Genomic DNA, 265,000 nt, shown 5'->3' with positions numbered 1-265,000 from the left:
GGTCAGGTTCAGGCCGCCAGGACAGCAGCTCGTGAACTCACAGTCATTTATTTGAAATAGAAGTAATAAAAAAAAAAGGAACTCAATAAAATATATTTGCTATATAACATTTTATGCTAGAAAACACGAGAGGGGGGGGAGGGCTTTTTGTGTTTGTGTTTTTTAATTTTTTTTTTTTTTCCTTTCTGCAATTTGGCGCCTCCTCCACAAGATGGCGCCCTAGGCGACCGCCTAGCTCGCCTGTAGCCTGGGCCGGCCCTGTATACCCATACAAGATCCAAATAAAGCAAAAATTAACTGAAGCTGACAAGGAAAAGCGAGTAACAATGTGTGAATGGTTCTGTAATGTGCTTGAAAATGATGAAAACTTTCTTGAGAACGTTTGGTTCTCAGAACTGAACTCTGAACTTCTTAATCCAACTAACAATCGTTGATTTTGATGGAAAGTTGCGACAATGGAAACGCTTTCGAAACTGAATCTGTACACTCTGGTATGATTTTGTCGCAAAATAGGTCTCCAGGGAGAATATCTTCTGCTGATTTGTCCAAGACATTTTCAGGGCAACTATAGTTGCAAATGATCATCCATAGGTTCACCTTTCACGTCCTGCAACAGAAAAGACATTCGTTAAAAAATTGATTTTTTATCGAATAAAATCTGGGTACGCATCTTTTTGGGTCACCCTGTACTTGGATGCCCCCTGGGGAATTTAATTACCCTGGAAATTGTTGTTCGTGGGAAAAATGCGCAAACTGAATTTTACCAAGGTAAACTGAAAAGTTCTCCAAAAGCTCCGGCAGTGGAAAAGCCCCTAATGACAGTCAATCGGGAAACAACCTGAAGCTTGTGCTATTGCCACACACAAGATAAGCTAACGCCATTTCTCAGCTGGCGTATTAACTCGTTGCTACCTCTTTGTGATCTCGTGAAACATGAAATATTGTTTCGGTACTATTCCAACTCAAAGTACGAATCAACCAAGAATGCACAAAATACCTGGCTGCGGTTCTCGTCATCTAGCTTAAACCAAAGACGCATCGAGATTGGATACTAGGAAAATATCCCAAGATGCATTTCGTGCTGCTATCACGGAAATACGTCAGATTCAGTCGGGAGGAAGTGAACAAGTACACAACCGTTTCATTTTGCGTACTTGGCGAATTTGCGATACTTGTACTCGACATTCTTCACTACTACTCTTTCTTCGTTGCATTTCCCAGCAATCTGGTTGCACTGTGGCAGTATGCTACCTCACACAGGTCAGTCTTGGTACCACAACAGATCTCTCACATTTTCACAATGAGTAGAGATGTTAAAAATCCGACAAAGTTTATTATGCAATTCCAATGGTCTCGGAGATTTGCATTCCAAAACGGCATTACCCAAATTCAGAGTCCACAGATATTTTCAAAAGTGTCTTTTTTTTTTTTTTTTTTGGTCAGTCGACAAGCAGCTGAGGGCGGCACGGTGGCTGACTGGTTAGCACGTCGCCTCCCAGTTCTGAGGACTCCGGTCCGAGTCCAGGCTTCGGCCATTCCTGGGTGGAGTTTGCATGTTCTCCCCGTGCCCGCGTGGGTCTTCTCCGGGTACTCCGGTCTCCTCCCACATTCCAAAGACATGCATGGCAGGTTAATTGGGCGCTCCGAATTGTCCCTAGGTGTGCGTATGCGTACGGATGGTTGTTCGTTTCTGTGTGCCCTGCGATTGGCTGGCAACCAGTCCAGGGTGTCCCCCGCCTACTGCCCAGAGCCAGCTGAGATAGGCGCCAGCACCCCCCGCGACCCTTGTGAGAAATAAGCGGTCAAGAAAATGGATGGATGGATGGACAAGCAGCTGGAAATGTGCACTGCCGCCATCCGCAGGTCTGGAGGGGAACAGCACAGAATCCAAAAAGTACAGCCTTGACTTTCCATTGCAGGCGGTATCGTCTTGAATTTGAAATGGAACATATTTAAAAATCGCACAGCGTATGCCCCGGCTTAAGATGAGCCGAGAGGCAGCAGGAATACTTGAGGACAAGGTAAAGACGTTTAGCAGGAGGCGGAGAAAGGTCAGGGGGGGTGGACTAACAAAACGCCGGCTGAATGTGTAAGTGAACGTATGGAAAAAAAACAAAAAAACTAGCATGCAACTGACAAGTCCCAGCATTTATGTAGAAGCAATTATTGATTAAACTTCAGCATAGAATGAATGTTTTTGTTTTTTTTACTTTTAGATTTACTATGACCTCTGGCAAATGCCTCAAGCTGCAGTGTGGTTAAAAAAAAAAGGTTATACAGGATTTAGAACAATGTGATTGATCGATTGTTTTAGTTGCCCTCAGAGCACTCAACTCCACAACTTTCTGCAACAACTATTAGGGATTAACAATAGCCGAACGTCACGATACGGTATGATCACGATACGATAATTATCATGATATTGTGGAGGAGGTTGGTGATAAAAAAAAAAAGGTCACAATATTGGGAAAAAAAAGCTTATACTAAAAAAAATAATAATTCATCCCTTTATCTGACCATTAGTGTGGATTTTAAACACAGAAGGGCTAAAACAGGCCTAGTGAAAATTAAACAGCACTAAAAAAAACTAGCCACCAGAGAGTGCTAGAACTGCACAAATGGAAATCAACCTGACTTTTTGTTTTTTTAACAGAGGTGTTGCTTTTAATATCGTAACATGACGACGACGACGATATATTGTGCCAGTTTTAATATCGCGATAACACGATATTGGCGTTATCGTTACATCCCTAACTACTATTCAAATAAACCAGAGCAAACCTGAGTTGTCTCCATTTTTTTTAACTTGCATAAACACAAACAAAACAAATAAAGGGCCATCCAAAGGACCAAACTTTATTGATCCAGCTTCAGCTCAAAACACAAAAACACATCTTTTTTCGTTTATTTATTTATTTATTTGGCATAATCATACTAACTTATAGCTTTAGCATGGAATAATCTTGACAATCCTAAAAAAAAACAAAAAACAAAACAAAACAAAAAACAACGGATGAATATATCAGCCAGGACACTCTACAAAGTGACCGCATCTAGCACTTTTGAACACAAATCTTTATCATAATAATAAATAATATTGTGTGTATTTACAGCAAGGACATGCTACGAGTCACGACAAGCATCGGCGGCATGAAGCGCAACTTTTGCTTTCTTCCTGTCCATCTTGATTTGTCACCTGCGTAACTTTGTGCTTTGTGCGTGCCATTAAAAGCCAAGAGGCAGAACATTGGAAACACCCGAGATTTGCATCATATTATTTCAAATATAGATCATATAGAAAGAGTTTGATGTAGTGCACTTGTAGATGACTGCAAACTAAAAGCGGCACAATTAATAAAGAGTGTTGAATTCCGACATTATCTTTGTGTCGATGGGAGACAGTTCGGAACGTTAGATGTCATAAGATTGCGTGGGTGTGCCTAATGTTCTGGCTGCTGAGAGTAAAATTGTTTTGTTTTTTTATTATATAATACTGATGCTTTTAATAAATATTCTGTACAAAGAAATGGCTAAGACATATATCCAAGAAAACTATGTCGTACAGTATACAGTACACATTTCTTTGTATTCTTTCCAAATCAATTGGCAAGCAAAAATCAAACAATCAAAAAGTGATTATTTTTTTAATCTAACATTAAATTTTAAGCTCAGATCAAACATATGAAATAGAAAAATAGGTGATAGGACTGATTTTGATTTGAACTCTTTTACAACCAAAAACGTTAAATAACGTATATGCTGAAATCCCAATAAATGGAATAAATAAACGTTCATTGACGTTTACTGCATTTTTTTTTTCTCAATGGGCAGTACAACGTTTTGTGCGGCGCTCCTTTGTCATTGGGGTTGCGAAATCAAAAACACCCACTAGCTATGGCCAGCAGATGGCAGCATTGTATCTCATTTCAGTGGGTTCCTTGTGTAGCAAATTCCAATGAAACGTGACGGAATCTGATGAAATCGAACATTTTCGAGGATGACGTATATGATCAAAGCCTTTGTCATATTAAATCTCATTCACAGAGCGTCACGAAACAAAAAATATTAGTGTCAAAGTCCACTGTTGTGCACAAAATGTATCTTTTCACAAAGAGCTCGTTTTCTCTTTTTTTCCCTTTGGACTGAAAGGGAAAACAGGTGAGTTTTTCAACAAATAATGGTGGATAGGCAAAAAACAAAAACAAAAATATCTGAATAGGTGAATCTGTGAATTGCGAGTATGTGTGGGATACTTTTTCATGTTTTATTCTTGATTGCCAATTGAAAATGGAAAAACAAATGAGACCCAAAAGGTGCTCAAAATGACTTCTTCCTGTTCTCATCTTGCGATGACGTTCAAGTCCATCAATCACATCAGCCATCATGACATCACTTCCTGTTAAGGAAACACTCCGTGACAGCCAACTCCTCTGCCGGATGACCTCACTTTTTGTGTGCATCTTTTCAGACGTGCGTCTCAATATAGGAGTGCGTGTGCGAGAGCGAGGGCGTCAATGGGGGCCCGGGCTCAGGCTCAGGCTCGGACTCGGGCTCGGGCTCGGGCTCGGGCTCGGGGGGGTCGGCCTCGGGCTCGTCGGCCTCGTTTGGCGTCTGCGAGAAGAGCTCCCGATAAGCTCGCTTCCACTCCTGGAACTCTTCAGATGACAGCTGGGGGCGGGCCAAGAGCCTGTCAATCAGCGCTAGCTCCCCCTCCCTGTCCTATGTAACAAACACAGGAGGTGGGATTCATGTTTTTGAGGGGCAGCTATTGACAAAGCGCTCCACGTTATCAAACGTAGACACACAGAAAGCAAGACAGACACAAAAGTTTGGGGACGTCGGATGGAGAATCCAAATCCTTTTCAACAACACCAAATACTGGATATGTGCAACTTGTCTGCAATCTGTGAAAGTCTTCATTGTTTAACCGTGGGGCTAATTAACATCGTTTACACCTTTACATAAGTACCACCCCCATAGAGTTTCTCCATTTATGACTTGGAAGCTAGGCTGGGTGAAGATTCTCTACTTTGTTGGGGGGGGTTGGCGTTCGTTGGCCATGTGTCTGCTGAATGCGCTACATCCAAGGAACATGTTGTCATGATGACAAAAAACAGATTTGCAACTGGCCCAGCACTACATGGGGCAAGGAAGACGCCCAAGGGAGCATCCCTTCATTAGGTGCGTTTCCATGACCCTTTTTTGCAAAAATAGAAGCAATTTTGTACTATTTCTACAAAGTACATTTTGGATTTGTCTGTGTTTCCATTGAAGAGGGTATCGCTTCTGAGGCGCAATTCTCGGAATGTCCCATCTCGCGAGACCTCGCTGTTCTGTAGGAGGCACTCATGATGTTTACGGTAGACGGACGCACGGTGTAGTTATATTACCGTATTTTCCGCACTATAATGCGCACCTAAAAGCCTTCAATTTTTTCAAAAGCTGACCATGCGCCTTATAATTCAGTGCGCCTTATATATGGATCAATATTGGGTCGCAACAGGTCTCGCTGTCAAGACGCTATCGGTGACCCTGCACGATCTGTGACGCGCATGCGCAGAAGATTCCGCCATCTTGGATCGTTAGCTAATACTAATACTTTACCTCAGAGAAAATAATAAAACAGCTGTTTATTCATTTTGGGAGTGAAGGAGTTGTCAGAAATCTGGTTTGTAATCTATTAATAAAGTTTGACTGAATTATCTGACTGTTTTGTTGACATTCCCTTTAACACAGCACCATCTAATGGATGCATAACGTAACCCCAGCCTCTACTGTAGCGCCTTATATATGGAAAAAGTTTTAAAATATGTCATTCATTGAAGGTGCGCCTTATAGTGCGGTGCGCCTTATGGTGCGGAAAATACGGTACTTTAAAAACACTGACCCATCATGAGGGTGGGTTCAGACATTTAGTGTGGTGTTGTGTGCCTGTGCTTGTAACTCATGTTGTGGTGCGGACGGATAGAACGTCTCGCTTTCTTGCTGGTGGTAACGGCCATTTCTGCAACAATATGGAACATGCATTGAATGGCAGCATATTGGCTCTCTAAATGGCTTTGTGCTTAAAAAGACTTGTTATCCCCTGGGGAGGCAGTTCTGACACAACAGCGATTGGCCCCGTACTTCCTACTTCCTATAATCCTAAAATGTTGTTGTTGTTCCCGGAGGCTGGGTAAAAGGCGGGTCACAAATAGTTTTTAGTTTCCGATGTTTTCTGGCGTCTTCCCTGCTAAATGAAGCAAACATGGCAGGACAGGATTTCAAGCTCCTCCCCTTTTATTCAACTTCTCGAAAGAGGCTCGCTCGGTTACACCTGTCTCTTTTGCGCTCATGACGTGCAGTGTACGAAACACTTCGGCATGTAAAAAAAACTAAAACACAATACTGAAATTAATACTTCTCCAAATAAATATTGGTCAATTGCAAGTAAATAAAAATACACATCGGCAAAAACGTGTTCCATTCATTTCCTCCGTGACTGGGCGGGTGTCACATGACTACTAATGCGCAAAAAGTGTTTCCATGACACTTTTTGTGAAATATTTCTATTTCGACACGTCTCAAAAACCACCTCATGACAGCGCAAAAACTTGTTTGCGATATTTGAGAGTTGTTTTTTTTGTTTTTTTTTCGCAAATCCAATGTTCCCATGACCAGCTTGTTTTTGTGAAACATGCCTTTTTGCATGCCAAAACAGAGTTGTAATGGAAACGCACCTATTGAAAAAACAGGGGAAATACATAATATATTGATTATTATTCAGTCGGAGCAAACATCGCAAATGCAATTTCTTGTCTGTCTGCGGGATTATGCAAAAACTAGAAACGGGATTACATATGGGTGCAGAATGAGCCGAGGAAGAAGCCATGAGACACTTTGGGATGACATAAGATGCACGCCTTTGTTTTTTCCTCATGTATAAATTGTGTAAACTGCTCATCTGGAGCGGAATGTTATCGATTCAGAACTGTTTTAAATAATCAGGTTGTGCTGAGTTTCTTCTCTGAATGAATTTTTTTTTTTTTTACCTCCGTCGTGTCTTTGCCGTTTCCACAGTAACTGAGGCATACTGCATAAACGCAGCAACTTGACAACTCACAATCCTAACCTGATCCACAAGAACAACACGTCCATTTTGAAGATAGTGTGCTTCAACGTGGGAAACAATTCACCCAAGCAGACCTCCCAAAACTTTGAGTATACAGTCGTACCTTGACTTACGAGTCTCATTTGCAAGTCAAGGTGCCAACCGTATTCCCTTGAAGCAGAGATGTCAAAGACCAACCAACAAGCAAAGCTCCTGCAAGTCAGACAAACCGTCACAAACTTCACACGACAAGACAAGAAGCAGGACAAACTGGCGAGGCCGAAAACATGAGCACAAATTGGAAGCGCAAGCGGAGCAGAGACACGCCAAGATGGTAACGTTGCTCCAAGAGAACCAGACAGACGTTTGACATTTCACACTGTTCATGAATAAACGCACATACATCTTTGTCAGATTGCAACCCAGTAAAAACAGTCACGTAGAAGAAATGAATCACTTGAAATTCTCATTTAGGGATTGCAATTGAACTGCCTTGAATATGTAAATCAGCAATATACCTTGTCATATTTACGAGCGCACGGCACACAATGTCAATGTCATTTATTTGCACTCAACATGCTACACAGTCAAGTGACCTCTTGGAGAATAATCATTGTGGAGAGCTATTTCAATTTGCAAAATATTTTAACTTTGGATTTTTTTTCATTGCTCAAAATGTGAAATTTGAGTTGAATACTATCAAGGTTATTTCAGTGAACTAAAACTAACGGGAAAATTTTTTTAAAAACTATTTTGTTAAGGAAATAAAATAAAAACAAAAATGCTTTTTAAAAAAACGAAAACTAATAGAAACTACATTTTATGTTGACAAAACCAACTAAAACTATAATGATAGCAAAAATGTCCTTCGTTTTTAGTCTTTGGTAATTAATTGAATGCATGAGCCTTTGGGGATGATTTTCAATGGGATTTTAAGGTGATTTATTTTGATATGAACTTGAATAAGGACGTTTGAAAGTGTGTCACACAGAAGTGACGTCATCGAGAAGCAGCAATAGAAAAGCACCTTCACATGACATTGCTCCTATGCTGCTTTTTTAAAATATTGCGCACAAGTAATACACATTAAAAAAAAAACTAATACTGAAACTAAAACAAAACTAGAACAAAGAATTTATTAAATAACTAAAACTAATAAAAACTAAGTTTTAAATATAGTGCACAAGTATTACACAATTAAAAAGACTAAAACTAATACTGAAACTAAAACTAACTAGAACGAAGCATTTATTAAATAACTAAAACTAATAAAAACTAATAGAACCACCCTGAAAACTAACTAAACTTAAAAAACAACACTCAAGTTTACTGGTTAGTATTTTCTAAATTTGAGTTAAAAAAAATTTTGTAAGAATCGACTTACAGATTTGTATCGTTTAATCATATCAAATATATATATATATATATATTTATATATATATATATATATATATATATTAGGGGTGTGAATTGCCTAGTACCTGACGATTCGATTCGTATCACGATTCACAGGTCACGATTCGATTCGATACCGATTAATCCCGATATGAATTTATAAGTCGATTGTTGCGATTTTTTTTCATTCAAATTTAGAAAATACTAATCAGTAAGCTTGTAGAGTGTAAGATTTATATGAAAATGTATTATTTATTTATCTGAAATTTCAGTCTTATAGAGGTTGTAATCTGTTTCATGTTTGAACAGCATTAAAATAAAATATTAAGGCTTAATGTTCCGTTCATATAACATTCTTCCATGCTCAAGGTGTGAATCCTAACCCGAAGTCAGACGTTTTGTTGAATATTTTTCCATTAAAAATGGAAGTTTAAAAATCGATTAAAAAAAAAAGGCAATGATGATAAGACGTTGACCGAATGAACAATTCTGAGCTCTTAAAAAAAAAAAAAAAAATTTTTGAATCGATTCGAGAATCGCGCGATGTAGTATCGCGATATATCGCCGAATCGATTTTTTTTTTAACACCCCTAATATATATATATATATATGTGTGTGTGTGTGTATATATATATATATATATATATATATATATATATATATATATATATATATATATATATATATATATATATATATATATATATATATATATATATATGTGTATATATATAAATGAATGACTTTATGTCTTTTAAATATATTTGAATTCAAGTGTCCTGTAATGCACTAAATTATCCTTTTCCACCCCAAAGTGGCTAGTTCAACTATATTCCTTCCATTTGTATGATTATTTTGAATTCATTGATGATGTAAGGGCCAGATTAAAGAAGAAAGTGGGCCATGCATGTCCCATCCTCGACTCAAATGTGATTTTCACGTTGTATTCAACTCAAATGTCGTTATAGCAAACATCGTCGCTGTGCGGCGGCGTGCGCACGCACGCACCAACCTTGAGTGTGGAACCGAGGATGCGTAGGCGGTGCAGGTGCTCGTTGAGCTGCGGGTCGGCCGTCCGCCGCAGGAAAGACTGCCTGAACTCAGACCGGCCTTTGACCTCGGGCTCCCGGCCCAGGGGGCACACGCCGCCTTGCTCGCACGCGCGAAACAGGTCGCCCAGGGACGCCCCCTCGCTGCCACCTGGGGGCAACAAGCAACATTTCACATTTGATTCTTGTCTTTTTTTTTAAACAAATAAACTGCTATCTTTTTTCCCCCCTCTCACTGCTGTGTGCGCGCTGCTCCTCCCTGTCGGGCGGCGCCAGCAGCGCGTGTAGGTTGCTGTCGCGCGGCAGCGTGAAGCTCCGCGGTTTCCCTCCCTGGGCTGCCTTCGGGATCAGCCGCTGCATCGCCGCGGGCAACGGGACATTCCTCGGCGCCGGAAGTGTGTAGACAGCCCCCGCCGACATGGGCGTCTGGCTGGCCAGGCTTGGCTCGGCGAAGACGGCGTCCTCTGCAAGAGGAACAACGTCGTCAAGATACGAGTTGAAAGGGGATATTTGATGGGAAAAGGGAACATTTAAGTGACTTGGATACAAATAGTTAGAAAGTAGCTCGTTTAGTTTTTTTGTGCTTTTTTTCAGAAATAGAGCATGTTGGGAAAAGTCAATGAGATGGCAACACTGAGTCGTCCTTGCTTTGTCGCAACACCCTAACTCCACCCACATTCATTATTTGCATAAGATAGAACTGCCCCCCCACCCCCAAAAAAAAAAAAAGAAATTGAGCAATTTAAGCAAAATTGGATCAAGGTTATTTTAGTTCATTACAACTATCGAGAAAACTAAAATTAAAAATTAAAAAAACAATTTTATTAACAAAATAAAATCCATCCATCCATTTTCTTGACCGCTTATTCCCCACAAGGGGGTGCTGTCGCCTATCTCAGCTGGCTCTGGGCAGTAGGCGGGGACACCCTGGACTGGTTGCCAGGCAATCGCAGACAAAATAAAATAAAAATGAAAATTATTTTTAAAAAACAAAAACTAACTGAAACTACATTATATCGTTACAAAACTAAAACTAATTATAATTACAGCAAAAAAAATTCCTTTGTTTTAGTCTTTGGTAATTAATTGAATGCATGAGGCTTTGGGGATGATTTTAAATGTGATTTGAAGTCGATTTATTTTGATATTAAACGGAAAAAGGAGGTTTGAAAGTGTGTCAAACAGAAGTGACATCATTGAGCAGCAGCCAATAAAAAAGCACCAAAAGATGACGTCGCTCCCATGCTGGTTTTTGAATACTGAACTAACTAACTAATACTGAAACTAACTAAAACTAAGAATGTATTCAATAACTAAAACCAATAAAAACTAACAGAACCTAATTAAAACTAACTAAAAAAACTAAACAAAATAAAAATTAACTAAAATGAACAATTGCAAAACTATAATAACGATCAGGTGCTACCGAGCGGTCCCGTCTGCAGGTAGTGCAGTCCGGCTTCCGTCAGCGGCGTCTCGATCAAGTCCTGCCAGGAGCGTCTCTGAGACGAGGACGATCGGCCCGGGGAGCCCGTCTCGCTGCTGCCTCCGGCGGGACTGGAGCGGTACTGCGGGAGAAGAGACGACGACCGAGTGTAAAACGTGAGAAATTTTGGTGCTGATATTTTTGAGTGACATGCAGTATAATCGTAGATGGATGAATGGATGGATTCTGGTTATCTGCACAGGCATGACGTTGACGTTATTTCTGCTGCCAGGCACGCTGACATTTGACCTCAATAAGCCTTGACAGCAAGCAGAGCTACAACTGGAAAACGTTGCCTTGAAGGCGCCGATGCAACACAGGCAATTCATATTATTTCGAGGGGAATTAAAATCACAATATACATAATATATAATAATCATGATGTTGTGAAATGAGCGTAATTATTGCAAATTAGGACACATTCACATCTGTGTAAATATGACATCTCAGCCTTACCCACTGATCTGTATATATGACTGGATAGCCGACAAGCCAAGACTTTTGAGGTGGTGAGGCCGTCATATTGCTTCTGCCAAGAAACGTTTCTCGCCATACCATCCGATACATCTACACGTTCCAAATTGAAGACCATTGCGACCATTTGCGACAGTACGTAGTAGAATTTAGTATTTTCACTTTTAGTCATTTATTTAACTTTTTTAGTCATCTATTTATTTATTTATTTATTTAGTCATTTATTTATTTGAATGTATATAAAAAAATATAATTAAAAAATTATATCCAAAAAATACATAGAAATGGAAATACAAAGAGCAAAATATATATGGGCTATATGCCACGGAAGAGGCGGGACTGTTTTTGCACATCAATTTGTTTCCGGTTCGGTTTGCGACGTGTGCGTTGCGTCACAATACTTGTGCTTCCGACTTTGTGCCCCTGCGTTGCGCGTTCGCAACCTGGACCGGAAAGAAATTAATGTGCAAAAAACAGTCCCGCCTCTTCCCTGGCATATAGGCCATATATTTATATATATATATATATATATATATATATATATATATATATGCATATAGGCCATATATTTATATATATATATATATATATATATATATATATATATATATATATATATATATATATATATATATATATATATATATATATATATATATATATATATATATATATGTGTATGTGTATATATACACAGTGGAACCTCTACTTACGAACGTCTCTTCATACGAAATTTTCGAGATACGAAACTCCTCAACGGGAAAATATTGCCTCTTGTTACGAAAGAAATTTCTAGATACGAAAGGTAAAAATACATTACCGAACGCAACATACTTTCGGCTATGGCTATTTCCTACCATAGGTACCTATGAGCGTAAATACTAGATCGGTGTTTGTGAATCGTTCTGGCATCCCATTGGTTAAGAGGAACCTTTACCATAGGTGTCTATGAGCCTAGATACTAGATCGGTGTCTATACAGCGTCCTCATCATTCATCCCGCGGCCCATGAAGTGTTCCGATAGTTTTTTGTAAATGTATGAACTAACGGCCAACGAATTTGTGCAAACATTCAAACAATTGGTGATTGATGAAGGCACAGTAAGTTTTTAATTGCGACGAGACGGGCCTTTTTTTTTTAAAAAGATGCCTCGCCATACCGGAAGTTTCCATGAAGTTTCAGAATTTGTTTAAAAGAATCGCCCAGAAAAAGTGTCCACCAGTCGGGCGTTTGCTCACTAAGATGATGTTTGCATTGGACATTAACGAAGGATTGTATTAAAAAAACAAAAAAATAAATAAATAAATAAATATATAAATAAAAAACACTTCTGAGGGAGAACATGAACCAGAGGGCAAGAAAACGATGAGGACAGCAGTTAAAAAGGTAAATGACCATCATTTTTATTCTTTACTCTATTCTTTGTTATTTACATTATGCACAACTCTCATTTATTGTGCAATAATCTAATTGTAACATTTATTTGTTACATGTTTTTGATGCATTTTTATGCTTTATAAAACATTTATGTCTGAAATTTGGGAGGCTTGGAACGGATTAGGGCATTTACATGGAAAATGCGTCTCTACTTACACATTTTTTTACTTAAGAACTTTCTTCCAGAACCAATTAATTTCATAAGTAGAGGTACCACTGTGTATATATATATATATATATATATATATATATATATATATATATATATATATATATATATATATATATATATATATATATATATATACGTTTCAATTATATTTTTTTTGTATCCGTTTTTATTTTTACTTTTAGTATTTATTTTTTTTAGTCATTTATTTATTTTGAATTGTGGCAGCTTTGGTCCTCCATACTAAGGAACTGAGCGGAAAAGAGAAAAAAAAAGGGGTCTGTAAAGCTGCACATACCGTCCACTTGTTAATTTTTCTTTTCTTTTTTTTTTTTTTCTTTTTTTTTTTTTACTTGCTAAAAACTAGTGAGCACCCCGGCACAAACCCCCACCACTCCGCCTCCAGCCTTATACTAACTGCCTACGAGCTGTATCTGTCTCATCTGGACATATCGCGTACAATTTATACAGTTGTCTGCTGGCGAGGTGGGAGTACCAAGATGGTCGACCTGTGACTTCAACGGCTTGCACTGGCGTGTAAGGGCTATCGGCTATCCAGTCATTTAAACAGGTCAGTGCTTTTTTTTTAATCCTGCCTACCTCCAGAGGGTCACAGCGGTACGCCACGTCGCTGCTGTTGCTGCCACCGGGCCTCCTGCCGCTGTGCACGGTGCCACCCCCGAGTGGGCCGGGGTGATACTGCGGCTCGGCAGCAGCGGCGGAGGCGGACGACTCGCCGCAGAGGAAGTCCTCCTGGGACGAGCGGGAGCGCGACGTCTCGGTGGAAGACAGCCGCGTTCGCCCTTCCATGTATGCGCTCATCTGGGAAACGAGATTGTTCTTTACTATATTTTTTTATTAAAAAAAACAAAAAACTGCTATTGATGGTTGCTTCAAGTGGGTCAACCTGTTCCAAATTTAGCCCTCGCCTGTTGGCTGAAGGTGAAATGAGCTAACTTTGAAATGTGAAGGTGGGTTGCAGAAGAGTAGCCGGGCGTATCTTGGCCTACTCGAGCGCGACTCACCGACGGGGGCCGCGGGTAGGTATCGTACGGAGGCGGGGGGCTGTCCTGTTTGGGGCTGGAGGTGGCGTCGTCCTCGTGCTCGCTCTCGCTCCAGTAATCTGCAGGGAAAGTGTAGGAATAATTGTACAAAGTACACTGTGTTTCCAACTATGTTTTGCATTTGCATTATTAGGGTTGGAACTAGGGGCGTGCAAACCAAATAAAAAGAGAGGGTGGGGAGCGGATCTTTTCCAGAGAGTGCAGTAGTGAATTGTATCAGTCAGGTCCTCTCCTCTCTCCTTCCTGTCTTTTTCCTTTTTGTTGTGTTTAATAAATGTCCAACAGGTAAACATGACAGAAAGCCACGCCCATGAATGTGACATGAAGCGCATCTGATTGGAATTGTTTTACGATAGAGGAAAACAATGTTGTTTGGATCATACAGTAGGGGTGCCAATAAACCAATCATTTATAAAGTGCAGGCGTCGATAACCGATAAGCCGATAATTGTTTGCAATATTAACGTAAATACAAAATATACTTTTCGAGTCATACTATTAGTCTATAATTTCTTTATTATCTGGTTTACCTGCACGATGTCAAATTGGTTGATAATTGCTGATAATTATTGGCAGATTTCTTTATTATCTATAATCTGGTTCATCTGTATGACGTCAAATTGGTTCATAATTGCCGATAATTATTGGTGGATTCCTTTATTTTCTCAACTGTCTGTGAGATGTCAAATTGGTCGACAATTGCCGATAATTATCGGCCAGCGATATTATCGTGCATCCCTAGTTTCTTGACAGCTCAAAATTGCAATCCGTCAGTATGACTTCACTGCTGCGCTAGTGTAGATTACCGACGTCAAAAATTCATCTTGGGCTGCCGCCGTCAACCGAGGATTGCGCACCATTAACGAGAACGGCATCCCTTTTGAAAACAAAGGCTCACCCTGCTCTTGGCGAATCCTCTCTCGCTCGGCGTAGCCCACAGCGGCCATGTTGAGTCGACTCAGCCATCTGAGAGGGTCCAAAAAAAAAATGTCACGGTTAGATGCACAATGGACGGAAAGATGCAAGCGGCGGTGAATGTGACCTGTTCATGTCGTCCACGCCATCTGCGGCAAAGAAGAAGCTCTTGACCTTGGGGTGGCATGCTTTGAACGCGCTGCATTGAGGGCACAAATACGCACACGTCACACACACGCATACATTCACGTACCATCTTGACGTCATCGTTCACTTACTACTTCTTTCGGCATTCGCTGGCGCGATCAATTTTAAACTCGGGGAGACTGACAAAGCCCTCCGCTTTCTCATCCTGCACACAAGAGATGAATCCGAATGAGATGATGAGCAGAAGCTCAAATATTCCACTTACAAAAAAATTTAACATCACTGTTCTAAACTTGCCGCAGTATTTTCAGGGCACGTCCCAAGTGTCCTATTTGAGCAAAATGTTTCACTACAGTGCCTTGGAGCGCTTACAAAAAACAAAAAAAAAGAGAGAAACCCCCCCCCCCCCCAAAAAAAACACAGCACTGCTGCCATTAGACTGCAGTAAAAGTCCAAATCAGAGACCGATATTTCTTTTTTCTTTTCTTTTTTTTCAGGGCTGATTCCGATAACTGATTATTAGTAGTCAAGGATGCCGATGATAACCGATATTTGGAGCAAATATTTATTTTTCACTAAATGTATATATATATATATATATATATATATATATATATATATATATATATATATATATATATATATATATACATATATATGGACAGCACAGTGGTGGCTGGTTAGCACGTTTGCCTCCCAGTTCTAAGAACTTGGGTTCGAGTCTGGGCTCCGGCCTTCCTGGGTGGAATTTGCATGTTCTCCCTGTGCCTGCGTGGGTCTTCTCCAGGTACTCCGGTCTCCTCCCCCATTCCAAAGACATGCATGGCAGGTTAATTGGGCGCTCCAAATTGTCCCTAGGTGTGCTTGTGAGTGTGGATGGTTGTTCGTTTCTGTGTGCTTGTGAGTGTGGATGGTTGTTCGTTTCTGTGTGACCTGTGATTAGCTGGCAACCAGATGGATGGATGGATCCATTAATTTTCTTGACCGCTTATTCCGCACAAGGGTTGCGGGGGGTGCTGGAGCCTATCTCAGCTGGCATTGGGCAGTAGGCAGGGTACACCCTGGACTGGTTGCCAGCCAATCACAGATACTGTATATAAAATAATAATAAAAAAAAATTACAAAAGAGCAATGATGATGATATGTTGAATCGGTAAAACTGTCAAACAATTCTATATAAAAAATAAAGTGATACTTGACTCATTGAACAATTTTCAGCCGTGAAAGGTTTATTTTTCTCCAGAATGAATTTGATAACTTCATTATTTTTCATATACATTTAGTACCTTTAAAAAAGTAATATTTCTAATAGCTGTCGACTGATGATGACATGACCTGTTGCTGAGGAAGTAGGTAACGGACAATCACGGCTCACCTGTTTTCTGAGTTTGACCAGTAAACTGAGCCATGATTGGTCATTACCTCCTTCCAAGATGTCTGAAGTATTAAAATTCGACTTTGTTTTAATTTCAAACAAAAACAGAAGATGCACACAGTTCCGAGGGTTAGAAGCATCTATGAAGATTGAAATAATTAGTTCCCTGATTTTTTTTTTCCCCCAAACACTTTTTTAAATTGATCTATTATCAGCCATATGATTTTTCAAAATGGCCGATATTCGCCAAAAAGCTGAATATCGGTGACAATAATGGGCCTATATCCCTGGCGACAATGCAGTGGTGATACCTCTTCGTTGATGTACCAGTAGAGGCAGTTGTCCTTGAGAACAAACCAGTACTTCTTCCACTTGTGCGAAAAGTAACCCTTGGCGTCTCTCTTGCGCCACAACCAGCCCTCGCAGTCGCCTCTGCCCAGCGCCTTGCAGGAAACGCGCCGGCGGCTCAGGCCGGCCAAACTTCGGCCTGGAGTAAACACGGAGGGGAAAAAAGTGCTGCTTAGATGATGAGTGCTGTGATGTAAAACAAAACAAAAACAAACGAAAAAACATGGAGGTGAATAAAATGGTCCTTAGATGATGAGTGCTGTGATGTAAAAACAAAAAAACAAAAACGACTTCAATACAGCAACAGATTGCAAACACTTTGTACACTTTGTCACTTTTTGGATGACTTACTGTATCTTTCAAGGTCTTTATTTACTGAACGACTTGAAACAGTAACTCTACTTCTACTTTTAGTCAAAAAAATTACAATCATATATATATATATATATATATATATATATATATATATATAATATACATATAAATTTTTTTAATATATATATATATATATTTTCTTTTTTTTTACATATCTAGTCATATACATTCATATAATTAATAATAAATATGTAATAATATATAATATAAATATATAAAAAAAATTCTAAATTTAAAAAAGCAAATAAATAAATAAAACAACTTAAATATTCAATCCAATGAAATCAATATTAATATTCCTCAGAAATTGTGTGCTTCAAAAAGTCAAAACATAAAATGTTTTAAAATGTTAAAATTGAAGATTTAATCCACATTTTTTATAGAAACGTATGCAAAAGTGAGTCAGTTGCTGGACAGATAAATGTCTTCCACAAAAAAGTCAAAGAGCGCTGATCAGTCTTGTTCGCCTGAAGACTTGCATCCATTTCCACGCCACTTTTATGAGGCTCTCCCCCTAGTGGCCCGCCAAGTAATTGTCCAATAAGTCATGAACAATGGAGCCGTTCTAGTGGCTGTATATTAACTACAAATATCGCGATACTTGCGAAGGCGTATTGATAATCTATTGAGAGACAAAGTATCACGATTTATCGCGATATCGATATATTGTCACACTCCTAAACTGTACTTCGACCACTTTTCCCTCTGATTCATATGTATCAAGAGATAAATGACAATTTGAAACACTACAGCACAGAGACATACTTGTTCAATGTACAAATACGAGCTGGCAGCAGTTCAATTGTGGGTTTGACAAAACCACTGACTGCAGTATAAGCTAAGGCACGTTTCATAAATATAGAAGAAGAAACAAATGGCTTTTCTGCCACTCTAAGAGTCGAAAAACATTTTTCACAGCGGGCTCCTCATTATGGCCTGCAGGGGCCGGAATGCTGAAATTCCATTTGCAATATTACTGAAAATAGGCAAAAAATAACTAACTTGTAATGAGTTTAATACAACACAAAGTACACTCGGGGGGCCACAACAATCCAATGGAATCCAACACGGGACAGAGGAACTACATTTTCCCATCGCGAGATGCTGTGACTATCGCGTGACCGGTAGCGAGACTGGGAAAATCTAACATGGCGGCGCTCTGCTGCTAAAATAGAATTAGCTTTATATTTCTAATTAAACCCGAATTTAATGATTAGATAAATTCGATTTTTTTCTTTTCTAAGAAAGATCGGAAATATTATCCAGTGTGGACGACCTCGAACGTTTTATTGACGATCATTTTTATAGCTGCGCGATGGATGAGCCGGCGGCCAGTCGGGATAATCCTTCGAAAAAAAAAAGGAAAAATGACTCGTCAACAGACACGGACGATTTAGCAACCGCCGACGTATCGGTGAGTATGCTGGATTCCATAAATAAAAAACTTGACGTCCTCTGTCTTATCCGCGAGGACGTCAAAGAATTAAAGGCAAGTTTGGAATTCGTTAGCCAACAGGTAAGCGATCTCCAATGCGATAACTCCGAGCTACGCTCCTCTCTCGTCGCTGTCACAGCCGAGTTGGAGACGATTAAAAAGGAAAATAAAATGCTAAAGGAAACGGTCTTAGATGTTCAATCCCGTAGTATGCGGGAAAATCTAATATTCTCAGGTATATCCGAAAATTCTCCAGATAATCCAGAGGGTGAGATAAAAAAATTCATGACATCATCGCTAAAGATCCCACAGGAGACGGTAAATAATATCTCTTTTCACCGTGTACACCGGCTCGGAGCTCGTAAGGGCAATAAGCCCCGTCCTATTATTGCTAAGTTCGAACATTTTAAACATAAAGAATTGGTAAAAAGTAAAGGACGGGAGCTCAAAGGGACATCTTTCGGGATGAATGATCAATTCCCAAGAGAGATAAACGAGCGGCGAAAAGTACTGTTTCCTATCATGAAACAAAATAGACAGGAGGGTAAACGGACTTCGATGGTCGTTGATAAATTATATATCGACGGCCAGCTATTCCGAAACCCAACCTCGACCCCTTGGCTGTTCTAACTGACAATTGGTAGAGCCGAGCATTGTGTGATTATTTGACGTAGGTATATGTATATGTATGTGTATGTATATGTGTATATATGTATATATATGTATATGTATATGTATGTATATGTATGGATAATGGGTTACGAAATAGAATATGAATTTATATTATGCATAGGCTATAAAGTAATAATAATAATAATAATAATAATATAGAAATATATTCTTAAAAAAATAAATTAATAATAATAATAATAATCTCGCTTAGGTCACCATTTACTGGTGTATTGTTATGTTGAATCCCCCACAGATTTCCTTCACACTCACTTCCCCCCACGTTTCTTCACTATTATACTTATCTACTTGCTATCTCTCTCTTTATATAAATTATATAAATTGCCTAATTACTCTTTTGCTATCCTACAATATGTTAATATTAATAAGCAGCTTATATAGATGTATACATAAGACTGAGTCTATATTGCTTGTATGCAGAAATTAGCTCTGGTCTCCTGGAATGTGTGTGGCGCTCGCTCCCAGGCAAAAAGAATAAAAATTTTAGACCATCTCTCAAAATTTAAGGCAGATATTTGTCTCCTACAAGAAACCCACTTACAAAAATCAGAAGAAAAATTATTTATAGATAAAAATTTTAGTCAAGTTTACTCTGCCTCCTATAATAGTAGACAAAGAGGTGTCTCTATACTTATACATAAGAATTTATTCTTTACTCTAAATAATATAGTAACAGATTTAGAGGGCCGATATATTATTATCCAGGTAACTATATTTAATAAAGTATATACAATTGGTAATTTATATGCCCCAAATAATGATGACCCTGATTTTTTCCATGAATTTTTCTCTCGGTTACTCGATTTAGCAACAAATTCTACTATTATTATTGGAGGTGATTTTAACACGGTCTTGAACCCGTTAATAGATCGTTCTAATAATACGATATATACAAGGCGATTACGATCCGCTAAAGTAATAGATGAGTATATGGAGGATTTTGGCCTCAGCGATGGCTGGAGACTTCAAAACCCAACTAAGAAGGAATTTACTTTCTTCTCTGCTGTGCACCGATCATTCTCAAGAATTGATTTTTTCCTTACAAATAATTCTATTGTTGATAAAACTGCTATAAAAATACATTCTATAATTATAAGTGATCATGCACCAGTCTCCCTCACTCTACAAATTGACTCTACCTTTAAACCTCCCCCGATATGGCGTTTTAACATCTCATTACTGAAAGACGTAGAGTTTGATAAAATTATTAGAAGGGAGTGGGCAGATTTTTTGGAAATAAATGACTCTCCAAATATATCTCCATCTCTTCTCTGGGAAGCAGGGAAAGCGGTAATTAGAGGGAAAATTATATCATATTCAACTTATAAAAAGAAACAGGATCAAAAATTAGAAAAATACCTGGAAGATAAAATTAAACAACTAACGGATGAATATGTATTAAACCCAAATAATCAAATATGGATAGAACTACAGAATATAAAAATACAGTTAGATAACATGTTATCTAAAAAGACAGAGTTTATAATACAACAGTTGAGATATAATAATTTTGAACATAATAATAAATCAGGTAAATTCCTGGCAAATCAACTTCAACGGAATCGGGAAAAATCTCTTATAACGGCTATTAAAGATATAAATGGTGAATGCACACAATCACCAGAAGAAATTAACCATATTTTTTATAACTATTATCGAAATCTATACACAGAAATTAATAGACCTAACCCTGAATATATTGAGGAATTCCTAAACAGCTTAAATATACCTCAGTTATCTATTGAACATAAAGATATTCTCGATACCCCGCTTACTATAGATGAGTTGTATCGTGCTTTAGACAGTATGCCTAATGGCAGAGCACCTGGTCCAGACGGCTTTCCGGCTATATTTTTTAAACATTTCTGGTTAATGTTTGCTCCATTATTTCTAAGAGTAGTAACTGAAATTAAAAGTAAAGGTGATATACGTCAAGATATGAATATAGCAGCAATTAAACTTTTATTAAAGCCAGAAAAAGACCCTACCCTCCCGTCAAGTTACCGACCGATATCACTAATTAATACCGATATTAAAATTATCGCTAAGGCCTTGGCATCTCGATTAGAGACGGTAATCTCGACAATTATTCATAGTGATCAAACAGGTTTTATTAAAGGTCGTCATTCTACTAATAATATTAGGAGACTCTTTAACTTGATTAGTATGTCACAGCGGCATGATAAAAAGGCAGTTGTTATTTCGCTGGATGCAGAAAAAGCATTCGATAAAGTTAACTGGTCCTTCCTCTTTGCTGTCTTAAATAAATTCGGCTTCGGGGAGTCATTCATTCAATGGGTCTCAATATTATATGATTCTCCTAAAGCTACAGTTACTACTAATGGGATTACATCACAGAGTTTTACTTTACAAAGGGGAACAAGACAAGGGTGCCCAATTTCTCCTTTATTATTTGCTATATTTATTGAGCCGCTTGCATTAGCTATACGTCAGGATAGACGGATCCAAGGAATCCACTCCGGGACAATAGAACATAAAATTAATCTATATGCCGATGATATATTACTCTATTTAGAAGAACCTGCTATTTCGCTAGGGGAAGCATTTAAATTAATAACTAAATTCTCTCACTTATCAGATTACTCTATTAACTGGACAAAATCAACATTATTACCTATTACAGAAAATTCATGGAATCCTACAAGTCAGGATCCACACTACTCCTTTCCTACAGGTAATTTAAAATACTTAGGTGTTAAAATTTCACCTAAGTTAACTGAATTAACTTCTTTAAATTTTTCACCATTATTGGATAGTATCCGTAGTGACCTGGAACGCTGGAATAATCTTCCGATCTCTTTAATAGGACGGATAGCTACTATAAAAATGAAAGTTTTACCAAAGATTAATTATTTATTTTCAATGATTCCATTTAAACCTACGTCTAACTGGTTCCAATCGCTGGACTCTGCTATCATAAAATTCTATTGGAATAAAAAAAAAGCCAAAATTAGTCTATCTACTCTTCAGGAAAGTAAATCTAAAGGAGGTTTAGAGGCACCAAACTTTATGTACTATTATCTAGCTAATCAACTACAATATCTTGTGCTATGGACACAACCCAACAGAGATACTAACTGTTGGTTGGAATTGGAGCAGAAGGATTGTAATAATCTTAGACTGTCAGATTTACTCTTTATTACAAAATCAATAAGACGACATAATTGTTTTAAAAACCCAATGATAGCCGCCACCCTGACTGCCTGGTGGAAGGCATTAGAAATTACAAACTCCCAATTGGCGCCCTGTGGGCTCTCTCCCATTTGGCATAACCCCGACTTTCAACTTAATAATCAGTCGTTCCATTTAAGCCTATGGGAGCAGAAAGGAATTACACACCTTCATCATCTTTTCTCAGATAATAAGTTTATATCATATACAAACTTGGTCCAGAAATATGAAATAAAAAAGGGAAATTTCTTACATTATCTGCAAGTTAAAAATATGGTTAAGAAACAAATCCCAACACTTCAAGATACGCTCCAACTGCCTGTCTTAGCTAAAGATATTATAAAGCTTTCTCCAACAACAATAAAGAAAATATCAAAAATATATAAGTTATTTTTATACACAAATAAAACGTATTTACCGACTTTAAAATGGGAAAAAGACTTGTCTATAGTTCCGGAACCAGACTTTTGGACCCAAATCTGTGAAAATGTATTTAAAATGACCAAACAGACAAATTTGCAACTTATCCAATATAAGATACTTCATAGAACATATATTACACAATATATGATGAAAAAAATGGGACTCTCTGACTCCGACATTTGTCTCCAGTGCTCACAAAACACTGCCGATACTTATCTTCATGCTTTATGGTCATGTACTCCAGTGCTGCATTTCTGGACTAAAATCTTGGAAAAGCTCGCTGATATATTAAACTGTAGGCTTCCTTTATCTCCAAGACTGTGTTTACTAGGTGACTTAACAATAACTGAGCGACCATGTAAACAATCTCAATCTATATTTATAGCCCTTACTATTGCTAAAAAAATAATCCTTGTCAATTGGAAAAATAAACAATCTCTAAATATCGACCACTGGTTAAACTTACTAATAAATTATATCTCAATGGAAAAAATCTCTGCCTTAAATAAAAATCAAGTATCAAGATTTAAACAAATATGGTCTATGTACATAGAATATTTTAATCTCAATTTGGCAACTTAATCCTGCCAAGAGCCTGTTAACGAGAGCCACCACATCGTTACAACTTCTGTTTTCGCTGCTCCTGTATTTGGTATTTTGTATCTGATTGTTTTTATTTTTATATAGTCAGGAACCTAGTTGCTGCTAGTGGGCTCGAGCATACCACACTATACGACACTATACTCAATAACTCCTTAAGATCTATTTCTAGTGGGCACTAAGCATCAACACTTGGTGTTACTGCATGCTAATTAGTCAATTTTCTTGACGCCGTCCCCTGTGGTCGGGCGGGGGTGGTTCTGCCCCCCCCCCCCCCCCCCCCCCCCGTTGTCTGCTCGGTGGCGGTTGCGTCTTGGCCGCTCCCTGGGCCCCCTGTGGGGTGCGGTGTTGGGGTGCTTCCCCTGGTGCCCGGGGCGGTGCCGTCCCGGCGCGGTCCGCTGCTCCGTGCCCGGCGGCGCGGTTCGGGGTGGGTGGGCCTCCGGTGTGCCCCGTGGTTCCCTCTCCCCTCCCCCTTCCTCCCCCCCGTCGCCTCTCCCTCCTCGCCTCCTCCCGCCCATCCTCCTCTGCCTCCCGGTCCCTTTTCCCTTGTCGCCCTCCCTCCTCCTCTCCCCCCCCGCCTCCTGCCCTGCAGCCGCCCTTTCGCCTTCTTGTCGTCTTCTCCCCGCTTCCCCCGCCCCCCCCCCCCCCTTCCCTGTCTGCCCTGCGGCCCCTCCCCCTCCCTCTCCCTGGGCCTGGGGCTCCCTCCCCGGCCCGGGCGTCGGGCTCCGGGGGCCGGGCGAGGGTTTGGGGCCTGCCCCGCTCCGGTATAACTCCTGGTGCCCCGGGCGGGCCCCGGTGGCTGGTGGGCTGTCCGGTAGCCCTGCTGCGCTGGCTGTCCGCCCATTGTGGTGCCGGGTGGATGAGGTGGGGGGCGGCGGGGGGTGGGGGTGCTGGGGGGCGGGCGTGCCACCTACACCCGCCGGGTTGGGTGAGGCCCCGCTGGTCGCTCCTCTTACTCACTTCACTAGCTTGCACTATACACTTTGTAAATATACACATAGGGCACACAACACATTTCTTGGTGGGGTGGGGAAGGGTGGAAACACCGTCTTCACCCTTCAACTCCCCTCCAATTTTAATGCACCTCACGTCCAAGGGGAGGGGTGAGTTGGGGCGGGGAGCCATCAGAGGGGATGGACTGCAGTGCCTGGCAGCGCTGTGGTCCCCCCCATTTGTGTCCCTGCCCCACCACTTTGTCCCTCCATTCCCTTTTTTAATGCACCACACATATACATATTCATTTTTTGGGGGGGGATACGGGTGTGTCGGAGTAGGGGAAATTTTTTCCCTCTGCTCCGACTCACCTGCTCCCAATTTTAATGCACCACACGCACACACTTGTATATACACTGGGTGGGGCCACATTCACGGTGTAAGGGTAGAGCTCGCCAGTCGGCGAGCTGGCGGACTCAGTAACAGGGTTAGGTGTCACTTGTACTCTGGCGTGACGACCGGGGCCTCTCCCCACCGGGCTCGGTGTTCTGGTGTCCCGCCTTCTCCCCTGGTGCTTCCTCCTCTGCTTCCCCCCTCCCGCCGCGGTGCAAATCTCGCGCGGCTGGAGGTGGGGTGGGCACATCTTCCCTCTCTGCGCTGCTGCCCGGTGCCGGTTTCCGGGGGGGGGGTGGGGGGTTCTCGCGGGGGGCCGGGTTCGCGGGGGGGGGGGTGGCGGCCGTCGGGGGGGGGCGGCTTGTTTGGGGGGGGGGTGGAGGTATGGGTGGGTGGGGGGTTGGGTGCTGGGGGTCGGGGTGTGTTCGGGGGTTTGGGGGTCGGGGGTGGTGGGGCCTGGGTCGTGGTGGATGGCGGGTTTGGGTGGGGTGCGGGGGGGTCGTGGGGGGATGGGGGCTGGGGACCGGTGGGGCGCTGTGGGGGCCCGCTGGGCCTCGTTCTGCGGCCTTGGGCTCGGGGGTGTGGGCCGGGGCTGGGGCGGGGGTGTTCCGGGTATCTGGGTCGGCTCGCTGACCGGTGTCCGCTCGGGTGGCTTGGGGGTGGCCTTGGTGCTGCCGCGGCCTGGGGATTCCGGGGGGGGTGGGGGGGGGGGGGGGGGGTGCTCGCTTTGCTGGACCGCGGTTGACGGCTTCTCTCTTTGGTGGTGGTCCTTATGCATGCCAGATCCGTCGCACCAGCATCTACTGAAACTCAACAGAAGTACCCTCTCCCTCCCACAGCCCCTTGAATCAGTTGGTGCTGGTGTCTGTGGTTCTCACTTTTCTTTATCTATCCTTCCCTCCTTCCTCTCTTTAGTTTTTCCTCTGGTCACTTGAGATCTTAATTTATTAGAAGTATGAGGTTTCTGGGGTTGGCATAAGACTCCGGTTTTGTAACCACGCAGGAGGGGTCTTGTTGGTGCTGGACTTCACTTTGATGGATTGGATGTACTGGCTTCTATTGATCTCACTCTGCCTTATCGATCCTTCCCTCCTTCCTCTCTTTAGTTTTTCCTCTGGGCTCTTGAGATCTCGCTAAATTTGCTGGAATTTAGAGGCTTCCGGGGTTGGCGTAAGACTTTGATTTTGTAATCATGGGGAAGGCAGGAAGTGTTTGGTCGGTGCTGGATGTCACTTTGATTTACCTTTCTTTTCTCTTTATTTCTTTTTTTTCTGACCTTTTCTCTGGTCTCCTGACCATTTAAATCTCACGACTCTGGCAAGATTCTGAAGTACCTGGTTAAGGCGAAGGGTAATGGGATATTTATAAGGTTTTAGGTGAATGAATGAGTATAAATTTATACGTATTTGCACGCACGCACGCAAACGCACGCAAACGCACACACGCAAACGCACGCACGCACGCAAACGCACGCACGCAAACGCACGCACACATACACACACACAAAAAAAAAAAAAAAAAAAAAAAAAAAAAAAAAAAAAAGGAAAAGAGCAATGATGACAAGACGTTGAATCGGTAAGACTACCGAATGAACAATTCTGAGCTCTTCAAAAAAAAAGAAAAAAAAAAAAAAAAAAAAAAAAAAAAAAAAAAAAAAAAAAAAAAAGGAATCCAACACGGGAGATACAGCACCTTTAATGTTGAATTTGAAGTATTATTTTAACGACATGCTTTTTGTTGTTGTAGAAATGCACAACATCATCTTTTTTAATTTGTGTTTACGTGTACCAGCTTGTGAAGATCTGAACAACATTTCATTGCCTACTTAAGCGGAAGAGGGATTTAGACGGTGCATGATTGTGTTCATTTTGAAAGCCTGCATCACATTTGTGTAAACAAACAAAATATGCATGGTACTTTGAGCAGATGGTGAAACCAACCAAAAGCCCGGCGGGAAATAAATCAATGTTTATGGGAAGAAGTGACAGTAATACATTTTATTTATATACAGGGCTTTTCAAAATGCTCAAACACGCGTTACAGGTACAGATTTTATGAAACACATTGAAAGCTTAAATCAAGAAGAATAAATCCCATTTTAAGACCTGAGGAGGGGTGTTTAATAAGCTTTAAGAAGGAAAAAAAGTGAGAAATATGACAAACCTTGAACAAAAAAAACAAAAAAACAAAAAAAAACGTGACAAACATCATGTTTTAGATACATGCAAAATAAAATGTTAATATTAAAATACTGCGAGAATGCATCTTGCGAGATCAAGGTTAGGAGGTTAGCGCTAGTGCTAGTTTACTGCTAACATGACAGTTCCTTACAAACTCACGGTTTAGAAGACTCAAATATGCGTGGAACTGCTTTATATGCCGTCTTCAACACTATTTGAAATACAAAACGACATTATTAATTGTTTCCTTCATTATTTAATACTCACGAAACAATCATTTTTTTAATGTATCGTCATTTAAAGCTCTGGCAGCCGTGGGTGCGCTACTTCCGGGATCATCTGCTCTTGAGCAGCGCGTTTAGCCAATCAGATTTGGGCTCAACAGGTGTTCTGTGACGTTGCAGCTTTCCTGTCCTTGGATTGGACGGAGGGTGTGATACTTTTACCGGGAGTGCAACTACATGGTCTTTAGTCTAATTTTCGTAGTTCTGATCAACCGAAAGACAGTCAACAAACAACATTAATTTGCGATTTTTTTTTTCTCTGCCCCCCTAAGCCGAGAAAAGGACAACACTAATTACTTAGCCAGCCTCTTTTCTAGAGTGTATAAAAATGTCCAATAGTGTGAATTTACATTATAAAACGAAAGGACTCGCGGATAAAGTCGACTCGAGGAGAGAACAACATAGATGGACTCTCCAGTTGTCAGTTTGTGGTGAGTATAAAAAGCATTTTTATGTAACTGCCTTGTTGATGTTGTTTTTGTTGTGTAAGTCGTGTGGCGTTTGGACACCTATCGAATACTGTCGCGTTATTTGAATGCTGAATGCCACTAATTCGAGCAGCATAAGGTGTAATGTTGTATTACTATTCTGTGTCATGTTGATGGCTGTCTGTGTTATGCATTATGTTGCTGTGAGATTACTTCATTTATTAAAGCAGGCCACGCACTGAATGCCTACTCATGAATACAAACACTGCACTGTACCGCCTACAATCCTACATTGATCATTTTCATGTATGCATTATGACTCCTTGCTAATGGGATCCAGTACCATAGTTGCATCACTGATTATGCCTTTGCAAAAGATAATACTGCTCGATTTTAATTGACAATATGGTCACAGATACATTCATTTTAGAGATAGACCGATATGTTTTTTTGGGGGGGGCCGATGCCGATTATTGGTAATCAAGGATGCCGATAGTCGATATTTAGAGCCGATATTCATTTTCACAAAAGAGGGAAAATATTAACATCAAAATTTGGAGAAAATAAAAACTCCAGCTATTAATTTTTTTTCTGGGAATTTTAAAGCATATGTTTATTGAGCAAGTTTTAAGGTTAGTAAAATATTGGGAGTTTTTTTTTTTTTTTTTTTTTTAATCTTCGTCAATAGACATCTTTTTTTTTTTTTTTTTTTTTTTTTAATCTAACAATTTCCTGGATCTCCCCGGGGCAGTAGTATGTTTTCAAAAGTTAAATAAAAACAAACAATTGTTTTCTACACAAAATTAAGTATTTCAAAATCTGTGAAGTATTAAATTTTTACTTATCCTAGTTTTAATTTCAAACAAAAACAGAAGGTGAAGAGAGTTCCCAGGGTCAGCAAAAATGAAAATGAAAATTTGCAATTTTTTTTACATTTACATTTTAATTAGTTCCCTGAAATTAACACTTTTTTTTTTTTTTTACTTTTTTTTTAATGGATCTGTACGGAGCCCCTAAAGTGACATGGGAGGAAAAAAAAAAAAAATTTAAATGTTTCTCGTCCGGACGAGAAACTTTTCTCGTCCGGACGAGAAACCAGCATACTCGCGTGGGAGACCTTATACTAACTACATTTCAGTTTGTGTTCATGTGTGAAAATGATAGCACAGGACCTAGTCAGGTTCTATTTTTACCTGGGACTTTATTATAAGGACATTGCTGCGTTACTTGCAAGTCGGCACCATTATGTTGTGTCTGAGAGACATTTAAAACGAATTGAAAGCAAGTTGAACAGTGGTCTACCGTCCGCCGCCACAAGCTAACTCTCCTAGTTCCCGCTCGCAGGTGATGTTTCTCGTCCGGACGAGAAACTTTCTCGTCCGGACGAGAAACATATTTTTATTTTTTTTCTCCCATGTCACTTTAGGGGCTCCGTAGATCTGTTATTGGACATATGATTTTTAAAACTGGCCGATGCTAATATTTGTCAAAATGCTGAATATCGGCGCCGATAATCAGCATTATTATAATTAGTCTATCCTAATTCATTTACTGGTAATAAGTAATTCCCAAGCAATGTGCTTTGCGAGATGATTTGGAGTATTTCAAGAAATTAACCAATTTCACGGTACGTGATTTTTTCTTTATTATTATTAATTATTTGACTACAAATAATATCAGTGTTTATCAATGTTAGTTTGTAGTTTTTTTTTAATACAATTTAGTCTTTCACTAGATGACAGAAGGTAAAAAAAATTGACCTGTTTTGTTGTAATTTTTACAACAGAATATTATATATTTGGCTTCGTGCCCTGGGTTATTAATAAAGGTTAGAAAACATTGATTTAGTATTTTTATTATTGTGGTAGTACTGGTGACAATTCTTCCTAATTGGTAGGGACGTAACAATAACGGCAATATCGCGATATTAAAAACTGCCCCAATATATCGTCCTCGTCGTCAAGTCACGATATTAAAAGCAGCACAACTGTTAAAAAAAGAAAAAAAGAAAAAAAAGGTCAGGTTGTTTTCTATTTGTGCAGTTGTAGCACCCTCTGGTGTCTACTTTTATTATTATTTAATTATTATTTTTTTTTTATTGCAGTTTAATTTTCTTCAGGCATGTTTTTGCCCTTCTTTGTTTTAAACATCTGTGCTAATTGTCAGATGAAGGTAATATGCTTGTGAAGCAAGTCGATATGTGGAGGAACTCAACGTGTGCGTGCAAATAATAATAATGATAATATGGTGTTAAAGTGCTATATAAAAAGCAGTCCATCTAGCATGAACAAGTGCTTCAATATTTAGTTATTAGAGATTGTAGCATAATGTTTTTCTGTTTTTAGTTTTTTTAGTATGAGCTATTTTTTTTACAATATTGTTTATTGTTATTGTTTATTTTTGTATCACCAACTTCCTCACAAGATTGTGATAACTATCGTATCGTGACCTTCATATCTCGATAATATCGTATCATTGGTTATTTTATAATTTTCTTGCCTTTCATTTAGACATTTTTGCATCTCACATCCATTGAAAGGCGGTGAACATTTGCGGCGTGTAATTTGGTTACTTGGGAGCAGCATTCATCCGGATTTATGCAGGCATCTGGCAGGGTTGCTCATTTAGCGCCGGCGGCTTGCATTCACGTCAGCAAAGATCACAGCTTTGCTCAGACGCAACGTCTGCGAGAGGTTTCACTAAACCTTTTTTTTTGTGTGTGTAATTAATGTCAAAATAAACTGTAAAAAGTAGTCGCTTCCTTCAAGCTTGCTCGACTGAAGATTAAAAAAAAAATGCAACAAGTGGTTCCCTGGCTTACCTTTATTCTTCTTCCGGGTCTTTGTCTGCAGCGAGGAGGCCTGTTGATACGTCTGTCGGGAGAAACGGAAGAAGAAGAAAAGAAGGGAGACTGAGAGGGCAAAAAAAAAAAAAAAAAATCAGTATTGTTGCACTCAGTCAAGGTTATTATAGTTAACTAAAACTATCAAAAAAACTAAAAAAAAAAAAAAAAACTATTTTGTTACCGAAATACAATAAAAATGAAAATGCTTTTTAAAAAAAACGAAAACTAACTGATTTTATATTTACAAAACTAATTAGAGCAAAAATGTCCTTGGTTTTGGTCTTTGGCAATTAATTGAATGCATGAGCCTTTGGGGATGATTTTAAATGTGATTTCAAGTCGATTTATTTTGATATTAGCCGGAATAAGGACGTTTGAAAGTGTCTCACACAGAACTTACGTCATCTAGCAGCAGCCAATAGAAAAGCACCTTCAGATGACGTCGCTCCCATGCTGTTTTTTTTTTTTTTTTTTTTTTTTATATTGTGCCCAAATAATACACATTTAAAAAAAACAAACTAAAACTAATACTGAAACTAACTAAAACTAAACTAAAACAGCATTTATTAATTAACTAAAACTAATAAAAACTAACAGAACCAAACTGAAAACTAATTAAAACTACGGTAATTAAATTTAAAAAACAATACCCAAAACGAAATCAAAACTAGCTCAAATGAAAAATTTCAAAACTATAATAACCCTGCTTGGTAGTAAACCACAAGAGCTGCTAACGAAAAACATTTTTTTTGCCATCCAGCATAATAAACATATTACTTAGGTATGCATATGACCATTATAATAAAAATGCAAGTAAATTCATGCAATATATTGGTGTACATATCGCCTTAAAGATCATGAATTTGGATAATGGATACATATGTATCGCGATATGTATCATATCGTGAGGTTGTTGACAATACCCAGCCCTAATATCTCAACTCAACTCACAAGCACCACGTAAAAATCACAATGAGTGTCTGACAGGAAAGTATCGTATTTTCAGGTATTCTTGTGGGTCATCATCCTTTTTTTTTTTTTTTTTTTTTTTTTTTTTCAAGAATGAATGGTACGGAAGCATATTGAATTCACTTGAAAAAAAAAAAAAAAAAACCCTCCTGTTTTTCTGACTAATTTTTTTCGGGAGCTTTGTTTTTTTTGAGAATTTTTTTTTCTGTTTTTCTGAATATTTTTTTTCTGTCATAAAAAAAAAAATATATTCCGAAAAAAAAAATACTCTGAAAAACGGGTAAAAAATAATTATTCCAAAAAACAGAGCACCAACTTCTGTTTTTCAGAGTAATTGATTTCTTATTTTTCATTTTATTATTATTATTATTATTATTATTATTATTATTATTATTATTATTATTAATTCAATCTCTGGTGTAATAACCTTATTTATTGATTGATTGAATTATTTTTTATTTTATTATTTGTTCTCATTGCTGCTGGACATGTAAATTTCCCAGAGGGAGCCATCCCAAAGGGATCAATAAAGTCAAGTCTAAGTCTAAGTCTAATTTTTTTTTGGACCTCTGAACTCCAAATGACTTGTTGCAGACCACTGACCTGTATATATAACTGGATAGCTGATAAGCCCATACACGCCAGTGCAAGCCGCTGAAGTCACAGGGCGGCCATCTTGTTACTCCCATGACGCGAGCAGATTACTGTATAAACTATATGGTATACGTACGTACAGATGAGACATATACAGATCGTAGGCAGTTAGTATAAGGCTGGAGGCGGGGTGGGGGGTTTGTGCTGGGGTGGGTGGTCAATATTTTTTTTAACAAGGAAAAAAAAAACAAAGCGGAACAAAACACCCACTCCGCCTCCGGCCTTATACTAAGTGCCTACGAGCTGCATGTCTCATCTGTATGTATACCGTATTGTTTTATACAGTAGTCTGCTTGTGAGGTAGGAGTAACAAGATGGCCGCCCTGTGTCTTCAACGGCTTGCACTGGCGTGTATGGGCTATCGGCTATCCAGTCTTATATAAAGGTCAGTGGTCTGCAACCTGTATATTTTTATATACAGGTCAGTGGTCTGCAACAAGTCACTTGGAGTTCAGAGGTAAAAAAAAAAGTCAGTGCTGTTTTTTGGAATATTTTTTTCCTGTTTTCCTGAATAATATTCCCCCTCCCCCCCTGTTTTTCTGAGCATTTTTTTCTGAATAATTTTTTCCCTGTTTTTTGGAATTTAGATTTTTTTATAACAGAAAAAAATATTCAGTAAAACAGAAAAAAAAATTCAGAAGAACAGAAAAAAAATACTCAAAAAACAAAGCTCCCCAAAAAAATTACGTAGTCAGAAAAAAATATTTTTTTTGTTTGTTTTTTAAGTGAATGCAATACGCTTCCGTCGAACCCCATGCGCGCTCTTCCCGGACAGAGCAGCAAGTGACCTCAAGCGAATGCTGACGCGTCCTCTCCAGTGATCTTATACGTCTTGACGGCATCTCCTTGAAAAGTCTTTTTGCATGCGCCGCCGCTGCCGCGATGGCAGATGGCGTGCCAGTGGACGTGGGCGGCCCCTTGTCGAGAGCCCTGGAGACAGAGCGGCGGGCGGGCGGGCGTTCAACAAACGAATGGCTGAGCTCCAGGCACGAATTTTTTTATTCTATTTTTTTTAAGCACACCCATAGGTGATACAGTAATGAACTAGATTGGATTATTAGTTTAAACCAGTAGCTGTCAATCAAATATTTTAGGTACCCGAACCAATACCATCAAAGGAAATGTTTTAGTTCTCCAACTATTTGACCAACAATAAAATCCAGCAGCATAAAGTGTTCATGACAAAAACTTGACAGAGCGGATCTCTTTTCTTCCATTTGACTTCAACATATAAACAAAAAAAGAGTGACCTACGTGGTAAATGGAGGCGGGGTCTCTGGGTGGCGACTCTCTCTGGTTGGCCTGGAGAATGTAGTGGGAGGGGCTTTGGCTGTGGTGGCTTCGCCGTTTGGCGCGCTTGGCCGTGTCGTTGCTCCGCCTGCCCGGGCGCGCCGTGTGGGAGGCGTACTCGTCAGACGCCGACCGCTCTTCCGTCCCGCCACCGCCTGTCAGGCCCACGTAACGCAACAGCGACGCCTCTGTGGGAACCAACAACCAATTATTATTATTAGTCCAAACAAACAAACAAATATTCACACCTAAGGACAATTTAAAGTCGTCACTGAAGCGATACATTTTTGGAATGTGGGACGAAGCATCAGTACCTGGAGTAGTTGTTGCAGTGCTGAATGTGGGGCTGAGTGATATATCGATATAAAAATTATATCGATATATTTTTAAACGGAATATGGAATTAGGCCATTTCGTCTATAACGATATAGTTAAACATGCGCTGTGTGCTCCGCTTCTGCTCTACTCATTGCCCCGTGCGGCCCCAACCCCTCCTCTTTCGTGCACAGGAGGTGGGAGAGGGAGGGGGGGGGACACTTCACACTTGTGAAGTGCTTTCTCTCTTCACTCAATCATGCAAATCGTGGTTAAAAAAAAAAAAAAAAAGACACTCTACAGCACAACATACACACCCTCCAACTGCGGTGAAACTTACTTGTAGTCCGTTCTTGTCAGCTGTGGCCACTTGGGAGGATGCAACGTGGCTCCAAATGTGCTATTAACTCTCAAAAACGTGGGTCAGCTACCGAAAACGGCTGCTTGTCTAGCGCTATAAATGCCATCACTTTGGCGTTCATGGCTTTAGCCTTGTTGCTGCCTTGCTGGTTTTTTAGCTCAGAGCCGTTAGCTGCTGCTGCAGCCGCGCTCTCATTCACTCGTTCAAAATGGCTCTGCCATTATGACGGATTTTCAGGTGAGCAAAAGCCTTCTTTCCCCCTCTTAGAATCCTTGCTGAAAATGTTTTGATCTTCTGCCATGGAGAAAAAAATAAAAATAAATAAAAAAAATAAATAAATAAAAACACACACTGGTGAGGAGGACATGTTGATTGCTATGTGGTAGTCTATTACAGGCGGCAGGTGGATGACTGGTTAGCACGTCGCTTCCCAGTTCTGAGGACTCCGGTTCGAGTCCAGGCTTCGGCCATTCCTGGGTGGAGTTTGCATGTTCTCCCCGTGCCTGCGTGGGTCTTCTCCGGGTACTCCGGTCTCCTCCCACATTCCAAAGACATGCATGGCAGGTTAATTGGGCGCTCCGAATTGTCCCTAGGTGTGCTTGTGTGCGTGGATGGTTGTTCGTCTGTGTGTGTGCCCTGCGATTGGCTGGCAACCAGTCCAGGGTGTCCCCCGCCTACTGCCCAGAGCCAGCTGAGATAGGCGCCAGCACCCCCCGCGACCCTTGTGACGAATAAGCGGTCAAGAAAATGGATGGATGGATGGATAGTCTACTACAGTAGTGTGGGGCGGTCTTTTTTTTATTTTATTTTTTATTTTTTTGAGATGGCCGGTCTACAAGAACGAGAGGCGTGATAGATGATGTAATCAGCGCGACATGGTCTATTGTAGGCTGCTTGTGTTGCAAACAGTGTACAGACATTAATAAATATATCGGACCTTTTTATCGGCTAAAATATACATCCCTAAATAAAACTATTCATGACATGTTATATTTAGTGGGATATATATATCGTATATCGATATTAAGCCAAAATATATCGGGATATGAGTTTTGGTCCATATCACCCAGCCCTAGCTGAAAGGTTTCTCATTGGAAAAAACATCAGCTTATGTCTTGAGCAGTTTTATCGTAGATTGTGGTGGATTTATGACCTGACCAATATATCGATCATCGCGGTGTCGTCAAATCGTGAGATAATCGTTATCGTGAGCCTTGTATCGCATATCGTATTGTATTGTACCCACGGGTTCCCACACCTAATATTAATTGTACATGAAAAATAATGAAGTTATCATTAATTCTGGACAAAATGATCACTTTTCACAGCTGAAAATTGTTCAATGAGTCAAGTATCCCTTTTAGGTGCATTTATCTTTTCTTATCCATCCATCCATCCATTTTCTTGACCGCTTATTCCTCACAAGGGTCGCAGGGAGTGCTGGAGCCTATCTAAGCTGGCTCTGGGCAGTAGGCGGGGGACACCCTGAACTGGTTGCCAGCCAGTCGCAGGGCACACAGAATCGAACAACCATCCACACTCACAAGCACACCTAGGGGATAATTCGGAGCGCCCAATTAACCTGCTATGCATGTCTTTGGAATGTGGGAGGAGACCGGAGTACCCGGAGAAGACTCACGCAAGCATGGGGAGAACATGTAAACTCCACCCAGGAGGGCTGGAGCCTGGACTCGAACCCGAGTCCTCAGAACCACTCGTCCACCGTGCCGCATCTTTATTATTATTATTATTATTATTATTATTATTATTATTATTATTATTATTATTACTTAGAGAATATATTGCTATTGAAGGGCAATTTTGTATGGGGCTCTTCTTGGCCACAAACATACTAGTGACGTACAAGGAAAATGAAAAGGTCTGCAAGGGTAATAAATGACAGTACTGTGTGAAATGATGAAAGACTAAATACAGGTATCAAGGTGTGTGTTTTGTGTGTCATCTCGTTCAAGGTGCCAGTACTGGAAGAGGACGTTGCGGGTCTGGCTACCTCTGCGATAGCGCTTGTCCCTCCCTGCGGTGGCCTGGTTGCTAGGCAGCGGAGCGGGCGGCCAAGGGAAGCGCGACAAGAGCGGCTGTCAGCGTTGCCGTGGCAACAGTGTGAGTGATTCGCGTGGAGGTCAGAAAGAATAGTCTTTTTTTTCCCACTCTTCTCTTTCCACTTCTTCTCATCCGGTTCTCATCCCTTTGTCTGCTTGTACGGATTATGTTTTTTTCATCCCGTGCAGCCAGCCAGCTTGTCTTTGATTTTTTTTTTTTTTGCCTTTGTGCCAGGCTGCCAGCCACCTCCGGTCCTCTTGCCATGTTGTGGCTTATGCTAATCGTACACACAGAATTGCAGAACATGGAGGTGCACTGATCTCCAATGGTTGAAAGCGACGAAGTACAAATACTTCAGTCGAATCTTCAGGTATCTGAGTCTGATTTAAAAAAAAAAAAAAAAAAAAAAAATTTTTTTGTACTTTTTCCACTCTACAAGTGAAAACAGCACTTTCTACTTACTTAAAATAGGCGTTACTTTTTTTAAATTTTTTTTATGAAAAATATTTGCGGATGACAACAAGACTTCAACTTATGAGGAAAATTTGGAAGCAGAGAGCATTCCCCATCTAAGGTCATGTTGGACAGAAGCTTTTTTCATTCATACCAAAAATATGTCTTCTTGCGCCAGTCTTAAAACCTTCTGCTAGGGCTGCTCGATTATATGGAAAAAATAATAATCATAATTATTTTGGCAGTAATTGAAATCACGATTCTTGAAACGATTGTTTATTTTTTGATTAAAAAACAAAAACAAAGAGATAATGTTTAAGCAATTAAAAATATTAAGACCAATTAAAAAAAATAGAAACACTATAATTATATAAGTCCATTTTGTACCAAACAAAATTTATTGTAATATATATTTATAATAATATGTATTTATTTATTTATGTTGACAAAAACTTGAAGTTGAAGTGCAGCACTGTGCAGTAGGACGATAATTATTTTTTTTGTACATGTTTAAAAGTTTAAAAAAGTTTAAAAAAACAAATAAATATTAATAGCATGATGCAAGTTACTTTTGGATGAAACAAAATGTATTAAATTAGTTATTTTAAAATGTAAAAAAAAAATGGTGCAAATGTATACATACGGATTTTGTAATTGTGGAGTGTCATCATTGTAATTGTAATTGAATTTTGATTAATTGCACAGCCCTACCTTCTGGCATCTAAAAGAATTACACACGCAACACAGTATGTAAAAATGAGTTTCCCTCTTGTCTTTACGTACCATCTACGGGGAAATGTCCGTCATTGCAATGCTTTACAAACAGACAATGTACTTGACGAATATATTCGTCAGTGGCAGATAACAATTGGATTCCAGTTGACGAATAAAAAGGTCTATTGGGAGTGAATGAGTTAAGCGCAGAGTGTGAAAACCTTTGCCGCCTCCGACTCACCTCTGCGACTTTCTCGGTGAAGCTTGGCGGGGTCTTCGTAGTCGCCCCCCCAGTTGCACTCCACGGGCATGGAAATGGGCCTGAGCCTGCCTGCAATCGGCCACAATCCACATCGTCATCGAGAGTTCTCAGCCCCCGGGGTTGTTTTTATCCAGTTGCTCCATTTCCGGACATGAATTGAACGCGCTCACCGTACGTCGGCGTGGTGCAGTAAACAGGCTCGTCCTCTTCTCGCCGCCGGGATTCTTGATCCAGGAAGGAGTTTGGCGAATCGGATCGCTTGGCCACTCCCCCGCCGTGGCCACGTGACGCCTCATCTCCGGGCGAGAGGGCCGGCTCGTCTCTGCAGCAGCCACACCACAAGAATTATTATTATCAATAACTGGCTTTTTAATGATATCGATATCCTAACATCACGGTACGATAATTATCACAATATTGTGGGGAGGTTGGCGATACAAAAAAGGTCACAATATTGTAAAAAAAGAGCTCATACCAAAATAAACACAAGCACAATACTCCGGTCTCCTCCCACATTCCAAAGACATGCATGGCAGGTTAATTGGGCGCTCCGAATTGTCCCTAGGTGTGCGTGTGAGTGTGGATGGTTGTTCGTCTCTGTGTGTCCTTCGATTGGCTGGCAACCAGTCCAGGGTGTCCCCCGCCTACTACCCAGAGCCAGCTGAGATAGGCGCCAGCAGCCCCCGCAACCCTTGTGAGGAATAAGCGGTCAAGAAAATGGATGGATGGATGGATGGATGAGGTACACAAGCAAATTAAGTTCGCCTTCATCTGACCATTAGTGTGGATTTAAAACATAGAAGGGCCAAAACATGCCTTGTGAAAATTAAAGCGCACTAAAAAAAACTAGCCACCAGGGGGTGCTACAACTGCACACATGGACATCAACCCGACTTTTTTTTTTTTTTTTTAACAGGTGTGCTGCTTTTAATACCATGACATGATGACGGCGATATATTGTGGCAGTTTTAATATCGCGATATCACGATACCGCCGTTATCGTTACATCCCTATTTGGGCTTTACGATATTGGAAAATCATGCAATATAGTTGCTGAATAGATGCGATATTATTGCGATATTTAACATGTACCTACAGAAATGACATTTTTATTATCTAATTAAAGAATTAAATTTTTTTCATGCAGTAAAATAAGCAAACTTAATATATTCCTAGTTAATTGTAATTAAATTCTCGATAATGTTCAACTATTGGATGGCGGTGCACATTTTAGTTAGCAGCTGACTGGTCAAATTCAGATCAAAGCATAAAATTCCATTTCAAACTCATTGCATGTCTTTGCGATATGCATATTACATGGGCAAATATCGCGATATCGATATGTTTTCGATATTTTGCGCAGCTTATTTTGCTAAAAATAAAAATCTAATTCTTACATTGGATAATAATAATAATAAAAAAAAATCATAATTTCTTTAGGTGCATGTTAAAAATCGCAATAATATCTATCGCTATATTCAGCACCTATATTGCATGATTTTCTAATATCATGCAGGGACTAGAAATTAGAAATGATATGAATACAAAGTTGCCATTAATTTTTGCCATTTTTTTTTAACGACAACCAATAAAAATTAATCTGCTGGCACATATTAAATTGTAAATGTCGTTCGGCGTTGTTGTAAAACACGAAGCTGTTTCTTCTTGGGTTGTTGCTTTCAGGTCTTTCCGGCGCACTGCTGTTGGTACAGCGCCCCCATAATGGCGCAACACTGCAACTGCAGTTAAAATGTGTTTCAGCCCTGCTCAATTAACAACTGCAGCACTGTGTTGATCGATATCGGTGCCTCAGACTGGAAGTGGGCGAGCAAATTTTGTACATAGGCAAAACCCTAGACCTGGGTGTGTATGGCTCCATGGGCGGGGGCGGGATGTAAAGGTCCTGGAGGGCCGAGGTCTTGGTGGGCGTGCCCGATGGCGTAGCCGAGCCGCTGCCCGGACTTCTGGTTGGCTAGAAAATGGCAAATAAAAAAAACAAAAGTCATTGGAAACGGATCGTAAAGTACGGGAAAAAACATGTTTTTACTTTTAATGGTGGCTGAGGTGAGACGTATCCATATTTCACGGACAAATCAACAAAACAAAATGGCGTGGATTCAAAATAAAGCCTGCTTGGAATGCACATTACTGCCGCCTACAGGACTGAAGTGGAACAACGTTGCCTGCCTGCTGATTGAACATTTTGGGTATGCAAATTTCTCGACGTTTACATTCTGACAAATCCTCTACTTTTTTTTTTTTTTTTATGGCTCTGCAGTTCAACTAATCTTTTACTTGCTTCCCGGCGTCACTTTTATGGGTTGTGAAAACATTGCGCTTGGCAGTTTAACTGGCCGGATTTACTGACACCGTAAACGCCACGTAAACAACGTTGGGCAAGGTATAAATAAGATCGCAAGCAATCAAGGACAAAATCATCAATTTAAGCCATAAAAGACCTTCTTTTTTAAAAAGATACATAGAAAGTAAGTAAGTAGAAAAATTACATTTAAAAAAAATTAAAAATAATGAAATATGTAACATGATATGTCATGTATCATGATAATATGATATCATGTAAAATAATGAAGTTATCAAATTCATCCTGGACAAAATATTAAAGGAATACGATTTAATTTTTTCATGTACAATGAATACCTTTAAAAAGTAACTTTTCTACTTGCTGTCAACTGATGATGACATCACCTGTGCTGAGGAAGTAGGTAACAGCCAATCATCAGGCTGACCTGTTTTCTGGGGTTGGTCAGTAAGATGAGCCATGATTGGTTGTTACCAGGTGATGTCATCATCAGTCGACAGCAAGTAGAAAAGTTACTTTTTAAAGGTATTAACATGACAAATAATGAAGTTATCACGAGGGGTGGAAACCTGTGGGTACCTCACGATACGATACGATATGCAATACAAGGCTCCCGCTAACGATGATCTCACCATATGGCGATACTGCGATTCAGGTAATAATCCACGATAATCTACGATAAAACTACTCAAGACATAAACTGATGGGGGTTTTTTTCAATGAGAAAATCTTTTTTTTTTTTGTATCATCACTGAAACAATATTCAAAGTGAGTACTTTAGAGTTTGTTTTTTAAACAAATAAAAATTTCTTAAGAGACCACTTTCTGTGAACAAATTTGTTTTTCTTTTCCGTTTTGTATACATTTTTTTGTGTAACATTACAAAAGTAAATAAATACATTACTGAAATATTAAATCAATATTAATATTCCTCAGAATTTGTATGATCGGAAAAGTTGAAACACAAAATATGTTTTAAAATGTTAAAATTGAAGATATAATATGTTGAGTCTTCTTCACCTGAAGACTTCCGTCCATTTTCCCGCCACTCTTATGAGGTGCTCCCCCTATTGGGCCGCCAAGTAATTGCGCAACAAGTCATTAACAATGGAGCCGTTATAGTGGTTGTATTATAACTACAAATATCGCGATACTTGCGTAGGTGTACCGATAATCTATCGGGAGACAAAGTTTCCCGATTTATTGCCATATCGATATATTGTCACACTCCTGGTTACCACATTAATTATAGACAAAATATGAACTTTTCACTGCTGAAAAATGAAAATTGTTCAATGAGTCGAGTATCCCTTTTAATATAGTGACCCAGCGTCTGGCAAAGTGCACCATTGCGTTTTTGCGTGTGTAATCCGATTTAATTATGAATTTACACATGCTAATTCAAGACAATCATGGAAACATCAACGGATGCTCGCTTTATGAGTCCCTCTGGTACTGATTCGTTCGGGCAAACACAACCAAGTGCTCTGACCTAATTACGTGCTTTCGCTTGAGGCTGGGCGGGGGTGTTGGACCAAAACTGGGCCGGCACAAGTCCATTAAAAAAAAAAAAAAAAAAAAAACGTGTACGGGAGCGCCTGGCGCGTCCTTACCTGCAGGGCCAGCGGCTTCCAGCGCATGTTTTTGAGCAGGGCGGGGGCTGAGCTGAGCGTGCTCTGTGGCCGCTTTTTCAGCGTGAGGGACACGGCGCCCTTGTCGGCCCGCAGCGAGCCCACCAGGTTGCGCAGCTGCCAGCCCACCTGAGAGAGAGAGAGAGAGAGAGAGAGAGAGAGAGAGAGAGAGAGAGAGAGAGAGAGAGAGAGAGAGAGAAAGAGAGAGACAGTTTGTGATGATGATCGGAGTTGGGGTGGCGAGGCACTCGTTAGGTGCACTTGCACGATCAAACAAAATTCAATAAAAAAAAACGCAGCCTTTGCTTAAACAATGTTAAGATTTCGAGAGAGGAGCTGATAAGGGTGTGAATTGACGAGCGTCTGTCCATTCGATCCGTATCACGATTCGATTTGATACCAATTAATCCCGATACAAATCTGTAAGTCGATTATGGCAATGTTCTTTTTTTTTTTTTTACTCAAATTTATAAAATACTAATCAGTAGGGATGTAGCGATAGCCAAACATCACGATACAATCAAGGTTATTTTAGCGAACTAAAACTAACGAAAAAAATTAATATTAAAAAACATTTTTTTCAAATAAAATAAAAATGAAAATGCTTCTTAAAAAATAAAAACTAAGTACATTTTATGTTTACAAATGTTCCTTCGTTTTAGTGTTTGGTAATTTATTGAATGCATGGGCCTTTGGGGATGATTTTAAATGTGATTTGAAGTCGATTTATTTTTATATTCATCGGAATAAGGACGTTTGAAAGCGTGTCACACAGAAGTGATGTCATCTCGCAGCAGCCAATAGAAAAGCACCAAAAGATGACTCTTTCCATCCATTCATCCATCCATCCATCCATCCATTTTCTTGACCGCTTATTCCTCACAAGGGTCGCGGGGGGTGTTGGCGCCTATCTCAGCTGGTTCTGGGCAGTAGGCGGGAGACACCCTGGACTGGTTGCCAGCCAATCGCAGGGCACACAGAGACGGACAACCATCCACACTCACAAGCACACCGAGGGACAATTTGCTCATGCTCTTTTTTTTAAATATTGTGCACAAGTAATACACAGTTTTAAAAAAACTAATACTTAAACTAAAACGAAACTAAAAGCAAGCATTTATTAAAATAAAACTAACAAAAAAAAAAAAAAAAACACCATGAAAACTAATTAAAACTAACTAAATAAAAATAAAAAAACTCAAAACGAAATAAAAACTAACTAAAATGAAAAATTCCAAAACTATAATAACCCAGGATAAAAATATCACAATATGAAGGTCACAATACGATAATTATTATTATTATGATGATGATGATGATGATTATTATTATTATTGTGGGGAGGTTGGCAATACAAAAAAGGCCATGTTGTAAAAAATGAGCACATACTAAAAAAAAAAAGCCACACAATATTGTGCTTTTGTACATTAATTAAAAATATTATAATTATTACATATAAAAATATATAAATATAATATATAACTTGAGTACTTACTTACTTGCTAATGCAAGCACACATTGAGTTCCGACACATATTGACACAAGCACATTACGTTCGCCTTCATCTGGACTTGAAACATAGAAGGGCCAAAACATGCATTGTGAAAATCAAAACTGGACTAAAAGAAAAACAAAAAAACAAAAACTAGCCACCAGAAGGTGCTACAACTGCACAAATGGAAATCAACTCGACTTTTTGAACAGATGTGCTGCTTTTAATATCATGACATGATGACGACGATATATTGCGGCATTTTTAACGATAATGCCGTTATCATTACATCCCTACTCAACTTGTACATGTAGACTGTAAGATTTATATGATAATGTATTTAACTGAAACTTCGTATTTGACAAACCGGTTGCAATCTGTTTCATGTTTTGAACAGCATTCAAACATAATGTTCCATGAATTCATTTAGGTGTACGTGTGCGGTGATGCCCAAACCCACCACAGTCTGGTGATTGACTTGAATGACTTCATCTCCCGCGTGGATCTTCTTACAGCGGTCGGCCGGAGACTGCGAGCAAGCCAGAAATAGCAAAACGTGTGAGTCGACGGCGCGAGCGCATCGATCCCTGCTTTGGCGCGAGCGAGAAAGTGAACGGCGCTCGTGCACTCTAACGTCAACGCCATGCAAGCGAATATCATATGATGTCAGCTGGCGGATATTCTTGGAAGCGGGTTCCTACATCCTTCGAGGTTCTGGCAGGCGGCCATAGGCACACTTTGCTCCTCTTTGGCTGTTGTTTGTTTGTTTGTTTCATTGATGCTTCTCACCCCTTCCGTCGTCCCCGTGATCACGTGGAGGCCGTCGTACGTTGACTTGATGTACATTCCCTGATGGTGAACATAATTAGAGTCATAAACAGATAATAGATACAGATAAACCAGATAATAAAGAAATTGGCCAATAATTATCAGCAATTATCGACCAATTTGACATCATACAGCTAAACCAGATAATAAAAAAAAAAAATCATAAATAATTAACGGCAATTATCGACCAATTTGACATCATACAAATAAACCAGATACGTAAAAAAAATTCAAAAATAATTATCGGCAATTATCGACCAATTTGACATCAAACAGATGAACCAGATAATAAAGAAATCCACCAATAATTGATGATAATCAGTTTGAGACAGTGACTGGCACAGCTCTTTTGCGCTCGATCTCATGCAATTTTTGCCATTTCTCCTGCTGAAATTCAAGTGGTGGTCTCGCTTACCATTATCAACCACTTTGATGTCATACAGATAAACCAGATAATAAAGAAATCCACCAATAATTATCAGCAATTATCGACCAATTTGATATCACACAGATAAACCAGATAGTAAAAAAAAGCCACCAATAATTATCGTCAATTATCGACCAATTTGACATCAAACAGATAAACCAGATAATAAAGAACTCCACCAATAATTATCGGCAATTATCGACCAATTTGACATCAAACAGATGAACCAGATAATAAAGAACTCCACCAATAATTATCGGCAATTATCAACCACTTTGATGTCATACAGATAAACCAGATAATAAAGAAATCCACCAATAATTATCAGCAATTATCGACCAATTTGATATCACACAGATAAACCAGATAGTAAAAAAAAAGCCACCAATAATTATCGTCAATTATCGACCAATTTGACATCAAACAGATAAACCAGATCATAAAGAAATCCACCAATAATTATTGGCAATTATCAACCAATTTGAGGTCATACAGATGAACTAGATAATAAAGAATGATTGGTTTATCGGTATCGGTGTAAAATGCATTATCGTGCATCTCTAATGAGATCCAATATATCCAAAACTCGGCCTTGAACGTGATGATAATCAGTTTGAGTCAGTGACTGGCACAGCTCTTTTGCGCTCGATCTCATGCAATTTTTGCCATTTCTCCTGCTGAAATTCAAGTGGTGGTCTCGCTTACCAGGCCTTCGGAGGCTTTGACGTTGCTGAGGTGGACCAGTTCCAGGTGGGCCGACTGGGACACCAGCGGGTCCGACGACACGCACACGATGTGCTCGCACACCTCCGACAGCGTCTTGCACTGGAGCGCGCAAAATCACGTGAGGGGGAAAAAAATCAGCTCGTTTAACTCATTTGTTCCCAAAGATGTATTTACACGTTTATTTTTTATTTTTTTTGAATGCTTGAGCATACAGAAGAAAAATTATTTAAAAAAAACAAAATAAAAACAAATAAAAATAAATAAATAAATGAATAATAAATACATAGATAATAGATAATAAATAAGCACGTCGCCTCCCAGCTCTGAGGACTCCGGTTCGAGTCCAAGCTCCGGCCTTCCTGGGTGGAGTTTGCATGTTCTCCCCGTGCCTGCGTGGGTCTTCTCCGGGTACTCCGGTCTCCTCCCACATTCCAAAGACATGCATGGCAGGTTAATTGGGCGCTCCAAATTGTCCCTCGGTGTGCTTGTGACTGTTGTGAGTGTGGATGGTTGTCCGTCTCTGTGTGCCCTGCGATTGGCTGGGGTCCAGGGTGTCCCCCGCCTACTGCCCAGAGCAAGCTGAGATAGGCGCCAGCACCCCCCGCGACCCTTGTGAGGAATAAGCGGTCAAGAAAATGGATGGATGGATGGATAGATAATAAATAATAGTTGACGTCTTTTAACGTTATGGCGGCATACATCGTGATTTTCACTAATCATTATTAAACGTTTTTGGCGGTAAAAGAGTTTAAAAAAATCCCCTTGAAAATGTTTTCAAATATGCATGCATATGAACATCCTCTCACATCATCGTTATTTTGCAAAATACATGAGCTTATCACTGAAATGAGAGGAAAAACTGTCTTGTGTTGGCTAGGGATGTAACGATATCGAAACATATCATGATATGAAGGCCACGATACGATCATTATCACGATATTGTGGGGGAGGTTGGCGATACAAAAGGTCACAATAAAACAAATAAAAAAATGAGCTCATTCTAAAAAAAAAAATAAAAAAAACAGACATTGTTTTTTACAGAAATGAAAAATATTATATATATATATATATATATATATATATATATATATATATATATATATATATAGAGAGAGAGAGAGAGAGAGAGAGAGAGAGAGAGAGAGAGAGAGAGGGTGGGGGTCAGGCAATATTAAGCACACATTGAGTTCCTCCACATATTGATTCGCTTCACAAGCATATTATGTCCATATTACAGCTTATTTCAACATAGAAGGGCCAAAACATGCCTTGTGAAAATGACACTGCACGAAAAAACTAGCCATCAGAGGGTGCTATAACTGCACAAATGGAAATCAACCCCGATTGTTTTTTTGTTTTTTTTAACAGATTAATATTGTGACATGATGACGACGATATATCGTAGCAGTATTAATATCACAATATCACGATATTGCCGTTATTGTTACATCCCTAGTGTTGCTACTGAAGCAAGAATTATTATTTTTTTAATATTAAGAACTGGTGTTTTCAGTGTACAGACAAGCCACAGCCGACCCGACTCACCACGTGCAGGATTTTATTCTCCGTCTCAAACACGGTGCAGTCCTGGAGGGGGGGGCACACAGAAAAACACGACGTCGTCAGCAAGCTCACACACACCTCCATACGCTGTCCTGTACACCTCGACTTCAGCGAACCGTTCACCTGCGCGCTGCCAAATCAAAACACTCCCACGCAAACACACTAGCAGACGCGCGTCTTCTATTTTCGAGTCCATCATTCCTCAAAGACACACGACAAGGAAAAAGTCTTACAGCAGCAGTGTGCTATTTGATACAAAAATTATTCCACAAATGAACACCTCTTACAGAAACACACCTTTGCTTAATATTTGTTCTTATTTGGGGTTTTTTTCCAACACTTGTACCCCTTATGTCATAAAGACTCTCTCTAATTTCCTTAGTTTTCGTTACCTAAAATTACCTTGGTACACAGAAAGGATTGCACTCACCTGCTGCACGATGGTGGTGAGCTCCAGGCAGAGCTGGATGACATTGTTTCGGGTTAGCGAGTAGTCGGCCACCGCGGCGAAAGGAGACCTGCGGAGAAGCGGGTAAACACTCTTCAATTTAAAAAAAAAAATGTTTGATCATGCGAACAGGGGACGGACAGCAGGTAAACCTGTTCGCAAATTCAAGTTAGCTCACTTTTGAGCATTTAAGTGCCCGGTTTAGTTTGCATTAGGGCTGGGAATCTTTGACTGTCTCACGATTCGATTCGATTACGATTTTTGGGTCTACGATTCGATTCAGAATCGATTTTCGATTCAAAATGATTTGATTGACAAATGATTTCTGCTTCAATTTACAGATATGAACAACATTGTCATGATCTACTCCAGTCTGCTTTGCAAGACAAAATGACAAATAGAGACATTAAAGGGTCTTTTCTTTTCTTTTTTTTTGTTTCAACATTCATTAATTTTGTATTGTAGGGGCCTTTTTCCACAAAAACAGCATATGGGCTACAACTGCCTTTTCCCCTTCTTCTTCATTTCTAATTTAAATCAAATCGATTTTTGGATATTAAATATCGATTCGATTAATAAATGAGAATTTCGATTCTTTTATGAATCGATTTTTTGGCACACCCCTAGTTTGCATGTCATCTTTTAGTCATTGTTTTCAAATATTAAAGTATGTTTTTTTTTTCCATTTCTATAACTTATGTAAAGTACAGTTTTGAGTACCTTTTTATGTATTGCAGGATTGAGGCGTTAATATTTAAAATCTTACAATAATCCTAATTGAGCTCACTGTTTTTTGTTTTGTTTTTTTAGTTTGTAATTGGTGTCAAAAGTTTAAGGACCACTAGCTTAATCAGTTACCAGTAACTAGTTAGCCGTAGGAACAAAACACTATCGTAACGTAAATAGGGGTGGGAACCTCTGGGTACCTGACGATACAATATGATATGCGATACACGGCTCAAAATAACAACGATCTCACCATATGACCGCAATTAACAATATATTGCTCAGGTCATAAATCTACGATCAAACTACTCAAGACATAAACTGTTTTTTTTCCAATGAGAAAATCGTTTCATTTTGTACCTGAAACACAATATTCAACTGGTGTCTTCTTCACACTGAGTACTTTAGTGCATTTTTTTAAACAAATATAAATGTCTTCTAAACAGACAACTTTCTGTCAACAAATTTGTGTCTGTCTTACAATATTGTCATGCAACATAGTCATAGTCATAGTTACATCGTCAATTGTTTCATTTCATAAACACACAATTTGTGGATTTATGAAACGGATGGCTTGATGGATGGATGTATGGATGGATGGATGGATGGATGGATGGATGGATGGATGGATATATATACCATATTAATATTCCTCGGAAATTTTGCTTCAAAAAGTCGAAATAAAATGTTTTAAAATTTTTCATTGGAACATATGCAAAACAGTCAGTAAATAAGCTTAGTCTTCTTCGCCTGCAGACTTGCGTCCATTTCCCCACCACTCTTATGAGGCGCTCCCCCTAGTGGCCCATCAAGTAATTGCTCAATAAGTATTAAACAATGGAGCTGTTATTGTGGCTGTATATTAACTACAAATATCGTAATACTTGTGTAGGCGTATCGCTAATCTATCGAGAGACAAAATATCACAATTTATCATATCAATATATCATCATACTCCAATGTGACACACTTTCAAACCTCCTTATTCCGATTATCAAAATAAATGTACTTAAAATGTAATTTCAAATCATCCCCAAAGGCTCGTGCATTCAATTAATTAGTAAAGACTAAAACAAAGGACATTTTTTTGCTATAATTATTCTTAGTTTGCTATAATTATATAGAGAAGAAGACCCTTATGATGACAAATATCTTTGGAGAAGCGTTTCCCTCGCCCGGACGCGGGTCACCGGGGCCCCCCTCTGGAGCCAGGCCTGGAGGCGGGGCTCGCTGGCGAGCGCCTGGTGGCCGGGCCTGCACCCATGGGGCCCGGCCGGGCACAGCCCGAAGAGGCAACGTGGGTCCCCCTTCCCACGGGCTCACCACCGGTGGGAGGGGCCAAAGGGGTCGGGTGCAGTGTAGGCTGGGTGGCAGCCAAGGGAGGAGACCTTGGCGGACCGACCCCCGGCTACAGAAACTGGCTCTTGGGACATGGAATGTCACCTCTCTGGCAGGGAAGGAGCCCGAGCTGGTGTGCGAGGCCGAGAAGTTCCGACTAGACATAGTCGGACTCGCCTCCACACACAGCTTGGGCTCTGGTACCAGTCCTCTTGAGAGGGGTTGGACTCTCTTCCACTCTGGAGTTGCCCATGGTGTGAGGCGCAGAGCAGGTGTGGGCATACTTATTGCCCCCCGGCTCGGCGCCTGTACGTTGGGGTTTACTCCGGTGGACGAGAGGGTAGCCTCCCTCCGCCTTCGGGTGGGGGGACGGGTCCTGACTGTTGTTTGTGCATATGCACCAAACAGCAGCTCAGAGTACCCACCCTTTTTGGAGTCCTTGGAGGGTGTGCTGGAGAGTGCTCCCTCTGGGGACTCCCTCGTTCTGCTGGGGGACTTCAACGCTCACGTGGGGAATGACAGTGAGACCTGGAGGGGCGTGATTGGGAGGAACGGCCCCCCTGATCGGAACCCGAGCGGTGTTCTGTTATTGGACTTCTGTGCTCGTCACGGTTTGTCCATAACGAACACCATGTTCAGGCATAAGGGTGTCCATATGTGCACTTGGCACCAGGACACCCTAGGCCGCAGTTCGATGATCGACTTTGTAGTCGTGTCATCGGATTTGCGGCCGCATGTTTTGGACACTCGGGTGAAGAGAGGGGCGGAGCTGTCAACTGATCACCACCTGGTGGTGTGTTGGCTCCGATGGTGGGGGAAGATGCCGGTCCGACCTGGCAGACCCAAACGTATTGTGAGGGTTTGCTGGGAACGTCTGGCGGAATCCCCTGTCAGAAAGAGTTTCAATGCCCACCTCCGGCAGAGCTTCTCCCTTGTCTCGGGGGAGGCGGGGGACATTGAGTCCGAATGGGCCATGTTCCGCGCCTCCATTGTTGAGGCGGCCGATCGGAGCTGTGGCCGTAAGGTGGTCGGTGCCTGTCGTGGCGGCAATCCTCGAACCCGCTGGTGGACACCAGCGGTAAGAGATGCCGTCAAGCTGAAGAAGGAGTCCTATCGGGCCTTTTTGGCCTGTCGGACTCCGGAGGAAGCTGACGGGTACCGGATGGCCAAGCGGAACGCGGCTTCGGTGGTTGCTGAGGCAAAAACTCGGACATGGGAGGAATTCGGTGAGGCCATGGAAAACGACTTCCGGACGGCTTCGAGGAAATTCTGGTCCACCATCCGGCGTCTCAGGAGGGGAAAGCAGTGCACCGTTAACACTGTGTATAGTGGCGATGGGGTGCTGCTGACCTCGACTCGGGACGTCGTGAAGCGGTGGGGGGAATACTTCGAAGACCTCCTCAATTCCACCAACACGTCTCCTCTTGAGGAAGCAGAGTCTGGGGACTCTGGGGTGGGCTCTCCTATCTCTGGGGTCGAAGTCACTGAGGTGGTTGGAAAGCTCCTCGGTGGCAGGGCCCCGGGGGTGGATGAGATCCGCCCGGAGTTCCTAAAGACTCTGGATGTTGTGGGGCTGTTGTGGTTGACACGCCTCTACAACATCGCGTGGACATCGGGGACAGTGCCTCTGGATTGGCAGACCGGGGTGGTGGTCCCCCTTTTTAAGAAGGGGGACCGGAGGGTGTGTTCCAACTACAGAGGGATCACACTCCTCAGCCTTCCTGGTAAGGTCTATTCAGGGGTGCTGGAGAGGAGGGTCCGTCGGGAGGTCGAATCTCGGATTCAGGAGGAGCAGTGTGGTTTTCGTCCTGGCCGTGGAACAGTGGACCAGATCTACACCCTCCGCAGGATCCTCGAGGGTGCGTGGGAGTTCGCTCAACCAGTCCACATGTGTTTTGTGGATTTGGAGAAGGCGTTCGACCGTGTCCCTCGGGGAGTTCTGTGGGGGGTGCTTCGGGAGTACGGGGTGCCGGGCCCCTTGATACGGGCTGTTCGGTCCCTGTACGACCGTTGCCAGAGTTTGGCCCGCATTGCCGGCAGTAAGTCGGATTCGTTTTCGGTGAGGGTTGGACTCCGCCAAGGTTGCCCTTTGTCACCGATTCTGTTCATAACTTTTATGGACAGAATTTCTAGGCGCAGCCGAGGCGTGGAGGGGTTCCGGTTTGGGGGCCTCAACATTGCATCTCTGCTCTTTGCAGATGATGTGGTGCTGTTGGCTTCATCAGGCCGGGGCCTTCAGCTCTCACTGGAGCGGTTCGCAGCCGAGTGTGAAGCGGCTGGGATGAGGATCAGCACCTCCAAATCCGAGACCATGGTCCTCAGTCGGAAAAGGGTGGAGTGTCGTCTTCAGGTCGGGGATGAGATCCTGCCCCAAGTGGAGGAGTTCAAGTATCTTGGGGTCTTGTTCACGAGTGAGGGTAGGATGGAGCGGGAGATCGACAGGCGGATCGGTGCAGCGTCTGCCGTGATGCGGACTCTGTATCGGTCCGTCGTGGTGAAGAAAGAGCTGAGCCAAAAGGCAAAGCTCTCGATTTACCGGTCGATCTACGTTCCAACCCTCACCTATGGTCACGAGCTGTGGGTCGTGACCGAAAGAACGAGATCCCGGATACAAGCGGCCGAAATGAGTTTCCTCCGCAGGGTGTCCGGGCTCTCCCTTAGAGATAGGGTGAGAAGCTCGGTCATCCGGGAGGGACTCAGAGTCGAGCCGCTGCTCCTCCGCGTTGAGAGGAGCCAGCTGAGGTGGATCGGGCATCTGGTTCGGATGCCTCCTGGACGCCTCCCTGGGGAGGTGTTCCGGGCATGTCCCACTGGCGGGAGACCCCGGGGACGACCCAGGACACGCTGGAGAGACTATGTCTCTCGGTTGGCCTGGGAACGCCTCGGGATCCCGCCGGAGGAGCTGGTTGAAGTGGCTGGGGAGAGGGAAGTCTGGGTTTCCCTCCTGAAGCTGCTGCCCCCGCGACCCGACCCCGGATAAGCGGAAGAAGATGGATGGATGGATGGATGGATGCTATAATTATTGTCAGATTTCTTTTCTTTTTTTAAAAAAGCATTTGTGTTTTCATTTTATTTCGTTAACAAAATTGTTTGTTGTATTTTAGTTTTCCTGTTAGTTTTAGTTAACTAAAATAACCTTGGTCGTGACAAGTTGACGACAATGTTCAATAAACCAACAATTGAAACCAAAAGGAGAAATGATGGAAACGAGGGCAGAGACGCACTTGGCTGCTCCGAAGACCCAGATTTTTCCCGTCGGGCCGAGGCGAGGCCTCGCGTTCCTCGGCAAGTCTGCGGCTCGTGCGTCATGTGGGTCATCGCTATTGAGGTTGCGTACTGCTATATATATATATATATATATATACATATATATATATATATATATATATATATATATATATATATATATATATATATATATATATATATACAGTACATGCAGGACCTCAGGCTACGCAGCCTGTTAACCGTCAGACTTGCAAGCAACAACAAGCAGCGATGAAGGATAAATCGTCCAAATGCAAATCCATTTTTATAGCTAGGTGGCGTCGGTAAAAAAAAAAAAGAGATTGGTAACACCCTCTTATTGCCGACCTGTGGTCTCATTTGGAAAAAGTACAGAAAAGTACAAAAGTAAACGCCAAAAATCGATTATTATTATTATTATTATTATTTTTTATTTTTATTTTTTATTTTTTATTTTTTTGCTGGGACAAAACAATGCATTCCCCTCAAATCATTCTTGGAGCCGACAACATGAAATAATGATCTTCAAATAATATTTCACTTACTCGCAATCTGTTGCATCATTTTTCGTTTATGCTCCCGCTGCTGTCCCCAATTTTGTTGGCCTTATAAGACCCCAAGATCTTTATTAATTAATTAGTTAAATGTGCTTGTCTATTTCCATCTTTTATTACATCATGTCGTAATGTGTCGTGAAGTAAAGAAGTAAAACTATTAGTAAAGTAAAGAAGTAAAACTAAAACTAAAGTACTCCTTTTGATGCATAAAATGTTCCCAAAAGACAGGTGATTTTAAAGAAAGACGCATGTTTTCTTGAAACGGAGTGAAATGAATTGAAATGTTCTATTCTTCTGATTTCTACTTCATGATTGTAAAAGAGGGCGGCCCATCATATGTACTCATACCTTGGAATAAGGGCGGGTGCACGATACCTGGGCTGGAATCAGTACTTGCCCATCACTACTACTACTAATACTACTACTGCTAATAATACTACTACTAATACTACTAATAATAATAATAATACTATTAATACTACAAATACTGCTACTAATACTTCTAATACTACCACTAATACTACTACTACTATTGCTAATAGTACTACTCATACTTCTAATACTAATACTACTAATAATATTAATACTAATACTAATACTACTGACACTACTACTACTAATGCTAATATTACTAATACTACTACTAATACTACTAATACTAATACTAATACTTCTTCTACTACGACTACTACTACCACCACTAATACTAATACTACTCATAATATTACTGCTACTAATATTAATACTATTAATACTACTAATACTACTGATACTAATACTAATGCTAATAATAATACTACTACTAATACTTCTAATACTAATACTACTACTAATACTAATAATACTTCTACTACTACTACTACTACTACTAATACTATTAATGCTACTACACTAATACTATTAATACTATTAATACTATTACTAATACTACTAATACAGATTCTACTACTATTACTAATGCAAATACTACTAATAATAATGCAAATACTAATACGAGTACTAATGCTAATACGACTAATACTAATGCTTATAGTAATGCTACTACTACTACTACTAATACTACTACTACTACTGATACTACTACGACTACTACTAATACTAATACTAATATTATTAATGCTACTACTAATACAAATACTACCACTACTAGTACTACTACTACTACTACTACTACTACTACTACTACTACTACTACTTCTAATAATAATAATAATAATAATAATAATAATAATAATAATAATAATAATAAACTGCCTGGTGCGCATGCCTGGCGAATGATCGAAAACACACCATTCGTCTGGCTTTTTCATTTGATTATTTCCCGCTAAGGATGTTTACCATGAATGGATGAGGTGTGGTTCCAGCCTTGTTGCTATGGCAACAGTCCACATCTCCATTACCTTTTCCTTTTAAAAGACCCACCTTAAATGGCCAAGTTAATTCACTTTTTGAGCATATGAGCTGTTTCCCCAAGAAAATTGCATTAGCGGTGACAATTGTCATAAAGCAGCCAATCCTCCTGCGCTCACTCATGTTCATAATTCATGTGCAGGTGCTCGCAAATGTGCACAGATAGAGGGAAATGGACGAGGTGTGATTTTTCTCTCCATGACAGATGCGTAAAACTTTTTTTTTTTCCCTTTGGCACGTGTCTGTGACGCACGAGTCTGCAAATGGTGACGGCGAGCAGCGCCCACGTCTTTTTTTATGCTCGCCGATTGACTGAGACGTCTGCGTCGGAAGGCCGACGACGCGGAGGCCTCGCTGTCGTACGTATCAGCTCCTTTGCCGTTTTACGGTTGCATCAGTGATACGTGGGCGGGCCCGCCTGTGCGCTCACTTGCTTGCATAAGTGCATGCAGATGTGGGAGTGCGTGTGTGTGTTTGTGGGACCCGAGGACAGGAGTGGGCGTCTGGCATTTGGAGACCTTTTTGCTTTGTGCGTCTGTTGTTGTTGTGCGGAGTCGCCATAAAGCGACGTGACGGTGAGGACGAGGAAGAGACGGTGGCATGAAATCAATCTTGCTGAGCAAGAGCGTGATGGACTGTGACAGCAACAGGGTGACGCTGATTTGTGGCGCACGCTGTGAAAGGTTAAAGCTCTCGCTCGCTCGCTATATTGTGCACGACACTATCGAGTAAGTTGGTCGTTTTGTAGTAGGGATGTAATGATATCCAAACATCACGATACGATATCACATATTCCGTTCCTCTTCATCTGACCATTAATGTGGGTTTGAAACATAGAAGGGCCAAAACATGCCATGTGAAAATTAAATTGCACTAAAACAAATTAGCCACCAGAGGGTGATAGAACTGCACAAATGTAAATCAACCCGACTTTTATTTTCACAGAAGCAATCCCCTTCACTCCCGGTGTCGGTGTCAGATGTGATCGGGCTGCCAGATGGTATCGGGGTCGCCTAACGAACACATCGTCCCGCGACAGGATTGGCTGGAAATGATCCAGTTGACGTCAAACATTGGAAAGAAAATATTCAAGATGTCTTTTGAATAACAAAATGTACGGACTGAAATTGTAAAAACATAAATAAACCGAATATAAACGCACAATACCTATTGAATAAATATTAAAAGATTGACTAAATGATACACAAAATAATTGTTTCTTATGTGACAAATATTGTCAGTTTATGTTGTTAATGTGTTCCTATTATCATGAAGACTATTTTTTTGTTATTGTGATTGTTTTGTGAACAGCTTAAAAAAGAAACCAAACCGAAGCTAACTTCGTTAGTGCTGCTGTACTGACATCTATTTTTTTTTCACTCTTAAAGTATCATGCTTTTGTATTATTATGTTTATTTCTATTTTTTACACTTTTAGTCCATAAATTTTGTTATTTTGAACAATTGTAAACAAACAATTTCCGGACAATCCTGTAGCGTGACTTCATCTGCAGGCGACCCCGATACAATCTGGCAGCCCGATCACATCTGACCCCAACAACAGCTGTTTTACTGGATTTTGACTGATTTTGCACGGCCCATGTTCTCTTGCTGTAAAAACATGTAACCTACCAAAAGAAAGATTCAAGCCTCCTCTTTCATCTTTCCGTTTTGCAGCAATTAGCATTAGAATATAGCTAAGTTTGAGCCTTTTTTCAAAATGGCCCTGGTTGACCTCTTATACTCTGCTGCCACCTGCTGGCCGTTTGTGTAATAACTACCATTTCTTCCATTGTTCTGTGCAGTTGAGAGGCTGTATCAAAGCCTTCTGTATGTGCTAGCATAAAAAAACAACGTAAAAATGCATCTTTGGGACGCTTAAAACATTTTAAATAGAACGTATTTATACGTTTTTGGGCGCAAATGAGTTAATAGATGTGCTGCCTTTAACATCTTGACATGACGACGATATATTGTGGCAATTCTAATATCGTGATATCACCATATTGCCGTTATCGTTACATCGCTATTTTGTATTGCCGTGTTGAGCATACCTTCTCACCTATAGTGTGCAAATAGCCAAAATTGCAAGTCAATCAGGCCCATAAAGGTGCGTAATTGCCGATAGGTGCCACATGATGGCACATGATAGACAAAGCTATGGCCTAAATGAATAAATCTTGTCGCCTCAGTTAAAGTTTTTTTGTAAAACTGAATGGGTTTTTTTTTGTGTGTTTGTACAACCTTGGTCAGTGTAGTGCCAGAAGAAGAGGCAGATAAGGTCCCCTCCAAAGCAGAATAAATTCTGAGTAAATTTGTACTGTATGGTTGGCTTGAACGGTGTTTGAATTCAGTATGTTTAATTCATTAGTGGTAAAATAAATTTCTGCTGAAAATTCCATTTCAAATCGCTGCTGCCACCTGTGGCCGAAAACTGAAACTACACACCAGCCTTCTTCACGTGGCCTCACCTGTCCAGCCACGCCAGCAGGCTCTTGGCGGCGGTGATGAGGTCCACCACGGAGGTGAGCAGGTCGTTGGGGAGACGCCGCGACGTCCTGCTCTCCGATTGGCTGCTGCGCCGGCGCCCCGAAATGAAGTTCTGCAGGTTTTTGGCCGAGGCGCCCAGCTTGTGGGCCAGCGTCCGGACGCTCTCCGTCTCCAGGCCCGAGTTCTGCGCAATCAATGCACAAAGGTGGCCGATACTATATGCCATACAAGGCTCACGATAACGATGATCAACAACGATTCCTTTTGTAGCATCACTGAAACACAATATTAAAACTGCTGTCTTCACACTTTAGTGCTTTAGTGTATTTTTTTTAAACAAATACAATTGTCTTCTTAACAGAGTTACATAATCAATTGTTTCATTTTATAAACTGTGACTTTTTTTTGTGTAACAATGCAAAAGTAAATACATAAATAAAATGACGTGAATATTAAATCCAATGAAATCAATATTCATATTCCTCAGAAATTGTGTGCTTCAAAAAGTCGAAACATAAAATATGTTTTAAAATGTTAAAATTCGATATAATATACGGAATCGTATTGCATTCACTTGGAAAAAAAAAACAATTTTTCTGACAAATTTTTTGGGGGGGAGCTTTGTTTTGTTTTTTTGTCTGAATATTTGTCGTCATTATAAAAATAAAGAAAAAGGGGGAAAATTATTCAGAAAAACAGGAGAAAAAATTACTCAGAAAAACATGCGAAAAAAAATTATTTAGAAAAACAGTCGGAAAAACATTATTAAAAAAAACCCTGAAAACTAATTATTCCAAAAAAGAGCACCTGTTTTTCTGAGTATTCTTTTTTGAGAGCTTTTTTTTCTGTTTTTTTTTTTTTTTTTGTTCTGTTTTACTGAATATTTTTTAAACGGGAAAGGTTATTCAGAAAAACAGGAGGAAAAAAATAATTCAGACATTATTAAAAAACAAAAAAACAAAAAAAAATAATTATTCCTAAAAACAGCACCAACTTCTGTTTTTCGGAGTATTTATTTATATATTTTTCTAACCTCTGAACTCCAAGTGACTTGTTGCAGACCACTGACCTGTATATATGACTGGCTAGCCGATACCCCATACACAAGAAGTTGAAGTCACAGGGCAGCCATCTTGTTACTCCCACCTCATGAGCAGACTGCTATATGAACTATAGGTGTGTATGGGCTATATGCAGTCATATATACAGGTCAGTGGTCTGCAACAAGTCACTTCACAAGTTCGGATGTTAAAAAAAAAAAAAAAAAAAACTCTGAAAAACAGAAGTTTGTTGATCTGTTTTTTTAATAATAATTCTTTTTCAGTTTTTTTGAATAATGTTTTTCCCCCTGGTCTTCTGAGTAATTTTTCCTCCTGTTTTTCTGAATAATTTTTTTTTACCCGTTTTTCATTTAAAAAAAATTCAGTAAAACAGGAAAAAGGAAATATTTAGAAAAACAGAAAAAAAAATTACTAAAAAAAAACAGCTTGGTAGGCGTATCGATAATATATGTGGAGACAAAATATCACGATTTATCACCATATCGATATATCGTCACACTCATAATGTGCCTAAAGTTTGCCTGCTTGCACCCGCGTTGGCCCCACCCCCTTACCAGCGCGCAGAGCAGGTCGACGGCCTCCAGTATGAGCTCCTGGTGTCCTATGCGGGACACTCCGAGGTCCTCCAGCTCGGCGTGGCTGATTCTGAGGAGCCTCTCACCGCACACGCCGCCGCGCTCAAACACGCACACGTACTGCTGCAGGCAGTCATCCAGGCCTGCATAAACATAAACATAAACACTGCATCAATTTAATTGCCGCTGTGTTGCTCTTTCCGGTGTGTCTGCTTTTTACGGCCAGATACAGTAGATACGATTCGTTTAAACATCCCAACTCCTCTCAGCAAAACACTACGGCACTAATATTAGATATTCTATGCAGAGGATAAAGGAAATATGGCTGACTATTCTTACTCCATGTGTTGCTGTATCGTGTGTTCAATCTTATAGACTCATCGCAACCTCAGTGGAGAACTGAAGATGCTAATTAGCATTAGCATGTAGCTAGAGGACTGAAAGGCTATGCTACGTGATTGGTCATATCTCAAGCAAGTCTATTTTAGTGAACTAAAACTAATGAAAAAAAGAAGAAATATAAACGAAAATGCTTTTTTAAAAAAAAAAAAAATGAAAACTGACTGAAACTACGGTTTATGTTTACAAAACTAACTAAAACTGTAATTTTAGGAAAAATGTCCTTCATTTTAATCCTTGGTAATTAGTATAATGCATGAGCATTTGGGCATGATTTTAAATGTGATTCGAAGTTGATTTATGTTGATACGAACCAGAATCAGGACGTTTGAAAGTGCGTCACACAGAAGTGATGTCATCGAGCAGCAGCCAATAGAAAAGCACCAAAAGATGGCATCACTCCCATGCTATTTTTTAAATATTGCACACAAGTAATACACTAAAAAAAAGTAATATTACTAATAATAATACAAAAACTAAAACTAATGAAAAAACTAAAATTAAAAAAACAATTTGTTAACGAAAACTGAAACTACATTTTATGTTTACAAAACTAACTATAATTATCACAAAAATGTCTTTCGTTTTTCATCTTTGGTAATTAATTTAATGCATGAGAAATTGGAGATGATTTTGAATGTGATTTTAAGTAGATTTATCTTTTATATTAACCAGAATCAAGACGTTTGAAAGTGTGTCACACAGAAGTGACGTCATCTACCGGCAGCCGATAGAAAAGCACCAAAAGATGACATTACTCCCATGGTGTTTTTTTTTTTTTTAATATTGTGCACAATCATTAAAAAAAATAAAAAATAAAAATAAAACTAATACCGAAACTAACTGAAACTAACTAAAACTAAGTGTTCATGAAATAACTAAAACTACTAAAAACTAACAGAACCACCCTGAAAACAAATTAAAACTAACTAAATTTAAAAATAAAAATCATTAAAAAAAAAAAAAAAAACTCAAAACTAAATCAAAACCAACTCAAATGAAAAAAATCCAAAACTATAATAACCCTGATCTCAAGTCAAAGGAAAAAAAATGTCCAAAACACAACAAAAAGTCAAGCGTCAGTTTGTTGCAAGACTTTTTTTTTTTTGCCAACGTGATGTTTTCTTCTGCGTGTGTTTGTGCAGAGAGAAACTTTTGCTCACAGAGCTGCTGCGCACGACTGCCGAAAACAACGAACGTATCCGGCCTCTGACCTCGCAACAAACACGCCTGTTGGAGGGCAAGTACACGCACACAAACACACACACACACCCCTTCTCTGAAGGAGCGAGCATTGATTTCCCCCGCTGCCCCCAAACCCGAGCTCCATAACACAACTCATCTGTCAAAGTCCCTCCGGGCCAGCTGCAAACACAAGGAAGGAAAGAGCGAGGAAGAGAACTCTAAACGCAGCCGTTAAATTGCAAACACACGGACAAAATAATACACAATCCCTTGTGGACTCTTGCGTCCCAGTCGACAAGTACATCTGAATTGAAATGAAATTACAAATACCGTACAGTGTTCCCCATTCATCAAGTTCCTGACTTCACTGCAATAGAAATTAAAAAAATAAAAATGTGATTGGCTGCTTGCGGAGTTGGGTAAACAACCACCTCTTTGAAGTTAATTGCCTCCAATTAACTTCCTTTCCCTCCTTCTATGTGAGTAGAGAGGAAACTCGAGGGGAGAATTACGCTCCAAAGAGGAAGCAAGACAAAAGACACTGCAAACACAGATACCTTTTTCTGCTCTGTGCAATGTCTTAAAACAAACAAACAAAAATTAATAATATTAATACATGCTTTTCCACCAACAAGCACAGGATCTTTGATTTCTGGATAAAAGGGAGTTCTTGGTTACAAAAGTTCAGCAGGTAATTTATCATTTGTGTTTCCACAGTGTCTCTGAGTTCTTGGTAATTCAATCAAATGAGTTTGATGAGCCCAGCTGGTATAAAAACACACCTCCAAATGTGACCATCCAATCAGCCGTGGTCATTGGAGCCCGTCCCCTCAAAGTTCCAGCTTGGCTCAGCAAGAACTTACTGCTGAGATGTTACTTGGATGGCCCGTTTGGAATTGAATTACCCCGGAAATTGGTGGTGGTGGAAAAACGCAAGGTAAACCTGAAAAGTTCTCCAAAAGTTCCGGCGGTGGAAAAGCTCCTAATGGCACCAGCGGGTACTAGTTAGCCCCAAGGGCAACATGGGTAGCCCACAAGTCATTTCTATAAATAGCTCACCAGTGATTGGACACTGTGGCTTGCTAAGAATTAAAACAGAAGAATATTGCAATTTATTGATTTAAGTGGTACACATTTCTTCTGCACCAAATTGTCTATATTTTGTTTCAAAATAAAATTCAATTTTATTCTATTTTTTTTCCTTTTATTGTTTTTGTTTTATACTACGAATAACAAGATATTGTGGCTTTTGAAAAACTTGTGAAATGTTATGAGGACTTGAATGCCTGTGTTGTCAAAGACTTTTGTTAAAAAAAAATTTATAAAATAGATTCACGGGGGTAAAAATGCTGTTTTTATTTACCCATATATATATATATTTTTTTTTTAAAGGATATTTTAGGGCTGTAATTTTAATACTGTGCTATTTTTGCACTAATCATAGTGCCAGAATTGAATATTGCCTAATTATACGAGCAAATAAAAGTAACAGTGATGTTTAACTCATTCACTGCCACGGTTATAGTCGTTAACGTTCCATTTTAACTGGGCTGGCAGTAAATGAGTTCATGTTTGCCATTTCATCAATCATTTACCAGTATAATTATTTTTACTTTGCATCTTCACCTAGAAGATCTCTAAAATGAATATTTTCTTTGTTCATAATTTTGAGTCTCTTTATTTTTACAAATGTCAAAACGGGTTCAGATTCAACCTGTACACTATGTAAAGGTTATGCAAAGTAGCTGGTGTAGCCCAACCTCCTCCCCCTTCTCAGCTATTTTTTTATGCACTCCCAGCGAGTGTTTTATTAGGTGTTAATAGCGCCTCCCAAGTCGACGTGAAGCCGATTAAACCAAGAAAAAAACAAAAAACAAAAACAATGTTGGCTCTCACGGACAGAGTGTTACTCTGCTGCTTGAAAGAGGCTCACGAGCAGAAGGAGGGGGTCGGTCGGTCGGGGTGGGGGTGCAAATGCACTCTGCGGCCAAACTCGGCCTCGTAATCGGCGCCGGTTATTGCTGGCGGAGGAGGCGCCGATGCCCATGGAATACCGGTGAGGCAAATTGCGAGTGGCGTCGCTGGGAGTGGAACACACGTTTAACGAACAGTGGCAGTTCGCTCGGCAATCACACTCTAAATGTCCTAGTCCAGGTTTAGCGGAATGGCGTTCGTTCAAAGGTTACCCTCACTTCCCAGCAGGGTTATTTTTAGTTAACTAAAACTAACAAAAAAAATCTAATTCAAAAAAATAATTTCGTTAACGGAATAAAAATAAAAAGGAAAAATCATTTAAAAAAAATGAAAACTAACTATAATGAAAGCAAAAAATGTCTTTTGTTTTAGTCTTTGATAAAGAATTTAATACAATTTAATGCATGAGACTTTGGGGATGATTTTAAATGTGATTTTAAGTAGATTTATTTTTATATTAACTGCCGGAATAAGGATGTTTGAATATTGTATTGAATATTGTATTTCAATATTGAATATTGAATACTGTTTGAACATACTCACAAATATGTTCGAACATACTTGCAAATATGTTTGAACGTACTTGTAGGCCACATGCTACAAAGTTAGCATACCTTCCCTTCCCATAATGCCATGGGGTATTATTTGTGCATGCGTGAGTGAAAAAAATTGACGAACCTAAATCATGCACGGCAGACATAATAAATAGTAAAAGTTACAAATAAACACTGTTTTTTGTCTACTAAATTTTCTAATGAATTGGTAATGTGGCCCAAATGCCTAAAAAAATGGGGTTTTGGTTTCACTCGCGCATGCGCAAATAATACCCCGTGGCATTATGGGAAAGTATGCTAACTTTGTAGCATGTAGCCTATATGTACGTTCAAACATATTTGCGAGTATGTTCAAACGTATTTGCGAGTATGTTCGAGCATATTTGCGTGTATGTTCGAACATACAAGCCAGCCAAAAATGTTTACTCCACATTGGCAGCTCTACGCTTCCGTACTAAAGATCGAGCACCTTGATGTAGTACCACGTCATGCCACACAACATGCTGGGCAGCACTGAGCTCCACTGGAAGATTATGCTGCATAATGAAGTGCAACTACTGTAAGCTGAAGAAGTATCGTCGTCGTCGTCATGTTGTGTGTGCTGTTTATATGTGTTGCTACCCCCGTCATGTGAGTTTCAATGCAATTTAGATGAAAGTTTCATATTTATGTACGGAACACAATAATAAGCGCACGTGCATGTGCTGAGGAAAAAAGAGAAAAAATGCATGATTCATACAAAGCTGACTCACGCACTTGACTCCCACAGATGCACACTTTTCACAAGAGCGGGCCGGCCAAACTCCCACGCACGCACGCGCACCCTCCATTGGTCCGACACACGTACACGTACACGCACACGCACAAGGTCGTGCAGTGACTCGTTGAATGTTGAAGAGGTGGACAACAACAGATGTGGCCTTGCTATTCTGGTTATGTTGTCATGTGCTTTTGCAAGTTGCCAGTTTAAATCCCGGCTGTCAAGTGACCAGCTTTTTTTTTTTTTTTGCTTTTTTTTTTTAGGATTATTTGGATTCAACAAAACTCTCGCCTCCTAGTTTGCATGAAAATGGGATGAGGAACAAGTAACGACTTTTCAGCATACGTTGTTGGCCTCAAAAAGGCGCCAAAATCAACAGTTTGATATTAGACATCGCAAGATGTAAGTGATAGGGCTGTGAATTGCCTCGCCGTACCTGGCAATTCGATACATATCACAATTTATAGCTCACGATTCAACTCAATACGGATTAAGCCTGATACTATGCCACAATGTCGGTTATTGTGATTTTTTTTATTTTATTTTAACTCACATTTAGAAAATACTAATCAGTAAACTTGTACATGGACACTGTAAGATTTTTATGAAAATGTATTCATTTATCTGAAATTTCAGGCTTATAATTGAGCCACAATTTAACAAGCAGGTTGCAATCGGTTTCATGTTGGAACAGCATTGAAATCAAATCTTAACTCATTCACTGCCAGTGACGACTATAGACGTGAAAAATCCAAGCAAACAGCCAGTGCAAATTTTGACAAGAAATTTGAATTTAGTTTTAGTTATTCATTGTTTTCATTCATAGTTATTAATCATTGTTGTTCTGAATAACAACGATGACAACAATTTCATTGCTAAGTGCTACCATCGTGCGTAGAACGGATTCCTGTTACCCTACAGACGGGCGTTGACGTTCTTGTGATCGGTCTTGGTCTCGGCCTCCAAAAGCCAATTTTAGTAGACTAAAATTGCTCTTTATTTTTGTTGACTAAAATTGGATTAAAACTAAAATACAATCAGGTGACTGAGTTATGACTAAGGCTTTAATTAAATTTAGTCAGAAGACTATAACTAAAACTAAATTATTTTTTTGAATTAAAATTTTAATTTTAAATTTTCTTTTTCATTTTTTTTCAAAATTAACACTGGCTGTTTGCTTGGATTTTTGACGTCTATAGTTGTCATTGGCAGTGAATGAGTTAAAGGGATACTTGACTCATTGATACCATTTCAACAGTAAAAAGTGAATATTTTTGTCTCTAATTAATGTGGTAACTTCATTATTTTTCATGTACAATTCATTTAAAAGGTGTTGTTTTTTGAATACTTGCTGGTGTTTTTTTTTTTGTTGTAATACTTGCTGTTGACTGATGATGACAACACCTTTGCTAACGACCATGGCTCAGTTTACTGACCACACCAGAAAACAAGTGAGCCATGATTGGCCGTTAGCATAGGTGATGTCATCATCAGTCGACAGTAAGTAGAAAAATGACTTTTGAAAGGTATTCATTGTACACGTTATCAAATTAATTCTGGGGGAAATATTCACTTTTCACAGTAGAAAATTGTTCAATGAGTCAAGAATCCCTTGAAGGCTTTGAATATTCCATGAATGGAACGTTCTTCCTTGCTGAAAGTGCTCTAAGTAAGACATTGTGTTGAATATTTCCATCCAAAATTGATGTTTAAATATCGATTCGGCTGCATGTTAAATTGATACGAGAATTGCGAGCTATAATATCGCGATATATTGCCGAATCGAGTTTTCTCTTTTTTTTCTTTTCTTTTTTTCCTAGTATGTGAATTTTCAGGGAATAACATAGGATAGGTTGACGCTAGTGTTAATTTTTGTTAGTTTTTAATTACAATTAGGCAACCTCATCCCGTTTTTATTTCATCCATTTTTATTAGACTATAAATCAAGCATTTTTGTCTTTATTTTAGTCAAAGAAAACGGCATTTTATTCGTCTAGTTTTAGTCAACAAAAACTGTCAATGTTTCAATCTGGTTTTAGTCAGGACAACCATTTATATATATATATATATATATATATATATATATATATATATATATATATATATATATATATATATATATATATATATATATATATATATATATATATATATATATTAGGGGTGTTAAAAAAAATCGATTCGGCGATATATCGCGATACTACATCGCGCGATTCTCGAATCTATTCAATAAAAAAAATCGATTTTTTTTTTTTTTTTTTTTTTTTTTTTTTTTTTCAGAGCTCAGAATTGTTCATTCGGTAGTCTTACCAATTCAACGTCTTATCATCATTGCCTTTTTTTTTGTGTGTGTGTGTGTGAATCGATTTTTAAACTTCCATTTTTAATGGAAAAATATTCAACAAAACGTCTGACTTCGGGTTAGGATTCACACCTTGAGCATGGAAGAATGTTATATGAACGGAACATTAAGCCTTAATATTTTATTTTAATGCTGTTCAAACATGAAACAGATTACAACCTCTATAAGACTGAAATTTCAGATAAATAAATAATACATTTTCATATAAATCTTACACTCTACAAGCTTACCGATTAGTATTTTCTAAATTTGAATGAAAAAAATCGCAACAATCGACTTATAAATTCGTATCGGGATTAATCGGTATTGAATCGAATCGTGACCTGTGAATCGTGATACGAATCGAATCGTAGGTACTAGACAATTCACACCCCTAATATATATATATATATATATATTTGTCAGCAGATTATATTGAACCTTTTTGAATCAAAAACTATTTCACATCAAATTTTCTCATCTTTTGATGAAAAACAACTTGACACACAATTACAGTGATTCCATCCTATTGGCTAGCAAGTTAGCCAGCATTAGATAGCAGTTGCATTAACATTATTGTTGGAACCATATGGCCATTGGATTCATGTTCAGTTATAACTATATATATATATATATAGTCGACGAAAATGCAGACTGATTCAGTCCAAATTATTGTTTATTAATGAGTATTTTAGTCTAGTTTTAGTCCGGTGGAAAATGTGTGGTGACGAAAATGTTTTTGTTTTGTTTTTTTTGACAAAATGAACACTAATGTAGTTAGTGACAGTCGTTTATTTTGAGAGCATTTTCAGCGATTTGTCACATGACATCCTGCATTTGCAAACCATCCCAGTATGTGGGCGCAGTCGTCAAATCAACAATTGCCCGAACCCTCAAACCCCCCCCCCACCCCCCCCCCCCCCCCCCCCAATGCCCCTGACATATGTTGCACGTTATCGCACACACATAACGTGTATCGTGTATCCCAGTGTTGCCAGACACACCCGAGATCAAATAGCACATGCGCGCACATGCGCGTGTGCGCGGCACACGTATGCGCAAAGGTTTCCTTGTGTTGTGTTTGTGTGGAGGGCGGGTGCCCATGCGCGCATCCGTCGGCCTTGTCAGCTGTTGAGCACAGACGCTCGGAGACCAACAACTCGCCATCCGCCCACACGCCAAGCGCACACACAAATAAACACACGCCATATGCACGTGACCAAGCGGTAACCTCGCGCAGGGGGAAAAAAAACAAAAAAAGTGACAATCTCCCGTCACGATTCGTGTTTGCGCGTCACGGAATATGACACATCCTTGACCTGATTTTCAGACAACAGAACGTCAATATTATTCAATCTCGTTAGTCATTTGATGACCGTTTTATTTTATGTAGGTCAGTTTGCAATATTGGGATGCTGATCAGGGGTTGACCAAATAATAAGGATGTAACGATATCCAAACGTCACCATACGATATTATCACGATATGACAGGTCACCATACGATATTATCACCATGTTGTGGGGGAGGTTGGCGATATTTACAAAAGGTCACAATATTGGGAAAGAAATGAGCTCATACTAAAAAAAAAAAAATCCTTCATGTGACCATTAGCGTGGATTTGAAACATCCAAGGGCCAAAACATGCTTTGTGAAAATTAAACTGCACTAAAAAAGTAGCCACCAGCGGGTTCTACAACTGCACAAATGGAAATCAACTTGCCATTTTTTTTCTTTTTTTTAACAGATGTGCTGCTTTTAATATCGTGACATGACGACGATAATATATTGTAGCCGTTTCAATATCACGTTATTGCCATTATCGTTACATCCCGACTAAATCATTGCCAATAAATGTAGCATGTGTATCATTTTAATGGTTAATATGTACATAACATAACCAAATTAGTCCTGCCTACCTCATTATCTCTCCGACATGCAATAAATAAATGCATGAATACAAATAAAGTGAGTAAGGTGTTCCGTCGTTTTGCGCTGGGGTTCAGTTCCAAAAAATAGCTGCAATAAATGAAATCCGAAAAGTTGTTAGCTTTATGTTTTACCATGATTATAAATGTTTTAAAGCTCTAAAACCCCCTCACCACACAGTTCATACACTTTTCTCAGAGGCATTTACATTTCCTCACATTTCTCTCTTGTTTAAATGTTTAATAAATGTTCAAACCTTCATACATTTTATAAAATAGGTACGTTACTGTAAAAGAAAAAAAAATGTATGCAAAATTGCACTGAAAAAATCCACGATACAGCGAGACTGCGAAAAGTGAACCACGTTATAGCCAGGGAACACTATTATTTCAGGAATAAAGTTTATTGTGAAAACAAAAGTACTTTTCAAAAACATACGGTTCCCTTTTTTTTTTTTTTTTTTTTTAGGAGTTTAAAGACTTCTGTTTTCCAGATTAAGCAGAATATTACAAGGATAGCGATGACTTTTTCGCCTAAATTGATCTGATTTTAATATCATGTTAATAGATGTAAACATCACAAAATGATATCACAATATGAAGGTCACGATATGATAATTATCACGATATTGTGGGGAGGTTGGTGATTAAAAAAACAAAGTCACAATGTAAAAAAAAATCAGATCATACCAAAAAAAACCTGCAACATTGTGCTTTTGTGTAATATAGCAATGCATATAAACAACCTACAATCTTACTTGCTTAATACAAGTACACATTGAGTTTTTCCACATATTGACTTGGTTGATTAGCGTGGATTTGAAACATAGAAGGGCCAAAACATGCCATATAAAAATTAAACTGCACAAAAAAAAAAAAAAAAGCACCAGAGGGTGCGAGAACTGCACAAATGGAAATCAATTTGCCTTTTTAAAAAGATGTGCTGCTTTTAATATCGTGACATGATGACGATATATTGTGGCAGTTGTAATATCATGATATTGCTGTTATCATTACATCCCTACTAATTGATTCTCATAACATGACTTTTTTTTATTTTTTTTTATCGAGATGTACATTTGTTTTTGCCACTTCACAACTGTTGTCTTTTCTTTTTAAATCTGTATGATTTACGAGATGATGCAGTTTGGGTAAATATAGATTCCATTCTAGTTTCAACTCTGAAAAATGTCTGACTTTGGATGTTTTTCTGCCACATGACATTTTTGACAAGGAAACAACTTTTTCATGTAATACTCTTGTTCCGAAAAAAAAAAAAAGGAGAAAAAAAAGGCATTTACTGCCATTATTAATGCACTTGAGTGGGGAAAATCTATGACATGATTTTGATTTTAAGAAGACAATATTGACCTAAATAGAAGATATAAAAAGAGAATATCTAAATATTTTACAACCTTGAGCTAACAAACTGTTGAAAATAAATGTATATTTGTTTAAAATGTAGTCAAAAAAAAAACCCTTTTTTTATGAGGCCAACCAGCACTGCAATCAAACAAAGCCCGAGGGTTAACACTACTAATTCAACACGTATGCATTATTCAACTCTTTTATGGACTTCCATTCGACTGCGTGTGCCGGAGTTTCTTACAGTATGTCGCGCCCAGTCAGTCATGTGTCCAAATTGTTGTCAATATTGTTCTCTGCTGTCTGCATGCAGCAACAGGTACACAAGCGACAAGATTAGTTTTGCAGCGTTGGCATGCCTGCCCGTGCGGGCGCAGGCAGCTGAATTATGCACGGCTGCAAGCTGTCAACTGCTGGCAAATGGGAGTCGAGGAAGCTTTTGTTCTCTCAGAAAAGACACCACCACCACAAAAAAAAAAAAAAAAAAAAGTCAAACGTTCACAGGCTGCCAATCACTGCTGTCATCATGACATCATCATCATCGTAGATAGGTACTAAGTAGTGAATATCGTCGAATATTTTGCAATTCAGTGTTCATTTTGACAAACATTTAAAAGAATTTAAGAAACTAAAATGAATTAGTTTCAGTCATAATTTAATCATCTGATTGTATTTTGGTTTTAATCCAATTTTAGGCGATGAAATAATGAGCAATTTTAGTCGCCAGCATTAAAGTGAGTAAGCAGTCTGGAATCGGTGCTTTTTGAGTCAAGTTTGAAAGATTGTTCATGAATTAATTGTTATGGAGGTCTGGCGGTCATGTGTCTCAAAGACTAAGAGCAGAGAGGCTCAAAGCTCTGCCCACTAGACAATTTGCAAAATATATTGCCAAGACGTAGGATGACGATAAACAGCAGAGGACCCAAGACAGAGCCTTGGGGAACGCCGGAACAAACGGGGGATGGATGGGATTTGCGGTTATTAGCAGCAGTGGCCAAGATACTCAAACTCTGTACTTAAGTGGAAGTACCTGTGTACAAAAAAAAAGATGCTGGTAGCAGTGTTAATTTTGACAAATGTTCATTTAGTTTTAGTTAATAGTCTTTTGACTAAAATGAATTCAAGTTTTAGTCATAATTTGGTCATCTGATTGTATTTTAGTTTTTTAATCAAATTTTAGTCGACGAAGTTGACAGTTTAATCGATATGTTCCTTCAGCATACATTTCAACTTTTTTATTTAATACAATGTATTTATTAATTGTTTGAATGAAACATGTTGAACTGACAATAATATCACTTAGCTTTCACCTAATTTAAAAAAAAAGAAGTGCATAAATGCATGAGATTATTTTTCAGCGAGTGGTTCTTTTCTCCCATCTGCATTTGAATCCTTCTTGTGATTGGATTTTGTTAATTTTCGTCACCGTATTGTTTTCATTTTCATTTTCGTCATTGACGAAAATGTCAGTTAATTTTAGTTATCGTTATCGTCTCAATGAATAGCTTCTATTAGTTTTTGTTTCATTTTCGTCTGAAAAAAATGTTTGTGACGAAAACTTTCCATCGATGAAATTAGCAATATTACTGTAAATATTGATGGATTATAACATCACATGCATGAAACATTTGTTGATCTGTGTCATGGATGCAAATTATAGTCGTTCAACTTTGCATTGAAAATTGAGAGAAATGAAAGACTTGATGCAAATGTGATACTTTGTGAATAATTGTTGTAAATTGACAGATTCTGTATAACGACGGATAATAATGTCGTCATATTGATCAACCTTGACTGAAACGATGTTTGTTTTATCCTACAGACTAGTGACTAGGGCTGGGTCTAAAATATCGATATATGGAATCGATATTCCTTTTTATAGCCCAAAATCGATTCCTAAAACCATGAATCGATACTTTTAATACAGGGTTTTTTTTCCCCCAGTGAATGAATGTGCCAAATACCCCCCAAAAGAAGTAAGGTAAGAATTGGACATAAAAATACAAAATGTGGATGCATCTTTATGTACTATGGCTGTGTCTCTTATAATACAGGTACATTTGTTTTTATTTATTTATTAACCACTGGAATCTTAGTATAAAATCTGCCACAGGCATGTAAATGTGTTTTTGGTACTTTATTTACATAGCACTGTGGTTGTAATTGATTTCAATTATAATTATATTACATATGTTATTGTGATTTTTTTCTTTTTTCTTTTTCTTTTTTAATTCTCCACCATTTTTTGCCGCGTAACTGCCACATAATACTTCCAATTTACACTGTTCAAATTTCAGCTTGCTTCAAAAATTCACGCTTCCCGGGGTATTGTCTGATTTCACATTACGAACAGTATTGACACAATTTAACGTTTAATATCAACTTTTCTCCATTCATTTTCAATGGGACAGACATTGAACTTTTTATAAGTATGACTTTCTTCGCCCACTTCCTTACATATAACTTATCATTATTACCGGGTGTCTGATACTGCTCGGTGGCACAGTAACCAGGAGTTGATCATTTATCTCTCAATTTACTTCATAAGCATTCCACGTGCATTCACATCTTTGCATTCAGCTATTAGCATTTATCTTTCAGCATTCCCATACAATTTCTCCAGGAATTCACTTCGTTTAGTTATTCATGGTTTTGATTAGCTCATGTTCAATAAAACATACATGACACACAATTCATGTAACTGTATTGGATTCATTTACAAATGTAAATATTCATATTTTGATGAATGCACCAAGTAAGAGAAAGAAGTTTCGACTATTGTGCAGCATTGCTACTTGTGGGAATGTCTTCTGTATAAAAGTCAAATTGGTACTGCATGAAATCTTGAACGAAATCGTCAAAATGTGAATTGAAATGAATTGATTTTGGAAATCAGAATCGATACCCAGCCCGACTAGTGACAGCATACCTCCTAAATTAGTCATTTCCAGCATTTGTCTGCAGATAATGTTCTGCGTACGAGGAAAGGTGCACGGATCGCGACTCGGCGTCAAGCATCGTTCAACGTCGTCCTCACCCACCTTTCATCCAGTCCACCACCTGGCTCGCCGTCCACTTGCTGACCGGCTCCATCACCAGCGCCATCGGGTAAACTTTGCGCCTTCACCTCCCTCCTCCACCCCCCCTCCAGGTAACTCCCCTCCACCACTTTCTCCTCCGCTTCGGGTTAGCGCAGCGGGGTGGCGTTCGGCTGCGGACGTCCGGCGACGATGATGCTCCGGAACATTCCTCAGCTGGCCTCGCCTCTCACACGAGTCGCATTTTTTTCGCCTCCTCCGGCTCGCCTCCTGGCAACGGGAAACGGTTAGATGAGGCGTGCGTGTGTGGAGGTGTGCGCGCGTTCTGCCTTGCTGTGCAAGAGTGCGATCGACAAGTCGCACTCTCTCTCTCTCTCTCTTTCTGTGTGATGAAGCGGTGCACGCGCCCCGTGGGTGGTTCCACGCGCACGTACATGATGACTGAGGCAACGTACCGTGGCGCGGATAGGTTGGAGGGAAGATGTCATCCTCCGTGTGCGAGGCAGGGAAACACCACCACTTTCCCCCCCCGTTCAGTTGGCTCGTGTGGGAAACATAACGAATCCTCATCTGACCTCCGCCTCTTTCGCTCTCTCGTTTCCCTCCCTTCCAGGCTGCAGAGGAGAGTCGCCTCAGTGGCAAAACTCCCACTTCCTCCGTTTGGGGACTCCCATCGAGGTATTTAAAAAAAAGTGCCATTTGATGCTTGTGTACGACGCTTAATTGAATGATAATAACGAGACACACTGACGGCAAATTGCAAGACAGTTTAGAACCGAGAACCCCCCCCCCCCCCCACACACACACACACAAAAGAAGAGGTTTATTAGGATGATGCCACATGGTCGTGGCAAAGCACTACTTTTGTCTAAATGAAGCTCCCTAACTGACTTCAGCAGTTCCTTGGCAACAAGATGTGTTAATTTTGTGTGCCTTTTTTTTTTTTATTTAGTCTCAGTTTTAGTCCAATTTCAGTTACACTTGTAAGTTTTTATCACAGTTAGTTAACCTCATCTAATTTTTATTGAGTCCATTTTTAGTTGACTATAAATTGAGCATTTTAGTCTTTATTTTAGGCCAAGAAAACGTCATTTTATTCGTCTAGTTTTAGTCAACAACAACTGTTAACGTTTTAGTCCACTTTTTGTCAGAACAACCATTTTACCCCAGTGTGTATATATATATATATATATATATATATATATATATATATATATATATATATATATATATATACATACATATATATTTGTCAGCAGATTATATTGAACCTTTTTGGATCTAAAACTATTTCACATCAAATTTTCTCATCTTTTTGATGAAAATAAAACCCAACCTGACACACAATTACAGTGGCTTCGATGCATGAACATTCTTAAGTGTCGCAAAAGTGAAACCCACAAAAGTGTCTCTCTGATACGTGAATAATGTGGCGTCAACGTTTTTCAAGGCCTTGCGCTGACTTGACGTGACTTCCTGTGTACGTTCTTGCTTCTCGTTTCTCCTTCTTCTTCTTTTAGCAATCTTTCTGTTCAAGTGTCACATCATCGACTTGATCCTTTGATGCTTAAAGTGAAGTGAAAGCGGTTTATTACCTTGAACTGCCTTTTTTCTCACACTTGGACTCAAACCAACGCGAGGGCCAGATGTGAGTATAACGTACACGGTTCCTTTTTTTTTTTTTTATTCTTTCCAATTGCTATGGAAACTAACATTGCGGAGAACAACTTCTGCTATTTTCAAGAATGACTGGCATGAAAAATTCCAGAATGCGCAACAATGTACTGTACGTTTCCACCTAACGGTATTTCAAACTGATTTTCTTTGAACGTGACATCAGTATCTCATCTCTAAAATAGGTTTAAAAATTGGGATAGTTGTTGTATTTAATTTGGATGTTTTCTAAACAATCTGCTTTTTACTGCCTTACTTTGCAAAACATGTGTATCGTATCGCATATTAATATGAATCCTATGTTGGCAATTATTCAGCAATTTTATGTGGTGAAGTATATCTTAATACTTGATTTAATTTATAATAATTTCCAACAATACTGTAATACAATTAACTTTTTTTTATATTAAAAAAAGAAAACAAAATCTTTTTTTGTTTTTGTTTTTACCATCATTAAGTACAGCTTACATGTTCAAAGGGGATTAGGAAGAAGTAAAAAAAGTGTTGAATCCCCTTACAAAATAAAAAATACATTATCTTGCACATCCAAACAGCTGCACTTATATGTGCAATTGTGCATTAATATGCCAACAGCCTAATATATTTCAAGCTAATATTTTTACATGTATATAAATCAGCACAAAGGCCCACACAAACATTTTTAATTGCACAGTTTTAATTTTCTACATTTGACTTCTACCTGATTTAAATAATTGTAGTAGTACTTTGTTTTTATACATCCTTTTATACACAACCAGTGATTCACACCTTATCAAATTCATTCCAAAGTTGTTCCACAAATTTACACCTATAATTGAAACACACCTTTGTTTAATATTTGTTCTTATTTTGATTTTTTTTTTTTTATAGACACTTATATCCCTTTTAAATCAAAGTCACTGTCTCTGACTTTGAATTTGAAATTCCATTGACTAATCTAAATTTGTTTAGGGTTAATTTTAAGAAAAGAAGTTCCAATATATAGTGTTTAAATTGACATTCTGTGGAGAGCAAAGAAACAGAATGCCTCCGGAAATGCAAAGTGAAAGTGAAAACTTGAGCATTGTTGCTTCTTGTGCCATGTTGTCCACTTCCGAGTGAAGAAAGCTCCCGGCCGGGCTGGCCGGCCGGCCGCACGCTCTCACTTCCTCACTCGTGCCACGGACAAAAAACAGGAATCTCACATGACTTTAATAATCCTTTCTCGCTGGGTCTTGCAGCGGAACTTTTCTGTCAGAAAGTCGAGGAGCAGATCATCAGCTTCTCGGTACGTATGAAGACCCGCTCGTGATGACTCCGTCCATGTCTTTTTTAATCCGATTGTTGATATTCTGATTTGCAGATTACTTTTCAAACTCATCTCCAAATATGTCGCTCCCTGAGTGGACTTAATTTGTACGTTTTGGAGCAAAGATGAAGATGGACATTGAAGGGTTTAGAAATAGACAACCTTCGCGGTTTATCCTTTGCATTGTTTTCTGTCTGGCCGCGAAGTCGTGCAGCGGATACGTACTGAAGGACTGCCGAATCACCAATGACAACGCCATTTGTTCGGCCAGCAGACTACAAGCCGTCCCTCGGGACATCCCGGCGTGGGTCAAAACCTTTGACTTGGCGGTAAACAAAATATCCAAGATCCGAGCAGGCGATTTCATCAATCACACGGTCCTGATGGAGTTGGACCTGAAGCGCAACAACGTTTCACAGATCGAAAAAGGTGCCTTTACCTGCCTGAACTCGCTCCGAAAGTTGAATCTCAACAATAACCGGCTGACGCAACTGGCAGATGTTTTTGACGGTTTGAGCAACCTGAGCGAGCTGAGACTAACGAGCAATCGCATAACAACTGTGGCCACTTCCTCCCTTAGGCCCCTTACAAATTTGATCTTCTTGGACCTGTCATTCAACCGACTGCAGCACTTGACAAATGTTCACTATGCAATCCAGCATCTACCAAATCTGCGGTACCTGATTCTCAAGAAAATCGGTGTAACCATTTTCCGGTCTTGGGAGCTGACCAATGGCACCGTGAGCTTTGCATACCTGGATTTGTCCCAAAATTACATTGATGTCTTCAGGATCAGTGCCAACGTTTTCCAAAACCTCACGTGGCTCAACATCGGCGGTTCACCGAGAACGCGGAAGTTATCGTGGGAGATTGGCGAACCGGCGGCGCTCAGCCGGCTGACCACGCTCGATATCGGCGGGCTTAACTTGGCGCCGAAAGACGCCAGAGCGCTTTTTCAGAGCGTCAACTTCTCGCTGAGCACTCTCCGGATGAACGCGATGAAAAGCAGCCTCAGGGAACTGCTCAACATGTCCTGCACCGTCCCGACGCTGACTCGCCTGCAGCTCAGACGCAACAAGCTTCGGCTGCTTGATGCCGGTCTTCTTGGGCCCTGCTCCTCCATCACGCTCGTCGAATTGGACTTTGCTGACAATCACATGAGAAACGTTGCCGACGACTCCTTCAGAGCCTTTCCGGGTCTCAGGAGCTTGACTCTCAGCCAGAACAGTCTGTCGGCGGTCCCAGCTGCCGTTAGGAATCTGACAAATCTTCTGGAACTGGACCTGAGCTCCAACAACATCAGCTCACTAGCTTGCGAAGACTTTTCAAAGCTGGGCAAACTCAGGGTGCTCGGCCTTTATCAGAACCACATATCGAGCGTGATGCCTTGCGTCTTCAAAGATCTGACCAACCTTCAGGTCCTCAAATTGCAGGCAAACCGAATCACAAAACTGAACGCCGCTTTTAAAATCTACTTGCCGAACCTTCGACAGCTGAAACTGGATAAGAATCGGCTCACCGCTATCGAAAAGGGAGCATTTGAGGGCTTGCGGTCTCTCCAGAACTTATCAATGCAGAGCAATCAACTCCAAAAGCTTGAGAACGGTTCTTTCGTCGGCCTGACACTGCTCACCGACATTTTGCTGCAATCTAACGAGCTCCAAGAGACCGAGATAACCACAGGCGTGTTCAACGATCTCGTCAATTTAAGAAGGTTGAGTTTGTTGGACAATCGCATCAAGTACAAGAGCAGTTCGGCGTTGGCCTCGGGGCCGCTTTCTCGCCTTTCTCGCCTGGAAACTCTGGCCATGGCTGGCCAACACAGCAGAGGCCGGTCCCAGCTGCCTCGCAACTTTCTGCAGGGTTTGTCCAGCCTTCTTATTTTTGACACGAGGAACGTCCAACTTGCCTCCTTGCACCAGGACACCTTCAAGCACACGCCTTCCCTTCAGAAGCTGGACATCAGCGCCAATGAGCTCTCTGATATCTCTCCCAGGTTGTTTGAGCCCATCCAGAACCTCCGCAGCCTCTACATTTCAAGAACCTCTCTTCAGTCGCTAGATTTCCTGAAGGAGGCCAACCTTACCAAACTCGAGTTCCTACAAGCACGGAGGAACCAGTATTCAGTCATCACGGAGGAACAAATGAGTTCCCTCCCGGCTCTGATCTATTTGGATCTTCAAGGGAACACGTTCTTATGCGATTGTGACAACACGTGGTTCCTCCAGTGGCTGAACAAAACCCAAACCCAAGTATATGATGCCGATAACTTTGTATGCAACTACCCCCTGCACCTTAAAGGCATGAAGCTGCTAGACCTTGACGTCCGATCCTGCTCGGTCGACGTGGAGTTCATCTACTTTATCTCTACCACGTGCGCCGTCCTCCTGTTCCAGTTGTCGGCCTTTACTTACCACTTCCTGCGATGGCAGCTGGCCTACGCCTATCACCTCTTCCTGGCTCTACTGTACAAGAGGAAGTACAGGAAGCAGCAGCCCGATTGTCTCTATGACGCTTTTGTCTCTTACAACGCCCACGATGAAGAATGGGTCTTCACGGAGATGCTGCCCAAACTCGAGGAAGAGCAAGGCTGGAGGTTGTGCCTGCACCACCGAGACTTTGAGCCAGGTAGGATCGCATTGTAGTACCACCGTTGCTCCAGAGGATGTCGCTCCTGCTCTAAAATTTTATCACCCTACAGGGAAGCCCATCATAGAAAACATCACCGAGGCCATCTACGCCAGCAGAAAAACCATCTGTGTGATCAGTCGCAAGTATCTGGAGAGCGAGTGGTGCTCCAGAGAGATTCAGGTGGCCAGGTAATAATGAGACTTTTTATTTACAATGCATTTTTTTCTAGAAATTGAAAGGTGAATTAAAAACAGATAGAAGAGAAAGAGATACATATTTTTTTTTAAAATCCAAAACATGTAGAAATGCAAAATACATAGTAGATTTTGGACTTTGAAGGCCGTTTTAAAAGATAAGGTAGTCGCCGCTATGTTCCCTGTAGCTGCTGCATATTGAATCTGTACTACCAGCATCTTTTTTTTGTACACAGGTACTTTCACTCAAGTACAGAGTTTGAGTACCTTTGCCACCGCTGCTAATAACTGCAAATCTCATCCGTATCCCGTTCCCCATGGCTCAGTTTTGGGCCCTCTGCTGTTTATCATCTACATCAGGGGTGTCCAAACTGCGGCCCGGGGGCCCTTTGCCCTTTGCCATACATTTTTTGGCGTCCCGCGGCAAATACTAAAAATAATTTTTCAATGCTGTTTAAAAAAAAAAAAAAAAAAAAAAAAAAAAAAGAGGGTGGATTAAACATTTCTAGCTATGCAAAGACACAAATTTGCAGTTAATAATTCAGTTTCAGAAATAAAAATAATTTCATCCACTTTTGCTTCGTGTCAAGGTCCAATTTGTGAAAACATCACATTAGATTAATGGTTCTTAAGTGTGGTCAGTTGACGACCGATTGTGGAGAGGCGTATCTATTATAGTGGCACACGGGTCACTATTTGCCTTGTGACTGTTATCAGTTTTCAATAAGGAACTGTACATTATGTCAACAATTTATAATTGCTTCACTGATTTTTACCATGTTTAACTCATTCACTTCCATTGACGGAAAAAGACGTCAAATGATGCATTTTTTTGCTGGTCTTGGAATGAATGTGTTAATAAATAACAAAAAAAAAGTGGCCCTTGCAGCTTTCTATTTTTCTGTATGTGGCCCTCAGAGGAAAAAGTTTGGACACCCCTGATCTACATCCTACCTCTTGGCAATATATTTTTCAAATTGTCTGGTAGGCAGATCTTTCAGCCCCTCTGCTCCTCGTCTTTGGGACACACGACCACCAGACAACCCGTAACAATTAATTCATGAACAATCTTTCAAACTTGACTCAAAACGCAGTGATTCCAGACTGCTTACTCAATTTAGTTAGCCTTTTATTATTTGCCATTTGAATTTATGTTTTATCTCCTGCCATTTTTGTTGTAGCGCTGCTTTTCTTTCTTTTGATCATTGTTGCAGTTTCTAAAGTATTCACGCAATGATATCTTCCCAGTTTTCGGTTGTTTGATGAGCACAAGGATGTTCTCATTCTGGTCTTCCTGGAGGACATTTCCGTGTGGGAGTTGTCTCCTTACTACCGCATGAGGAAGCTTCTGAAGAAGTGGACCTTCCTGAGCTGGCCCCGTGCGGCCCAGTGCACTCACCTCTTCTGGGAGAAACTCCGGCAGGCTCTGACCTCCAGAGACGACGCCGGTGCGGAACTGCTACTCCTCACCGTGGAGGGCAGAAAATGATGGACGTGATGAGGAGAAGGTAACGAAGGTGTTGATATGCCTAACTTTTCTATTCTCTTCAGTTGGATTTACACGACAAGTTCAAGAGACTAATTTCCATCCATCCATTTTTCTTGACCGCTTATTCCTCACAAGGGTCGTGGGGAGTGCTGGAGCCTATCTCGGCTGGCTTTGGGCAGTAGCCGGGGTACACCCTTGACTGGTTGCCAGCCAATCGCAGACTAATTTCCATTGAATGCCTAATACGGTGAACCTTTATGTCCCGTATATCGTGATTCATCAATAGCTGCTTTTTAAGCAATCTTTTTTTCATGGGTTTTAACCGCATACAGCCAAGTTGGATTATCATTTGGAGGACTCTTCATTATCCCACGTGAGCAGAAAATCTTCCCAAAATAAAGGTATTAACTCATTCACTCCAAGCAGCCATTTTCACAGAAGTTGTTTTACTGGATTTTGACAGATTTTTGCAAGGCCCACAGAATATTGTGTTCTATTGCTATAAAAACATGGAACCTACCAAAAGAAAGATTAAAGTCTCTTCTTTCATCAGGAAAAAAAAGTATATTTCTATCTGTTTCCGTTTTGCAGCAATTAGCATTAGAATATAGCTAAGTTTCATCATTATTCACAAATATATTTCAAATTGTATTGAGCTAATGTTAAGTTATAACTACATATATATATATATATTAGGGGTGTGAATTGCCTAGTACCTGACGATTCGATTCGTATCACGATTCACAGGTCACGATTCGATTCGATACCGATTAATCCCGATACGAATGGTCACGATTCGATACCGATTAATCCCGATACGAATTTATAAGTCGATTGTTGCGATTTTTTTCCATTCAAATTTAGAAAATACTATCAGTAAATTTGTACATGTACACTGTAAGATTTGTATGAATATATTTATCTAAAACTTGAGGCTTATAACCGTGAGCCACTGTACACAAACAGTTTGCAATCTGTTTCACATTTGAACAGCATTAAAATAAAAATATTAAGGCTTAATGTGCCGTTCATATAACATTCTTCCATGCTCAAGGTGTGAATCCTAAAAAAAAAATAAAAAAAAAGGATTCTGCCGATTATTGAATCGATTCGAGAATCGCGCGATGTAGTATCGCGATATATCGCCGAATCGATTTTTTTTTAACACCCCTAATATATATATATATATATATATATATATATATATATATATATATATATATATATATATATATATATATATATATATATATATACATAGAATTTTATTTCATTTTTTTATTTGTTTTACCTTTCACCGTGTATCCACCTCCTTTCAGTCCCATGTTTGTGCTGCGTGTTACATGACAGTGTCACAGAGGTGACAGATTAGCAGAGACAAGATTTGACAAAATTATAATTTTCGTCTCGTTTTTGTTCATAAACTAAAATAAAATTTCCATAGATGTTAGTCTAGTTTTTATGAAGTGAAGCACATTTTCATCTCGTCTTCATCAGTCGACCAAAATGTATGCTGATTTTGTCCCACTTATTGTTTATTAATGAGGGTTCTAGTCTAGTTTTAGTCCGGTGGAAAAATGTGTGTTGGCGAAATTATTTTTTTGTTTTGTTTTTGTTGATGAAATTAACATTAGTTAGATCCAATGTGAAAGCAAATCAAAATACCGTGTGTGTAATCAATGCGAGTTGGAATTCACCCCAATTGTGATAGCAAGATTGTGTCATCATGTCGTTGCAATAACTGAAGAATGAAGCAACACGGACACGCGTGATATTGAAAATCAAATCTCTTTTTAATGAATAAACAAACAGGCAACCATACCCGCACAATATAATACATTTGAGAACACAAATTGTGCTCGTACTGTGTATGTGTATTCAGAATACTACTCATGGCTGTTTATAAAACAGAACTTACATTTGTGGTCAAATAAAAAAAGCAGTGAAGCATAATTGATAGTCGTCTTGAGTTTATGCTGCTGCTGTGATGTTGGCAAATCTCTGGAGGGCTTCCGCGTTATTCCTCCTGCGCTCGCTACACGCACAGAAAAAAACAATAACATTTATTAGATTTCGAAATCAGTGCAAGAAAAAGCGCAAAAACCGTGTGGCGACGCATCGTCTTTTACTCACTCGACGCAACGCATCGCTCGTTGGGTCCAGCTCGCCGTGGGCTTGACGCACAAAAAGCTTCCTGGGAGGTGGAGGCTGGAAAAACCGGAAGAGTGAGAATGAGCACACTGCTGGAATGTCGGCTTGTTGTTCATTAACTTGAACAAAGTGCCCGACTAAAAGATAATTACGCAAGAGACAAGTCTGTATATACTGTTACACATTTTGCTTCTTGTACCACATGAAGATTTGAACTAACATCACTTTGGTGACTTTCAGTTTGCCCAATGCACAACTTGGAAAACAACCACAAAAATGACATTTTCAGAAAGGCTCAATTCAATTTCAAATAAAGTACAAGCTTTTTAGCAAGCAGCGGAAGTGTCCACTTCTCATATTACACTGTAGTTCTTCTCCATGATCAGTAGGGGGTGCAGTGATCTCCACCTCAAATCATAATGACGTCACTCCTCAGCTCATTGGATAAGCCATCAAGGCTGTTTTTGTGCACTGCAATACGTTGGCGATGTGTCATTCATTCATGAATAATTCATTGTACCTAATACTCTTCTTTACACCGTTTTTTTTGTTTGTTTGTTTTGATTTTATTCTAACAAGTCACGACAGTGTTCAATGACTTTGATATTGTTTATACTAGGTGTGTGAATTGCCTATTACCTGGCAATTCGATTCATATCACCATTCATAGGTCACGATTCGATTCGATACAGATGAATCCCGATATGAATAAAAGTCGGATTATTGCGATTTTTTTTTTTTACCCAAATTTAGAACTTACTAATCAGTAAACTTGTACATGTACACTGCAAGATTCGTATGAAAATGGATTATTTATCTGAAACTTGAGCCACTGTATTTAACAATCTGTTGCAATCAGTTTCATGTTTGAACAGCATTGAAATAAATTATTAACGTTTCATTAATCTAGCATTCTTCCATGCTTAACATATGAACTGTAACCCTAAGAGCGGCGTTTTGTTGAATATTTCCATAAAAAAAATTATTTAAATAGCGATTCGGCCGCATATCGAATCGATTTGAGAATTGCGCTCTGTAATATTGCGATATATTGCCAAATAGATTTTTTTTTTTAACACCCTAAATTTTGTTACATACGAATTGTATGCATCTGTTTCTACATCCTCATATCAAAATTTAAATTATGTTTTTTTGGGGAGAAATGTAACCCAGTAGCACCTCTACTACACCATGACATTGCTCACTTGTCCAAAAAGTTAATAAGTAGAAAAACAAAAAATAGAGAATGGTAGTCAAATTATTTGACTCAATTCAGTCAATAACAGGAATTAAAACATTATGGATTCAACTGGCCAAATATGGCCACAGTAAAGCCAAATGATACCCTTTGTTTTTGTTTTGATTTTGTGGACATATTTAACGAGTCAAAGCAATTACACAAATCACCAATGGCATGTTAATTATTGTGCTTGTTGTCTGCAGCGGATTCACAAGACTTTTGGAATATTTTGACCTTCGCTCGCGGACATTCCCAACAACCGAGTGTGAGTATCACGGTATCTTTTGTATGTTGTACTGCTAAAAAACTTACATCACGGCGTTGATGTCGCAGGACTTTCCCATGGACTGGTAGGTGTAGCCCAGCACACGTTGGCATGGCAACCGCCGCTTCGGCTTGATGTGTCTAAGACAGCAGCTGGCTGCAACCACACACACAAAACGTTGTGAAAAAGTTGCTACAAAAGTCATTTGTCATTTTACACAAAAAATAAAAAAGGCATGAGAGGCTGCGCTTTTTTTCCCTCACCTGAATGCGTGTTGCCGGTGAAGGCGATGAGGATGAGGAGTGCGGCGAACAGATAAACGGTGCGGCCTTCCATGCTTCTTCTCTGGCAGACGTCGTGCCTTTTTATTTTTTTCTTGCCTTGAGGGCGTTTTGGCGCAGGCAGGCAGGGAGATGGATGTGTGAGGGAACGCGGCCGCCTCGCACCTTTAAGTAGTCTCTACTTTGCCGGGCTTTCCCATCTCGCGGGTGGGCGGGCTGCCGGCTTGTGCAATGGCATGTGCAACCACCCAATCTGCACTTAGGGGCGGGGTCAGAATTGCACTTACTCTTTAAAAAAAAAAAAAAAAAAAAATCCACTCAGGATAAACAATGCATGCATCATCCCATGTTGACTGCACCTGGTGGAACCAACATTTTGCACTATGATGTCACAAAAGTGTCTCAAAAGCCTGATTCTTATATATAAGCATCCCAACCAGGCAAGGTTAAAAGAAAGAAAAAAAAGCTTTAAAAAGGATGCAACCTTAAAGCGATTACTTGACTCATTGAACCATTTTAAGCAGTAAGAAGATATTTTGTCTATAATTGTGATAACTTCATTATCTTTCATGTACAATTAATACTGTAAAGGGATACTTGACTCATTTAACCAATTTCAGCAGTAATAAGTTAATATTTTGTCAATACTTAATGTGTTAACTTCATTATTTTTCATGTACAATTAATATCTCCAAAAACCAATTTTTCTACTTGCTGTCGACTGATGATGACATCACCTGTGCTAACGACCAATCATGGCTCAGTTTGCTGACCAAACCCAGAAAACAGTTGAGCCGTAATTGGCCGTTACCTACTTCGTCAGCACAGGTGATGTCATCATCAGTCGACAGCAAGTAGAAAAATTACTTTTGACAGGTATTAATTGTACACGAAAAATAAGGACGTTATCACATTAATTCTGGGCAAAATATGAACTTTTCACTACTAAAAATGGCTCAATGAGTCAAGTATCCCTTTAAAAACTTTTTTTTTTCCCACTTCCTGTCGACTGAAGCTGACATCACACGTGCTCAGGAAACAGCAAACGACCAATCATGGCTCACTTCCTGAGCTCGCGATGTCGTCTTCAGTCGACAGCAAATGGAAGAAAAAAAATGGATTTTTAAAGGTATACATTGTACATGAGGATGAAGTTATGAAATTCATTCGAGACCAAATATTGGGCGCATATTGACACGCTTTCTATGTTAGTCATGTATTAGCCAGTTGATTGCATATTTTTCTTTTGCGGTTGTCTGTTGGAGTTTCATTTGGCACTTGGAATAATGAAAATAATAAATATCTGCCCACTTGTCAGACATGTGAAGGTGGCGTGATGTGACTTGCCATGTGGCATCACGATCATATCATCATCAGCCTTAATCACCTGACACTTCAATTGAATTCTATTTTTAGAAAGAGTCGCCAGAGGGATCAAAAAAAAAGAAAAAAGAAGAACAAAAGAAGGCGGAGTCATTAACACACCAGCGTGTACTTTGGTTTACAGCAGTGAATCGAATCCGGTGTTTCCTTGTTGGCGAGACGAGCACAAACAGCCGCAGATTGGCAGCAAATTCAAATTCCATCTTCAACTTGATCTTTTGCAGCTTATCACCTTTGCATCCACTTTCAAGCTTTTAAACTTTATTTATTTATTATTTATTTTCTCAGTGAATTACTGGTGTTTTTTGACCATACTTTTTAGTATACATAAATTAAAAAAAAATATTTATCTATTTATTATTATTATTATTATTATTATTATTATTATTATTATTATTATTATTATTATTATTATTAATAATAATAATAATAATTTATATAAATAAATAAACTATTTATTGTATTCACTCACCTACTTCTTATTACTTAACTGATGTAAAATGTATTTACTTGTATACAAAAAAAAATACTTGTCTACTCACTTAAAATGTTTGCTTTCTTGTTTTTCTTTTCTTATTCTGTAATGTACGACAAACTTTTTATCTATTTTTTTTTGTTGCATGTACAGCACTTTGCACACAGCAATGCTTGTTTTAAAATGCTTTATAAATTTGAGTTAAATATGGAGTACAAAAAAACAAGTCAAGTCAAAACAATGTTAATATCCCATACAATAACTAGAGCTGCTCTTTCTGGTTCAATAGATAGTTTTCAAATAATTGAATTGGACTTTTTTTGCTAGGACGTTTTTTTTTGTGTGTTTTTTTTTTCTTGTTTTTTTTAAATAGTACACAGAGTAACAATTTGATTCAGATTCATAAGTCTTTCTAATTAAAAAAAAAAAATCGGAATGTCCAGGGTGAATCTGAGCCCTTGCATTTAGGAATGTGGAAATTTGGATGCTGCCAACAATATCGCTAACAACTGGAAATCAATAAGAGTAGTTCCTTTTTTTCCCCCCAGAGTGAATAATGAGTGTGATAAGTTATTTCCCCAGACGTCATCTCAAGACAATACTTTGAATACATTGCACTCCAATTCGGGAAGAGTAGCGTGTTTGTGTGGTTTATGTTCAACGATCTTATCTTTGTTTATTCCGCTGCTTTTATGTTTTGATTGCACTCGAACGAGTCCGGTGGAAGTGACGTGCCGCCGGTGACGCATCGAGTCCCACGCAGGCCATGTTGCAACTCATAAACATGACGACACCTTATGCTGACTCTCAGGTCAACTCTGCTTCAATCGTCTTGGTTAATTTTTGATTTTTTTTTTCCATTGACGTGTGACACGATGCAACTGAAAGCTCAAGATGTAGCAAAAAAAACTAAACAAAAAAACAAGTGAAATGTACTTTTTTAGTCATGACTTGTGACTTCATTAGCGATTTACTTAAGGCTCTGTTAGCATCACGTGCTAAGCAAACTGGATGAATGGACATTGGTTTACATCTGTGCAATCTGGATTAGATCTGGATTGAAACTAGCTTTGAGACTTCAGCATTAACTCTGCATCGGCGTTGTGCATTCATTCTGCTCAAGAAATGACTTCCAAAATGGCTCGCATACAATGGATATCAAAAGTCTGCATACCCCTATTCAAATGTCAAGTTTTGAGTAGGGATGTAACAATATCCAAACATCACAATACGATATTGGCACGATGCAATAATTATCACGATATTGTGGGGAGGTTGGCCATACAAAAAAGGTCACAATATTGAAAAACAAAACAAAACTAGAGCTGCGAGCAGCTATAAAGGGCCCTCGCAGCCCGGGCCACGTTGGGGTACTTGCACGTTGGGGAAATTGCACATTGGGGTACTGGCACATTGGAAGCCGAATTTCTTTGAAAATGGCATGATAAACATGTGGATTTTTTATTTTTTTTGCCAGGTGTGATGAGTGTGTCAAGCTCAATGGGTTTTGGTGATTGTTAAGATCTGCAAAAATCAGCGTCTTATTTTTTATTTTTAGGCAATGAGTTGCCCTGATTGGTATTTTTCGTAAAAGTATATATACACACATCATCGCTCGTACTCATTGCACAATGTTGCTTTTATTGTCCATAGAGGCGATCAAAAAATAAATAAAACTAAATAAAAAATACGTATGTTTGGATCGGTCTGATACCAGTGAACATATTGAGTGGTGGAAAGTAAAAGAATATTCATAAATGACTTAATTATCACACTTACAATGAGTTTACAATTTTTGCAAAAATACCGTAAGTGAGGCATTTTTTTTTTTTATGCCTCAAGGACTAGGTGGCGCTGTATTTATAACTGAATTTTGTCATAGAGATACCTTCAGGCCTTGACTATAAATATACATTTCAAGTATGGGATTTTTTGGAGCATGTACCTGGGAGTTATTAAGCATAGCCTTCATTCACGATATTGCTTTTAATGTCCATAGAGGCTATCAAAAATACATAAAACTAAATAACAAAAATATGTATGTTTGGTTAGGTCTGATGCCAGTGAATATTTTGAGTGGTGGAAAGTAAAAGAATATTCCTAAATGACTTAGTTATCACACTTAGAATGAGTTTACATTTTTTGTACAAAATCCCGTAAGTGGGGTATTTTTTTTTTCATGCCTCAAGGGCTAGGTGGCGCTGCATATATAACTGAATGTTGTCATAGAGATACCTTCAGGCCTTGACAATAAACATACATGTCAAGTTTGGGATTTTTTGGAGCATGTATCGGGGAGTTATTAACCATATCCTTTTTCAGTGCGAAACACAAATTTTGATGCCCCGCCCTCATCATATAGTATTTCCAAAAGTCAAGAATTTTCCGTCTGTTGTTGGCTCAGGTCTTGGCATGGTCCAGGTCAAGTCATAAGTCAGTCGGATAAAACGTGTAGGAGAAGTGGGCAAAAGTATGCCCCCTGAAAATGTGCAAAAATCGTCAAAAATGGGACATTCAAAAATTCGTAGCTCACTTCCTGTTCATTTTAGCATATGGGTCCAAGAGACTTTTTTGTAGGTCTTTGGCTCCCTCATACACCTAAAAATTTTCGTAGATCTTGCTTAAACGTACAATCGGGGCTGCTTCGTTAAAAATTTCTAGGGGGCGCTATTGAGTCATTTTTGTAAAAATAGGACAATACATGATAAAATATTGCTCATTTTGCCAGGCCAGATGTGTGTGCCAAGTTTCATGAGTTTCTGCGCATGTTTAGACCATCAAAACTGGCGTTGTTTTCTTGGCGAACAGTGCTTAGCCACGCCCACAGTGATTCGCGAAAACTCACAAACTTCGTGTTGTGACATCATGAAGGCCGAAACCCTCATCTGAGCAAATATGAGGTTGGTCCAGTTAACGTGTTTGGAGAAAAATGTACAAGAAAATTCGTAAGAAAAAAAATTGCCACTAGGTGGCGCTATCAGTAAGATGAAATATAAGTTCGTAGATGTCTTTAGGGCTGGACTCTCATCAAATGTGTGAAATTTTGAGAAGATGGGATCATCTCGGTCAAGTTCATGCAGCTTTTATTGTCACGAAAAATCTTCAGACTTTGCGGCACCGTAGCGGCCACGCCCTTTGGCGAAAAGTTACAATATTCGATGTGGGGCATGATCAACATCTTAAGGATTTTCTGACCAACTTTCAACTGGATCCCTTCAACGAGCTCAGCGCAGTAGCTAAAAACGTAAAGTATGACATTTATTGTTACCACTAGGTGGTGCTATATGTATAACTGAATTTTATCATATAGATGTTTTCAGGCCGTGACTATTACGTTGCCTGAGAAGTTTGAGATTTTTTGGAGCTTGAACATGGGAGTTATTAAGCATTTGCTCTTTCTGGACAAATGAAATTTTCAAGACAATATTTGATGCCCCGCCCCCATCATATAGTATTTCTAAAAGGCAAGACTTTTTGCCCAGTTGTTCTCTCAGGTCTTGAGATGATAAATGCCAAGTTTGATATGAATTGGATGAAAAATGTTTGCAGAGGGGGAAAAAGCATGACCACAGTGAATGTGCCAAAATAGGCCAAAATTGGACATAAAAAAATTCATAGCTCATTTCCTGTACATTTTAGCTACATGGTCCCAATAGACTTTTTTGTGCGTCTCGGGGTGCTACACGTGCCTGCCAATTTTCGTTGCTCTAGCTCAAACGTGCCAGGCTTGGCTTTTATTTTTCTACGCTAGGGGGCGCTATAGAGTCGCGTTGTTATGACGACTTCATAATATAAAATTTTTCGCCGGGCCTGAGGAGTGTGCAAAGTTTGGTGAGTTTTCGTGAATGTTTAGGTCCTCAAAAATGCGATCGTTTACGGAGAAGAAGAAGAAGAAGAAGAAGAAGAAGAATAATAATAATAATAATAATAATTCGAACGAAAAACAATAGGGACCTCGCAGCGGTCGCTGCTCGGGCCCTAACAAAAGAGCTCATATTTAAAAAACAAAACAAAAGAAAAACACCCAATAAAGTGTGCTTTTAGGGGTGTGAATTGCCTAGTGCCATTCGATTCGATTCGCATCACGATTCATAGGTTACGATTCGATTCGATACCGATTAATGCCGATACGGATTTAGAAGTCGATTGTTGCGATTTTTTTTACTCAAATATAGAAAATACTATTCAGTTAACTTGTGCATGTACACTGTAAGATTTGTAGTGTTGTTCCGATACCGATACTGGTATCGGCAGAGGTGCCGATACTGCATTAAAACAGTGGTATCGGTATCGGTAACTACTCACAAGTAACATGCCAATACCATTAATTCCAACGCTAATATAGGATTTTTTATGCAGCATCTTGTGTCTTGCTGTTGCACGACATTCACTGGTATGTGACATGTTCACTGCATGCCGATCTAAGATATCCTATTGGCCCTTGAATGCTCTGAACCAATGGCAGGACAGCTTTTTCATGTTGATGAAAAAAAAAACTTAAGTATCGATATGGTATCGGTATCGGCCGATACTGCAAAGATGGGTATCGGTATCGGTATCGGGAGCCAAAGAACGGTATCGGAACAACACTAAAGATTTGTATGAAAAGGTATTATTTATTTATCTGAAACTTCAGTCTTATAAATTGTGAGCCACTGTATTTAACAAACATGTTGTAATCTGTTCCATGTTTGAACAGCATTGAAATAAAATATTAAGGCTTAATGCTCCATTAATATAACATTCTTCCATGCTTAAGGTGTGAATCCTAACCCTAAGTAAGATGTTTTGTTGAATATTTTTCCATCAAAAATGGATGTTTAAAAATTTTTATGTATGTATATATATATATATATATATATATATATATTAGATGAGGGTCGGTCCGCAACTGCCTCGGATTCAACTCACATAAAGTTCATCTGTTCTCACTCGCCTCGATAACGGGATACAATCCAGTTACGTGCGTTGGTCTCATTTGCTTAAATGTGCGATGACACTTTATAACTGACTGACTTGTTAAACATTTTCTTGGGAATTTCCACAACCAGGTTGAGTTATCCAAGTCTGGATGTTTTGGTTGATTTTCAATTTGTGTTTGTTCAATTTTTTTTTTTTTGCGCGCGCAGTCTGTCTGTCTGTCTGTCCAAAGTGTTGACGCGCAAGCACGTCAAGGAAATTTCCCCCCATTTCATCTCCCGCTTTGCTTTATCAGAGGAAAGTTTGACGTTTTGCAACCTGGCCCAGGCACTTAAACCGTAAACAAGAACGCCTCGGTTTCTATCAATCGCTCTCTCTTGATGTCAGAAGTGTGCTGATAATGCGCACGTGATGGGAAAAACGCACCGTCTTGCTCAAGTTGACGCAAGGAGGCGGAATTAAGGACCACTAAGTCAATAGATTTTTCAGTTTTTTTTTTTTTTAAGAGCTCAGAATTCAGCAGTCTTACTGATTCAACATATCATCATCATTGCTTTTTTTTGCTTTTTTTAATGTGCACATTTGTGTGTGCATGCGCATGCAAATTTGTTCTCACTAATTCCCCTGAAACTTAATAAAAATCCCATGACCCTTCACCTTAACAGGATACTTGAGAGTCGTGAAGGTCAGGAGACCAGAGGAAAGATCAAAGGAAAGAAAGATGGAACAAAGTGAAATTCAGCACCAACCAGACGCCACCTGCCACCCACGTGGTTGCAAAACCGGAATCTTTCACCAAACCCAGAAACCTCGAAATTTCCATAGATGTGGGAGATCTCAAGAGACCAGAGGAAAAACTAAAGAAAGGAAGGAAGGAAAGATAGATGAAGCATCAGGTACATCAGTTTTTTGTTTTTGTTTTTCTATGTTAGGCTACTTACTTTTGAAAGCCAATGGTTGAACTTTCCACTCCTTGGTCGAAATCGAGTTTGGCACTTGCCAATTTGCTTATCAGGGGATTTTCTTCTTTTTTTTTTTCTTTTTTTTTTGTGGGATTCGACCCTCATCATTCACTGAAAAATTGCCCTTTTCACTGTTTTTTTTTCACTGTCAGATTTGTGCTGATGTGGAGCCAAGCGCAGGGAAGCAAACGAGGCATGGAGGCTGGTACGGGGCTCAAAAAGTCATTTAATTGAACAAAAACAATGACGTACTTCTCAAAGCTGATTGATGATATCGGCAATAAGTTAAAGACATAATCGCAGCTAGCTTTAAAATATTTTATGAAGAAAACAGCACAAGTAGAATTTTGACACATTATTATGATAGAATAAGTTTTTAAAATCAATTTTTTTAAATAATGATGCTTAATTTGTTAGTTTCCTTTACTCATCAATAAGTGCAGCAAAGGCAATTTTCTTCCATGATTGCATAATGCTATGAATGCAACAAAACACGATGAGCACACATGACAACAACAACAACAACAAGACAGACGAGTGCCTGCACTAAACCGCTTTGGTCAAGTTAAGAATGAAAAAAAGCAAAAGAAAAAGCTAAAAAAAAAAAAAAAAAGTCCTAACGGAACTTTGGCGAGCGTCAAGCTTCGTCCTCTGAGCGCTCGTCTCCCCGCAGCCTCGTTCGTTCCCGGTGCCTCTGGATGGCCCGCCAGATTCGGCACAGGACGCCGCCCCTGAGGAAGAGGAGGCGGCACTTAGCTGAGAGTTTGTTTGTTTTTTTTGGCGGGCGAATTGTCGATTACCTGAGGCGGAGACAGCGTAAATCGTCTTTGGTGACGTCGTTCAGGATGTCGGTCAGTGTGTATTCTTCAAGTACAAACTACACAACGCAAATATTTACACACATGAACTGTGTTGATGTTTTTTTGAGGAGTTTCATCATCAAAAGGCAGCCCTTTTTTGTTGACGCATCAATGTCGTCACCTTGTCAATCGTGTCTGGGTCCCCCCCCTGCTCCTTCAGCCAATCGGTGAGCTGCTTGTCCGGCTCGTGGTCCGCCGGAATGTGGAAGATGGACGGAGGGGAAATGTCTGCGGGAAAACACAAACGGGAAAAGAAAGTCGAATTATATCGACGTACACGCAAAAAAATGATCGTTTGACAGCTGACTTAGTAAGCTGCAGTTATCACAAAATGATGAAGAATCTAATGCCTAGTGTGAGTATCGTTCCATTCAGCGTTTGTTTTCAAATATCCACGTTTAAGGGTTATGACACATCGTTTGCTAACGATGCTACTCGTTAGCCCTTCAATGTCGTTTTCTATTATATGTTAAGCTAGTAGATCACCACTGATCTATATATGTATATGACGGAATAGCCAGTAGGCCAAAACTTTTGAGGCGGCGAGGAGGCCATATTGCTCCTCCCAAGAAACGTTTCTCGCAATACGATCATCCTATACATTTACAGTATCCAAATTGGAGAATATTTGAGACAGTACTTCGGAGAAACAGCATCATTTGTGGTGTTTTAAATGTAGTAAACACAAACAAGAGCACTTCAGACATTTTACAACTTGTCTTAAATACATGAATAAATATGCTTAACTCGTTTGCTCCCAAAAACGTATAAATACGTTTTTTTAATGTTTTAAGTGTCCCAAAGACATATTATACGTTTTTTGCTGTTTTTTTATGCTAGAGCACATACAGAAAGCTTTGATGCAGCTTCTCAACTGCAAAGAACGGTTGCAGAAATGGTAGTTATTACACAAACAGCCAGCAGGTGGCAGCAGAGTATAAGAGATCAACCAGGGCCATGTTGCAAACGAGCTCTTTCCCCCACTGTTTTCACCAGGAATGTGAATATTGATGAAACTTTACCATATTCTAATGCTAAATTGCTGCAAAATGGAAACAAAGTCAAAAAAAATTTCCTGATGAAAGAATAGACTATGTTTTTCTATATTATTTATTTATTTTTTATTTATTTATTTATATTTTATATGTCTTCAATAACATCCTTTCCTTTTTATGTGTCCCGTTCGAAGAGCACATTTGGAGCACCTGGCGGTCTGTGACGGACTCGAACCAGGTCCAGGTCTTGCGCGCGCTGCTGCAGCGTGGCCTTCACGACCTGCTGGTACTCTCGCTCCTTGTGCAGCAGTTCCTCCAGCAGCCTGTCGGGGGCAACAGAGGACCATCATTGAGGTCCCGACGCGGCGCATGAGGTGACGTGAACATTTTTAAACACGCTTGAGTAGGATTTCATCACAGTCGTGTTCCTCTTGCGCAAGTCGAGTAGTAAAAAGCAGCCGGCGAGTCAAGTGACGCTCCCTCGCCTCGCCTGCGTCACTTCAACAAACTCAAAAGTCACGCTTGCAGGCAGTCAAGTGGACAAAAGCAATCTGCTACTTACACAATAAAACCTTTGAGTGCAGGGATGGGAAAAAAATAAAATCTAACAATCCCCTCGGAGGGTTCACAGCTGTCACTATTTTACGTCTAAAAAATTTCAGGTAAAACAATGTTTTCATGCTAACTTTTTATCATTAAATATTTAATTAAATACAGTTTTTTTTAACTGTAAAATCATTAGTGTCAGTAAATTTTTGTATTGTAAATGTAGAAAATGATTTACCATATATATATATATATATATATATATTTTATTTTTATTTATTTATTTATTTTCCTTCAACAGTGTATGTAGACCATAAGAATTCAAAAGTTGCAATTTTCGAGACAGGTGAAATGATGCAATTAAAAATTAATATTTTTCAGATGGAAAAAAATTACGAGAATAAAGCTTTACTTCATGAAAAAAAAGTTGTAATCTTTTGTTTTGCCTGCATTAAAAAAAAATCATCTTACAAATGATCGTAATATTATGCCATCATGAAGTAACAAGGTCAAATTCCTATATGAGAACAAAACCATACTTTGTTCATGCTAATTATGAAGTATTTTACTTAACAAAATAAAGATTTTTTGTTTTGACTAAAGTACATTTTTAACTGTAAAATCAACAGTATCAGTAAATTTTTGTAATTTAATTGTAGAAAATGTTTTGCCATAACTTATTATTATTATTATTATTTTTACAGTTTATATAGGCCATAGGAATTCTAAAGTTGCCGTTTTCGAGACAGGTGAAATGGTACAATTAAAAATTCCTATTTTTCAAATGGAAAAAAAAAATTACGAGAATAAAGCTTTAAAATTGTAATGTTTTATTTTGTCTGCATATTATATGATAATATTATGCCATCATGAAGTAGTGATGTCAAATTCCTATATGAGAAGAACAAAACCACATTTTTCCAAACTAATTATGAAGTATTTTGTTTATTTAACAAAAATAGACTTTTTTTTTTTTTTTTTTCCACTCATGGTCCGCCTTTTATTCTGAAAAAAATGCCTTTATTTACTAAAAATAGGACTACTCTCAAAATATACCTTACATCTTTTTCTCTTGGGAAAAAAATTGACTTTATTACACACACAAAAATTAATTAATTAATTATTTAATTAATTAATTATTTAATTAATTAACATTCACTGCCTTTGACAAGTATACTTGTCAATTGTATTTTTTAGAGCGGTGCTAAATGGGGGCGAATCTGAGCATGCTCCACTGTAAATATCAAACTTGGAAACAACTTTACTGATGCCCAACCACCGGTAGATGACATCATTGCCCCATTTTATAGGAAATAAACACAGTTTCAGAGTCCATGGGAGAAATGGCTGTATTTTGGCAAACCTACATTTTTCTGCTGTCAATTATAAAAGAACGGGACGGGACAAAAAGTAGGGAGTCTATTCTGTTATTTGGTAGATTCGGTTTATAAATAATTATTGAATGTAATATCACGTGAGTATTGGAAATGTAAAAATTTTCTATAATGACTGGCAGTGAATGAGTTAAAAAGTCCCCTATTCCCCCAAGTGACACTTTTTGTTCTCAAGGAGGACAAAAAAACAAAAAACAAAAAACAAAGCTAAGTGTTTTACATCACTATCATGACATCCTGTCCACATTTTGTACCTGCTGGTCTCCTGCTTGAGGCGGCCCAGTTGCGCCCCCATCTGGTGGTGGTGCGAGCGTTGGTGCTCGTGGGCGTGGGCCGGGTGTGGCGCGGGGTCGGCGCCGGCGGTCCCGGGCTCGGCGGCGGCGGCGACGGCAGCAGCCGGCGCCAAGACTGCGCCAAAGTCGGCCTCGTCCTCGTCCACCTCGTCGTCCTTCTCGGCGCCCTCGCACTCCGACGCCGGGCCGAAGTGCGTCTGCAGCTCTGCGGGACGAGGAGTTCGTGTCATTATGTCAAATGAAATTGGAACGGAGCACCTGTCCAGGTGAGCATCGCACCTGGGATGAGGATGGTGATGGCGGCCTGCACGGCCCTGCGGATGATGTTGTCCATGGCGAACATCCAGTGAGGTTTGATGTGATGGTTCCTCAGGACCTTGTTCACCTAACGCCAGCAAACGCCACATGCACAGCTGTTTTTTTTTTTTTTTAAATAAGAATATTTTTTAAAAATAAAAAAATAGAAAATTCTTTTTGTTTTTTTTTGTTTTTTTGTTTTGTTTTTTAAATATGTTGAATCGGTAAGCCTGCAAATGAACAATTCTGAGCACTCCTAAAAAATAAAAAATAAAAAAAATGTAAATAAAAAAAATATAATATTTATATATATACATATATATATATATATATATATATATATATGTATATTATTTATTTATTTATTTATTTATTTATTTAAAAAAAAAAACAATTCAGGGTTTGTTTGGTTTTTTGGTTTTTTTTTTAAATTTTATTCTGAATTGTTAAGACTGCCGAATGAACAATTCTGAGCTCTCTTAAAAAATAAAAAATAATAATACAAAAATAAATTTAAAAAAATTCACAACTGTTTTGTTTTTTTTGTTTTTTTAAATATGTTCAATCGGTAAGACTGCCAAATTAACAATTCTGAGCTCTCTTAAAAAAAATTAACAAAAACTAAAATAAAAAAACAAATTCACAGCTGTTTTTTTTTTTTAATAAATGATATGTTGAATCAGTAAGACTGCCAAATGAAAATTCTGAGCTCTCTTATTTTTATTTTATTTTTTTAATTCACAGCTATTTTTAATAACTCTCTTAAAACTGCTGCCTCAAAATTTTGGGAAATACTGAGTAGGACTGGGTATCGATTCTAATTTCCTCAGTCAATTCCATTTTGATTCACAAGAGTTCGATTCGATTTTGATTTTTTTTTTTCCCGATGCGATTCGCTTCACTTCAGTCTGATATCGATTAAATAATGAAACATCAATTCTTCTTAAATGTCAAGGACATGATCAAAACTGTACAAATATTACATTTCAAAGTACATTTTAATGTGTTTTATAATCACATAAGTGTGACACAAACATTGAAATCAGCAAGGATGAGATGAAAATAGTTGCATCATTCTAATTCAATAATTATAATAATGACAATAAATAAATAAATATGATAAATAATAATAATAATACTAAATAACAATAAATAAAAACAATCACAATAATGAATTGTCTAAAAGTGCAATAAGTTTATAAATAAAGTTTATAAATAAATTTCAAGAAAATTATTTATAATATTTATTTATTTGCTCTCCTACTTCTTATTAATATATTGATGTAAACTTTATTTACCTGTATACGCACGTGTTTGTATACTTGTTTTTATACTTATCTTATTCTTTCCTGCATCACCGATTTCTGTTCCATGTACAGCACTTTGTATCCAGCAATGCTCGTTTTAAAGTGCTTTATAAATAAAGTTGAGTTTAGTTTAAAAATTGTCCTTCAAAATTCGATTTTCTTAAGAATTTATGGGGAAAAGAGATTAAAGTCATCAAATCGTGTTTTATGAATTGATATCGGGCTTGAAAAGGAAAATCGATTCGATATCGATTACAGTATTCAATTTTTTTTAAACCTAGCTCCAGTACTGAGAGCAGGTATCTGTATCGAGTACTCATGGATGCAAATAGCAGCTAAAAAAATAAAAATCTGACATGGAGTAAGTCCTCCTCGGCAGTAGTTGGCGCTACACCGCGGCAGTTCAACACATCATCGACGTGAGAAAGAAACTTTTTTTTTTTTTTTGGTACACTTTTTTTGTCATGATGTGAAATGAAATTGGAGTGCTTTAAAAAAAAATTCCCCCCCAATGTTGACTCGGATGTCCTAGGCGCACGCAGCGCCGCAGGACGCACTCACCGAGTCCTGGAATCCAAAGAGCACCAGCTGGATCTGGTTGATGGAGGTGGAGTCGAAGTCCAGGTCCAGCTTGAGCTTGGAGATGGTGGCGGCCATGACGCGCCTCTCAGGGGAATGGATGAAGTCTCGCAGGATGCAGATGATCTGCTTGATGTGCTCCACCGACAGCTGCAGCTCCTCGCTGCCCTGAAACGGATGCCGACAAAAAACAAAACGCGCTTTCAACTTTGACAGTATGGGGAAATGTGTCATTGTCGAGAGTGGTCAGCTTGTCATTTTTGCTGAGTCATGGTTGCTCACTTATTTTACTCTTATATTTACCAATACCACCATTTATTAGGGATGTAATGATAACGGCAATATCGTGCTATTGATATATTAAAACTGCCGCAATATATCATCATCATGATGTCATGATATTAACAGTAGCACATCTGTTCAAAAAGTCAGGTTGATTTCCATTGTGCAGTTCTAGCATCCTCTGGTGGCTATTTTTTTTTAGTGCAGTTAAATTTTCACAAGGCATGTTTTGGCCCTTCTATGTTTCAAATCCACGTTAATGTTCAGATGACAGAGAACGTAATCTGCTTGTGAAAAGAGTTGATATGTGGAGGAGCTCAATATCTGCTTGCATTAGCAAGTAAGTGCCTCAGTATATATTTTATATATATTTTTACATATATTTATGTAATGTACAGAATCACAATATTGTGTGGGTTTTTTTAGTATGTAGTAGCTGATTTTTTTTTACAATATACATTTTTTTTGTATGACCAACCTCCCCACAATTTTGTGATAATTATCGTATCGTGACCTTCATATTGTGATATCGTATCGTGATGTTTGGATATCGTTACATCCCTACAAATAATGACCAACATTAAACGGCATGAGAGTATTACGTCCAAGTGTCCCCAAATTGTCAAGCAAAAAGGAATATTTAGTATTATTGTACGCTATAGTTTTTTGTTTTTTTTCCCATTTCCCACAAAAAAGGGTGTTGGCTTCCCCACAATTAGGAATAGACCGATTATTGGCCAGACCAATTATTATTATATATATTTTTTTTTTAATCTGAAGCTGCCGATAAAGCGGTTATGTATCTCACTGAGCAATGAGTACTTGCGAACGAATTTTGGGGTTTTCATCAGGAACTGTAAGATGCTCGCAGTCAGTTTTTATTTGCGTAAACACATTTGGAACATATTCAGACTGCAAAGATCTTTTGAGACGTTTTTCAAACCCTAACAAAAAGCCCAAATGAGCTACATTCGCATGCATTTTTTACCCAGTGAGATACGGGGAACGTTTAATTTATGGAACTATTTACATTTCCACTTTATAAAAATTCGGAACTCCCTACACTTTTTATTAAAAATAAATAAATAAAATCAAGAAATGAAGTTGAAATTTTAGAAAACTATTGACAGTAGAAATCTTTAGGGATATATTTACTGAATTTTTAATTTTTGTTATTATTTTTTTAATTTAGCTAACACATGCTAATGACCCAGGAAGCTCTGCAATGTTTTTAACAAATCTGTCAATACAGTTAAATTTGTTTTTCTTTCTTTTTTACTGCAAATGAATATTGGCTTGAAATATCGGTTAGCGGCCTCCTTGACTACTAATAATCTGTATCAGTATCGTCCTTGAAAAAAAACATATCGGTCTATCACTACCCCCAATAACACACACAAAATCTTTAAATTAAAAAAAAATAATAAATATAAATGAATCTGTGAATCCGTGGTTGCCAAACCGCGAGTAGACATGTTTAGAATTCAACTCCACAACCCTCTATGATATTTATTTATTTTCTATTAGTGAAACTCAAAGTGCATGCCCTCAGTTGCCCACTAGAGGGAGTCCACGTACCACAAATGGTACTGGTAGCGCTGTTGGCAAGAGAAGTACTTCCCTGAAATTGTTGAAAACAATCGTGTTGCGATTGGCACCAAAGTTATTTTAATGAACTAAAACTAACGAAAACACTAAAATTCAAAAAACAATTTCATTAACGTAATAAAATAAAAACGAAAATGCTTTCAAAAAAATGAAAACTAACTTTAATTACGTTTTATGTTTACAAAGGTAACTAAAACTAACTATAATGATTGCAAAAATGTCCTTTGTTTTAGTCTTTGGTCATTAATTTCATGCGTGAGCCTTTGGGAATGATTTTTAAGTGTGATTTGAAGTCGATTTATTTTGATATGAACACAGGTGACGTCATCTCGCAGCAGCCAATAGAAAAGCACCTTCAGATGACGTCAGTCCCATGTTGTTGTTTTTTTTTTTTTTTTTTAATAGTGTGCACAAGTGGGCTCCAGGTGGAGGAGTGGAACCGTCACTTCCTTTTGGTGCCGGTTGGCGTGGGTTCGCTCCTCCGCCTGGGAGACCCACGTGTGGCTTACATTAAGTGAGCTTGTGTGAATGAGTGATTAAAAAAAAGAAATAAATATCGTGCACAAGTTATACACATTTCTTTAAACAAAAAACTAATACTAAAACTAAGCACTTATTAAATAACTAAAACTAATGAATACTAACAGAAGCACTGTGAAAACGAATTAAAATTAACCAAATTAAAAAAATAAATAAATAAATAAATAAAAAATAAATAAATAAACAACGAAATCAAAAGTAACTCAAATGAAAATTCCAAAACTATAATGACCCTGATTGGCACACCTGTATGTAGTTCTCCTTGAGGTTGGAGATGACCTTCTCCTGGTCCTCGTTGAGGACCTTGAACAAAATGGCTCTCCTCTCGCTGTCCTTCTTGAGCAGGAACAGGCCGCCATCCCGGTCCTCGGGCGAGGGGGGGGCGCCGCTGCGGTCCTCCGACACCGAGCCCTCGTCTGGAACGCTGGCACGCACACACAGTCAACTCGACGCTGGTTTTTTTTGGTTTTGTTTTTTTCTTTTTATAGCGTTTGCAGATACATGCCTCTCCTGGCTACTGTGTGTGCCCAGCAGAGTCAACACAAGATAGCTAGTAAAGTTATCAAGCCTGATGATATTAGTGCTGTAAAAGGTAGTGGTGCATGCTGTGACCACAATAAGGCCACCTGCCACCCCAAACACCCAAACACACACGTTCATTCACATCATCGCTAGATTTTACACTTGAAAAATGCATATAAACTGACAAAAAAAAATGTCTTCATAGGTTTACACGGTGACGCCTCATTTATTTTGGGGACACGTTCACGATCGGTGAAAGTCCGCAATCAAAAGACCATCTTATGTTTTGTTTTGTTTTGTTTTTCTAAGTTTGAACTTTGTAAAAGGAACTTCTTCAACACATTGTAAAAATGTATCAAAAGTACTGTGCAAAAACTTTGGCACAAAATATGTCCAATAACGTGTAATTGTACATCCACTACAGTAGGTGCCGGCGGTGCTCTCATTGTCAGAGAGTTTGCAGGAAATATTCGCTCCTGTATAAAGATGTACGGAAAACACTGATCTATATTTATATGACTGGACAGCCGATAGGCCAAGACTTTTTAAGGTGGCGAGGCCGCCATATTGCTCCTCCCAAGAAACCTTTCCTCGCCATACCATCCGATACATTTACAGTAGCGAAATTGGAGAACATTTGAGACAGTACTTCTAAAAACCAGCATGATTTATGATGTTTTAAATTTGTTAAACATAAACAAGATCACTCAAGACATTTTACAACTTGCCTTAAATACCGTACATAAATACATGTATAAATGATATGCTTAATGATGTTTAGCACAGGAGGAATCGTATATTTATTTTTTTATTAATTATTTTTTTATTAAATTGTCCGGCCTTATACTAAGTGCCGCCGAGCTGTATATGTCTCATCTGTACGTATAGCGTATAGTTGATACAGTACAGTAGTCTGCTTGCGAGATGGGAGGAGCAAAATAGCCGCCCTGTGACTTCAACGGCTTGCACGGACGGGTGTGTATGGGCTAGCAGCTATCCAGTCATATATACAGGTCAGTAACTGAAAACAATCTTGTAGACGAATAATACTATTTATAGTCATGTTGGAGGGGGCGTGAAATATTTTCTTTTCTTCTTCTTGGGCTCACAAAAAAATACTGCTACATGTCGCTAGCATAGATGGACAACCTTATTCTTCATAAATCAATAAACATAAGGACTTAATGAAGTACAATTGGATCTGATCTGACGGCAGAATGTTTGGGAACGACTGCTTGAATCTTGGCACACGCGTATGGAAGCAAGTGGCACCTCAGGTAGTTGGAGTTGGGCGGCTTGAGCAGGTTCTCCGAGCCGGAGCTTTTCTTTTTCTGAAAGAAGACGTCGTGTTTGGAGTCGCAGTCGGGACTCATGGAGCCATGCTCGCTGCTGCTGCTCCCAGTGGCCTCACACTGCAGCTGCACCGGTAGCGAAACGTGGATGTAGTCTGGCAAATGCGCAAAAAAAACAAAACGTCACCGTTACACCTTGAAAACAAACGAAGATCACTGACGTCAGTCTACGGTAAGATTCTGATCAGCAATCCAAAAGAAGCGATTTGTTGGTGTGCGCCACACCTGACGGCTTGAAGGCGATCTTGCTCTTCTTGCCCTTGGCGTTGTGTCGCACAAACGTGTCCTTCAGGAGGTCGGAGGCCAGCGCTCGCTTGTGAGGGTCGGGCTCGAAGCAGCGCAGGATGAACGACTTGGCCTCCAGCGACAGAGACTCGGGTATCTCCGGGTGGATCTTAAACATGCCCACCTGTGGGAGGGAGAGGGGTTTGAGAACGTATATGAAAATCGTACACAGCGTCTTTATATCGCCATTGGAGGCGAAACGGGTCGGCAACCTTAAACATGGCGGCTTGTGGCTCGCCCAGCTCGTGGAACGGAGGTTTGCCGGTGGCCATTTCTATGATGGTACATCCCAGGGACCAGATGTCGGCCGGGGCGCCGTACCCCCGGGGGCCCTTATCAATGATCTCTGGCGCCATGTACTGCAGAGTGCCTGCACATCCAGATATTGCTTGGTTAACGCGGAACATAAGGTCTAGTGATGAGTCTTGAGCAGATGTGGAATTTGCCCTACTTAGCAGTCGAGAGAGGACAATAAAAGTGAGGAGGAGGATGAGATAAGGACACGCACCGCCACGGATACACCGACTAATGAAAGATAAACAGCGTTCTGCCTGTGCTTGATTAGCTAATCTAATTGCACACAGCTCTGGCCAATGGAGAAAGCCAGATGGTGCATCAATGCCAATGCGTGTGCGCATACTCCAGCATGCCACCTGGAAGCGTTTCCATTGATACCACTGCATGTACTTCCCAGTCTGAAACGTTCAAACTTGTATAGCGAGCTCAGGAACAGACTTCTCAACTCGCTTTACTGAGTTTTTAAGACCACATTACTCAGAAGTACAAATTACCTGTGAAGGTCTCGGTGCAGGGGTTGACTCCCGCCAGCCGCTTGGAGGTACCAAAGTCTGAAATCTTCAGAACGCCACTGTAGGTGTTAACGAGAACGTTGTCGCCCTAGAAGAAGGATGAGTAGTTAGTAAAGTAGTTAGTAATTGATGACGAACATTGACCTGTCTTTGTCAGACCTTGATGTCCCTGTGGACGATCTGGTTCTCGTGCAGGTAGCGCAGGCCCTCCAGGATCTGTCGAGTGTAGAAGATGATGGTGGCCTCCTTCAGGGGACCCCATTTGGAGCGCAGCAATGCCGACAAGCTCCCTGGAGGGGTGACAAGAGGATGACTTACCAATTGGATTTGTTCCCTGACAGAGATCTCAACTCGATTTACTTGGTCACATCAGTTTTCGACTTCCAAATGAATTGAAATGTCGCTAATCCTCTGTAGCTACCAAATCTAACGTGAAAATCTGGTAAGTCAAGGTACAGTTGTAATTTCCTTAAAATAAAACAAGTTTGCCCAGTTACGGTCAGTTGCTCTAGTCTTAGGTACACCTACATAATCAATACGACTAAACCACTGCCAACTGCAACACACACACACACCTCCAGGGACTTGCTCCATGAAGATCTTGATGTATCCATTCTCGGAAACGGAGCCCAAATACTGGACGATGTTCCTGTGCTTGAGGTACTTGTGCAGGGCGATCTCTTCGTGAAGAGGTTGCGAGTACCTGATTGACCGAGAGAGAGAGAGAGAGAGAGAGAGAGGAACCGTTTTTATTGATACTTGTCAAGTCTTTTTTTTTTTCAATTACTCCATCAGAGCCTGATGAGGACAAATTCAAATGGATGTCGTAAATCGCAAGATCACAAGACATAGTAGTTGCCTCTAACGGAACATACTGGGAACTAAAGCTCCATCATCAGGTTTTTGGAAGGTATTTCATTAAAGGAATGTCATAAATATTTCCTTGGGTTGTCATTGAATAAACTAGCTAAACCTAGCATGCTAAGCTAACGTCAGCTCTACAGACGTGCGAGCCATGTCACCGCCAATAGACCAATATCTCAGCTAATTCTGTACCGATAAACTATCAAACTCAAAAATCACGTTACATAAACGGAAATGTGAAATGAAGGCGAGGGAGGAGGAGACGGCTAGTTCTTCTAATGACCCTGAATTTGCAGACACTTCAAGCTAATGGGAGCATTTCAGCTGTCTTCTACAGAGATGACGATAGTCTAATTTGATTTTGTGCAGTCTGTTGTCACAGTGCTCAGCGGGACGTTCCAGTTGAGGGGTTTAGCCCATAAAAACAAAAAGTCTGCAGTGTTGTCTTTGTTAAAGCCAACTTGTTTATCATGAGATTTCGCATCACCCACCTGCTGTCCCGCTCCGGGATCTCTTTGATGGCAATCCGGACTTGGTTGCTGACGTCCCTCCCTGCGTACACCACCCCGTAGGTTCCTCGCCCCAGCACCACTCGGTCACCCGTCTCGTCCGTGTCGTACTCGTACTGCCGCATTGCAAAAACAAGTGCCACACTGGAGTATGCTCGTTGCTTGACTTACAAGTACATCTTCAAACAACGAGTACGTTGGAGTTGTCAAGGTACCACTGTAGAGTCCAGTCAGTGGAAATCACCGCAATCACACTCACCTCCAGAGTGTCTCCATCTCCTTCGCCCTCCAACTCCACGGCGTTGCCGGTACCGTCCGATATCATCTCCTTCACCATGGAGCAGAACCTGAGTGGATGCGCATTCACGCGTTAATGCGCAATCGCACTAAAACGCAAAACGGAGTTGTGCTTCCTTACCGAGCGCACTGCTCCTCGGTGGAGAAATAAATCTGGAAGTCGTCAGAGTTGTCGTGGACGTAGAGGAAGCAGCAGCGCTCATCAAACTTGCTGATGCTGAAGGCAAGTTGAGATTTATAATCGTACCCCCAATCGTATCTATTGCGGTTGGTCTCTGCTCTCAAATGTACCTGATGCCTTTGATGGACATGGCGGTGAAATTCCATTCGTGTATGCCTTTCTGCAACACATGAAACACAACAGATGGCCACCGAGGAGAACAAGGACGGTTTTCAGTTACAGTAAGGGATAGATGCCTGGTACCGTTTCAGCAGGGGACACGTGCCAGATGGAGACGTTCTTCTCTTCAGCCTCATTGTTGATGGACACATACGAGGGCTGGTACACTTTAGTGGGCTCCAGAATCAGTACCTGGAACAGGAGATAAAACCGGGAGATGTCGGACAACAGTCTTGGGATACTGGATCCAGCTGGATGTATTTTGGTGTCCGTACAGGAAAACGCAGTCGGTTGGTGGTTCCCTGCGTGGCCTCCACAATGATGTCCATCCAGAAGTTGAGTCTGTCCCGTTGGGGGGAATGTTCCACCAACTGCTTTTTAAACCTCTGGATCAGTTGTAGGTTCTGCACCACAGAACGCAGGTACCTATGAAGAGGGACTACCAGTTTTAGGTGTTGCCATCAAATTTCAAATTGGTTCTTATGAGGACATCAGCTCTTACCACAGAGGTGGCTTCAGCTTGAAGAGCTTCTCAGCAGCTTGGGTGGCCTTAGGGATGTCACTGGCCAGCATGCTAACGGTGAAGAACTGGCCCACGTCCCAGTAGTTGTTCATTTTCTCCAGGGAACCTTTGCGTCCCAACAGACTGTTCAACCTAACACCTGGAAAATACAACCGTACCTTGACTGAGGAGTGTTCTTGTGCATTTGGCTTTCTGAAGATCCACCAGGCGATAAATTGAGACACTCGCTCGTAGGGATGGGAATCAAAAGGCAAGAACCAGTTGCCAGTCATTTGATTCTCCGGTATTGTTTGCATCTGCATATCATTTCCTCTTACGTCACAAATGAGTGATGATGTCACACTGAAGATGTGCCTTTTGGCTATGAACTTTTCCACTGAGGTGTCATAGCAAAAACACTAAAGTAAAGACCCGTTGTTTGGTCAACAATGGGTCTGGAAACTCCAACAAGTAGCTACATTAAGCCTGTTTGATTAGGATGCGCAATCAGTGGAGAACCAAAGGAAACTTCCCGGATGTTACTGTGAGGAAAAACTTGGACCTGATGCCTCTGCCAAGTGGTTGGATGTCGACTTCGGGATCCTCTTACCAATTTTCCTCAGTTCCATGGAGCTCTCAAACTGTTGGCCAGCAACGATGAGGAGAACAGCCAGGTTGATGCCCGAGTAGAGTGTAGGCTGCAGCTCAAAGCCCTTCCTGTACCTGCAACGGTTGTTTGGCCTTGACTTCAACAGACATCCCTCATGGATACACCGTAATTGCTAAGGCTGGACGTGTATCCTTACCACTGTATAGCATTGTCCCTGTTCTTGGTGTCCTTGCAGTCAGAGTCCAGGAAAATGTCCTTGTAGATTCGCCCGCACAGGCAGAACATGTCGGGAGCGGGGTGTTCGCATGACTGCAGGACGTGCAGCATCACGCGTAGAGCCTGCTCACGGTCACCGGGGCTGTTCCTCCTGCAAACAAGGAGACTTGAGACTACCTGAAAACTACAGTCACAAAGCATTTGAGTGTGTTCTTCCCCGTGTTACCTGTTAAGTGCAAAGGCATAGTGGAACTGGATCATGGGCTGCGTTGCCAGGTCACAAGTAGGCAGCATCTCCAGGGTCTGCACCAGTTTGACCATGGCGTCGTAGTCCTGGTGAAGCAAATAATCTGATGCATGACTCGCGTCTCGATTGTCTGGAATGATTTTATATTGACACAAGTTCACCTGGATGTCCCTGTAAGAGAAGAGCAGGTTCATGACGATGTCCTGCGTGAGGACTTCGGTGTTGTCGATGCGGAGCTTGATGCGGGAGAGCTCCTTGGCCAGCTCCTCGCCTTGATACTTCTCCCTGGCCTTCCGGATGTCGTTGAGCAAGGTGTCCTTAAAGGAGGCGCTGGAGAGACCACACACAAGTTTGAGCGGCCCATCAGCATTGAATGTCTACTGCAGGGGTTCGCAAACTTATTTTTTAAAAGTTACCACAGCATAATTTATTGTACGTGATTTTGTGAACCCCCAGTTTGATAAGCACACATCCTATGAACTGTGACATTGGTTTTCAGTTGGTGTCTGACCAGGATGTGACATGGATGTCCTTGAGTAGGCTGGTGAAGCGGTCCATCAGGGGGACGCAAAGTGGCCCCAGGAGGTTGTCCCAGCTGGGCTGCATGTACTCGCTGGCCCTCCGCTGGGCGTCGCTCTCGCAGCAGGTGTACTCGTGGTTGGGCGTCACGATATAGGGGATGAAGTAGTAGTTGCCGCTGGATGCCTGGAGGCCGACAGGGACGGGATCTTAAAATGGAGACTCCTTGCCTCAAGTTTAGAAGAAGCCTCAAGAAGTTATGTCTTTCTACTGATGAAATGTGGATACCGGCCAGCGTTGGGGTCCATTTTTTGATCATGCAGAAGATATTGTTTTGTTTTTGATATACAGCTAATTTTCCACCTGTTGGACCTAAATTTTGCTAAAAGCCCATTATTCATAGACACACTCGACACTCAAAGGGAAAACTAAAGGCAACTTTCTCTTATACTCTGCTCTCTTATACTGCCCTACACACATGTTCAACATTAAGCAATTACATGAAACATGGCTTAGCTTTAGACGGGTTTTAGGCGACGTGTGGAGGTCATCTGTTGTTATTCAGCTGTTACGACACCAACACACGCAATGGCATGATAAGTCAGTCATGTTGTGCTTCCCGCATGCTGACCTGACCAAGATCATGTTAGACGGTTAGAAGAACAAGAGTCAGTTGTTTGTTCACGTACCGTCAAGCTTTGAGCACAATGTTGAGTTTTGTAAGCGTGCACAAGTACATGTTACAAGCTCACGTCTCATCTTTTTGCGACTTGCAAGTTTTTGCGGCTTCTTTTTTTTGCACAACCAGGCCAATGTAATCTCTTGTTCCTCCTCTGTCACGGTTAGTACATGAGCGCAATATCCCAGCATGCTTTGCTGCCCGCTCCACTGTGCCTTACTTGATTGCGCAATCCAGAGCCTCGATATTCAGGAGGCAGCTGGACCCGGGGAAAGCCTAACCCAGGAGGACGGACCGCCTTCTCCACAAAAAAAAAAAAAAAAAAAAAAAATTCAGGCATTCAAAATCACTTCTTTGGAAGAACAGCTGCTAATATTTTGGAAGGGATTCTATTTCGGGAGGACATGAGCGAGCGGGTGATTGGGACAGAGCGAAGGCACGCACGCAAATGTGACTCTCAAAATAGGTCACACGTGAGTCGCACAACAGACACTTACTGTGTTCTTCTGTGCAACCATGTCCTGAAAAGCACAAAAGCAAACACAAGTCACGTTCAAAGACCAGCAAAAAGTAACACATGAGGAAATGGCGATCAATCGATGGATCAATCAATCACCTTGAGCGACTGTGCGGTGTCGGGGTCGGTGTCGTGGTACAAGATGACGTTGTTGGCCATGTCGAAGCTCTCCCTCACGCCCAAGTGGTAGAACAAGGACGGCTGGCGGAACACATCGCTCATGTCCACCACCGCGATGTCTGCACGGATGTTATGCATTTAGTTAGAAACTCTCCATAAGGCCGACATCTATTTTTGGGAAACGCTCGATTGTGTTGAGGTCAGGGTTATTATAGTTTGGGAATTTTTCATTTGACTTCGTTTTCACTTCCTTTTTGACTTTTGTTTTTTTAATTTAGTTTTAATTAGTTTTCAAGGTGGTTCTGTTAGTTTTTATTAGTTTTTGTTCTTTAATAAATGCTTAGTTTTAGTTAGTTTCAGTGTTAGTTTTAGTTTAAAAAAAAATGTGCGCAATATTTAAAAAAAACAGCATGGGAGCGACATCATCTTTTGGTGCTTTTCTATTGGCTGCTGCTAGAATACATCACTTCTGTATGACACACTTTCAAACCTTATTCTGGCGGTTAATATCAAATTACATTACCGTCCTTCATTCACTGCCAGCCATTTGAGAAAATTTCAAAACTTTTAATACCCATGTGATATTACGTTCAATAATTATATATAAACCGAATCTACCAAATAACGGAATAGACTCCCTACATTTTTGTCCCGTCCCGTTCTTTTATAATTGACAGTAGAAAAATGTAGGTTTGCCAAAATATAGCCATTTCTCCCATGGACTCTGAAACTGTGTTTATTTCGTATAAAATGGGGCAATGATGTCATCTACCGGTGGTTGGGCATCAGTAAAGTTGTTTCCAAGTTTGATATTTACTGTGGAGCATAGTCAGATTAGCCCCCATTTATATCCGCTCTAAAAAATACAATTGACAAGTATACTTGTCAAAGGCTGAGAATGAGTTAAAGGGATACTTCACTTATTTAGCCCATTATAGCAATAAAAAGTTCATATTTTGCCTATAATTAACTTGATACTTTCACTATTTTTCACGTACAATTAGTGCCTTTAAAAACACATTTTGCAACTTGCTGTCGACTGAAAATGACATCACAAGGGCTCAGGTAACCAATCACAGCTCACCTGTTCTAGGTTTGGTCATGTGACATTCATAAGCTGAACTGTGAGTGGTTACCTGAACCCTTGTGATGTCATTTTCAATCGACAGCAAGTTGCAAAATGTGTTTTTAAAAGTACTAATGGGGTATATGCCACGGAAGAGGCGGGACTGTTTTTTGCACAACAGTTTGTTTCCGGTTCGGTTTGCGACGTGTGGGCTGCGTCAAAAATACTTGTGCTTCCGACTTTGTGCTCCTGGGTTGCGCGTTCGCAACCCGGACCGGAAATAAACTGATGTGCAAAATCACGTACCGCCTCTTCCGTGGCATATAACCCATTGTACATGAAAAATAATGAAAATATCAAATTTATTATAGGCAAAATATTCATGTTTGACTGCCAAAAATGGCTAAATGGGTAATAAGTATCCCTTTAAAATCACATTTAAAATCATCCCCAAAGGCTCAAGCATAAATTAATTACCAAAAACTAATTATAGTTAGTTTTAGTTTTACTTAGTTTCGTAAACATAAAATGTAGTTTCCGTTAGTTTTTATTTATTAAAAAGCATTTTCATTTTATTACGTTAACGAAATAGTTTTTTTTTTTTCTTTAGTTTTAGTTAACCAAAATAACCTTGAAGAAAAAAAATCTCACGTGCACACAAAGTCCATAAAATTCACAGGTACTTAACACTTTACTCAGTCGTTATTTGAGTAGTTGTTGTTTTTTAAAACTGAATACTTTGAGTGCGTTTTTAGAAGACTACTTTTTACTTTGACTTGAGATGTATTCTTCTAAAGTAACAAAACTCAATTAACATTTTTTTTGTCTACTCCTACCTCAAGCTACCAAAACAGGTACTGCATGTTTACAGTACATTTCACAACATCTACTTGTTGACTTAACTCCAGAATTGTTCTCTTCACAAGTACGCTACTTTTAGTAGAAAAAAAATTGCACGCACGTCTGAAGACAATCGAAAGCTTTGTGGGTATTTCGAAGCAAGTTGAAGAAAAGCGCACGTGACGTTTGCACGTCGCAAAAGGGCGAACGAGGCGCAAATGTTGCGCAAGACTTGACTCTGACCATACTGTAGATACCTGCGTCGTAGAAGCTGTCCAACACGGAGGTTTCGCCGAAGTCGAGCCTGCCGAAGGTGACGGTGGTGAGCAGGGCGCTCTCGGCGTCGCACGCCCGCTGCAGGCAGTGCAGCGCGCCGGACTCCGGGCTGCTGGCCATCACCGCCTTCAAGCCGTCGTTCAGCACGTAGACCGCCCGCAGGGAGCGCTGCCTGGCCGGCGGGCTGGGGCTAGACAGCTCGGCCCGGTCCCGCTCGCGTTCGCGTTCCGGGACGCACATGGCGGCCGAGTGCTCGCCCGCCATGCAGTCGGCCGCCTGCGCGCTCTGGACGCCCTCCATGCTCGCTCCGCCTCCTCCTTCTCAGGAAGAGGTGCTCGTCGTGCTCCTCACCTGGCGCGGCGCACCTGTGCTCTCGGGGAGGAGATGCGAGGCGTCAGCTTTGTCCTCGCGCATCTCGCGCCTCATTAGGTCGCATCAGTGGCCCATTATCTACTCGCAACCCCCCGGGACCGGTTCCGACCAGATGAGGAGGAGGAGGAAGTGATATGACGCGCATTTCACAGTCGCTTCAGAGTGACAGTTCATTAGAATAGTGGAAGTGAAGCCGATGTAGTAGAGGTTGATCGATACAGATATCGATACCAAGTCGATATCGGATCGATACAGGCATTAAATTATCGATCTAGTTTGGTACAACACAGAACGGGCATATCACATCACGTGACTTCGTATCTCATCTTTATAGTAGAATACGTGAACACGCAGTATTGTACTTGAAAAAAAAGTTGTTGTTTTTTAATGTTTTCATGTTTTTGTTATTTTGTTTGATATTTGTTGTTGCATGATAATCTTTTACATCTCGATTAAAAAGTAGTGATGAAGGCGGCATTTTTTGTTATTTTTTATTTGTATTTTCTGAACAGTATATGATAAAATATTTGTTTAAATCACTTTTCCTATGATCACTTTGTGCACTTTCACTCATTTGATCCCAAAAACGTATAAATATGTTCTATTTTAAATGTATTAAAGGGATAGTTGGGAGTTTTGGACATGAATCTCTATTTCTTCCTCACCTTCCAGTGGTGTGCGATCAGCACTGACTTACCCGTAACAGCGTTCTGTGACACGAGTTCTGGTCCGGTTTTGCTCGAGAGGAAAATAATGCGGCAAGTTGGCTGTCGTCAAGTCAATAAAGCGTTTTTCTTCTAAACACAATTTGTGTTCAAAAGAGTGATACATTTGCATAACAAAATTCCCTCCTGAAAAAAAGTCAGACTCCATTACCACCGGCCACTACTTTTCTGTTTGTTCGTATCACTGCGTGTCGCCCTGTAGACAGCTGACAGTCGTGCCTTCCGCCTTCAAAAAGACAAACAACTTGTAGATTAGTGCAGCCTCTCAACTGCAGTGAATGGGTGAAAAAAAATTGTAGTGATTACAAAAACGGCCAATAGGTGGCAGCAGAGTACACCAGGGCCATGTTGCAAACTAGTTGATTTCTCCACAGTTCTAAAGATTTGTGACTAATGATGAAACTTTGCTATATTCAAATGATAAGATAGAAATGTAATTTTTTTCCTGATGAAAGAAGAGACTCCAATCTTTCTTTTGGTAGGTTCCATGTTTTTATAGCAGTAGAACACAATATTCTGTGGGCGTTGCAAAATCAGTCCAAATCCAATAAAACAGCCGGGAGCGAAGGGTGTTGCTTCAGTCAAAATGGCTGCCAGTCAATGAGTTAAGAATGTTAAAAAAAAAAAAAAAATGTTGTCATGGTTGGAATGTTTCTGGGGAGAAAAGCATTGATAAAGTATTTTTTATTTATCAATTAACTTTGTCCTATTTTTTTTTTTTTAAGACACACAAAAATACTTAAATGTGGAAATTTGATTGTGAATAAGCAATTCAATGATGACGCTACCTTAATGTTTTTTTTGTTTTTTTTAATTATACGTATACTAAAATTTTCAAAAGGATTCATATTGATATCAGCGATACTGGCCCTGTATTTACTTGATATTAGATTGACACCAAAAATTGGAGTATTGCACACCGCTATGGAGGACCAAAATCACCAAAATTCAAAAGAAATAAATAACTAAATAAATAAATAAATAACAAAAGGTGAAAATACAAATCTCTCTCTCTCTCTCTCTCATTCTGACTATATATATATATATATATATATATATATATATATATATATATATATATATATATATATATATATATATATATATATATATATATATATATATGTGTGTGTGTGTGTGTGTGTGTGTGTGTGTGTGTGTGTGTGTGTGTATACACATCCATCCATCCATCCATTTTCTTGACCGCTTATTCCTCACAAGCAGGGTCGGCCCTACATGATTTGGTACCCTAGGCGAAAATGTACATGGTAGCCCCCCCCCCCAATCCCATAAAAAAAAACACACACACAAAAAAAAAATTATAGATATATTATATTTAATAGCACACCACACAATAAATACCAAATTCCACAAACAAATAAAAATAAGAAAAATAACAGAAGTACAATGCAATGCAACTTTTTATTGCAATTTTTGCAAAATGACAGTATTTAAAACCTCAAAATGTTTTCACTATGTACATTAATAATTGTGTAAGATACAAAAAATAGTAAATGTATCAATATACAAACTTTGATAAATCGTAAAACTTTGGCAATAAGGTGATTCACAGATAATGTGAATAGTGTGCAAAAAAACTTCACTAAATAACTTAGGAACATAACGGCAAATACTTAAAATAGTGCACGCCGGGACCTCCTTGCAGCAAAGGCATCAATTGGTGCGTCAAAGGATAGCTGCCTGGATACTTCTTGATTGATGCTGATAAGTGCCACTCTAGTTAGACGTTCTTGTGACATGGTAGACCTTAAATAGTTTTTTATTAGTTTAAGCTTGGAAAAGCATCTCTCAGCTGATGCTACAGTCACTGATATGGTAGCAGCCACTCTGAGTGCTACCCACATGTTGGGATAGATTTCTCGAAGTTTTTTCTCCTCTAGAAAAACTAAAAGTTCCATGCTTGACATATTGGATTTTGGCCAGGTAAGAAATGACTGCATCTCTGCTAAGAGTTTTTTTTTATTATATTTTTTTTATTTTTTTTTTTATTAGAGTACATATTGCACAAATAAGTAGACCCCGAGAAAAAGGCTTGTTAATTCCAGGCCTAGCAGACATGTTGCTACCCATAACAGTCATGGAGCTCATAGAAAATACAAGATGTAGTCGTTTTTGTTGTGGGTTTTTTTTTTTTTTTTTTTTTTTTTTTTTTGCATTAGTTAATTTGATTAAATTGAAGATTTTGTAATCTATGCATCCTATTACAACCTTACTTTCATGTTGTGAGTCAAGTGCGTATTCTACAGAAAACATTTTGTCAATATTTTGGAAATTGTTCTTATGTTTATTGAGATATTGAACATCCATCCATCCATCCATTTTCTTGACCGCTTATTCCTCACAAGGGTCGCGGGGAGATATTGAACAAAATCTTTACATTTTTCAAAGGTGGTATACTCATATATGCTGAGCACTGTACATGATGCAGCAATAGCTGATATAACTGAAATAGTCACCTGGATCGAGAAGATCGAGCTTTGTGTCACTCAAAGTACTGCTGATTGGTGCTTGACTGGCTGTTGCTTCAGCTGTACATTAAACAAAATACATCACTTCAAATTATTTTGGTGTTAAAGCAGGGAAAACAAATCCATTTGCATTATGATAGAATACAATGTCAGAAATTATGGCTGTTTGTATTAAATGCACCATCCATGCACTTACATTCAGTAGCCTTCGGTGAAGATGACACTGAAGGATTGTTTACCACAGCTTCTGCAGGTGCTTGTTGTGGCTGCAAATATTTTCTCAGCGCATCTAGTTAAAACAAAAATGCATTTACTATATCGATGTTTACATTAAACCAGCACATAATTCTTATTTTCAATAAATTAATAAATTAATGTGGTTATGTGAAACAATGACTTGTGTAAATCCATTTGCAGGTATCGGGACTTACTGGCTGTTTTAGTTTAAACTCAGCAAGCGTTGCCCCACTCTTGTGTGCAAAGTAGCTACTAGCATGGATGTAATGGTGCAGTAAACAAGTTACAAGCAAGCTAAGAAGCTAACGCTATTTTCGTGTTTATTTTATAAACAATGATGATTGACTGACATACGTACCTCTACCCTGGGCCCGTTTTTCCTCCTCCTCCTTTCGCCGCTTTCTTAATGCAGCACTTGAAGGCTTGGACCTTTTCATTGTTGTCGATGTCAATGTATAAACAACACAAGTGTGCCAACCATCTATCTTTCTAAAGTGCTGCCACTACACTCTGAGATGATATACGACCCCTCCCCCTACCTTTCATTCATTGTAAGCGGCAGCAGCGGGTCAGGTTCAGGGCGCCAGGACAGCAGGTTGTGAACTCACAGTCATTTATTTGAAATAGAAGTAATAAAAAAAAAAATGGAACTCAATAAAATATATTTGCTATATAACATTTTATGCTAGAAAACACGAGAGGGGGGGAGGGCTTTTTGTGTTTGTGTTTTTTAAATTTTATTTTTTTTCCTTTCTGCAATTTGGCGCCCCCTCCACAAGATGGCGCCCTAGGCGACCGCCTAGCTCGCCTGTAGCCTGGGCCGGCCCTGCTCACAAGGGTCGCGGGGGGGTGCTGGCGCCTATCTCAGCTGGCTCTGGGCAGTAGGCGGGGGACACCCTGGCCTGGTTGCCAGCCAATCGCAGGGCACACAGAGACGGACAACCATCCACACTCACAGGCACACCTAGGGACAATTCGGAGCGCCCAATTAACCTGCCATGCATGTCATTGGAATGTGGGAGGAGACCCACGCGGGCACGAGGAGAACATGCAAACTCCACCCAGGAAGGCCGGAGCCTGGACTTGAACCGGAGTCCTCAGAACTGGGAGGTGGACATGCTAACCACTTGCTCACCGTGCCGCCGTGCATATATATAAATATATATAAATATATATATATATATATATATATACACACATTTATTTATTTAGCATTTATATATATTTTTTTAATTTTGGCAGTTTTGGTTCTCCATAGTGGTGTGAGGTTGAAAATTTTAGTATATAATTAAACAAAAAAAAGGTAGCTGCATCATTGGATTTCTTATTCACAATCAAATTGCAACCTTTTTAGTGTTTTTGTGTTTCTTTCTAAAAAAAAAAAATGGACAAAGTTAATTGATAAATCGAAAATACTTTATCAATGCTTTTCTCCCCAGAAACATTCCAACATGACATTTTTTTTTTTACATTCTGAACTTATTGACTGCAGCCATTTGGTGACAATTTGAAACTGTTAGTTGAGTTGAAAAGCCTCATTTAAACAAAATTAGCGATTTATGGCTATCTTTTGACATCTCCGTGCCTCGCAATAAACGTGTTGAAATTATAACATTTTCTTCTCACGTGACACTGCCGCTTGCAGCCACTAGGGGGCGGATTTACAGAAGGTTGGGGGACAAGGCTCTGCCCTGTAAGTAGCAGTTTTGTTTCATTCCTGAAATCATTTGTAAACATTTCACGCACCGATTGATTATTGACGCTTGAAATAATACATCGCACACATACAGTACATAATAGTATCTTTATTCCACTGAAATATAAAAGTATATATTTATATATTTATTATAATCTTTTTTTTCTCATCACTTATCCCGGACCAAGTCAAGAAAACAATTTGCAGCCACGGTTGTTGTTTTTGTTTTGTTTTCTTGTCGTTTGTGTGACGTCAAGAAGGAAAAAAAAAAAAAAGAAGAAAGAAATCGCGTGAAAAGAGGAAGGCCACCGTGATGTGTTGCCATAGATTGTGTGCACAGACGTCGTATGAGGAGGACGCAAACAGCCGTGCATGTTAGCGCACATTCTCCCACCATGTCGCTAACGCGACTGCTAGCTAAAATAAAAAATAATAATAATAATAAAATTTGAAAAAAATAAAAAAGTGCCAGTGCCGACTTGATTCGACCGCACAACTCAGGTAAAGTTACAAAAAAAGTGGACAATATTTTCAAATCAACAACTTCACGTGTGTATAAAGGCAAACTAGACATCATCGTCATCATCACAAATGTGCTCATGTCATGCAATTAGCGCAAATTTGTAGTAAAGCTAACTAACGTTTTGGATCGCGAAAGATGAGCTTGAGCTAGCTTGTCTTGTCATTGTTGTGCCTGTGGGTGGCGCCCTCGCTGGCTATTTGTCAATGGAATGTACAGTCCGGTGAACTCCTTCAGATGTGTGTCGTTAGCACTAAGCTAACCATCAGGTCAAGGACAAACAATATTCAAGTTAAAATTAAGTAGATTTTTTTTTTAAAAGTTTTTGTCAAACAAGTCAAGCTAAAAAAAAAAAAAAAAAAAAAAAAAAAAAAAAAAAAAAAAAGACACCATCTTGCTATTACATGGTGCTATCAAAAGATCTGAACTCTGAGCATAAATAGACCCAATCACAAATTAGAATTTTTCAATGAACCCAAAATGTTTTCAAATGAATTTAAACCAAAATACCCCAAAGACAATTATCCTACTGAGATATAAGTTGGCAAATTAGCATTAGCAACATATGAATGCTAAAGAAGGACAAAGCTCAATCTTGCTTTTAATCATGTGCCTCTTTGTGAAACTGACTCGTGCGCGCACGTACACACGCAAGTGTCAAGAGGCGGGAAGGCCGCGGTGCGTGGACGCACGACAGCGCAGCAGCGGTCCGAACCGACCGGCCCGCGGGGGTTCCGATGGGCCTTCGCCACCCGATTTCACGCCAGCGCCTCGGAGTCGCCACGGCAACACAGCGGCCACCCGCCAGTACCGACGAGCGCCAGGAAAGAAGAAGAAAAAGGCTGCTTCGAAATGAACAGGAAGAATGTGACGTAAACACAAGGTAAGGCGACATCATGGTGGGGGGGATTTAAGGTCATGTTGTTGTTGTTGTTTTGAGTCCAGCATGCTCGTTGGCGATCATTTTGGCACAAGCGTCATTTTGGCCTGGACTCATTTGGACAGGATCTTCTTGATGTGCTCCACTTCCATCTGTCACAGCAAACAGACAGACAGACAGATGACATTTCAGCACAGATTCGGGTCACATATTACTTCATGCTACAATTTCAAACCTCTTTTCAATGTGTAATTCCACTTATTGTCCAATGAAAAGCGTGTACTGGATATAGATGTCAAGATTTGGTGACTTTTAAAAAGTTGCTGTTCTCACTCATGCCACAAGATGGCGCCAAAACAATTACACATTCATAGTTGAGCATTTTTGTTATCTACGGAAGAAGATTAGGGCCATGAAGAGAGAGAAAAGACTTTAATCTCAGCATTCTGACTTTAAAGTAAGAATTCTGACTTTATTCTCAGAATTCTCACTTTAAAGTCAGAATTCTCACAATAAAGTCAAAATTCTGACTTTAAAGTGAGAGTTTTAATCCTCTTCCACAGTTATCGTCCATTATCATTATAGTTCTTAATTTGGCACCCCCCGGTGGAATTTTGTTAGTGTTAGGTTTAATGGATTAATCAGTGTTTTGTTTTTTTTCATCAGCGTTTGTTGATCCTTGCACCTGTTGAAAAGTGAAGCGTAAAATATATTTGAAGTTGTCTCCTGAGGTACTACGGAATGTGACAGATGTGACCTGTAAACCGAGTCGTATCTTCTTCTCCTCGTCCAGTGTGCCGGCCAGTTGCTTCATCTCCTGCCTGTGCTGACTCTTGAGCAGCTCCACGGAGCCGCGCAGCTCTCGCAGCTGCCTCCGCAGGTCCTCCAACGTGGGCGACGGCGACAGCCGCAGCTCTGGCGACGGGCCGGGGGGCGACGGCGAGGCGGAGCGAGGGCCGGCGGCCGCGTTCAAACACGATGACGTCGATGACGTTGACGACTTGGCGGCCGGCTGGGATTTACTCTCGGAGACCTGCGCTCACATGAATACAGACAATTTGGCGACCTCTACTGGATGCAAATGGCAAGTACAAAAAGTTTTGTGTCACTTTGTACCTGTTTCTAGTCGGTCAAATAATGACTGACTTTTTCCCTTTTGGATTGCCAATTGAAAATGGAAGGAAGGAATAACACACGGCTTGTGCACTCTCAAAACAATTGGGTCAAAAACAACCCAATTATGGCTCAAAAATGGACATGCAAATCCTCTACTTGGGTCATTTGGACCCAACTTTGAGTCCAAATTTGGCTCATTTTGAATAAAACAATCCAGAAAATTGGCTCAGATTGTCAACTTGGGTCAGTTTGACCCATTTTGAGGTCAAAAGTTGCCTCATTGTCTATAAATCAACCGAATCCTCTACTTGGGTCAATTGGACCCAACTTTCTGAGTTGATTTATTTAAAAAAAAACAAAAAAAAATTCATTTTGTATAAGGGGAAAAAAAAACAAAAAAAAACAGGAAATTGGGTTAGATCTTCTGTTCAGGTTAATTTTACCCGACTTTGGGTCAAAAATTGGCTCATTTTCTATAAAATAATCCAAAACATTGGGTCAGAATGTCAGATCCTCTACTTGGGTCAATTTGACCCAACATTCTGGGTTAATTTGCACACAAAAAAAAAAAAAAAAAAAACAGAAAATTGGTTAGATCTTCTGCTCAGGTTAATTTTACTCAACTTTGGGTCAAAAATTGGGTCATTTTGTATAAAACAACCCATAAACGTGGGACCCTTACTTGGGTCAATTTGAACCAACTTTCTCGGTTTTGAACCCACAAAAAAAAAAAAAAAATCTTATAACAACTCATAAAGTTGGGTTAGATCCTCTTCTTGGGTTCATTTTACCCAACTTTGGGTCCAAAATTGGGTCATTTTGTATAAATTTGGGCCGGAATGTCAGACGCTCTACTTGGGTCAATTTGACGGTGACCCAAATTTCTGGGTTGATTTATACCCCCCCCAAAAAAAGTTAATTTTGTATTTTTAAAAAAAGAACAAAACAAAACAAAAACAAACAGGAAATTGGGTTAGATATTTTGCTCAGGTTAATTTTACCCAACTTTGAGTCAAAATATTGGGTCATTTTGTATAAGACAACCCATAAATGTGGGTCCGATCACCTACTTGGGTCAATTTGAACCAACTTTCTGTGTTTTGACCCCCCCCCCCCCCCCCAAAAAAAATATTTTTTGTATATAACAACCCATAAAGATCCTCCGCTTGGGTTAATTTCACTCAACCTTGGGTGAAAAGTGGGCTCATTTTGTATAAAACAACTCATAAATTTGTGTCTGATCCCCTACTTAGGTCAATTTGAACCAACTTTCTCGGTTTCTGGGTTTTGAACCAAAAAAACATAATAATAATAATAATTTTGTATATAACAACTCATGAAGTTGTGTCAGATCCTCTTCTTGGGTTGATTTCACTCAACTTTGGGTGAAAAATGGGTTCATTTTGCGTAAAACAACCAATAAAAAAACAGTGTCAAATGGACCCATAAAGTGGACGGGTCCATTTTTTGATCCATAATTGGGTTACTTTTTTCGCCTTAACTGCGATTTGTGGCTTACCGCGATGACAGGAAGTCCTTTCCTTGCGGAAACCTCCACAGGTCTGGACTGGAGAGCTTCTGGCTCGTCCTTGGCTCGCTCCGGTGCCGGCTGGTCCGCGTCGCTGCTGCTCAGTGACGACTGTCGAGTTGGGAAAAAGGCACACAATCAATCAATCAATACATGTCATGAACGTGAGTCTTTCTCCAGCCAACAGAGGGCGCTTTTGCCCCTTTTAAAATGAAATCGATTCATTTGTTGGTTTGCTCCAGACGTTTTCTCACCGACGTGATAATCTGTGAGCGAGGCCGACGGTCGGTGACTCTCGGCCGCGACGCCGTCGGGTGACTCAGCTTCTCCGCCGACGGGACCACCGCGTCCAGGTCCAAGTCTTTAAAAAAAAAAAACACACATAAACATGTGAAAAAAAAATGAAAAAAAAACGACGCGACAACGTCAATGCAATCGTAGCGCTCCGTCCTCACCCGTGCTCTGGGACCTGTCGGGAGCGCATTCAGGTGTCGAAGCCCCGCCCTCCGACTTGGGGCTTTCACACCTGAGCAGCAAAACACACAAAGGTTAAGGTGGGTTGGGGGTCACTCGAGATATTCGGCAGACGCGTTACTGACGCCAGAGCGGGCGGTCTGTCGGGTCGCCTCGGCGCTTGCTGGGAATTGGACGTCTTTGGAGGGAACGTTTTCTTGGGGAGGACCGTCGGCAGGGACGGCTTGAGGATCTCCTCACCTGCACACACACACACACGCACCAACATTTGTGTGACTCTTGCGTTATCCAATTCGGAAGCAACCTTTTTTTTTTTTGGAGGGAAACAGGAAGTGGAATTGTTCAAGTAGAAGTTACTAAAGGAGACAAATGCTGTTAAAAGCAAGTTTAGTCGAAGAAGAATATTACAAAAAAATGAATGATTTCATGAATAAATTGAAAAAGTTGATGACTGTTAAGAAAGCGTCGCAGTTTGAGTGAGAGCAGGTGGGCGGGACCAACGCGCGGGTACCTCGATCCTGGTCTCGGTGCGGCAGGTGCTCGGGCCGCTCCGGCGGAACCTTCTTGCCGTCCCACTTTTTCTCTAACGGTGGTCACAGTTTTGGTCTTGTCGTCATTTTCTTTTTCACACACGTCAAGTGGAGGGAGAGGGAGAGGACGGATATTTTCTTACCTGCCGTCGTCATGTGTTTGGCTGACGCCGCAACGGGAGGAGGCGGCTTCTTTGGTCTCTGAAATAGAAAGATGGAGACCCACTGACCTGTATTTATTACTGGATAGCCGATATAGCACATACACGCCCCGTGCAAGCCGTAGAAGTCACAGGGTGGCCATCTTGCTCCTCCCACCTCGCGAGCAGACAACTGTATCAACTATACGCTATATGTACAGGTGAGACGTATGCTGCATTCGAGGATGGTCGGAAGTCGGAAATATCCGAGTTCAAACCAGGAAGTGCGTCCAGGAACTCGGAAATTCCACTTGCGAAGTCTGACTTCACCGGCGGACTACAATGTGACGTCACTCTGAATGGCAAAACACAATTTACTCGAGTATAAAAATAGATAGCTTTCTTCATTCATAAATATTCACCATAACTTCATCCTTTTTTTTTTGCTACATAACTTCAGCTAAAAAAACAATAAATGAAGCAAAATTGCAAAAAGGTAAGTTTCCTGGAGGTCAAATTGAGTTTTGCGGACCAAAATAAAACAGAATTTATCACTATTCGCCATTTTGGTTGTTTACTTTCACCTCGAACGCTTTGAGGTCGGAACTGGGAAGTTTCAACTTGGATATTTCCGACTTCCGACCATCCTCGAATGCAGCATTATACAGCTCGTAGGCAGTTAGTATAAGGCCGGAGGCGGGGTGGGTGTTTGTATCGGGGTGCTTACTAGTTTTTAACAGGTAATAATAATAATAATAATAATAATAATAATAATAATAATAACAAACGGACAGTATGTGCTGCTTTAAAGACCCCCTTATTCTTTTATCGCTAAGTTCCTTCGACCCCAATATGATTATTTTATATTATAAAATATACACGTTTCCTCCTGTAAACATCATTAAGCATATCATTTATACAGTCCTCTTTATTTTGAACAAATTGGAAACAGCATAAATAATGCTCTTTCGACTAAGTAGTGTCTCAAATGTTGTCCAATTTGGATCCTTGTAAATGTATAGGATGAGACGTTTCTGGGGAGAAGCAATATGGCCGCCTCGCCACCTCAAAAGTCTTGGCCGATCGGCTGTCCAGTCACATAAATATAGATCAGCGATTGGGACACCCTCTTACTCAACAGGTTTCTTCTTCATCTTATTGAGACGTTTTGATGCCTTGTTAGCTCCCTCTAGTGGTATGCCAATGAATCGCTGCTTGTGTACAGGAAGTAGATTTGCATTGACAGGAAATGTTTTTGTTGTTGTTGTTGATTTTGTTATTTGTAGACCAGGAAGTGAAAGTGTCCCCGAAGAGCGCCATCTGCCTACCGCCACATGGGGGAAAAGATTTTATTTTATTTTTTTACCTCTTTCTCGGCTTCCAGCAGCTTGACAAAGTTGTCTGGGAAGACGCCCTGCCGGCCGCCCGCCTCGCCCATCCACCAGCCTGTGTCGGCGCACTCCTGCACACAAAATACGCCGAGTGAGGACCAACGTTATTGTTATAGTTTGGGAATTTTTTCATTTTACTTAGTTTTGATTTTGTTTTGTTTTTTTAAATTGAGGTAGTTTTTAATTAGTTTTCAGGGTAGTTCTGTTAGTTTTTATTAGTTTCAGTTATTTAATAAATGCTTCATTTTAGTTTCAGTATTAGTTTTATTTTTTTATTTTTTTTAATGTGTATTACTTGTGCGTAATATTAAAAAAAAAACAGCATGGGAGCGACGTCATCTTTTGGTGCTTTTCTATTGGCTGCTGCTCAATGACATCACTTCTGTGTAACACACATTCAAACGTCCTTATTCCACTTAATAGTCAAAATAAATGTACTTAAAATCGCATTTCAAATCATAACCATAAAAAGCTCATGCATTCATTAATTACCAAAAACTAAAAACAAAGGACATTTTTGCTGTATTTTTAGTTAGTTTTGTAAAAACCAAATGTAGTTTCAGTGAGTTTTGTTTTTTTAAAAAGCATTTTTATTGTATTTTGTTAACGAAACTGTTTTTTTGAATTTTATACTTTTAGCTTTTTCTGTTAGTTTGAGTGAACTAAAGTAACCTTGGCGAGGCCACGCCTCCAGGTTGTTCGAACAGGTTTCCAATCACCTTGGTGATGATGGCGATGATTTCGCCCTCCTTGATGGTCAGCTCGTCTTCGTTCTGCGCTTCGTACGGAAACAGGACTTTGCACAACTCGCGTCCTGGAAGCACATTTGCAAAAAAAACAACAACAACAACAAAAAAACGCAAGCGAGTGAGGACGAGCATTCCATGAAAACGGACGGACGGACGGATGGTCGGACGAGCTGGAGTTGACCTTTTGCTCTGCCATCGGGGTCGCCCTTCATGTTGTCGGGTGCTGCCGAACTCGCCGTCTTCCACTCGCCAACCTGCAAGTCAAAAAAAAAAAAAAATCTAACTTATTTACAATCACTCGTCGATCAGCAACGAGACAAAGAGAGACAGACCGGCTTGGAATACTTTGAATTTTTTCATCATAGTCCCTTTATTTTAATGATTAGTTGTAGTTTTCAGTGCAGTATTTTTGTGTGTTTTTATTAGTTAGATTTTTTTCAAGAATGCTTTTAAGTTGAAGTTTTGTTAGTTTTGATGTGAGCATTGTTAGTGTTCGTTACAGGGATGTAATGATATCCAAACGTCACGATACGATATTGCGATACTGAGGCCACGATACGATAATGATCACGATATTGTGGGGAGGTTGGCGATACAAAAAAATAAAAGAGGTCATCTAAAAAAAAAAAAAGTGCTTTTGTATATTACAGCAATGCATATAAACCACCTACAATCTGTAATAAGACTTAACTCATTGACTGGCGGCCATTTTGACTGAAGCAATCCCTGCTGTTTGACTGGATTTGGACTGATTTTGCAAGGCCCACAGAATATTGTATTCTATTGCTATATAAACATGGAACCTACCAAAAGAAAGATTAGAGAAAAAAAGTACATTTCTGTTTCATCATTATTCACAAATGTGTTTTAAACTGCGGGGAAAAGAGCTAGTTTGCAACATAGCACTGGTTGATCTCTCATACTCTGCTGCCACCTGTTGGACGTTTTTGTAATAACTACCATTGCTTCAACCATTCTCTGCCTTATGTATGCTCTAGCATTAAAAAAACAAAACAAACAAACAATCAAATGTATAAATACCTCTTTGGGACACTGGTAATATTTCAAATAGAACGTATTTATACGTTTTTGGGAGCAAATGAGTTAATATTGAGACATTTATTTGCTAATGCAAACACACATTGAGTTCCTTTACATATTGACTCGCTTCACAAGCATATTACATATTATTCATCAGACCATTAGCATGGATTTTAAACAGAGAAGGGCCAAAATATGCCTAGTGAAAATTAAACAGCACTAAAAAAATGAGCCACCAGGGGGTGCTAGAAGTGCACAAATGGAAATCAACCTGACTTTCTTTTGAACAGATGTGCTGCTTTTAATATTGTGACATGCTGACGACGATATAATGTGTCACTTTTAATATCGCGATATTGCCGTTCTCGTGACATCCCTAGTTGTTTACCGATAATGGAGGTGATGAGAATGTGTGTGAAAAGTCTGAGTCAGAGAAGTGTGTGAGAGTGAAAAAGTATGGGGTGTGTGCGTGCGTGTTAAAGGGGTGTTTGTGTCGAGCCGCTCCACAGTGTTTATGGAGGAAAAGACTCACAGGGCTGCTTTTGTCCCCAACACACACACACGCTGCTCTGTCCATAGACGAATTCCCCCTCCCCAATTTTCACAGAAGCAAACCCCTTCGCTCCCGCCTGTTTTATTGGATTTGGACTGATGTTGCAAGGCCCACAGAATATTGTGTTCTATTGCTATAAAAACATGGAACCAAGCAAAAGAAAGATTAAACTCTCTTCTTTCATCAGGAAAAAAAAAAAGGATATTTCGATCTGTTTCCGTTTTGCAGCAATTAGAATATAGCAGCGTTTCATCATTATTCTCAAATCTGTTTAAAACTGTGGGTAAAAGAGCTTGTGAAAACATAGCCCTGGTTGATCTCTATTACTCTGCTTCCACCTGCTGGTCGTTTGTGTAATAACTACCATTTCTGCAACAGTTCTTTTTAGTTGAGAGGCTGCATCAAAGCCTTCTGTTTGCTCTAGCATTAAAAAAAAAAAAAAATGAGCAAATGAGATATAAATAAAGATGACTTGACTTCGTAGGAAAGTCTTGCTTCGGCGCCATTTTGTGAAATCTACGTGCCAAAGAACTACGTTGGAGTGATGGGAGGAGCTGTTATTTCTTTCTGCAATGCCTTTAAGATGCCACAAGATGTCACCATTTGCTTGTGTCAATAGAAAAGAAGTTGAGTGATACAGAAGGTGCGAAGAATTATGTTGACATGTTGATACTAGGGGTGGCTATCTCACGATACAATACGATATGCGATACAAGACTCACTATAATGATCTCACGATAGGACGATACCACGATTATCGACATATTGCTCAGGTAATAAATCCACGATAAGCTACGATAAAACTAATTCTAAAATAATAACATAAATAAATCATATATAAAAGTAAAATAAATAATAAATCAATAACTAATAATAAAAATAAATGATAAAAACAAAATAATATAATTCATATTATAATAATAAAAATAATGTAAATTAATGTAAATATAATATAAGTAAATAATATAATAATACAATATGCAATAGGATATGCAATACAAGGCTCACTATAATGATTATCTCATGATAGGACGATACCGCGATTATCGATGTATTGCTCAGGTAATAAATACACGATAATCTATGATAAAAGTAATCATAAAATAATAATAATAAAAAGAAATAACAATAAAATAAATAATAAAAACAAAAAATAAGAAAATAATTTATATTATTATATTAATAACAAAAATAATATAAACATACATACATAATATAATATATAAATATATGTATAATATTTATAAAATTATAAATGAAAAATACAAATAAATGATATAATAATAATAAAACTAAGCTGAGTCTTCTTCGCCTGAAGACTTGCGTCCATTTCCCCGCCACCCTAATGAGGTGCTCCCCCTAGTGGCCCAGCAAGTAATTGCTCAATAAGTCGTGAACAATGGAGCCGTTGTAGTGGCTTTATGTTAACTACAAACATTGCCATACTTGCATAGGCGTATCGATAATCTATTGGGAGACAAAGTATCACGATTTATCGTGATATCGATATATCGTCACACTCCTAGTTGATACATCTCAAATGAATGCGGAGGAGGAGTCACGTTTAGTGTACTTACTACCTTTTCTTCCTGCCAGTAAGACATTTATTTTTACAAGTTGTGTTGGCTTTGAAATAATATTAAAAGTTTTTTGGGCTCATATTGGTAGATTTAGAGTGTATATGGCAATTGCTTTTTTTTTTTTTTTTTTCTTAACCACGGTTAATAACTGTAAAGTTTTCTCTCTTTTTTTTGGTATTTTTCATTGACTTTGGTTTGTGTTTCAGTATTATTTTTGAAAACGTAATTGGAATAATGACAAATATGACAAATATGACAAATGTGATAAATAAAGCAAATGTGAAATGTGTACAAATTCAATTCCCATCTCATCTAGATTGTGCAACCTGCCGAATCCCGTTTAACGCACAATTCACATGTTGAGAATGCGCTGTCATTTTTTTTGCTGTGATGATCTCAGCAAAGTCTGACATTGACTCAGTGAGACGCTCACCCGCTTACCATCATTCGCAAATGTTTGCGTGATGACTTCGCACGCACATCGAGTCAGTCAAAGGTGCAGTGGGAGTTACTGATACGACTCCGGGAAAGTCACGGGGGGGAAAAAAAAAAAAGAACCGATTTGCCAGGTTGTGTAAACAACAGAGACGTCCAAATAATCCAAATACAGAGGAACAACATATTTGTACTTGGTTACTTCCCATGGCTGGCATTTAGCGTCTTCTCTCAAACACAAGTTTCATTTTGCAGAGGGGCACACGTGGCTTTGTGTGACTCAGCAAAACCACCCACTGCCTTCAAACGAAACCCCCCACCCCCCACCCCCACCACTGCATGCAGCACGGAGACGTCCCGGTGAATGAGACTACGAGCTCATAATGGCGTGCGCGGTGGGTGGGAGGGAGGTTTTGCAAACTGCACAACATCCCCCACTTCACATCTTCCACATGACGCCCGTCTACAAACAACTTTGCTTTCAATACCCAAATGGAAATAACAAACTCACTTTTCAGTTAGGGCAGCTCCATTATGGGAAAAAAAAATAATGATCACAATTATTTTGGTAATAACTGAAGTCAGGATTATTTATTTGTTGGTACAAAACAAGAAAATGTTGAAGCATTTCAAAATAGTACGACCAATTACTAGAAATAGAAACACTATAATTATGTAAGTTTCTTTTGGACCAAACAGAATTTATAATATTTATTAATTTATTCATGTTGGCAAAAAGTTGGAGTGCAGCTTGTAAATTGTGCAGTAAGAAAAGCTTTTTTTTTTCTTTTTTTTTTGGTACAAAACAAGAAAATGTTTTACACATAAAAAAACAAAAAAAACAAATAAAAAATATTAAGACAAATAAAATTCTTTGAAACACTATAATTATGCTTTATAGTTCCTTTTGGATGAAACTAAATTTATTAAATTAACATTTAAAAAAGGTGCAAATGTATAAATTTCAACTCAAAAATTAGTATTAACAATCTTATTATTATTATTTTTTTTTACAATTCTGATGATTTTGTAATTGTGGAGTGTAATAATTGACATTGTGATTGAATTTAGATAAATTGCACAGCCCTATTTCAAGTACTATCCAAAGTTGATGGACATATTGGTCATTAGCTTGCTAAGCTAACTCGTTTTAAAAACACAGTTCGGACAAGTCGGTAAGATTTAAGCTAACTTGTGAACATAAACAACATTATATCCAAAAATATGATATTGTACTTGACCAAACGACGACTGAAACTTATAACTGCCGTTGATAGGCAAACACGGACTAGCTTGCTAAGCTAACTAGCTTTGGAGATACATGTATGATATACTTTTATTCTTATTTGACTAAACAGCAATGTTAACACATCTACACTGTGGACAAACCTGGACGGGAGCGCACATTCACGACTTTTGCAAACACTCTTCCTCCTTGCTGCGATATTATGGGCAGAAACAAGAAAACATGTACATGTGAGTCAGTGGTATAGAAAAATAGATATTTGTAAAAATGTAAATATATGTAAGAAGTTTTTTTTTTTAAATAAAATTCAATTATAACTAGAGCTGCAAGCAGCTATAAAGGGCCCTCGCAGCCCGGGCCACGTTGGGGTACTTGCACGTTGGGGTACTGGCATATTGGAAGCAAAATTTCTTTGAAAATGGCATCATAAACGTTTACATGTAGTATATTTTTTTGCCAGTGTGTGTGTCAAGCTCAACGGGTTTTGGTGATTGTTAAGACCTGCAAAAATCAGCGTCCTTTTTTATTTTTAGGCAATGAGTTGCCCTGATTGGTATTTTTTGTAAAAGTGTATATACACATCATCGCTCGTTGTACTCATTGCACAATGTTACTTTTATTGTCCAAAGGGGCAATCAAAAATGAATAAAACAAAATGGAAACGTACATACGTTTGGATCGGTGTGAAGCCAGTGAACAATTTGAGTGGTGGAAACTAAAAGAATATTCATAAATGACTTAGTCATCATCACACTTAGAATGAGTTTACATTTTTTGTACAAAATACCGTATGTGTTTTTTTTTTTTTTATATAAGCCTCAAGGGCTAGGTGGCGCTGTATTTATAACTGAATGTTGTCATCGAGATACCTTCAGGCCTTGATTATAAGCATACATGTCAAGTGTGGGATTTTTTTTGGAGCATGTACCGTGGAGTTATTAAGCATATCCTTCATTCACGATATTGCTTTTAATGTCCACAGAGGCTATCAAAAATAAATAAAAAAATATATATGTTTGGATAAGTCTGATGCCAGTGAACATTTTGAGTGGTGGAAACTAAAAGAATATTCATAAATGACTTAGTTATCACACTTAGAATGAGTTTACATTTTTTGTACAAAATACCGTATGTGGGGTATTTTTTTTTATGCCTCAAGGGCTAGGTGACGCTGCATATATAACTGAATGTTGTCATAAAGATAGCTTCAGGCCTTGACGATAAACATACATGTCAAGTTTGGGATTTTTTGGAGCATGTACCGGGGAGTTATTAAGCATATCCTTTTTCAGTGCGAAACACAAATTTTGATGCCCCGCCTTCATCATATAGTATTTCGAAAGGTCAAGATTTTTCCCCCTGTCGTTGGCTCAGGTCTTGACATGGTCCAGGTCAAGTCTTAACTCAGTCAGATGAAACGTGTAGGAGAAGTGGGCAAAAGTCTGCCCCCTGTGAATGTGCAAAAATCGTCAAAAATGGGACATTCAAAAATTCGTAGCTCACTTCCTGTTCATTTTAGCATATGGGTCCAAGAGACTTTTTTGTAGGTCTTGGGCTCCCTCATACACCTAAAAATATCCGTCGTTCTTGCTTAAACGTACAACCGGGGCTGCTTCGTTAAAAACTTCTAGGGGGCGCTATTGAGTCATTTTTGTAAAAATAGCACAATCAACAATAAAATATTGCTCATTTTACCAGGCCAGATGTGTGTGCCAAGTTTCATGAGTTTCTGTGCATGTTTAGACCCTCAAAACTGGCGTTGTTTTCTTGGTGAACAGCGCTTAGCCACACCCACAGCAATTCGCGAAAACTCACAAACTTCGTGTTGTGACATCATGAAGGCCGAAACCCTCATCTGAGCAAATATGAGGTAGGTCCAGTTAACGTGTTTGGAGAAAAACGTAGAAGAAAATTCGTAAGAAAAAAAATTGCCACTAGGTGGCGCTATCAGTTAGATGAAATATAAGTCAGTAGATGTCTTTAGGGCTGCACTCTCATCAAATGTGTTAAATTTTGAGAAGATAGGATCATCTCGGTCAAGTTAATGCAGCTTTTATTTTCACGAAAAATCTTCAGACTTTGCGTCACCGTAGCGGCCACGCCCTTTGGCGAAAAGTTACAATATTCGGTGTGGGAAGAAGAAGAAGAATTTTTACAAAAACAATAGGGACCTCGCAGCGGTCGCTGCTCGGGCCCTAATTAAATAATATAATATGACATAATATATAAATAAATATTAATAAATAATATAAATATAATATTATATAATTAACATTTTTAATAAATTATTAATAATGAATAAAAAGTTCTTATTTCAGGCATGTTTTAACAGTAAGCTGCAATTTCTATATTGGTCTAATTTGTTATGACCGCAACTGCTGTTAAAATTAAACATAAAAACAATAAACAACAATAAACATAAAATTTCATTTAAAAAAAAAAAAAAGAAAAAAAAAAGTTCATTCGTTCCATGACAATGCTCACAACACAAAAGTACTCCTAAATGAATGGAAATGCAATTTGATACCATTACAGTCCCTCAAAAACACTCAAATACATGTATTTATTTATTTATTTTTTAATAAAGCTTCATGTATGGAATTTCAAATGTTGACAGAAGCTTCATAGAAAAATTTTTTTGGGGGGAGGGACTGTCGAAAGCAAAAAAACGCACGTTGGCATCCGATCAAACACGTAACATTCATTCATTCATTCATTCATTTGTTCGTTCATTTGGTCACCTGGTGTGAAAAAACAGGAATTGAATGAATAAAAGACAGTAAAAAAGAAAAGAGAAGAAAAGATGATTGATCCTACCTTCTTCTCGCAGTCAAAGGCGCACAGACAGACGGGCGACACTTTGCTACATCAGCGCCAACAGCAGGAGGCCGAGTGGGTGTGTGCGCTCGAATGTGTGCGCGTCAGTGAAAAAGTGCTCCGCTTTTTTTTTTTTCCCCAACCTTCCTCTCTGCTCTCTCTCTCACTTCTGCTTTGCTTGCTTCATCTGCGCGCGTGTACACTTCCTGTGCAGCAAAAGTGACACAAAGACGAGGCAACGACAGACTTCCTTCACCCAAAACAACAAACCATGGCAAACTAGCTGCAAAAAGAAAAAAAAACAACAACACAATTTATACCCTACCCCAAAAAATATTTGATTTGCTTTTACAACAATAGAGAAACGATGATCCCATCTGATTTGACGTGACACTTGAACGAATGCCTTCAAATGTGTCACAAGTGTAACCACGTCGGCGTATGTGTTATTGGGGATGTAACGATAACGGCCATATCATGATATTGTGATATTCAAAGTGCCACAATATATTGTCGTCGTCATGTCACGATATTAAAAGCAGCACATCTGTTCAAAAAAAAAAAAAAGCCGGGCTGGTTTCTATTTGAGCAGTTGTAGCACCCTCTGGTGGCTATTTTTTTTTAATGCAGTTTAATTTTCACAAGGCATGTTTTGGCCCTTCTATGTTTCAAATCCACATTAATGGTCAGATAAACGTAATATGCTTGTGAAGCGAGTCAATATGTGGAGGAACTCATTTTATTGTATTTATTAATTTCTTATTTAATTTAAATAACTATTAATTAATTAATAAAAAAATATCGATTTATTGTAACGCTTGTATTATTGCGTCAATGTATAAATATTATATTTAGATATTTTTTATATATATAATATTTGTAACATTTTTATATTTTTCATTGCTGATGATGATTTTATTTATTTATTTTTTTACAATATTGTGATCTTTCGTATTGCCAACCTCCCCGCAATATCGTGATAATTATCATATCGGGACCTTCATATCGTGATAATATCGTATCATGATGTTTGGATATCATTGCTGGTTCGCAACCAGTAATTAAAAAAAAAAAAAAAAAGTTATGACTTTGCTATCTGCTATTTTATTGTTTGTTTGTTTTTTCCCTCTCATTTTCACTGTCTTGGAATGAAGGAATTGTTATGAAGTGAGTTGAGGAACTTCACTTGGACGAAAGTTGTGCTATGTCACCATTTTGGTGATAACCTACAGCAATATTTGCCCTTCGTCATAGTTCCTTCCATACTAATGTGATAGCTTTGCTATTAGACACGGCTTTGGTGCCATCTTCTGGACACTTCACACAAATGTGAAAAGTGTGAAAATGTTGAGCAGAAACGAAGCCGTCCCGATGTTTGTGTATTGACTGACCTTGTCGCCCTCAGCATCGATGTCCACGGAGCGGGGGCGGAGCTTGATGGGCCGGTCTTTGAAGATGTCACCGAAGCCGAAGCCTCTCACCTGCATGCAAGACACAACAGCGCCATGTTCAACTTTTTGCAGGTATCATGAAAACATTTTTTTTTTCTGTAGCTGCAGCAAAACCGTTTCGACGCATTCTGATCAATTGGAGCATTTTTTTTTTTTTACTTCTTGCGATCAAATTGAGCCATTTGATATGTTGCTTGCACTTTATGGTCTGTTTAAAATATGGATCATAATACGCCATATACAGATGTAGAAAAAAAATGAGAACTTTGTATTGTGACCATTTTTCACTTTTGGCAAATAAATACATTAATAATAATAATAATAATAATAATAATAATAATAAATAAAATAAATAAATAAATACTTTGGATTGAGTTGAGTAGCTTCATTGAACAAAGTTGTGCTTTGTTGCCATCTTGTGGCAACTCCGTGCCAAAGGCATTTGTGCCTTTCCCGAGAAGGGTCTGGTGGAGTGTTCCGTTCTGCGGTCTGCAATCAGATACAATTGACCTTTCGCATAAGCTCCGCCCCCCTTAGTTACTGTCGCTAGTCCGTCAAGCTTGGTGACTCCGACAGCACAAGCAGTGACGGGAAGACTTACACCGGCGTGTATTAGTGATTTCTTTTGGAGCAATACCAGTGCAATATCCTCCAGATCGAGGTAAAAAGGTTTACAATATGCAGTGGAGAGTTATAGTCATAATATTAAATTAGCCAGCGAAGGGGAAACATACAGGACACACACTAAATCTGAGAAAATCCCATGACCTATACTTCAGATGCAACCAGCACAGCATTATGGACCAGTCGTGCTCTTGTACTGCCGGGTAAGTTTTCTTACTTATCTATACTAGTCTAGTATTGTTAAATTATGAGGATTACTGTTAGTTCAGCAAGTTAGCTAAACCTCGGTGTTTATAGCTAGCTAAACATTAGTGGGGGGGGGGGGGGTTTGTCTTTGAAAGCATCAGATCAGTCATTGTTATTCTTTGTCCATCATAAAAAAAATATTTATGTCACCCTAGCCATGGATTTAGTTAAGGTTAACAGCCTTCGAGCTGCTCCCTTGTCTGGTTCAACACTTGTACAGCAAGGTTGGGATACTCCGGAGACGGGTGTCCATTCACAAAATGCTGCATGAAAAATGAAAACAAGATAAGCTCGGGGCACTTATTAGGACGCTAAGTTTTCCAAAATTGACAAAGCTTTGTGTTAACGTTAGCTTGCAACATTTAGACAAATGCAAAAGCTAACAGAAAACATTAAACTAACATTAACCACTGACTGAACAAGCTTAACTTAGATGACAATGACATTCTAGTAATATATATTATTCATTAATAGTAACTACAATAACTTTGATATCGTTTTGTTATTGCCCCGAAAGCAAACTACACTACAGCTAGCTAGTTAGCCCGTTAGAGTTAGCATAGTCTTACCTTAGCACAGGCCGATTTACCTACTCCGTAGGCACACCGCTTCATCATTTTGGAGGTCCGGAGCTTGTTAATGGTTGGCACTCTTCTTCCGTAAAGTTTTATGGTGGTTAGCAGTCTCGTAAGCCATCAAATAAAATCAATCAGACTATGGACGTCATCGAGAGCTGAGTAAAGCTTGACAGACTATGCTTACATAGCAACGGTTGCTAAATGTGTGATTGGTCAATGCTCGTTTGGGGGGCGGAGTTTGCGAAAGGTCAACTGGGGGGGCCTTTTCCCCGCTACAGTATCATACATCTGCCACCGGATGGCGCCATTACTTTGTTATTGTACAAGTTGGAGCAGGTGAAGCTCCACCCCTCCAAAGTTGGCATCAAAGTTATTTGAGTGAACTAAAATGAACGAAAAAACTGAAACTAAAATTCAAAAAACAATTTCGTGAAATAAAATAAAAAAAGGAAAATGCTTTTTTAAAAAACTAAAACTAACTGAAACCAAATTTTATATACTATAATGATAGCAAAAATGTAACCAAATTTTATATACTATAATGATAGCAAAAATGTCCTTCGTTTTCGTCTTTGATAATTAATGGAATTGATGAGCCTTTGGGGAAAATTTTAAATGTGATTAATTTTGATATGAACCACAATAAGTAGGTTTGAAAGTGTGTCATCACACAGAAGTGACGTCATTTCGCAGCAGCCAGTAGAAAAGCACCAACAGATGACGTCGCTCCCATGCTGCTTTTTAAATATTGCGCACAAGTAATACACATATTTAAAAAAACTAAAACTAATACTGAAACTAACCAAACCTAAACCAAGCATTTTTTAAATAACTAAACAGAAGCACCTTGAAAACAAATTCAAACGAATTCATTTAAAAAACAAAACAAAACTGTAAACGTATTAAAAAGGACCAAATGTGTCAAATTGCAAACGGATGCTGGTTAGTGTGCAAAATGTGGAGTGAAAAGATGTCTGCTGACCTTTTTGGGCTGGATTTCTCCGGATCCCGTTTCAGACCGACTGTCCCCTCCATCGCTCTCGCTCCCTGGGCTGTTCTTACCTTCACCGGAAAGAAATAAACAACTCAAAATGCCATCATGACTGATGAAAGAATGCGTGCGATTGGCCGAGACTCACTGCAGCTGTTGCGTCCGACGCGAGGCTCCTCCTGCGAGGCGGGCGCGTCCGGCGCCGGCGCCGTCGTCACCGCCGAGGGCCCGTCGCCATCATCCAGCAGGATCTCTTTGGTGAAATTGGACGGGAACATCCCACTTTTGCCATTCAGGACGCCCTCCCACCAGCCCTCCTCCACCTGCACCCGCACAAACACATGCTCGTATTCTGCCCTCTAGTGGACACATTGCACAACTGCAGATATATTTTGTTGAGGAGGTTCTCAATTTTTTTTTAACACCAATTAAGTCTAAAAACTGCAAGATAATGAATACATTCACATTTTCTTCCAGAGAAAAGGTGAAATGTTTCAAGAATAGTCATTTTTACAAGAAGAAAAATTTATTTTGCAGGTTTTATGTATGTTTTAATATTTTTTTATAATTTAATTAATAATTTTTATAATGATAATAATAAATATATAATATGAATATTATATATATATATATATATATATATATATATATATATATATATAAAAGATGTTTTTATTTTATATATTCTGCATTTTAATTTTTTTTTATAATATAGTAATTATAAGAAGTACTTTTACAAGAAGAAAATGTATTTTGCACATTTTATGTATGTTTTAACATGTTTTTAATTTAATAATTTTAATTATATATATATATATACATATATATATATATATATATATATATATATATATATATATATACATATATGTAACATAACATAACATAAAATAACATGAATATAATTATTAATAATTATAATATATTTATATTTATTTTATATATTCTGCTAATTTTAATTTTTGTATAATAAAAGTCATTTTGTGAAGAAGTCATTTTTACAAGAAGAAAAATGTATTTTGCATATTTTGTGTTTTAATATGTTCTTAATTTAATTAATAATTGTAATTATATATATATATATATATATATGAATATAATTACTAATTATAATATATTTTATGTATATTCATATTTATATTTATATTTTATATATTATGTACATTTTATTTTTTTATGGAATTTTGAGAAGAAAAATGTATTTTGCATATTTTATGTATGTTGTAATATTTGTTATAATCTAATGAATCATTTTAATCAATATTATATATAAAACATGTAATAAAATAATGATATATTTTATGTATATTCATAGTATTTTTATTTGCTATATGAAACACATTTGATTTATTTTAGTGGGGTTGTTATCATTTCTGTGATGTCATTTGCTGAATGTGCGCTCACGTAATATCTGAGCAATACTTGTCGTGCTTCGTCGCCAAATTGTGTTGCAAAGGAAGGAACGATGTCATTGAGACAAAAGTAACGTTTTGCTGCCATGTCGTAGGCATCATCACAGCGTTCTCTCACCTCGGCTACGATTTCGATGATGTCGCCGATTTTCAGCTCCAGCTCGTCTTCGTGTTGAGGCACGTAGCTGAAGGCCGCTTTGCAGCGCCGCTTGCGGATCTGCTCCGCTGCAAATGGACATCGCAAGGCGCAGCCGTTAGGGAATGATGTCATCGCAAACATTTTGCTTATACACCGTTTGCACTCATAAAGCATTTTTTGGCTCTTTGTCAAGTGGATTGCTCTTCTTTTTGTCCACAAGGTGACACCATCATTCCAATGACTAAACGACAGCTGTCATAAGGATGACGTACATCATGAAATCGTCTTAATCGTTGTGTCGATGCTTGTTTTGTGTTGAGTGCAATGTCGACTCGACTGACCGGCTGATATGTCTTTTGCACAAATCGGGCTTGCGGATGACGACGACGACAACGATACCTTTCTTGGCAGGTCTGCTGGCGGGCTCGGACACCGGACTGGCCCGGCCGTTGGACAGGTCCGCTTTGACCGCCGCCGCCGCGCTGGCCTGTCCTCCGTCCCGCTTGCCCTCCTTCTTCAGCTCCTGTAAGGAATATACATATATTAGGGCTGCACAATATATCGAAAAAATATCGATATCGCGATATTGACCCATGCAATATGCATATGGCAAAGTCATGCAATCAGTTTCATATGGAATTTTGTGCTTTTATTTGAATTTGACCAGTCAGCCGCTAACTTAAATGTGCACCGCCATCCAACATTATCGAGAGGTTGTGGGATCTGATTTTTGGTGCTGTCTCTTGAACTATTGACCTATTCTAGGCCAAATGTTCAAGTGAAACCCTTTTTATGCTAAACAACTTTATGATTGCTACTTGTGTTTAAATAGCTTAAGGAAATTAAATGCCAGTGTGTATCCTGACTTGTCACAAAGGGAATCATGTATTTGTTACCCTATAATCATTTCTTTTACTTAATTTTGTAACTCTAAGGTGCCAGCTGAAAATACAAGAGATCACATATGCTCAATCATTTAGAACCAGTGTGAAGCGATCCACAGCTGCCAGGCGTCTCTATGTTTGTAAAAGAATGGTAAAGGTGTCAAAAACTTGCAAGTTTACTGCTATCAACTATTAGGAAAAACTGCTCCTTCACGCTTGAGGGCTAATAAACGAAATGATATCCTGAAAGTTTACAACTGTCAGCTGACGGGAAGATGCTCAGAACAAGGATCTCATTACTTTACAACTGTCAACTGACGGGAAGATGCTCAGAGCAAGGACCTTATTATTTTACAACTGTCAGCTGATGGGGAGATGCTCAGAGCAAGGATCTCATTACTTTGATGTCTGCAAAAGGTTAGTTTTAGCAAATTTATTAGATCATACAATGTAAATGATAGGTCGCCTTATTTTTTATGTATGAATAAGTCCTTTTGATACCAGTAAAAACCTGTTACTACTTCTGGTCTCAAGAATGGGGGGGAGACGTTTCATCTGCTGACCACTTGATAACAATTGGATACCAGTAGAAGTCACAAAACTAAGCTCGCACTACCCCCTAGTGGTCGAAAGCAGATACTATTAGCATTCAGTAAACAGCATCTTATAAGTGGGTTTGGCCGAGGCTTTACCTTACCAATAAGATCTAAGCGTGAAGTGGGCAGGCAGGTTTGATAGCCAATCAGGAAAAGAGGTTGTACCATGGATGATGCTTTATAAACTGTTGCATTTCCTGAGATTGTCAGATTTTTTCCATTTGCGCAAATTGAATGGTCTCAGTGTGCTTTTGCCAATAAAGCCGCTTTTTGTTCAGCTTGACTTTGGACTCCTGCCTGTTTTTGTTCTGACTTGCTTTTACTTCCAACTCACAACGCCAAAGGGGGACCTGGTGCATCAGCCTGCCAACAGGTGTTGGAACAGGTGACGCTGCGGCTAGCCTTTCCGGCCCCGGCCTGGCCCGAGAGCCGACAAGGTCATTACAATTAATTAACTAAGTAGACATTGAGTTTGCTTATTTTGCTGCATGAAAACATGTCATACTTTCATTAGATGATAAAAATGTCATTTCTTTAGATACATGTTAAATTCTGCAATATCGATATCGCTATATTCAGCAACTATATTGCATATTGCAGTTTTGGACCTGACGATTCGATTCACATCACGATTCATAGGTCGCAATTTGATTTGATACCAATTAATACCCGATACGAATTTATAAGTCGATTGTTGCAATTGTTTTTTTTGTTTTTTTTTTACTCAAATTGAGAAAATACTAAACAGTAAACTTGTTCATGTTGCGTTTCTGTGTCCCCAGTGCTGCTTTCTTACTTGTGTTCTTTTGGTTCTTGGTCTCCATGACTACCGTGGGGAGCTGAGCTGACACACCTGCTGCTGGTCAGCAATCAGATGGCCATAAAAGCCGAGCACTCCCAACAGAAGCTGTTGGAGTATTCGCTTTACTAACTTGCTTGCTGCCAACGACGCTGATCTCTAGACTTGCTAAGTATTGCCCTGTTATTGCTTTGCTCTCGTCCTAGTTTTATTCGGCCTGTTTGTAGTGTTTTAGCCCTATTGTGTGTTCTTTGTTATTAGCATTTTGCTCCAGAGTTTCTTAGTTGTACTCTTGGATTTTTGTTACTACGTGTTTTTCTCCGTGGCTTGTTCCATGCGCTTTCTGTTTTACGGAACGTTTGTGTTTTACTTTGGTACTTTGGTATTCCTTGGATTTTTGTCCTTGCGCCCTGTGTTATTATTAAAACCCTTTTGTTGCCTTCTAAACACCATTGGTGGTCTGCTTTTTGGGATCCAACACAGACACACACACACACACGACCCTAACATAATACTCCAACCAATATGGATCCCGCAGACCCTGATCGTGTTCAGTTTGCATTGTCTAGTCAGGGACAATTGCTCGGTTCGCACGACCAGTCCCTCCGCCAGCTTATGGAAGCTGTGTCCACCCTGACTACACAGATAAGTACTCTTAGTACCCGCGTAGAAAACATGTATTCCCAGGAGGCGTCCGGCACATTGACTTCCAGGTGCACCCATGATAGGAAAGAACCCAACCTGCCCCACCCACAATACTACTCGGGTGAGATTGGGCTTTGTGGAGAATTTCTTCACCAATGTAGTCTTATTTTCGACCAACAACCCTATACATTTTTTTCTGATAAATCTAAGATTGCTTACTTAATGAGTCTCTTAACGGGCCGGGCCACCTCGTGGGCATTGGCAGCAAGCAACGCAGACCCCGTACTACGCACTAATCTATCAGTTTTTTTTACCGAGTTCCGGAATGTTTTTGACCACCCTGTAAAGGGAAAGTAGGCCGGCAGCCGCCTATTGACTCTTAGACAAGGCCAAATGTCCGCAGCGGATTTTTCCATAACGTTTCGCATTTTGGCGGCAGAGAGCCGTTTTGATGAGGCTGCGCTCTGCAGTATTTTTCGTCTTGGACTAAACCCATCATTAAAAGATGAATTGGCCGTGCGAGATGAGACGTCCAGCTTGGTGGAGCTCATCAGACTGACCATTCGCTTGGACAACCGGATACGAGAGCGACACCGCGAGACACTCGAGGAGGAGCGACAGCCCCCTGGAAACGTCGACCGAGGGCCCCGACCAATTCCAGGAACGACCCCCGGTCCAGTTCCTCCACCTGCGTCCAAGGTTTTCCAGCCCATGGCCGTCGCCGAGGAAGCAATGCAACTGGGTGGAGGTCGGCTTACATCGGAGGAGAGGAAAAGACGGGTTGCCGATCATCTCTGCTTCTACTGCGGGACATCCGGACATCGGGTGTCGGCATGCCCCTCTCGGCCTGACCGGAAGTCCAGCAGTCTTTCCACCGAAACGGACCAGAACTGTGAGTACCTACCGGCTAATCGACTTGTCCACCCGACAACACACCACTTGCGAGGAAACGGCTGCAGTTGCAAGGGGAGGTGTCAGGCTATGGGGCCCGGGCTGACATTACAGCCTTGGTGGACTCTGGTTCCGACGATTGTTTCCTGGACGTCTCCATAGTGAACAAACTGAACTGTCCGGTTTTTGCGTTGGATAAACCCAGAAAGGACTATGACCTTGACGGTCGTCTGCTTATCATAGTCACGCACACTACTGATACCCTATTCTTATGTGTTTCAGGTAACCACGTTGAAAACAGAAATTTTTTTGTAGCTAATATGCATAAGGCTCCTGTTGTTCTGGGACTGCCCTGGTTAGAATTGCACAACCCGGACATCGACTGGAGTAAACCAGAGATTACAAACTGGAGTCTATTTTGTCATGCTAACTGCCTCAGATCGGCCCCCCAGGCATGCTCAGCTCCTACGAAAGAGGTCGAACCACCTAACCTAGAAAATGTACCATCTGAGTATCATGATTTGCATCTTGTGTTTAGCAAAGACAGAGCACAGTTGCTACCCCCACACAGGCCCTACGATTGTGCAATCGATCTTGTTCTGAACGCGCCGCTCCCCAGTTCTAGGCTATACCAGATTTGTAAGCCGGAACTGAAGGCACTTCATGACAATATCTCCACCTCCCTGGCTTCAGGGCTAATCCGTCCATCGACATCCCCAGTAGGGGCTGGTTTCTTTTTTACGGAAAAGGATAAAACGCTTAGGCCATGTCATAGACTACCGGGGTTTGAATGATATAACTGTAAAGAATAAATATCCCCTGCCGTTAATGGATTCTGCTTTCGCTCCGCTTCAAACCGCCACAGTTTTCTCTAAACTTGATTTACGCAATGCCTATCACCTGGTTAGGATAAGGGGGGGGGACGAGTGGAAGACAGCGTTTAACACACCCATAGGACACTATGAATATCTAGTAATGCCTTTCGGCCTCTGCAACGCACCAGCAGTTTTTCAGAACCTTGTCAACGACATACTGCGAGACATGCTTAATCAATTCTGTTTCATTTACCTTGACGACATTCTTATTTTTTCTAGAGACCTCCACGAACATCGGCAACATGTCCGGCTTGTGTTGCAACGCCTATTAGAAAACCGCCTCTACGTTAAAGCCGAAAAGTGTGAATTTCACACATCTTCCGTTCAGTTCTTGGGGTTCATTGTGGAGAAGAGCCAACTCCGTCCCGATACAGCCAAGGTTCAGGCTGTGGTCGACTGGCCTTCTCCAACAAGGAAGCACCTCCAGAGGTTCCTGGGTTTTGCCAATTTCTACAGGCGATTTATTAGAGACTATAGTTTGGTTGCGAAACCTCTGACGGAGCTTACATCCCCCAAAAAACAATTTGAATGGACCCCAAGGGCTGAAGCAGCCTTCACCAGGTTGAAGGGTCTATTTTCCTCCGCACCTGTCTTGATTCATCCTAACACTGATTTTCCCTTTGTGGTTGAAGTGGACGCGTCGGACACAGGAGTGGGGGCGGTATTGTCACAGCGTTCCTCAGTCGACCAGCGTCTGCATCCCTGTGCCTTCTTCTCTCGTCGCCTGAGTGCCGCAGAAAGTAACTATGATGTGGGCAACCGGGAACTACTAGCCATCGTTCTGGCTCTAGAGGAATGGAGACACTGGTTAGAGGGTGCAGCAGAGCCATTCCAGATCTTCACCGACCACAAAAACCTGGAATACATCAGATCAGCCCAAAGACTCAATCCACGTCAAGCCAGGTGGGCGATTTTCCTTACTCGTTTTGACTTTATCACCTTCCGCCCAGGAAAACGAAAACGCCAAGCCTGACGCCCTATCCCGGATGTTCGGACCATCAGAGAACAACAAAATGCCGGAGCCCATCATCCCAACTGACCGAGTGGTGGGGGCTCTCCAATGGGAGGTCGAACAAAAAGTGGCCAGTGCAACAAGAGAGGCGCAAGTCCCGGAGGGATGCCCAACAGGCAAGCTGTATGTGCCAGCCCCCCTGCGCTCAGAGGTTCTTCAATGGGGACATTCATCCCGGCTGGCTTGCCATCCTGGAGGTGGTCGAACGCATAGCCTCATCGTCCAAAGATTTTGGTGGCCGGGGCTCCGGAAAGACATTCAAGAATTTGTCGCAGCCTGCACAGTGTGTGCACGCAGCAAGTCGTCCCACCAGCCACCTACGGGCCTGCTACAGCCACTCCCCATTCCATCGCGCCCATGGTCACATGTGGCGCTGGACTTTGTCACTGGTCTCCCGTCCTCACAAGGCAAAACGGTCATCCTCAATGTGGTGGACCGGTTCTCCAAGATGGCTCACTTTATCGCTCTGACAAAGCTCCCATCAGCACTGGAAACAGCACAAATCCTGGTCAAAGAAGTCTTTCGTCTCCATGGCATACCGTTGGACATAGTTTCGGATCGGGGCCCACAGTTTGTCTCCCGGGTCTGGAAACCTTTTTGCAAAGCGTTGGGAGCCAACGTCAGTCTCTCGTCAGGATACCACCCGCAGACTAACGGGCAAACGGAACGATCCAACCAGGTTCTGGAAGCAGCCCTGCGATGTGTCTGCCAACAGGATTCCGCATCCTGGTCCTCTTACCTACCGTGGGTAGAGTATGCGCACAACTCCCTGGTCAGCTCAGCAACCGGACTGTCTCCCTTCCATGTTGCTTATGGCTACCAACCCCCTGTCTTCCCGTCTCTGGAGAGTGTTGCGGCAGTTCCCTCGGTCCAGGCCCACCTTCGTCGAGCACGCCGGGTATGGCGAGATACAAGGGCGGCGCTGGGACACACCGTGGCACGGAACAAACTGATAGCAGACAGGCGTCGGGTTCCGGGCCCAGCATACCAACCAGGCCAGAAAGTATGGCTGTCTACACGGGATCTTCAACTGTCTGGGGAGTCCCGGAAGCTCGGTCCACGCTACATAGGACCGTTCGCCATCGAGGCCGTAATCAACCCCGCCGCCATGAAGCTCCAGTTGCCACCCACACTCAAGATTCATCCGGTGTTTCATGTATCACTCCTCAAGCCTGTTGCGGACAGTCCCCTGTGCCCTCCTACGGCGCCGCCACCCCCGCCCAGGGTGGTTGATGGTGGACCTGCGTATACGGTTCGGGCCCTGTTGGACTCTAGGAAGAGGGGTAGGGGGGTGCAGTACCTGGTCGACTGGGAGGGATATGGTCCCGAAGAGCGCTCCTGGGTCCCCCGCTCCTGGGTCCTCGATCCCTCGTTGCTCCGTGACTTCCACTCGCTCCATCCTTCTAAGCCAGGGAGGCCGCCTGGGGGCGCCCTTTGATTGGGGGGGTACTGTTGCGTTTCTGTGTCCCCAGTGCTGCTTTCTTGTGTTCTTTTGGTTCTTGGTCTCCATGACTACCGTGGGGAGCTGAGCTGACACACCTGCTGCTGGTCAGCAATCAGATGGCCATAAAAGCCGAGCACTCCCAACAGAAGCTGTTGGAGTATTCGCTTTACTAACTTGCTTGCTACCAACGACGCTGATCTCTAGACTTGCTAAGTATTGCCCTGTTATTGCTTTGCTCTCGTCCTAGTTTTATTCGGCCTGTTTGTAGTGTTTTAGCCCTATTGCGTGTTCTTTGTTAGCATTTTGCTCCAGAGTTTCTTAGTTGTACTCTTGGATTTTTGTTACTACGTGTTTTTCTCCGTGGCTTGTTCCATGCGCTTTCTGTTTTACGGAACGTTTGTGTTTTACTTTGGTATTCCTTGGATTTTTGTCCTTGCGCCCTGTTATTATTAAAAACCCTTTTGTTGCCTTCTAAACACCATTGGTGGTCTGCTTTTTGGGATCCAACACACACACGACCCTAACAGTTCATGTACACTGTAAGATTTGTATGAAAATGTATTATTTATTTATCCCAAAGACGACTTGTTGAATATTTTTCCGTCAAAAATGAACGTTTAAAAATCAATTCGGCCACCTACTGAATTGATTCAAAAAATGCGCGCTGTGATATCGCGAATATTGCCAAACTGATTTTTAACATCCCTAATATATATATGTGTGTGTATATATATATATATATATATATATATAGTGTCATCTTTTAGAACACTAAATCATCATTTAAGAAAAAATAAATGACACTATGGCTTTCAAAGGATATTATTAAAATGGTTTTTGACAATGTGCACAAACTCCGCGAGAAATCCCGAGTGAACGGACAGCATGCAATTTGTCACCTTGCTGTCCTCGTCAAGCCAACGAAAGGGGACGGGACAAGAAATATGGCGCTCGCTCGTTTGGGGGCCAAGCAGAGAAAGTGTCGATGTCGGGTTACCCCGGGTTTTCACCGGATGCGGTTGCGGTGCGGTCCGGCGACGCAAGCAATTAGATTCCATTCATTCGAATGGTGCAGTTTACACCGCTTGCGGGTGCGTTGCGTGTCGACTGCGGAAGGCCTGCGGCGTGCCGCAAGCCTTCCGCAAGGATAGACCTATTTTCTATTTTTGCCGGACGCCGCAGCGGTAGGCTTCCGGCAAATGGCAAGCTAGCACAAAACACATCGAGCGGGACAGGAAGACCGAGGCAGTTTCAAAATAAATTTCCGGTTACCTTTCAGAATAAAACACTCGCCAGCCACAAAAATAATAAATATAATAAATATAAAATATAATAATAAATAATAAAACCACAAAATAATATATGACACGGCACATCCTTTTTATAAGGACTGTAATGTATTGTGAGTTTGATGTTCGCGATTGCTTGTTGTGCCCGTCTCGCTTGCCGTACTGAGCGGCAGCCGGACGCGGAAGACAGAAATAAAGAGTGGACCCGCACTGACCTGACTCTCGTTATTAATATACTTTACAAGGACAACCAAAAAAAGGATGCTGCATGGAATCTCATAGCAGAAGAAGAAGAAAAGGTTAAATCAAAAGAAGTCCACCTCTCTTTCTGCTTCTCTGTTGAGCACAGACTTTCTGTATGTTTGTCGGACGGAGCTGCCCGACCGCAGCTGTGCGGAGCCGTTGTGGATTGACAAAAAAATTGACCCGTCCGGAGCACGCAGTCAAGACGCACCGCACCGCAACCGCACCGCAACCGCATCCGGTGAAAACCCGGGGTTACGCTGTTGTTTCATAAGCTCCTGGCTTGTGGCCACGACGGCGACGGACCGGTCAAGCAGACAGGCCCCTTGGACTGACTCACACGTACGCTCTTCTCATGTGTGGCGCGCACGACGCCTTAATGAGCCAGCCGCAAGGTCCAAAAATAAAGTAGCACACTGTTTCCTAGACAACAGCGACTCCGCTTGGTCTTGCTCAAAGGAACACAAATAGGGTTTTGCTAGCATTTTCATTCACTTGACTTGCACTGAATGGAATCTTGCACACTTAACTCATTTGCACCCAAAAATGTATGAATACCTTCTATTTTAAATATGAACATGCTCCCAAAGACGTATGTATACGTTTTTTTTTTATGCTAGGGCATACAGAAGGCTTTGATGCAATGGTAGTGACAACAAAAACAGCCAGCAGGTGGCAGCAGAGTATAAGAGATCAACCAGGGCCTTGTTGCAACAAGCTCTTTTTGACAGTTTTTTCACCAGGAATGTGAATAATGATGCAACTTAGCTATATTCTAATGCTAATTGCTGCAAAACCGAAACAGATACAAATATACTTTTTTTTCCTGATGAAAGAAGACATTCTCATCTTTCTTTTGGTAGGTTCCATGATTTTATAGCAATCGAACAGAATATTCTGTGGGCCTTGCAAAATCCAGTCCAAATCCAGTAAAACAGTCGGGAGCGAAGGGGGTTGCTTCACTCAAAACGGCCGCCAGTCAATGTGACTTAATGACACAACTGCTCGACGACAGTAAAGAAAACATTGTTAACCAGTTGAATATAGCCTAGCACTGCTAGTTAGATTTGTACTCCCTCAACAGGTGTCTAGGCATAAATATTTGACTTTATTGAGCGGTAAATATTCTTCAGCATGAGGATGGAGACTTGAAAATAATACGAGCATATTGAAGCTTTAAAACGTAAACAAATTGAAGTTTATTTTGTTTGTTTCTACTTTGCAGATTTCATCTACTGCAGAGGTGAACCGGATAGTAAGACACACAATAAATGAGGGATTATTGTCATTATAACCATATTTAAAAAAAAAAAAAAAAAACAGGATTACAAATACCGGGTAGGTTAAAATGTTAAAATGAAATCACTTCAAGCTGTGAGCTGAGTTGTTTACCGCATGTTTTTACAATGTCAACACAAGCCGAGCGGGAAGTCAACCATCGACTGACTCCGCATGCCTGCACACACGTGCGCGCGCCCATGCATAAGGCCGCAGCGGCCATTTTGCGAGCCTCCAGCTCCCTCTTCCTTTTTTTACGAGTGTTGAGGGACACGTGTGATAGATTTACGTTCAAGCGCATTCCAGTTGGAAGTATACACAAAACACGTGTTAGGCTCAAGGTAATTTAACTAAAAAAAAAACAAAACAAAAAAAAAAAACTAAAATTCAAAAAACAATTTTGTTTACGAAATAAAATAAAAACAAAAATGCTTTCTAAGAAACAAAAACTAACTGAAACGACATTTTATGTTTACAAAACAAACTCTAATTATAGCAAAAAATTTTACTTTGTTTTAGTCTTTGGTAATTAATTTCATGCATGAGACTTTGGGGATGATTATGTGCTTGCAAAGCTACTATCCTAGAAAATGGCATTTATTATTTTTCATTATTTACCGGAATTTTTCAGAAAAAAATGCGGCCCGAACCGTTGAACGTACCGGCACAAATGAGGTATCAAAAGATGCGGCTCCATCTGACTTGGCGGGGAACCAATTTCTTTTTCTTTTTTTTTTTTTTTTCGGAATTCCGAGTTACCAAGGCGACGCAATTCCCCAAAAAAAATAAACGGGAAAAAGTCCCATCTGAATAAATGGAGAAGGGGGGGAATGATCCAAAAATTAAGCACCTTTTTCCAAGCCACAAGGAAGTGACCTGATTTCAACGGGAAGTGACCCGGAAGTGGCCTAAAATCAACAGGAAGTGATCTGATTTCAACAGGAAGTGACCCGTAAGTGGCCTAAAGTCAACAGGAAGTGACCTGTTTCAACAGGAAGTGACCAAGAACTAACCTGATTTCAACAGGAAGTGACCCGGAAGTGGCCTAATAAATTAACAGGAAGTGACCTTGATTTCAACAGAAAGTGACCCTGAACTGACCTGATTTCAACAGGAAGTGACCTGGAAGTGGCCTAAAAAGAAACAGGAAGTGATCTGATTTCAACAGAAAGTGACCCAGAACTGACCTGACTTCAACAGGAAGTGACCCGTAAGTGGCCTAAAGTCAACAGGAAGTGACCCAGACCTGACCTGATTTCAACAGGAAATGCCCTGATTTCAACAGGAAGTGACTTGATTTCAACAGGAAGTGACCCAGAACTGACCTGATTTCAACAGGAAGTGCCCGGATTTCAACAGGAAGTGACTTGATTTCAACAGGATTTGGCAAACTGTTAAGTGCATGCTTGCAAGAGTCAGCAGTCACATCCAAAATTTCTGCAGAAATGTTTCTAGTTTTAAATGTGATTTTAAGTAGATTTATTTTGATATTAACCAAAGTGACGTCATAAAGCAACAGCCAATAGAAAACCACCTTCAGATGATGTCGCTCCCATGCTGTTTTTTAAATATTGCGCACAAGTAATGCACATTTCTTTTAAAAACTAAAACTAATACTGAAACTGACTAAAACGAAGCATTTATTTAAGGCACTGTCTGCCAGATTCACTCTGGAAAAGGCACTTTTTAAATACAGGATTTAAACAATCAAACTACTTCTCAATTTACAGATCAGGGCTTGTCTTCATTTCTGTTGGTGAGTTTGTCCTAAACCCGCACCCCCCCAGCCTGTATTTTACCATTTTGTGTTTGTTTTGTAAACAGCGGGACGTTTCTGTGGGAAGACACTATTTACAACCCTCCAACCAATCGCAGAGCGGGGGAGTGGCGTGTCGCAAACGGGGCCGGGCGAACGTGTCAGCTGCGTGACGTCACTCCCGCGGCAATTTGAAAGCACGCACGGATTTTTTTTTTCTTCGCTCACTCATTCACACACGTAAGCTTCTGTGAGTGAGTGAGAAACGTCCCGCTGTTTACAAAACAAATACAAAATGGTAAAATACAGGCTGGGGGGGTCCGGGTTTAGGACAAACTCACCAACAGAAATGAAGACAAGCCCTGATCTGTAAATTGAGAAGTAGTTTGATTGTTTAAATCCTGTATTTAAAAAGTGCCTTTTCCAGAGTGAAACTGGCAGACAGTACCTTTAAATAAGTAAAAACTAATAAAAACTAACAGAAACACCATGAAAACGAATTAAAAACAACTAAATAAAAAAAAAATAAAAAATAAAAATAAAAATCAAAACGAAATCAAAACTAACTAAAATGAAAATTCCAAAACTATAATAACCCTGTCTGCGGGTTAAAAATTAGTTGGCCGTGGCCACTTCAAGGAAAAGCAGATGATATGAAATGAGGAAGACGTCAATGTTGGTCATATCTGAACAGGAAACATCTGCATGTATTGTGTTTTGTGTGTGTGTATTTGGGGGGCTGGGGGGGGGGACTCGTTTTAACTGACTGACTTGAATCATTCGAGCCTTCTTCCATTTTTTGTGTCTGCTGCGGCCGTGGGAGGAAAACGTTTGGTCGAACCTTGCTTGAAGTGAAGCGCTCACGTTGAGTTGCGTCATGCGAATGCGATTAGGCGCCACACATGATCAGTCAGCACATGACAACATCAAGCGGCTGAATACACAATACTACATTTACACTCATTTACATCATTTCTTTAATACTGTCCCATGAAACGATTTCATCAAATATTTACAAAAATATGAGGCATGTACTGTAAGGCATGACAAATTAATAATTAGGGGTGAGAATCTTTGACTGTCTTATGATTCAATTCGATTCGGATTTTTGGGTCTGCAATCCGATTCAGAATGGATTTTCGATTAAAAAATGATTTGACTGACAATGATTTCAGCTACAAATTTATAGATGAGCAAATAATTGTCACGATCTATTCCAGTCTAACTGGCTAATGCTAATTAGCGCGCTACTCGTGGCATTTTCATCCCTCAAAAGAACGGATATTCATACAAAACGATTCCGGAATGTACACAGAGAAGCATCTTAACATGACTCACCGGCATTTGAAAAAAAAAAAATCTACTTTTATTGACATAACTTGATCGTGACTTTTTTTCTTCTACTCTCTAATGTGGCTACAACTTGACTGTGTATCAGAACGCACGGAACCACACTGCCCCTAAGTGGCCAAATCGGGTACAACATGAACAGCGTTTCCAGTACACAAACAAGGGCAAGACAGTATCACATCATTAAAATAAAATTGATTTTAGGACATTTAGAATCAATTCTGAATTGTACTAATTGCGAATTACACTTATCACCTTTGTTGACAGAGAATTGAAAGTCAGCTCAGATTTGGAGCAGTTAGCTTAACCAACTAGACAGATGAATTGGTTGACTAATCATTATGGGACACCATTGATGGCTTAACCAACTTAGAACTAGCTCAGGTCCATGGACAAGTAGACATTGGTAACCGTAGTTTGCTTTAGCTAATGAGCTAATTATTTTCCTATTTTCATCAATATTGAGCTAACTATAAGAGATTATTTCGATAGAACGGGAAAAGTGGACAGCCAGCTAGCTAGCTAGATAGCTATACGAGCTAGATCTAGCTCAATTTGTGGACATGAAAGATGGGATAACTGGTTTGCTAAGCTAATCAAGCTTGAGCTAACTATAATAAAATGAACAGGAAGGACTTGCGACATTCTAGCTAGCTAGCTGAGCTAGCAAGTTAGCTTCAGCTAATGAGCTAATTATTTTTGAGTTAACTATATTGAGCTAACTATAGCTCAATATAGCTATCCAAGCTAGAGCTAGCGCAAACCGTGGACGTGAAAGATGGGATAACTTGCTTTGGTAACTGGTTTGCTAAGTTATCAAGCTTGAGCTAACTATAATACATTGAATGGGAAGGACTTTTTAACTAGCTAGCTAGCTATCCAAGCTAGATCTAGCGCAATCTGTGGATGTGAAAGATGGGATAACTTGCTTTGGTAACTGGTTTGCTAAGCTATCAAGCTTGAGCTAACTATAATACATTGAATGGGAAGGACTTTTTAACTAGCTAGCTAGCTATCCAAGCTAGATCTAGCGCAATCTGTGGACGTGAAAGTTATAATAACTTGCTTTGGTAACTGGTTTGCTAAGCTATCAAGCTTGAGCTAACTATAATACATTGAATGGGAAGGACTTTCTAACTAGCAAACTAGCTGAGCTAGATCTAGATGGATACAGTAACTGGACGGACAACCTCGATAAGCTACGTAAGTCAATTAGAACGGGAAGAAGACAACTGACTAGCTAGCAAGTTAGCTTTAGCTAATGGGCTAATTATTTTTGAGTAAACTATATTGAGCTAACTATAATAGATTATTTCGATAGAACGGGAAGAGTGGACAACCTCCAAGCTAGCTCTAGCGCAATCCGTGGACGTGAAAGATATAATAACTTGCTTTGGTAACTGGTTTGGTAGCAAGCTTGCTGAGCTAGATCTAGATGGATACAGTAAATGGACGGACAACCTCGATAAGCTACGTATGTAGTGATTGGAACATAATTCACCCACGGAACGTTGGGACGAAGGAGGAGTTGGATGGGATGAAAGGATGAAAGGATGAAAGGATAAAAGAACAAAATGTTGGTAGGTCTGTGAGCCTCATGCAGAGTGAGTTGTTGTTGCTGTAAAACGCTGAAAAGCTGATGTCAATAAATCGCCGGTCTTTGGCTCCGGACTTCAACACTCTGCCTCCGACTCCCGTCACTACTCGCTACATTGGTGACCCCGACATCCACCTCGTTGACGTTTCCGAGGCTGATAATTTGATCGAATTGAGCGACATGGCGAACTCCGCTGATCTCAAGTTACCGGAGTTTTGGGAGTCGGCCACGGCGACGTGGTTTGTACAAGCTGAAGCTCAGTTTGCCATCCGGGGAATTACGGACGATTCCACGCGCTACTACCACGTCGTGGCCGCGCTCGGGAGCTCACGGCGGCCAGAGCCGTGAGTTTTATCACCTCTCCCCCGGCACGGGATATGTACGCGGGGCTCAAAGCGTACCTCCTTAAGACCTTCGAGCTGTCACGGCCGGATCGGGCTCGACGCCTTTTCGCCATCCAGGGCCTGGGGGACAGTAAGCCGTCCGAACTAATGGAAAAAATGCTGAACCTGCTTGGCGCGGAGGAGCCGAACTTTTTGTTTATTGAACTGTTTCTCCACCACATGCCTCCTCATGTCCAGACAGCGCTAGCGAATACTACCATCTCCGAGCCACGTGCTCTGGCGGAGGAAGCTGACCGCTTTTTCCTAGCCACCCAGCGTTACAACCACGAGGTCTTGGCCTCTGCACGCGCCTTCCCAGTCCCGGCGACCGCAACTGCACCTCATAAGGCACGCGCTGCCGTGGATGGCCGAACAGCCCCTGGCTTATGCAATTTTCATGCACGTTTTGGAACCAAGGCGAAGAGGTGCCACACCCCTTGCCCCTCTGTTGCGTCGGGAAACGGCAACGCCTCCACTCAGTTGCAGCTGTGAGTGGGGGCGCAGAGTGCCGGCTGCTGTTTGTCATGGACACCCTCTCCAGACTCAAATTCCTTTGTGACTCCGGCGCCCGCAGAAGCGTGTTGCCTGCCTCGGCTGAAGATGCTGCCGGGGGCACCTGTCAGCGGCCAACGATGCACCGATCCGGACCTACGGCACGAAGACAGTGGATGTATGTTTTGGGGAGCGCCGGTTCACTTGGGACTTTGTCACTGCGGACATTTCTTTTCCCCTTCTTGGCGCTGACTTTTTGTGTGCCCACAGTCTACTGGTGGATGTTAAAAATGGCCGCCTGTTAGACGCTGTGACGTTTTCCACTGTTGCTTGTGGGTGTGATGTGGAAACGTTTGAGGGCCTCGCCAGCCCGCTCTCAGATGACGACGTGTTCACGCGGCTTCTTGGAGAATTCCCCAGCCTGACCACGCCTACATTTGCAGCCACTTCTACCAAGCATGGGTGGGGTCGAGCACCACATTGAGACCGTAGGCCCGCCGGTTCACGCTAAGGCCCGACGCCTCAACCCTGATAGATTGGCCACAGCTAAGTCTGAATTCGCCAACATGGAACGCCTTGGCATAATTCGTCGTTCGAACAGCCCGTGGGCCTCGCCTCTCCACATGGTTCCGAAGTCGGACGGCGGCTGGCGACCGTGTGGAGACTGTTGCCGCCTCAATGATGCCACGACGCACGATCGCTATCCGGTCCCGCACATACAGGACTTCTCTGCCCACCTGGCAGGTGCGAAGGTGTTTTCCAAGGTGGACTTGGTACGGGGCTATCACCAAGTTCCGGTACACCCCGCCGAGGTGCCTAAGACTGCTGTGATAACACCTTTCGGACGGTTCGAGTTTCTCAGGATGCCATTAGGCCTTAAAAACGCGGCCCAGTCTTTTCAGCGTCTCATGGACTCTGTTCTCCGGGACATGCCGTTCGTCTTCGTCTACTTGGATGACATCCTAGTGGCTAGCTCCTCCATCGGAGAACACCTTTCACACCTCCGGCAGCTTTTCTCCAAGCTCAGCCATGCTGGACTGATTATTAACCGAGCTAAATGTGTCTTTGGTGTGCCCTCCATCCAATTCCTCGGCCTCCTCATCAACGAGGACGGCGCCACCCCGCTCCCGGCAAAAGTGGAAGCTGTTGCCACTTTTCCTCGACCCCGGACGGCCCAGGGTCTCCGCGAGTTCCTCGGGATGGTGACTTTTTACCACAGGTTCATCCGCCACGCTGCCCATGTGATGCACCCGCTTTACGACGTACTTAAGGGTGTGGCTCCTAACCGTGCAGTCGACTGGACCGATGTGAGAGTCAAGGCTTTTGAAGAGACGAAAGCTGCGCTGTCCCGAGCAGCCTTGTTGGCCCACCCGCGCCCGGATGCCCCGGTCGCCCTCACTACTGACGCATCCGATTTTGCCGTCGGGGCCGTTTTGGAGGAGCGCGTCGAAGGTGCGTGGCAGCCGCTGCCTTTTTCAGCCGCCGGTTAGTCCCTCGGGAGCGCAAGTACAGCACGTTCGACAGGGAGCTCCTTGCTGTCTGGCTGGCGATCCGCCACTTCCGCTTCATCCTGGAGGGCCGTGAGTTCACGGTCTTCGTCGATCACAAGCCCCTCACCTTCTCCATGTCGAAGTTGTCCGAGCCGTGGTCCGCGCGACAACAGCGCCAGCTATCGTTCATATCTGAATACACCACGGACATCCGACATATCGCTGGCAAGGACAACGTGGTCGCAGATTGTCTGTCCAGGGCAGCCGTCAACGCGGTACAGCTGGGCCTCGACTTTTCCCGGATGGCGGCCGACCAGGCTTCCGACCGTGACACCCAGTCGCTTCGGGGCTCCGACACCGGGTTGCAAGTTAAACCGGCTCATGGTGACATGGCCGGACCCTTGGACGTGCCCCGCGCCCCCCGCCGCGGACGCCCCCCTGGGCTGCGCCTTGTGGACCGTGTGGGGTCCCTTCCAGTTGTTCCTGCATCTCCGCCAGTTGGTGCGCGGGACTGTTCTGGTGTTTCTGCTGTGTCCCTCCCGCCCTCGCTCCCTGGGTCCTGTACCCGCAGGGGTCGGGCAGTTTTGCCGCCCCGTCATCCAGAGTTTGATTGTGGGTGAATTCTGGGGGGGCTTGTGTAGTGATTGGAACATAATTCACCCACGGAACGTTGGGATGAAGGAGGAGTTGGATGGGATGAAAGGATGAAAGGATAAAAGAACAAAATGTTGGTAGGTCTGTGAGCCTCATGCAGAGTGAGTTGTTGTTGCTGTAAAACGCTGAGAAGCTGATGTCAATAAATCGCCGGTCTTTGGCTCCGGACTTCAACACTCTGCCTCCGACTCCCGTCACTACTCGCTACACGTAAATCAATTAGAACGGGAAGAACGTACAACTGACTAGCTTGCAAGCTAGCTATCCCAGCTAGATCTTACTCAATTAATGGACACAAAACGTGCGATAAGACGCTCTGACTGGCAAAGTTTGGTGGTAAATATATAGACTTTATGCCGACTAGTTTGCTAAGCTATCAAAGTTTAAGCTAACTGTTATAAATGTTCAGTGGGCTGTATGCAGCTTATGAGGTTTTTCTCCAACAAATTGATATATTGATTAAATATAATAACAGCGTATTGCATCATATCCTGAGTTACTGTATTGCATGTCGTCCTGTATCTTTTGCAAACTATGGACATTCTCCCTTTCTCCCTCGACACACTCAACAGCCGAATGCCACACATTCCCATAAGTGCAGTCTTGTGACACACCAGAGTGCCATTACTGAGTTCAATATGCACACGCACGCACACACGCGGCCATTGTCCCGCAGCATGACAGTGAATGAGCGTTGTGAGAGAGGCTCAGCACAAATCAAGCACATGACAACACTGTCGAAATGCCTGATTGTTGTGTCACCGGCCACTTCCTGACAAAACGCACACAAACCTCTCACCTCATAAAGACAGAAACTTTTTTGAGTACTTTTGCTATCTTTGGAAAAACATTGAAATCTATAGTAAGAAGTACAATGTATAGATTAGGATGTGTAACGATATATCGATATCTTGATAAATCGTGATACTTTTTTTTTACATCATCGATATACCTACGCAAGTATTGCAATATTTGTAGTTAATATGCAGCCACTAGAACTGCTCCATTGTTGACTTATTGAGCAATTACTTAGCAGGCCACTAGGGGGAGCACCTCATAAGAGTGGCGGGGAAGTGGACGCAAGTCTTCAGGTGAAGAAGAAGACTCATCAGCGCTTTTTGACTTGTGGAAGACATTTATCTGTCCAGCAACTGACTCACTTTTGCATACATTTCTATGAAAAATGTGTAATATATCTTCAATTTTAACATTTTAGAACATATTTTATGCTTCGACTTTTTGAAGTACAGAAGCGTTGAGCTGCCAATGTGGAGTAAACATTTTTGGCTGGCGAATATGTTCGAACATACTTACAAATATGTTCAAACCATACCTTTTTAGGCATTTGGCTACATTACAAATTCATTAGAAAATTAAGTAGACAAAAAACAGTGTTAATTCGTAACTTTTACGATTTATTATGTCTGCCGTGCATGATTTAGGTTCGGCATTTTTTTTCACTCGAGCATGCGCAAATAAAACCCCATGGCATTATGGGAAGGTATGCTAACTTTGTAGCAAGTAGCCTACAAGTACGTTTGAACGTATTTGCGAGTATGTTCGAACGTATTTGCGAGTATGTTCGAACATATTTGCAAGTATGTTTGAACATATTTGCGAGGATGTTTGAACATATTTGCGAGTATGTTTGAACGTATTTGTGACGTATTTGTGACTATGCTCGAACATATTTGGGAGTATGTCCGAACATATTTCAATACGTTGGAACATATTTGCGAGTATGTTCAAACATATTTGCGAGTATGTTCGAACATACTCGCCAGCCAAAAATGTTACTCCGCATTGGCAGCTCTACGCTTCCGTATTGAAGCACACAATTTCTGAGGAATATTATTATTTATTTCATTGGATTTAATATTTCAGTTAGGGCTGCGCAATTAATCGAAATTCAATTACAATTTCAGTTATTACACGCTGTACAGTAAGTACAAAATAATCCTAATCCTAATATACATACATATATATATATATATATATATTTATTTATTTTTTTATTTTTTTAAATTTATTTATTAATACTAATTTTTGAGTTTTTTAATTAAATGTATGGCATTTGCACCTTGAAAAAATAAAAAATACATAATTTAATCAATTTTGTTCATCCAAAACGAACTTGCATAATTATCGTGGTTCAAAGAATTTTTTTTTTTCGGTTAAACATTTACTTGTTTTGTACCAAAAAATAATTGTTTGAATAATTGTGATTTAATTTAATGCCAAAATAATCGTGATTATTATTTTTTCCATAATCGAGCAGCCCTAATTTCAGTAATTGTATTTATTTACTTTTGCAATATTACACACACAAAAATTGTATATACACTAAAGTGCTCACTGTGAAATCAAGGGAGCAAAAGTTAAAACATAAATACTCAAGTTAAGTATAGATAAGTGTACATACGTTTGGATTATGTCAACGTATGAGCGCAAGTGTGCATGCAAAATCGACTTAAGTCGAGTCACATAGTATTTGTTTACTTGTCCAGTGGTGTGACGTGCTGATAAGGAAGTGTGGTGACTCACCCGCACAAAGTTGTCGGGGAACAAGCCCCGGCGCCCCCCCAGCTCGCCTTCCCACCATCCTCCGTCGTCTCGCCGTATGTTCACGATGACGTCGCCCACGTTGAGGCTCAACTCGTCGTCCTGCTGGGCCTCATAGTCAAACTCCACCACGGCCTCCACTAAGAGTCAGAGAGTGAGCGAGTGAGCGTGTTGGCGTCTTGCACTCAAAAGGTCAAACATCGCAGTTAGATGCATCGCATCGTTCCGCTGTTACAAAGCATCATCATGAAGGAGAAACAAGGACAGAATTTCACATCAAACTTGGGCGGGGGGGGCTTTTATGGGCACTGCCAAGGCCACTAAAGGGATCCCGTTTCATGTTTAGTACGGCTTGCTCGCACAAATAAAAACAAGAGCAGAGTGAGAGGGCCTCTGCCAAGGCTTCAAATCAATCTTTCAATTTAACGGCTAAGAAGGGATGTAAAGTGGCAAGAAGTTCTTCTGGGAACAAATGGAATGAGATCCGACATAAATAAAGCACGACTCAGCGGTAACAAGCTTGCTAAGCTAACTAGCACGATAGATGGATAATTAGGTTGGTAAGCTTACTAGCTTGAGCTAAGTAGCATAGATAGATAGATAGATAGATAGATAGATAGATAGATAGATACTAACTAGCTACTAGATGGATAATAGATAGCTATTTAACTATTTAACTAGATAACTATTTAAGCTAGCTACTGGATAGATGGATGGATGGATGGATGGATGGATGGATGGATGGATGGATGGATGGATGGGTAGATAGATAGATAGATAGATAGATAGATAGATAGATACTAACTAGCTACTAGATAGATAGATAGATAGATAGATAGATAGATAGATAGATAGATAGATACTAACTAGCTACTAGATGGATGGATAGATAGCTATTTAACTATTTAGCTAGATAGCTATTTAGCTAGCTGATAGATAGATAGATAGATAGATAGATAGATAGATAGAAACTACTTTGATAAGCTAAGTAGCTAAATGGACAAGATAGATGGGCTAACTTAGCTTGCAAGTACTATCTGAAGTTGATTGACAAATAGATGTATTGGTAATTAACTTGCTCAGCTAACTAGATGGCTATTAGATGGACAGAGAATATTAACCGCACTAGTTGAATAACGTGTATCTCTCACACACACACAATAAACATTTGATCCCTGAACAAACTTTTCAGTGGGGGGGGTGCTATTTTTCAGGGTGCCGTAACCATGGAAACAAGCGTATAAACGAGTGGCTATGACTCACCCGCACTGGCTTCCCCGCTCCAATTTGCTGCCTTTATGCACACACATGCAGCATATTGACGCACAGAGATTTTTTTTTTTTTTAGAGAAACCATTGAAAGGAATGGTTTTGAAAATGTCCAAATGTAAATGAAGTTGTGACGTCATGTTGATTCATTATGGAATGGAGAAGAGAGGAAGAACTTTTTACTTGTGTGGGTTCGATGTGCAAGTGGGGAAGCCCACCGCCGCCGTCGTCTGCTGTGGCCGCAGACTTCCACTGATCACAATATTGACTGATTTAACTGCTTATTGGTTATTGATGAGGCTAGCTAAAACTGTTTATTGGGACTGATTATTGGTTGCAATCATTTTTCATTAGGACTGCTTACACTGGTTATTGATGAGACTACTTACACAGATTATTGATAGGACTGGTTAAACTGGTTATTGATAAGAGTGGTTATTTGTTAAATTGGTTGTGGCTTTTTGATAGGATTGCTTACAAAGGTAAAGGACAAGATTGGTTATTTGCTTCCACTGGTTACACTGTTTATTGCTAGGACTAGTTGTTACACTGGTTATTGATGAGACAGGTTCCACTTCCACTGGTTGTCAATGACACTGGCAACACTTGGGACTGTTTTCACTTATTGTTGATGAGATTCCTTACACTAGGTATTGAAGGGACTGGTTCAACTTGTTAGTGATGGGACTAGTTACTAGGGATGTCACGATAAGGGCAATATCGTGATATTGCGATATTAAAACTGCCACAATATCGTCGTCGTCATGGTCACAATATTTAAAAGGAACACATTTGTTCAAAAAGTCAGGTTGATTTCCATTTGTGCAGTTCTAGCACCCTCTAGTGACTAGTTTATTAGTGTAATTTAATTTTCATTAGGGATGTTTTGGCCTTCTATGTTTAAAATCTATGCTAATTGTCAGATAAAGGGGAACCTAATTTGCTTGTGACGCTATCAATGTCTGCTTGCATTACCAAGTAAGTGCCTCAATATTGTTATTAGAGATTAGGGGTGTTAAAAAAAATCGATTCGGCAATATGTCGCAATACTACAGCACACAATTCTCGATTCTCGAATCGATTCAATAGGCAGCCAAATCGATTTTTTAACATCCATTTTTGATGGAAAAATATTCAACAAAACATCTAACTTTCACACCTTAAGCATGGAAGAATGTTATATGAATGAAACATTAAGCCTTAATATTTTTTTTCAATGCTTATCAAACATGAAAAATGTTACAACCTGTTTGTTAAATATAGTGGCTCACAGTTCTAAGACCGAAGTTTCAGATCAATAAATAATACATTTTCATACAAATCTTACAGCGTACATGTATAAGTTTACTAAATGGTATTTTCTAAATTTGAGTAAAAAAAAAAAATTGCAACAGTCGACTTGTAAATTCATATCGGGATTAATCGGTATCAAATCGAATCGTGACCTATGAATCGTGATACGGATCGAATCGTCAGGTACTAGGCAATTCACACCCCTATTAGAGATTGGAGGTGGTTTATATGCATTGCTGTTATGTACAAAAGCACAATATTGTGTTTTTTTTAGTATGACCTGTCATTTTTACAATATTATCTTTTTTAAATATCGCCAACGGCCCCACAATATCGTGATAATTATCGTATCGTGACCTTCATATCCTTATAATATTGTATCGTGATGTTTGGATATCGTTACATCCCTACTAGTTACATCAGTCATTGGTTTCCCTGGGTATGAATGAAACCGGTTACAATGGCTGTTGAAGGGACCAGTTACACTGGTTTTTCGTTAGTTAGACTGCTTTCACGGGTTACTGGTGGTTGCACAGGTGGTTAGTGATGGGACTGGTTCCTCTGGTTAACAGGAATGGTTTTTGATGGGACAAGTTTCTTCGTTTTGATGGGGCTGGTTATTGTGAAAGTGGGTTTTAATGGTAGTGATGACACTAGTTATTGGTGGGACTGCTTACACTGGTTATCGACAGATGTGGCCACTTCCAACTCTCCTTTCATTGAGCGACACACACATTTTCTGTGCTGGTGCTTTATGGCGCAAAGCCTCAAATAAAATACACAAACTGACTATCAGGTTTTCGTCGGTTGACCCGGGTCAGTGAAGATGGTCCTTCTTCAGTCCGTGTATTTTTATTTATTTATTTATTTTTTGGCTTAAAAGAGCATTTGCGAAAATCTGGTTATTGGTAGGACTAGGTGATCTTTGACCTCGGCTCTTGTTTGTATCTCAACGATCACAATTGTGATGTCGTTGAAATTAATAGAAACATGACAAAATGCAAAATAATTCCCGAAAGGCCCTTCTGTAACAATGACTTGTCGCTTATAGTGACAATCCATGCTAATGTCGCTAACATTTCAAAAGCGACAAAGAAGCGAGGCCCAACATTCAAACGGCCTGCAGACAAAACAAAACCAAACTCCCACTCCAGCTTGGACTAAGACGAGCGAACGGCTGCGCCTCGTCCGGGTTTCGAAAAATGTCGCGCACGCGCAGGTGCGCCGCTCGCTGACGTGACATTGTGCGCTTGCACACAATTCTCCCACGTCAAGATGGAACGTTTCCAAGCACGTTGGACGGACGCACAGCGTTTTGATATTCATGTGCGTTTAGCGCACTCCCTCCGTCTGCATTGTCTGTGCGTGTATGTGAAAGCAAGCTTTTGCTTTTTTTTGGCCGCCCCCAACACAACTAACAACATTTTTACGTATAGGCACTGCGAAAACATGCAAGTCGTTTTCCTTTCTCTCCATCATGTTGCCATGTCAAATTGTCCCTTAAAACTCATTCACTGCCAGCCATTTTAGAACATTTCAAAATGTTCAAAACCCATATGAGATTATGTTCAATAATTATATGTAAACCCAAATCTACCAAATGACAGAATACACTCTCTCCTTTCTGCCTTGTCCTGTTCTTTTATCATCAACAGGAGTTTGACGATATATTGATATCGTGATAAATCATAATACTTTGTCTCCCGATGGATTATCCATACGCCGACGCAAGTATGGTGATATTTGTAGTTCATATACAGCCAGCTCTATTGTTCATGACTTATTGAGCAATTACTTGGCGGACCACTAGGGTGAGCTCCTCGTAAGAGTGGCAGGGAAATAAACGCAAGTCTTCAGGTGAAGAAGACTCATCAGCTGACTTTGATTTGTGGAAGACATTTATCTGACTCAGTTTTGCATACATTTCTATGAAAAATGTGGATTATATCTTCAATTTGAACATTTTAAAACATTTTATGTTTCGACTTTTTGAAGCACACCATTTCTGAGGAATATTAAGATTGATTGAATTGGATTTAATATTTAAGTCATTTTATTTTTATTTACTTTTGTAATGTTAGGGAGACAGAGTATCACGACTTATCACGATATTGATATATCGTCACACTCCTATGCACATGTCACTTTGCGTTAAATGCAAGTTAACATAACATTGTACATTTACGTGCAAGTGATGCATGCATAGAGTCCACTGACCACCCGCTGAAAGAAGGGTTGTAGTTGCCTATAGATGCCGCAAGATGGCAGCAAAGTACGTTTTGTTTTTTGTCCTATTAGACATGGCTTTGGCCAAAACAGGACAACGAAGGATAGATCTTCGGGGCAAAAAATCCGCACATAGGTGAATATTCCGGCGTTTTCAGCTCACTGAGATTAGCCACCTAGCTCGACTTTGTTCACAAATCACAGCGAGCAACATCTCGTTCATGTTGGGGGGGGATGAAACTGAAAACATCAGATGCCCCCGCTTGCCTGTCCGCATGCGCGCTATCGACGAAATAATTGGCGATTTAGCAATCGATGACTCGGCCATCAGGGCCCTCTCTGCGCCCGGGGGGATGGGGGGTGATGCATGCGCCTAACGAGGAATGTCACAACCAGTCAGCACACACACAAACGCATGAGTGAGAGTGAATGCAAACGTGTCAACATCTGCAACTCATCATCTCATGAAAAACCCCTCACCACGCAGCACATCCACCGTAAAGCATGGCGGGAAAAGGACAAGATAGCCCATTTGAGCACCCACGGGGGGGGGGGGGGGGGGGTAAAGGTGGGTTTGGGGGCACCCATGCAGCCCTCTGGACCTGGGCTTTCCGCTCCTGCTCATCCAGATGCGCTGGGGGGATATTGTAGAAGACAGCAGGGAGGGAGGGAGGGAAGATACAGGACAGGGTGGGGGTCCTCCAAAGATAAAAGGGGGGAGAAATGGTGCACCTCACCCATTTATGTCTCCTCGGTGCTCCTCGGGCTTGGTTCGGTGCCGTACCAGGCGGTCGGTTCAGGTATCGAGCGGCTTTTGTTGAGCGCCGAGCCACGCAGCCTCCTCCTCCGCCTCCTCCGCGCTACCAGAGATCCGCTCGAGCGGGAGGAGCGTCACATGAAACCATATTCCTTCCTCTTTTTCTTCCCTTCCCTTCTCCCCCCCACCCCAACACCAACGCACCACAGAGGAGTCAGAGAGCGTGTGGCCAAAACGGGAAGCAAGCTGCCTCTTCTGGTGCTTTCGAGTGCCCTCGGAAAAAACACAATTTCTCCCCCCTCTCCCAAAATAAGCGCACTGTGACGCAATTGGTTGTAACATAACACAACAATCTGTCTTTACACAACTTTTACCGCCGTTTATCCGACTTTGTTTGCTATTTGTCGTCTTAATAATAATAATAATAATAATAATAATAATAATAATAATAATAATAATAATAATAATAATAATGTATACGTTTCTTTAATTTAGTTAGCTAAATAAAAATAAATGGATAATTAATTCATTATAAATAATAAAACAAAAAATATTTTTGCAATATGCCTGTAACAATTTTGTCTTTAAATAATTGTTCGATTACCACCACTAATAATAATAATAATAATAATAATAATTATTATTATTATTATTATTATTATTATTATTATTATTATTATTATTATTATTATTATTATTATTATTACATAATAATCTATGAATAATTTTTAAAACAAATTAATTGTATTCAACACTATTTCAAAATACACATTTTTTAAACTAATCTACGAGCCAGCCATTACTTTTAATTGCCCTGCTGAATTATTGTTAAGCTTTTACTCTTATTCTTATTCTTACTACTTCAACTACTACCCAAGCATCGACAGAGAGTATAACATTAATAATAATAGTAATAATAGTAATAATAATAATTGTTATTATTATTATATTATTGTTATCATATTATAATAAGTTTTACTTCTTTCTCTCCCCTTTCATTTATTTTACTTTAAAGAGTGAAATAAAAATTCAATTAAACTGAATTGAATTAATAACAATAATAATAATAATAATAATAATAATAATAATAATAATAATAATAAAAATAATAATAATAATAATAATAATAATATGCATTCACCATTTACTGTACCTAATATTTTGACTTTGACTTTGACTTTCTAGTATATGTAAGGTAACCGAAATATTCGGAACAGCTCCCCCTAGTACAGTTGTACACCACTCAGTGCAAAATTAATGAATGAATGACTGCGTCTGACACACTAGTGTCAGTCAAACTTGGGAATGCATTGATTTGAATCTCATTAAAATGTGTAATTGTTCCTAATGTGATGGAAATCAAGATACAGTAATGGAATGAGCTTATTTTCCACACGTCGCTGTGAGCCAGTTTGTGTCTGACTCATTTTGGCTCACGAAGGATTGTGGCATCTCCGACTGCCAGTGAAGGCAGCATTGGGCTGACGTCCAAACCTCGCAACTCTCCTTAATTCTCGCGATGATTACAATATGTCAGTTTGTGGGCCTTTGACAGTGCTGTATATTTATTGGAACATGAGATAACTTTATTTTTCATTCCTGCATTCATTATTATAGTTTAGTCAATGGACCGTCCCTGAAATTGAAATCAAGGTTGTGTTGAGAGAGAGAGAGAGAGAGAGAGAGAGAGAGAGAGAGAGAGAGAGAGAGAGAGAGAGAGAGAGAGAGAGAGAGAGAGAGAAAGAGAGAGAGAGAGAGGGAGAGAGAGAGAGAGAGAGAGAGAGAGAGAGAGAGAGAGAGAGAGAGAGAATGAGTGAGCGATCCAATCAGGAAATGGAAATAGAGAATAAAATCAGGAAATGGAAATAGAGAATAAAATGCTACAAACAGTTTGTGTTTTGTCATTGTGACCTTGAGTTGAATAATACATATTTTATTATAATTAGGCTGGGTGGGCTTAAGCTTGATAGTGCGGCGGAAACAGAATAGTGGTGTGACGAATCAGGGCTTCTAAAATCAAAGATAAGTCTAACGAAGCGCGTAATCATGACGTATGCGGAAGTGCGGTCACGGCCTCTGTAAGGACAAGACACGAGACAGGAGGGAAGGGAACATTCCTTTAGCCAAGCGTTCATCGGTGTCGGCAGCGGAGCTGAAGCGTTGCTCAAGGTGAGATCGTTTGACCCGAAATGAGCATATTTGAATCACTTGATGTGTTTTTAAGGCTTTTGCACGATCGCGTGGCTTCTGGCGTAGGCGTCATTTTTGGAACGTTCGCAATGTCACGTATCCGCTTTCGACGGCCATGTGTGCTTGAGTCACAATGAAACAAAAAACGCTATTGCACTCGAGTTTTACGCTATTGCATAGAATTTTGCTCTATAATTAATTGTCAGGGTTACTGACAGCCTTAAGTTATGGGGACACCTGCTTAATTTTCAATCATTTTGTTGCCTGGGAAGCATTTGTGCGTAACCCTATACAACGTCACTCCCATTAAAAAAAAATGCTAGCAAAAACCTGCGTGTTGTGTATGTCGTCGTTTTCGACATAAAATGGCGATTTGTTGCGTTTTTTTTTCTTCAGCGGGAGTGTTACTTCCGTGAAGTAGCGCGTGGCGTGTGTAAGGTTGCTGTAATGTGAACGCCATTATTAGGCCATGATGATGCAACCGCTCTCTGGTTTCCTTTACGTTATTCAACGTTCACTCACTTAATGTTGTAATCTGTTGTACTTAGTCAAATGTCCGGAATTTGAACGCAATCATCTTTGCATGGAGATGTAAAGAAATGGTGTTAACGGCGCGATAGATGAGCTCCAACGGTTGCAAATGTGCATTAGCATTTTTACATGTCATAGTTTGCATATATGCCTCCTCACTAAGTAAAAAATGAGTTCTCCACACTTAAGGTTTTGTTTGTAACTTTTTGATTGCATCTTCGTTTTCTATCACGTTGATGATTGTTCGGATTGAATGGTTATTGTGTCACTTAATTAATGCTTGCAAACAGTGTGACCTGTGTAGAACTTGTTAATAGTAGAAGGTGTGCTACTCCAATAAGTTTTATTGATGAGGAGAATTCAAGTAAATCGAGCACGGTTCTATAAAAAGCCCATCATTTCCTGGAATCAGTTCACGATGGCAAGGTCACAAGCAGCCCGCATGCTTGTGGGTGCTTAAGTTAGAGAAACGAGTTTTGATTCGTGGCTGTCCTCAGGTGATAATGTTTGACAATAGTAATGAAGTGGAGCATAAAAAGGAGGCGTAGCTAGTTAATACTTGTTTAGAAAGCAAACGGTGCTGCCAAGAGAGGTCTGTGTCACAGTGGAACGAGTTCGAAGAAAGGTGATTTGAGGTCATCTTCACCTGAAGTCAAAATTGAACTGAGGCCAAACGTACGCTTTTGTATAAATATTATGCGGGGTGCCGGAAAATGATGCATATTCACCAATTGCTTGTCTTTGTCCGTTTCAGAATCAAAATGGATCGAGTGAGGTCTGCGGTTAACAACATGGTGAGTGTTTTGTCAGCTCAGATGTTGTTTTGACTTTCGATTTCAATGTCATGTAGAAGTACTTTGTTCCTCAAAAATGCAACATTCAAACATGAAAGGGATACTTTTGAACCATTTTCTACTTTAAAAAGTTCATATTTTGTCTAGTTAATTTGATAACCTTATTTTTCATTACTTAATAATAAAAATAAATAGAAAATTAATAAAAATGAATAAGTCATCACTTAATACCATTTAAAAAAAAAAAATAATAATTCACTTGCTGAAGATATCGCAGATGCACAGGAAGCAACCAATCACAAATTACTTGTTTTCTGGGTTTGATCATGTGACATGAGCAAACTGAGCTGTGATAGGTCGTTGGTTTCTTGGGCAGATGTGACGTCATCTTCGATCGATAGCCAGTGGCAAATTAATAGCGCATGAAAAATGAAGTAATCACATAAATTATAGACCAAATACTGCTGAAAATAGTCAAGTTTCCCTTAAAAGCTTATTTTTCTGCTTTGTAGTGCAAGTAAATAACTTGTTGACATCTCGATCAGGACAAAATGATGCTCTGTTCTTTTCAGTTGTAAAATGAATGAATGTTCCCTTAAAGTGTGGACACATTAGGAATTTTTTGCATCATGTCTTCATCTTGCATCAGCCATTCTTTAAACTCTAAATTCAGCTCATTGTTAAATAAAATACTAAAAAATGAATAGTAAAATAAAATGTTATTTTACTTACAAACCACCTATCCCATCTTTTGTTTTAATTTATGTATTTTAAAAAAATATTAGTCTTGTGCACAAACTTGTCTAACTGGAATCTTATCGTTAGCATTTTTCCGTTAGTTTAAAAAGTGATGTCATGGGCAGTCAGTCAAAGTTACTGGAACACATTACTGCGACAGTTGATGTTACTTCCTGCTTCCTTCCTTCCTTCCTTCAGATGAAAAGCGTGCAGTACAGACGGTTTACGTTGCAGCGCGACGAGGAGGCGGAGCGGCACGTGGAGATCAAGCTGTCTGACGACGGCGCCAATGAGCACGCGGAGGGTGGTGGCGGCTCTCCCAGCTTCCGGCCGGCCCCTGCCGCCGGCTTCAGCGGCAAGCGCATCCTCGGCATTCTGGCACTGGGCTTGCTGCTCTTCTTCATCCTGGGTACGAACGAACAAAAATCGCCGTTTTCAAAGCATAACGGCTCTCTCTGCACCTGGAGGGCTGGCTTATTCCGACCTCAATTTAATAGCAGGAAGTTTTTTGTTTTTCCTTAATTAATTTTTTTACTGAAACTAAACACAAAATACTATTTTTTTTATTTTTTATTTTTTATTTTTTTTACACCATTAAGTTTAATTGATAATTTGAGATGGATATAGACAGATATAGGTGTAGATTAGTGCTGCACAATATATTGAAAAAATATCTATCACGATATTGGCCCATGCAATATGCATATCGCAAAGACATCGCAATAAGTTCCATATGAAATTTTATGCTTTGATCTGAATTTCACCATTCAGACGCTAACTAAAATGTGCACCGCCATCCAATAGTTGAACATTATCGAGTGGTAATTACAATTAATTAACTAAGAATATATGGAGTTTTCTTATTTTTTTTGCTGCATGAAAAAGTGAGGTTCTTTCATTAGATAAATTTGTCATTTCCTTAGGTAACATTTTAAATATTGCAATAATATTGATCGCTATATTCAGCAACTATATCGCATATCGCATGATTTTCCACTTATTTTTTTATTTTTTTTTTTATTTTTTTTATATATATATAAATCTTTTACTGAATGTTTGTGTTATCTTGAAGTTACCGAGACAAATTCCTAGTAAGGTGAAATTTAGTCTCTTACATGGCAATAAAAGTCGATTCTGCTATAGATATAGATGTATAGATTGTGTTTTGTAGTCATGGTTGTGATTTTTGAAAACGTAGTGAGCCCACCACAGCTGACCTTTGTAACCTTTTGCCAGGCTACTTTGTTGGCAACCTGACCACCAAGAAGGCCGGCTGCTTGACTCAGTCGGCCCAGGTAGCTCAGTCGGCCCAGACGGGGATTGTGTCGGAGCAAGAGAAGCAGAAAGACGATCAGGGAGACGACGGCGGCAGCGAGGAGGAGGAGGAAATGCGGCATGAAGAAGCCCCGCGCAGCTGGAACGACGTCAGCCGGCTTCTCGACGACAAACTCGTCGGCCCCGCATTTGACCAACGTCTCAAGTAAATCTTGCGCTCGTCTGCATTCGAAGCACACGTCTTCGGGGCGTTAAGAAGCACGCAAATTACATGGTTCTCCAAAAAATATATTTATATATATTATATATATATATTATATATATTATATATATATATTATATATATTATATATATTTATATATATATATTTATATATATATATATATTTATATATATATATATATATATATATATATATATATATATATATATATATATATATATATATATATATATATATATATATATATATATATATATATATATATATATATATATATATATATATATATATATATATATATCCACACACACAGTGGGGCAAATAAGTATTTAGTCAACCACCAATTGTGCAAGTTCTCCTACTTGAAAAGATTAGAGAGGCCTGTAATTGTCAACATGGGTAAAGCTCAACCATGAGAGACAGAATGTGGGGGAAAAAAAACTCAGAAAATTACAGTGGAACCTCTACTTACAAACGTCTCTTCATACGAAATTTTCGAGTTACGGAACGCCTCAACGGGAAAATATTGCCTCTTGTTACGAAAGAAATTTCCAGATACGAAAGGTAAAAATACATTACCGAACGCAACATACTTTCGGCTATGGCTATTTCCTACCATAGGTAGCTATGAGTGTAAATACTAGATCGGTGTTTTTGCATCTTTCTGGCATCCCATTGGCTAAGAGGAACCTTCTACCATAGGTATGAGCGTATACTAGATCGGTGTTTGTGCATGTTTCTGGCATCCCATTGGCTAAGAGGAACCTCTACCATAGGTATGAGCGTATAGTAGATCGGTGTTTGTGTATCTTTCTGGCATCCCATTGGCTAAGAGGAACCTCTACCATAGGTATCTATGAGCGTAAATACTAGATCGGTGTTTTTGCATCTTTCTGGCATCCCATTGGCTAAGAGGAACCTTACCATAGGTATCTATGAGCGTATACTAGATCGGTGTCTATACAGCGTCCTCATCATCATCCCGCGGCCTATGAGGTGTTCCGAAAGTTTTTCGTAAATGTATGAACTAACGGCAGACGAATTTGTGCAAAAATTCAAACAATTGGTGATTGATGAAGGCACAGTAAGTTTTTAATTGCGACGAGACGGGCCTTTTTTTGGAAAAAAAGATGCCTCGCCATACCGGAAGTTTCCATGACGTTTCAGAATTTGTTTAAAAGAATTGCCCAGAAAATGTGTTCACCAGTCGGGCGTTTGCTCACTAAGATGATGTTTGCCTTGGACATTTTCAAAGGATTGTTTAAAAAAAAGAGAGAAAAAAAAAAAGAAAACATCCTTGGATCAGTTATTTACAAAACACCAGACAAAAAAAAAAAAAAAACTTCTGAGAGAGGAGGACATGAACCAAAAGAGGGCAAAAAACGATAAGGACAGCAGTTAAAAAGGTGAATGACCATCATTTGTATTCTTTACTTTATTTTTTGTTTCTTTACATTACGCACAACTCATTTATTGTGCAATAATCTAATTGTAACATGTATTTGTTCCATGTTTTGATGCATTTTTATGCTTTATAAAGCATTTATGTCTGAATTTTGGGAGGCTTGGAACGGATTAGGGCATTTACATGGAAAATGCGTCTCTACTTACAAAATTTTCTACTTAAGAACTTTCTTCCAGAACCAATTAATTTCGTAAGTAGAGGTACCACTGTACATTGTTTGATTTTTAAAGAATTTATTTGCAAACATGGTGGAAAATAAGTATTTGGTCAATACCAAAAGTTTATCTCAATACTTTATGTACCCTTTGTTGGCAATAACGGAGGTCAAACGTTTTCTGTAACTCTTCACAAGCTTTTCACACACTGTTGCTGGTATTTTGGCCCATTCCTCCATGCAGATCTCCTCTAGAGCAGTGATGTTTTAGTTTATTCATTTTTTCCTTTCGGACACATTACAGCTTACATCAATCACATCACATCATTTGCAACATTGACATCCGAAAGAAGGGCTGACGGGTAGAAGCCGAAGCTTATTCGAGACCCGTCCCCATCGACCCATTACTATAACGCATCAATCATATACATTATTTAGAATAGTCATTAATTTTTATCGTTATCCATCCCATACTATCCCAGACACTGCTCGCTCAGTTCATCTTGAATGTCCGTGTGTAGATTGTGGCTCGTCCCAGTCATTTGGAACTGCTGAGTCGGTCCCCAGACGCCACCAGTAAGCCCACCCCGCCAGGCGAGCAGCCAAGGCAAGCACAATTCTTCTCTTTCACCAGTAGGGTCTTCGCTGACCTCGGATCAGCTTTCACACATGTTGTGCTTTCCAGAAGAGTAGATCGGCTTGCATTCTGCCCATTGCGATTCAAGCAATTTCAGCCGCGATTCTGGTCAGGTAGCACCACTGGTTGCTAGCACGTTGTCGATCTGATGACTCCTGTGCGCTGCCCAGCCTAGCTCACCCAGCAGAGCGGCCCACGCCAGCTGCATTCCAGGAACCAGACCACCAACCCCCATTTTGCGTATTGACAGCAGTTTCATTGTAGCCACAATACAGCCTTATCATGTAGCCTTGACTGTTAAACCAAATGTCCAAACGGAATTCGAGCCAGACAATATTTAGATTCAAACGGGAACAGCAATACATGTTATAAATGCAGGTGTATAAACAAGAGTTAGCCTTGGCAAAGTCAGCAAGTAATCATATACAACTCCAGCTTTGGGTAATTAGTGATGTTGTTGTGATATTGTGAATTACTGTTGTCTCTCAAGCGCTGCCAATTACTCAGCTCCTTTCACGATTCGTGTTTTTAGTTGACCAGCGTTATCTGTAGTTTGAATAAAAATTCGGCAGTCTTTTGTCCACGTGCTTTCGATAAGTCCATTCTTTCTCATTTGTCGTGCCTTTTTGGCGATGAACAGCATTTCGTTTCGTGAGGTTTTCGTTGATGTAGACATGTTTCCCACGAAGCTTGTGACGGTCTCTCAGAAGCGCAATCTTTTTCTTTCCGTCAACAAACCTGATCAGAACTGCCGGTGGTCGTGTCCCTCCAGTTGGAAGCGAAAACCACATCTGAATGTGCGCAGGATCAACAGTTAATCCCAAATCTCTGAGTTGATGTGTCACTTGCTGTTCCACAGTTTCGTTCCCTGAAGATTGGTCAGAATCTTCCGTGCTCGTGCTAGCCGCAGCTCTCGAAGGGCCACGGCGCGGCTTGATCTTGATACCGGTGACTATCACATCGTTAATACGAAGATTTTGTTCCAAATCATCCACTTTTTGTTCCAAGGCAACAATGCGTCGATCTTTTTCCTGTGTCTCTGTCTTCAATTGCTGTATTTCCTGAAGATGTGGCTCAATGCTCTTTTTCATTTCAAGTAATTCGGCAACCATTCCACTGAGTTTTTTTAAGAGAAGATTTTATCTCTTCATTCTCGTCAGCTCTTTTTCCGCCAGGCATTCTGCAACATTGTAGTTAAAAAATCCTAATGCAAAAATCAACAAGTAGTTCGATTCACGAGCGAGTGCAGGAGCAAGTACAGATACAGTACGTCCTTCCTCAACAGATTCGTCCTTGAAAAAGGTGATGTTGAAAAAGATGATGTTTTGGGGCTGTCGTTGGGCAACACGGACTTTCAACTCCCTCCACAGATTTTCTATGGGGTTGAGATCTGGAGACTGGCTAGGCCACTCCAGGACCTTGAAATGCTTCTTGCCCTGGCTGTGTGTTTGGGATCATTGTCATGCTGAAAGACCCAGCCACGTCTCATCTTCAATGCCCTTGCTGACGGAAGGAGATTTTCACTCAAAATCTCTCGATACACGGCCCCATTCATTCTTTCCTTTACACAGATCAGTCATCCTGGTCCCTTTGCAAAAAAACAGCCCCAAAGCATGAGGTTTCCACCCCCATGCTTCAAAGTGGGTATGGTGTTCTTCGGATGCAATTCAGTATTCTTTCTCCTCCAAACACAAGAACCTGTGTTTCTACCAAAAAGTTCTATTTTGGTTTCATCTGACCGTAACACATTCTCCCAGTCCTCTTCTGGAGCATCCAAATGCTCTCTAGCGAACCGCAGACGGGCCTGGACGTGTACTGGCTTCAGCAGGGGGACACATCTGGCAGTGCAGGATTTGAGTCCCTGGCGCAATGTGTTACTGATTGTAGCCTTTTTTACTGTAGTCCCAGCTCTTTGTCGGTCATTCACTAGGTTCCCCCGTGTGGTTCTGGGATTTTTGCTTACCGTTTTATCATTTTGACTCCACGGGGTGAGATCTTGCATGGAGCCCGAGATCGTGGGAGATTATCAGTGGTCCTTTATGTCTTCCATTTTCTAATAATTGCTCCCACAGTTGATTTATTTACACCAAGCGTTTTACCTATTGCAGATTCAGTCTTCCTAGCCTGGTGCAGGTCTACAATTCTGTCTCTGGTGTCCTTCGACAGCTCTTTGGTCTTGGCCATAGTGGAGTTTGGAGTGTGACTGAGTGAGGTTGTAGACAGGTGTCTTTTATACCAATAATGAGTTAAAACGGGCGCCATTAATAATGGTAATGAGTGGAGCCTCGTTAGACCTCATTAGAAGAAGTTAGACCTCTTTGACAGCCAGAAATTTTGCTTCTTTGTAGCTGACCAAATACTTATTTTCCACCATGTTTGCAAATAAATTCTTTAAAAATCAAACAATGTAATTTTATGAGTTTTTTTTTCCTCCCACATTCTGTCTCTCATGGTTGAGCTTTACCCACGTTGACAATTACAGATCTTGCTAATCTTTTCAAGTAGAAGAACTTGCACAATTGGTGGTTGACTAAATACTTATTTGCCCCACTGTATACAATTTAAATACAGCATGGAAACGCATAACAAAAAATAAATAAATTAAAAAAAAAAAGTAGACACAATGTCGGTCTACATGCTTTACATCTTGTCCCGATTGGCCTACAAATAGAAAATATTTGTTAGACTTAATGTTTGTGTAGCATATTTACAACCAGGATTATTATAGTTATGCAATTTGATTTCATTTTGTTTTAATTAGTTTTAATTAGTTTTGTTTTAGTGTTTTGATTTCATTTTTTTTTATTAGTTGGTATTAAGGGTGGTTCTGTTAGTTTTTATTAGTTTTAGTTCTTAATAAATACTTTGCTTTAGTGTTATTTTGATTTCGTTTTGAGTTTTTTTTTTAAATTAGTTTTTAGGGTGGTTCTGATGGTGGTTCCCCCCCCCCCCCCATTTTATCTCGTTAACATTTTTTTTGTTTGTTAACTAGAATAACCTTGGCTCATATGAGATTATGTTTCAAAATTGTGCAGTACTATTTTTTTATTTATTTTTTTATTTTTTTAAGTGTGAATTGTGTGACAGTCAAACAAGCAGTAAAAAGTTTGAAAGGCGTGTTAAGCTTCTTAGAATATCAGAGCAAATGTTGACATTCCTTTTTGCTATTTGCAATCCTCCACACTTTTCCTTACCGAACCTTAAAGCCATCATTGTTGTCAATCTGTCGTCAGGACCTTCGACGTGCCTTCGCGCTTGGCGGGCGGCGAGGGCGACGTCCAGCTGGCCAACGTGATCTCGGATCAATTCAAGACGCTGGGCCTGGACAGCTGGGTGGACATCCACTATGTTCAGCTGCAGAAGCCCAACAGGTGAGTCGGGAGCAATTTGCACTCGTCGTTCATATGTTCATCTCCTGCTAACGAGCTTGTTTGTTTTGTTTTTTTGGTCACGGGCAGCGCGCGTCCCAACACGGTGACTTTCGGCGCCGACGTCTTCAAACCCGACGGTTATCTGGCCTACAGCGCCACCGGGAAGGTCCAGGTGAGCAGCGGCCAGTAATTACAGGTAGATTGTTCACACGCGGGAATTTGAATTGAGTGAGGCGTTTGTGTGGATTAGGGCAAGCTGGTGTACGCCGCCTACGGCCGACGCGAGGATTTGGATGCCGTGCAGAAGGCCGATGTGGAGGTGAAAAACAGCGTCTTGCTGCTCAGAGCTGGAAAACTCACCTTTGCCGAGCAGGTAAAGGACCACGTTCATAACGCGTGCGGCATGCGGCAGGTGCATCTTTTAGAATTTGAATGATTAGTGCTTGTCGTCTCAATTTATCTGTAATTAATGGATCTATGTTTTAAAATTAAATAAGGTGCAAATGTAGACATTTCAACAACTCAAAAATTAGTATGAATATTTTTTTTATGCTGATTTTGTAATTGTGGTGTAACAATTGTAATTGAACTTCAATTAATTTCACAGCCCTGAAATTTGATAACCTCAGGATCTCACTTGAACACAGTGAAATCTCCGATTGTATTTGTTTATCATTTTTGATAATGATAGCTTAAAAAGATGACACAAATTTAACATTTAAATAGTAATATTACATAAGTGATTCTTTTTATTACTGTCGTTAGTTGGGAAGTTGACCTTTCCTTTAGTGAGTCCATCATGTTACACAATTGAATTATGTTTGCCACAATATTAAAAAATGTATGTTATGTTTTGTTTAGGTGGCAAACGCGGAGGCCCGAGGCGCCTCGGCCGTTCTCATCTACCCGGACGCCGAAGATTTCGATTTCCACGCCGCGACGGCGCTTTACGGCCATGTAGGTGGCGCCAGTGGCACGCTGTCTTCCTGTTGAACATAACGAACCTGACTTTTTTTTTTTTTCTTTTTTTTTCTTCTTTTTTTTTTTCTTTCCCCCCCTCTTCCTCATTTCGTTCAGGTGCACCTGGGCTCGGGCGACCCGTACACGCCGGGCTTCCCCTCCTTCAACCACACGCAATTCCCCCCGACCCGCTCGTCGGCCCTGCCCGCCATCCCAGCTCAGACTGTCTCCTTCAACGTGGCCAAAACCCTCAAAGAGTACAAAAGCCCCATCCCATCGGCCGCCCTGTCGCTTGAAATCGGTTTAGCTAGCATCGCGTGCGTCTGTGTGTGCAGGAGAATCGGCGGTCCGAACCAGATGGGCGGCGTGGAGGACGTCACCGTGGAGGTCAACAACGTGCTGGTCAACACGGAGATCCACAACGTGTTTGGAGTCGTCAAAGGATTCGTCGATCCCGGTACGAGGAACAAAACATTTTTGCAATCAAGAGTTTGACTCCAAAACTGTGTCGCATTGTGTCACCGCACCGCATTTTTTTTGTTTTTTAAATTTAGTTTGTTTTAATTAGTTTTCAGGGTGGTTCTGTTCGTTTTTAGTAGTTTATTTAATAAATGCTTGAATTAAAGTGTTAATTTTAGTATTTTAGTTCTTTTTTTTTTTTCCCCTCTTTAAGTGTATGTATGACTTGTGCGCAATAAATAAATATTTGTTACCATGACGACGACACTTTCAGCCGGGTTGTTGGGAGGACGCGAGCCCCTGACTGACTTTGTCCACATATTTTTCCTGACATTTTCTAAACTTGGCATCCAGGTTTTTTAGTTTTTGGAATTTTTCATTTTAGTTCGTTTTGATTATGTTTTTAGTTGTTTTTGTTTTTTTAACATGTATGACTTGTGCACAATATTTAAAAAAACAGCATGGGAGCGACCTCATCTTTTGGTGCTTTTCTATTGGCTGCTGCTCGATGACGTCACTTATGTGTGACACACTTCCAAATGTCTTTTAATTTTCTGGTTAGTCTTAAGTTCTTTTTAAAAATAAGCTTGGTGTGGAGACTTAGCGAGTTGTGTTGTTTGTGTGCATCAGACGAGTACGTGGTGTTGGGAGCGCAGAGGGACGCGTGGGGTAAAGGTTATGCCCGAGCGGCCGTCGGCTCCTCCGTCCTGATGGAGCTGGCCAAAGCCTTTCAAGACTTGGTGGAGAAAGGTAACAAGAAAAAAAAAATTCCTGTTACATGGACAAATGACTTTATGCAGCCGTGGGAGTTGGCTTTTTTTTGCACAGGTATATGTTCAGAACGGCTGATCTGCGTGGAACTGTCAGGTTGACGCCACCTAAACATTTAGAAATACACAGACGCAAAGATGTGAAGACGAGTTATTTTCTTACTCAAGCAATGGTTTAAAGCAATGGTAGTTAAAGGCCAGCAGGTGGCAGCAGAGCATATCAGCCAGGGCTATATTGCAACAAGCTCTTTTGTTAGGGATGTATATTTATTTTTTTTCATATTTGTTCATATCTTTTTCCAGATGGTGTCCGGCCCAGGAGAAGCTTGGTGTTTGCCAGCTGGGGCGCCGGAGAATACGGAAGCGTTGGAGCCACCGAATTTTTGGAGGTGAGTGCCGATGATTTTTACCGAAACAAGTCAATCGTTCATTTTGAGCAAATTTATTTACAGAAAAAAAAACAATTTTTTTTTTTTTTTAGGGTTATCTGTCCTCCATCGACAGAAAGCTTGTCACCTACATAAGCCTGGATGGGGTGGTCATGGGTAGGTATCGAGTAAAAGAATCAACTGTGAAGCTTGTCTGTTAACCGTACGTGTCGTCTCACAAGGTCGCGGTGGCTTTATTGCCTCTGCGAGCCCGCTGCTCTACAGCCTGCTGGAGGACACCATCAAACAGGTAACGACAGCAAAACAAATCATATTTGTTGTTTGTTAGAGACGCTGCATTAAAACAGTGGTAGCGGCCGATACTGCAAAACCGGTTATCGGAATCGATATTGGGGGGCCAAAAATGGTATCGGAACACCAATTTCATTTTGAAAAAAAACTGTATTTGGGACCTGACACTGCAAAACCGGGTATCTGAATCGGTATTGGGGGCCAAAAGTGGTATCGGAACAAGACTATTTTAATGTTTAAAAAAAAATAAAATAAAAAATAAAAATATCATCATTGGCTGATACTACAATACTGGGACTCAGTATCGGGGGCCAAAAATGGTATTTGAACAACACTAATTTAATTTTTTAAGAAACAAACTTGGCATCGGCTGATTCTGCCAAACCAGGTATCTGAATCGGTATTGGGTGTATCGGAAAAACACCAATTTCATGTTAAACAACTCGGGTATCGACATCGGCTGATTGTGCAAAACTGGGTATTGGTATCTGGGGCCAAAGGGACAACACTAATTTCATGTTAAAAAGACAAACTCGGCATCGACTGATACTGCAAAACCGGGTATTGGAATCGGTATCTTGGGCCAAAAATGGTATTCTAACAACACTGTATAATTGAACCGGTTAAACAATGTGACTTTTTGTAAAATCTTGCCTTTAATGAGACTTCCCTGTTAGGTGACGAGTCCGCTGGATATCGGCAGCGTGTACGATATGGCGGGAAAGGACAAATGGGAGGCCAATGTGTAAGTTTCCGTATCATCCTGATATCGGAAAGTGAGCGCATGTCCGCTCATAAATGTTTCTTTTGCAGCCTGAGGCCCATGTCTGTGGATGACCCCGCCTACCCCTTCTTGGCCCTGGCTGGCGTTCCCTCCATCTCGTTCCACTTCATCACTCCCAAGGTGAGTCGTCCAACAGGGTTCCCGCGGGGTCTAAATAAAGTCTTAAAAAGTCTAAAATTCAGAAAGTTAAAATTGTAGGCCTTAAATGTCTTAAAAAACAGCCATATTTTCATCCTAGGTCTAAAATTTAATTTACCCAAGTCTAAAATTCTTACATCCGCTCCTTACATTCCGAGAAGTGTCTGCTCTGTAGAAAGAAAGAAAAAGCACAAAAAAATGTGCGTTGCGTTGTTTCTATTATTTGCGTGCTCAAAGTGGAGGAGACATTTGAGGGGGTGCGTTTGCATTGTAGTTCAATCTAGTTCAGGCGGGCGGGAGCGAAGGTACGTGGGGCGGTGCAAATGAGATGGTTGGTGAGATGTGACGCTCCACCGCTTGTTTTGCCGCGAGATACGACAACAGGGGGGGGGAGGAATTATCGTTGTTGCTGTCTGCGGACATCCCGAGCTCAACATGTTAAGCTAACACTACGGGTACAAAAACAAACGGGCAGGGTGGTGAACGACGAACTTGGCAGACGTGGGTTGGTATGTATTCACTTCTTTTGTTTTTGTTAGATTTATTGAACTGTGTACCAAAACAACAGAAGACATCGCTATTGATATTAGCCAAAGCATCATTTGAACAGTGGTGGCAAGTTGCGATGCTGAAACTTTTTTTTTTCCCCTGAGAGGACTTATGCCATAATGTAAGTAAGTGAAGCAAAGCCCCTATCGCCGGTGTGTGCAAATATTAATGAAGCGGCCGTGTCCAGAGGTGTGAAAACACTGTACAGCTCTGGCAATGTAACGCTAGCGAGTAAAGCTAATCGAAACATTTGTTTTTGTCATTTCTTTTATTTAACCAGGCAAGAAACTCATTGAAAGTGACAATCGCTAATCCAAGAGTGATCAGATCACATGCTAACAAAGCCCCTTCTCTATTTGTGTGAATGTAGCATTGTTAATTAAGTGGCTCGGTACTCTGTCCACTACCGGAAAAAAAACATACATTTCAAGTTTACCTTCCCGACTTTCCGCCAAGATATTGCAGTTAGCTTGTCTGAAGAGAGAGTGCGGACAATTATTTTTAGCGAGTCAGAACGGAAAGTGTGGACAGTCAATTTGTAAGAAAATGGGTAAATGCCAGTCCAACAAGAACTGGCTCGAAATTCCCGAGTTTTCCAGCTGGTTGGATGAGGTAGCCGGCGATAGGCACTCGGCTCGTTGCAAAGTTTGCAAAAAAGATAAAGTTGGGGACTTTTGGCGCGAATATGGTTGTATAGGCAAGGCAAGTTTATTTGTATAGCACATTTCATACACAAGGCAACTCAATGTGCTTTACGCAAGGAAAGGCACATAAGCAACAACACATAAGCATCAACAAACAGTCGTTAACATTGAGAGGAAGAAAAATAAATGAAAATAGGGTACAAAATTTACTATGAAGAACATACAATGACAATATTAAAACATTATTCAGCAAACTTTAAAACATTTAGCGTAAGGAAGTTTAAAATAAGAATAAAAATAATAATTAAAAAAAACTTAATTCAAGCTGTTTAAAATAGGTTGTGCGATTGGCTGGCAACCAGTCCAGGGTGTCCCCCGCCTACTGCCCAGAGCCAGCTGAGATAGGCGCCAGCACCCCCCGCGACCCTTGTGAGGAATGAGTGGTCAAGAAAATGGATGTATGTATGTATGTATGTGATTGTTGTGTAGATTGTTTTGAGAACTGAAGTTCATCTCAGGTTGGTCATTGTCAATAGTTTATTACATTGTATATGTTGTATGCTTTTGGTGCCCTTCGACATGTTTGAAACCAAAATAAGTTGACACGGTTTTGAGAAACAAATATGTGACCCCCCCCTCTTTTTCTTTCTTTTTTTTCTTTTTTAAGGGGTCTTCGGTCGGTTGTGAAGTTGGTCTAAAATTTTTCTCATAATGGTCTAAAAAAAAAAAAGTCTAAAAAAGGTCTAAAATTTCACTGAGTGATTCCTGCAAGAACCCTGTCCAGGCCGATTTTCATTTCCTCCGTCACGTCACGTGAGCACTTTTCCTTTTGTCTAAAGGTGGAGGTGTACACGTACTACGGCACCTCCATGGACAACATGGATCACCTGAACTACAACACGGCGCACAAGACGGGCGAGGCGGCGGCGCGGGCCGCCCGTCTGGCGGGCCGAATGGCGCTGCGTCTCGTCCACGACCACCTGCTCAGGCTGGACGTTGGCGCGTACCGCAAGGTTCTCCCCGCGGCCGTCAACCGGCTCTACGCCCACGTCAGAAAGATGGTCCGGGTGAGCTGCCATTTATTGGCGGGTGGTCAGAGCCACCTGCACGAGTCAGCGTGTTGAAAACGAAACGTTGGTCGTGTTGTTTTGTGTCAGAGCGGCGAGCTGAAAGGGGTGGAGCCCACCTGGCTGAGCAGCGCACTGGGCTCTTTCATGCGAGCTATGGCCGACTTGAACACGGCCGCCGTCAACACGCACGTGATGGAGGAGCGCGGCTGTCGGCGCATCAACGACAAGCTCATGAGCGTAAGACCTTATTATTGATTGACATTCATAATTATGGTTAGTGTGCTTACATGATTTTGATGCAGCATAGGAACTAGGGATGTATCCATATCCATATGTCACGATATGAAGGTCACAATAGTAATGGTGTTAGTATAAATGTGGCATTTTCATTTAATTAGTTTTTATTTCATTTTGAGTTTTGTTTTGTTTTGTTTTTTTCTTTTATGTAGTTGGTTTTAATTCGTTTTCAGTGTTCTGTTTTTATTAGTTTTGGTTATTTAATAAATGCTTAGTTTGAGTTAGTTTCAGTATTAGTTTTTGTTTTAAAAGAAATGTGTATTACTTGTGCACAATATTTAAAAAAAAAAAAACAGCATGGGAGCGACGACGCCTTTTTAGTTATAGGCAAAATATTAACTTAATTGCTATAATGGGCTAAATAAGTGAAGTATCCCTTTAATTTAATGCATAAGCATTTGGGGATAAATTAAAGAATTATTTATTATTATTATATAAGGGATTAATTACCACAAACTAAAACCAAGGACATTTTTGCCATAATTATAGTTTTGTAAACGTAAAAATGGGAGTTTTTCATTTTTTTTAAAGTACAGTGGTACTTCTACTTACGAAATTATTGGTTCTGGAAGAAAGTTCTTAAGTAGAAAATTTTGTAAGTAGAGATGCATTTTCCATGTAAATGCCCTAATCCGTTCCAAGCCTCCCAAAACTCAGACATAAATGTTTTATAAAGCATAAAAATGCATCAAATCATGTAACAAATACATGTTACAATTAGATTATTGCACAATAAATGAGTTGTGCATAATGTAAAAAAACAAAGAATAGAGTAAAGAATAAAAATGGTCCTTTACCTTTTTAACTGCTGTCCTCATTGTTTTTTGCCCCCCCCCCCCCGCTTTTTTTTTTTTTTTTTTTTTTTTTTTTTTTTTTTTTTTTTTGCCTGTTTTGTAAAGAACTGATACAAGGATGTTTTTTTTTTGTTTGTTTTTTTAAAAAACAATCCTTCGGAAATGTCCAAGGCAAACATCATCTTAGTGAGCAAACGCCCGACTGGTGAACACTTTTTCTGGGCGATTCTTTTAAACAAATTCTGAAACTTCATGGAAACTAAAGGTATGGCGAGGCATCTTTTTCAAAAAAAGGCCCGTCTCGTCGCAATTAAAAACTTACTGTGCCTTCATCAATCACCAATTGTTTGAATTTTTGCACATCGGATCACCTCATGGGCCGCGGGATGAATGATGAGGACGCTGTATAGACACCGATCTAGTATACGCTCAGATACCTATGGTAGAGGTTCCTCTTAGCCAATGGGATGCCAGAAACATGCACAAACACCGATCTAGTATTTACGCTCATAGATACCTATGGTAGGAAATAGTCATAGCCGAAAGTATGTTGCGTTCGGTAATGTATTTTTACCTTTCGTATCTCGAAATTTCTCTCGTAACGAGGCAATATTTTCCCGATATTTTCCCGTTGAGGCGTTTTGTAACTCGAATTTCGTATCGAAGAGACGTTCGTAAGTAGAGGTTCCACTGTATTTTATTTTGATAAAAAAAAGCACCGTATTATGCATTTGTATTTCGTGATTTCGTACAGCAATGCATATGAACCGCTAATAAGCCTTAATGTGTTTTTTTTTGTGTGTTTGTTGTTTTTTGAGGCACCTTGTGTGTATTCTAAACCTAAAAGGTCCAAAACATGCCTTTGTGAAAATTAAACTGCACTACAAAAACGAGCCACCAGAGGGTGCTTGAACTGCATAAAGGAAATCAGCCTGGCTTTTTTTTTTTTTTTTAAACAAATCTGCTGCTTTTAATATCGTGACATGACGACAATATATTGTGCCAGTTAGAATATTGCGATATCACAATATTGCTGTTATCGTTACATCCCTAATAGGTACCTGCTTGAAGCTTAAACCTGCTTAAAGCTTGAATAGCTTAAAAAAAGACGGCCACCTAAATTATCTTTAGATGCCACAAAATGGCGCACTTTTTTTCTTTTTTCTATTTTTTTATTTGACAAAAAAAAAATTGTGTGGTTTAAACTGAAGCTCCACTCCTCGCTTTAAAATGGCCCCTTAGCTACAAAATGGCGCCAAAGCTCCACTCGACCTCAAAGTGTTTTTGGTGGGCTGAAATGGATGAATAGGATTTATTTATTTTTTTATTTTTTATGTATTATTGTGGTTATTGTTTCATGCTACCTTTCTGTAGTTTGTATTTGATTTAATATTTTAATTAATCCTGTAAGGTAACCCTAAAAAAAAATGTATGATTATCAGGTGGAGCGCAACCTGCTGTCGCCGTACGTGTCCCCCGTGGAGACGCCTTTCCGCCACCTGCTGGTGGGCCGCGGCGAGCACACACTGACATCCCTGGCCGAGACCACCGACCCCAACCGGCTCCACGCCCAGTTGGCCTTGGCCACCTGGAACCTGAAGATGTGCGCCAACGCCGTGGTCGGCGACATCTGGGCCAACGACAATCGAGTCTAGGAGGGTGCGTGCGTGTTCTCAGGTGTGAATGAAAACAGCAGAAAGTGAAAAGAAAAAATTTAAAAGCACTTAAAAAAGCTGCCAAATCGCAGCTCTTTGTCCCACCCTTTTAAAAAAGTACAAGTTGTATTTGACACTCCGAGTCAATAGGGGGGCGCTACTGCTCCTCTAGTAAGAATGAAGGAAACTGCTGTTAGTGATTTAGTGTATCTCTTCTTTTTTCTTTTGGCGGGCTTGTACTTGAAAACCTCGAATGCTACTGACACCCCCGCACCTCCTCTTTGCCAGCCAAACACTGAGAACCTTATTTAATATATGTTTTTGATGTTATCGGAAGCAGTGCCTTCCATAATTATGACGGTTATACTGTCTGATCTGACAGCAGCATCTGCTACGTGAACTCAAACTCAACTGTTGGCGCCCAAACGGAGGCAGCTAAGAAGAATTCAAAAAATAAATAAAAATGAAAAAAAAAAAAAACGGATAAAATTCTCAACAAAAAATAGCTGCTAATTTAAGTAAAGCAGGATAAAAAGGTGACAAATTTAAAAGAATAAAAACCCAAAGAGCTTTAAAGGCATACTTGACTCATTGAGCCATTTTCAACAGTAAAAAAAAAAGTTAATATTTAGTCTAATTAATGTGGTAACTTCATTATATTTCATGCACAATTAATACCTTTAAAGTATTTTTCATTTTGTCTGTCGACTGATATCACCCGTGCTGAGGAAGTTGGTAACGACCAATCATGGCTCACCTGTTTTCTGGGTTTGGTGAGCACAGGTGATGTCATCAGTCGACAGCAAGTAGAAAAATGGCTCAATGAGTCCAATATGCTCTCATCAAATAAAGCAGCTGGAATTTAAAAAAAATAAAAATAATTAAATCTTCAAAAAAGACAAAAGGTCAATCAATAAATTGATCACAGCAAAAAAGAAAACCCCTCAAAGAAGGAACCAAAAATGAAGAAAATGAGTTTTTGTGCCGTTGAGGTCCACTTTTGGAGCAGTTGGCGCGAGTTATCGGGGGCAGTGACTCCCATAATTAAATCCATTATCGGGGGCAGTGTCTCCCATAATGACAAGTAACGGTAGTTTTTAATCTACCACTGTGTGTGTCGTTTTGTTTTTGTTGTCTTTTTGTTTTTGTTTTGTTTTTTATGTGTATTTATCGGGAGCAGTGCCTCTCATATTTCACTCCAAAGGGTGGAACAACTTATCGGGGACAGTGTTTCCCAGAGTTTTATATGTATTTATTTCTCTATCTTTTTTTGCTTTGTGGTAGCTCTTTCTTCCTCACTCACTTCCCTCCTCTGTTGCTAGGTCGAAAAAGGGGTTTTGTTACCTTTCACGCTTGCTGCAAAAAAAATAAAAAATGTTTTGAAATGCGCTTTCGTGTTACTGAGGTGTTGTTCAACAAGCTTGGACCAGACAAATTAATGTCCCAGTTCCATCAGTTTCTTTTCTACTATGTGGCAATGTATGGCATGGTGACATTTGTTTCGCTCTTGGGGGGGGGTTATTCTGTTTTTCGTTTTTTTGCAAACAAATGACAATTTTCTGAAAACTTTAAATGAAGAGTTGTATTGGAAATTTCGAAGTTGTTTACAGTTGAAACAAATGTTACTAAAATACATATTAAATAGCAACGTCACAACCTTGCTGTGGTCTCACCCCCACGCCAGCTATTTAGCAACAGTATTGTTTTAATTGTGTACGTTTCCAGAAGAGAAACAGCATCAATGTAACTGAGCAAGTTAAGGTCCCCCCCATTAACTTTGTTGTTACACTTGACAAAAACAAATAAATCATCAAACCACCTACAAGTAATTTGAGATTGATTTGAATGGGGGTTTTGGCACTTGTTTGGAGCAAAAATGTCTTCTTTTTTTGGCCAAGATTAGAACATAAAAAACGCCCGGCCTCAACTCAATTGATTAATAATATCCCCTTATCTTTACAGCGTACGCACATATAGGTCGCTTGCACATCGTAATGCATCATGGGAGTTTTTCCTTCGGGCGCCATATTGGGTGTCCTCCGGTTCACAAGGTACACTCGCGAGTTACACGGTAGAGCTTATCAACCTGATGTAATTTTCGCAGTATTTTCACGATTTACCGGAAGATCAAAAACAACGATACAAGCAGAAGGTGTCTCTGTGTGGCGGGATTGATCCTAATTACGTCCTGACCAAGGGTGATTTTTTTTTGACGGAGAAAGCTTGCTGGCCAAATGTGACATCTCTGGACATCTTTCCCTACCTCGTGTTGACAACATGCTCCATAACACGCCAACAAATCCCTGGAGGCTTACAATTATTTTGTAAGCGGGTGGATACAGAGTGTAAACTTTAACATCACATCAGAAGAAACGGTTGCTGTTGCACGTAAGTAAACCACATGGTGTTGGTAATTCTGCACACAAAAATGTTGATTTGTTCTCAGGCTTCCTGTTATCATTGTGTTTACATGCACAGCTGGCTTTACCTGATGTGGTTTTTCTAATAATTTTATAACAGGCAAATATGGCAGAGCGTATAAGAATAAAAAGTAACTATGCACAGCCTCCCCGTGGCTTAATTAAATTTAATGCTACCCTTTCACTAGTTACATGTTACTTAATCAACTTATTCTAAATGGTTAAGGTTAACCACTCTCAGAGGACGTATTTTTAGTTTCAGTTTCCAGTACAATAAAACGTGTTCATGGTAACTACTGAGCATACTGACAGCTTTTCTTATGATCTCACGGTTAAGGAGGCTGTCACAACACCCAATTTCTGTCTGGTGCCAGATGGCAACAATTCCCATCACTTGTCACGACAACACCAATAGTATTACCAGGTATGTATGGCTTTACTTTTTGTAGTTTCTTATTTAATTCTATGTTTCATATTTTCATTACAATGTTTGTAATATTTTCAGATTCAGGCACAGATGAGTTTAACTGGACGGGACTTCTGCGACTTTGTGGTGTGGACAAAGTGTGATTGAGCGAGTCCACCCAGATCGCTCGTTTTGGCCAGTTGGAAAAGCCAGAGTTTTTTTTTCCCAAAGTCCCCTCCTTACCTGAACTGCTCGGGAGAGCATTTACTAGATCAGCAGTGGACTTCCAGTGTTCCTGCTCAGCCGCTGTCACCTACCACTTGCTCATGTACTTCAAAGATGCGGAATAAAGTAGTTTTTTGTGCTGCAGCAGATTGTAAAATCAAATATCACCCAAAGTGTGCCAATCTAGACTGCCAAAAGGACAGTGGTTTTGTGACAAGTGTGAAACAAGGATTATTGGGAAAACTGTAACACAGTACTGGTACTTGTCTTACATTAAACAAATTTAAAAGAGAGCAACTTTTTCCTCTGTACATAGCATAATGAAAGTCATTGCGTACCCCATCAACATTACATCATACCATCATCTCAGGATGGTAGGCACCTGTGCTAAAATAAACTACATTAATTAACAGTTCAATTTTTAACCCTGAAATTACTACATCTAATCATTATTCACTTCATTTTTTGTGCTTTTAGAAATAATAGAGATTTATGCCATTACTTTAAGAGGGACCATATTGCACATTGAGTCAAATCCTGTCATTTGTATCATGTATAGCTTTGTAAACAAACCCAACAATAGAATTTGTATAAACGCTGCCTTTATTAGCGCCAAACAAACAGTCGCATGTTGTCCTCCTCCAATGCTTTGATGCTCGCCTTCGTTTCCATCATGTCATTGGCAATCAAGTCGGTGTGGCATGAGATCCCTAAAGAAAAAAATAAAGGAAAAAAATCACAAAAAAAACGGTACCAGTAATAGGTTTAATATAGTAAAGTAGTATAGTTTTTTTGGCAGTGTAAAAGAAATGCACACATTTTGTTGCATTTTTTAATGTATGAACATTGCTACAGGCAAATACTTATTTCTATAAACACTTCCAAATGTCTCTAAAATATAAGGTGCGTGTACACACACAAACAAAAACACATACATTCACTCATGCATACAATATATCATGTAATGAATTCTGAGTGGCATACCAGAGTCAATGATGTCAGCAGTACTTGAGGGTACAGGTTACTGGAGCCATCTGGCTGCATAACTGCAACAAACTCTCTGCCACTTCGAGTCGTCTTTTCTTTGCTTGTCTCTCCTGTGCACGTTCATATCTTGGCACCGACTGGGCTGAGACATAGATGTTGTAACTTGGGACCCAACTTTAATGTTGGAGCCCAGTCGGGATGATTGGACAGAAAAACGGGCGCAGGGCGACCTGTTAAAATAAACAAATATATAAACAAATAAAATATGGAAAGACTGGTTATTTTACCGCAGTAGGGTGGCCGTGAATAAGTTCTTTAGCATGATGTGTAGGCTACCGGGTTCTGTTTTCTTGCATCACCCCCGGGGGTCTGTTTTCTTGCATCAGCCCCTTCTGTCTCTTTTTTTTCCAAGTTTACATTTTGCCACCAAAAAACATGTTATCGGCATTAAAAGCCCAAGACTAATCAATCCAATTTCAGCAGTAAACACTTTGCACTGGCACTACTTGGGTGAAAATGTTCGATGTTAGCTTTCGGCTAACGTCCGCTAGCCAGCTTGTACTACCGAACTTGCTTGCTCATGAATCCAAAACATAAGCAACTTGCCCATATATGGGCGGTCGAAACGTTATTAATCCTCATGCATTAAATAAAGGTAAACAAGCTTACCGCTCACAAAGTGATCGCTGCACACACGAGCCCAAAGTAACGACTTCCCTCCGGAGTCCGCACTCCTCTGTCTCCAGGCCCTGGTTCCTAGTTATTTTCGGATTTCGGAAAAAAGACCGACCATTTTCCCCCTTGGCTTTGTTCGAACAGCCAACGATGCAGCAACAATGTACCATTTTAAACGCAGAAAACAAACGTGATAGATACGTGTTAGACCGAATCGCTACGTAAATGGAGGCCACCCAGCATGGCGACTACAAGAAATCCGAGGCGGAAGTGACGACATGTGCAAGCGACCTATTGGCTTTTCTGTCACTTTGTTAAGGAATAAAGACTTTCTCTGTTTGTTGAAGATTAAATAAAACCCTCAGCTTGGCACCCAATAGCTATTTGTCTTTATTGATTATTGTTGTACTATGAAAATATTTGTTTTTGTTTTTTTGTTCTCTTTCGGTGCTCAAGTAGTTTGACATTTCCGGGTTGCTGTCCGCCCTCCGCGGATGAATCTGAACGTGGTGCTCAGGCTCAACGGGCTTTGTGGAGTTGCGGCTGCACGGCGGAGGAGCGCGACGCCGGTCCGGTTATATTTCTGCACATTTTGCCGATAAACCACCAAGTCCTGTTTGAAAGCCACCGGCCGGCAAGACGAACCACCGCGTAGAGTGGTCTCTAAGGCCGCCTCCACTCGTCGGTCGGCGCTGTTAACTCCACGGAGCGCTGAAAATGAGGAAAATCAAAACGTAAACGGTGCGATGTGGTAAGTCCCCATGTACCATTTTCACGAACGACACTAAAATTCAATGAGTCGAACTCACGTGTCTGTCTTTTTTTTTTTTTCCATCTTGGCTTGAAGTATTTTTGCTGTTTCTCCTGTAGTTGCAGGTGGATGTGAAGGTCCGCTTGCATCCGCACCGTCTAGCCACCCACCCATCCTGACTCCCAATCTAGTTCCGATCCAGTTCTAATCCAACAGAAACACGTATGCAAGGAAAGGTAAAAGCAGTCTATTATTTGAGGCATTTTGTTGGCTGCCGAGTTCAGACGCTTCAGACACTGGCGGCTCGGAAATAGATTAAAAGATTAAACAATTAGCGGCAGTCTCATGGGTTCTGTCTCAACGTTCTTCCAATTGAATGGAACCAATAGTATCTTAAAATGTCCCTCATTGAAATGATGCAGCCTCACCAAAAAACAAGTTAGCAAAAATAGTAGTAGTAGTGTAAAACAGAATTAAACACAATCAACGAGAATGTAAAAGTTTTTTATGAAGGATAACCTCACACAGCGGGTAATATGTAGGATGTATGCCTTTAAGGGGCATGGCCGAGGACATGTCACTAAAGCGTCAAAATGTGTACAGTAAAGAAATTAAGAGACTGGGATGATGGATGGATGGATTGAATTAGACTAATTATACTTGTAGAATGTGGATAGTACGACAATATTTTTAATGTCCTGCATAGAGTTTCGGAGTGGCGACCATTAAGGAGATGAAGGCAAGTTGTCTCCTGTTTATCCCTTTAAACTTAACTTTATTTATAAAGCACTTGAAAACAAGCACTGCTGCATGCAACGTGCTGTAACATGGGAGTACAAATCAGTCATGCAATAACAACAACAGGCAAATTAACAAACGTCAACTCTTTTAAAGGTTAACTCAACACAAAATCAACCTTTTTTTTTTTTTTTTTGCTAATAAACTGTCTACAATTTAGGGCCCTCATTTCTGTAAGAAATCTTATTTGCCACAATTTTTGAGACCCTTAACATGAATGCAAACTCAACAAACTTATCACACCCATTGGGCCTGGCAAAACATTTCATATTTCAAGTATTTGTGCACGAGTTAAAATAAATAAATAAAATAAATAAATAAAAATAAAGGGTCTAGTAGCCATAGATCTCTGGCGAAGAAAATTGGAAGGCACGTTTAGTATCCTCAGACGTACCAAAAGCTTTATTTTTGAAATTTTGTGTCACTGTTTGGCCTTTTATAGAGGTCATATTTGATCAAACTTCTCCTAGCAAAAGAATTTATGGTTTTTGAAAGCTTTTAATTTCATCACCCTCTGTTGCTGTGGCGGTGTGCCATTTGCAGAGTAAAATGTTTTTGGCAAGAACATATGTTATTGTCAGTACTCCGTGCAAGTATAGCCCATTATAGCTGTTGTAGCTCTAGTTGTGGGAATGCTGAATTTCTCCTCACTTTTTTTTTGGCATCAAACAACTTCAACGTAATACTTCCGATTTACACCGTTCATATTTCAACTTGCTGAATCAATTGACGCCTTCCGAGGTATATGTCGTCTGATTCCACATTACTTACAGTACTCGCACAATTTAACATTAACTATCAACTTTTCCCCATTCATTTTCAATGGATTGACATTGAACTTTTTCGAAGTCCCACTTTCCACGCCCGTTTCCGTACATACAACTGAAAGGGGAAAATTGATTATAATTAATCGGAAATGATTAAATCCCAGATAGCAGTTCAAGTTTTCTTTTTATTCATTTATATTTCAACTTCAATTAAAACTGTAATTTTCACATAATTTATCTTTCAATAGGCATTCAGCTATTAGCATTCAGCATTCCCATCCAATTTCTCCAAAAATTGCACTTAGTCTAGTTATTATGAATATTTGTATTTTTATTTTTATTTTTAGGTATGCCTCAATTTTTAAAAATGTATCAAAAATACACCACATTTGATATTGGCATTTATGAGTTTTGCGTGTAGGTATTTTTTTAAATTGAATTTTAGTTTTACTACTAAATTTGACTTTTGTACTAATTTACATGAAATATATGAATCAAATATTTACATTCATACAAGATTTTCTATACTATAATATGCAGTTTGTGTTTTATGTCTTTATTTATGATCAGAATTGTTTTGAAATTGATGAGTAACATCTGCCCAATTTAGCCTGAGCTGGTATATTTAGCACGTTGGCCTATTTCGAGCCTGATTTGAGGCCACAGATGCGTTCGCGCACGAGGGCGCCTGCGGCCGCTAGTCACCATGGCAACGGTGGAGGGATTGCGGGAGGGTTCATCCGTGCATAGAAAGAGAGCGACTGCATTCTGGTATAATATATTCAATCACATGAACGTGCTGCACTTGCTTCTTGTAGCTCGCCGCCTCCCCAAAGTGCATGCTGGGAAGTGTCCCTCTCTCCATCCATCCGTCCGTCCGTCCGTCCGTTTGCATCCTCATTTGCCGCCTCCTTCTCCTCCTCGATAGCTCTGCTGAATTATTCAGCGAGGCGGCCATGAGGGAAGCGATGACGTGGCGGCGGGACGTCGTGACTCAGCGACCAACGTTTTGTTTATAGGGTGTGCGCGCTGAGAAAGTGGCTGGGGGGGGTGTGCAAATTTGTCTTTAGGTGGACGCCAGCAGCTTGAGATTAAGAAGAAGCTGAGCGAGCAGCAGATGGGGGACAGCTACGTGTACCGGAGACTCGCCTATGCCAGGGGAGGAGAGGAGGCCGACCAGGAGGATGCGGAGGGCAGGGCAAGGATGCCGGAGAACGCCGGCAGACAAATGGTAAACGTGTGGGAGGGATGCGCCGCCATATATATATATATATATATGTGTGTGTGTGTGTGTGTGTGTGTGTGTGTGTGTGTGTGTGTCTTAAGTTACCTCCGCCAAGGAGCTTTTATCAGCAGCTTTCATCTGTAAGCCTGCATTTGAAACATTGTTACATTGTTTTCTTTCTCCTCGTGTCACGTCTTCCTAAACGAGATGCTCTGATATGTCATCCGGAATTTTATTGAGATCTGATCCAAATTCTGCTGCAATGTAAATGTAACATTGAATAGTTATTGTCTTTTTTTTTTCTTTTTTTTTTCTTCTTTTTTTTTAAATCGTCGAATTTTGTTTGATCAGGATCTGATTAAAATTCTGCTGCAATGTAAATGTACTTTGAAGGTCTGTCAACCAAATGAGATCAAGATCTAAGCAAGATTGCACAGGAATGTAAATGTAGCGTCAAATCAAATTGCAATTGGATTGGATCCAGACTGCAAAGCAATGTAAATGCTACAGAAATTCTAACATCACATCATGTTGGATCAGATCTAGATTGTACAGCACTGCAAATGTAGCTGAAATTCTGAGGCCAAATCAAATTGGACTTGGATTGAATCCAGACTGCAAAGCAATGTAAATGCCACAGAAATACTAACGTCACATCATATTGGATCAGGATCAGATCCAGATTCCACAGAAATGCAAATGTAGCTGAAATTCTGACGTCAAATCAAATTGGATCTGCATTGGATCAAGGTCTCATAGCAATGCAAATGTAACGGAAATGCTAGCATCATATTGGATCAGAATCCGATCCAGACTGCACAGCAATGCAAATGTAGCTGAAATTCTGACGTCAAATTAAAATACACTTGGATTGGATCGAGATCTCACAGCACATGTAATGGAAATGCTAGCATCAAATCAAATCGGACCGGGATTAGATCCATATTGCAATGCAGTGTAAATGCAACAGAAATTCTCGCATCAAATGAAATTGGATGAAGGTGGAATCCAGATTGTACAGCAGTGTAAATTTAACTGTGTGCAGATGCAGAGCGAGGAGGGCACGGAATGGCTCCTGGAGCTCCTGACGGACGTCCAGCTGCAGCAGTACTTCCTGCGCATCCGTGACGAGCTTAACGTCACGCGCCTCTCGCACTTTGACTACGTCAAGAACGAAGACCTTGAAAAGATCGGCATGGGCCGCCCCGGTCAGCGTCCCTGCGTAAACCAACCCGACGCGTCCTCCTGTGCTTTTCTCACTCACGCTGATTGATTGCAGGTCAAAGGAGGCTGTGGGAAGCCGTCAAGAGGAGACGCGCGCTTTACAAACGCAAATCCTGGATGAGCAAGGTCCACAAACGCACCAGCATGCGTATCAGTCCACTTCATGTGTGCCAAAAAGGATCCCAACTGGACTACATGTCACAACATTCAGCAAATGTTTCAATCAGTTTGTTCAGAATCCGATCAATATTATCGCGTTGAAGCTCTAATGCCAAATCATATTTGATTAGGATTTGATTGAGATTGGGCCACAATGTAAACGTAACGTAGAAATCTGGAATGTTTGATTGTGATCTGGTCCGCAATCAGTACAGAAAGGAAATGTAACACGTTGCGAGAAGCTCTGATGTTAAATCAGGTTTTTATCAGGATAGGATCCTGATTGTGCAGCACTGTAAATGTAACACACAAGCTGTTTCAAATCAAGTTTAATCGGGATCGGATCCAGATTGATTTTTTTTTTTTTTTTTTTTTAATGCTCTCCTTTACCCATCAAATGTGCTTTTCCCTGTCTTGGTGCCGGCCAGGTGTTTCCCGTGAAGCGTCCGGACGCCGACTCGCAGCCGGCCCTCCCCCTCGGAACGACGGCGTCCGGTGGGGAGTCGGCGGCCTCGCTCACATGCCTGATCCGAGAGGCGGAGCTGCAGCTGTTTGAGCGCCTCGGCGACGGGACCTTTGGGGTGGTTCGCCGCGGCGAGTGGAGCGCCCCCAGCAGTCGAGTGGTGAGACTGACTCGCTGCTTTTCTATAAATGAAACTCCTCAGATTACTTCAACATACCGTATTTTTCGGATTATACGTCGCTCCAGATTATAAATCGAACCAGCCAAAAAATGCATAATTAAGAAGGAAAAAACATATATAAGTCGCACTTCAGTATGAGTCGCATTTTGGGGGGAAATTTATTTGTTAAAATCCAACACCAAAAACATACATGTCATCTTGAAAGGCAATTTAAAATAAAAATAAAAGAGAACAACAGGCTGAATAAGTGTACGGTATACTAACGTTACATGACTGACGTGCCTGGTAATGTCAGTAACGACGTAACATATTAAGAGTTTGTAGCGAGCAGTGACCGGATGCGGAGTGTTGAAGCACGCAGCCAAAGGCTGGCGTTTTATTGACATCAGCTTCTGAGGTCTTAAAAGCAACTCCCCACTCAGCTAGAAGCTAACAGGCTAACTCCCCTTTTCCACATAACAAAACCTTCCCACCCGGAGCTCTCCCTTCGTCCCAATGTTCCGTGGGTGAATTATGTTCCCATCACTACAAGTTATTCATATAACTCTAACATAAAGAACATGCTAACAAGTTTACCAAACTATCAGTTTCACTCCAAATCACTAAATCCAATGAAATCTTCATCCTCGGTGTCACTTTTAAACAACTCCCCCATCTCGGGAGGTAGACGATGCGCTCTTCTACCGGCAATGTTGAACTTATCAACACAGGCCTAGAGCGCCCTCTTGCGGTTTAGTGTGAAAATAACATGTGAAATGATATAATAATGTGTTAATTTCACACATAAGTCGCACCAGAGTATAAGTCGCACCCTATGCTAAACTAGGCTAAACTATGAAAAAAACTGCGACTTATAATCCAAAAAATACGGTAGTTTCTCTGTGCCAAGACCAAGCACTATTTATGTCTAAAGCGACTCAACTCATTTGTTCAACATGGTTCTGTTGCACCACGACGGCGCCACAGCACTACCTTTTGTCCAAATGAAGCCATTCAACTCAGTTCGAAATAGCTCCTTGATGTCAAAGCACTACTTTTGTCGAAAATGCACTCAACTTGCTTCAACGACACCAAGATGCCACCAGATGATGCCCAAGCACTACTTTTTTTTTTTTTAAATCTAATTGAAGATACTGAACTCAGTCTCTTTGCACCACAGTACTACTTTTATCCCAAATAGAAGCCATTCAACTCACATCAACATAGCTCGTTGATGCCCAAGCACTAGAGTTATCTCATTGAAGAATACTGAATTCATAGTTCCTTAGCACCATAGTACTACTTTTATCCAAATGAAGCCATTCAACTCACTTCAACATAGCTCCTTAATGTCAAAGCACTACTTTTTGTCGAAAATGCACTCAACTTGCTCCAACATACGCTAAGATGCCACCAAATGATGCCCAAGCACTACTTTTTGTATCTAATTGAAGCTACTGAACTCATAGTGCCTTGGCACCAGAGCACTACTTTTGTCTAAATTATGTTACTTGGCACCAAGGAAAAATGCCACAAAATGGCGCCCCAAGTATGACGCATTTCAGAATGTGTACTTTTATACTTTTACTCAAGTAAACGAGGGGCAAAAAGTACTTGTACTTCAGTGGCTGGATTGTGACGTTTGTTTTTCGTTTGCGCATTTGGCGTCTGTCAGCTGTCGGTGGCGGTGAAGTGCCTGAAGGCGGGCGTGCTGGAGTCGGACGGTCTGGACGACTTCATCAGGGAGGTGAACGCTATGCACTCGCTCAGCCACCACAACCTCATCCGCCTCTACGGGATCGTCCTCACGCAGCCCATGAAGATGGTCAGTCAGCATTACGCTGCATTTTTTGATTCTTATTTGCATTTTTTTTTCTTGCTCTTATCACTTTTTCACCCAGTCGTAACAAAAACGGGATTTTTGTTTTGTTTTTGTGTGTGTCCAGGTGACGGAGCTGGCTCCTCTGGGTTCACTGTTGGACCGTCTGCGGAAGCGTCAGGGTCACATCCTCATCTCTTCGCTCTGCAACTACACCGTGCAGGTGACACCGTCATCATCATCATCATCATGCAAAAAAATGTAACAAAATTCACTCTTTAATAAGCAGCACAAATGAAACATCAGCCTTCAATTTACATTTGGAAGACTGCACTTTATTCTATATTTAATTTTATTTATTTATTTATTCATTTTTATTATATATAATTTATTTAATTTGATTATATTATACCCCGCGACCCTTGTGAAGAATAAGCGGTCAAGAAAATGGATGGATGGATAGATATTATATATAATATACTGTCTATATACTTTATATATGTATTTATTTAATTATATATATATATATGTGTGTGTGTATATATATATATATATACACAGTATATATATATTATTTCTTAGTACTTATTTATTTAATTTAATTTAATAAAATGTATTTAATATATATAATTATATAATATAATTATTAAATTTTTCTTTTTAGCAAAACAAAGATTAGAAACAAATAAATTGCTTCTATGATTTCAAATATTTCATTTATTGTACCTATTTTAATGACATTTAAATGTCATTAATGGAATTATTAAAAAAAAAAAATTATGATTAACAGATTTACATTTGTAATTGAAATTGTGTTTAATTTTAATTTTGAGTTTTTGCGAGATTTATTGAACTAATTTCCCCCCTTGAAGGAAATAAGTTTTTTTTCCCGTGCATTAGATATATTTGTGCATGTGCATATTAAGTGTAGCTGCCCTTGGCATCAATGATGACGCATAGTGGAGAGTTTCAAACGGGTGTTTTATTTCCCGACACCATCAAAACTATGAAACAGAAATACAAAAAAAAGCAAAGGGTCAATATCACATTTTCAACAAAAACCTACATAACTACACAAACTTTAATACATAATATAAGAAATGTCCAAAATATAAATCATACATTTAATATAATATTAAGACAGCCATCACAATCCTTTAACAGACAATATAACGCACCTGGTTCCATAAACCAAGGGTGCTAAAACAGGTGAAACAATCCCTTCAGGGGAATCCACACAAATAATACATTAACAGATATTTAAAAACAATAGTCATCATAAAATAGCCATGGAAATTGTCGAAACAAACTTACATGCAGAAATAATCAGGACGCACGCAACAGCACCACACGGAGCAGCATGTTTAACGTGCCAAACAATGAGAGTGAAGCCGGCTGTCCCCTGAGCAGGTGAAACCTTTTAACCTTAATGACCGCCTCACCCCAGACTGATGGTACACAACTGTCACTTAGTGGCCATTTCTCATAATTCATTTACATTAAGCATAACAGCAACATTAATGTGGGTGGGTGCAGGTGGCTGCAAAAATATGTACTCCATATATGTAGTGCCAAAAATTCTTTAAAAAAAAATATTATTTGGCATTTGATTGTGTTTTTTTTATCAAATGTGACAAATTTGAATCCCTCCATGATAAAGTCACTTTACACGCCTGCTGTATGTTTTGATTTTTAATGAATGGGTGCCATCAACAATCATTTAGTTGTGGGAGGAGGTGCCTGTATAAAGTTTGTATCATTTTTTGTTCTTTTTTATTTTACATCATCATTGCTGTCTGTATTTAAAAAATATATATATTCGTTTATTTCTCATATTGCCACTCGATTTAGTAGAAGAGGGATCTTAACGACATGTCCCCAACGTATAAAGTAAAAAGTGAATTGTCACGTGGCGGTGGCGCAGGTGTCGTGCGGTATGGCCTACCTGGAGCAGCGGCGCTTCCTGCACCGCGACCTGGCCGCCCGCAACGTGCTGCTGTCCACCAACGAGACGGTGAAGATCGGCGACTTCGGCCTGATGAGGGCGCTGCCGTCCCATGCCGACCATTACGTCATGGATGAGGGCCACAAAGTCCCGTTCCCGTGGTGAGTTGCCGCCACCGTATTGGATGTGGCAAAGCGCAAGCATCCGGTTCTCATCTTTGTAAGATTAGGACTGGAAAATGACGTCAGCATGTAATATCAAAGTCATGTCAGCACACACCTGGAACCAGTACCGCAAATTGTAAAAATAAAAGTAAATAAGTAGTCAGTAATAATAAAAAAATAATTATTAAATAAATAATAGTCAGTAATAATCATAATAATTAAGTAATAATAATAAATAAGCAAATAATAATAAATAAACAGTAAGTAATGAAAATAAATAATTATGAAATAATAAATAGTCAGTAGTAGTAATAATTAAGTAATAAATAAAGTAATAATAATAAATAATAAAATGTTAATAAATAGGGCGGCACGGTACATGACTGGTAAGCATGTCCGCCTCCCAGTTCTGAGGACTCAGGTTCGAGTCCGGGCTCCGGCCTTCCTGGGTGGAGTTTGCATGTTCTCCCCGTGTTTGCGTGGGTCTTCTCCGGGTACGCCGGTCTCCTCCCACATTCCAAAGACATGCATGGCAGGTTAATTGGGTACTCCGAATTGTCCCTAGGTGTGCTTGTGAGTGTGGGTGGTTGTTTGTCTCTGTGTGCCCTGCGATTGGCTGGCAACCAATCCAGGGTGTCCCCCGCCTGCTGCCCAGAGCCGGCTGAGATAGCCCCAGCACCCCCCGCGACCCTTGTGGGGAATAAGCAGTCAAGAAAATGGATGGATGGATGGATACTAATAAATAAGTAATAAGTGATAATAATGAATAATTATTAAATAACTAAACTTTATTTAATAATAATTAATAAGAATAAGTAGTAAGTAATAATAATTATTCAATAAATAATAAGCAGAAAGTAATTATAATAATAAAGTAATGAATTAATAATAATAATAAATTAAGTAATAAGTAATCAAGTATTAAATAATTATTAAGTAATAATAATAAATAATTATTAAATAACTCATCCTTATTCAAAAATAATTATTAATAAATAATAGTAGTAATAATAATGAAGTAATTAAGTAATAATTATAAAATAAGTGATATAATAAATAATCAAATAAGTAATAATAATAAATAAGTAATAAATAATAATAATAATAATAAATAATAATAATTATGAAATAAATATTAAGTAATAATAATAATTAATTAATTCAAAAATTAAGTAATAATCCTAAAAATAAATAATCAAATAAGTAATAATAATAAGTAGTAAGTAATAATAATAGTTAATTAAGTAATAATAATAATAATAATAAACTAAGTAATAATAATAATATGTAATAGATAAGTAAATAATGTACGCAAATAAAGTTCAGCTGTTGTCGCATGGGTTTCCCATTTGTATCCATCTGCATGAGTTGAGGAATTCATTGTGCGGTTCCCGGCAGGTGCGCCCCCGAGTCGCTGAAGACTCGCACCTTCTCGCACGCGTCGGACACGTGGATGTTCGGGGTCACCCTGTGGGAGATGTTCACCCACGGCCAGGAGCCGTGGCCGGGCCTGAACGGGAGCCAGGTTTGAAAAAACCGTCAACATCTTGAAAAAGGCTCCGGCTGCCGCCCACGTCAACTCGTCCGTCCGTCTGGCGTGCGTGCATCCGTCCGGCAGATCCTCCACAAGGTGGACGTGGAGGCGGAGCGGCTGTGCAAGCCCGACGACTGCCCTCAGGACATCTATAACGTCATGCTGCAGTGCTGGAGCCCCAAGGCCGAGGACCGGCCCACTTTTGTGGCCCTCAGGGACTTCCTGATGGAGGTACGGGCAACGCCGCTAGCAATCGAGTGAGCGAGCGTCACTTCTTTTGCTTTTGAGTGCTGATGAAAACGTTTTTGCTCTCGTTCAAGAGCACGCCCGCCGACATGAGGGCCCTGCAGGACTCGCTGGAGGACGACAAGCTTCAAATTCAGATCAACGACGTCATCACCATCATTGAGGGAAGGTCAGGCCGTGCCGTCATCGTTCGGCACATTTTCATTTTGCGTGTGCAAACAGTTTGAATTTTTTATTTTTTTTCATTTTTATATATATATTTGTAATTTTATTATTTTATGTACCATATATATATATATATATTAGGGGTGTTAAAAAAATCGATTCAGCGATATATCGCGATTCTACATCGCGCGATTCTCGAATCGATTTTAAAAAAAAACTCGATTTTTATTTTTTTTATTTTTATTTTTATTTTTTTATTTTTTATTTCTTTTTTTGGTGTGTGTGTGTGAATCGATTTTTAAACTTCCATTTTTAATGGAAAAATATTCAACAAAACGTCTGACTTCGGGTTAGGATTCACACCTTGAGCATGGAAGAATGTTATATGAACGGAACATTAAGCCTTAATATTTTATTTTAATGCTGTTCAAACATGAAACAGATTACAACCTCTATAAGACTGAAATTTCAGATAAATAAATAATACATTTTCATATAAATCTTACACTCTACAAGCTTACTGATTAGTATTTTCTAAATTTGAATGAAAAAAAATCGCAACAATCTGTGTATATATATGTGTATATGCATATATATATATATATATATATATATATATATATATATATATATATAATGTGTGTATATATATATATATATATATATATATATATATATATATATATATAATGTGTATATATATATATATATATATATATAATGTGTATATATATATATAATGTGTGTATATATATATATATATATATATATGTGTATATATATATGTGTATATATATATGTGTATATATATATATGTGTATATATATATGTGTGTATATATATATGTGTGTGTGTGTGTGTGTGTGTGTGTGTGTGTGTGTGTGTGTGTGTGTATGTATTTTTTTGTTGTTGTTGTTGTTGTTTTTGTAAAGATTTTCATTTTATAAACAATTTTAATTTGTTTACCTGTGTAAACGCCAGGGTTAATATAGTTTTGGAATTTTTCCAACTTTAGTTATTTCCCCCTAAGTTTTCATACTCTTGTTAACATGAAAGTGGGGAAAACTGTTAAACTACATCTGCATCTTTTAGTCATTGATACGGTAACTTCATAATAAATCATAAAATGAAGTTAAAGTTAAAAATATGTACTCTACTGTACTGTTAAAAAAAAAAAAAAAAGAAAAGAAAAAAAAAAGGTCATTTTTCTGCCAGTATATGACATAACTGCATTTGTCAGACATTGGAGACATTTCTGTGCATTTTTATTTTCATATTAAGAGCCATTTTTAAAACTGAAAATAAATGTATGTATTATTATTCAATTTATTACTTCTATATTTTGATGTGGACATGTCTGCTGCGTTGCGACCGGAATTCCCCCAGTACAGACTTTCCAAGTCAGGGCCGCTCATTAATCGCGTGTAAAAAAAAAAAATATATATATAGTGGAACTTTAAATTAACGCTTAATTAAATGAAATTAAATGAATTAACAAAATTAATTTTGACACCCCTAAAAAACATCTCGAATCCACTTCAGCCACATAGTTCGACTGAGGACGTACTCGTGTTGCAGGGCGGAGCACTACTGGTGGCGCGGGCAGAACCGGCGCACGCTGCGCGTGGGTCCGTTCCCTCGCCATGTGGTGACGGCGGTGACCGGCTTGTCGGCGGACGACATCAGCAAACCCTTAAAGCACTCCTTCATCCACACGGGACACGGCGACACCGACCCGCATCGGAGCTGGGGACACGCCGACCGCATCGACAGGTGCGCCGATATGTTACAATCGGGGGCACTGACTCACACAGGTGAAGTTTTGAATTAGGCCCCCCCCCCAAAAAAAAAAAAAAAATGGTTTCTCATAAGAATCACAATTCTCATTTAGTTCAATTCAGAATAGATTTTAAATGTCCTAAAATTGATTTTATTTAAATTATTTTGATGATGTCTTGCCCATGTACCCGATTTGGCCACTTAGGGGCAGTGAGGTTCTGTGCCTTCTGATACACTATTAAGTTGTAGCCACATCAGAAAGTAAAAGGAATAAGTCAACATCAAGTTATGCCTATAAAAGTTTTTTTTTTTTTTTCAAATGCCGCTGAGTCATGTTAAAGCAGCTATATGTAAGATTTAAAATTTCAAATCTCTACTGCCACCTGTGGCCGAAAACAAACTGCACGCTCATACACGCTGCGCGCACTCGTACGTGCATGACCTCAATACTGAAGACTGGGGTCTTCATATCCAATTAAACTATGTTTTCAGATTTAAGAAGTTTTATAATGTTATACAAAGCTGGCCACTTCACGGAATGAGACTCTCAATCCCCACTAAACAATTGATGTCCACGGAACGTGCAGATCATATTGCTTTAGTCGGTCGAAGTCCAGTTCTGTGCTGTACTCCAAAACGATGTGCAAATTACGTCAATTAATTGGACCTCATTCCGATGTTAATATGCAGTTACATATTGTAGTCACCCCGCTCGACGGACGTCAACCTGATTCTAGTCATTATTAGTGTATGTCGTCCCCAGGCTAGCGTCATTGTGCATTAGCCGAAAGGTGGGCTGTCATTTATGGAAATTGACGATTGTGAAAAACATATAGACCCATTCACTACTTAGTGTGATATGGCCGTGAATGTTATTGCCATTCAGTAGTACCGTTCACATTCCGTTATCATAATGTAGCTACAATAGGCTGTTTTCACGGAGGAAAATAAGGCAACATTTAGCCTGATTGAAACGCAGCGGAATGGAACGTCTGTTCTTCATAAAGTCATTCTGTTATATTACATTCAACTTTGCCGGCCCTTTCACGCTAAATGTTGCCGTCCACCTCACTTTCACCCCAATAGTTACGACCGAGAAGTGATCGATCTTGAGGTTACTGCTATTTGAAAACAACACATTTTCTTCTAAATGTCAAGATATTCGCTTCTTACCTTTTGGAGTAGAAAGAAAGCCAGCTGTGAATCACTTTTCTAATCAAAGTCCGATCTCAACGCTCTCCACCGCTGAAATGTCAAATCAATGTTCACTCTCGTTCTTGCCCGGCGTCGGTCACTATCAAGTTTAGATTTTTTTTTTTTCTTGGCACTTGACATTGTTTTCATTTTTTTTTTTAAGCAGCCATCCGCGGAGTAACAGCGGGTGTCTGGGGCCGCGAAAATCTGTACTAGTTCCGTCTTCGCGCGACAGGAAACTGACGATGACGCGCATGACGTCACATTCTGCAGACAGAGGGCGGGAAATTCGAAGGATTTGGACCGGACGCTTCCTAAATAATATTGGCCAGAGGCTTGTAGGAGTACTCATTGTGAACAGCTAAGATGTAGATCTACTAATTAGAATATGTTTCAGTCATAAATGGTCAAATAAAAATGCTATCGTTAAGATATTTTTTGGGGAAATCCTCCATAGAGTAGCTTTAAGATGCTTCTCTGTATACATTCCTGAAGCGTTTTTGTATGAATAGTTTTTTTGAGGGATAAAAGTAGCCGTCAGTTGCGCGCTAATTAGCATTAGTGAGTCAGACTGGGGTAGATCATGACAATTATTTACTCAACTATAAAATGAAGCAGAAATCATTTGGAATCGAAAATCCATTCTGAATCGAATCGCAGACCCAAAAATCGGAAGGGAATCGAATCGTGAGATAGTCAAAGATTGATTCCACCCCTAGTTTGAATGGCACCAGCTTACGTTGCCATGCAATTACTTTGAATGTCCACTGGAGGGCAGCGTTGCACCTTAAGCAGCAATTCACTCATTGGCCACATTATTAGGTAGACATTTTCCAAATATATTCTAACCCTAACCCTGCGGGTGAGCTGGAAGCTTTTCAGTGTAGTTTTTAGGTGGGTTGCACCCTGGACTGGACACCAGCCAATCACAATGTCTCTCCCAATTTGTTATTCCCCGTCGAAATGAAGTGAAATGTCAATTTTTAATTTCAGTCTCCCTCCTAAAAATTCCCACCAAAAAACTTATTTTTTTATTTTATTTTATTGATTTAAAAAAACTCACAGAGATGACATCATCAAATAGAATGTGAAGAATTTCGCAATTTTTGCACCTTTTTTTTGGCTTCAGTTAAATAGATATTGTCTGCTGTTGCACATCTTGGCCACCTGGTGGCAATCTAACACCGATAAACATGGAGACGGTCACAACTCCTCAGAAAGATGCGGTATGATTAGCCGAAGGTCAACTCGTATCTGTAAATAAATAACAAATCATTTTTTGTGTGTGGCGTGACTGTTGTGTCATCTGATGTCACCGACGGTCATTTTGCATTCATCTCCATCATTCTTATTCTCTTTTTCAGTCTGTATTTGGGGAACCCCATGAAGCCCCCCGATGTCCTCGGGATGGACCCTTGCATCTCCAGACCAACAAAACTCCCCAACCGGGCCAAGAGTAACTCAATTGTTTTTGTTGTTGCATATTTTGGGAGCCAATTGTCATATGTGGAATTGACTTTTTGGCAGAGCAACCCCCACCTCGTCCTCCTCAGCCTGCCGTCCTGCTCAAGAGTAAGTGTCACTGACCTGTTTCTAGGACTGGATAGCCGATATAGCCCATACACGGCAGTGCAAGCCGTTGAAGTCACAGGACGGACATCTTGTTACTCCCACCTCGCCAGCAAACGGCTGTATAAACTATACGTACAGATGAGACATACAGCTCGGAAGCAGTTAGTAGCGGGGTGGTCACTATTTTTTAACAAGTTAAATAATAAGTGGACAGTATGTGCTGCTTTGAAGACCACCTTTTTCTTTTGTCACTTTTCTTTTGACCCCAATATTAGATTTGTTGAATTACAATTAGAATTCTATAATACAAAAATATATATATACAAGTTTCCCCCTGTACTAAACATCATGAAGCATATAATTTCTACATGTATTTAAGGCAAGTTGTCAAATGTCTGAAGTCCTCTTCTAACTAAAACATGCTAAATCATGCTGTTTCCACTAAGTAGTAGGGATGTAACGATAACAGCAGTATCGTGATATCGCAATATTAACGGTGCCACAATATATCGCCGTCGTCGTCATGTCATGATATTAAAAGCAGCACATCTGTTCCAAAAAGTCTGGTTGATTTCTATTTATGCAGTTCTAGCGCCCTCTGGTGGCTAGTTTTTTAGCGCAGTTTAATTTCACAAGGCATGTTTTGGCCCTTCTATGTTTCAAATCTAGGCTAATTGTCAGATGCATTGCTGTTATCTACAAAAGCACAATATTGTGTATTTTTTTTTGGTATGAGCTTTTTTTTTTTTTTTCTTTTTTTACAATATTGTAATAATTTTTTTAATATCGCCCACAATATCGTGATAATTATCATATTGTGAGCTTCATATTGTGATATCGTATCGTGATTTTTGGATATGGTTACATGCCATCTAAGTACTGTCTCAAATGATACTGTAAATGCATCGGATGGTATGCCGAGAAACATTTCTTGGGAGGAGCAATATGGCCGCCTCGTGACCTCAAAAGTCTTGGCCAATCAGCTAGCCAGTCATAGATCAGCTGTGTCCCTCCATCAGCCTCCCTGACAAGATGGGCGCCGCGTGGTGACTCTGCGCCCGTTTGCTCCGCAGAGCCCTTCTACGACTCGGTGATGGACGACTACGACGACGACGGCGGCGAAGATGGCGGCTCCAAGAGGCCGCTGGGCCTGAAGCTGCGTCCATGGGAGAGCTGCAGTGGTGGCGGCGGCCGGTCGGACGCCAGCGAGGTGTCGCTCATCGACTTCACCGACGACAGCTTCAGTTCCGCCGCCACGCCCTCGCCGCTCACCGACTTGCCGCCCCTTGACCGCGACGCGCTCAAGGTGCGCTAGAGTCACGTTCGTGTTGATTTGGTATTGATTTGACTTGTGTGTCCTCTAGATGGCGCTGCAGGTGTTTAATTATGTCAATTACATTTTGATTATGAAGCCTTGAGCAAAATCCAATCGTTTTTGCATTTTTAATATATCATAAGAGTTTTATATTATTATTATTATTATTATTATTATTATTATTATTATTATGGAAACTAACTAACAACTAAGAAAAAAAAACGTTTATTTTTTTGGTTATGAAGCCTTGAGCAAAATCCAATCGTTTTTGGATTTTTAGTATATCATAAGAGTTTTAGATTATTATTCATATTATTATTATTATAGCAACTAACTAACAATTGTTTTGATTATTATTCATATTATTATTATCATTATTATTATTATTATTATTATTATTATTATTATGGCAATTAACAACTAAGAAAAACTAAATAAATAAATAAAAAATATTTTTTAATTATTATATTAATTATTATTATATTAAATATGTTTAACACGATTATATCCCAATATATATATATATATATATATATATATATATATATATATATTTATTTTAGGGCTGTCAAAGTTAAAGCGTTAATAGATTAATTAATCACAGAAAGTTGCTGCATTAATCATGTATTAACGCATATTAATCGCACTATTTTTTTTGACCGCACTTGAGCCTTGAACGTAACCGCGGATGGTTACATTGAAGGCTTCTCAGGTCAGTGATTAAGTCAATTCACGGCATTTCCTACGCCTGTTGTTCCAAAAGTAGCAGGGTGACTCCTGTTGGTGTGCTCGGTCGTAAATTTCGCTTTAAAAAACACCACAACGGGAATTTAGATAAAACAAAACTTGTATTTAATGAATTAATAATTGCTGAATTGCTATATTTTGAGCAATACACGCATGCATGCAATTGCGTACATGCATTTAATCAATGTTTGCAAATGACATTCAGATAATAAAATGCATTAATGTCAAAATATTACGGTATTTTGTAGTTTATATTATGCAAGTAATTTAGCTGATTAATCGTGATTAATCAAAATTAAAGTGTGATTAATCAGATTACAAATTTTAATCGTTTGACAGCACTAATATATGTATATATATATATATATATATATATGTTAGTGCTGTCAAAGTCAAAGCGTTAATTAATTAATTAATCACAAAAAATTATCGCATTAATCATTGTATTACCACAGATTAATCACACTATTAATTTTGACCGCATATGATCCTTTTTAGCCGACAGTGGATGGTTACATTAAAGATAGCTGTTGGAGTTTGAGCAATAAATATAACTACATGCATTAAAGTAAAGCATTTAATAAATGTTTCCATATGCCGTAGGTCATTTTTTCACCATTTTAAATTATGCAAATAATTAATTGATTAGAAAAAGCAGGATGAGCGTGTGCAGCGGGCAAAAATGTTGGGAAAAAAAGCTTTTTTAAGTCAGTGATTAATCATGATTAATCAAAATTCTACGATGTGATTAACCTGATTAAAAAAATGTAATCGTTTGACAGCCCTAATATATATATATATATATATATTTTTTTTTTATTTAACCTTTATTTAACCAGGATAGTCCCGTTGAGATTAAGAACCTCTTTTTCAAGGGAGTCCTGGCCAAGAGGCAGCAAAACAGTTTTCATTACAGTTACAAATAAAAGTTTCACTTACAATCACATAAAAATTATATAAAACAGTTACAAATCAATGAGGCCGTCTCAAGTGCTCTTAATCTGGATCTAAAATCGTTCAATGAAACAAGTTCCGTTAGTTTCCAGTCCTTTTGCAACATGTTCCATGCAGAAGGGGCAGAGAAAACAAAAGCCTTTTCCCCATATATATTTCCCTCCATATATATATATATATTTTCACCAATTTCCAAACATTTAAAACGAAAGTTACGACTGTAACTACAGTTCTATGAGTCCCGGACGACCGCCTGGCAGTTGGGAGGGACGAAATAGAACTATAATGAAGTGTAAATGATATTTTAGGACACGCCCTCCATCCTGGACTGGCCCCTCCCACAACCGGCTTACGACGAGGTGGCGTCCGAAATGCAGGAGCCGTCCGAGGACCAGGAAGTGCGCTCCATCAACAAGGGGGCGGCCGAAGAGCTCCCAGCCACTCCCACCGCCGCCGTTACGTTGGCCCGGAACGAGTCGCAGTCGGCCGACCTTTTCCAAGAACTCCAGAGAGAGGTGCAAAAATGCATTTCGTGGACACTTGACCATGTTGACGTCATGCTGGTGTCGACTAGTGTTCATTTCGTCAACGAAAACCAAACCAAAAATCATTTCGTCAACACACATTTTTTAAGACTAGACTAGACTAAAACCTTCATTAATAAACAATAAGTGGGACAAAATCAGTACGCATTTTCGCCGACTGATGAAGACAAGACGAAAATGCCCTTCACTTCATAAAAACTGGAATAAAATCAAATATTTTACTTCATGAACAAAAATGAGATGAAATTATATGATCGTGTCTGTCACTGTTATCTGCTTACAAAAAAAATAAAATAAAAATACATGTCCTGACTAAAACTAGACTAAATCATTGACAGTTTTTGTCGACTAAAACTAAACAAATGAAATTCTGTTTTGTTGGACTACAATAAAGACTAAAATGATAGATTTATAGTCGTCTTAAAAAAAAACCTGGACTAAATTAAAAATTTAAATTTATTATAAATCATTATAAATATATGAATATAAATAGATATATTAGAAATAATTTATTATGAATTATTTTTAAAAAATTACAATTAAACTGGGCTAAAACTAGACTAAAACATTGACAGTCTTTGTTGAGTAAAACTAGGCGAATAGATTTTTTTTCGTGGACAAAAATAAAGACTAAAATGCTCGATTTATAGTCAGCAAAAAAAAAAAGGACAATATTAAAATAAAAAAAAATAAAAATAGATTATAAATAATTATAAATATATTAATATAAATAAGTATATTATAAATAATTTATTATAATTTATTTTTAAAAATTAAACTGGACTAAAACTAGACTAACCCCGGGTTTTCACCGGATGCGGTTGCGGTGCGGTTGCGGTGCGGTTGCGGTGCGGTCCGGCGACGCAAGCAATTAGATTCCATTCATTCGAATGGTGCAGTTTACACCGCTTGCGGGTGCGTTGCGTGTCGACTGCGTCTCAGCTGCGGCGTGCCGCAGGCCTTCCGCAAGGATAGACCTATTTTCTATTTTTGCCGGACGCCGCAGCGGTAGGCCTCCGGCAAATGGCAAGCTAGCACAAAACACATAGAGCGGGACAGGAAGACCGACGCAGTTTCAAAATAAATTTCCAGTTACCTTTCAGAATAAAACACTCGCCAGCTCCTATTTCGCAAGCTTTTCAGCAAAACGTGACGTGGGCGTCGCCGGGCCATGTGCTCATTCACGGTTTAGACACCAGCGAACATGGACGAGGAGAGGTTTATATTGGAGGTGGAAAACCACAAAATAATATATGACACGGCACATCCTTTTTATAAGGACAACCAAAAAAAGGATGCTGCATGGAATCTCATAGCAGAAGAAGAAGAAAAGGTTAAATCAAAAGAAGTCCACCTCTCTTTCTGCTTCTCTGTTGAGCACAGACTTTCTGTATGTTTGTCGTTGTGAAATGCCACATGATCGCGCGCGCGGGGTCCCGCGAGACACGTTGGGAAGTGGGCGGCGACGGAGCTGCCGGACCGCAGCTGTGCGGAGCCGGTGTGGATTGACCAAAAAATTGACCCCTCCGGAGCACGCAGTCAAGACGCACCGCACCGCACCGCAAGCGCACCGCAAGCGCACCGCAAGCGCACCGCAACCGCAACCGGTGAAAACCCGGGGTAAAACATTGATAGTTTTTGTTGACTAAAACTAGATGAATTCAATTCTGTTTTCTTGAACTAAAACTAAACTGCTCGATTTATAGTCGCTAAAACCCCCCAAAAATGGACTAAATTAAAATAAAAAAAAATAAAAATGTTATATAAATATATAAATCAAATAAATATATTATAAATAATTTATTATAAATTGTTTTTAAAAATTTAAATTAAACTAGACTAAAACATTGACATTTTTTGTTGACTAAAACTAGACGAATTGGACTAAAATAAAGACTGAAATGTTAGATTTATAGTCATCTTAAAAAAAAACCCCGACTAAATTAAAATAAAAATTTACTATAGATAATTATAAATATAAATACGTATATTATAAATAATTTGATTATAAATTATTCTTTAAAAAAATGTAAATTAAACTGTACTAACACTGAGACTAAATGTAAAAAATGGCTGATAAAATTAACAGTAGTGTCCTATTTTATTTTATTTTTATTTTTTTAGCTGTGTTGACGTTGCGAAATGTTTTGTTTTGGGGGGTTTTCTGCAGGTGATGGTGAAGCTGCAGGTTCCCATGGCGACGGGCCGCTCGCTCCCCTCCTCGCCGATCCCGCTGGCGCCGCACCGGCAGATCTACCTGCCGCCGCCCTCGCCCTTGGAGCGGCCCGCGGTGCCGCCCCGCAGCCCCGCCCCACCGCCACACCCGCGCCATACCTCCGTCTCGCTGGATCCGGCGGACGAGCCGCCCCCGCAGCTGCCGCCGCGGGAGCGAGCGCCCTCCCAGCCGGGCTCCCGCTCGTCCTCGCCCCTGGGCTCGGCCCCGCCCCCCGCCTCGCTGCCCCCACCCCCGCTGTCGGCGTCGCCTCGCCGGGCCTCAGGCCTCCTGGGACCCCTCCTGTCCTCCTCCTCCTCGTCTTTGCACGCGTCCGGCTCCTCTTCGGACCCGCGCGACTCCCGCCGTCTTTCCTCGGCGATTGATGTCTCGCTAAGCTCCGCCCGCACGCCCTTGCCCGAGCGAGCGGCCCTACTGGAGAGGTAGAATGTCAAACATTTCGATCAAATAGTGATGTGACGGATGACTTCCGTTATCTAAAAGTTCATCCCGTGTTTGTTTTGTTTTGTTTTGTTTTGTTTTTCATCTGACAGCGTGCACCCGCAGCGGCATTTGTATTTGAATTTGAATTTATTAATTGATAATAATTTCATTGTATAGTATATCAAATATATTCATAATATTAATTATGCTTAAATTATAATTAACTTACGTAACTTATTTACTACTTACAGGCTCAAAATGCGCTCTCACCTTCATTTGACCTTTCTTGACCTATTAAATGTCCATTTGAGGCTCGTCTTGAAAGTTTCATCTCAAAACTGAATATCCCAAACTATTTGTAGGCCAGCCTGCAGGCACCATTTAAAAAAAAACAACAACAACAAAAAAGATTTATTTGCAGCTAACTGAAAGATGAAAGATTATCGATAACAGAATCATCCAAATGTCTAATGTTTGACTTGTTGTTGTTGATGATGAGATATGGCGCTGCCAACATGGCGGCGGTCAAGCCCATCGTTCAGCAGCCCGCCAGAGCCAAGCCCAACTCCTCCTACAACAACAACAACAACGACCACCACCACGACAGACAACCGGCCGCCGCCGCCGCGCAGCAGCAGGAACTCAACGTTGCACAGGTGACAAATCGTCACCATTTGCCCATTGATGGATGGATGGATGGATGGATGGATGGATGGTTGGATGGAGTGATTGATTGATTGAGTGATTGACTGATTGATTGACTTGATTGATTGATTGACTTGATTAATTGGCTTGACGGATGGATGGATGGATGGATGGATGGATGGATGGATGGATGGATGGATGGCTTGAAGGATGGCTTGAAGGATGGATTGATGGATTGATGGATTGATTGATGGATTGATTGATGGATTGATTGATGGATGGATGGATGGATGGATGGATGGATTCATTGGATGGATGGATGGATTGATGGATTCATTAGATGGATGGATGGACGGACTGCCGGATGGATGGATTGATGAATTGATTAATGGATTGATGGATTGACGGATGAATTGATTGATTGATGGATGGATTGATGGTAAGATTGAGGGATTGCTTGATGGATGGATGGATGGATGGATGGATGGGTTGATTGATGGTTTTGATGGATGGATGAATGGATTGACTGATTGATGGATGGATTGACAGATGGATTTGATTGATTGATTGATTGATTGATTGATTGATTGATTGATTGACGGAGGGATGGATGGATGGATGGATGGACGGACGGACGGACGGATGGATTTGATTGATGGAATAAATGATGGATGGACGGACGGATGGATTTGATTGATGGAATGATTGATGGATGGCTGGATGGACGGATGGATTTGATTGATGGAATGATTGATGGATGGCTGGATGGACGGATGGATTTGATTGATTGATTGATTGATTGATTTATTGATTGATTGATTGGATCTCGCCACGCAGATCCGAGAATCGGTGCACGGCGTGACGCTGGCCGAGTGTCAGGCCGCCCTGCAAGCTAATGCCGGCGGAGTCCAGCAGGCCATCAACCACTTGAAGGTGATGCCAGGCCGGCCGGCGCTCTTAGAATTATCTGCCTTAAGTGCAGTACCACGTTATGCTACAAGATGGCGGGCAGCACTGAGTTCTGCATGCAGTGTAACGAACTCATTCACGTGAAGAATGTTTTTCAACGGGTGCGAGTGGAGGAGGGTCTGGCGCAACTTGTCCCAACTTTGTGAACAATTGTAATGACCAACAGATTCCTGTAGATGGAAGCAGTGCGACACTTTGAGGATACAAATTATGGGCTGAATTTTGGCTCTTTCGGGTCTTTCTGCCAATTTTGAGTGAGATCTTTTGACAGGTTTAGGCAGCTCACATTTGATTACAGGATTTGCATGGACGACAGTCACAGGAGTTAATCGAAAGTGTGTCGCCATCGTGAGAAAAAGATGGATGAAGCTCAAATGCCATGTAAAAAAAAAATAAATAAAAAAAAATAAAAGGTGTTTTTTCTGGTGACTCTAAAAAATCTCCAGGTCCTGATGTATTAAGTTAGAATTTTATTATTTTTTTTAGATAATGTGTAAATGGTGCTGGTTTCAGTTTATATCAGCTATATTGATTGTTGCGCAATCCAGAAGTCACTTTGGTGGTCCACTTGCCAGGCGTCCTCAACTGTCGAAGCCAAACATTTTGTGTTTTGTTTTGTTTTGTTTTGCACGGGCGAAGGTGGAGCAGCTGTTCGGCATTGGCTTGCGCTCCCGCCGCGAGTGCGAGGCGCTCCTGCGCCGCTGCCGCTGGAACCTGGAAGAGGCCAGCTCGCTCATGCTGGACACGTACGGACCGCACTGCAACAGGTAGCGCGTGCGCGTTGGTAACTTGTTTCCATGTTTCTGCATGATAACGTTTCTGACAGCTGATCCAGTTTTTTTTTTTTTTTTTTTTTTTTTTTTTTTTTTTTAATCTATCAGGAAGTGAGAGCAGATGACAAAGGACGACTCGAGGACCAGCGAATGTTTAACTCTTGTAATGTACTGTCCATGCAACTTCAACCGCTTATTTATTTAATTTTCATTCCATTCATACGACACACAAAAATGTTCCGTTCAACAAAGGTGGAAATAAAATAAAAGTGTTGCCAAAGAATGCCGTGCGTCGCTTTCATGCGAGAAAGTCTGCAAAAAAAACAAAAACAAAATGTAGCAAGTCTGATGGCGGTCTCGTCTGTTGCCCCGGCGGGATCAAACCTGTCAACTTTCCATTACAGGACAACAATCTGCTATTGATCGCAGTTCACGCTTGCGCGGCTCCGCAACAGCGCGAAGCACTCGGCCGCGCTCACTGCTGGTGTGCTTGTGACACACATACAAGATCAAGGTTATTTTAGTCAACTAAAACTAACGAAAATTAAAGCTAAAATTCAAAAAACAATTTCTTTAAAATAAAATACAAACGAAAATGCTTTTTTTAAAAAAACAAAAACTAAGTGTAACTACATTTGATGTTTACAAAACTAAAACTAACTATGATGATGCAAAAATTACCTTAGTTTTCGTCTTTGGTAATTAATTTCATGCATGAGCCTTTGGGGCTGATTTTTTTAAGTCAATTTATTTTAATAAATATTAACCGTCATAATAAGGAGGTTTGAAAGTGTGTCACACAAAAGTGACGTCATCTCACAGCAGCCAATAGAAAAGCACCAAAAGATGACATCACTCCCATGCTGTTTTTTTTAAATATTGTGAACAAGTAACTAGTGTTGTTCCGATACCGATACTGGGATCGGCAGAGGTGCCGATACTGCATTAAAACAGTGGTATCGGTATCGGTGACTACTAACAAGTAACATGCCGATACCATTAATTCCAACGCTAATATAGGAATTTGGATGCAGCATCTTGTGTCTTGCTCATGCACGACATTCACTGGTACGTGACATGTTCACTGCATGCCGATATAAGATATCCTATTGGCCCTTGAATGCTCTGAACCAATAGCAGGACAGCTTTTTCATGTTGAGGAAAAAAAAAACTCAAGTATCGGTATAGTATCGGTATCAGCCGATACTGCCAAGCTGGGTATCGGTATCGGTATTGCGGGCCAAAAAACGGTATCGGAACAACACTACAAGTAACACACATTTTTTTTTAAAAAAACCTAAAACTAATACTGAAACTAACTAAGCATTTATTAAAGAACTAAAATGAATAAAAACTAATACAACCACCATGAAAACTAATTAAAATTAACTCAATTTAAAAAACAAACGTCAAAATGAAATGAAAAATGACAAAATTCCAAAAGTATAATTAATAACCCTGCACAAGATGCAGCGCGATTCGTGGAAAAGCATCATTTGGGAATGCATTTGAATTTGTTTTGCGTAACAGCTGGTTAAGGCAGACGGAAGCCAGCGAGACGCTTCAAATGAATCTCACTTGACTGTTGAAAATTTTGATCCAATCGCATGCGGATGATTAACGAGACGGGAGATGAAATATTGCTGAGTCACCCTTTTCAAAAAATGCACTCATTCTTTGAAAGCGCTATAGAAATAATGATGACTTGACTTGAAAAAAAAATGAAAGGGCACAGAAAGAAGTCAAACTTGTGGTATCTGCCCCTGATCAGAAGTTGAAAGAAATAATACTACAAATAATAATAATGATAATAATAATCAACACAAAAGAAATGACATTTAGCAGGCAAGTTGCTGCTTCGGTAACAAACAAAATGATGCCTTGTGCTATATATAATTTTTCTAGTCATTGAGTTTTTAGACACTTTTTTTCCAAAATATGAATAAGGTGAGATGATTTAGTTATATGATTCAGACTGTTCCACAAACTGACACCTTGATTAAAATCCATCCTTTTTGTTTTGTTCTGTATTTAGCTTTGGAAAAAAACAATTTTTTTTCTTTTTCTTTTTTTAATAAAAGGGATACATGACTCATTGAACAATTGACCTACCTAATACCTAATGTTGTGTCCAGCTAGCGTACTTTGTCTGGTGCAGAGGACAAATATTCCCAGCGGGTGAGGGAGGAGGGGGATGTGGGGTGAGGCGGGGGGTCAGCTGGGATGAACTTGGCCACTCTTGAGTCAATCTTTTCTGTCTTCTCCTTCCCACCTGGAAGGCTTCCCACTCGATGGCCTTTACCTATACCCCTTCGTCCGCACCCCCCCCCCCCCCCCCCCACACACACACACACCCACCCACCCACACCTACCCACACACACACCCCCCCCACACACACACACACCCACACGCACACACTTAAATGTCCATAATGACTTTTATTGTATAATAGGATTTGTCTCTTAATAATCACGCTAGCAGCCCCCCGCCGGTGATTATTCAGCTGCCCCGTAATCGAAAAGTTCCAGTGAGAACATCATTTTTTTCATTTCCCTGCTGGGCCGATGACGTTCATCTGCTCATTGTTGTTAATTTCGTGCTTGTATGCAATATGTATGCGTCTATAATATTCACATGCTCGCATGTGAATATTATAGACGCAAAATAGCGAGCGTACTTGTGAGAAAAAAGGAGGCCAAAAAGTGACTCATGGTTGAAGTGGGGAGCAATCGATGGTGTCAAAAAAAGGAGAGGAGAGAAGAGAGATGTTGCTCTCCCACGAGGACGGTAAAAGCACTCGAGGAAGACCACAAAAAAAAAAAAAGCGGAAGAGCACCCGGCTGGGATTCTTCACATTTATGGACATTTTTACTTTGTTATAGGTACTACAGAAGCGGATTGCATTCACTTGAGGAAGAAAAAATAAATAAAAAATCCTGTTTTCTGACTAATGTTTTGGGAGTGCTCTGTTTTTTGGAATATTTTTTTTTCTGTTTTTCTGATTTTTTTTTCTGTTTTTCTGATTTTTTTTCTGTTTTACTGAATATATTTTTTCTGTCATAAAAAAATTCTGAAAAACTATTCAGAAAGGAAAAAAATACTCAGAAAAACGGCAGGGGGGAATAATATCAGAAAAACAGAAGAAAAAAAATTCCAAAAAACAGAAAAAAAAAATATTACAAAAAAAACAGAAAAAAATATTCAGAAAAACAAAACAAAAAATACAAAAAACAGGAAAAAAAAGTTATTCAGAAAAAAACAGAAAAAAATTACTCAGAAAAAAATGGAAGAAAAAATATCAGAAAAACGGAAAAAAAATTCCAAAAACAGGGGAAAATAATTAAGAAAAACAGAAAAAAATATATTTAAAAAAAGAGCAGAAAAAAATTACTCAGAAAAACACTACTCAGAAAAAAACGGAAGAAAAAATATATCAGAAAAACAGAAAAAAATATTCCAAAAAACAGAAGAAAAAATTCCAAAAAACAGAATAAAAAATTACAAAAAACAGAAAAAAATATTCAGAAAAACAAAAGAAAAAAATCCAAAAAACAGGGGAAAAAAAAGTTATTCAGAAAAACAGAAAAAAAATACTCAGAAAAAACGGAAGAAAAAATATCAGAAAAACAAAAAATATTCCAAAAAACAGGGGGAAAATGATTCAGAAAAAAAGAAAAAAATTACTCAGAAAAACGGCAAAAAAATATCAGAAAAACAAAAGAAAAAAATCCAAAAAAACAGGCAAAAAGTTATTCAGAAAAACAGAAAAAAAATACTCAGAAAAAACGGAAGAACAAATATCAGAAAAACAGAAAAAAAAATATTCCAAAAAACAGAAAAAATATTCCAAAAAACAGGGGGGGACATTATTCAGGAAAAGAGAAAAATTACTCAGAAAAACGGAGGGGAAATTATCAGAAAAACAGAAAAAAATATTTAAAAAAAAAAAAAAAACAGGGGGAAAAATTATTGAGAAAAACAAACAAAACCTGAGAAAAACAGGGGGGAAATTATCAGAAAAACAGAAAAAATAATTCCAAAAAACAGAGCACCAACTCAACTCAACTTTATTTATAAAGCACTTTAAAACAAGCATTGCTGTACACAAAGTACTGTACATGAAACATACTGTACATGAAACAGTAAAGAATATGATACGAAAATCAAGAACAAAGCAAACATTTTAAGTGAGTATACTTTTTTGTATACAGGTAAAAATCACATCAGTAAATTAATAAGAAGTAGGTGAGTGTCAAAATAAATAAATAAACAGATAAATAAATAGAATAAACATCAGGTTCAGTAAAACAGAAAAAAAATCAGAAAAACAGAAAAAAAAATACTCATAAAAACAAAGCTCCCCCCAAAATTAACAACAAAAAAAGAAACGTAATTAATTAAATTAAATTAAATTAAAGAAAAACAGGAGTTGTTGTTTTTGCCAAGTGAATGCAATACGCTTCCGGAATGTCCAACTCTTTGTTGTATTTCCAGAAAACGATTCCACCATTCCACGAAAAACGTCCGTCTGTCCGTCTGAGCGAGACGTTCAAGCTCCACACTAAATGCTGTAACTCTTCTGTTTTCGTCAAAACATGTGCAAGTGATCAACTTTTTTGTCAAGTGACACAATGTCATACAATGATGTCATGATACCACCACTTGCTCCCACAATCCACCGTTAAAAATGAATAAATAAATAAAAATTACAGAGCAAGTGCAGGGATCAAAGCCACGCCCACCAGTTTGGCACCACAGAGCACCAGTGAGCTAAAGTTCTGGGCCGATGACACATTATTTGAATGCTTTTTCTTTTAAAAAAATGTTTTGTTTTTTTAAATATATAACAATAATAAGATACAAAAAAACAACAACATGCCTTTCTTTTTTCGAGCATTCCATGAGCTACTAGTTGGGGCAACACGCTGCACTCACACATTTGCACAATGAAAACCCGACATTTTCACAAATTTATTAAAAATAAAATTCTCGAGACACCCGAACAGGATGGGGAAAAAAAAAAAAACCCGTACAAAAGAGGACATTTGGTCACTAGGGAACATCTGGGTACCTCACGATACGATACGATACGCGATACAAGGCTCACGATAACTGTGATTATCGATATATTGGTCATTTAATAAAGCCACGATAATCTATGATAAAACTACTCAAAACATAAACTGATATTTTTTCAATGAGAAAATTGTTTCTTTTTTGTACTATTACTTCTTTTTCACACAGGACTTTCGTGTATTTTTTTTAAACAAATACAAATGTCTTCTTAACAGAGACCATTTTCTGACAACAAATTTGTCTTTATTGTCATGCAACATGTCAATTATTTCATTTTATAAACTGTGACACAATCTTGTTGTGTAACATTGCAAAAGTAAATAAATAAATAAAGTGACTTAAATATGAAATTGTAGCGAGCAGTGACGGGAGTCGGAGGCAGAGTGTTGAAGTCCGGAGCCAAAGACCGGCGATTTATTGACATCAGCTTCTCAGCGTTTAACAGCAACAACAACTCTGCGCGAGGCTCACAGACCTACCAACATTTTGTTCTTTTATCCTTTCATCCTTTCATCCTTTCATCCCATCCAACTCCTCCTTCGTCCCAAGGTTCCGTGGGTGAATTATGTTCTAATCACTACACAAGCCCCCCCAGAATTCACCCACAATCAAACTCCGGATGACGGGGCGGCAAAACTGCCCGACCCCTGCAGGTACAGGACCCAGGGAGCGAGGGCGGGAGGGACACAGCAGAAACACCAGAACAGTCCCGCGCACCAACTGGCGGGGATGCAGGAACAACTGGAAGGGACCCCACACGGTCCACAAGGCGCAGCCCATGGGGGCGGCCGTGGCGGGGGGCGCGGGGCACGTCCAAGGGTTCGGCCAGGTCACCATGAGCCGGTTTAACGTGCAACCCGGTGTCGGAGCCCCGAAGCGACTGGGTGTCACGGTCGGAAGCCTGGTCGGCCGCCATCCGGGAAAAGTCGAGGCCCAGCTGTACCGCGTTGACGGCTGCCCTGGACAGACAATCTGCGACCACGTTGTCCTTGCCAGCGATATGTCGGATGTCCGTGGTGTATTCAGATATGAACGATAGCTGGCGCTGTTGTCGCACGGACCACTGCTCGGACAACTTCGACATGGAGAAGGTGAGGGGCTTGTGATCGACGAAGACCGTGAACTCACGGCCCTCCAGGATGAAGCGGAAGTGGCGGATCGCCAGCCAGACAGCAAGGAGCTCCCTGTCGAACGTGCTGTACTTGCGCTCCCGAGGGACTAACCGGCGGCTGAAAAAAGGCGAGCGGCTGCCACGCACCTTCGACGCGCTGCTCCAAAACGGCTCCGACGGCAAAATCGGATGCGTCAGTCGTGAGGGCGATCGGGGCATCCGGGCGCGGGTGGGCCAACAAGGCCGCTCGGGACAGCGCAGCTTTGGGCCAACAAGGCTGCTCGGGACAGCGCAGCTTTCGTCTCTTCAAAAGCCTTGACTCTCACATCGGTCCAGTCGACCGCACGGTTAGGAGCCACACCCTTAAGTGCGTCGTAAAGCGGGTGCATCACATGGGCAGCGTGGCGGATGAACCTGTGGTAAAAAGTCACCATCCCGAGGAACTCCCGGAGACCCTGGGCCGTCCGGGTTCGAGGAAAAGTGGCAACAGCTTCCACTTTTGCCGGGAGCGGGGTGGCGCCGTCCTCGTTGATGAGGTGGCCGAGGAATTGGATGGAGGGCACCCCAAAGACACATTTAGCTCGGTTAATAAGCAGTCCAGCCTGGGTGAGCTTGGAGAAAAGCTGCCGGAGGTGTGAAAGGTGTTCTCCGATGGAGGAGCTGGCCACTAGGATGTCATCCAAGTAGACGAAGACGAACGGCATGTCCCGGAGAACAGAGTCCATGAGACGCTGAAAAGACTGTGCCGCGTTTTTAAGGCCTAATGGCATCCTGAGAAACTCGAACAGTCCAAAAGGTGTTATCACAGCAGTGTTAGGCACATCGGCGGGGTGTACAGGAACTTGGTGATAGCCCCGTACCAAGTCCACCTTGGAAAACACCTTCGCACCTGCCAGGTGGTCCTGTATGTGCGGGATCGGATAGCGATCGTGCGTCGTGGCATCATTGAGGCGGCGATAGTCTCCACACGGTCGCCAGCCGCCGTCCGACTTCGGAACCATGTGGAGAGGCGAGGCCCACGGGCTGTCCGAACGACGAATTATGCCAAGGCGTTCCAAGTTGGCGAATTCGGACTTAGCTGTGGCCAATCTATCAGGGTTGAGGCCTCGGGCCTTAGCGTGAACCGGCGGGCCTACGGTCTCGATGTGGTGCTCGACCCCATGGTTGGTAGAAGTGGCTGCAAATGTAGGCGTGGTCAGGCTGGGGAATTCTCCAAGAAGCCGCGTGAACACGTCGTCATCTGAGAGCGGGCTGGCGAGGCCCTCAAACGTCTCCACATCACACCCACAAGCAACAGTGGAAAACGTCACAGCGTCCAACATTATTGACATTCACCAGTAGACTGTGGGCCCACAAAAAGTCCGCGCCAAGAAGGGGAAAAGAAATGTCCGCAGTGACAAAGTCCCAAGTGAACCGGCGCTCCCCAAAACATACATCCACTGTCTTAGTGCCGTAGGTCCGGATCGGTGCATCGTTGGCCGCTGACAGGTGCGGGCCGTGAGTGCCCCCGGCAGCATCTTCAGCCGAGGCAGGCAACACGCTTCTGCGGGCGCCGGAGTCACAAAGGAATTTGAGTCTGGAGAGGGTGTCCATGACAAACAGCAGCCGGCACTCTGCGCCCCCACTCACAGCTGCAACTGCAAGGGGCGTGGCACCTCTTCGCCTTGGTTCCAAAACGTGCGTGAAAATAGCATAAGCCAGGGGCTGATCGGCCATCCACGGCAGCGCGTACCTTATGAGGTGCCGTTGCGGTCGCCGGGACTGGGAAGGCGCGTGCAGAGGCCAAGACCTCGTGGTTGTAACGCTGGGTGGCCAGGAAAAAACGGTCAGCTTCCTCCGCCAGAGCACGTGGCTCGGAGATGGTAGTGTTAGCTAGCGCTGTCTGGACATGAGGAGGCATGTGGCGCAGAAACAGTTCAATAAACAAAAAGTTCGGCTCCTCCGCGCCAAGCAGGTTCAGCATTTTTTCCATTAGCTCGGACGGCTTACTGTCCCCCAGGCCCTGGATGGCGAAAAGGCGGTGAGCCCTTTCCGGTCGTGACAGCTCGAAGGTCTTACCCCGGGTTTTCACTGGATGCGGTTGCGGTGCGGTTGCGGTGCGGTCCGGCGACGCAAGCAATTAGATTCCATTCATTCGAATGGTGCAGTTTACACCGCTTGCGGGTGCGTTGCGTGTCGACTGCAGAAGGCCTGCGGCGTGCCGCAAGCCTTCCGCAAGGATAGCCTATTTTCTATTTTTGCCGGACGCCGCAGCGGTAGGCCTCCGGCAAATGGCAAGCTAGCACAAAACACATCGAGCGGGACAGGAAGACCGAGGCAGTTTCAAAATAAATTTCCGGTTACCTTTCAGAATAAAATACTCGCCAGCTCCTATTTCGCAAGCTTTCAGCAAAACGTGACGTGGGCGTCGCCGGGCCATGTGCTCATTCACGGTTTAGACACCAGCGAACATGGACGAGGAGAGGTTTATATTATATATAAATAATATATGACACGGCACATCCTTTTTATAAGGACTGTAATGTATTGTGAGTTTGATGTTCGCGATTGCTTGTTGTGCCCGTCTCGCTTGCCGTACTGAGCGGCAGCCGGACGCGGAAGACAGAAATAAAGAGTGGACCCGCACTGACCCGACTCTCGTTATTAATATACTTTACAAGGACAACCAAAAAAAAGATGCTGCATGGAATCTCATAGCAGAAAAAGAAGAAAAGGTTAAATCAAAAGAAGTCCACCTCTCGTTGTGAAATGCCACATGATCGCGCGCGCGCGGTCCCGCGAGACACGTTGGGAAGTGGGCGGCGACGGAGCTGCCGGACCGCAGCTGTGCGGAGCCGGTGTGGATTGACAAAAAAATTGACCCGTCCGGAGCACGCAGTCAAGACGCACCGCACCGCAACCGCACCGCAACCGCATCCAGTGAAAACCCGGGGTTAAGGAGGTACGCTTTGAGCCCCGCGTACATATATCCCGTGCTGGGGGAGAGGTGATAAAACTCACGGCTCTGGCCGCCGTGGAGCTCCCGAGCACGGACACGACGTGGTAGTAGCACCTGGGATCATCCGTAATTCCCTGGATGGCAAACTGAGCTTCAGCTTGTACAAACCACGTCGCCGCGGCCAACTCCCAAAACTCCGGTAACTTGAGACCAGCGGATTTCGCCATGTCGCACAATTCGATCAAATTCTCAGCCTCGGACACGTCAACGAGGCGGATGTCGGGGTCACCAATGTAGCGAGTAGTGACGGGAGTCGGAGGCAGAGTGTTGAAGTCCGGAGCCAAAGACCGGCGATTTATTGACATCAGCTTCTCAGCGTTTAACAGCAACAACAACTCTGCGCGAGGCTCACAGACCTACCAACATTTTGTTCTTTTATCCTTTCATCCTTTCATCCTTTCATCCCATCCAACTCCTCCTTCGTCCCAAGGTTCCGTGGGTGAATTATGTTCTAATCACTACAAAATCAATATTAATATTCCTCAGAAATTGTGTGCTTCAAAAAGTCGAAACATAAAATATGTTTTAAAATGCTCAAATTGAAGATATAATAGAAATGTACGCAAAACTAGACAGATAGTCAAAGAGCGCTGATGAATCTTCTTCGCCTGACGACTTGCGTCCATTTCCCCGCCACTCTTATGAGGCGCTCCCCCTAGTGGCCCGCCAAGTAATTGCTCAATAAGTCAGGAACAATGGAGTCGTTTTCATGGCTGTATATTCAGTACAAATATCGCAATACTTGCGTAGCCGTATCTATTGATAGACAAAGTATCACGATTTATTGGAATATGTATATATCGTCACATTCCTATTGGTCACTGTAGCCACATGGTCACGTTACAATGTCATGCTAACGCTATTTACGGAGGTAAATGTTGTTTCTTTGCTTCCATTTGTAACTTTTCATGTCCTTGTTTGCACTTGTGTGTCTGTAGCGTGCCGTCACAAAGAAAAGAAGGCAGCGAATGTCCTCCAAACAACACCAGGGTTCTTTTTTTTTTTTTTGCGGTGGCTCAAGCGTCCGTGCGGTCCAAGTGGCTAATGGGGCGGACAAATCAAACGACTTCCTGTCAGGTCAGCTTGCGTTGGTTGTGCGAGTGCGCCAGTTGTTGTCGTCATCTTGGTGAATGTACACAAGTGGCAAAATCATTTGCCAACTCAGCGAGCTGAAGGACGTCTTTTCTTCATCCCGTCTTTGTCTTCATCTTCGTCTGTCAAGCGGATGAACGATTACGCTGAGGAGGACTTAAGCAGGACGGATGGTACAGTGAGTCCCCCGCCGCATCGTGTGGGTTGCACACCCGCACATTTTCAAACCATCCGACAGAAATGCGGTCATTCACAATTTCGAGTTGTGCATCTTCGGTGTAGTACCATGATGTGCCACACACATGTTGGGCAGCACTGAGCTGCACTGGAAGACATCAGGCAACTGTGACAAAAGAAGTTTTTGTTTTTTTATTTATTTTTTATTTTGTATTTTTATTTTTTTACTTTAAAAAAGGCAAGAAACGATGACATTTTTGAAGAAAACAAAGTTTTTATTTATTTATTTATTTATTAAAAAAAGAAAAGATATTTGATCTATAAAAAGCTACAAAAATTAGAGAAAGCAACATTTTTTTTACTTTGGAGAAAGCAATTTTGTAAAATTATTTGTAGAAAAAAATGTATTTTTTTTTAGAAAAAGAGAGTTATTTATTTGAAAAAATATATTTGATCTATAATAAGCTACAAGAATTAGAGAAAGCAACTTTTTTTTTTTACTTTGGAGAAAGCAATTTTGTAAAATTATTTGTAGAATTATTTTTTTTTAGAAAAAGTTATTTATTTATTTGAAAAAAGATATTTGATCTATAATAAGCTAAAAAAATAGAGAAATCAACATTTTTTGGAGAAAGCAATTTTGTAAAATTATTTGTAGAAAAAAAAGTTCTTTTTTTTTTTTAGAATATCATTTATTTATTTGAAAAAAGATATTTGATCTATAATAAGCTTAAAATAGAGGAAGCAAAAAAAATTTGTTTTGGAGAAAGCAATTTTGTAAAATTATTTGTAGAAAAAAAAAGGTTTTTTTTAGAAAAAGAAAGATTTTTATATTTGCCACCAAAATTTTGAATTTGAGAAAGAAGCAACGTGAAAATTTTGAGAAAGGAGAAAGATTACAAAAAAACAATTTTTTTGGGGGGGGCAAATCAGATTATTGGATTTTTTTTTTTTAGAAAACATTGTGTTTAGAAAAATAAGGTTTTTTTTTTAAGCATTAAATTCCAACTAAACTTCAGAAACTTTCATTTAAATTCATTTTTACTTACAATCAATTTAATCGTATTTTTTTTAATCAAAAATATTGAAGTAGTTTATTCAGCTAACATTTTTCAATCTAGTAAATCAACAATTATTGAAGTCAAGTCAAGTCAATGAGATTGCTAAATGGATGAGCATTTCCATGAAGCAAATGAAGTTAATTGGGAATCACTGCGAAATGAACACAGCAAATATATTCAGAATTTTGCTCAATGAAATCCCCAAACAAAAAAAAATTGATGGAAAATTTGTGTGAACGTTTGAAGGTTGTGCTGACTTTGCAAATCAGCAGCAGATGATTTTCAAAGATGTGGCCAGCCAGCCAAGGTACTTTTGTGAACAATTTTCTTGAACGCTTCTCTTGATTGCAGCGCTCACAATTATTTATTTTTTTTAACTTGATTTGATAAGAAGGAAGCTCGTTTCTCTGGAAGAGACACTCGGAAAAGCATCCTGAAGTGACCGCCCTCATCACGCAACATTGGGCAGGAGAGTGAAAAAAGAAAAGAAAAGAAAAAGTCAAATTTTGAGAAATTCCAGGCGGGATGTGAAAAGCAGGTCGTTAACCACTTGACAATCAGGTGAAAGGGGGAAAAGCTCCCTTATTTATTATTAACAGCAAAGCCGGTGGGGTTGAAAAGTTTTTATTCCAAAAGTCCCTTGAGGCTGCTGATTAATTTATAAGGTGACATTAAGGCTGCCTATAAAGTTTAATTGTGAGAGTGATGGAGTCTGCATGCGAGAAAAGAAAATGACTTCAGGCCTCTCCTCAAAAAACAAAAAAACAAAAAAAAAAAAACCCAAAGCCGCAAAACTGTTCCATGTACGCACAATTTTACAGCCTTGCCAGGTGCCAACTTTTGGAAGCGGGCTCTAGATTGGAAAGATTTCAATGTACGTTCCAATGTCGCTACTTCTCCGCACGAAGCGCCAGTCTGTCAACAACAATGGCGGATAGCCGTGTCGTCGTCGTCGTCGCTTGTTTATGCTTTTACAGAAAAATGTTTTGCGTTATGTTGTTGTACTTGAATCGCCCGGCATTGTAACTTCTCATGTGTTGTGTACGTCTCACTGATGTGTTTACAATACTGCCCTTACACGCCCGTGCAAGCTGTTGAAGCCACAAGGCAGCCATCTTACTCCTCCCATCTCGCGAACAGACTTCTGTTTAAACTACTTTGAAGACTTCCCTTTTCTTTTATCGCTCAGTTGCTATCGCCCTGTTGTTTCTACTAAGTACTGTCTCAAATGTTCTCGAATTTCGATACTGTAAATGTAGAGGATCGTATGCCGAGAAATGTTTCTTGGGAGGAGCAATATGGCGGCCGCGGGGCTTCCAAACCGGCTATTCAGCTCAGTGGTCTTCTTCGCTGATTCTTGTTCTGCGCTTTCCGTTAACACTCTGTGACAGCGCCACGCCAGACTTGGCATATATGTTACAGCCATTAAAAGTCCTTGGCATCTTCTTTTGGACGCTCGCACGTCTTGAGATGGTTCTGTTCTGTCTGGACAAGATTTGTTTGAGGAACGAAGCCGGCTTTGTATGCGTGCATTCGGCAGTGAGGAGGGGACGGCAGCGGCTCAAGTGTTGTTTTCCTGTTGCACTCCATGTTTTATTTTGGTTTGTTTCTTGTTTCGTTTTTCCCCAACCTTGACCCCCTCGGAAGTGTTGGCTAAACGAGCACCACTTGACGTCAAAAGATTAGGAATAAATAGATCAAGGATGTACATTAACAGCGGGTTGAGCGGTTGAATGATGTCAACGGCGCCGTCCTTCCTCGCCTTTCACACTTCGACTCCCGCATGGCTGACATGGAGGCCAATTGTGAAAAACGGAAGTGAGACGACGTCCAACTTTTTTGTTGGCGTGCTTGTCCCTTTTCAAACTTCTCATCCAGTCTCGTGCGTGTTTGTTAAGTAGCAGCGTCAAGGAGGTCAAACAAGTTTCGCTGTTTCACTCATCACTGGAATTTCTTCAAACGTTGACTGCGGCAAGGCAAGACGAATATTTATCCTAGCTGGATTTGGACAGTAAGTGGGGTACACCCTCAACTGGTTGCCAGACATTGAAAAAATAAATCTATTAAAAAAAAAAATCTATAAAATTGAAAAAAAAAAAGAAAACAGAAATATATTTTTTTTTAAATGGGGGAAATATTCATTAAAAAAAAGAAAAGAAAAACATATTCTGAAAAACTGTGAAAATTAGGAAAAAATACTCCAAAAAGCAGGGAAAAAGATATTCCAAACAAAAGTAATAAAAGTCAATTAAAACAAAATCATTTTCATAAAACCGCAAAAAATACTTTAAATCGAAAACAAATAGTCCAAAAAACAAAACAAAAACGCACAAAAATAAGTCGTTATAAAGAAACCGGATCTCTCACCCAAAGTGTATGCAATTCCGTAGAACATCTTATTTGACTGACAATACCAGAAAATTAACCAATTTTTGCATGTGAGCGTATCCTGGTAACGTCCCAAACACAAACCACCCTCCAACCCCCACCCCCATCTAGCGCCCCAACCGACCAGACACTACCAATCATGATCGAATTGGAGTATCATATCATACCGGAAAACCGGTAAGACAGTCGTTCAACTAGCGCGCCGTGTTAACTAGTGGGATCAAGAGTGTACAAGTACATGGACTTGAACCTCGTCAAGGATGTGGCGCTCAACGCTGACTGTGATTGGCTGTGTTGGCAACGAGGGGCGTTGATTCATGTGAGCGCGCAGCGAGCATAAAAGCGCACGCAGGCACGCGAGGAAAAGAGCGCACCGAGGGGGGCGGAGCCGCCGCCGCCACACCTGCGTCCTCCTCCTTGTCCACCTCCTCCCTGCAGATGTTTTGAGAGCGAAGCGGCTTCCTAACTCGGCGGGCGGCATGATCGACTCCAACGTGAGCCTGAGCTGCGCGCACAACTGCCCGGCGGTGGCCACGGCCAAGTACGAGGAAGCGTCCGTCTCGTCGCCGTCGTCGCCGCCGCCGCCGCCCGCTTCGCTCAGCCCGACGGGCCACCTGCTGGTGGCGGCGTGCCTGGGCCTGATCGGCACGCTGGGCTTCGCGTGCAACTTGCTGGTGCTGGTCATGTTCGCGCGCTACCGGGCCCTGCGCACGCCCATCAACTCGCTGCTGGCCAGCATCTCGCTCAGCGACCTGCTGGTCAGCGTGCTCGGGACGCCCTTCAGCTTCGCCGCCAGCGTCCACGGACGCTGGCTTATCGGCCGCGCGGGGTGCGTCTGGTACGGCTTCGTCAACGCCTGCCTCGGTGAGTATGCATGCATGCGGCTCATTTCCTCTAAAAAAACAAAACAAAACAAAACAAACAAAAAAAAACAGCTTGACTGACTTCACTTTCAAGTGCTGTCAAGAAAGTTTGCTTTTAGGCTATCAGGTCCACGCCGAAGCAACAGGGGGCGCTATAAACACTCAAAGGCATATAGCGAATAAGGAGCCGAAGAAAGTAATTTTTGGAAAGTGCACATTGACAAAACAAATCAAGTTGTGGACTTGCTGCAATGTTGACAAAATGGGGATAAAAAAAAACAACTTATATTTTGTTTCTAAATGAAATTAAGTGATAATGATCCAAAGATTGAAACAAAACAAACTTGACTCATTGAGCTATTTTCAGCAGTAAGAAGTTTGTCTATAATTAGTGTGCTAACTTCATTATTTTTCATGGACAATTAATACCTTTAAAAAGTCATTTTTCTACTTGCTGTCGACCAATGATGACAACATCACCTGTGCTGAGGAAGTATAGATAAGGAGTCTAACGACCAAACATGGCTCACCTGTTTTCTGGGTTTGTTCAGCAAACTGAGTCATTACCTACTTCCTCACTCAGCACAGGTGATGTCATCATCAGTCGACAGCAAGTAGGTATTAATTGCATATGAAAAATAATGACGTTACCACATTCATTGTAGAGAAAATATGAAGTTTTTACCGCTGAAAATGGCTCAATGAGTCAAGTATCCCTTTAAAAAGCATTTTTTACCACTTGCTGTCAAGTCGACTGATGATGACATCATCTGTGCTGAGGAAGTATAGGTAACAACCAAGCATGGCCCAGTTTACTGACCAAACCCAGAAAATAGGTGAGCCAAGATTGGTCGTTATCTACTTCCTCAGCACAGGTGATGTCATCAGTCGACAGCAAGTAGGGAAAAAAAAACTTTAAAGGTATTCATTGTACATGAAAAATAATTAAGTTATTAAATTCATCATCTTTTGGTGTCTGCAATCAGCATGAGTGAGCACGGTGTTATACTGCCTCCCAGTGGCCAATGTGAGAACTCCAGAAGGAGCAGCACAACAAAATGAATTGCAGCGTTAAGTTTCCTGATGCACAGTTTAATTTTCACCAACTTCCTGTCGGTTAAATGTGTCCCAATACTTTTGCACACCCGCGGTGTATTATAGCTGACCTTGGCGAGTTGTCGTTAGCTGGCGCGCTAATGAGACATTTGTCTGTCGCAATTTGTGATCGGACTGCCCCCCTGCCGTAAAATGCACCCCCTCCTCCTCATACGTCGTTCGAGTTGCCCCTTGATTAATTACGCAAATAAACAAACAAACAACAAATAATTCTCCAAAAAAAACAAAAATACACCCTCATTGTTTGGTTCTCAGGGAAAAGTGGGATTAATGGAGTTATAATCTATAATCATGCACCCCCTCGCGGGAGCAGATAGCACAAAGCTAACAAACAGCAAATGAACATTCATGGCATATTCGCAATTCGGCACCCGTGAATACTCATATTGGTATTGTAGTATATTGAGTGGATGTGTTAAATACATGTTATTTTTATTTTTATTTTTTTTAAAGAGAAAAAAAATACGTTATTGTAATACTAGGTTCCCCAGTAGAGGGCGAACTCCCTTGATGTTACTCACAATGTTACCATGTAGGATGAACGGGAACAAGAGAACAAATTGTACCGCAGTAAGAGTTGGCGTGCCATAGTAAAGTTTTTGGAACTACAACTTGAGATGTTGTGTTAAGTTATTCGGCAACTGCGCAACAGGTATCCCCTGCCACCCTCTTTTTCTTCTTCTTATTTGATTTATTTATTTATTTTTTGATTTAGTGTTTTTCTTTTTTGGTGGAGATTTTATCTCCATTAATCCCCATTTTCCCCGAGAACGGAACAACCAGTGTGTATTGTGTTTTTTTGAGAATTATTTGTTTTTGTTTGTTTATTTGCGTAATTAATCAAAGGGCAAATCGAACGACTTATAGAGCAGGAGGAGAGGGTGCGTTTTACGGCAGGGTGCTGCAGTTTGCGGCACAACACCGGCGTGTCACGTGCTGTCGTGTACGCAAGTAAAAGTTTTGAGGAAGAAAGACACATAAATACTCATTACGAATACCGGAAAATTCCAGATAAGCAAAGTAAGCAAACATTACAAACATTTTTTTTATTTACTTATTTATTTTTTTAATGGGAGGCTGGAACGGAGGAAGGTCATTTCTTGTCCAGGTGGCGCATTGAGACAATCAGAAAGCTGAAGAAAGTCCAAAATAGAAAAAAAAAAATCAAATCAAATGACAGTGGCGTCACTGAACTTGAATGGTAACAACACAAAAACAATTTAAACAATGTTTTATAAACCAAAATAATGATGCATGATGGCTTTTTGGGCAAAGTCAAATGTCTTTTTGTGTGTGTGTGTGTGTGTGTGTGTGTGGGGGGGGGGGGTGTTCTTGTACATACTACATTGTGAGGACCAAAATACGTCTTTATCCAACAGAATGAGGACATTTTTGTGAAGTGAGGACATTTTGGCCGGTCCTCACTTCTCAAGACCTCTTTTTGAAGGTCAAGACTTGGTTTTAGAGTTTAGGTTTGAATTGGGTTATGGTTGGGTTTAGGGTAAGGGTGAGGGTTAGGCAATCATTTTTGATGGTTGGGGTTAGGGTAAGGGTCTAGGAAATGCATTATGTCAATGGATGTCCTCACAAATATATATGTGTGTGTGTGTGTGTGGGGGGGGGGGGTGTACATGGTGTGCTGAAAATGTAAACAAACAGTGAGGCTGGCAGATGTTTATTGTTTGGAAGATTGCTACCGCCACGTCTCCTGTTTAACCTTGGCATGCACTTGCTCCTCTCGGACGCAAAAGTCTGAGAAGTTGCTCCCTTGCTGTCCTGATTGCGAGAAGCAGGTCTCTTGTTTGTGCCGTGTCCAAATGAGAAGCAAGTGACCTGCTAATTAATTGAGAGCCACTGACAACTTTTTGTGTGTGATGTGCAGCAAACGGGGAAAAAAGAAGAAGAAGCAGTGGGGAGGTGGGACAGTAAAAAGCCGTGATAAAGGAAGAGATTCAAGAGAATCGTACGCAGATAGGATGCTGAGCCATGATTAGGACTTCTGCTGACTCAGCAGCAGGACGCCGGCCCCGGCCCGCTTCGTTTTGCCCCTTCGGGAGGGGAAAAGAAGATTTGGGCTCGAGGTGGAAAGCCCATTAAAATCCCCAGCCGAGGATCAGAATGACCGCGTTTGAGCCGGTGCCAGCGCCTGCCCGCGACGCAAACTATTAGAGGTGCTCTGCAGGAAAACAAAAAAATGGAGGTCGTTAGTACACGTCGGCCCTCAGCTCAACTTGGAGACTTTTCAGCTTTGAAAACTTTGAAAAGTGCAGATTTTGCTGCACTTTTGGAGGTGAAGGATGTCAACAAAAAAGCGCTATAACTGGTCACGATGCAGCTGTATTATAGAGACAGTCCTCCAATAAATACAACCACATAGGTCGTTTTGAAAAGGTGCCAAATTACGACCAAGTGTGACGTATTTTAGTTTAGCGACCTCTAGTGGTCATGTTCAATAGCGCAAAAAACCTAAAGAGTGTTTCGAACCCATTACGTCTGGTCCAAACGTTCCTAACCGAGTCCTTAACAGTTCAAACTGGTTCCGACCAAAGTCCTACCAATTCCTAAAAGAGTCCTAGTGATTGACTGAACTATTTGTCCAGTGATTGTTTTAGTGTTGACTACGTTTTGTACGTCAATGTGCCTTTTCCTAATCTCAACCATTCGTGTCCTACGTAAAGACGAAACGTGTAGTGTACAACAACCTCACTGAAAAAGCCTCATGCTAAACCCGACGGCGAATTGACATATATGTCAAGACTAAAAATAAACACAAAGATTATTACTAGAAGGTTAGCTCAGTAAGATAGATGTTTACTCATTTGCACAGAAGATCCGGGTTCGCTCGAGGTCGCTAAATTACAATACGTAACATGGTCATATTTTGGTGCATGGTAAAACGTTATTGTTGGAGGACTTGTTCATATATTATTTATGTCACAGCTGGGCTCAAAAATAGCCCAAATTGGGTCAAAAAGGGACGGAGCCAATTGAATAACCTAAAAAATAGTTTGTGGCCCCTGGAGTGTATTATAAAAAACTGTTGGGTCCAAAAATTGCCCAAATTGGGGCAAAAAGAAACCAGCCCAACTGGTTATTCATTGAGGATTAACTTACCAAAATATCTTTAAAAAATTGGGTTGTTTTGTTTTTCTTTGTTGTTGTGTCTGTCCATTTTTGACCCAATTTGGGCTATATTTGACCCAATTGAACATGAACACAGCAAAAGAGTTGAAGAAACAGAAGCAAGATGGACGAAAAATTCCTGCCCACACGGTTCAAACTACGTTTACAAGAAGTGTTTTGACAAAAGTGCAAAGTGTACATCAAACAAAATGACGCACACTCACAAACCAAAAAACACAATCAAACGTCAATGCCAGCTGCCATACAAAAAAAAAAGTCTGAGGAACTAATTTACACTAATAAAACAAAAGGACTGTGAGCAACTGATGTCGTTTTGAAAATTACAAACAAATGAAATGACACAGGTGTAATACAAGAGGCGTGTCAGTAAGTCGACATTGATTGTCAGCCAATCAGGAGGCCACGTTGCCTCCTAATCAACAAGTCGGCGTTTGAGTGGAGTCGAGTGGCTCCCGGACGAGCTCATTAGTGCTGATTGGTCCGGATTGTGTCACCTTGCGAAGGCAGTTTTCCCATGCTTCCTTCCTTCCTTCTTTCCCTGCATGCAGGCATCGTGTCGCTCATCTCTCTGGCCGTGCTGTCGTACGAGCGCTACTGCACGATGACAGTGGCCAGCATGGCAGACGGCCGCGACTTCCGCCCGGCGCTGGCCGGCATCTGCTTCTCCTGGTTGTACTCGGTGGCCTGGACGCTGCCCCCCTTGCTGGGCTGGAGCCGCTACGGGCCCGAGGGTCCCGGCACCACCTGCTCGGTGGACTGGCGCTCGCGGACGGCCAACAACGTCTCGTACGTGCTGTGCCTGTTCGCCTTCTGCCTGCTGTTGCCCTTCGCCGTCATCGTCTTCTCCTACGGCAAGCTGCTGCACGCCATCCGACAGGTGAGCCGCTTCATCTTCTGGGAGCAACAAAAGTGAGTTGATCCCTAAGCGAAAATGTCCAAATTGTCAGAATCACAACCAAAATCCGTTTAGCTTGGACTCATCAGACCACAGGACCAAAAATGTCAGCTACTGGCAGTAAATTCAAGCCTGTACAATCCAACAGACGGCTTTTACAAAATGTTTGATTCTCATGCAAAAGTCAAAGGTTTTTCTTTGTTAGTATTTGAAATCCAATTTTAAAAAAGACGAAAATTGCTGAATGATGTCATGTTGGCCATCTTGAACTTGATCTTGCATTCTGGTTAGCGAGACATGCTAATCTCTGCTGGCTAAGCTTTTGTTGGCCTGACAAAGATTCTTTTGCTTGAAGCGGATTACAGAGTTTGCTTTGATCCTTTGCAGTCAACCCCTCATTGGAAATGCTCCAAATATGTGCAGTCATTTTTTTTTTCATGCTTTTATGAAAGTAGCGCGTGCAGCAACAAACGGTCTTTACGAACGTTTGAATACAAACTTTTCATGTTTGGAAAGGAAGTCCCATCTGATTTATGTCTGCCCCAAACTTCAACTCAGATGTTCTGTTACTTATGAACTGTATAGTGAGCTTGCAATCAAAAATGGGAAGAAAACAAACTCTGGGAGTTCATGTATGAGACCAGACCAAAAAAAAAAGTTGAAAATCATAGCATGGCATCTTCATTGATTTTTCTTTTGCTTGATTGGGTTTTTCCCTTTGCTACCACGAAGTCTATTGACAGCAGTTCTCAGTACTCAACTCAACTTTATTTTTAAAGCACTTTCAAACAAGCATTGCTGTATACAAAGTGCTGTACATGGAACAGAAATCGGTCATGCAGTAGGGATGTAACAATATCCAAATATCACGATACGATATGAAGCTCACGATACGATAATTATCACAATATTGTGGGGAAGTTGGCGATATTTAAAAAAGGTCACAAAATTGTAAAAAAAATGAGCTCCAACTAAAAAAAAAGCACAATATTGTGCTTTTGTACATAACAGCAATACATATAAACTACCTTCAATCTCTAATAACACTTAATATTGAGACACTTAATCGCTAATGCAAGCCCACATTGAATTCCTCACATATTGACTCGCTTCAAAGCATTTTACAATCCCCTTGATCTGACAATTAAGTGTATTTTAAACATAGAAGGGCCAAAACATACCTAATGAAAATTAAACTGCACTAAAAAACTAGCCACCAGAGGGTGCTATAACAACACAAATGGAAATCAACCTGACTTTTCAACAGATGTGTAGCTTTTAAATATCGTGAACATGATGACGATATTGTGGCATTTTTAAAATATCACAACATCACGATATTGCCAGTATCGTTACATCCCTATCACGCAGTAGAGTAAGTCGAACAAAACAAACATTGTAAGGAAGTATACAAGTGAATAAAACTTCCATCAACAAACAAGGTTATTTCAGTTACCTAAAAGTAACAATTAACGTTAACGAAATAAAATAAAAATGAAAATTATTTAAAAAAAATAAACTAACTGAAACTACATTTTACGTTTACACAATTAACTAAAACTATAATTGTATTGAAAATGTCCTTCGTTTTAGTCCTTGGTATTCATTTAATGCAGTGGTGTCAAACATAAGGCCCGCGGGCCGGATCAGGCCCGCAAAGGGGTTTAATCCGGCCCGTGCGATGATTTCGTAAAGTTAAAAACAATAAAATAAATTTTAATGTCGGACTAATTAATCAGCCACAATCAAAATATATAAAACTTGTAACTTCACAAGCAGTTCTAAGATGAGCAATGCCACTTGTACGGGTGAATCGTCCTTGATGTCATTATTTTACACACAACTTAAAGTTACGGCTTGTTTAATTATTATTATTTTAATCATAGACCGACAAACGTGTTAAATACGACACAAATTCAATTACTGGTAACACAAATAGATATGACAAGGATTAGCGTCCTTATAACGTCATTAACTGTGCCACGCAATGCATTCTGGGAACAATATATATATGCAAAACAGGTAGATTTAACACGTCTAGGACTCAGTGTTGGCGCGTTCCATTTGCAATTGTATTATTTTTTGGAACAATGTGATGACAGTTGAGCTCTGTAATTTAGGGCTGGCACACAAATAGGTAAAATCTGCATATAATTGACGGCAATCGTTTTTAAGTTATATACCGTTATTTTACTGATGCGGCCCACTTGGGTAGTATATTTTCCTCTATGCGGCCCCTGAGCTAACATGAGTTTGACACCCCTGATTTAATGCGTGAGCCTTTGGGGATGATTTTAAATGTGATTTTTAAAGTCGATTTCTTTTGATATTAACTGGAAAAAGGCCGTTTGAAAGTGTGTTGCACAGAAGTGATGTCATCTAGCAGCAGCCAATAAAAATGCACCTTCAGATGACGTTGCTCCCATGGTGTTTATTAAATATTGCACACAAGTAATACACATAAAAAACTAAAACTTATACAGTACTGAAACTAACTAAAACTAACCATTTATTAAATAATTAAAACTAGTAAAAATGAACAGAACCACCCTGAAATCTAACTACAACTAAACTAAATGTTAAAAACTAAACTCAAAACTAACTTAAATGAAAATTCCAAAACTATAATAACCCCGTCAATAAATTAACAAGAAGTACGTAAGTGAATGAATAAATAATAAATAAATGTCTAATTGAGCCAAATATGAGATATTTCGCCACATAAAGTCATTTTCTAATGAAGCGCTTGATAAGCCGTAAATATCGTTTGGGGCCATTCACAAATTAGATCAGGGGTGTCAAACTCATGTTAGCTCAGGGGCCACATGGAGGAAAATATATTACCAAGTGGGCCGTATCGGTAAAACAACGGTATAAAACTTAAAAAACGATTGCCGTCATTTATACGCAGATTTTCATGGGCCAGCCCTAATTTACTGAGCTCAACTGTAATTATTGCTCCTGAAAAATAACACAAATGCAAATGGAACGCGGCAACACTTTGCCAGTAAACGTTCCAGACGTGTTAAATCCACCTGATTTGCATATACAAAAATTGTTCCCAGAATACATTATGTGGCGCAGAACTCATTCACTGCCAGTCATTATAGAAAATTTTTACATTTCCAATACTCACGTGATATTACATTCAATAATTATATATAAACCGAATCTACCAAATAACAGAATAGACTCCCTACTTTTTGTCCCGTCCCGTTCTTTTATAATTGACAGCAGAAAAATGTAGGTTTGCCAAAATACAGCCATTTCTCCCATGGACTCTGAAACTGTGTTTATTTCCTATAAAATGGGGCAATGATGTCATCTACCGGTGGTTGGGCATCAGTAAAGTTGTTTCCAAGTTTGATATTTACAGTGGAGCATGCTCAGATTCGCCCCCATTTAGCACCGCTCTAAAAAATACAATTGACAAGTATACTTGTCAAAGGCAGTGAATGAGTTAATGACGTGAAAAGGATGCTAATTCTTACTAGTAATTGATTTTTTTTTTTTTTTCGTATTTAACACGTTTTTCGGTCGATGATTAAAAAAATAAATAAATAAATAATCATTAAAAAAACAACATAACTTTAAGTTGTGTGTAAAATGACATCCAGGACGATTGCCCGTACAAGTTGCATTGCTTATCTGAGGACTGCTTGTGAAATTACAAATTTATATGTTTTGATTGTGGCCGGCTGATTAATTAGTCCAACATTACAATTTTTTTTTAACTTTTCAAAATCATCTCGCGGGCCGGATTAAACCCCTTTGTGGGCCTGATCCGGCCCGCGGGCCGTATGTTTGACACCCCTGAATTAGATGATTTACTGTATCATATTTACTGTATGTGGGACGCAATAAGTCAATGACGCAACGCTTGTAAATTCTCCGCAATTGCGGATGAACCGTTAACCGTTGTGGGGCGTTCATTTGAATTTGCGTGAAATGGATGAAATGCTGGTTGCTGTTGTAAAGCTCACAGGCTCATTAATGCTTGCTTGCACGCCATGTCAACAAGAAGCCGATTTCAACTCGATCAGATAAGTGTCAGCCTGTGGATAAAATACGAGTAGATTAGAGATTTTTACTGGAGATAGTCGACACTTTTCTAGGTCGAGTCTTGCAATTACAGGCTTCAATTTTGCAGCTTTTTTTTTTGTCCACTAACTGCTCATCACAAAATGTCCGGCATAGTAGGCAACGCCGTTTCATAGGTGGTGGTGGTGGTGGAGGGGATCAAAGTGCTCGGGGGGTCTTTGTTTGGACAAGAATTTCATTTAGCGCTTCATTTGCTGGTTCATGCGCCTTTTACTTTGGCTTTGTCCCCACAGCCTGCAAACTATCAAGCTCCATTTCATTTCTCTCTCCCCCCCCTTTTGTCAATGTCAGTGAAGTCCTCACTTCAAGGTAACAAATGAACTAGTTGAAAAGCTACTTCCATTTTGCTCCCTTTTGGGGGTTTCATAAGTGAAGTTCCCACAAGGGACGATTAAATGGTGTTTCCGAGAGCAGCAGCATATAATGTTGACGTTTTCCGGAGAAAATGACTGTCGTATATTCAATTGATTTTCAATTCCTTGCAGTCATCATGCAGCAGATTATTAATTTAGGTAGCAGATGCCGTCATTTCCATCTAAATGAATGTCATCTTTTTATTCTCCACACTTTTTTTTTACCGTTTAACAACTCCCACATAATGCTGCTGATTTACACCATTGAAATTTCAACTTGCTTCCAGAATTCACGCCATCTTCTGATTTCACAGTACTTACAGTATTGGCACAATTTAATGTTAAATATCAACTTGTCCCCATTCATTTTCAATGGGACTGACATTGAACTTTTTCTAAGTCCCAATTTCCATGCCCACTTCCATACATACAACTTCTCATCATTACCAGCTCTGTGATACTGCTTGGTAAAATGCATTGTCTAGTAACCAGGAGATTGTGGGTTCGAATCCCACCTCCATTGCAAATGTATCCATGGCAATTATGCTAAGTGATTACATGTATACCAACTATCTTAGTTCCACTTTTCCATCTAAATGAATGGCAGGTGCTGCATGCCTAGGTGGCGCTATTGCATTTATTTTATTTTATTTATTTATTTATTTATTTGCATTTTTCCATTGGATATCAGTTTCTTTTTCTCCATCTAAATGAATGTAGGGTACTTTCTGATAACACTTTTATATATAAATAGGCCATTAGACATGATTTTCAACAAGCCAAGTTGGCTCACATGTTAAATAACTTGTCTAGCATAACAGAGACACGCAAGTGTGTTGGTTCAAAATAGTCTCGCTTGGGAAATATTTTATTGGCATTCAGCTTTCTGCCTTCCCACAGAATTTCTGCAGAAATTTCACTTTGTCTAGTTAATATTTTATTCATTTTTAAAAATATTTACAAAATGTTTTTTTCTTACTTTTTTTCATTTTTACTTTTGTTACATTTTTGTACATTTGTTATCAACAGTGTTTTAAGTTGTCCTAAGTACACATCACTTCTCTCTCAGATGTTTTTTTTAATGTTAATAATTCAATGCATTGTTTTAATATTTGCTTAATTGTTTTGGTCATTTGAAAACATTAACATCTTACACTTTTAACCATCCATCCATCCATTTTCTTGACCGCCTATTCCTCACAAGGGTCGCAGGGGGTGCTGGCGCCTATCTCAGCTGGCTCTGGGCAGTAGGCGGGGGACACCCTGGACTGGTTGCCAGCCAATCGCAGGGCACACAGAGACGAACAACCATCCACACTCACAGGCACACTTAGGGACAATTCGGAGCACTCAATTAACCTCCCATGCATGTGTTTGGAATGTGGGAGGAGACCGGCGTACCCGGAGAAGACCCACACGGGCACGGGGAGAACATGCAAACTCCACCCAGGAAGGCCGGAGCCTGGACTTGAACCGGAGTCCTCAGAACTGGGAGGCGGACGTGCTAACCACTCGCCCACCGTGCCGCCCCACTTTTAACCAATTTTTCTTTTTAGATGTATTTATATTTGTTTGTTTTAATTATTTTAAATGTTTTATTTTTTTCTTTTGCAATAGAAAATGCCTTTTTTCTTTTGCATTATTGTCTGTTTTTCTGTATTGTTGCTTTGTCTGTTGTCACGTTGTGAGTTGACAACTTAGCTTAACGTGGTCAAACGTTGCTCGCATGGAGGCGGAGGCGTCAATTACTTTGTTTGGCGGACGTCCAAATTAGACGGGAGGAAAAACACATCCAGATGAAGCGAGAGAGGAGAAACAAAGCCGAGCTGCAGATGCGTTGTTGGAATGTTGTCTCGTTTGATGCCAATGTGTGGATTAGCCACATTAGCCTTTCACATATCAGCTGATTTAAAAAATGTGTCTAAAGTTGATGTGTAGATCAAACATTGCCAATGGACATTTCAAGACACAGAAAAGGTTGCACATCTGAGCTAATAGTTGGACTTAAATGTGGCTGTTAAGCTAACCGCTAGTTTAGCCAGCTAGCATGCCAACAGTGGACTGCCACACGTTAGCTAGTTAGAATTTTTTTTCGGTAATTGTTTTTTATGTGATAACTAGATTTAGTTGAAGTTATTACACAATACACACTTAGAAAAATGCTAAATGTATGTGAATATTGTTAAAGGAAAGCTAGCACAAGAGTGTTAGCAGTTCACATAATGCAAGGCAAATGTCTGTTAGCTTAGCCAGCTAGCAAAACTACACTTCTTATTTCTTCTGTGCACGTTTATGTAATGCAAGTAATAATTTTAAATGATCTCTTTTGTCCACCACCTGCGTGTGATAGACAAAAAAGCACCTGTGTATTTAGCCTTTTTGTTCTGTAAAGTCTTTGCTCATGAACCTGTTGTTTTTTTTTGTTTTTTTTTTCTGCTCGTTGGTACCATTGAAAATCTCAGGCTTGATTTGATTGCAAAATTAATTGACGGAGAATGAGAAGAAAAGTGGCAGGCTTGATTGTTCCGTGTCTTAAGTGCGAATGATGTGTGCTTGTCAGACGATACGCTTTGTAAGGCATCTGTTCATGTCGCTGAAAACGCTGCTCATTTATATTTTGTTGCAGTCTGTTGCCATGGTGATCAACCCAAGCAGCACCTGCAGTTAAATTTAAACGCGCCAGTCTGCTGATGTCAGAACTTTTTATTTATTTATTTATTGTGCATAGAAATTCAGTGAATCCTTCTGCTTACTTCCGAAACTGTATAAAGAAAGCGTTGTGATATTTCCTTGAATTAATCGACCAGGGCTCCAGTCTTCATCCTAACGAGAGAAAATCCAATCAGAAACTCTAACCTCATTACATCACCTGAATGAATCACTTCATTGACGTCCGTGCATGTCCAACATCAACATTTGCTTGTTTTTGGAGCTGAGAGGATTCACATCCTCACTCCGCATTTTTACATGGAAAAACTTCTCAATCAATTCCTGAACTGGTTCGAGTCCTTTTTCCAACTCTGTGGGAGCACAGCAAGAACTTCAAATCTTGTTGCGTTACAGGTTCGATTAGCGGTTGAGGGAATGGGGTTAGGGATTCGAGTTGGGAAAAGTTGTCGAGACTTAGACAGGAAGCGAAGGTAAGATAGGGGGCAGGACAGGAAGTGACATCACACCTTTCAAACTTTGAAGAAAGCAGAGTTGTTTCGCTCTCTCACACGTGTTGGAAAAAGTGATTTTGCAAAAACAGCTGATGAGTTAGTTGGTAAAGTGGCGGGACTTAGACAGGAAGTGAAGGGGCAGGACGCATATCGGAAGTTACGGGGCGGGACAGGAAGTGACATCATGCCTGTGAAAAAGTTTGACGAAAGCAGAATTGTTTAACTCTCTCACACGTGTTGGCAAAAGTGATTTAGCAAAAACAGCTGATGAGTTAGTTGGGTAAATGGGGCTTAGACTTAGACAGGAAGTGAAGGGGTGGGACTTAGACAGGAAGTTAGGGGCGGGACAGGAAGTGATGTCGCACCTGTCAAAGTTTGACGATAACAGAATTGTTTAACTCTTACACGTGTTGGCAAAAGTGATTTTACAAAAACAGCCGATGGTGCAGATTGACGGATTTGACATTGCCTAACGTTTGCTTTTGATATTTTTTCCAATTTCCTCTTTCATCTCATATCATGTTTGTGGTCATGTGACGTAAATGTGTTCCCCGTCAATTCCAATTCCTCGTGGCTGCTGAAGGTCAATGCTATCGTGATCCAAATTGATGTTTTTGTGCTTCCATTTTTGTAACGCGTTTTTGTTTTTTTTTGTTTTTTTTGGTGAAGAAACTCATTTGGTTTGCCCTTGCAGGTGCGCAGCGGCAGCTCGCTGGTGACGCGGCGTCGAGAGCAGCGGGTGCTGGCCATGGTGGTCACCATGGTGGCCTGCTACCTGGTCTGCTGGCTGCCGTACGGCGTGGCGGCCCTGATGGCCACCTTGGGCCCCGGAGACCCCCTCAGCCCGGAGGCCAGCGTCGTGCCCTCGCTGCTCGCCAAGTCGTCCACCGTGGTCAACCCCTTCATCTACATCTTCATGAACAAGCAGGTCGGGAGACCTTCTTCATAACTTTTTACCGAATGCCGGCGTCAAATTTCACCCGTTTTTGTTTTGGCAAGCCAAAATTTAAAACAGTCATTCTTTGGTACAAGTGCTGCAACGTTTGTGTACACTGAGGATGTTCCAGGTCAAATTTGAAATTGATTTACCGTTGAAAAGAGTTGAAGAGGAAGCTTAAAAAATATAGCGAAGCATTGACCAATCCGAGTGTCTTGTGAGGCAAAGCCTCCAAAAACAATAAAAATAAAAATACATGGATTGAGAAGGACCATCAAACACTGACCAGTAAGGGTGTCACGATTTCGATTTTTTATCGAAATCGATCGAAATTACGTCACGATTTCGAGCATCGAAATAGAAGAGAGGACACACGATTCGATGCCCCCCGCCCCCCCCGCGCCCGCCGCCACCGCCGCCACCGCCACCTCCCAGGAAAGCAAATGAGACGCAGCCATTCAGCTACTAGCTAACGGCACTTGTTAGCTGACTTCTCCTGCAGTCATGATGGCAAGCGCGGACAGACACAGCAATGGTGCTTCAAGCCGCTCCCGCTTCTCTCGTCACCAGTTTGGAAACATTTTGCGTTCCCGGTGAGTTATGTCGACAACGTTCACGTTGTCGATAAAAAGACCACAGTTGCAAGATATGCTATGTGCGCGTACTGTACTCGGCCACGGTGTTACGCCCGGCTCGTCAAGGGGAAGGGAAGTAACACAATAACAGAAAATATAGAGTAGATAAACACGGGTCGACTTTAACATCTGAGTAGTTTTAATTGAAATTTCAGGCAGGGGTTTGACAAGGGAGTGAAAGTGGAAGGTGAACAAATAATAACCGCATTTGACAGAACTGACAGAACGGAGGAGAAACAACAATAACCAATAGGGGTATAATACACGGATACACAATAGCGTCGCGCTGGCACAGTCGTCCAATCGGAGTGTCGCGCTGGCACAGTCGTCCAATCGGAGTGTCGCGCTGGCACAGTCCTCCAATCAGAGTGTCGCGCTGGCGCATTCAAACTGAAGTACCATTATACGGGCACCAGCCGACACAAACACACACATACATACTAGGGGAGCGGAGCCGGCGTCGGGCCCGAGCCGCCAGCCGTAACAACGGGAAACACGACAAACATGACGGGACATTTACGCAGGCATCACAAAGATTTAGATTTATCAAATTCAACTAGAAGTGGGAAAACAACGGTCCAACCAACTATTTCATCCTCATTTACAGTGAAACTTCCACACACTTCAGCTCGCGCGAAAACGCCAGATCCATAGGTCTATTTATAGCAGCAGACCTGCAGCCTTGGAAAACGCTGGATTCAAACATTTAATTAGTGTACTTGAACCACGCTACAGTATGCCCAGCAACTGTAAATGTTGGGATATAGTTTGTTCAGGCTGTATTTGTTCCATGACTTTGGATACAATATATTTTTTGTTGTTGTTGCACATTGCACATTATTTTAAGAGGAACGCACAGCACACTGTTGTAACCAAAAACAGTCAATAGATGGCAGGCACCCACTGTGACTTTTTGTTTTTGTTTTTTTATTTTTTATTTTACACTTCAGTAAGAACAAGACGGTTAACTTTATATTGTAAATAAATTCTTTGAATTTGATCATTCCTGCCTAATGTCAATTATCATATATTACATAAATTTACACAAAAATAATATGGAAATTGCATCACCTATATGTAGCCGATCTTTTGAAATAAGATTTACTGTACAATGAATAGAACCAATGATCATAGACTAGCCTTAGCCTACAGAAGCATATGCCTCTGTGTTATAAAGTGGGGGAGCGGAAAAAAAAAAAAAAATCGAAAAAAAAAATCGAATCGTGACCCCAAAATCGAAATTTAAATCGAATCGTGGAGTTGGCGAATCGTGACACCCCTACTGACCAGGGTTATTATAGTTTTGGAATTTCAATGTATATGTTCAATATTTATTTTATTTGTCATTGTGCAAATAACATGGTTATAAACCACAACGAGATCATGTTATGAACAACAAATACTGGCATAGTGGGTCTATAAAGTGCAGATGTGCATATAGATATGAATTTATCATTTTAGTTAGTTTTTATTTCGTTTTTTTTTTTATTTACTTAGTTTTAATTAGTTTTCAGGGTGGCTTTGTTGTTTTTAATTTAATATTAATATTCATAAAATTTTATATATATATATATATTTTATATATTAATAATAAAATATTATTAGCATCTGCGATTGGTTGGCAACCAGTCCAGGATGTCCCCCGCCTTCTGCCCAGAGCCAGCTGAGATAGGCGCCAGCAGCCCCCGCGACCATTGTGAGGAATAAGCGCTCAAGAAAATGGATGGATGGATGGATATTATTAGCATTAATATTTAATTTGTTAGTTTTAGTTATTTAATAAATGCTTAGTTTTAGTTTAGTTTTCAACAGCATGGGAGCGAGGTCATCTTTTGGTGCTTTTCTATTTGCTACTGCCAGATGACGTCACTTCTGTGTGAGACACTTTCAAACGTCATTATTCCGGCAGTTAAAATAAAAAATAAATCTACTTCAAATTACATTTAAAATCATCCAAAAAGGCTTATGCATGAAATTAATTACCAACGATTAAAACGAAGGACATTTTTACTATCAGTATAGTTTTGTAAACATTATATGTAGTTTCAGTTAGTTTTCTTTTTTTTTTTAAATAATTTTCGTTTTGATTTTATTTCATTAACGAAATTGTTTTTTTAATTTAATTTTATTAATTTTTTTGTTAGTTTTCGTTCACTAAAATAACCTTGCTGGCAACAAATGTTGTCACTCGTCAAGTGACGGCAGATGTCGAGATGAGTGAGTTCGCGCAACGACAACCCTCTATCCTGCATGTTTGACTTGTCTCCCTCTTCAGCAAGCTCCGACACTTTTATGACCCACTTGAGATGAAATTGGACCGCGTGTGGCCCCTCAACTCAAATACGTTTGCTGGTGTGTGGGTGCCATTAACAAGCTTGTTTTTTTACAGTTTGTCATGTCAATGTTCTGTTCTTAATGAGAAAGCAGACTTATTTGTAGACGCAGTCAGGTTAAAGTACAAGAGCAATATTTTTTTCTTATTTGGTTTTTGATTGCTGCATAGAAATGAACCGAATGAATGCGACGGCAAAGGAAAAGTGAAACATGATTGGAAGCAAAACGCAGCTCGACTGATGGGAAGCAAAGTAAGCGGATCAAAGTGCAGTTTGAAGATAAAAGTGTGCGAGCGACTTTTTCTTTTCATCTCCAAAGCGAGAGAACACGGCAGCGCGTTGACCTTTCTGACCTTTTGGGCCGGCCATTATTTCTTCCATCATTTGACTTGATCTACCGACCAAGATTCCGTTTGATCAGAAAGGCTCGCGGCTGCGTGGCGCTTTCAGTCTTCAGTTCCTCCCAGTTCATCAAAAATGTCCGCCGTGCGTTGAGGCGAGTTGAAGACTTCAATCGCCACACAGAATGTTGACGACGTTGAAGGCCACCCTACTACCAGGAAAAGTCAGGAAAGGGGCTTTCGTTATGGAAAGTTATGAAAATTATGGAGGACTAAAACTGCCAACATTCAAAATAAATAAATGGCTAAATAAATACATAAATGACTATAGGTGAAAATAAAAACTCATATAAAAAAATATAATTTGAAATATATATATATATATATATATATATATATATATATATATATATATATATATATATATGTATATATATATATATATATATATATATATATATATATATGTATATATATATATATATATATATATATATGTATATGTATATATATATATGTATATATGGAAATAAAAAGAACAAAAAAAAATTGTATAATACATTTGTATTTAATTTTTTAATTATATATTTTTTATATTCATTTTTATTTTCACTTTTAGTCATTTGTTTATTTATTTTGTCATTTATTTATTTGTTTATTTAGTCATTTATTTATTTTTAATTTTGACAGTTTTGGGCCATACTGCCAAGTCGAAAGTCGACGCCCCCTCATTTGAATAACATTTTGCAATACATAATAAATGACTAAATAAATACATGACTAAAATTGAAAATAAAAAAGGATATAAAAAATATAATTCAAAAATTAAATACAAATGTATTTATGTGTGCATATACATTTTTTTTGGTTATATTTAATTTACATTCATATATTTTTTTGGATATGATTTTAGAATTAGTTTTTATATCCGTTTTTATTTTCACTTTTAGTCATTTATTTATTTATTTATTTATTTTTAATTTAATTATTATTTTTAATAAGTTTTGGTCTGTACTGCCAAGTCGAAAGTCGACCGCCCCCTCATTTCGAACATTTCTAAGTAAATAAATAAATAAATAAATGACTAAAATTGAAAATCAAAATGGATATAAAAAAATACAATTCAAAAATTAAATCTAAATGTATTTATGTATGTATATAAATGTTTTGTTTTTATTTCCATTTATATTTTTTTGATATAATTTTAGAATTATTTTTTTTATCCATTTTTATTTTCACTTTTAGGCAAGGCAAGGCAAGTCAAGTTTATTTGTATAGCACATTTCATACACAAGGCAACTCAATGTGCTTTACACAAGGAAAGACAACACATAAGCATCAAGAAACAGTAGTTAACATTCAGAGGAAGAAAAATAAATGAAAATAGGTTACAAAATTTACTAAAAAGAACATACAATAACAATCTTAAAACATTATTCAACAAACTTTAAAACATTTAACATAAGGAAGTTTAAAATAATAATAATTAAAAAAAAAAACACTTAATTAAAGCTGTTTAAAAGTCCCTAATCAAAGGTATAAGAAAAAAGCAACGTTTTTAACCTGGATTTAAAAGCATTTACACTCGGGGCTGACTTCACTTCTGTTGGTAGCCTATTCCATCTAAGTGCAGCATAATAGCTAAATGCAGCTTCACCATGTTTGCTTTAAACTCTGGGTTCCACTAGTTGACCCAAGTCTGTAGATCTCAGAGCCCTGCTGGGTTTGTACTCAATCAGCATTTCTTGGATATATTCAGGACCCAAACCATTTAGTGATTTATAGACGAGTAGCAGAACTTTAAAATTGATTCTACAGCTGACTGGGAGCCAGTGTAAATCCTTAAGTACTGGAGTAATATGTTCTGATCTCTTTGTTTTGGTCAGAACTCGAGCTGCAGCGTTCTGAATGAGCTGCAATTGTCTCATGTTCTTTTGAGAGAGTCCAGTCAGAAGACCGTTACAATAATCTAGTCTGCTGGAGATAAAAGCATGGATAAGCTTCTCTTGGTCTGCTTGAAGCATGCAGTCCTTCAGTCTGGATATGTTTTTCAGCTGGTAAAAGGCTGTTTTAGTGATGAATTTAATATGATTGCTGAAGGTCAGGTCTGAGTCTATTAGTACCCCAAGATTTCGAACTTGGTCTTTAGTTTCTAAAGACAGTGACTCAAGCTGTTTTTTAACAGCAATTCTCTTTTCTTTATTGCCGAAAACAATGAGCGCAGTTTTGTTTTCGTTTAGCTGAAGGAAATTTTGGTTCATCCAGTTGTTAATTTGTTCTAGAGAACGAGAGTTAGTCATTTATTTATTTATTTAGTCATTTATTTATTTGGAATTTTTGCAGTTTTCGTCCTACATAAAAAAAAAAAAAAAAGTCAAAACATTGACAGAAGAACAAAGACAAAATTTTTGTAAGGATATTTGAGGTTTTGGATGAAGTTGAACCTAAACTGCACGACAACCCTTTGCAGGTGGACCTAATTGGAGCATCTCAAAACAGTTGAACGTTTCACAACTTTTTTTCCTCAACTTGCTGCTTTCAAACACGGAGCTGAGTGGCAACATTCAAATGGTCCCTGAAAATTTCCAGTCCGCTTCTATGCCTGTGACGCTCGAAGCGCCGCGTCCACAAACGGCAAAATTCACAGCAGGTGTTTTAGACCCCTGAATTGATCCATACATTTCCAAGATGAAACCTAATTGATCAACCGTACTTCCCCGTCAATCAAGAATTGGCCACCGAGCTCAACGCGTCATCAGTAGTTTGTTTGCAAGCACCAGATCAGAAGAAGTTGCATGACCACCTCGGAAATGGAAAACGACCAAACACCTGTTGTGGATTTTGCTGCAGTCAAAACATTCGTAAAAGGTCGACGAGTGGTTTTGTGGCCCCCTGGGAAAATGTAGTCCACTTCAAGTATACGTGTGCAACACCAGAGTATACTAAGTACACTATGTTTATCCATGGAGACCGCCAAGACGACTTGAATGCATCTTTGGATGTGATTATGAGGAGGAGGAGGAGGAGGAGGAGGAGGATGGTGATGGCGATGATGAGGAGGAGGATGTTGATGAGGAGTGGGATGTTGTGGGAAGATGATGATGAAAGTGAATATGAAGAGGGGGATGTGGACAGTGAAGATAATGATGAAAGTGACAATGAGGAAGGTGAGGCTGATGATGAAGATGGTGAGGATGATGGTGAGGATGATGAGCAGGATGAGGATGATGAGGAGGATGTTGATGATGATGATGAGGAGGAGCATGTTGGTGGGAATGGTGAGGATGATGATGAAGGTGAGTATGATGATGATGAAGGTGATGATGATGACGATGAGGAAGGTGAGGATGATGATGATGGTGAGGATGATGATAAGAAAGGTGAGGATGATGAGGAGGATAAGAATGAGGACGATGATGATGAGGATGTTGGTGAGGGTGATGATGAGGAAGGTGATGATGAGGAGGATGATGAGAATGAGGATGAGGAGGATGATAAGGAGGATGATGATGATGTTGATGTGGGTGGGAAGGATGATGATAGTGAGGATGATGAGGATGGTGATGATGACAATGGTGAGGATGATGATGGTGAGGGTGATGAGGATGATGAAGAGTTCTTTATCACGTCCTTGTTGCATCACTGTCAATTTGAACCGCTTGCTTACGTTTGACTGATGTAAGCCAGGCAGCATTTTATAAGACAGAAATGACGTTTTCTTCTCCTCATATGACTTCATTTTGTCTTACTTGAGCAACATCTCTATATTTTTCGGAGTCTTTCTCAGTGTTGACGACTGTCACATCTCTGTTGAACACGCCAGTTAAGATTGTTGTCTTCCTAAGATAGTTAACGTGCTGTCTTATAATACGTGTGCTGATGGTCATCATTACAAGATGCATTCAACGATACCGTGCGTGTGTTTGTGTGTAGTTCTACCGCTGTTTCAGAACCTTCTTCGGATGTCCCGCCCTAGAAGGAGGCTCCACCCTCAAGACCTTCTCCAGGGTGACCAAGACTCTGCGCAGCGTCCGGCCGGACCACCACGCGTCCGCCGCCGCCGCGCCCACCTCGGCGCACGCCACCCCGCAATCGAGCCACCAGCAGTCGTCGGAGGCGAATAATCGACCGCCAAATCACACCAACGGTCCAAAACGGAAAGTGACTCTGGTGGCTCGTTACAGAGAGTGACGACTCTTGACAACGGGCGGTCCCCGGGACTGCGTGGCTCCTAAAATGTCAGGCGTGAGCGCGATTCTTTTTTTGCCTGAAATTTTAAGGATAAACCTCAAATGTACGATACGCTTTGCACATCATTTGCTCTTCTCCAACTTCAGTACTTTTTTTATTTAAACAACTTTCTGGTGTATTCAAAAGTCAATCGAAGTTGACCTAGATAGATTTGAGTGCATTTTCGGTCCATCCTGAAGTTTCAAACCACAGAAGACGTGGACCTGGAGCGACCGACGGGGCGTTCCCGTCGCTCAGAATAGGATACAATTGCGATGTAACAAACTGTGATGGAAATCCACGAGGCTGGCACAGAAGCAACACGGAGAGAAAGCGAGCGCGTCCTTTTGCCGTCATTTTGACTTCTTCTATATACTGTTGCGCACCACCGCAAAACGTCACGTTCAATCGCTAATGTAATTCACTTGAAAGAAAATGTTATTACAATGTCATTGATTTCAGTGGTATGAAACAGCACACAAGACTCTTATTAAATCATTTTTGTAGAGGAGAACAAAACTGCACATGACTCAGCAGAAAAGCAAAAGAATCAAGTTCTGAAAACTGAAGTGCATGCGCCAAATGCAGCGCATGACAAATCAAATGAAGGGCATCATAAAATATGTTTTGTTGATGGTTGAGATTTTAACGCATTAAATATTTTGTTTTTGAAAAATGTTAGTAGCCTGAAAACAGGAAAATAAAATTACTTTTGTGTGTTGGGTGTTTAATTTTTATTTTATTTTATTTTGTTTTTATAAAATATATTTTTGAAATAGCTTGTCATTTAAACAAACAGCTCACTATATGGTCATTTTTTAAATAATAAAAGCTTTACTATACTTTTTTTTTTTTTTAAGAAATGCCTGACTATACATGCAGGTCATCTTAAAAAAAAAAAAAGCCTTGCTATACATGATCATGTTTTTTTAAATAAATGCCTTTCTGTACAAGGTCATGTTTTTTAAAATGCTTTACTAGATGTGGTTATTAAAAAGCCAGTATAAATGTTTTTTAAATAAAGCCTTACAATGGTCACCAAAATCACCAATTCATAAATAAAACAAATGCTTGACTATACATAGTCTTATTTTAATTTATTTTTTAAATAAAACACTTCTGTTTTTTCCCGCGCCTTATTATACATGGTCTTTTTTTTTTTTTTTTTTTTTTTTAAATAAATAATAGCCATGGTCGTTATTTACAAATAAATGTCTCGATACATGGTCATTTTTAAAATGTATTTATTTACTAACGTATTACTGTAAATGGTTGGTTTAAAAACAAAAAAGAAGAAAACAAATTGTGCTTCGTTGCCGTTGAGAAAAACAAACAGCAAGTGCCACTTCCCATTTCATTTTCAAAGTGATCCATGATTTTTGCTTAAATTAAAATGGGGACGGGCACAAAATGAGGGGGTGGGTGTCCGATGGGGAGAGCTATAGCTAAGAGCCATGACACACATGAGGCGAGAGGCTGGCATGGGGATTTGAAAGAAGATGAATATTTGATGAGCAAAGCGAGGGACGTGCATTTCCCCCCTTTCAGCTTGACGGATGAGTGAGGATGGCAAAATAAAACAGCGCTCATTATCACCAAGATCACACAAGGATGTGTGCAAGTGTTGTGGGGGAGGGGGGGGGGGGGGGGGGGGTTACCACGACAACCCAACCTCTTTCCGCCTGGCTGGGGCTGAGCTTCGGCCCTCGATTGACACCAGTGACTGAATAAAGTGGACAAAAAGGGCCCAAGCGGCGCCACCTCAACACTCATAGCGCCTTCAACAACGCCAGCTTGCCCCACCTCAAATTGCTTCCAATTGTCATGAAATAGCAGCCAATTCCATGACAATTTGCTATGAAGTGAGGTTTGGTATTTTTTTTGTCTCTGAAAAATTCAATCTCTTTCTAATGGGGGTCCTCCAACTTGCATGCTCCCTCTTCCAAGCTCCAGCGGAAGAGTCGAGCACGGGCAGCAATTAACACATCGACAGCAAAACTGCTCTCGCGACTGCAGGCCACAACTCCCATCCAGAGGCATAGTTTGCCATTAGGCAAGTCAGGCAATAGCTTGGGGCCAACATATTTGACACAAACCTTCACTTTCGCAGTGCAGCAATCACAACGGACCATCTCAAATTCCCTGAGTGAGGTGTTCTTTTTTTAAAACCCAACCATATAGTAAGGCTGATTATTTAGTTTTTATTTATTTATTTTTTTGTAAATGATCATGAATAGTAGTAAAGGTTTTATTTTATTATTATTATTTTTAAGACTATGTATAGTAAGGCATTTTTAATAGCATATATCGTAAGGTGTCTTAAAAAAAAAAGTATAGTAAGTAGGGGTGGGAATGTTTGATTGTCTCACAATTTGATTCGATTCCGATTTTTTTGGGCCTGAGATCTGATTAAGAATCTATTTTCGATTCCAAATGATTTGATTGACAATGATTTCTGTTTCATTTTATAGATGAGCAAATATGATCTACTCCAGCCTGACTCGCTAATGCTAATTAGTGCGCTACTCGTGCCACTTTTATCCCTCAAAAGAACGGCTATTCATACAAAATTTATATATTTTTTTGTGTGTAAAAATACCGTTAAGTGGGGTATTTGTTTTTTTTATGCCTCAAGGGCTAGGTGGCGCTGTATATATAATGGAATGTTGTCATAGAGATACCTTCAAGCCTTGACTCTAAACATACATGTCAAGTGTGGGATTTTTTTGGAGCATGTACCGTGGAGTTATTAAGCATATCCTTCATTCACGATATTGCTTTTAATGTCCATAGAGGCTATCAAAAATAAATAAAGTACATGTTTGGATAAGTCTGATGCCAGTGAACATTTTGAGTGGTGGAAAGTAAAAGAATATTCATAAATGACTTAGTTATAACACTTAGAATGAGTTTACATTTTTTGTACAAAATACCGTATGTGGGGTATTTTTTTGTTTTGCCTCAAGGGCTAGGTGGCGCTGCATATATAACTGAATGTTGTCATAGAGATACTTTCAGGCCTTGACTATAAACATACCTGTCAAGTTTGGGATTTTTTGGAGCATGCACCGGGGAGTTATTAAGCATATCCTTTTTCATTGCGAAACGTGTTTACAATTTTTGTAAAAATACCGTAAGTGGGGTATTTTTTTTTCATGCCTCAAGGGCTAGGTGGCGCTGCATATATAACTGAAAATTGTCATAGAGATACCTTCAGGCCTTGACTATAAACATACATGTCAAGTTTGGGATTTTTTGGAGCATGTACCGGGGAGTTATTAAGCATATCCTTTGTCAGTGCGAAACACAAATTTTGATGCCCCGCCCTCATCATATAGTATTTCAAAAAGTCAAGATTTTTCCCCCTGTCGTTGGCTCAGGTCTTGACATGGTCCAGGTGAAGTCTTAACTCAGTCGGATGAAACGTGTAGGAGAAGTGGGCAAAAGTCTGCCCCCTGTAAATGTGCAAAAATCGTCAAAAATGGGACATTCAAAAATTCGTAGCTCACTTCCTGTTCATTTTAGCATATGTGTCCAAGAGACTTTTTTGTAGGTCTCCCTCATACACCTAAAAATATTCGTCGTTCTTGCTTAAACGTACAACCGGGGCTGCTTCGTTAAAAATTTCTAGGGGGCGCTATTGAGTCATTTTTGTAAAAATAGCACAATCAACAATAAAATATTGCTCATTTTACCAGGCCAGATGTGTGTGCCAAGTTTAATGAGTTTCTGTGTATGTTTAGACCCTCAAAACTGGCGTTGTTTTCTTGGCGAACAGTGCTTAGCCACGGCAACAGCAATTCGCGAAAACTCACAAACTTCGTGTTGTGACATCATGAAGGCCGAAACCCTCATCTGAGCAAATATAAGGTAGGTCCAGTTAACGTGTTTGGAGAAAAACGTAGAAGAAAATTCGTAAGAAAAAAAATTGCCACTAGGTGGCGCTTGCAGTTAGATGAAATATAAGTTCGTAGATGTCTTTAGGGCTGGACTCTCATCAAATGTGTGAAATTTTGAGAAGATAGGATCATCTCGGTCAAGTTAATGCAGCTTTTATTGTCACGAAAAATCTTCAGACTTTGCGTCACTGTAGCGGCCACACCCTTTGGCGAAAAGTTACAATATTCAGTGTGGGGCATGATCAACATCTTAAGGCTTTTCTGACCAATTTTCAACTGGATCCCATCAACGAGCTCAACACAGTAGCTAAAAACGTAAAGTATGACATTTATTGTTACCACTAGGTGGCGCTATATGTATAACTGAATTTTATCATATAGATGTTTTCAGGCCGTGACTATTATGTTGCCTGAGAAGTTTGAGATTTTTTGGAGCTTGAACATGGGAGTTATTAAGCATTTTGTCTTTCTGGACAAATGAAATTTTAAAGGCAATTTTTGATGCCCCGCCCCCGTCATATAGTATTTCGAAAAGGCAAGATTTTTTGCCCAGTTGTTCTCTCAGGTCTTGAGATGATAAATGCCAAGTTTGAAGTCAATTGGATGAAAAATGTTTGCAAAGGGGGAAAAAAGCATGACCACAGTGAATGTGCCAAAATAGGCCAAAATTGGACATTAAAAAATTCATAGCTCACTTCCTGTACATTTTATGAAATGGCTTCCACAGACTTTTTTGTGCGTCTCGGGGTGCTACACGTGCCTGCCAATTTTCGTAGCTCTAGGTCAAACGGGCCGGGATTGGTTTTTATTTTTCTACGCTAGGTGGCGCTATAGAGTCGCGTTGTTATGACAACTTCATAATATCAAATTTTTCGCCGGGCCCGAAGAGATTAAGTTTGGTGAGTTTTCGTAAATGTTTAGGCCCTCAAAAATGCGATCGTTTACGGAGAAGAAGAAGAAGCGGAAGAATAATAATTCTTACAAAAACAAAAGGGACCTCGCAGCGGTCGCTGCTCGGGCCCTAATAACAACAGGCAGCAGTATTAAGGAAAATTTGAGCATTTTAAAATGTTCTGAGTTACTAAGTGTTCTTGACACTGATCTGAATATATGACTGGATAGCCGCTAGATCAAGACTTTTGAAGCCGCGAGGCCGCCATATTGCTCATCCCAAGAAACATTTGTTTGTTTGTTTGTTTGTTTATTTCCACAATGCATTCAAATACAGTCAAGAACCTAGTGATACAATTATTTACTGTGGAAAATGGACACCCTCAGAAGCGGCATACGATCCTATACAGTTACAATATTCAAATTGGAGAATATTTGAAACCCTACTTGGTAGAAACAGTATGATTTATGATGTTTGAAATTAGTTAAACATGAACAAGCTGACTTAAGTTTAGACCTTTTACAACTTGACTTAAATACACTTAAAAATTATATGATTGTTTACAGGAGGAATCTTGTATGTTTTTTCAATTAAATCATTATAACTAATTCAACAAAAAATGCCTCTGCCAAATCTAATATTGGGGTCTAAGGAACTGAGCGATAAAAGAAAAAGGTGGTCTTCAAAGCAGCACATACCGTCCACTTATCTGTTTATTTATTTTGTGACTTCTACGGTTTGCCACGAGCGTGTATGGGCTGGCGGCTATCCAGTCATATATATATATATATATATATATATATATATATATATATATATATATATATATATATATATATATATATATATATATATATATATACAGATCAGCCTTGCCCGTTCCTCCTCGGTCCACGGGGCGGCAGTGTTGCTTTCTCCATTGCATGAGAACGAGCTGTTTCTCGTTTAAAATTGGACACTGAAAAACTGAAATCAAGTCTTTATCTGAACGTCCATTATTTGTTTATTTTGCACAAGTCTCGAAACGAAATGCGACCTTAGTTTGTTTCCCTTGAGCTTGTTTTGCCTTCGCTCGAAAGACACTCTTCTTCTGCTGTTAATTTTCTTCTTCTACGCCACTAAGTAGCAGCTCTGATCTGTATGTATTAATGGATAAACACTAGACCAAGACTACTCTCTAAGATCTATGGAACTGAGCCCCTTTTTCTTTTATTGCTCAGTTACTGAGATGTTAGATTTGGCACAAGCATCTTTTGTTGAATTACAGTTGTAATTTTTTAATACAAAAAAAGTGTCCTCCTCCTGTAAACATCATTCAGGATATAATATATACGTCATGTATTTAAGGCAAGTTAAAGTAAAATGTCTTAACTCACTTGTTTATGTTTAACACGTTTAAAACATCATAAATCATCCCCTTACGACTAAGTACTGCCTCAAATGTTTTCCAATTTTAATATTGTAGATGTATATATGATCTATGCCGAGTAGTATTGGTGTATTGTATTGGTTATCCAGTAATATAACAGATCAGAGCTGCTGCTTAGTGCATAGAAGAAGAAAATTTAACATCAGAAGAAGAGTGTCTTTCGAGTGAAAATCAAGAAAACGTGGATCTAAAAAAAAAAAAAAAACACGTGAAAATCACAATTTTATTTGTGTAACTATCTTTGAGACAAATTTCCCCCCATACCTGAAAGCGTTCGAGGCGAAAGTAAACAATCAAAAATATTTGATGATTTTTTTTTTTTTGGGGGGGGGGGGCCCTCAAAATTAATGTTGACCTCCAGCAAACTTGCCTTCTCGCAATTTTGCTTCATTTATTGTTTTTATCTTATTTTATAAGCGTTTCATACAGTTGAGTAGTTCAGCGTATAATTTCATGCCGGGGGGATAGCGTCATAATGTCACGTGCGTTGTGTTACGTCAAGTTATGTTGAATATTTATGAATGAAGAACGCTATCTAGTTTTATACTCGAGTAAGTTGTTTTACTATTCACGGTCTGTTTCTGAGCGGGTCGCCATTGTAAAGGGACGTCACATTGTAGTCAGTCGGTGACGTCGGGGTATTTTTTATTTTTTTTCCAACCGTCTTGTGCGGGCGATGGGCGTGATAAGGGCGGAGTCAGCAGAGCGGAGTGAGCTGGTGGGGGCGTGGCTTCTGTTACACTGCACTGACCCGCTTGCTGACTGCAGTGGATCACTCACATTTTATGAAAAATCCTCAAGAGACAATCTGTCTTCAAAACGTCACTAATATGACATTTAGCAAGTAGTGAGGCCAATATATGAGAGTTTTTCACGTTTGAAAAGCAAGTGTTTTATGCAAATTGCAGCTCCGATATGCAAATGAGCATGCTCACCGCTTCCGTTTGTGTTTTTCTTTTTGAGAGATGGAGGTCATTTTGGAACATGGATGGGTCTGCGATACAAGTATGCGATTGGAAATCTGCTTTTAGACAGGTACGTGTACTTTTTTTACATGCTGCGTGCTTGAGGCGGCGTGTCTGATGGCACTTTATCATTTGTCAGTGCATTTTGACTTGTGCTTGATGTACTTGAACATATCATTCAATGCTTCTCAACATGTGCTTTTTTTTAAATCACAAATTTCATTGAAAAATAAAATATTTAGAAAATCCAAACAACTTAGAAATAAAATAAAAACGTATTTTTCCAAATGTTTTTTTTTTTAAATCTATTAGTTTGATTTTATGTTGCCTACTTATTAAAATAAAATAAATACTATTTGTAACCCCAAAAAAACTTTAAAAGCACATGTGGATGATGAATTGAATGATGTACTTGTGTGGTTGCACGTGTGTTAATGTTGTGCAGTTTTGATGAATTTAGTTTGTCTTTATCGAGAGATGGTTCAGCCATGTTGCTTTTTTTTTTTTTTTTTTTTGGTTGCGCTCATGTAGCGAATGACTTTCCAAAATTGGTCAAATTGTTCGTTTGTTGTCTTGACTCATGTATACGGCTTATGATTGCAGATAGACAAGTTATGATGTGTCAGTAATCACCCAATCAAGTGTCCAAATATTCGGGTCGACTGTCTTATTTCTTGACCATGTGGACATAATTTATTGACAGATGGATGATGTCATGAGTGGACAGTTGAGCCTGTGCATGTTGTTCCGTGTGCTCTGTCGACGTCAACATGCTAATGCTACTTCAAATGCACATAAAAATAGGTTTGAAAAATGGTTCTGCTTTTACTGTTGATTGCACATGCTAACTTTTTGTTAACGGTGTTTAACTGAAGCATTTTAATGACAATTTGGCATCATTACTTACTAGCTGTAAGGTTTTTTTTTTTGGTTTTGGGTTTGCGCTAGGTTAGCATTGGACTTAGCTGCGAGCCCAAATTGTTGTGAGCAGGGTTATTATAGTTTGGGGAATTTTCATTTGATTTTTTTTTTTTTTTAAATTGAGTTAGTTTTAATTAGTTTTCAGGGTGGTTCTGTTTAGTTTTTATTAGTTAATTCATCAATGCTTAGTTTTAGTTCATTTTGTAAACATAAAATGTAGTTTGAGTTTTCGTGTTTTAAATAGCGTTTATTTCATTCATGATTTTTTTTTTGTTAGTTTTAGTTAACTAAAATCACCTTGGTTGTGAGTCATTTGATGCGAATGAGCATGACTGACTCGTTTTTTTTGTTGCCAGGATGGAGGAAACGTTGGCCGAACACGCAGACGTCCCTTGCTGACATGTTGGATGGCTCGTCCGTGCTCCAATTGACAGCAAGCTGCTCAATGACAGGTGTGTGCGTGCGCGCTAGTTGACGGCAAATGTGTGTGTGATGTCACCAAGCCATTTTTCTTTTCTTTTTTTGTTTTTAAAACAAATCTTGGTCTTTGTTTTTGTCCGCTGGAGAGATGTCTCGCTTGCGCTCACGACATCACACGCGCAACATGGCGTCGTTGCGCTGCCGCATCCATGTCACCCCGCGTTGAGTCCAACATGATTGCTGTGTCCAAAAATAAAAAAAAAAAGTCAAATATATTGTTCAACTGAAAAGAGTGTTTCTGTGACAATTTGTCAGTTTTCATGCGATGAGGTGCTTGTTTTCTCAGTTCCTCGAATGGATTGCAAGAAAATTGTTCAGGTTTGTCCTCAGGTCTGAGCTGACTTTCTCACCTCATTCTCAAGGCCAGATTATGCCAATTTGAGCACGAATTGAGGAAGCCTGCTCGGTTGGGCTGCACAATATATCGAAAAAATATCGATATCGCGATATTGGCCCTTGCAATATGCATATCGCAAAGGCACGCAATAAGTTTTATATGGAATTTCATGCTTTTTTTTATGAATTTGACCAGTCAGATGCTAACTAAAATGTGCATCGCCATTCAATAGTTGAAAATTATCAAGACATAATTACAATTAATGAACTAAGATTACATGAAGGTTGCTTATTTTGCCCCATGGAAATTTTTTTTCTTTCATTAGGTAATAAAAATGTAATTTCTTTAGGTAAATGTTAAATATCGCAATAATATCGATTTCGCTATGTTCAGCAAGTATATTGCATATCGCATGTTTTTCCAATATCGTACAGCCCTACTGCTCGGACCAGAGGCCAAAACCGCTTTGAGGACAACCTGAACAATCCATTCAAGGCCCAAAAAAATGCATTTTTTGCTACGATTAAAGCTTCAACATGCAAATGATGGGACATAGCTCCACCCACTTCAGAAAAGTCCTCATTAATTTGCATAACTGACCACTCCCTCTCAAAATTGACAGCTGGCTGTATGCAAATGATTTCACATAGCCACGCCCACTTTTCCAACACTAACGAGGGTATATTGCCTGATTTGCATAACCATGCCCACCTATGCAAATAAATGGGCGGGGTTATTTTGCATAAGCCCCGCCCACCCATAGAGGCAACCAATCCAATTGTGGCATTTTTACAGAACCCATCAATCAGATCACTTTATTGACACGTGTCAATAATGTACACCTTTGTCTTCCCCAAACACAGGTGCAGGATCTTGCTGGCCAGCCAGTTTCTCCATAATGATCAATCAAGACCGGAAGTCTCCCTGCACAGTTTCAAAAACAAACAAGCAAAAAAACAAAAACAAAAAAACAATAGGTTCTTCAGGGCCCAGAGATGCTTTGGCACCACCTTGTGGACATAAGCAGAAGAAAACCAACGTGAACATGTCAGCACAAAAAAATATATATAAAAAAATAAAAAAAGTAAATGTGGTAAATAATGTACGTTTTTGAGGGGTCCCGAGTGAAGCGCAGTTCAATGCAGCTTCAAGTATGTTCCAGACGTTAACGTCAGCCATTTTGTTTTGTAACATGCTCAAACCCAGCGATGGCCAGCCTCGTACACAATTCTTGTTCCTCAAGCTTCAAGTCAAGATTTTTATTTTTTTACCTGCACACGAGAAAAAAAAAAAGAGCAGGATGTCAGTGCAAGTTATCCGGCATGTGCTGAAACTAATTAAAACATGATATCACATTTTAACGTGTATGAGCGTTTGTGTCTTAACAGTGACGAGAAGAGGGCTGAGCTGGACATAGGACGTGTCTCAAATTGATTGCGACGAAAAAAACAAAAACAAAAAAAAGCGCAATTGCCAAAGATATTGGTGAAATAAGCTAATTTATTTCAATGAGTCCATTCGCTTTAAGATGCAAGCCTGTGGACAAAATTAAAAGTTAAGAGTTGATTCAAAGTTGTTAATGTCCAAATGCTGGCAACCTATCTTCTGCCAAACGGCTCTTCTCCAGACGCTGCCAAGGAAGGGAGGGAGGGAGAAAAAAAAAAAAAAAAAAAAGCACGTCGTGTTTTTAAATTTCTTCCGTTTCCAAGCACCGTTTAGGAGTTTAATAGGCTTCAACAAATAAGTACTTTACTTACTGAACATGTCTAATGACCGCGTCGCATGCTAGCGAGGTGTTTGCACGCTGAAAAGGTGAACAAAGACATGTTAAAAGTTACAACTACGAGTGTAAACGAAGCTTACACAAACCTCTTGTCAAAGCTTTTGGTCATCTTGGCAATGAAAGATGAGTGGAGAAGAGCAGGCGACGCAGGGTTTGTCGACGTGGTTGCTGGTCAGGCTGCTGAATAAAAGAAAAAACGCTCTTTCATTGGTCACAGTTTAAATAGGTTTGTGCTAACGACGTCATCACGTGCTATTTTTTTCCAAAAGCTTTATTTAAACAAGAGAAAAAACAAAAAAAGGTCAACTGCATTTCAACAGAAAATCCGGATGTAACCAGTAAAGTACTTGACAACACGGATCGTACCCTGCTTGTCTGTACCGGAGACCCTGTCGTAAACCATTCAACTATATTGACCTGGCTTAAATTTGTCTGAGTCTGATGTCTTAATTATGCTATAGTTTGACATGCAAGTATACAAACACCGATTCTATGAATAGAAGCGAAAATCCTGAAACCGTCAAAGCCGAGATGGTCGAGTGGCATACGACATTTCCCTCGGTATACTTGGTTTCGGGTGCAAGCCTCGTCTTCTGCATCTTTTCCATTTCTTTGTTCTGTTTGGTAGCTCGAAGGTGCTCAAGCAAGGATCGAACCCGCGACCACTTGAACATGAGGCATTCGGCCATCATGGTTGAAGCTGTTCGGCATTTTAAATTGTGTATTTGTAAGATTTACACATAAGTGTAAACCCAATAAATGCGATAACATCAACCAGCCAGTTGGACAAGGTGGCCGAGTGGTTACTAACAAAGGATTAGGTTTTGATGGACACGGGTACAATTCCAGGTTCTTCCAACTTTTATGGGATTAGTTCTCAAAGTATTGAAAATTAGGGTTTCAGCTGGGATCGAACACGGTACCTCCGGTAAGGAAGTAATTGTCTTATTCCATTTGTCAACTGTCTACTAGTGTTTTTGTCAAAAATTAATGAAGGTGAACAGTGCATTTCATGTGATCTGAAGCTTGAGTCAAAAATTAATGAAGGTGAACAGTGCATTTGATTTGATTTGATTTGATTTGATTTGATTTGATTTGATTTATTTGTTCATTTTTCCTTTCGGACAACATTGTTGACAATCAAACATTACATCATACAATTTTGACAAACAATAACCGAAAAGAAAAAGGGCTGGCAGGAAGAAGCATAAAGCTTATAGATTCCCGCCCCCATACTAAACTAGGACGCATAAAATCAAATAAAAATATAGAGTCAGCAGAAATGATAAAATTTCACTCAGATTATAAAGTCCATGAAGTTAGAAATCCAGTTGATTGCATTCGGAGACAATTGATTCAAGCAGATGGATTATTGATAGTTCACTCAGTTCATCAGTCCAAATAGCAGGTTGTCGAGTTGATTACATTCGGAAACTTTTGATTCAGGCAAATGGATTATTGAAAGTCAATCGGGTCCTCTTCACCAGTGATTTGATCGCATATAGATCATGCCAAAAGATTCTTTCCAATAGTTTGTTGATCACTTGTTGATTCATACCATGTGGATTATCACAGTCCAGCAGCTTTAGATAACTGGGCTTAGTGAAGACCATGTGTCCGACACCTCCTTCAGTCCGATCCGTCTTCATCGCGATTTTGGTTCATCGCGACCTTTTTCTCCAGTTCAAGCAACCTTGTGGCCATGTCTCTCCTCATTCCTTTCATGGCAAGGTTGAGTGCTGCAATGTCGTTTTTCACCACAGAAGTGTCATCAAAGGCCTTAGTTCGGCCGGCTTGCACGCCAGTGATGGCTCTCAGGGTGGCCTCAGCCATTTCCTCTGCAATCTTCTGGCGATCAGACATTTTACGCAGCGTACGAAACGATTTCATGTAATCTAAAGAAGCAAACGTGTGTGACGTTATGTATGTTGCTGCTTCAAACATTAAAGGCCTCAGTATGCTTCTGCGAGAGGCTCGCGTCGAGGCGTCACGTTGGAGCTCCGCTCGTGCGTTTGCCTTCCGACTTGTGCGCAATAGGTCGCTTGCACATGTCGTCACTTCCGCCTCGGATTTCTCGTAGTCGCCATGCTGGGTGGCCTCCATTTACGTAGCGATTCGGTCTAACACGTATCTATCACGTTTGTTTTCCTTGTTTAAAATGGTACATTGTTGCTGTATCGTTGGCTGTTCGAACAAAGCCAAGGGGGAAAATGGTCGGTCTTTTTTCCGAATTCCGAAAATAATTAGGAACCAGGGCCTGGAGACAGAGGAGTGCGGACTCCGGAGGGAAGTCGTTACTTTGGGCTCGTGTGTGCAGCGATCACTTTGTGAGCGGTAAGCTTGTTTACCTTTATTTAATGCATAAGGATTAATAACGTTTCGACCGCCCATATATGGGCAAGTTGCTTATGTTTTGGATTCATGAGCAAGCAAGTTCGGTAGTACAAGCTGGCTAGTGGACGTTAGCCGAAAGCTAACATCGAACATTTTCACCCAAGTAGTGCCAGTGCAAAGTGTTTACTGCTGAAATTGGATTGATTAGTCTTGGGCTTTTAATGCCGATAACATGTTTTTTGGTGGCAAAATGTAAACTTGGGAAAAAAAGAGACAGAAGGGGCTGATGCAAGAAAACAGACCCCCGGGGGTGATGCAAGAAAACAGACCCCCGGTAACCTACACATCATGCTAAAGAACTTATTCACGGCCACCCTACTGTGGTAAAATAACCAGTCTTTCCATATTTTATTTGTTTATATATTTGTTTATTTTAACAGGTCGCCCTGCGCCCGTTTTTCTGTCCAATCATCCCGACTGGGCTCCAACATTAAAGTTGGGTCCCAAGTTACAACATCTATGTCTCAGCCCAGTCGGTGCCAAGATATGAACGTGCACAGGAGAGACAAGCAAAGAAAAGACGACTCGAAGTGGCAGAGATTGTTGCAGTTATGCAGCCAGATGGCTCCAGTAACCTGTACCCTCAAGTACTGCTGACATCATTGACTCTGGTATGCCACTCAGAATTCATTACATGATATATTGTATGCATGAGTGAATGTATGTGTTTGTTTGTGTGTGTACACGCACCTTATATTTTAGAGACATTTGGAAGTGTTTATAGAAATAAGTATTTGCCTGTAGCAATGTTCATACATTAAAAAATGCAACAAAATGTGTACATTTCTTTTACACTGACAAAAAAACTATACTACTTTACTATATTAAACCTATTACTGGTACCGTATTTTTTTGTGATTTTTTAATTTATTTTTTTCTTTAGGGATCTCATGCCACACCGACTTGATTGCCAATGACATGATGGAAACGAAGGCGAGCATCAAAGCATTGGAGGAGGACAACATGTGACTGTTTGTTTGGCGCTAATAAAGGCAGCGATTATACAAATTCTATTGTTGGGTTTGTTTACAAAGCTATACATAATAGAAATGACAGGATTTGACTCAATGTGCAATATGGTCCCTCTTAAAGTAATGGCATAAATCTCTATTATTTCTAAAAGCACAAAAAATGAAGTGGATAATGATTAGATGTAGTAATTTCAGGGATAAAATTGAACTGTTAATTAATGTATTTATTTTAGCACATGTGCCTACCATCCTGATGACGGTATGATGTAATGTTGATGGGGTACGCAATGACTTTCATTATGCTATGTGCAGAGGAAAAAGTTGCTCTCTTTTAAATTTGTTTAATGTAAGACAAGTACCAGTACTGTGTTTCAGTTTTCCCAATAATCCTTGTTTCACACTTGTCACAAAACCACTGTCCTTTTGGCAGTCTAGATTGGCACACTTCAAGTGATATCATTTGATTTTACAATCTGCTGCAGCACAAAAAACTACTTTATTCCGCATCTTTGAAGTACATGAGCAAGTGGTAGGTGACAGCGGCTGAGCAGGAACACTGGAAGTCCACTGCTGATCTAGTAAATGCTCTCCCGAGCAGTTCAGGTAAGGAGGGGATTTGGGGGAAAAAAAACTCTGGCTTTTCCAACTGGCCAAAACGAGCGATCTGGGTGGACTCGCTCAATCACACTTTGTCCACACCACAAAGTCGCAGAAGTCCGTCCAGTTAAACTCATCTGTGCCTGAATCTGAAAATATTACAAACATTGTAATGAAAATATGAAACATAGAATTAAATAAGAAACTACAAAAAGTAAAGCCATACATACCTGGTAATACTATTGGTGTTGTCGTGACAAGTGATGGGAATTGTTGCCATCTGGCACCAGACAGAAATTGGGTGTTGTGACAGCCTCCTTAACAGTGAGATCATAAGAAAAGCTGTCAGTATGCTCAGTAGTTACCATGAACACGTTTTATTGTACTGGAAACTGAAACTAAAAATACGTCCTCTGAGAGTGGTTAACCTTAACCATTTAGAATAAGTTGATTAATTAACATGTAACTAGTGAAAGGGTAGCATTAAATTTAATTAAGCCACGGGGAGGCTGTGCAGTTACTTTTTATTCTTATACGCTCTGCCATATTTGCCTGTTATAAAATTATTAGAAAAACCACATCAGGTAAAGCCAGCTGTGCATGTAAACACAATGATAACAGGAAGCCTGAGAACAAATCAACATTTTTGTGTGCAGAATTACCAACACCATGTGGTTTACTTACGTGCAACAGCAACAGTTTCTTCTGATGCGATGTTAAAGTTTACACTCTGTATCCACCCGCTTACAAAATAATTGTAAGCCTCCAGGGATTTGTTGGCGTGTTATGGAGCATGTTGTCAACACGAGGTAGGGAAAGATGTCGAGAGATGTCACATTTGGCCAGCAAGCTTTCTCCGTCAAAAAAAAAAATCACCCTTGGTCAGGACGTAATTAGGATCAATCCCGCCACACAGAGACACCTTCTGCCTGTATCGTTGTTTTTGATCTTCCGGTAAATCGTGAAAATACTGCGAAAATTACATCAGGTTGATAAGCTCTACCGTGTAACTCGCGAGTGTACCTTGTGAACCGGCGGACACCCAATATGGCGCCCGAAGGAAAAACTCCCATGATGCATTACGATGTGCAAGCGACCTATACACATCGGTGTCTGCTGGAGTTTCACACCAAGTCCCGCTGTCGCTATGGCTGGGCCGCCACAGAGTGGCGATTCCTCTGCATTTTATGACGGATTCAGGAAGTTCAATTTAATTCAGAAACACGAAACAAAGCCGGGGGGAGAGTAAGTTCATCACCGTGGCAATTAATTATTGCCAATTTGCACCGGTGTCGGCCGTAAACTCGCCAAAACACAACAGCCGTGCGCTTAGCGAACACAGTTTTTTATTATTTTTTGTATTTTTTTATTTTAATTGTTGTTTTCCGCCTCTCGTCCCAGGCACATATCCACATGCACAGCCGTGGTCTCCGAGCAGGGAAGTCGATTTGCGCCGCCAGTTGCCTTCACGGAAACTATCTGGGCGGGGGGCGGGGAGAGAGAGAGAGAGAGAAAAAAAAGAAAAAATGCCATCGAACGGACCAATCAGAAGCGAGCGACGCCCCGCCATCGACGTGCGTCCAAGGATTGGCGACGTGTGCACGTCGGCCGGCCACGAGCGACGCAGCACTTAAAATTCATGGCTCGCGTCGATCATGTGATCGACGGCGCTCATCGACGCGAGAGCAAACGTGGAGGCGTAAATTAGGCTTTAGGCTTAAGGCGTCAGTAGTAGGAATGGAAAAATGTTGAATTGTGATTGTATTGCATTGGTGTTTATGTTTTATGTTGTGTTTGTTTTGTTGGTTAAATAAAGATGACTTGACTTGACTAATCCACTCAAGTACGAATCCAACGATCGTTTATATATTAACAGCTCACTAACAAGTCACCCAGTCATCCACAAGAGGGCAGTATTGCATCGCATCTCGGTTGCTTCTCCGTTTTCCTCGAAACTTTCACTACGACTTTGACGGATTGTCAACGATTCTTCCTTTTTAAACTATATTTCCGTGGCGGCTTTAATGATGCGTGTCTTATAAAGGCACGCTTATTGTTTTATCACATTACTGAACAATTTACAAACGAGCCGAAACCCAGATATACTAACATGAAACGTCACCCTTCCACAGGGAGTGCGCCATCTTGCTGGAGACATGGGGTACTGCACCCAAGCTTCTCCAGAGCTTGCTGATGAGTCATTGGAATGACATCATAAAGTGTTGTTCCACACAAACATACCACACCACATTTGGATTGATGAAATATTTATTTTATTTGCACAAAACTGAGACCAGAAAAAAAGTGCATGAGGTGAACACACAACACTTCATCAGTGCTCATCAGCCAGTTTTTTTTTGTTTTTGTTTTTTCACCTTGTCCTCCTAAAACTGGTTCTCAAACTAGGGTCCACAATTATTGATTATTTTTATTGATTCAGTCAGACAATCATAGATGCAAAAAACAAAAACAACAACGCAACTCACCTTTTGTGGCTTCCAAACTGCTCATCAAACATGGAAAAGGGTCCAGTCAAATTGTTGTTCCACTACCGATCCTTGAATCCATGAGGTTCGCACCTTATGACGTCAAACGTGCCAAGGGCTGGTTTTCTCAGGTTGGGAGGGGCTGGTGCTTGGAGAGCATGTTGACCGACAATTTATCATGGAGGGGCCAATGGAGAGAAAACGCCACTTCAGTCAAC

At 40.1% G+C, this 265,000-nt stretch overlaps 8 protein-coding genes and 4 long non-coding RNA genes across 28 annotated transcripts in view; 5 read left to right on the top strand and 7 right to left on the bottom strand.

Moving 5' to 3' along the window:
- cnksr2a (connector enhancer of kinase suppressor of Ras 2a) overlaps positions 1-72,793 on the bottom strand; it is an 84,365-nt gene extending 11,572 nt beyond the window's left edge. Inside the window, exons 1-25 of one of the 3 annotated variants that reach the window (XM_077509493.1) lie at positions 72,641-72,793; positions 72,189-72,455; positions 58,622-58,785; positions 56,988-57,190; positions 47,223-47,310; positions 46,775-46,816; positions 45,209-45,328; positions 44,038-44,097; positions 43,709-43,777; positions 41,739-41,885; positions 39,665-39,777; positions 37,976-38,127; positions 37,785-37,874; positions 33,604-33,827; positions 30,703-30,754; positions 16,912-17,087; positions 15,357-15,430; positions 15,206-15,277; positions 15,062-15,129; positions 14,126-14,223; positions 13,701-13,922; positions 10,961-11,102; positions 9,771-9,998; positions 9,498-9,685; positions 2,836-4,719 (exon numbers count right to left, since the gene is read on the bottom strand). In XM_077509493.1, coding sequence (XP_077365619.1) covers positions 4,465-4,719; positions 9,498-9,685; positions 9,771-9,998; positions 10,961-11,102; positions 13,701-13,922; positions 14,126-14,223; positions 15,062-15,129; positions 15,206-15,277; positions 15,357-15,430; positions 16,912-17,087; positions 30,703-30,754; positions 33,604-33,827; positions 37,785-37,874; positions 37,976-38,127; positions 39,665-39,777; positions 41,739-41,885; positions 43,709-43,777; positions 44,038-44,097; positions 45,209-45,328; positions 46,775-46,816; positions 47,223-47,310; positions 56,988-57,190; positions 58,622-58,785; positions 72,189-72,252 — 3,111 coding nt within the window. In that variant the 5' untranslated portion in view covers positions 72,253-72,455; positions 72,641-72,793 and the 3' untranslated portion in view covers positions 2,836-4,464. Of the gene's footprint in view, positions 1-2,835; positions 4,720-9,497; positions 9,686-9,770; positions 9,999-10,960; positions 11,103-13,700; positions 13,923-14,125; positions 14,224-15,061; positions 15,130-15,205; positions 15,278-15,356; positions 15,431-16,911; positions 17,088-30,702; positions 30,755-33,603; positions 33,828-37,784; positions 37,875-37,975; positions 38,128-39,664; positions 39,778-41,738; positions 41,886-43,708; positions 43,778-44,037; positions 44,098-45,208; positions 45,329-46,774; positions 46,817-47,222; positions 47,311-56,987; positions 57,191-58,621; positions 58,786-72,188; positions 72,586-72,640 lie in introns of those variants that run through there. The other 2 variants (XM_077509492.1, XM_077509494.1) reach the window with 2 other exon arrangements.
- Positions 72,794-72,830: 37 nt separating this feature from the next.
- tlr22 (toll-like receptor 22) lies at positions 72,831-91,068 on the top strand. 8 transcript variants are annotated; one of them, XR_013281006.1, is made up of 8 exons: positions 72,831-72,863; positions 73,706-75,126; positions 75,202-77,775; positions 77,849-77,966; positions 79,221-79,480; positions 83,056-83,117; positions 83,186-83,202; positions 90,842-91,068. XR_013281006.1 is itself a non-coding variant. In XM_077509497.1 (6 exons), the coding sequence occupies exons 3-5, from the start codon at positions 75,273-75,275 to the stop codon at positions 79,459-79,461; spliced, it is 2,862 nt and encodes a 953-aa protein (XP_077365623.1). In that variant the 5' UTR covers positions 72,831-72,863; positions 73,706-75,126; positions 75,202-75,272; the 3' UTR covers positions 79,462-79,480; positions 83,056-83,684. The 8 variants fall into 8 exon arrangements, 3 of the variants coding, with proteins under 3 accessions (XP_077365623.1, XP_077365622.1, XP_077365621.1); XR_013281004.1 differs by having other exon boundaries at positions 79,221-79,862; positions 90,842-90,856; XR_013281007.1 differs by lacking the exon at positions 83,186-83,202.
- On the bottom strand, positions 81,234-83,623 carry ccl20b (chemokine (C-C motif) ligand 20b). The gene is made up of 4 exons (XM_077509500.1): positions 83,381-83,623; positions 83,165-83,273; positions 81,595-81,669; positions 81,234-81,496 (listed from the first exon to the last, which is right to left on the bottom strand). The coding sequence occupies exons 1-4, from the start codon at positions 83,451-83,453 to the stop codon at positions 81,433-81,435; spliced, it is 321 nt and encodes a 106-aa protein (XP_077365626.1). The 5' UTR covers positions 83,454-83,623; the 3' UTR covers positions 81,234-81,432.
- A 276-nt stretch (positions 91,069-91,344) lies between the features above and the next one.
- On the bottom strand, positions 91,345-110,871 carry map3k15 (mitogen-activated protein kinase kinase kinase 15). Of its 3 annotated transcripts, none has more exons than XM_077509489.1 (30): positions 110,391-110,871; positions 108,207-108,346; positions 108,088-108,111; positions 107,811-107,891; positions 106,904-107,097; positions 106,554-106,722; positions 106,372-106,478; positions 106,126-106,296; positions 105,930-106,042; positions 105,320-105,479; positions 105,093-105,243; positions 104,902-105,009; positions 104,769-104,818; positions 104,599-104,694; positions 104,440-104,527; positions 104,163-104,296; positions 103,383-103,510; positions 102,967-103,097; positions 102,790-102,895; positions 102,211-102,368; positions 101,939-102,122; positions 101,634-101,808; positions 100,086-100,263; positions 97,392-97,577; positions 95,506-95,611; positions 95,188-95,431; positions 93,204-93,316; positions 92,120-92,226; positions 91,939-92,015; positions 91,345-91,869 (listed from the first exon to the last, which is right to left on the bottom strand). In XM_077509489.1, the coding sequence occupies exons 1-30, from the start codon at positions 110,707-110,709 to the stop codon at positions 91,776-91,778; spliced, it is 4,092 nt and encodes a 1,363-aa protein (XP_077365615.1). In that variant the 5' UTR covers positions 110,710-110,871; the 3' UTR covers positions 91,345-91,775. The 3 variants fall into 3 exon arrangements, with proteins under 3 accessions (XP_077365615.1, XP_077365616.1, XP_077365617.1); XM_077509490.1 differs by having other exon boundaries at positions 107,811-107,888; XM_077509491.1 differs by lacking the exon at positions 107,811-107,891.
- Positions 110,872-116,826: 5,955 nt separating this feature from the next.
- On the bottom strand, positions 116,827-162,353 carry sh3kbp1 (SH3-domain kinase binding protein 1). Of its 2 annotated transcripts, XM_077509152.1 has the most exons (18): positions 162,135-162,353; positions 156,592-156,749; positions 136,769-136,892; positions 136,349-136,455; positions 134,967-135,141; positions 134,810-134,889; positions 132,320-132,409; positions 123,438-123,510; positions 123,227-123,321; positions 122,483-122,578; positions 121,120-121,177; positions 120,958-121,029; positions 120,572-120,686; positions 120,428-120,498; positions 120,227-120,333; positions 119,964-120,083; positions 118,086-118,361; positions 116,827-117,480 (listed from the first exon to the last, which is right to left on the bottom strand). In XM_077509152.1, exons 1-18 carry the CDS (start codon positions 162,136-162,138, stop codon positions 117,442-117,444), a joined length of 1,860 nt encoding a protein of 619 aa, XP_077365278.1. In that variant the 5' UTR covers positions 162,139-162,353; the 3' UTR covers positions 116,827-117,441. The 2 variants fall into 2 exon arrangements, with proteins under 2 accessions (XP_077365278.1, XP_077365279.1); XM_077509153.1 differs by lacking the exon at positions 120,958-121,029 and having other exon boundaries at positions 162,135-162,351.
- A 1,816-nt stretch (positions 162,354-164,169) lies between these two features.
- tfr1b (transferrin receptor 1b) lies at positions 164,170-184,158 on the top strand. Of its 2 annotated transcripts, XM_077509596.1 has the most exons (19): positions 164,171-164,323; positions 165,630-165,669; positions 166,606-166,816; positions 167,644-167,887; positions 173,396-173,533; positions 173,621-173,705; positions 173,784-173,906; positions 174,395-174,490; positions 174,611-174,750; positions 174,829-174,950; positions 175,583-175,702; positions 176,026-176,111; positions 176,204-176,267; positions 176,333-176,400; positions 177,080-177,147; positions 177,216-177,306; positions 179,357-179,584; positions 179,675-179,824; positions 182,121-184,158. In XM_077509596.1, exons 1-19 carry the CDS (start codon positions 164,208-164,210, stop codon positions 182,331-182,333), a joined length of 2,403 nt encoding a protein of 800 aa, XP_077365722.1. In that variant the 5' UTR covers positions 164,171-164,207; the 3' UTR covers positions 182,334-184,158. The 2 variants fall into 2 exon arrangements, with proteins under 2 accessions (XP_077365721.1, XP_077365722.1); XM_077509595.1 differs by having other exon boundaries at positions 164,170-164,323; positions 174,611-174,950.
- Positions 184,159-185,969: 1,811 nt separating this feature from the next.
- Positions 185,970-187,337, bottom strand: LOC144009747 (uncharacterized). Of its 2 annotated transcripts, XR_013281031.1 has the most exons (3): positions 187,041-187,337; positions 186,369-186,601; positions 185,970-186,094 (listed from the first exon to the last, which is right to left on the bottom strand). It is a non-coding gene; the product is annotated as an uncharacterized LOC144009747 (long non-coding RNA). The 2 variants fall into 2 exon arrangements; XR_013281030.1 differs by lacking the exon at positions 187,041-187,337 and having other exon boundaries at positions 186,369-187,031.
- Positions 187,338-187,529: 192 nt separating this feature from the next.
- tnk2a (tyrosine kinase, non-receptor, 2a) lies at positions 187,530-211,898 on the top strand. 3 transcript variants are annotated; one of them, XM_077509593.1, is made up of 22 exons: positions 187,530-187,797; positions 187,917-188,033; positions 190,433-190,593; positions 191,633-191,795; positions 191,867-191,937; positions 192,399-192,593; positions 194,269-194,418; positions 194,540-194,635; positions 196,337-196,518; positions 197,920-198,046; positions 198,140-198,286; positions 198,376-198,470; positions 200,045-200,239; positions 202,804-202,895; positions 202,967-203,011; positions 204,085-204,317; positions 206,336-206,542; positions 208,743-209,227; positions 209,728-209,884; positions 210,711-210,806; positions 211,482-211,609; positions 211,724-211,898. In XM_077509593.1, exons 3-22 carry the CDS (start codon positions 190,480-190,482, stop codon positions 211,728-211,730), a joined length of 2,985 nt encoding a protein of 994 aa, XP_077365719.1. In that variant the 5' UTR covers positions 187,530-187,797; positions 187,917-188,033; positions 190,433-190,479; the 3' UTR covers positions 211,731-211,898. The 3 variants fall into 3 exon arrangements, with proteins under 3 accessions (XP_077365719.1, XP_077365720.1, XP_077365718.1); XM_077509594.1 differs by having other exon boundaries at positions 187,894-188,033; XM_077509592.1 differs by having other exon boundaries at positions 187,917-190,593.
- A 14,007-nt stretch (positions 211,899-225,905) lies between these two features.
- Positions 225,906-247,700, top strand: tmtopsb (teleost multiple tissue opsin b). Its single transcript, XM_077509538.1, has 4 exons — positions 225,906-226,383; positions 231,191-231,519; positions 239,847-240,080; positions 247,332-247,700. The coding sequence occupies exons 1-4, from the start codon at positions 225,999-226,001 to the stop codon at positions 247,587-247,589; spliced, it is 1,206 nt and encodes a 401-aa protein (XP_077365664.1). The 5' UTR covers positions 225,906-225,998; the 3' UTR covers positions 247,590-247,700.
- An 8,260-nt stretch (positions 247,701-255,960) lies between these two features.
- Positions 255,961-258,550, bottom strand: LOC144009494 (uncharacterized). The gene is made up of 4 exons (XR_013280949.1): positions 258,421-258,550; positions 257,658-257,822; positions 257,394-257,561; positions 255,961-256,394 (listed from the first exon to the last, which is right to left on the bottom strand). It is a non-coding gene; the product is annotated as an uncharacterized LOC144009494 (long non-coding RNA).
- A 1,935-nt stretch (positions 258,551-260,485) lies between these two features.
- On the top strand, positions 260,486-261,742 carry LOC144009456 (uncharacterized). Its single transcript, XR_013280933.1, has 3 exons — positions 260,486-260,668; positions 261,109-261,339; positions 261,612-261,742. It is a non-coding gene; the product is annotated as an uncharacterized LOC144009456 (long non-coding RNA).
- On the bottom strand, positions 261,023-263,748 carry LOC144009457 (uncharacterized). The gene is made up of 3 exons (XR_013280934.1): positions 262,981-263,748; positions 262,527-262,613; positions 261,023-262,445 (listed from the first exon to the last, which is right to left on the bottom strand). It is a non-coding gene; the product is annotated as an uncharacterized LOC144009457 (long non-coding RNA).
- Between the last annotated feature and the right edge of the window lie 1,252 nt (positions 263,749-265,000).

This window comes from Festucalex cinctus, chromosome 20, assembly GCF_051991245.1.
Source record: "Festucalex cinctus isolate MCC-2025b chromosome 20, RoL_Fcin_1.0, whole genome shotgun sequence".
Taxonomy (NCBI): Eukaryota; Metazoa; Chordata; class Actinopteri; order Syngnathiformes; family Syngnathidae; genus Festucalex; species Festucalex cinctus.
The sequence above is the reverse complement of the archived record's forward strand: the minus strand, read 5'-3'. Positions and strand labels throughout refer to the sequence as shown.

Excerpts from the sequence above, each read along its gene's own strand:
- sh3kbp1 (XM_077509152.1), bottom strand. Across the intron at positions 132,410-134,809 it reads GAGAAATCCAGCCCAAAAAG|GTGAGAGGCTTCGGCTTCGG; the intron begins GTCAGCAGACAT and ends TCTTGCATGCAG. Across the intron at positions 123,511-132,319 it reads TCGATGCTGAGGGCGACAAG|GTTGGCGAGTGGAAGACGGC; the intron begins GTCAGTCAATAC and ends TTTGACTTGCAG.
- tmtopsb (XM_077509538.1), top strand. The coding sequence starts at position 225,999 with ATGATCGACTCCAACGTGAGCCTGAGCTGCGCGCACAACTGCCCGGCG. Across the intron at positions 231,520-239,846 it reads TGCTGCACGCCATCCGACAG|GTGCGCAGCGGCAGCTCGCT; the intron begins GTGAGCCGCTTC and ends TTGCCCTTGCAG. Across the intron at positions 240,081-247,331 it reads ACATCTTCATGAACAAGCAG|TTCTACCGCTGTTTCAGAAC; the intron begins GTCGGGAGACCT and ends GTTTGTGTGTAG.
- map3k15 (XM_077509489.1), bottom strand. The coding sequence starts at position 110,709 with ATGGAGGGCGTCCAGAGCGCGCAGGCGGCCGACTGCATGGCGGGCGAG. Across the intron at positions 102,896-102,966 it reads TCGTCCACAGGGACATCAAG|GGCGACAACGTTCTCGTTAA; the intron begins GTCTGACAAAGA and ends TCCTTCTTCTAG. Across the intron at positions 102,369-102,789 it reads CTGCACCGAGACCTTCACAG|GCACTCTGCAGTACATGGCG; the intron begins GTAATTTGTACT and ends CTGGATGTGCAG.
- ccl20b (XM_077509500.1), bottom strand. The coding sequence starts at position 83,453 with ATGGAAGGCCGCACCGTTTATCTGTTCGCCGCACTCCTCATCCTCATC. Across the intron at positions 83,274-83,380 it reads CACCGGCAACACGCATTCAG|CCAGCTGCTGTCTTAGACAC; the intron begins GTGAGGGAAAAA and ends GTGTGGTTGCAG. Across the intron at positions 81,497-81,594 it reads CGAGCGATGCGTTGCGTCGA|CGAGCGCAGGAGGAATAACG; the intron begins GTGAGTAAAAGA and ends CTGTGCGTGTAG.
- tlr22 (XM_077509497.1), top strand. The coding sequence starts at position 75,273 with ATGAAGATGGACATTGAAGGGTTTAGAAATAGACAACCTTCGCGGTTT. Across the intron at positions 77,776-77,848 it reads CCACCGAGACTTTGAGCCAG|GGAAGCCCATCATAGAAAAC; the intron begins GTAGGATCGCAT and ends ATCACCCTACAG. Across the intron at positions 77,967-79,220 it reads AGAGAGATTCAGGTGGCCAG|TTTTCGGTTGTTTGATGAGC; the intron begins GTAATAATGAGA and ends ATATCTTCCCAG.
- tnk2a (XM_077509593.1), top strand. The coding sequence starts at position 190,480 with ATGGGGGACAGCTACGTGTACCGGAGACTCGCCTATGCCAGGGGAGGA. Across the intron at positions 200,240-202,803 it reads CACGCCGACCGCATCGACAG|TCTGTATTTGGGGAACCCCA; the intron begins GTGCGCCGATAT and ends TCTCTTTTTCAG. Across the intron at positions 202,896-202,966 it reads ACTCCCCAACCGGGCCAAGA|AGCAACCCCCACCTCGTCCT; the intron begins GTAACTCAATTG and ends ACTTTTTGGCAG.
- tfr1b (XM_077509595.1), top strand. The coding sequence starts at position 164,208 with ATGCGGAAGTGCGGTCACGGCCTCTGTAAGGACAAGACACGAGACAGG. Across the intron at positions 166,817-167,643 it reads GCTGCTCTTCTTCATCCTGG|GCTACTTTGTTGGCAACCTG; the intron begins GTACGAACGAAC and ends ACCTTTTGCCAG. Across the intron at positions 174,951-175,582 it reads CAAAGGATTCGTCGATCCCG|ACGAGTACGTGGTGTTGGGA; the intron begins GTACGAGGAACA and ends TGTGTGCATCAG.